A 243793-nucleotide genomic window follows, 5' to 3' on the forward strand; every position below is an offset into this window, starting at 1 on the left:
TATGTTTACCCAAGGCCAGCAGTAGGTGCCAGGAGGGCTGTGAGTCGATTTCCCTGGCTAACACAGCAGACGGCTGGCGGCAGCCCCACTGACCCCTGCATCCCAGGCTGGGAGCCAGCCCTGCGCACACCACACTTTCCCCTACAAAGACAGCCATTCTCACTGAGCTGTTTTCTTTCTGGGATGCTCTAGATGATGGTCTCAGTTCAGTTCAGTTCAGTTCAGTCGCTCAGTCGTGTCCGACTCTCCGCGACCCCATGAATCACAGCACGCCAGGCCTCCCTGTCCATCACCAACTCCCGGAGTTCACTCAAACTCATGTCCACAGAATCGGTGATGCCATCCAGCCATCTCATTCTCCGTCGTCCCCTTCTCCTCCCGCCCCCAACCTTTCCCAGCATCAGAGTCTTTTCCAGTGAGTCAACTCGTCTCATGAGGTGGCCAAAGTACTGGAGTTTCAGCTTTAGCATCAGTCCCTCCAATGAACATCCAGGATTGATCTCCTTTAGAATGGACTGGTTGGATCTCCTTGCAGTATAAGGGACTCTCAAGAGTCTTCTCCAACACCACAGTTCAAAAGCATCGATTCTTCGGCGATCAGCTTTCTTCACAGTCCAACTCTCACATCCATACATGACCACGGGAAAAACCATTGCCTTGACTAGACGGACCTTGGTCGGCAAAGTAATGTCTCTGCTTTTTAATATACTATCAAGGTTGGTCATAACTTTCCTTCCAAGGAGCAAGCGTCTTTTAATTTCATGGCTGCAATCAGCATCTGCAGTGATTTTGGAGCCCAAAAAAACAAAGTCTGACACTGTTTCCACTGTTTTTCCATCTATTTCCCATGAAGTGATGGGACCAGATGCCATGATCTTTGTTTTCTGAATGTTGAGCTTCAAGCCAACCTTTTCACTCTCCTCTTTCACTTTCATCAAGAGGCTTTTGAGTTCCTCTTCACTTTCTGCCATAAGGGTAGTGTCATCTGCATATCTGAGGTTATTGATATTTCTCCCAGCAATCTTGATTCCAGCTTGTGCTTCTTCCAGCCCAGCGTTCCTCATGATGTACTCTGCATATAAGTTAAATAAGCAAGGTGACAATATACAACCTTGACGTACACCTTTTCCTATTTGGAACCAGTCTGTTGTTCCATGACTGGTTCTAACTGTTGCTTCCTGACCTGCATACAGGTTTCTCAAGAGGCAGGTCAGGTGGTCTGGGATTCCCATCTCTTTCAGAATGTTCCACAGTTTATTGTGATCCACACAGTCAAAGGCTTTGGCATAGTCAATGAAGCATGGTCTAGCAAAAGCCAAAATGTGTTGGCGCAATGCACTTACAGGACAACTAGATAATGAAGGGAGGGAAGGAAAGTTTAAAGAGCTCTGAGGAAGGCCGCCTGTGTTCCATGCAGGGCATTGCATGCATTTCGCATACATTGTTTTGGTTAACCCTGTACATTCCAAAGACTTACATATTTTTACTCCATATTTACAGACAAGGAAATTAAATCACAGATTAATTCACTTGCGTGAGGTCACTCTGCTAGTTATGGTAGAACCAGAATTTAAACCAGATCCACCAAGCTCCCCAATGCATATTCTTTCTACTTCAGGAAGAAACATGAATTTTAGAACCCTTAGAGTCTTTTATGAAAGCCCAAACAAGTCATTTTGACCCAGCAATTCCTAGGCTTGTTCATCCTTTTCCCTCCCACTGTAACCAGGGTAACATATTTGCAAACATTGATCAAATGTATTTTAAATAGATTTCCATGTTTACTATAGTGGCGTAAGCTGCTTGCAGAACAACCTTCCCATTAACTACTATAAACTCTGGACAAAACATAAAAAATAACTCCTGAGGGTTTCAGAAAGTAAACAACAGCAAACAGGTTGTGGAGGGGATGGAATCTGAAATCTGGAGAAGTGAGAAGCATGGGAGTCAGTTACTTAGTTTTTGTTCAGTTGGTTCGGTTAATAAACTAGAACCCAAAGAAGAGGTCAGAGAGAAATGGTTGAGGTATGAGAAAATGTTAAACTCTGCTTACAACACGTTTTCTTGTAAGAACTCCCGTGGCTCCTCTCAACTTGTATATATCCTACTCCCTACTAGGAGACAGCGCTGTTTCTCTATTTTCCTCGTGGAGTGTTTTAGGCAACTTCTTAGACAGCCTTCAGTGATTCCTGCCTCCTGATACCCACCCCTTGTGTAATCTCCCACCTCCTTGAGTAGGGACTGGATTGGGTAACTCACTTCTAATGAACAGAATAGAGAGAAGTGACAGGATGTCACTTCCAAGATGAGGTTATAAAAGATCACAGCTTCTGTTTTGGCCCCTCTCTCTCTCATTCTGGGGGAAACAGACTACCACACTGTGAACAGCCCTGTGGAGCCTGTGGGCTATGAGACAGATGTCTCCAGCCAGTGGGAACCTGAGGCCTGCCAACAACCATGAGAGTAAGCTTGAAAACAAATCTTACCTTGAGGTGACTCCAGCCCTGGCTGGGATCTTGATTGTAGCCTTCTAAAGAGATGGTAAGTTTGAGGCACTCAACTAAGCCACACCAGCAGATTCCTAATCCACAGGAGCTGTGAGGTAACAAATGCTTGTTGTTTTAAGCTGCTGAATACAGGGGTCACTTGTTACCCAGCAGTGGATAACCAGTATACAGGTAAGAATAGATTTTAAAGGGGAAAGAAGGAATGGTGTGGAAGAGGAGTATAGGGCACAGGTGACTGGGACAATCTCCTGCCACTGCTACTTAGGCCCTGCAGACCCCTAGCTGACTGACTCACCTCATACACAGCTTTAGAAATCTATCAAATAAAGATTTAAAAGGCATCTGTATTAGTTCCCTGTGGCTGTTGTAACAAATTACCTCCAACATAGTAGCTTAAAACATAAATTCATCCTCTCACAGCTCTGGAGGTACAGAAGGTCAGGTCAAGGTGTCCGAAGGCTCATACTCCCTCTAAAGGTTCCAGGGGAGAGTCCATTCCTTGCTTCTTCCAGCTTCTGCAGGTTCCAGATGTCCTTGGCTGGGATTGCATCATTCCAGTCTCTGCCTGTCTTCATCTGGCTGTCTTCTTAACATACTCTGTGTGTCTCTTTAAGAACATTTGTTAATTTTAGGGCCCATCCAGATAATTCAGGATGACCTCATCTTGTGATCTTCACTTAATTACTTTTGCAAAGACTTTTTTTCTAAAAAAAAATAATTACACTCACAAATTTCAGGATGTGGGCATATCTTTTGAGGGGGTTACCATTCAACTCATTCTGGTATTAAATGTTATGTAGCGGTTTAGTGTATATATATGTTAGTTTTCTTTTTTATTTCATAAATATTATTTATAGCTGAGCCATATAGAGAGATTATAATTGCTTCGGGGTAGCTGAGGGTTGGACACGACTGAGCGACTTCACTTTCACTTTTCACTTTCCACTTTCACACATTGGAGAAGGAAATGGCAACCCACCCCAGTGTTCTTGCCTGGAGAATCCCAGGGACGGGGGAGCCTGGTGGGCTTCCGTCTGTGGGGTCACACAGAGTTGGACACGACTGAAGTGACTTAGCAGCAGCAGCAACCCATTCAGATTGGAGGAAAATGGAGGAAGGTAAAATTGAGAGTACTTGATGTGTTTGAACAGAAAAAAGATTTATATACTTCTAATTATACTGTCAATGTCACTGAATTATGTTATTTTTCACAAGTAATATTTTCCTATACATCTTATTCTCTATCTTCCTATTTTCACTTAACACTATGTTGCTCTGTTTTCATAATGTTCTCAGATACCTAGTTCATATTCCATAGTAAGCTCCCACATGTTTTACTTAATCAGTTTCCTAGTGATAGGCATCTGAGTTCTTAGCCTCCACCTGTCTGCTACCGCACACATACAGCAATGGACATCACTGTTCCTGTCCCCTTATGATACGAGTGTTTCTCTGGCCTATATTCCCAGGAGAGGTTTGGCTGAATGTTCAGTTTCTGTTCAGTACTGCCAGATTATAACTGTATTGGTTACATGCACAAGGATTCCTTTATTTTTTTTTAACCAAATTCTTGCCTATACTTGGAGTCATTCAGTTTTATAATATTTGCCATCCTGATGTCTGTAAAGTGTTATCTCACTATTGTTTTAGTCATGTTTCCTACAACAACTAGCAAGATTGAACACTATCAGTTTCTTACATTTTTCAATATCTATATCTTTACCCAGGACACACATAGCATACTCTCATCTCCCTGCCATATTGGTATTGCTCATTTATGTTCGAGATTATAATGGACATGCCTTTCTTCTGTCTTTGTTCCCCTTATTTAGACAAGAGTTAACTTCTCTAGTTTATTTACACACCCTGAGTTCCCAGGCTAGATATGTATCTTTGGCTCCTAGTCCCATGTGCATGCTTCTGTATTCTTCTCTGGAGGAAGAGCAAGCAAAAGGTTCTACATTTCCCAGACTACCTTGCTCACTGAATTCTAGCTGCTGCTGCTGCTGCTGCTAAGTCGCTTCAGTCGTGTCTGACTCTGTGCGACCCCATAGATGGAAGCCCACCAGGCTCCCCTGTCCCTGGGATTCTCCAGGCAAGAACACTGGAGTGGGTTGCCATTTCCTTCTCCAATGCATGAAAGTGAAAAGTGAAAGTGAAGTCGCTCAGTCCTGTCCAACTCTTAGTGACCCCATGGACTGCAGCCTATCAGGCTCCTCCGTCCATGGGATTTTCCAGGCAAGAGTACTGGAGTGGGGTGCCATTGCCTTCTCTGGAATTCTAGCTAGCTTCTCCCAATGGGAGGCACCTGCACCTGATCAGCAGGTAGAAAGATGACCAGAGGCATTCTATTTCTGACAGTACTTCAGCTGCAACAGTGGTGGCTCCAGCCCAGTGTCAGCCCCATACTTCCAGCAGCACTTGCAGGGCATCTCAAGCAGCAGCCAAATCAAGCGTGGGGTCAGAGGCTCCAACTCAGGTGTAATAGCAGCTCCTCGAGCTCTGAGTAAAACACCTTTTCCTTTGACTCTTTCAGCATCTTTATAATCAACTCCCTACATTAAATCAGCTTGAAACATCTAAAATGATTTGTTCCCTAGCTGACTGATACATATCCTATACTCTTAGCATCCTAGAATGATTTTTCATTTTCCAACAGCATGTTAAAGCATGTCTTTACGAGGCAAACATTTTTAGACTTTGTATAGCTAAGAACATCTTCATTTCACCCCTTGCAATTCAGTGATAATTTAACAAGGTATAAAACCCCAGAAACAACATACTTGCACTTTGAGAGTATTACTCTATTGTTGCCTTGCATCGAGTGTTGCTGTTGAGAGATGTGATGGCAGTTTATTCTTGTTCCTTTCAAGGTCACCTGTTCTTTCTTTCAAGAATCTTCTAGAATTTCTTGTTTTTTAAGTTCTTCAATGTCTTCATAATGTGGCTTGTGTTATTTTCCCTTATCTCTACTGTATCATTTTCTTTAGCTCTGAGAGCCCTTTCAATCTAAAGTCTTTTATCTGTATTTCTATATACAGAGCTCTTCCACTCCCTTCCGTCGCTCAGTCATGTCCGACTCTTTGCAACCCCGTGGATTGTAGCCTACCAGGCTTCTCCGTCCATGGGATTCTCCAGGCAAGAATACTGGAGTGGGTTACCGTTTCCTTCTCCAGGGGATCTTCCCGACCCAGGGATCGAACCCGGGTCTCCCGCATTGGAGGCAGACGCTTTAACCTCTGAGCCACCAGGGAAGCCCACAGAGCTCTTAGTTCTCAAAATAATTCTTCAGTACTGTCTCCTTTCTCATTCTAGGATCCCTATTATATTGGTCCTTATCTTTTTCTCTCAGTTTTTCTTTTAGTCAGTCTTTCTCCTTATTGTTGCTTTCTGATGCCTAAGGGCTTGGTCTTCCAGCTCACTAATTAGTTCACCTAAGACTTTCATTCTACTATTCTATCCCTCTGTTGAGTTCTTCATCTATTGTCTTCTTCTTACCCAGTATCTCTGGTAGGATCTTCTTTAGGACTGCTCATTTCTTTTTTTCTATTTCTGATATTTTTTCCTTTGAAGATATTTATTATGCATATTTTATATTCTTATGCTCTGATCTGTTAATTCGAACTTTCTTTGTTATAGGTTGCTCAGCTTGTCCTCGTAAAAGTCAGACTCCTCCAATCTCTCCTTATTTTTCCCCAGTGAATTCAGCGTATCAGCCTCTTGGCTAGCAAGTGGCATCAGATGGAGGGGCTAATCAAAGTCATCCAGACTGATAGTTTCCTGAGAATTTATAAAGGGGCAGAAAGGAATGAGACCACTTCTTCTTGACCATTTCAAACTCCACCACCACTACTACACACAACTACAGGCATCCTCAACCATGAGGTGCTCTACTCCAAGAACCTCCCTCTCCTTCCACCTGCGGTGCAATACTTGGAGAGCTGCATCCCTCACTGGAAATCGCCTAGCCCAGTTGGTAGAGGCAGTGGGAGGAAGGAAGAGAGAATTCTCAGGAGCCAGACTTTCCACCCCGGAGAAGGCAATGGCAAGCCACACCAGTACTATTGCCTAGAAAATCCCATGGATGGAGGAGCCTGGTAGGCTGCAGTCCGTGGGGTCGCTAAGGGTCGGACACGACTGAGCGACTTCACTTTCACTTTTCACTTTCACACATTGGAGAAGGAAATGGCAACCCACTCCAGTGTTCTTGCCTGGAGAATCCCAGGGACGGGAGAGCCTGGTGGGCTTCTGTCTATGGGGTCGCACAGAGTCGGACACGACTGAAGTGACTTAGCAGCAGCAGACTTTCCACCCACCATTGGCATTAGTAGTTGGGCTTTAGGTTTCCCATTGCCTCAAGCTAAGGAAAAGTGATTGTCAGTTTGTTCCTGCCCCTCACGGTGTATCCAGGGCAGGCAGTGACCAGCCTCTAATTTATTTACTTTTCAGTTTATCCCCAAATACCATTTTCATGATGTCATTTCCATGCTCAAATACCTTCAATGACTCTCCATTATCCATTGGATTTTTAAGTCCACATAAAAGCCTTCTCTAATCTGCCCTTTTTCCTCAGTACTTTCCCCTATTTGGCATCCTCTAGTTTACTTTGCTGTCCCATCTTTAATCCTAGATAGCCATCACAGCATAATTTCTTATTCATAGCAGAGGTATAAAAATATACCTCTTGATTGCACTAGCCCATAAGCTGCTGCTGCTGCTAAGTCGCTTCAGTCATGTCCGACTCTGTGCAACCCCATAGATGGCAGCCCACGAGGCTCTGCCATCCCTGGGATTCTCCAGGCAAGAACACTATGGCAGTAAAAAGTGGCAAAATTTCTGTTCTCACTGTCAAAAAAGAAAAAAGTCTCTTGTCATGTGCAAAGAGAGGACACAATCTACCATCACTAGGACATGTGTTAAGCATTTACATAATGTTGGGGAAAGGTTTGCAATAGAGTGAGCCAAACTCATTTATTTGATCTCTCTTCTGATCAAGGTTTCATGTTTTCAAGATGTCTTAGCAGTGTGCAGCTAGGAAACAGGCTTATGGAAATTGACCTCGTGATGTTGATCTCATTAGCAGTATTTTAACAAACAGGAGCTAACTTGTGAGAAAAGCAAAGGCACCAAAAGGTGATGTAACGTCTAAAGGCTCCCATCAAATAGCTTAACATTCGCCTTAGGACTGATGCAGCAGTTCACAATCATGATCCCCTATCCTCAGTCATAAAAATGTGTCCATTCAGTGAGAAGTAAAATGGGTCTTTAAAGAAAGACTGCAAGATAAACTTGTGTATCGCAAACAAAATACATGCCTGCTTCCAAAAGGAGAAATAATCAAAACCGTCCAGGCAGTTGGACTAGATTTCTTTTGATGTTTCTACCATTTGCCTTGGGAACCCAAGTCACTTCTATGTCAGCTTGCCCAAGTGGCTTGGAGAACATAAGAGTTGCCAACCAGGACTCTGACTTGTTAAAGGTCTGTTTGTTTCTGCAAAATGATGGCGCTTATGTGCACTTAGGAGGAAATACCAAGCTAACAAGGAAGACCACAAATCCACAAAATTTTAATTTCAACCCTTCGGAGAAGTTAACCTCCACACTCATGTTTTGGTATTATGATTTTCGTGACGACTTTAAAGCTTGCCATGGTATTTATGGTAATTTCATTACAAACCGCATCTTCATCTTTTCATTTCTTTCCTATTTATAATTGTACAACTGTAATTAAAAGGTATTACTACTACATGCTGTCCTAGCTAAAAGCTTGGCCTGCCAGACTGACGATATTTAAGACATTTCTCTGGCTTCATTTCTTTTCTCCATTTTGGAAGAAGGGTGGGGAGAGAAGGGAGGCAGTGGAGACTTTGGTCATTATAACCTCAAATCCTTTCATCAACTTCTCTTTGTTCCTTAAAAAAAAAAATTAAGATTTTTTCCGAACAGTCCCCCCACCAAATGAAATGTTTTGATGTAATAGTTTCCATTTCAGCTTCTCACCACATCTGAAGTGACACTCATTCAGACTCTCTAAGAGCATGCAAAGGACTTCAAGGATTGTTGAGACTTGGACTGAATTCTGTCTTCCAGTGGTTGTGCCAGCAGCCTCTTCCCCCATTGCTCAAGGGGTCCTGGAGGCTGAACGCCACAACTGAGGTCCCTTTTGTCTTTCCCATTCAGCATAGAGCAGGTACTTCTGTGTGAACACCTTTCCTTTTTTCCAACAAGGTGTCCCTCACAAGTCCAGGAAGATAATTTAGCGGCAAGGAAACTGAGCAGAAATCTAAGGCAAAGCCTCAACTGAAAAAGAAGTAGAACAAGCTGATAATTAACCGCATTCATAGTCTAAAAAAGATTGAAGCTGGAGAGCCAAGCAGAGTCTTTGCCCTCAAGGAGTTCACCAACTAGTTGGAAGAAGGATGCATATTTGTTGAGTTTTTGCTAGCTGACTACCCATCTTCCCACTAGAGAACCAACGCTCTCCCAGCCACGTTATCCTGATGGGACAATTGGTCACCGTAGGCTACCTACTTGCAGGCTAAACACACGCAACCAGGTCAACAATATCACTGACGGTATAACAGCTTCGGAGCAATCTGTCACCATTTTAATCATTAAAATGTGGCCTCACATTGGGCCCAGATTATCAGATGCCCCCTTCTCTCATGAAAGACTTTTCTTGGGGTCTTTTCCTGGTGATGGACCTTCCCTGGGACCATCTCAAGCCACTGGAAGGTTGAATCTCAAAAACACAGGGGTCAAAATCTTGATTGCTTCACTTCAGAAAGGATCCTGGGTTCCTCTCCATACTCATTCTCTTTGTCAAACCACAAGGAAAGGCCCCATCCCTGAAGCACTTTGCCTGGAGGAAGGGGTACAACCCACCTGAGATATAGAGTGAGTCTTCACAAAGGTAACAAAACCTGCTCCAAAAGGACTGACTGTCTGGTTCTCAACCAGTCCTTCACTATCCTGGCTCCATATTGACATCTCTTGAGTGATTCTTAGAAACTGCTGTTGCCCAGGCCACACCCACACCTATCTGGGGATGAGGCCCAGGCATGAGGGTTTGTTTAAGCTCCCAAATGATCCCAGTGTACAGCATGCACATAAGAGGCTCTTGGCAACTCCAAAGAGCTAAACTCTTTCTTTTTCTTTTATTTAACTGATGTTCCTTACTACATAATAAGAAAATTAGCATATTGTCATATTTACTACATGTATTTCTCAGTTTGCCATTTGTCTCCATGATTTTGTCAAATATACACACACATTCACACACACAGAGGTATGTATGTATATATAACATGCCCACACACATATATATGCACATATATGTACACATGTATATACATCACACATACATATGCAAATATGTATATATACATCTGTATATATGTATACATATGTGTATATGTGTGTGTATATATATCCCCAGTATACATATTTTTAATAGTGTCAGAGAGTGAGTAGAATTGCAAGGTGACAAAGCAAATAGCAGCAAGTGCATTATGACAGTGACACTAATGGCTCTTAAATAGAGTGCAAGTTCATTCACAGAAGTCCTGGTTCATTTAGTGTTGACTTTGTGCCGTATACTATACCAAGTGCTGAGATCGCGATAGTTACTAAAATCATACCAAATTCCTGCACCTGTGGATCTTAGAGAAGGACAGTAGATCATAATCAAACAAACACAGGGATAAATACTATGATATGTACACTCCAGGCCTGTGCTCTGGAGGAAAGGAACGTGGACTCAAAGAGGATGCAACAAGGCACTTAACAACTTGGTGGGGTGGGGGTGGGGGAAATGGGGAGTGGATCTCTCTGAGATTGTTCTAAGGTCATCCCTTACATGTTTTTTAAGAATGTTAGCTTCTCTACAGCAAAGCAACTAAGAGTCCATTATACGAAAAGAGGCTTTTTCCCCCTGAGAAACTCTAGGCTCCAAGATAGACTTCTGGAATACTATGTTTTGGAAACATCTCTTAACGCCATAAAGTATATTGGAACAGACCTAATCATGCAAGCTTAGATATGCATTCCATATCGGTCCCTAAGGAACTCATCTGTGGTTTGGTCAACCACAGAACCATCCATCCACTTTGTAAATTGTCTGCAGAGAGTCATGGAGCAGAATCTCCCAATCTAACAATCTTTTCTTTGTTCCCCAGAAGTCCAGGAATTCTAAGAATTCCAGGATTGGAAACAAACAAACCAGAACAAAAAACCTACATACCCTACAGAGAACTGGTGATGTTCAAGTAAGTTGTCAAACCAAGGTGCACCCTGAGAGTCAGCTCCTCATTCAATTTAACATTAATTTATCATCTACTGTGGAGTTTCTTTGATGGCTCAGAAGGTGAAGAATCTGCCTGCAATGTGGGAAACCTGGGTTCAATCCCTGGGCCAGAAAGATCCCCTGGAGAAGGGAATGGCTACTCACTCCAACATTTTTGCCTGGAGAATTCCAGGAGCCTGGCAGGTTACAGTCCATGGGGTTAAAAAGGTGATGGTTTAGTCACTAAGTTGTGCCAACTCTTGCGACCTCATGGACTGTAGCCTGCCAGAATTCTCTGTCCATGGAATTTCCCAGGCAAGCATACTGGAGTGGGTTGCCATTTCCTCCTCCAGAGGATCTTCCTGACCCCAGGATTGAACCTGGGTCTCCTTCAGTGTAGACTGATTCTTTAGAGTTGTACACAACTCAGCAACTAATGCTTTTCACTTTTTATCACCTACTGCAGACTGAGTCCTGCTCTGTGCTGAAAATATTTGTAGATATAAAACCTTTCAAGATTTATGCTGTTCCTTCCTACAAAAAGGCACATTTTTTACTTTTAATCCCTACCCCCACCCACTCCAGGAACCCCGCAGGGACGAGCATTCAGTTGAATGAATGAGAACCATTAGAATCTCTGGGTTCCTAGGGATCTAGGAAAACTGATGGAATTAGGGTCAGAATGAAGTTGTTTTAGGGATCAGGGCCTTGGGGTTCCTTGGTGGGGTGATATGTGTGGGTATCTACTCCTTTTCACTCCATAGGAATTTTTAAGTCCACAAGCCAACAAATTATTCCCCAGGGAACAAATACTGAACCCTCTTGGTGTAGTCATAGGGTGGAGCTTTGGAAAACATCAGAGATGGAACTCAGAGTTTCTAATTGTTCTCAGAAATTCAAAACAGTCTCTGTACCTTGCCCTCAAAGGGTTTCTTTGAGGGGTTATGATTTTATAATCTGATCACCAAAGGTTGTTATTGAGATTGTGTCATAGTGACCTATCACCCAGAAGTGACCCATAGTGACCTCATCACCCAGAAGTGATGAGACCAGGGCTCTTGAGAAATATGCATGAGAGTAACACCCAGATGATCACAGAGGAATCTTACAGAATTAGTATTCAATTGGGGCTTCCCAGGTAGTGCTACTGGTGAGAACATGCCTGCCAATGAAGATGACATAAGATGCGCAACTTCAATCCCTGGGTTGGGAACATCCACTAGAGGAGGACATGGGAACCCACTCCAGTATTCCTGCATGGAGAATCCCATGGACAGAGGAGCCTGGAGGGCTACAGTCTATAGGGTCACAAAAAATCAGACACAACTGAAGTGACTTAGCAGAGGTCTCAGAAAAGATAGGTTTTACACACATAAACACACGCACATATATACGCACACATTCTGTCTCTCATAAGACTAGTTGGTCTCTCAAATCTTATAGAGACAAGGAAACCAGGTGATACTTGAATGTTAGGGCCTAGGACCCTCATGCTGCCCCCGGGGGGCCAAGAGGCCAATGGGGACTTGGATGTAAAGCAACTATCAAGCTGAAAGGATGACTTCTATTGATTCAGTTCACTCCCAAATGACTCAGTGGCTTTTTGTTTGTTTAATAACTACAGTGCTGAATTGACACTGAAAAAAACAACTGTACCTACCATGTACTAATGGTCTCATCTTGGTAGTCACAGCCATCCTTCACCAAGTCAGGGGAACGCCTGGTTCCCCAACTGCTTATTGTTTATTATAGCTTGTACTTGTCGGTTAGGTATTGCACCCAAATTTATTTTGTCTCTCTCCTTTTTAAAGTCCTTTATTTTGTAGAACATGATAAATGTTGTTTTCTTCCCTTTTAAAGTTGCTTTGGGGTTCATTTAGTTGAGAACACTGACTCTCTGAGAACATCTGACCCGGTGACAATGAGGCTGAGTGGATTCCTGCTGGAGGGTGGGTTTTGAGTTGACACCAAGGTCAAGAAGAACCTGTGTTAGGCCAGAGGGAAGCACATTCTCCCAGGGAGACTCCTGTGTCCTGGAGCACTTGGGACGGGACCACACAAGAGTGGACTGGGTTAGGAAGTCTTTTGTGAGTTCCATTTATCCATGAAGAAAACCCCACTATTGTCACTCAGAAGGATTTTTCTTAACTTTTTTGAAATCAGAGAACTTCAGAGACTTGCCTGGTGGTCGTGGCTAAGACTCCACATGCACAGTGCAGGGAGCCTGGGTTCCGCCCCTGGTCAGGGAACTAGATCCCACATGTTGCAACTAAGAGTTTGTATGCCATAACTAAAGATCCCACATGCCCCAATGAAGATCAACGATCCCACGTGCTGCAAATAAGACCTGGAGCAGCCAAAGATGTAAATAAGTATTTTTCAAAATGGTTAAGAAATCAGATAATGTCAATGATATTTTCTTAAAAAAAGAAAAGGTTTCCTCTATCCCTATATCCATCCATATACGCAAATCTAAAGCAAGAATTAAGGTACACATATACCCCCAACATATACACACATATACTAATAAGACATCTTGGTAATGAAAGAGTTCTGATATGTGGTTTTTATCTTTATACCCCAGCAGCTAACATGATTCCAAGTATGGAATTGTAGCATGTATATTATCATAAGTGACCAGTCCAGGTTCGACGCATAAATTTTCCTCTGTTCAAAAAAAAAAAAATAAAATAAAATAAAATAAAATACTTTAGAAAAGAGAGGCCAGTTAAAAAAAATAGGTGTGAAATATTACTATCCAACAAAGTAGTATAAGTTTTAAGACTACATGTATTTCTTTATTGGAAAAAATAAGTGCAGCAAGTGTGGCCAAATATTGATGATAATTAATGATTTGGAGCAGTAGATGTAGAGACATTCATTTTATTATTTGACTTTTCTGTATATTTTCATAATAAAAATTTTTAAAAAAAAAAAGGAACAGTCCAATAAATGAATGTTGAAATAAACTGAAAAAAATTCCACCTGGATAAAATATCAAAAAAGAGAGCAAAGAGAACCTTAAGTCTATTTACTTCTCTTAATTAAAAAAAAAAATTGTGTTTGTTTCCAAATTTCTCTTAAGAATTGAAGCCATGGTGCAGTTTGACAAAATCTTCAAGTAAACAAATGAGTGACTACTGCCTTTTCCATGTAAGTCCAAAACAGGTATAAAATTATACATTCGTTAATGATATTTTCTTCTCTTGTGTTATAAAGGAAATAGACCGTGCTTTTGAGAAATGAATGTATTTACTTTTTACTCACGTGTCAGTGATTCCCACTTTTCAGTTCTAGTAAAAAGAGAACTGAAATTCGGCTTGCTCAAGTTGGTGTCAATCGCTTGTCCGATAAATCTGCTGTGACTGCTGTCAGGCTGGCAGAGGACACAGGACTTGAATGAGCTGTGTTGCTGTGGTCAATGAAAACAGCTTATGGAGATGAGCACCTAGTGCGTGGTGGGTTTGCACTGGACTCCTCTTCTTCCAGGTCTGCTCACCAGATACCGCGCCATACAATGTGCTCCTCGACGCCAGTCGGCTGCAATGAGTGTAATCTCGGGCTAAGGCTCTTTTGATTAATTTTCACATATTCTTGGTCTCTTCACAGGCAATGCAACTGATATAAGTTCAAGAATCACCTTTGCCAACTGATTTCTATAGACAATGATTTTTCTCTAAAATCTCCCATAAAATGCTGGCTGCCTGCCTTACGTGCTAACCAGGAAATGGACTCTGTCTCTAGTCTGAGTATTCTGGGTCTGCCTTCCTTGCTCCTCTGACTTGGACTGGGAAAGAAGAATCAGAGAAAAATGCAAGCAGAAGAGCTGCTTCCTGATCAGAGTCTGAGCTAAAACAATCTTTCATTTTGTACATCTCATGGCCTATGTCGCACTGTTAGACATTCTTCTGGGTCCAGGAGCTCAAGTATAGTCACCAACTTACTCATTCTTACCTGTCCATTATCAGACAAGTGATAGTGTTGATAATTTTAGGAAATCATGCCATGTCATCAGCCCCCCACTGATCTTGCAAAGTGTAGATATAAAATTGCTGTACTGGTTTCTATTACAGAAACCACAGGAGTGCTACCCAAACAATTTAACAACGGGCAACTTACAGGTACTAGCCATTCAGAACAGATACCTGCAGCAATTAACTGGTAGAGACTGTGTGTTGCTTATTGGAAATTGTTTTTTTTTTTTGGGGGGGACATTTTTTTTTTGCCAATACTTGTAGCACAATTAAAATTTGTCCTTGAAACACTTGTACTGACAAAATAGTAAGACTGCATCTGCTCCAAGGTAGGAAGCCGTGACCTACAGCGGATGTGACAAAATAGCATAAAGGCGGCCACCTTTTCAGAATGTGTAGCCCACTTGCCCCCACTACATCCCTGATTGCTATTTGCAGATGTTGCCAGGGGAAAGCCACCACTGCCCTCAGGAATGCCAAGTAGCAGGAGTGGGCTATTTGCCATGCATCTTTGGATGATTGACAATCCACAGCCCTGCCCGAAGCCTTCTGCTTGCAACTTTCCCACCAGGACAGGCCATTCCTATGGCCTTCCCTGCTCAGAGCAGTTTTCTGTTCTGATTTGCTAGAAGCTTTTATGAAGAAAGCAAAGGATCATGGAGTAAATGACTGATTTTTTTTTTTGAGAACTATCTCTCTATGCACCCAGGATTCAGTACAGAAAGATTCAAGGTTATCTTACACAGAGCAGAGGTGAAATTTTACCTGCAAGGATTAAAAAATGATCCTCTGGTGATAAGGCTCCCTGGTTTGCTTTACCAAATTGTTCCGGTAAATCAAACCATGAGTGCAAATTATACAGGCAAGGGAAGTAACTAACAACTGTGGATCATTTTCAGCAAAAGTTCTAAATCAACACTTAAGAGAATCTTCACTGGGACTTCCCTGGTGGTCCGGGGGCTAAGACTCCATTCTCCCAATGCAGAAGGCCCCAGTTTGACCCCTGGTCAGGGAACTAGAAGCCACATGCTGCAACTAAGAGCTCACATGCCACAACTAAAGATCCCACACGCTGTAACTACCACTGGGCACAGCCTAATCAGTTAATTAACTAACTTTAAAAAGGGAATCTTCATAACCATTCAGGAACCACAGTTAATTGGTACGTATGAATGATAATGAGGCAAGTCTCATCGGTCGTTTAAGGAGTTGTTGTTCAGTAGCTGAATCATGTCTGATTCTTTGCAATCCCATGGACTGTAGCATGCCAGGCTTCCCTGTCCTTTGCTATCTTCCACAGTCTGCTCAAATTCATGTCCATTGAGTTGGTGATGCTGTTTAGCCATCTCATCCTTTCCACCCTCTTCTGCTTTGGTCTTCAGTCTTTCCCAGCATTAGGGTCTTTTCCAATGAGTGAGCTCTTTGCATCAGGTGGCCACAGTATTGGAACTTCAGCATCATTTAAGGAGGGAACCCAGTAATTTTAAGGCAGATGAGGGTGTCAGTTGATCTGAAGCTTCACAGCCTTTGTTAATTCCACAAGTATTCACTGAGTTCCTCTGTGCACAAAGTAGCATGTGTGATGAATGCAACACAGTACCAGGTTTCAAGACACATAAGAAAACTAATCCCCTTTCACTTACATCCTCAGAACAATTGCTTAATTCTCTCAGATGTGTTCCCTGTGTAGATAGATACACTATGCTGTGCTGTGTTGCTCAGTCGTGTCTGACTCTTTGTGACCCCATGAACTGTAGCCCACCAGGCCCTTCTGTCCATGGGGATTCTCCAGGCAAGAATACTGGAGTGGGTTGCCATGCCTTCCTCCAGGGGATCTTCCCAACCCAGGGATTGAACCCACGTCTCCCGCATTGCAGGCCAATTCTTTACCATCTGAACCACCAGGGAAGCCCAAGAAATCTGGAGTTGATAGCCTATCCCTTCTCCAGGGGAACTTCCTGACCCAGGAATCACACCCAGGTCTCCTGCATTGCAGGAGGATTCTTTACCAGCTGAACTACCAGGGAAGCCCAGATATACCATGTGAGTAATTAGAGAAAAGGACCTAATAATCTTGGCCCACATGGAATCATGGGAAACATTATTACAAAGAAGCCAAGAGCCTTGTGGGGAGGAGGCCTTGGTATAAACACTTCAGCTCTGCCACTTACTAGCTGTGACTTTGTGTGCAAGTTATTTATCCTCATCTGTTAAATAGGAATAACATCCAGTGTTACACATAATGTAAAAAGACTCTCACACTGTGCCATTCACAAAGCAAATGTTCAGCAACAGTAAAACCCTCAGGATATGTAAACAAGCGATCAGTCAATTCAGCTGCTCAGTCGTGTCTGACTCTTTGTGACCCCATGGACTGCAGCACGCCAGGCTTCTCTGTCCATCACCAACTGCCAGAGCTTGCTCAAACTCATGTTCATCAAGTCAGTGATGCCACCCAACCATCTCATCCTCTGTCATCCCCTTCTCCTCCTGCCTTCAATCTTTCCCAGCATCGGGGTCTTTTCTAACAAGTCAGTTCTTTGCATTAGGTGACCAAAGTATTGGAGCTTCAGCTTCAGCATCTGTCCTTCCAATGAATATTCAGGACTGATTTTCTTTATGATTGACTGTTTTGATCTCCTTGCAGTCCAAGGGACTCAATATGAAACTAACAGAGCAGACGTCAGTTCACAGGGCATAAGCTCTCAAACAGGCTCTGTGTTGTCTGAGGAGCCCACAGGAGGAGTTAGGGAGAAAGGTCTCAGATTTTTGAAGCGAGTGAATACCAAGGACCAGCCGTCTTGGTCACTTTATTCCATTTCATCCTCACAACAGTCCTATGAGGTGGAAACTGCAACCATGTTACAAATGAGGAAACTAAGGTTACGCAAAGTTGACCTGACCAAGGTCACACAGCAAGACAGGAGTCCAGCTTTATCTGACTCCAATGTGAGTGCTTTTTCCTCTGAGCCCATTGGCTCTCAAAGTCCAGACTCAGAAGAGCAGTATCAGCACCAGTTGGGAACTTCTCAGACACACATATCCTCAGCGCCTCCCCAAACCCACTGAGTCAGAAAGTCGAGAAGTGGGACCTAGGCGTCTGTGTTTCAACGAGCCCTGCAGATGATTCTGATCCACACTCAGGTTTGGGAACCACTGCCCTATGCCGTGCATTCCCTCTTCAATGAGGATTCAACTCCTTATTTCTGTATTTAACAAAAAGCAGGGAAGAAAGTCCTTGGGTTCAGAACTCGAGCTTTCACTGACTTCTCAGCAATGATGAATCAAGCATCCTAAACAAGCCACCTCTTGCCCCACTTCAGCCCAAGATGCACATAGTGAGAAAAAGTAGAAATTAATGATGGGAACCGTTTTTCATATTTTTAAGTCCCTTGAGCATCCCTCTGTAGGGCTCAGTAAAGCTTTCCAGCTTACTGTTGTTACAATTGGTGGCATCACCCTCTACCATGCTACTTGATCTTGGGCAATGTGACACATTTAAGAAGCTCCTACTGGGTGCCAGACACTGAAAGAAGAGTGGGGAACAAAAGCAGCAAAGCCTCCCCTCAAGGAGCATACGATCTGATTCCTCCTGGCATTGGAGACCACTGACCTTTCCTAGAATCCCTGAACTCTCAAGGCAAGGACGAGTTAGGAATCCCCTCCTCTTCTATCTGCTCACCACCGCCCACCTATTTTTAGGATGGACATAGCTATAACTCCTAAACAAAGATGTTATCAGGGCAAACAAGACAATTTACTCAAAAGCTCCCTGGTCCATGCACAGCTTATCCACCCAAGTGGTGTCGCTGGCCAAACAAGCAGTGATCAGAGAGAAGCTAGTTTAGCTTGGAGGAGCAGTTTTCCAAGCAATTACTGACCAGGAGCCCAAGACTCTGAAATCGTTCTGGCCGTTCGGCTGTATACGTATGTACCATGACATGGGTCTGAAGAATCAAGCCAGGACCCATGGCTATCGGTACCTTGGTTTTCTGAATTCTATGGGAAATGGATGCCAGAGTCATTACAAACCATCAGCCATGCTGTCTAAAGGGCAAAACTCCTGAATATGCTCTTTATTGACTATATAAGAATCATATTGCTTCCCATGGAAAATAAATACTATTTGAACAATAAAAGAACCCCTAATGCATATTCCACCTGCTGCTAGCCAGGGCTTTGAAAGGCTTTACCTTCACTGAACGATTCCAGCTGGTATTCTCCTTTGTGTTGGCTTTTATGGGCTGTAAAGACAGATCCATAGGCGTAGATCAGTTTTTTTTAGAAAATGTAGAAATCTTGCCCTTTCAACTTGATACACGTTTCTCTTTTCTTCCCCCTTTCCTCCTGGAATTAATGAGGATCAAGGTCACTAAAGAATCAAATTAAAATCTTTTAGATAATTCTGGCCTGTACACTGACTGACTAGAAAACTGACTTCATCTGAAAGAGGGGAATCAATATATGGGGGAAGGAGGGGTGATGTGTTTATAATATTTTTGTTTTCCTGCCCTTTGTTTAACTCACAGGCAATTTCCAGAATAAAATTCTTACATGTTTTTTCCATCAAGTGGAGAACGTGAATCGATATTAATGGCAGGGTTTTTCCTTATTTAAATTTCCCTCCCATCTCACAATGTGTCTGCTACAAGTTTGTGTCATAAATCCCAGCATAAAATTCCCTGTTGCTTAACTTGCCCATAAATGTGGAGCATGTAGTCATGTTATATGATTCCTGACCTGAACATAAATTTCCTGTAGTCTAGGGGCACCTTAAGGAGGAGCTAATATGTTCACCTGCTTGTTTTCCAGGCAATAAACCCAGACAGGTGAAATGAGGAGGAAATTTAAATAAGATCAAAAGGTAGGTTCAAAAGAATAGACAGAGCCATCTGGAATGCCTCAGTGCTGCCAATCTCAAATACAAGACCCAGTGGAATTTTAAACAGAATTTCTAGTTTCCCCTTCTTTCCAGCTTCAACTTTTCTTTGGAGGAAGCTCATTGTCCAAGAGGTTGGGTCAGACACTGGCAAGAGGAAAAGGGTGAATTTCTTCTAAAGCCCATTGTTGACAACCTCTTTCTCCTCTTCATTCCCTTGGCCTCCACCCTTGTTACTTCAATATGTGTTTAGCTGTAGCTAGCATTTTATATTAGGAGAAGGCAATTGTACCCCACTCCAGTACTCTTGCCTGGAAAATCCCATGGATGGAGAAGCCTGGTGGGCTGCAGTTCATGGGGTCACTACAAGTTGGACATGACTGAGCGACTTCACTTTCACTTTTCACTTTCATGCATTGGAGAAGGAAATGGCAACCCACTCCAGTGCTCTTGCCTGGAGAATCCCAGGGATGAGGGAGCCTGGTGGGCTGCCATCTATGGGGTCGCACAGAGTCGGATACGACTGAAGAGACTTAGCAGCAGCAGCATTTTATGTTGCAGAATGAGCTTAGAGTTAGGAATTTATTTGCTGAGTTAATATAAGGGGACCGTTTTACTATGGATTTCAAATGATTCACAACATTCTATTGCTGAAAAGAATTTGCTTTTCAAATTTTCAAAAAGAATTTGAAAAGAAATAATTGCACAGGTAGGAGTATAAATTGGTACCACCTTCAATACAATTTGGTGATATGTATCAAAATCTTTAAAATTATGAACACTATTTTACCCAGTTTTCCCACTTCTATGAATTCATTCTAAAAAGATAATTGTACAAAGGCAAGAAGATATATGAACAAGGATGTTCACTGGAGTGTATGAAAAAGTTGGAAATAATCTAAATGCTCAATAATGAGATTAAGTAAATTCTCATGTATTGAAAATTAAGAATACTATATATAGTCATTAAAATGATGGAGAATGAAGATTTTGACAAGGAAGAACATCTACTTATAGTAAGTAAAAAAAAAAGCAAGTAACAAAACAATGTATATAGTTATTACCTCTCAAATATACACACATACATATATATATGCCTTCCGAAATGTCTCCTATGAAATTCATTTTAACAGACCACACATGATGAAGTTCAATAAATACACATCAAGCAATTGTCATGCAAAAACACCATTATGTTTTCTCTTCCAATTATAGTGAAGTAAAATCAACAAATATTTTTCATGAAGATTTAGGCCTTTAAAGCCTCTTCAATATTGGGCTCATTATCCTCATGCTATTTTGGTCAACATGACATACACCCTTCTTCCACTTTGAAATGTTTTTCATAGAAAAAACAGGTTTTATTTGTGGGAGTTGTTAGGAGCCCTGACATAAATAAAGACACACATCAAGGACAGCTATTTCCACATAGTGTCAAAAAATATTTCATTGTAGTGGCTTCTCTTGATTGAAGGCCAAAGCCTGAATTGGGATTGAGTAAAAAGAAAAAAAAAAAAGACTGACAAGTAATTTTCTCTAAAACAGATTTAGTATGCATGTCTATGAAAGAGCTTTACACACATTTCCATTCTAATTAAAAGCATAATTGGTAACATATGTCTTTATGCTAGGAATATTTTGGTAAAGGAAGTTCAAAGACTGGCAATTACATACATCTCTGAGAAGACTAATTATTCACTTTAAGGAGTAAAACAAAAATGTCTGAACAAGCAACAACAGAAGCAATTTTCGATATTCACTTTTGACATCTAATTCTCCAACCTAGGGGACTTACTGTAAAGGATGCCATCAGATGGAAATCAAAGACAAGACTCTTACTTTAGCCACTAGTGGAAACTTCAACCCAGCTGCCCCATAAAATCACCACCCTGCTGGTGACCCTGATTTAACGTGCCTGGTTGGGAACTGGACATCAGGGTTTCTCAAAAACTTCTTAAGGACTGTACTATGTAGCCATAATTTAGAAAGATCTGGATCTTGATCATTTATTTCCTCCATTAGCAATTATTCAGGAGACTGAAATAAATGAAGTGTTACAGTTTGAAAGGGCCTTAAAACATCATCTAATCCAACCTTTATTTTGGAGAGGGGGACACTGAGGCCTGGCAAATTCCTTGTAACAGCTTCTTGACTTTCTTATTTTGGTGACAAAGAGAGGCAGTGAGATCAGGAGATTTCCTTCCCCACCTGTTATGGGCACAATTCTCAACCATTTTCCCCCACAGGTGCAGAAAGTTCTACAGTCACCATCTCCCTGCTCAGCAAGTGGGATTTTATGTTCTTAGTGAGAATTGAGACAAAAGCTCTCAGTTGTTGAATGCTTCTGGTCCATGGGATGTTACCTCACACCACCACAACTCTATAGTGCAGAAATTATTTTATTCCCAGTTTATGGATAAGGAAACTGAGGCTCAAAGGGTTAAATGATTTGCCTGCCAGTAGGCAGGCAGAAATAGCAGAACTGGGACAGGAACCCATTTCTACTCAACTACAAGGTGCTCTACCCTGAGCAAATCCACAGTCCAGAATTCTGATTTTTATTTCTTTGGAGATGAGATCTCAGAAGAGCCTCTTCAAATATCTTCATTTCTTTAAGTGCTGCCAACATAGCAGGAAGGGGAAAAATAGTAATTCATTGGGGAAAAGGAGAAGAATCAAGCTCTTGATACCAAGGGTAAAGGCTTTGCTGAACAAACACCATAAGTAAACTACATGGGCCTTTACTTGTAGAACAAAAATACAGTTGGGGGCATTCAGCATGCATGGGAAGAGCCTTTGCTGTGATCACAAGCAAGCCACTTGAGCATGGCTAGGACTGATGTTCGCTGCCATGTGCTAGAGGTTCCATCTGTCCCTTTGCACAAGCTTCTCAACCTACTTGGAACTCCCTTCCCCTCCTCCTTTACTTGGCCAACTCTTTCTCATCTTTTAAGACTCAACCATCATTTGCTCGACCTGGGCCTCTCTGACCTCTGAAAGCCAGACTACATAGTCCTGCTCTGTGCACCCGTGACATCCAGTGACACTGCACCCAAAACACACAAGGTTGACTTGTCTGTCTGCTTCTCTACCTGTCACCAAAACACCAGTTCCTTGAAGTAAGGGCTGTGCAGACCAATGCTTAGCTCATTCCCCAGCACAGAGCTGGCACTTAATAAATGTGTGCGGAAGCAATACACAAATAAATGGTAAATGTGTACTCCATTCACATAAGTGAATGGCATAAACCATCCAAATGTATAGAACAGAAAAAATAAGTTGTAATTTTCACAGCTGGCATAGGAATCTTAGAAAGGGAAATAGTTTGATCTGAAAAATCATTTTAACAGAGACTGGATGCACAGTGAGACCTTCTCCTCTCTCCCCGTTTTACTCCTCTCCCCTGGTACAATGGACTGAATGTTTATATCCCCTCCCAAATTCATACGTTGCAATCTATTCCTTCAACACAATGGTTGTTGGAGGTGGTGCCTTTGGGAGATGACTAGGTCATGAGGGTGGTACTCTTGAATGGGAGGAGTGCCCTTATAAAAGAGACCCCAGAAAGATCCTTCCCCCTTCTACCATGCAATGTTACAGCAAAAAGATGGCTCTCGGTGAGGCAGGAATCAGGTTCTCACCACTGAGTCTGCCAACAGCTTAATCTTGGACTTGAGTTCAGTCACTCAGTTGTATCCGACTCTATGCGACCCCATGGACTGCGGCATGCCAGGTTTTCCTGTCCATCACCAACTCCCAGAGCTTGCTCAAACTCATTGAGTCAGTGATGGCATCCAACCATTTTGTCCTCTGTTGTCCCCTTCTCCTCCTGCCTTCAATCTTTCCCAGCATCAGGGTCTTTTCCAATGAGTCAGTTCTTTGCATCAGGTGGCCAAACTATTGGCACTTCAGCTTTAGCATCAGTCCTTCCAATGAACACCCAGGACTGCTCTCCTTTAGAATGGCCTGGTTGGATCTCCTTGCAGTCCAAGGGAGTCTTCTCCAACACCACAGTTCAAAAGCATCAATTCTTTAGCACTCAGTTTTCATTATGGTCCAAATCTCACATCCATACATGACTACCGGAAAAACCATAACTTTGACTATTCAGGCCTTTGTCGGCAAAGTAATGTCTCTGTTTTTAATACACTATCTAGGTTTGTCACAGCTTTTCTTCTAAGAAGCAAGTGTCTTTTAATTTCATGGCTGCAGTCACCATCTGCATTGACTTTGGAGCCCAAGAAAATAAAGTCTCTCACTATTTCCATTGTTTCCCCATCTTTTTGCCATGAAGTGATGGAACCAGATCTTCATTTTTTGAATGTTGAGTTTTAAGCCAACTTTTTCACTCTCCTCTTTCACTTTCATCAAGAAGCTTTTTAGTTCCTCATCACTTTGTGCCATAAGGGTGGTGTCATCTGCATATCTGAGGTTATTGATATTTTTCCCGCCAATGTTGATCCCAGCGTGTGCTTCTTCCAGCCCAGCATTTTTTGCATGATGTACTCTGCATATAAGTTAAATAAGCAGGGTGACAATATACAGCCTTGACACACTCCTTTCCCAATTTGGAACCAGTCCAGTGTTCCATGTCCAGTTTTAACCGTTGCTTCTTGACCTGAATCAAAGAAGATTGGAAGTTCCAATCTTTGGACTCGCCAGCCTCCAAAACTTTGAGAAATAGATATCTGTCATTTATAAGCCATCCAGTCTATGGCACTTTGTTCAGTTCAGTTCAGTTCAGTTCAGTCGCTCAGTCGTGTCCGACTCTCCGCGACCCCATGAATCACAGCACACCAGGCCTCCCTGTCCATCACCAACTCCCGGAGTTCACTCAAACTCATGTCCACAGAGTCGGTGATGCCATCCAGCCATCTCATTCTCCGTCGTCCCCTTCTCCTCCCGCCCCCAACCTTTCCCAGCATCAGAGTCTTTTCCAGTGAGTCAACTCATCCCATGAGGTGGCCAATGGCAGCCTAAACGGGTTAATACACCTTGTTGGGTCCTGTATGTTGGCTATAAGTAAAGTTAAAGAGAACTGGACTATTCTGTATAAAAGAGGGATGCATTTTTGAAGTTTCACAGGCAATCCAGGAGGAAGGAGTGAGGAGAAGATAAGAGAGAAATAACTGAGATGATGCAAGTCCATGCGTATGTGAGTCTATGCGTACTACATACAATGCAATGTGGTAATGCCTATGACACCCTGAAATTTAAAAAGAAAAAACAGTAAATTCATGAATTCTTAATGCAAGTGTTTTTGACATTTTATAGATTTAAAGTCTAGGCCAGAATGGATAAAGAAGATGTGGTACGTATATACAATGTAATACTACTTAACCATAAAAAGGAATGAAACTGGGTCATTCGTAGAGACGTGGATGGACCTAGAGACTATCATACAGAGTGAAGTTAGTCAGAAAGAGAAAAACAAATATCATATACTAAATGCACATACGTGGAATCTAGAAAAATGGTATAGATGATCTTTTTTGCAAAACAAATAGAGACACAGAAGTGGAGAACAAATGTATGGACACCAAGGGGATGGGGATGAGATACCCTGAGAGATTGAGATTGACATATATACATTATTGGTCTCCTGCATTGCAGGCAGATTCTCTGCCAACTGAGCTATCAGGGAAGCCCCATACACTATTGGTACTATGTACAAAATAGATAACTAATGAGAACCTACTGTGTAGTTCAGGGAACTCAGTGCTCTGTGGTGACCTAAATGGGAAGGAAACCCAAAAAAGAGGGGATAAAAGAGGGGATATATGTATACAGAGTTCACTTTGCTATAGAGTAAAAACTAACACAACATTGTAAAGCAACTTTACTCAGATAAAAATTAATTTAAAAAATAAATCAATATACAAATACAAAAATAAATTAAGTCTTAGGCCAAGTTTCACTTTGGAGTAGATGTGAAGTTAGATGGAGAAAGCCCATTAGGACAAAAGAGCCAAATAAAACAATTCATCAGCTTCCTACGCGTCCATGAAAGGTCTCATCTGAAAATCAGAGTACTGAATAAAACTGCTGACTTAAACACTGAAAACACCAACACTCAAAAGTAATAAGCAACAAAGCAGTTGCCCGAGTGAATCAACAAATGAGATGTGGCTGCAGTTAACTGCACCAGTACATATATTAGGTTTATAGCTTATGTTACAGGTCCAGGACAGTTCAATCTGGCCATTCAGATGCTCCAGTGTACTATAATGCCCATGGGACAGCCTAGCACTCGTAACCAGGTCTTCATTTCTTAGTTCACTGTGACATCAAGATGGCCTTGGTTGCCATACGGAACACAACAGTCCAAGTTCTTCTACACAGGTGACTACAAATGCCCACTGTTTCCTGGCGCCTCAGACAGTATAGAATCTGCCTGCAATCCAGGAGACCCGGGTTCAATCCCTGCGTCAGGAAGATCCCCTGGAGGAGAAACAGGCAACCCATTCCAGTATTTTTGCCTGAAGAATCCCCTGTATAGAGAAGACTGGCAGGCTACAGTCCATGGGTTCACAAAGAGTCGGACATGACTGAGCGACTGACAACATTTTCACTTTTTTCTTTCACTGGGCCTTAGGAGAGGAAAGATAGGGCAGCTCACTTACATCCTGCTATGCAGGATGGATTCAGAACTGGGGTCCCAGACATATAAAAATGACAGAGGCAAGGCTCACAAAGGTCACTGGGAGGATGAAGTGTGTCAGGAGTGGTTGAAGGAACTGAAAATGCTTGACTGAAGAAGACAAGATCTGACCGTGAGATGTATGTAGCGTGAGGAGAGAGACAGAAACTCTTTTTAAATTTTTTAAAACATTGTCCCATAAAGACAAAATTGAATGTGATCTGTGTGCATGAAAGGGCAGAGCTAAGTTAAGTCTAATGAGTTAGAAGGAGGACGCCGGCTCGGCGCAAACGACCACGCGCAGAAGCGTGGCCGAGAGGAGCTACCCCACGTCCAAGGGAAGGTACAGCGGCTGCGCTTTGCTGGAGCAGCTGTGAGGAGATATTCCATGACCAAGGTAAGAGAAACCCAAATAAGACGGTAGGTATTGCGAGGGGGCATTTGAGGGCAGACACACTGAAATCATAATCCCATAAAACTAGTTGATCTTATCATATGGACCACAGCCCTGTTTAACTCAATGAAACTAAGCCATGCCGTGTGGGGCCACCCAAGACGGATGGGTCATGGTGGAGAGGTCTGACAGAATGTGATCCACTGGAGAAGGAAATGGCAAACCACTTCAGTATACTTGCCTTGAGAACCCCATCAGTTCAGTTCAGTTCAGTTCAGTCGCTCAGTCGTGTCCGACTCTTAGCGACCTCATGAACCACAGCACACCAGGCCTACCTGTCCATCACCAACTCCCGGAGTTCACTCAAACTCATGTCCATCAAGTCGGTGATGACATCCAGCCATCTCATTCTCTGTCGTCCCCGTCTCCTCCTACCCCCAATCCCTCCCAGCATCAGAGTCTTTTCCAGTGAGTCAACTTGTCACATGAGGTGGCCAAAGTATTGGAGTTTCAGCTTTAGCATAAGTCCTTCCAATGAACACCCAGGATTGATCTCCTCCAGAATGGACTGGTTGGATCTCCTTGCAGTCCAAGGGACTCTCAAGAGTCTTCTCCAGCACCACAGTTCAAAAGCATCAATTTTTCGGCAATCAGCTTTCTTCACAGTCCAACTCTCACATCCATACATGACCACGGGAAAAACCATAGCCTTGACTAGACGGACCTTGGTGGCAAAGTAATGTCTCTGCTTTTTAATATGCTATCTAGGCTGGTCATAACTTTCCTTCCAAGGAGTAAGCGTCTTTTAATTTCATGGCTGCAATCAGCATCTGCAGTGATTTTGGAGCCCAAAAAAATAAAGTCTGACACAGTTCCCACTGTTTCCCCATCTATTTCCCATGAAGTGATGGGACCAGATGCCATAATCTTCGTTTTCTGAATGTTGAGCTTCAAGCCAAACTTTTCACTCTCCTCTTTCACTTTCATCAAGAGGCCTTTGAGTTCCTCTTCACTTTCTGCCATAAGGGTGGTGTCATCTGCATATCTGAGGTTATTGATATTTCTTCCGGCAATCTTGATTCCAGTTTGTGCTTCTTCCAGCCCAACGTTCCTCATGATGTACTCTGCATATAAGTTAAATAAGCAGGGTGACAATATACAACCTTGACGTACTCCTTTTCCTATTTGGAACCAGTCTGTTGTTCCATGTCCAGTTCTAACTGTTGCTTCCTGACCTGCATACAGGTTTCTCAAGAGGCAGGTCAGGTGGTCTGGGATTCCCATCTCTTTCGGAATTTTCCACAGTTTATTGTGATCCACACAGTCAAAGGCCTTGGCATAGTCAATGAAGCAGAAATAGATGTTTTTCTGGAACTCTCTTGCTTTCTCCATAATCCAGCGGATGTTGGCAAATTGATCTCTGGTGCCTCTGCCTTTTCTAAAACCTGCTTGAACATCTGGAAGTTCACGGTTCACGTATTGCTGAAGCCTGGCTTGGAGAATTTTGAGTATGACTTTACTAGCGTGTGAGATGAGTGCAATTGTGTGGTAGTTTGAGCATTCTTTGGCATTCCCTTTCTTTGGGATTGGAATGAAGACTGACATTTTCCAGTCCTGTGGCCACTGCTGAGTTTTCCAAATTTGCTGGCATATTGAGTGCAGCACTTTCACAGCATCATCTTTCAGGATTTGAAATAGCTCAACTGGAATTCCATCACCTCCACTAGCTTTGTTCGTAGTGATGCTCTCTAAGGCCCACTTGACTTCACATTCCAAGATGTCTGGTTCCAGGTGAGTGATCATGCCATCGTGATTATCTTCGTTGTGAAGATCTTTTTTGTACAGTTCTTCTGTGTATTCTTGCCACCTCTTCTTAATATCTTCTGTTTCTGTTAGGTCCATACCATTTCTGTCCTTTATCGAGCCCATCTTTCATGAAATGTTCCCTTGATATCTCTAATTTTCTTGAAAAGATCTCTTGTTTTTCCTATTCTGTTGTTTTCCTCTATTTCTTTGCATTGATTGCTGAGGAAGGCTTTCTTATCTCTCCTTGCTATTCTTTGGAACTCTGCATTCAGATGCTTATATCTTTCCTTTCCTCCTTTACTTTTCGCTTCTCTTCTGTTCACAGCTATTTGTAAGGCCTCCTCAGACAGCCATTTTGCTTTTTTGCATTTCTTTTCCATGGGGATGGTCTTGGTCCCTGTCTCCTGTACAATGTCACGAACCTCCGTCCAGAGTTCATCAGGCACTCTATCAGATTTAGACCCTTAAATCTATTTCTTACTTCTACTGTATAATCATAAGGGATTTGATTTAGGTCACATGTGAATGGTCTAGTGGTTTTCCCTACTTTCTTCAATTTCAGTCTGAATTTGGCAATAAGGAGTTCATGATCTGAGCCACAGTCAGCTCCTGGTCTTGTTTTTGCTAACTGTATAGAGCTTCTCCATCTTTGGCTGCAAAGAATATAATCAATCTGATTTTGGTATTGACCATCTGGTGATGTCCATGTGTAGAGTCTTCTCCTGTGTTGTTGGAAGAGGGTGTTTGCTATGACCAGTGCGTTCTCTTGGCGAAACTCTATTAGCTTTTGCCCTGCTTCATTCCGTGCTCCAAGGCCAAATTTGCCTGGTAGGTGCCCAGTATGCTACTGGAGATCAGTGGAGAAATAATTCCAGAAAGAATGAAGGGATGGAGACAAAGCGAAACAAATACATAGTTGTGATGTGACTGGTGATAGAAGCAAGGTCCGATGCTATAAAGAGCAATATTGCATAGGAACCTGGAATGTTAGGTCCATGAATCAAGGCAAATTGGAAGTGGTCAAACAGGAGATGGCAAGAGTGAACGTCAACATTCTAGGAATCAGTGAATTAAAATGGACTGGAATGGGTGAATTTAACTCAGATGACCATTATATCTACTACTATGGGCAGGAATCCCTTAGAAGAAATGGAGTAGCCATCATGGTCAACAAAAGAGTCCGAAATGCAGTACTTGGAAGCAAACTTAAAAACGACAGAATGATTTCTGTTCGTTTCCAAGGCAAACCACTCAATATTACAGTAATTCAAGTCTATGCCCCAACCAGTAATGCTGAAGAAGCCAAAGTTAAACGGTTCTATGAAGACCTACAAGACCTTTTAGAACTAACAGCCAAAAAAGATGTCCTTTTCATTATAGGGGACTGGAATGCAAAAGTAGGAAGTCAAGAAACACCTGGAGTAACAGGCAAATTTGGCCTTGGAGCACGGAATGAAGCAGGGCAAAGGCTAATAGAGTTTTGCCAAGAGAACGCACTGGTCATAGCAAACACCCTCTTCCAACAACAAAAGAGAAGACTCTACACATGGACATCACCAGATGGTCAACACAAAATCAGATTGATTATATTCTTTGCAGCCAAAGATGGAGAAGCTCTATACAGTTAGCAAAAACAAGACCAGGAGCTGACTGTGGCTCAGATTATGAACTCCTTATTGCCAAATTCAGACTGAAATTGAAGAAAGTAGGGAAAACCACTAGACCATTCACATGTGACCTAAATCAAATCCCTTATGATTATACAGTGGAAGTGAGAAATAGATTTAAGGGTCTAAATCTGATAGATAGAGTGCCTGATGAACTCTGGACGGAGGTTCATGACATTGTACAGGAGACAGGGACCAAGACCATCCCCATGGAAAAGAAATGCAAAAAAGCAAAATGGTTGTCTGAGGAGGCCTTACAAATAGCTGTGAACAGAAGAGAAGCGAAAAGTAAAGGAGGAAAGGAAAGATATAAGCATCTGAATGCAGAGTTCCAAAGAATAGCAAGGAGAGATAAGAAAGCCTTCCTCAGTGATCAATGCAAAGAAATAGAGGAAAACAACAGAATAGGAAAAACAAGAGATTTTTTCAAGAAAATTAGAGATATCATGGGAACACTTCATGCAAAGATGGGCTCGATAAAGGACAGAAATGGTATGGACCTAACAGAAGCAGAAGATATTAAGAAGAGGTGGCAAGAATACACAGAAGAACTGTACAAAAAAGATCTTCACGACCAAGATAATCACGATAGCGTGATCACTCACCTGGAGCCAGACATCTTGGAATGTGAAGTCAAATGGGCCTTAGAAAGCATCACTACTAACAAAGCTAGTGGAAGTGATGGAATTCCAATTGAGCTATTTCAAACCCTGAAAGATGATGCTGTGAAAGTGCTGCACTCAATATGCCAGCAAATTTGGAAAACTCAGTAGTGGCCACAGGACTGGAAAAGGTCAGTCTTCATTCCAATCCCAAAGAAAAGCAATGCCAAAGAATGCTCAAACGACCGCACAATTGCACTCATCTCACACGCTAGCAAAGTCATACTCAAAATTCTCCAAGCCAGGCTTCAGAAGTATGTGAACCGTGAACTTCCAGATGTTCAAGCAGGTTTTAGAAAAGGCAGAGGCACCAGAGATCAATTTGCCAACATCCGCTGGATTATGGAGAAAGCAAGAGAGTTCCAGAAAAACATCTATTTCTGCTTCATTGACTATGCCAAGGCCTTTGACTGTGTGGATCACAATAAACTGTGGAAAATTCCGAAAGAGATGGGAATCCCAGACCACCTGACCTGCCTCTTGAGAAACCTGTATGCAGGTCAGGAAGCAACAGTCAGAACTGGACATGGAACAACAGACTGGTTCCAAATAGGAAAAGGAGTACGTCAAGGTTGTATATTGTCACCCTGCTTATTTAACTTATATGCAGAGTACATCATGAGGAACGCTGGGCTGGAAGAAGCACAGGCTGGACTCAAGATTGCCGGAAGAAATATCAATAACCTCAGATATGCAGATGACACCACCCTTATGGCAGAAAGTGAAGAGGAACTCAAAGGCCTCTTGATGAAAGTGAAAGAGGAGAGTGAAAAGTTTGGCTTGAAGCTCAACATTCAGAAAACGAAGATCATGGCATCTGGTCCCATCACTTCATGGGAAATAGATGGGAAAACAGTGGGAACCGTGTCAGACTTTATTTTTTTGGGCTCCAAAATCACTGCAGATGCTGATTGCAGCCATGAAATTAAAAGACGCTTACTCCTTGGAAGGAAAGTTATGACCAGCCTAGATAGCATATTAAAAAGCAGAGACATTACTTTGCCAACAAAGGTCCGTCTAGTCAAGGCTATGGTTTTTCCCGTGGTCATGTATGGACGTGAGAGTTGGACTGTGAAGAAAGCTGATCACCAAAGAATTGATGCTTTTGAACTGTGGTGTTGGAGAAGACTCTTGAGAGTCCCTTGGACTGCAAGGAGATCCAACCAGTCCATTCTGGAGGAGATCAATCCTGGGTGTTCATTGGAAGGACTGATGCTAAAGCTGAAACTCCAATACTTTGGCCACCTCATGCGACGAGTTGACTCACTGGAAAAGACTCTGATGCTGGGAAGGATTGGGGGTGGGAGGAGACGGGGACGACAGAGAATGAGATGGCTGGATGGCATCACCGACTTGATGGACATGAGTTTGAGTGAACTCCGGGAGTTGGTGATGGACAGGGAGGCCTGGCGTGCTGTGATTCATGGGGTCGCAAAGAGTCAGACACGACTGAACAACTGAACTGAACTGAACGAAGATAGGGTTCCCATGGGTCAGAAGCTTCTAGCATTGTGATTTCCCATGGTGACAATCCTGGCTCCTAGCGAACATTTTGGGAATTTATAGGGGCTTTTCCTGGCAATGGCAAGCCACTCCAGTACTCTTGCCTAGAAAATCCCATGGATGGAGGAGCCTGGTAGGCTGCAGTCCGTGGGGTCGCTAAGGGTCGGACACGACTGAGCGACTTCACTTTCACTTTTCACTTTCACACATTGGAGAAGGAAATGGCAACCCACTCCAGTGTTCTTGCCTGGAGAATCCTAGGGAAGGGGGAGCCTGGTGGGCTTCCATCTATGGGGTCACACAGAGTCGGACACGACTGAAGTGACTTAGCAGTAGCAGCAGCAGCAATATTGTCATACCTGAGTGTTCACATGCTGATATCTACGCTATTGGGCTTCCCAGGAGGCTCAGTGGTAAAGAACCTGCTTACCCATGCAGGAGTCACAGGAAATGCATGTTCAACCCTGGGTCAGGGAAGATCCTCTAGAGTAGGAAATGGCAACCCACTCCAGTATTCTTGCCTGAAAAATTTCGTGGACAGAGGAGGCTGACAGACTGCAGTTCATGGGGTCACAAAGAGTCGGACAGGACAGCAAACACACATATACACTGTGATTGTAAGTTTCTTTCCTGTTACCTCTCCTATGTATTACAGTTAAGGTAACATGTTCTCTTCTTTTAAAATCATGCTTCTTAGTTGTATTATCTGTGAGTTTCACTTCAGAATAGAAAAGAAACTGATGCCAAATATATGTGAGGAAAACGGAGCATTGAGTTCACCCTCAGTGTAAACCACAACTCTGGCAGCAAGGTGACAAGCCAAAGGATGTGGCAAAAAAAATTTTTTTAAGATAGTATAGTCAAGATAGAAGACTTTATTGAGTAGTTAAAATGTCATTTTGAGACAGGAAAAAAAAAAACCCTAAACTGAAAGTCTTTCAGTGACTTACCCAAGCCTCCGAAGTGACATTTTTGGGTTTCTTCAAGACTCATCAAGATTTTGAATTAGTCACTGACATTTAAACATCAGGAGATCCGTAAACAACCTGTGGCACTGAGCTACATGGTTGCTTGACAAGAACTCACCATAAAAAGGGTCAAATGACCCCTTCCAAAAAGGCACGTACCTTCCTCGTCACCACCACCCTAGCCTGGGCCCTGCTTTACAGCCTTACACCACATGCCAGGGCCTATGGGGGTCTGAGTGTGACTCCGACTCTCCCATCCCAGCTCTCAGGGAATCGGCATGGGGCTCAACAGGAGCTGGCATTCCTCTCTAGCAGGGACACATGTGCGTGACGCCTGTCACTGACGTAGGGGCCAATCCAGGGCGGGGGAGGACTGAGTGAGCCATCTGCTTAGAAAAGATTTCTCCTCTTTTCAGGATTGTGGCTCTTTAGGGGACAGCATAAAAACTATTCGCTCCCTCCCCAGAAAAAATGGTGCTTATAATTTCAGTGGACATAGGACCCTTGTCTATGACCATTCAACTCCAAATTAAGATCTAACTCTTATCATGTTGAATCCAGCTGGCAAGTCAAAGCACACTTCCTACCCTAGTCCTAACTGGGCAACTTTTCCAGGAGTGCCCAGAGAATTTTCTGATGAAATCCCCATAAAAGAGAATGACAGTCAGTGTGTTACACCTGTGGACAGTCAGGCAGCAACTCAACTCTGGTTAAATATGGACAAGGAATCCTGCCATGCTGTAGTCCATGGGGTCACAGAGAGCGGGACACAACTGAGCAACTGAACTGAATTGAACCAATTCTTTGAACAGGCAACTAAGTAACATCTGAAATTTGCTATTTTTGGAAACTGCCTGCTTCCCAGAGGCCCCGAACCTGACCACAACCAGTAAATAAAATCAATCATCAGACCAGAGGCCCTCCCTCTCCCATGACTCCTAAGGCCTATAAATAAATAATGAGGACAGAGATATGAACTATGTTAGACAGCAGGCTTCAAGAAATGAAATGTGGCAGCATTTATTTTCTGGAGAACAAACGCCTTGAAGCTAGTGTCTGATTGTATTAATATTTCATTTTTATGCTTCTCTTGCAAATGATCTCCCAGCCTTTTCCTGCATCATAGCATTCTTTCAGCTTCAGAAGTCATACATCAAAAAATGTTTTCAAATATACATTCAAAAAAAACCCTATTTTCTCCTCAACAAGAGAAGAGGGTTAAAAATACCCAGCATCCAAAAAAAAAAAAATTACCAACAAGCCTTTAATTTGGCACATGTCCTTCCTGTGATTTGAAACTCATCAAACCACAGTCGTCTCTGGATAAATTTAGAATCAGACATAACAAAAACAAGATATATAGAAGACTACTGAGGACAATATTCAGAAATGATTTTAAAAATATGATAATAAATGTATATAGAAACTGTGCTTAAAAAACATGCAACTTTAGATTTACCTAGGGCAATCTATTAATGCAAATACTAGGAAGAGATATGGCATAAAAATTGAATAATGCTTTCTTAAAACAAGGCGTTATTTTCACAAAACATCTTTCATCAAGCAATCAGACAACTTCAGAAAGCACTGGCAAAAGAATGGGAAATACTCCCCAAATCCAATAAAACTCACGTGTAGCACTGAAAATCGCTGCCAAGAAATGGGACATTCGGGGACAAAATTTTGGATCAAACTACTATGTTATTATATCACTATTTAGAAATGGAAAAAGTTATGCCACTGAATGGCCTGCCTGTTTGTGAATTACGGTAAGGCTTTGAAAGAGTAGATGAAAGTTTCCTCTTGGATCCGCCTCACTAGTATCAGGGTCCTCTCTATACTTCGCACTCGGATACACATCCTTGAGATTCTTCAGACGCAAACTCTTCAGTCCAGAAATGCCTATGCAAATGCATTTTCTGGCTAGGCACAGGATTACAGTGTTTAAGCTTAGCACAATAGTGATTTTTGTACAGTGATAAGAATTCCCAGAAATGGGTCTCAGGGGAGACTTCGTGTTTTGGGTGGTTCTGACTTAAACTGCACTCTCTTCATGTTTTTCAAAAGCCAAACTCTCATTCACCTGTAAATACGCTAGAAGGTAGGGTGGCTATCAGTGAAATCGTGCCCCCAGCTTCCTGGCTGAACCTACCAGGTGTATACTCTAAAAGAGCACAGTAAAAAGAGACCCCCAGCTGTGAGGAAATTAAGTGGTAGGAGACATAGGGATGCACAAAAGGATCCAGACAACTATTTCTGAGACTTCCCTGGTGGCCCAGTGGTTAAGTCTCAGAACTTCCACTGCAGGAGGCACAGGTTCAATCCCTTGGGGAACTAAGACGCCACATGCTGCACAGTGTGGCCAAAAAAAATTCAGTCCTCTCCATCCTCCAATGAGGTTTTGAAAGGAGATGATAAAGATAACTTTTACTTCCCTTCTGGAATTAAGGAACTAAAAACTCCTCTGGACTTGCAGGTTTCTTTTGAATGGAGCTATGAATTACTGGCAAGCCACTCCAGTACTCTTGCCTAGAAAATCCCATGGACAGAGGAGCCTGGTGGGCTACAATCCATGGGGTCACTACTAGTCGGACACGACTGAGCGACTGCACTTTTCACTTTCACACATTGGAGAAGGAAATGGCAACCCACTCCAGTGTTCTTGCCTGGAGAATCCCAGGGATGGCGGAGCCTGGTGGACTGCCGTCTATGGGGTCGCACAGAGTCGGACACGACTGAAGTGACTTAGCAGCAGCAGCAGCAAGAATTAACCAAGATCCAGGTCCCATCTGAGGCTATACCTCCGGATCAAGTTCTTCTGTATAAGGAACACCACATAAATGTCTTCAGCACAACCTCCCAGGCAGGTGGAAATCAGAAGACACCCACCATCTGAATCCTACATCCTCTTGAGGATGCCTATCCCTGGGGTAGGACAGTCTGGGCAATAGCTCTGGACTCCGCATTTAAGGGGTAGATGGGCAGCAAACCTTACAGACTGCTCCATAGCCTCTTTCTGAATATCACTAACATCCATTTCAACTTTCTTGGTCCCAAGAGGGCTTTGAAAAATGGTGACTGAGTGGACTCCTTTCGGGTGAGATTATTCAGGGTGAACCCACACAGATTTTGTTACTCCAAGCCCAGAACCCTCCTCCAAGGTATGACACAGCTTTAGTCTACATTTCAGCCAGTGGTGGCCTTCTCCGGGGTCCTTGGAACCCAGAAGGAAGTTGTGGAAGGCCCTGCAGTACCAAGCGGGGACTCTTTCCACCTTCAGGAGTGGGTCTTATGGGTCCTCAAGAGGGAGGAATACTCCAGCAATAGGCAGGTTATAGGCAAATGTTTTGTCTTTCATGTGAAATAGTTTCAATATGTCCTCAGAGACTTTATCTCTGAACATATTTCTAAATCTGCATGCAGCTCAGTCACTCAGTTGTGTCCGACTCTTGCGACCCCATGGACTGTGGCCTGCCAGGCTCCTCTGTCCATGGAATTCTCCAGGAAGGTTACTGGAGTGGGTTGCCACTTCCTTCTCCAGGGGATCTTCCAGACCCAGGGACTGAACTCCTGCCTCCTGCACCTCTTGCATTGGCAGGCAGATTCTTTACCACCGAGTCACCTAGAAAGCCCATTTCTAAATCTAACATTAAACAAACTGATGCCTCAAGCCAACCTTCAGGTTGATTACTCCTTAGATTTCTTTTTCTCAAGGAAGTCACTCTTAAATTCACTGGTGCCAATAACCAGTGAGCAACTGGATATAAATCCAGGGATGAGAATTTTACAGAAAAATTCATTCTGTGCCCTCCATCTCCTCTCTCAGCTCTAGGCTCACTGAAGTTGTGTTTCTATAATGCAGGATGCTGCCTTTGATTTTTCTTTTGGAAACTGCAAATTAAAATTTTTGAGGACTAATGTAACTTCTTAGGAGGAACAAGAAAAAAAAGACTGAATCCCAGGGGTGCCAGAGAGCCTCGGGGGCACATAAACCTCCAGGTCAGTATTGCCCAGAAGCTAAAAGAAATCATAATAAGACTTAATCTCTTTTCATCTTCAAAGTACCTCATGAGCTCTAAACCATTCATCCTCACCACTACTGTCATCACATGACTTGGCAGATGAAATAGACCTTTCATCTCTAGATCTCAAAGCACTCTATAAATGCCAATTAATCCTCACAACTGGTCCACAAGGCAGTGTAATATCAGCTAACCTCCTCAGGACAGAGAGAAGTTAAGTCATTGGGTCCAACCCACACAGCACCCTGGCAGCAGAAGTAAGTTGAGAACCAGGTCTAGAGATTCTATTTCTGAGTTTGGACATCTGCAGCTGATAGTCAATCGGTATAAGGGGAGGAGGGAGGAGGGAGGGGGGTTCAGGAAGGGGAACTCATGTACACCTGGGGCGGATTCATGTCAATGTATGGCAAAACCAACCAATGTAATATTGTAACATAATTAGCCTCCAATAAAAAAAAAAGAAAAAAATCATCCACATGGTAGATGGTGCACAGTAGGTGCTTCAGTAATACAGTAAGTGCCCTATATATGAACAAGTTCCATTCTGAGAGTCTGTTGATGAGTCCAATTTGTTCATAAGTCCAACAAAGTTAGCCTAGGTACCCAACTGACACAATCAGCTATCTAGTACTGTACTGTAATAGGTTTCTAATACTTTTCACACAAATAATACATAAAAAAATAAAATAAAGGAAACATTTTTAATCTTACAATACAGTAGCCTGAAAAGTACAGAAGTACAATACAACAGCTGGCATAGAGAGGCACATTTGCATCTTTGAACATTTGCAACTTGAAGGTTTGTATGTATGGGACTTACTATAGTTTTTAAGCAAATGAACAAGTTAGATATCCCTATTTCCAATTGTCTTCCAAATGTGTCTGACTCCTGCTAACATCCCCAGCCCAGGTTCCAATTTTCTCTCCAAAGTGCCTTTGACTTTTGGGTTTCCATTCATTCCTTCTCCAACCAGAACATCCACTAGAGGAGAAAGCAAAATTCCTCTCTCAAGGAATTTGCATCCAGGGAAAATGAGGCCTGTAATCACCAAGAAGACAAACAATGTTAGCTAGTAAGTGGGGTGATACGACAGGAGAGAAAAACCAATCCCTGAATACCAAAGGCTCATCCAGTTCCACTATGGATAAGGCACTGAGAATTTTGCAATATTCTAGCAACTTAGAGAAAGAAATTCTCATTTGCTTCTATTCCCCTATAATCAAAATAAATAAATAAAGCTCAATCATTTGCCTTCAGGGTTGATGAGGAAGAGGCAAGTTTTGTGTTGAAGAGTCCAGGAATAGAGTGAGTGTCCCCTGAGGCAGGGGACAAGGATGGTCCTCAGAGGGAGGCTGCACCTGAGTGGTGCCCCAGAGCACCACTAAGACCCCTAAGTCCCAACACAGACTGATCACCTCACTTATTTCATTTATCTAATCATTCATTTTATTCTTATTGAGTGTCTATTATGGGTCATGTTCCAGGCTCACCTTTGCTCTCAGTGATCCCACCAGAAGTCAGGCCAGCAAATGACCCATCCCTCTATATTCTTTCTTAAAACATATTATGTTTTTATTATTATTATGAAATGATTTTTAGCTCAGTAACAATAAAAAGGGGAGCAAATACTGATAAATGGTTATTTTTCAAAGTGAACTACTCACCCCCAATTGTGGTTTTTTTCTTTCTCTTTAATAGATTTTTTTAGAGCAGTTTTAAGGTTACAGAACAATTGATCAGAAAGTACAAAGAGTTCCCACATACTGGCTCTTCTCCTTCTCTCTGTACCTTTGTTCACTCCTGAAAAATGTGCCTGCCTGTTTCCATAAAGGAGCTAACCACTAAGTGCTTTAACCTCAAGCTTTTTCCACTCATCCAACTGCACAAAAACACTTTAACAGATAAAAGAATTCAGGTTACAGAAAATCTAGCTCTTGCTTTCCTGCCTCAGACTTTAGAGCCAGTTGCACCCAAATAAATGTGCATTCATGCTTCCTGGACCTGCAGGTGGCATTACAATAGGGACACGCCTCAACAGCCTGCATGGGGCTCTGGATTTCATCGTAAACCACTTCTCCATCCTCAGTTTGACTTAGTGAGATTGAAGAAGAGAAGAGAAGGACTCGCCCTCAGAGTTGGCCCTCGTAGGACTTCCCTGGTGGTCCAGTGGTTAAGAATCTGCCTTCCAGTGCAGGGGATGGGTTCAGTCTCAGGTCCAGGAAGCTTCCATGTGCTGTGGAGCACCTAAGCCTACATGCTGCAACTACAAAACCCATGTGCTCTAGAGCTCCGGCTGTAAGGGAAGATCCTGCACACTGCATTGAAGACCCAATGCAGCCAAGAGTAAATCAGCTAATTAAAGGAGCTGGCCCTCCTGCCATAGTCTCAGCAACACCTAGAGGTTTGCAGCACTCAAAAGTGTCTTCACTTATCTCAAGGCATGTAAGATCACCCCAAAGCCTTTGGTTTGGGAGACAGCTCTCTAAAGAGGAATTCTTTTTATTTTTTTCAGAAATGTAATAATTTATTAGTTCGATAATACTTATTTTGTCAAATTGTCCCAAACATATCCGAATGATTAGTGAAAAATCAATTGTATAAAATATAATCCACCACAATATTGTAAAGTAATTAGCCTCCAATTAAAATAAATTAATTTATTTAAAATGAAGGAATTCTTTTTTTAATAATTTTATTTATTTTTTATTGCTGTTCTGGGTCTTTGTTGCTGCATGCAGGCTTTTTTCCAGTTGCAGCAAGCAGGGGCTACTCTCGAGTTGCCTAGTATAGGCTTCTCATTGTAGTGGCTTCTCTTGTTGCAAAGCATGGGCTCTAGGGCTCGTGGGCTTTAGTAGTTGAGGCACATAGGCTCTGTAGCTGGTGTTCTCAGGCACTAGAGCACAAGTTCAGTAGTTGTGGCACATGGGCTTAGTTGCTCCACGGCATGTGTGATCTTCCTGGACCAGGGATTGAACCCATGCCTCCTGCATTGGCAGACAGATTCTTTACCACTGAGCTACCAGGGAAGTCCAAGAGGAATTTAGTCCTGTGTTCTCTATTTTCTTATTGCTTCTAGAGGTCATTACAGTTTCTTCTCTGAACACACCCAAGTGGGTTTAAATTCCATCAAACTTATGTACTGTAATTAGCCAAAGGCAGCAAAGATTTTCCTCACTGATAAACATAGGGTGTTCACCTCTTTTTTTTCCACTGAATCAGGGAAATACCACCGAGAAGTAAGCCCATAAGTAGACAGTAGAAGGAAAAGGTGAATTTAAAGACTGAAGAGGGCAGAGTGGGATGAATTGGGAGATTGTGAAGTGAAAGTTGCTCAGTTGTGTCCAACTCTGCGACCCCATGGACTGTATAGTCCATGGAATTCTCCAGGCCAGAATACTGGAGTGGGTAGCCTTTCCCTTTTCCAGTGACCTTCCCAACCCAGGGACTGAACCAGGTCTCCCGCATTGTAGGCAGATTCTTTACCAGCTGAGCCACAAGGGAAGGCCATTAGGAGATTAGGGTTGACATATATACATTATTGATAGTATGTATAAAATAGGTAATTAATGACAACCTACTGTATAGCACAAGGAACCCCACTAAGTGCTCTGTGGTGACCTAAGTGGGAAAGAGATAAAAGAAAGAGAGGATATATGCATATGTATAACTGATGCACTTTGCTGTACAGCAGAAACTGACACAACATTGTAAAGCAACTATACTTCAATAAAAAATTTAAAATAAAATAAAAACTGAGAAGATCCTCAAATTAAATACTTTTCCCTATAAGGGATGGTTCATGGAAGAGATTTTCCTCAACCCACCTTTCTAAGAATACAGGGGTTGGCTCCAGGACTTTTAAGAAAATCAAAACCCACCAGGCATTCCAGTAACTCATTCACAGAGCAGCTGAAAACACTGAAGGGTCCTTCCTTAGATAACATTTAATCCAGTCTCCCGAGGAACTTGCAGATAAAGTGACTGAGGCCCCAAACAGTGAAAGGGCCAAGTCTGTGTCACATAGTTAGGATGAGCTAGAATCTGAATGTCCAGACTTTTACCAAGGTGATAAGCTACATTCATCAAGCACAGATACTGGTCCCTATACACATATTTACAATCTATCTAGAGTTTCCGTTCAGCTACAGAGAGAAAATGAAAAGGGACCCTTTGGTCAGTCAGATAAGTTCATATACAAAGACCAGAAACCAAGCCGGAGAGAAGATGGGTTGGGCAGGAAACTCAGTGTGGCCCTTTCTCGCAGACACTCTCATGCCCTCCAAGCAGAATTGTCAGTTGCACACATGTAGACAGTGAGACAATGATCTGTTTTCTAGAGATCCTCAGGGCAACCAGGTAAGGTAAAAAAAAAAATCTCAAAGGCTGAGCGACTGAAGTTTTCTTCTACTACGTTCTCTGGGCAGGAAGCCAGGCTTCCCCACCCTGTTCTATCTACTGTCAGATTTAAACAACCATGAGATAGCAATAATTTGTCGGGTACAAGGGCCTGGGCTAGGTGATTTTCCTACTACCTCAAAATTATCTCTATTTTTCTGATGAGAAAGCAGAGTCTCAGCGACATTGGTCCATTGGTCTCCCTCTTAAACCTGCCCCTGCCCTCCAGGTCATACGTTAGTTAACCTGGAGCGTGTGCTCTCCAAGTGGGGAGAAGGAGCTGTTTGGACCTGCAGGACAGCAGGTCCAGAAGCTGAGCCAAGTGCATCTGGGGGCTTTGCTGCCTCAAGGGGGCAAGCAGAGGTGCCTGAGCTCATGGAATCAAGACCCACATTATACAAGATCAGGATGGCCAGTCACAGCAGAAGCACGACAATTCCTGCTCGAGTTCTAAGTCCCAATATTAGATATTTTATACAATTGCCTTCACCCCTCTCTCTAACAGCCTCAGATGGGGCACTGTCAAATCTCCTCCCCTAAAAGTTTCTTCTGCCATTTCCATTCCCCGGTGAGGAACTGGCCTCTGTTGATTCTGTATTTGTTGTATAGAAGTTGTCCCTTCCACAGCACTTCCCTGGTGGTTCAGTGGTTAAGAATCCGCCTGCCAACACAGGGAACATGAGTTTGATCCCTGGTCCAGGAAGATCCCATGTGCCTCAGAGCAACTGAGTCCATGCACCACAGCTACTAAAGCCCACACGCTCTAGAGCTCATGCTCCTTAACAAGAGAAGCCCCTGCATCGAGAAGCCTGAGGACCACACTCGAGAAAGTCCACACACAGCAAGGAAGACCTAGCACGGCCAAAAAATAAATAAAGACAAGAAAAGAAGCTGTCCCCTTCACAGTCTCTGCTTCATGTGGCTGAGTGGGGTCTTGACGGCCATGGACAAGTAACCCAGGGATACTCCTGCTGCCTCAGTTACTGCCTGGACCAGAGTCTGCACAGGGGAGTGTAAATCCACTCCTTGAGCACATAGGCTGTGTGTTGTGATGTGGATGTGGGTGAAGAGATGTTGGTGCTTAAGATGAGTCCATGTCTCAAGGGATTTCACATAAATGTTTCTCTAATGCTCATACATCTGTGATGGCCTCTAGGTGCCACAGTTGCCCCCCAGGTGACTGAGCTGGCCTCTAAATCAAGTCAGCCTAGCTCACAGCTCATAATTAACCTCTACCAGATGCTGCCTCCTCTTTCTGGAATGTTCTTCTTTCAGGTTCTCCTGGGACTGTTCGACATGTGCCCTTCCATCTTCAACATCCTTACCTGCCTAAGTATAGCTTAGTATAGAATAGCTAAGCTTTTCTCAAACTTGGGAGACATAGAGAAAAAGTGATGGACTCATATCTCAGTTTAAGAGAAAGTTTAAAGCTGTCAATTTCTGTCATCACTAGTTATAAACCTGGAAGCAAATGTGGGGATAGAAATTAAATGGTGGTGGTTGGATATAAGGTGATCACAGATATGATCCAAAATTCCGTTTTTTAAAATATTGAAACATTAAATATACTTAATATTAAAGCATGGAACTAAGAAAAAATAAAAACTTGTAACTTCTCACTGCATCTCCTGGGAATCCATGGCTGCAGCTTCAGAAATACCTTCAGAGGTAAAGCTTACTTTCCCTTTCTCACAGGTGTGCCCAGAGAGGACCCTGCGGACTCTGAGATAGGCAATGCCATATGTCTGTGCATATCTGTGTGTGTGTGTAGGAAGAGGGCAGGGATGTTACAACTGACATTTATTGAATGCTTCCTTGTACAAGGCTGGTTAAGTACATTGCATGTTTTGTTTACTTAACCCTCCTCCCAAACCTTAAGAGCTGCTGCTGCTCTTATCTCTGCTTTTCCTGATGAAGCAATGGAGACTGAGCGAGGTTTAATCATCTGAGCTGGGTCACGTGGCTGGTAAGCAGAAAAGCCCTTGTCTATGGGCTTCCCTGGTGGCTCAGAGGTTAAAGCGTCTGCCTCCAATGCGGGAGACCCGGGTTCGATCCCTGGGTCGGGAAGATCCCCTGGAGAAGGAAATGGTACCCACTCCAGTATTCTTGCCTGAAGAATCCCATGGACGGAGAAGCCTGGTAGGCTACAGTTCACGGGGTCGCATAGAGTCGGACACGACTGAGCGACGGAACGGAACGGAACGGATGGCCAAAGTGGGAGCTCCTAACATGAACACCTCAGAGACGGCCTCTCTCTCTCTCTAATGAGAGGTGGCAGCACAGTATACCTCTGTCCTCGTGACTCTCCATTGCCACCTTGGGTTGCCCCAGCATTGATTCTATAAAAAGCAGCTTCAGCTTTACTCATGGAGCCACACCAGCTTCGAGCACATGACCTGCTTACTAAACACTTGGCTTGTCGTGGGGGGCAGAATGCTTTAAACAGTGGGTTATGAGTGTGAGTGTGAGTGTGTGTGTGTGTATGCTATTGTTTCAGTGATCCTTATTGTTCTGTTCCCCATTTTATGAATAATGAGTAATGGCTAGAGCAAACCCAAGCAAATTAATTTTCTATTATGGACAACAGAGCTGCTGCTGCTGCTGCTGCTGCTAAGTCGTGTCAGTCGTGTCCAGAGCAAGGAGCCCCAGGTCAGGACCCTATCCAATAAGCAGGTCCTCACACACTTTACCCACCTCCCCTGGGACTTGCTAGCTTGTGAGAATTTGGAAGGGATAGATAGATCCCCTACATTTCTATGTTGGGGGTTAGCTTGGGAACAACAAAATTGAGGCCTCACTGGTGAGAGACATCCTCTCCAGGTTTAGGGAGGGTGGGCTCCATGCCTGACGGCTGGGCTCTTCCCCTTGTCCTCCTTCAGGACTTCAGACAGGCAGGAAAGAACAGCGGGGCCACAGCCACTGTTGTCCTGAACAATAGCGTCAACTCCCCACCTCTGCCATTAAGGCTCCCTGTGGAGAGACTCAATGGAAGCAGCGTATGTTGAGACACGATTCGACTTGCTCACTTAGAGGCATTAAAGGCAGGAAATGAAAAAGAGATGAGACGTATTATTCTACCTTTGGGACCCCAGATAGTAGGTTTATACAGTCACCATGAGGTAACAACATGGAAGGGCTCCAAAGTTTGGCGTGATCTGACCTGCAAGTCAATTTTCCTGCTTTCCGGTCTAGAATCCCCTCCCTGGGGGAGCTGAGTGCTGTCTGGAGCTAAATGGCTCCAGTCAGGGAACTTCTAACCTCTCTGGAGACACCCCTGAGTAAACTAGTGAGTCTTCTCTTTCATTTCACCTCATTGCCATTGCTTACGCTTAGGGCACCAGGCTAAATAAGTCTTTGCTTTGGTGGGTTACACCTTTCAAGTTATTACATTCCCTGAAGGCCTTTCTGGGTCCCAGCTCTGTGTTTTTGGTGCCTTTAATCTCTCCTCATAAATCAGCCCCTGACCCCATTTGCTTCATCATTTTTTAAAATTTATTTTTAATTGAAAGATAATTGCTTTATAATACTGTGTTGGTTTCTGCCATACATCAACATGAATCAGTCATAGGCATACATATATCCCTTCCCTCTTGAACCTCCCTCCCATTTCCCACACCTCTAGGTTATGACAGAGCCCTGGTTTGAGTTCCCTGAGTCATACAGCAAATTCCCATTGGCTATCATTTTACTATGGTAGTGTCTATGTTTCCATGTTACTTTCTCCATTCACCCCACCCTCTCCTTTCTCTCCCCACCCCCCCGTCCATAAGTCTGTTCTCTATGTTTGTGTCAACACTGCTGCCCTGCAAACACCCGTTTACTTCACCATTTTTACCGATTTTCTCTGAACTCTCTCTAACCTGTCTATGTATTTCTTGTACTGGTTGTCTAAATCTAATTTGCTGGGGTAAAAGCCATATTTGGGAGGAACTCATCAATTAACCTCCTGTCCTGAATCCTTTCAAAGAGTCTTGTTTATAGTTCTAAATATCACTGACCTGATTAACCCATAAATGTATAATAAGTATCCCCTAGAACAACATGATAATGTTTGTCACAGGAGTGCATGTCACAAGACGTCCTTACAGGAGAGGCAATTTTCCTTCAGGGTCCTTTGGTTCACAACTAATAAGCTAATGTGGAGGGACCCATCTCAAGTCTTGGTACATTTTCTAAGGAATGGCATTAAGGAAAGATCCCAGGACATTTTCCCAGCAACCTCTCCCTTATGGAGGAAGGCTATTCCTAAGTTGGCCATTTAGGAAGTATACACTTTCCTTGGGAAATCGTGCTATTTGTGGCTAAGGCCTGACACCAGTCCACAAAACATAACTGATCAAGTTTTTACACTTCATAAAACCCCCAGTGTGGGCAAAAGAGAGGTGAAAGGGGACCCGTCACACACTGGCAATGTTTGTATGAACTGGCATGACCTTCAGTTCAGTTCAGTTCAGTTCAGTTCAGTCGCTCAGTCGTGTCCGACTCTTCGCGACCCCATGAATCACTGTAGGGTAATTTGGCAATTTGCATCCAAAATCTTTACAAAATACATGCTCTTTGACCAATGGGTAACCAATGAGGTTCCTTATAAATAAATTATCCTAAGAAAATAATTGAAAAGAGGATGAAGATGTGTGTACAGGATGTTTATCCAAGTATTATTTATAGTAGTAGGAAAATACTGGAAATAACCTAAATTCTTTTTAAAACAGTGATTAGGTAAATACAACTGAAAAAAGGGAGCCACATGTAAGGATATTTAACCCAGTATTATTTATAGTAGTGGGAAAAACTGGAAACAGCCTAAAATTCCAACGTATGATGATTTATTCAACAAGTGATGGTCCAACTCCCTATTTATTCACATAGAAAGATGCCTACACCACATTGAGCCAAAAGATTATCCTACAAAGACGGAGTCATACTGCGATCTCAATTTTATTTAGAAAATTTTCTACCTCTGTGTTCCTGTAAACACAGCAAAAGGTCTGGAGGAAAATATTTTAAAATCTTCATAGTGATTGTTTCTAAGTGGTGGGCTGAGGGTGTCTGATTCTAGCCCAGTGAGCCTAGATACTTGTAAAATGAGCGAAGACAGTAAAGCTTCTCTTCTACCTTTTAAAATTTGAATCATAACCTAATCAGGGGTTACTGAGCTTCTACTACATGCTAGGGCACAGAGATAAATGAGTTGGGGCTTCCTGCCTCAGGTAAATGTGCAGCTGCCATAAGAGTACGCAGAAGATCGGCCAAACAGAGGAAGGGATCAAATGGGGCCTGCAAGGATGGGAGAGGCTTTAGAGAGGAGATTTCCATCAGACCTTGAAGGGTGACAGACAAAGTAGGGAGGAGAACTCTGAGTCCAGGCAACAGAATGAGTCAGCCTCCACAAACACACAGAGGGTGGAAAAGGCTCTCGCTTGGCTGGAGTGGCCAGGACTGGAAAGAGGTCTGGAAAGAAAGAAAGATGGGGACTTACCTGGTGGTCCAGTGGTTAAAGAATCTGCCTTACAATGCAAGGGACTCAGGTTTGATCCCTGGTCAGGAAACCAGGATCCCACATGCTGCAGAGCAACTCAGCCCCTAGGAAACCAGGATTCTACACGCTGCAGAGCAACTCAGCCCCTAGGAAACCAGGATCCCACACGCTGCAGAGCAACTTAGCTCCTAGAAAACCAGGATCCCACACGCTGCAGAGCAACTCAGCCCCTAGGAAACCAGGATCCCACACGCTGCAGAGCAACTCAGCCTGAACACACAAACTACCAAAGCCTGTGTGCTCTGGCACATGCGCCATGACTAGAGAGTCCGTGCACTGCAAGGAAAGATCCTGAGTGCCACAACTACAGCCCAAGACAGCCAAATAAAAAATATATATTTCAAAAAGAAAGAAAATAAGAAAAGAATGTGGGCAGGGGCTTGAATGCCACACTCAGCATTATTCACTTTATCCTGTAAGCAGATAGAAGCCATTGATTTTTAAGTTGGGGTGAAATGTGGACAGATGTGTATTTTAGAAAGACCACTCTGGGGCAGCAAGGAGAATTGATGGGAGTAATAGAAAGGCTAGAAACAGGCCAGTCTGAAAGCTACAACAATAATCTAAGAGCATCAAAAGGAGAGGTATGGACAAAAACAAGACATTTTTTTCAGAAACAGAATTGAAAGAACTTGGTAGCTGAGCATAGGCTTTGAGGTCTGACTGTCCAAGGTTCAAGTCCTGGTTCTACCATTTACAGGCTGTGTGATCTTGGGCAAGTTACTTAACCTCTCTTTGCCTTACTTTCCTCATCTGCAAAAAATATACAGGTAATAACAGTATCCACCTTAAAAGACTGTTGTGAAAATTAAATTAGTAAATATATGTGACACGCATGTAGCACAGTGCCTAGAACCTAGGAGGAGCTCGTGCATAGCAGTTGTTAAGCTCTAGCCCTACTGAATAAGAACCGCTAACATGTATGGAGACCCTATTCCAGGCCTGCTACTGAGCTCCATGCTTTATATACATTCTCTCTACCCTCTATGGCAAGTGCTTTTAACCATGTTATCTATAACAGAGAAGGAAACAGACTCAGACATAAGTGATATGACCAAGATCATAGAGGTCTCCATGTTTGAGGGAAGGCCAGGTCTCTCCCAGCCCATCTGGGGTCTAAAACTGCTCCTTCCTCTCTACTTGCTTAGATTCCTGATAGGTGAGGGAAAAAAACAATTCAAAGAGGTCTCCACACTTTCTCCTTGGAAACTAGACAGGTGGTGACACCACTGGTCCAAACAAGACAAAGGAAAGGAGGCTTTCAAGAATCCTAGAGAGGGACTTCCCTGGTGGTCCAGTGGCTGAGACTTCACACTCCCAAAGCAGGGGACCCAGGTTCCATCATTAGTCAGGGAACTAGATCCTGCAGGCTGCAACTAAGACTCAGTGCAGCCAAATAAATAAATATAGATAAATATTTTGAAAAAGAATCCTAGAGAAAGAACACTTTCAAGTTATCTAGTTCAACCCACATTTATATTTCAAATTTTCCAAGTCTTGGGCTTTGATCCTCTCTTCACAACATGCCACCTCCAAGTGTCAAATCTTTTTAATTTAAAAACTACTTCCTATCATACACATTTTACTATATATAAAAGAGACGACCAACAAGGACCCTCAGTATAAGGAAACTATATTCAACATTTTGTAATAATCCTTAAAGGAAAAGAATCTGAAAAAGAATAGACATGTATAACTGAATCACTTTGCTGTACACCTGAAACTAACCCAATATTGTAAACCAACTATTGCAAGGAGATCCAACCAGTCCATTCTAAAGGAGATAAGTCCTGGGTGTTCATTGGAAGGACTGATGTTAAAGCTGAAACTCCAATACTTTGGCCACCTCATGCGAAGAGTTGACTCACTGGAAAAGACTCTGATGCTGGGAGGGATTGGGGGCAGGAGGAGAAGGGGACGACAGAGGATGAGATGACTGGATGGCATCACCGACTCGATGGACATGAGTTTGAGTGAACTCCGGGAGTTGGTGATGGACAGGGAGGCCTGGCGTGCTGTGATTCATGGGGTCGCAAAGAGTCGGACACGACTGAGCAACTGAACTGAACTGAACTGATGACTAGTGTTTGGACATGAGTTTGAATGAACTCCGGGAGTTGGTGATGGACATGGAGGCCTGGTGTGCCATGATTCATGGGGTCGCAAAGAGTCGGACACGGCTGAGCAACTGAACTGAACTGAACTGATGACTAGTGTTTGGTTGTTCTGCTAGCAATCTAGGGCTTCCCTGATGGCTCAGCTGGTAATGAACACACCTGCCCAATACAGGAGATTCAAGAGATGCAGGTTTGATCCCTAGGTTGGAAAGATGCCCTGGAGAAGGAAATGGTAACATACTCCAGTATTCTTGCCTGGAGAATCACAAGGACAGAGAAGTCTGGCAGGCTCTAGTCCATAGGATCGCAAAGAGTCAGATATGACTGAGCACACATTCATGGCATGGCTAGCAATCTATAAAAGTACACAAAGTCAGGGAACAAAGAAAACAGTTGCTTTAAAATCAGGTCCAATCAGACTCTCAGTAAGGAAACTCCCAGTTTAGAGTTGGCAAACGTGTGTCCAGCACTGAGCTAGACACCACCACCACCTCATAAAACGCCAGCCTCTTCCTTACCACACCCTCACATGTGTCCAGCTTTCATCATCATCTCATTAAGCTGTTAACCGAGTGTTGATAAGTTCTCTTTGGTGCCATTGTGAAAGACCAAATCACATCTGATGTTCCCACCCAGATTCCTGGCACTAGGAAAAGAGTCGATTAAATTCCAGATGCCAAAAGTCACGCATCATCAAACAGAAAGATGGTTCTCTGTTGAGGGACAATCTTTCTTTCCCTGCAGGTGACCTGGAAAAGCAAAGACATTCCTGGTGTGGGCACTGGCTCATACCATGCAGGGCTCTGGTTCTTTGCACAGGCCACCAAGATCCCTCTGCATCCTAAGTCTATGGTTTACCTGCAGAGCATTATGCTGACCTGCCTCCAAAATAAAGATCTTCACTCTCATCAGAGTAAATACCTAACTTCTGAAGCAGCTCAAGAGGGTAAAAATGAAGAACTCACTAGAACCCATGTTGTTTCACTCTCCTCCAAATGTAGATTCAAGGACGGTTAAACACACACACACATACTTATACATGCAATGTTTAGAACCAAAGAAATGATCCAGATATGCTAGAAGAGCTTTTCTTGAATTAAAGGAAGACCAATGTCTGCAGATAGAAAGAACTCAAGTGCCAGAAAAGGGCAATAATATTAATATTCTAAATGTCACAGAACTGTACACTGAAAAATAATTAAAATGCTAAATTTTATGGAATGTATGTCTCACCACAACAATGAAGAAAAAGGAAAAATATACATAAAGTTGGATCCTGGTTATATAGACTAGGTAGGTAACATACATAATTTGTCTGAATATACATAGAAATAAACTGGAAGATATCCCATAATACGAATAGTCTTATCACTAGATGTTGAAATTTCTGATAATTATTTTCCTTTTGTATAATTTCCTGTGTTTTCCAAATTTTATAATTTAATGAGCATGTATTTCTTCTACAATCAGAAGAAGGCAGTAAAAAATAATATAATATTCCTCAAATCTGTCCCTTCTTCACCATAACTTTTAGCAAGACACTGCCTGAAATCACGTTTCATGGGAACTATTTCCATAAACTCCCTCACTCGTGAATGAGACCCTCTCCACTTTCTCTTCTGCACCACCACCAGAGAAAGTTCTTCAGAAGCATAAGGCAGAGGAGACATGCCACACAATAGCATAATATCCACAGGAGTCATCCTCACCCTATTGCTGGTCCTTTCTCATCCCAAAGCCCCGTCCCTCCCCTAAGGCGTGCCTTGTCCTTCAACTCCACTCCTTCCTCTTCCTTCTCTTTGGATGAGCCTAAGGATAATGCTGATTTGTAGGCATCAGGGGTGGGGATGACTTTGAGTGGTGGGTTTGGGGAGGGATGAAGGGCAGTAATATCTCCAGAGGTCTCTATAGGAGGGCATTCAGGTAGAAATATACTTGAAATTGGGAACTTGTATTCTATAGTAATTTGGGATAACTTGGGGTAGGGTGATAGAGATTACGGGTGCTGTAATAAAATACTGTCTGCCACCAAGCACACTAGTTTTAATTTGATTGTATAATCCCTTGGGTTGTATGAATTAGAGTTGATGAACATTATAGGGTGTTCTAGTCCCATCAAGCCACCACCGGTTTACCTCCACATTAGCTCCCTGATAACTCATCAACACTCAGCTTAAACAGCACTTTCTCTGGAGATTAGTCTCTGACACCCTAGTCTTGATCACATGTCCCTCTCCTAGACTCTCATAACACTTTGAGTAAACCTTGATCCACACACTTAATACACTCTAGTCTACTCCTTCTCTTACCTACACTCACTAGACTATAGCTGTTTCTTTCAATCCGCATCCTGAGCACCAAGCACTGTGTCTGGCAAGTGACAAATGCTCAATATTTTTTAACAAATAATAATATGAATAAGCAGAGAAGAATTAAAGCTATACATAATTCATCTCAAGAGGTTACAGAGAGATAACTGATCTGCTATTCTATACCTCCACAACCCTGATGATTAAGCCAGAAGAAACAACCTTTCATATAGTAAGTTACAGTGAACTAGCCTGTGAATCAGTCATTGATGAATTACTGAACTAATGGATTCATCTAAAACAAGGCTCGGGACAAATCTTAAAGTGAAACAAAAATATATGACTATTTGATTCCCGTAGAGGTGAAGGCAGGTAACACATAGCAACAGTATCATAGACTCAGAATCAAAGAAAGATCAGGTGGGGATTTGCCAGTCCAGTTAGGTGATAGTTATTCCATGAACAAGTTATAGAAGCATTTTCTATCCCTCTCAATGGACCTCTAAAGAGCCTTGTCTTCCACATCTTCCCACTCCTGAGTGGTAGCCAAGTCACTCTTATTTTTAGTCACTTGCAACCAAACATAATTCTAATTAATTCATCTTCCTAAAGGAAATGAGTCTTGAACAATGAATAAAGGTTGGCCAAGTGCAGAAAAGCAGATAGGGTGTTTCAGAAAAATACACAGCATGAGCACAGTTATGGAAGTGTGAAACTTTATGGTTGTGTGTGTAGCAGCAGACAACAGGAACTCCACTACACACTACAAGGCAGAGAGAAGCAGGATATGAGGCTGGAAAACAGGTAGGTACTAAATTCAGGATAACACTGTATGCTGCACAAGGGAGTCTAAATTTTTATCTTGACTATGATGGGAAGCTATAGACAGTTTTTAGACAGAGGACTGATAGCTGGATTAGCATTTAGAAAGATGCTAATGGCAACAGAGAAAGGAACAAAGGAGAACAAACTGAAGGCAGAGAAAGGGCTACTGCAATAGTCCAAACATCCACTGCCCTGTAATTTACCTCCACATTCAAAGCAACACAAAGTAAGTCCACCCCAAGAAGTCAAAGATACAAGGGAATCTTGGGTGGAGTAACTGTGAAAAAATTTTATAGCTAACTCCAGTCCTTTACTTGAAAGGATACCTTTGCTTGAAAGGATACCTTTACAAGAACTGTCTAGTCCAGCTTGGCCCAAGCTAGTAGGCCTGCCTCTGATCCATAAAGACTCAAAATAATTAATTCCTAGATTTGCTTCATTCTTTTTAAAAAATATTTATTTATTTAGGTATTTACCTATTTGGCTGTGCTGGGTCTTAGTTGTAGCATGCAGAATCTTTGATCTTAGTTTTGGCATGCAGAATTTTTAGTTGCAGCATACAAACTCTTAGTTGAAAATATGGGATCTGTTTCCCTGAACAGGGATCGAACCTGGGCCCCCTGCATTGGGAGCATAGAGTCTTAGCTACTGGACCACTAGGGAAGTCCTTTGCCTCATTCTTGACGTGTTCTGAATTATTTCAACCAGGATCTGCCTTGGCCTTTGTTGTGGGACTCTTGCCTCATTTCCTGTGTATAGTCTTACAACCAGCCCTTAAAAGTCACACCTGATTCTCTGATGCTTCCTCTGGTTAGCCACTACCCCATTTCTTTGCTCCATTTGCAGCAAAACTCCCCAGAGCCTTCTCAGTACTGATTGTCTCTAACAACTTTCCTTCTATGCTATCGCAGATCTACCCATCATATACATTGAAATTACTTTTATCAAGATCACCAAAGATGTGCATGTGGCAAAACACAATGATTAATTCTTAGTTCTTGTCTTTGACCAATCAGAAGCATTTGATCTCCTCCTTCTTAATAAATCTTCTTCACTTTTAGTTCTGTCCTAATTGCCTGATTGTCCCTTCTCAACCTCCTGTGCTGTCCCTCTCTTCTGACCCACCTCTTTAATGCTGTGGGGTGTTCTGGAACTGGTCCTCAGTCTTCTCTTTGCCATCTACACAACACTTCCTCAACTCTGACACTACTGACCCTTGAAGCTGGATAACTCTTGTGGTAAGGGCTACCCTATGCACTGTAGGATATACACTAGATTCTGTTCACTAGATTCCAGTAGCAATCTCCCCTCCCCAGTTATGACAGTCAAAAATATTTCCAGACATTGCCAAATATCCCCTGGGTGGCATGGGGAATCGCCTCTGCTTGAGAACCACAGCTCTAAGTCTATAGGAAATCCTCCTTTAAATATTTTAAACTTCAATGATTTCTTCCAGTTTTTAGCCTTTAGATGCTATCTATGTGCTAATGATTCCAAAATTCATATATCCAGTCCAGACCTCCCTCCTGAACTGCAGATTATTCAATTTTGCTTTCAAATATTTCACTTCCATACCTAACGTATATCCCAAACTCAACACAGTCTTCCCATCTCAGTTGAAGGTAGCTCCATCCTTCTACTTGTTCAAACTATCTTGGATCCATCTTTGACTTCTCCCTTTCTCTTCCACACCCTACATCCTGCCAAGAAATCCTATTAAGTCTGCCTTTAAAATACATCCAGCAACTAACCACTTTTCATCATCTTCACTACTACCCCTGATTCAGGTCACCAGGATCTCATACCTGGGTAACTGGCTTCCTTGGTGGCTCAGATGGTAAAGATTCTGCCTGCAATACAGGAGACCTGGGTTCAATCCCTGGGTTGGAAAGATCCCTTGGAGAAGGGAACAGCTACATGGCTTACAAAGAGGTGGACGACTGAGTGCCTTTCACTTTTCTTACTTAACTGGTCTCCCTGGTTACAATGCTGGACTCCTACTGCCTGTTCTCAGCAAAGCAGCCAGACTGAGTCTTTTCAAATATTAAATATGATCATTTCATTCCTTGCCCCAAATGCTCCGTTGTCCTCTCATCTTACTCAGAAGAAGTTCTGACTCCTTACAAGTTCTTACGAGATCTGGCTGCTTGTTACCTCACTTGGCCTATAAACTGCTACTTTCAGTTATCCCCGTCTGAGATGAGAAAGTGGAGAGGAGTAAGCTGGGGAGGGATGAACAGGGATGTCTGGATGTTCTTAGACAAAGATGCCGTGTAGAAGTTGGATCTGTAAGTCTGGAATTCTGAGAGACTCTTGACTGGAGGTATAACTTTGGGAACTGTTGGCACACAGACGGTATTTAAAGACCTGAGCCTGGAGCAGGGCGCCAAGGTAGTAAATATAGAGAACCAAGGACTGAGCCCCAAGGCACCCTAATATAAAAAAGAGCGGAAGTAAAGAGAGGAACCACGAAGGGAGATGGATAGCAGCCATCAGTGATGCAGAAGGGAAACCAAGAGAGCGTCGTGTCCTGAGAGTCAAGTGAAAACAATCTATCAATGAACTAGAACCTGTGAGTAGAAAATTTCTTTCCAAACCTAGACTGACTATCTTAGGGCCTTCTCTAAGAAATTATAATCTACTTGCATAATAAATTCAGCAGGCAATGTAAATATTTCTTTCATCACTGTGCTTATCATTAATTTATCGTGCACAGTTCTGGTTCAGAGTCTTATCTAGATTTAATTTCCATCTGTTTTCCTATTTATGATAGTATCACAGTTTGATTAAATAAACTGAAAGCTTAGGTGTTACATGAATAGGAAATATTTATTTAGAAATACCAAATCAACACATATGAGTAACATCTTAAATGCAATAATTGCAACATTATCTAATCATTCATCTTGTCATTTACCAAAATGGGTCGCTCAAGACCAAAACTGGGAGAAAGATCTCTTCCTAACTCTACACTTCATTCTAAGAAAATCCTCTTAACACAAAATGACTGATGTTTAATAATCAACCAAGTAATTGTTCAGATAATATATTTCTCAGTTAATTTCAAGGGTGAAGCCCAACACTTAGTGAGAGTTGAAACCACTTTGACTTGGTTATTTCTTCCAGCGATAGAGACGAGGGCCAGTGTGGCACTAAACAGCTTACCAAAGCAAAGTACAAATGAACTCCGTTCGATGTCTGCAAGAAAAGAGACACCTTATGTATTTCTAGATGGCTTCTTGGAAACATTTACTCCCCTATAAAGTAGAGACTTACTGTTCTTAGCTTCCGATCATCCTTTTAAATTAGAAGCTCTTACAGTTATACTAAAAAGGGCCTTCAAGCTCTTATTTCCCCAAAACAATAATTGAGCCCCAGAAACTAAATATCAACAATGTTTCACCCGTGTAGGACAGTATAAGCTTCCATAGTGTCTATTTCTGATTTCTCTCATATAAGCTATTGTTCTAAGAACACAAACATAATTATGTATCTATATAAAACAAATTTTACTAAAAATGTGAAACTAAGTAAACTTGACATTTTTTGAAGCCCTATTTTTACAACACAATGATAAATAGAATCCCAAACCCAAGCAAGTTTTCATTCATATTCCTTGAGGAACCAGATTTCAAAAAATTAGTCAGATCCTTCTAAAGTTCCTGTAAAAGGAACAAGCACAAACAGTAACATTTTAGCAATTAGAATGAAGTCAGAGCAGATATACATTCCAAATCTGAGAATGGCATAACCCTGGGAGGGTCAGCTACACCAAAAGAAATAAAAGGTAGAATAAATTGTCGTATCTCTTAGCCAAATGACATACAGGACTGTGAGGTCCCCAATACTCATTAATTGAATCAATGAATAAAGACCTGGGTTTGTAGTGGAAATTTTTTGGGGAAAAGTCCAGGATGTAAAAAAAACTACCCTGACACAGATCCTAAGAAAAGAGCCCTGGGGGTTGAAATCCAACTCAAATTCAGAAGAATCAGAGTGGTTATAATATATAAAATGTTAATACAATCTTACTAGATGGAAGCTTCCAGACCAAGTGAAGTAATTATCCCTATATTTGGCGTGAATTAGACCTCACCTGGAAAGTTATGTTTCATTCCAGGAAAGACATAGTTGGAAAGACGTTTTCTGGTAGTTGTTTCGTCAATTAGCCATGTCCGACTCTTGGCAACCCCAAGGACTATAACCCACCAGGTTCCTCTGTCCCTGGGATTCTCCAAGCAAGAGTACTGGAGTGGGTTGCCATGCCCTCCTCCAGAGGATCTTCCCAACCCAGAGATCAAACGACATCAGCAACCCCAATATTCTCCAGAGGATGTTCCAGATGGCTTAGCACAGAGCCTTGGACCTAACGCTGCTCAACAAATAAGTTCCCTGAGTCTGGAAATCACATGAGAAATGATTAAGCTAAATTGAACACAGAATGTAGCGTCTAGCAGATCCATCCCACAGTGAAACAAGACACCCAACAAAGTATGACTCGGTATGGAGTGTATTGTAGCAGGTACTCCAGTTCATCTTTCAGCTCTGGGGTCCCTAGAACAGACATTAGGACCTACAGAAGGTGTGGCCATGGCTAGTCCTCCTCACCTCCCCACCGTGAGTTCCTTCTCTCCATCTTCTTCAAAGAGAGATGCTGTTGGGCTCCAGGCTCAACTTTTACCATTGCACAACATGTGGGGCATCTTTTTGAGACAGAGTCACCGGTACTGGACACTGCACTGGGCACTTATGCCTAAACCGGCCACAGCACTTGCTTTCCCTCAGCTAGCTTCACATTCTACTTGAAGCTGATTTTGAAATCAATCTTCAAGAAATAATGATCTTTGACTGGGAACTTTGTGTTTGAGTGCTCCTTACCCAACAGCCAATTCTACATACTTTTAAAAAATTTATAAGATGGGAGTATGGGGATAGGATGGGTGTGGGCATGCAGCAATGGGATTCTTCCAGGTCCCTCCCTCTCTCACTCTGGATCCTGGGCTCCAAAATCACTGCAGACAGTGACTGCAGCCATGAAATTAAAAGACGCTTGCTCCTTGGAAGAAAAGCTATGACAAATCTAGACAGTATATTAAAAAACAGAGACATTACTTTGCCCACAAAGGTTCATCTAGTCAAAGCTATGGTTTTTCCAGTAGTTATGTATGGATATAAGATTTGGACCATAAAGAAAGCTGAACACCAAAGAACAGAAGCTTTTGAACTGTGGTGTTGCAGAAGGCTTTTGAGAGTCCCTTGGACTGCAAGGAGGTCAAACAGTCATTGCTAAAGGAAATCAATTCTGAGTATTCATTAGAAGGATTGATGCTGAAGCTCCAATACTTTGGCCACCTGATGCAAAGAACTAACTCATTAGAAAAGACCCTGATCCTGGGAAAGATTGAAGGCAGGAGGAAAAGGGGACGTCAGAGGATGAGATGGTTGGATGGCATCACCGACTCGATGGACATGAGTTTGAGCAAACTCTGAGAGATAGTGAAGGACAGGATAGTGAAGCATGGAGTGCTGCAGTCCATGGAGTCGCAAAGACTTGGACACAACTGAGTGATTGAACAACAGCCCCCACTCAAACACCCTGAACACTTTAGAATAAAATTCCCAACATATGCTAAAACGCAGGGGTCTGGCGATATTGCATGAAGCAACAGTGGCACCTAGTGGTTACATAAGTTTGTCATACCCGTGCTCAGTTGACGTGAAAAAAAAAAACAATAAAAAGCCAATCTTTCTCCCCCTCCCTTTGTATCTCTTATGCAACCAGATGGATGGGAAGTTAGTTAGAAAATAGAAAGTCAGTAAAACAGAGAATCATTAAAATGTGCATAAAGAGCTTCATAAAGAAGAGAATGGCAAACTATTCCAGTATTCTTGCCTGGAAAATCCCATGGATGGAGGAGCCTGGTGGGCTACAGTCCACAGGGTTGCAAAGAGTCGGACATGACTGAGCGATTAACACACACACAAACTCTTAATATAGCTAATGACACTTTCATTTAGCCATAGATATATATCAACACACTGCAATAACTTTGCCTGGAAAATTCTATGGACAGAGCAGTACATAGAGTCGCAAAGAGTCGGACACAACTGAGTGACTAACATGCACACATGTATCCAAGGTTTCTTTACTGAATGTAGATTCACTAAATCATTGCTAGTCTATGTTGCATAAATCAAACAAAATACATCACCTAAAAATGTCCAGTTTTTATTTAAATAGTAGAGAATCTTAAGAGTCTTGTGAAATAAGATTCCCTCCACTGATTTTTGTGAGTTTTTTTTCCTCTCATAGTTGTCCCTCATTACCTTTTCTTTTTTTAACAATCATACTCTTTCAGGTTCAAAATTAACTTAAGAAGGAGAGATGAGTATGGGTTTGGGGAGCTGGTGCCCATGTGTCCATGTGGCATCCCCCTCATTATGGGTGCCAACAGCTGTTCCAGTCGACCCTGACTCAAGGGTAGGGAGACCTAGTCAGCAACACATATGATTCTCTGGTTGCCTCTTTCATCACATCCAATTTTTAGGGGGAGGGATGGGATGGGCTGCAGGAGGGAAAAGAGAAGGCACAGACTTCTAGAAGCACTGTCCCTAGGTGGTTTAGGGTGTGAGAACTAGAACCACACTCCCTGGGTTCAGTTCCACTCTCTGCCACTTTTGAACTCTCTGCCCTTGAGAACATTACTTAACCTCTCTAAGCCCAGGTTCTTCATATGTAATCTAAGAAGGGACCTTAGTACCCACTCTTAGGATGGTTATGAGAGTAAAATGAGGTAATCCATGTTAGGCCCTTAGCACAGAACCTGTCAAACAGGAAGTACTCATAAATAACTATTGTTATCTTTTTTTTTTTGTAATTAATTTATTTTTTATTGGAGGCAAATTATTTTACAATATTATATTGGTTGGTTTTGCCATACATTGACATGAATTCGCCCCGGGTTTACATAAGTTCCCCCTCCTGAACCCCCCTCCCACCTCCCTCCTCCCTTTATCCTCCCTCTGGGTCATCCCCGCATGCCAGCCCCGAGCATCCTATAACATGCATTGACCCTGAACTAGTGATTCATTTCACATATGACAACATACGTGTTTCAATGCCATTCTCCCAAATCATCCCACCCTCACCCTCTCCCACAGAGTCCCAAAGACTGTTCTACACATCTGTGTCTCTTTTGCTGTCTCGTATACAGGGTTATCATTTGCATCTTTCTAAATTCCATATATATACGTTAGTATGCTGTATTGGTGTTTTTCTTTCTGGCTTACTTCACTCTGTATAATAGGCTCCAGTTTCATCCACCTCATTAGAACTGATTCAAATGTATTCTTTTTAATGGCTGAATAATACTCCATTGTGTATATGTACCAAAGCTTTCTTATCCATTCGTCTGCAGATGGACATCTAGGTTGCTTCCATGTCCTGCCTGTTATAAACAGTGCTGCAATGAACATTGGAGTACATGTGTCTCTTTCAATTCTGGTTTCCTCGGTGTGTATGCCCAGGAGTGCGATCGCTGGATCATATGGCAGTTCTATTTCCAGTTTTTTGAGGAATCTCCACACTGTTCTCCATAGTGGCTGTACTAGTTTGCATTCCCACCAACAGTGTAAGAGGGTTCCTTCCTCTCCACATCCTCTCCAGCATTTATTGCATGTAGACTTTTGGATAGCAGCCATTCTGACAGGTATGAAATGGTATCTCATTGTGGTTTTGATTTGCATCTCTCTGATTATGAGGGATGTTAAGCATTTTTTCATGTGTTTGTTAGCCATCTGTATGTCTTCTTTGGAGAAATGTCTGTTTAGATCTTTGGCCCATTTTTTGATTGGGTCATTTACTTTTCTGGAATTGAGCTGCAGGAGCTGCTTGTATATTTTGGAGATTAATCCTTTATCAGTTGCTTCATTTGCTATTATTTTCTCCCATTCTGAAGGCTGTCTTTTCACCTTGCTTATAGTTTCCTTTGCTGTGCAGAAGCTTTTGATTTTAATTAGGTCCCATTTGTTTATTTTTGCTTTTATTTCCAATATTCTGGGAGGTGGGTCATGGAGGATCCTGCTGTGATTTATGTCGGAGAGTGTTTTGCCTACGTTCTCCTCTAGGAGTTTTATAGTTTCTGCTCTTACATTTAGCTCTCTAATCCATTTTGAGTTTATTTTGGTGTATGGTGTTAGGAAATGTTCTAGTTTCATTCTTTTACAAGTGGCTGACCAGTTTTCCCAGCACCACTTGTTAAAGAGACTGTCTTTTCTCCATTTTATATTCTTGCCTCCTTTGTCAAAGATGAGGTGTCCATAGGTGCGTGGATTTATCTCTGGGCTTTCTATTTTGTTCCATTGATCTATATTTCTGTATTTATGCCAGTACCATACTGTCTTGATGACTGTGGCTTTGTAGTAGAGCCTGAAGTCCGGCAGGTTAATTCCCCCAGTTCCATTTTTCTTCCTCAAGATTGCTTTGGCTATTCGAGGTTTTTTGTATTTCCATACAAATTGTGACATTATTTGTTCTAGTTCTGTGAAAAAGATCATTGGTAGCTTGATAGGGATTGCATTGAATGTATAAATTACTTTGGGTAGTATACTCATTTTTACAATATTTATTCTTCCAATCCATGAACATGGTATATTTCTCCATCTATTAGTGTCCTCTTTGATTGCTTTCAGTAGTGTTTTATAGTTTTCTATGTACAAGTCTTTTGTTTCCTTAGGTAGATATATTCCTAAGTATTTAATTCTTTTCGTTGCAACAGTGAATGGAATAGTTTCCTTAATTTCTCTATTTTCTCATTATTAGTGTATAGGAATGCAAGGGATTTCTGTGTGTTGATTTTATATCCTGCAACGTTACTGTAATCATTGATTAGCTCTAGTAGTTTTCTGGTAGAGTCTCTAGGGTTTTCTGTGTAGAGGATCATGTCATCAGCGAACAGTGAAAGTTTTACTTCTTCTTTTCCAATTTGTATTCCTTTTATGTCTTTTTCTGCTCTGATTGCTGTGGCCAAAACTTCCAGAACTATGTTGAATAGTAGTGGTGAGAGTGGGCACCCTTGTCTTGTTCCTGACTTTAGGGGAAATGCTTTCAGTTTTTCACCATTGAGGATAATGTTTGCTGTGGGTTTGTCATATATAGCTTTTATTATGTTGAGGTATGTCCCTTCTATTCCCACTTTCTGGAGAGTTTTTATCATAAATGGATGTTGAATTTTGTCAAAGGCTTTCTCTGCATCTATTGAGATAATCATATGATTTTTATTTTTCAGTTTGTTAATGTGGTGTATTACATTGATTGATCTGCGGATATTGAAGAATCCTTGCATTCCTGGTATAAAGCCCACTTGGTCGTGATGTATGATCTTCTTAATGTGTTGTTGGATTCTGATTGCTAGAATTTTGTTAAGGATTTTTGCATCTATGTTCATCAGTGATATTGGCCTGTAGTTTTCTTTTTTTGTGGGGTCTTTACCAGGTTTTGGGATTAGGATGATGGTGGCCTCATAGAATGAGTTTGGAAGTTTCCCTTCCTCAGCAATTTTCTGGAAGAGTTTGAGTAGAATAGGTGTTAGCTCTTCTCTAAATTTTTGGTAGAATTCGGCTGTGAAGCCGTCTGGACCTGGGCTTTTGTTTGCTGGAAGATTCCTGATTACAGTCTCTAGTTCCGTGCTTGTGATGGGTCTGTTCAGATTTTCTATTTCTTCCTGGTTCAGTTTTGGAAAGTTGTACTTTTCTAGGAATTTGTCCATTTCTTCCAGGTTATTCATTTTATTGCCATATAATTGCTGAGAGTATTCTCTAATAATCCTTTGTATTTCTGTGTTGTCAGTTGTGATCTCTCCATTTTCATTTCTAATTTTATTGATTTGGTTCTTCTCCCTTTGTTTCTTGATAAGTCTGGCTAGCGGTTTGTCAATTTTATTTACCTTCTCAAAGAACCAGCTTTTGGCTTTGTTGATTTTTGCTATGGTCTCTTTTGTTTCTTTTGCATTTATCTCTGCCCTAATTTTTACAATTTCTTTCCTTCTACTGACCCTGGGGTTCTTCATTTCTTCCTTTTCTAGTTGCTTTAGATGTAGAGTTAGGTTATTTAGTTGACTTTTTTCTTGTTTCTTGATGTGTGCCTGTATCGCTATGAACTTCCCCCTTAGCACTGCTTTTACAGTGTCCCAGAGGTTTTGGGTTGTTGTGTTTTCATTTTCATTCATTTCTATGCATATTTTGATTTCTCTTTTGATTTCTTCTATGATTTGTTCATTATTCAGCAGCGTGTTGTTCGGCCTCCATATGTTGGCATTTTTAATAGTTTTTCTCTTGTAATTGAGATTTAATCTTACTGCATTGTGGTCAGAAAAGATGCATGGAATGATTTCAACTTTTTTGAATTTTCCAAGGCTAGTTTTATGGCCCAGGATGTGATCTATCCTGGAAAAGGTTCCATGTGTGCTTGAAAAAAAGGTGAAATTCATTGTTTTGGGGTGAAATGTCCTGTAGATATCTATTAGGTCTCAGTTCAGTTCAGTTCAGTCGCTCAGTCGTGTCCGACTCTCCGTGACCCCATGAATCACAGCACGCCAGGCCTCCCTGTCCATCACCAACTCCCGGAGTTCACTCAAACTCATGTCCACAGAATCGGTGATGCCATCCAGCCATCTCATTCTCCGTCGTCCCCTTCTCCTCCTGCCCCCAACCTTTCCCAGCATCAGAGTCTTTTCCAGTGAGTCAACTCGTCGCATGAGGTGGCCAAAGTATTGCAGTTTCAGCTTTAGCATCAGTCCCTCCAATGAACATCCAGGATTGATCTCCTCTAGAATGGACTGGTTGGATCTCCTTGCAGTATAAGGGACTCTCAAGAGTCTTCTCCAACACCACAGTTCAAAAGCATCGATTCTTCGGCGGTCAGCCTTCTTCACAGTCCAACTCTCACATCCATACATGACCACGGGAAAAACCATTGCCTTGACTAGACGGACCTTGGTTGGCAAAGTAATGTCTCTGCTTTTTAATATACTATCAAGGTTGGTCATAACTTTCCTTCCAAGGAGCAAGCGTCTTTTAATTTCATGGCTGCAATCAGCATCTGCAGTGATTTTGGAGCCCAAAAAAACAAAGTCTGACACTGTTTCCACTGTTTTTCCATCTATTTCCCATGAAGTGATGGGACCAGATGCCATGATCTTTGTTTTCTGAATGTTGAGCTTCAAGCCAACCTTTTCACTCTCCTCTTTCACTTTCATCAAGAGGCTTTTGAGTTCCTCTTCACTTTCTGCCATAAGGGTAGTGTCATCTGCATATCTGAGGTTATTGATATTTCTCCCAGCAATCTTGATTCCAGCTTGTGCTTCTTCCAGCCCAGCGTTCCTCATGATGTACTCTGCATATAAGTTAAATAAGCAAGGTGACAATATACAACCTTGACGTACACCTTTTCCTATTTGGAACCAGTCTGTTGTTCCATGTCCAGTTCTAACAGTTGCTTCCTGACCTGCATACAGGTTTCTCAAGAGGCAGGTCAGGTGGTCTGGGATTCCCATCTCTTTCAGAATGTTCCACAGTTTATTGTGATCGACACAGTCAAAGGCTTTGGCATAGTCAATGAAGCAGAAATAGATGTTTTTCTGAAACTCTCTTGCTTTCTCCATGATCCAGTGGATGTTGGCAATTTGATCTCTGGTGCCTCTGCCTTTTCTAAAACCTGCTTGAACATCTGGGAGTTCACGGTTTATATACTGCTGAAGCCTGGCTTGGAGAATTTTGAGCATGACTTTACTAGCGTGTGAGATGAGTGCAATTGTGTGGTAGTTTGAGCATACTTTGGCATTGCCTTTCTTTGGGATTGGAATGAAGACTGACCTCTTCCAGTCCTGTGGCCACTGCTGAGTTTTCCAAATCTGCTGGCATATTGAGTGCAGCACTTTTACAGCATCATCTTTCAAGACTTGAAATAGCTCAACTGGAATTCCATCACCTCCACTAGCTTTGTTCGTAATGATGCTTTCTAAGGCCCACTTGACTTCACATTCCAAGATGTCTGGCTCTAGGTCAGTGATCACGTTATCGTGACTATCTTGGTCGTGAAGATCTTTTTTGTACAGTTCTTCTGTGTATTCCTGCTAACTGGTCTATTGTATCATTTAAAGTTTGTGTTTCCTTGTTAATTTTCTGTTTAGTTGATCTATCCATAGATGTAAGTGGGGTATTAAAATCTCCCACTATTATTGCATTATTGTTAATTTCCCCTTTCATACTTGTTAGTAATTGTCTTACATATTGCGGTGCTCCTATGTTGGGTGCATAAATATTTATAATTGTTATATCTTCATCTTGGATTGATCCTTTGATCATTATGTAGTTTCCTTCTTTGTCTCTTTTCACAGCCTTTGTTTTAAAGTCTATTTTATCTGATATGCGTATTGCTACTCCTGCTTTCTTTTGGTCTCTATTTGCATGGAATATCTTTTTCCAGCCCTTCACTTTCAGTCTGTGTGTGTCCCTCGTTTTGAGGTGGGTCTCTTGTAGACAACATATATGGGGGTCTTGTTTTTGTATCCATTCAGCCAGCCTTTGTCTTTTGGTTGGGGCATTCAACCCATTTACGTTTAAGGTAATTATTGATAAGTACAATCCCGTAGCCATTTTCTTTATTGCTTTGGGTTCAAGTTTATACACCCTTTCTGTGTTTCCTGTCTAGAAAAGATCCTTTAGCATTTGTTGGAGAGCTGGTTTGGTAATGCTGAATTCTCTCAGCTTTTGCTTGTCTGTAAAGCTTTTGATTTCTCCTTCATATTTGAATGAGATCCTTGCTGGGTACAGTATTCTGGGCTGTAGGTTATTTTCTTTCATCACTTTAAGTATGTCTTGCCATTCCCTCCTGGCCTGAAGAGTTTCTGTTGAAAGATCAGCTGTTATCCTTACGGGAATCCCCTTGTGTGTTATTTGCTGTTTTTCCCTTGCTGCTTTTAATATTTGTTCTTTGTGTTTGATCTTTGTTAATTTGATTAATATGTGTCTTGGAGTATTTCGCCTTGGGTTTATCCTGTTGGGGACTCTCTGGGTTTCTTGGACTTGGGTGATTATTTCTTTCCCTATTTTAGGGAAGTTTTCAACTATTATCTCCTCAAGTATTCTTTCATGGTCTTTCTTTTTGTCTTCTTCTTCTGGGATTCCTATGATTCAAATGTTGGAGCGTTTAACATTGTCCCAGAGGTCTCTAATATTGTTCTCATTTCTTTTAATTTGTTTTTCTTTTTTCCTCTCTGTTTCATTTATTTCTACAATTCTATCTTCTAACTCGCTTATCCTGTCTTCTGCCTCTGTTATTCTACTGTTTGTTCCTTCCAGAGTGTTTCTGATCTCATCTATTGCATTATTCATTGTATACTGACTCTTTTTTATTTCCTCTAAGTCCTTATTAAACCTTTCTTCCATCTTCTCAATCTTTTTCTCCAGGTTATTTATCTGTAACTCCATTTTGCTTTCAAGATTTTGAATCATTTTCACCATCAAAATTCGAAATTCTTTATCAGGTAGATTCCCTATATCTTCCTCTTTTGTTTGTGTTGATGGGCATTTATCTTGTTCCTTTACTTGCTGGGTATTTCTCTGCCTCTTCATCTTGCTTATAATGCTTTGCTTGGGGTGGCCTTTCCCTCTTCTGGCCGTTTGTGGAGTTCTCTTTATTATGTAGTTTCCTCGTTGTGTGTGGGGTTGGACAGGTGACTTGTCAAGGTTCCCTGGTTACGGAAGCTTGTGTCGGTGTTCTGGTGGGTGGAGCTGGATTTGTTCTCTCTGGAGTGCAATGAAGTGTCCAGTAATGAGTTTTGAGATGTCAGTGGGTTTGGAGTGACTTTGGGCAGCCTGTATATTGAAGCTCAGGGCTAGTTTCCTGTGTTACTGGAGAATTTGCGTGGTATGTCTTGCTCTGGAACTTGTTGACCCTTGGGTGGTGCTTGGTTTTAGTGTAGGTATGGAGACGTATGATGAGCTCCTATCGATTAATATTCCCTGGAGTCAGGAGTTCTCTGGTGTTCTCAGGATTTGGGCTTAAGCCTCTTGCCTCTGGTTTTTGGTCTTATTCTTGGAGTAGCCTCTAGACGTCTCTATCTGTCATTTCCAAGGTGGTTCCCTCTGTTTTAGCTTCTGTTTGCTGGTCTCTTCAGTGTCTAATTTCCTCCCTGATACTAGGGCGTGGGTGGACACTTTTTAAGGCTCAGTTGTTTAGTCCTGTTCTGGGAAGGGAGGAACGCTGCAGATGAATATCTCTGGCGTCTGTGGGGAGTGCTCGCAGTGTCTCAGCCACACTGGGTTTGCCCCTGCTCACAGCACATATGCTGTCCCAGTCTACACTGCACAGGCTCTATGTTGCTCTGCCGGGAACTGTCCGAGGCCGGCGCCGGGTTGTATGCACTTCCCAGGTCTGAGCGGCTCAAGTTCAGGTTCTCAGGTACTCCACAAAGGCGCAGACTTGGTTGGGCCTGCGTTTTGTGCCTTCCCTGGTCCGAGCAGTTCAGGGGACCAGGTGTTTGGCGAGCGCTGTCTCTGCTACTTATCGCCTCCCCAGTCCCCGCCACTCAGTTTTCTGGGTGTACAACCGGCGCACCTTCTCAGGGGGATATCGACCGGCCCGAGCCCAAGAAGTCCTGATTAGCAACAAGCCTGTCTGCAGTTTGTATCAGATGCCTTTCTGGGGCCGCGGTTGCCCGCTCCGGCTCTGGCTGCGCTCCCTGCCTGTCTCGGCGGGGGATGGGGGATGGGCCGACCACAGCCGGCTCGCTCTGCTCAGTCCTTTATTCTGTGAGCGGGGCTGGCCGAGTCTTAGGTTAGAACTTTCTGCCTTTTTGTGGGGAAGCTATCCCACAGTCTGCTTTGCTCTCCCCAGTTCTCTCAAATTGTTCTCGTGGCATTCAAACCCAGTCCTCTCTCTAAGCAGTTCAGCCGGCTCCTCCCTGCCCAGCCCCCGCTTGCTAATGGCGTATGCATGCATCTGCGCTTCTTTTCCACTGGGAGTTACCGTTTGGCGGGTAGTCTGTGGGTTTTAAAAAAATCTTAAAAAAAAAAGAGGGTTATGTGGCCCTCTGATCTTCCAAGGCTCGCCACAGATTCGCCAGTGAGAGTGTTTCCTGGTGTTTAGAAACTTCTCTCTTTTTAAAGTCTCCCTTCCCGGGACGGAGCGCCGTCCTTACTTCTTTTGTCTCGCTTTTTATCTTTTATGTTTTTTCCTACCTCCTTTCGAAGACAATGGGCTGCTTTTCTGGGTGCCTGACGTCCTCTGCCAGCATTCAGTAGTTGTTTTGTGGACTTTACTCCGCGTTCAAATGTTCTTTTGATGAATTTGTGGGGGAGAGAGTGGTCTCGCCGTCCTATTCCTCCGCCATCTTGTTCTCCTCTCCTACTGTTATCTTGCATTTATTTTCTTTCACTACCCCATAGACCGGCAGTTCTCAAACTTTTTGTTATCAGGATCCTCCTAAATTCTTAAACATTTTCTTAAAAATTATAAGGACCATACAGAGCTTAGTTTATGTAATTTTTTTTTTTTTTTGCTGTGAAAATTATTATTATTTTTTTTTTTTGAACAGAGGAAAATTTATGCGTCGAACATGGACAGGTCACTTATGATAATATACATGCTACAATTCCATTCTCCCCAATCATTCCACCTTCACCCTCTCCCACAGAGTCCCAAAGACTGTTCTAAATGCCTATGTCTCTTTTGCAGTCTCTTATACAGGGTTCAGGTTACCATTTTTCTAAATTCCATATATATGCGTTAATATACGGTATTGATGTTCTTCTTTCTGTAATTTTATATTTACATTTTTTATATTTACATTTTTTATAAGTCAATTCTTTTTAAAATGACAATTAATCCTTTAACATAAACAACATTTTACAAAAAATAGCTTCACTTTCCAAAACAATAATATCTGATAAGAAAGTAGCATTGCTTTACACTTTTGCAGATTTCTTTCATGACTGGTTATCAACACAGCTGGCTTTTGGATTCAGTCTGTTCTAATATCTCACATTAGGTAGCCTCTGAAAAACTCCGTGTACACTCATGAGAAAACGAGAGTGAAAAAGACAAACAATATCTTAGTGTTGTTATTAATATAAACATAGTTTTGATCTCAGGAACCTCAAGAAAGGACCTCAGCAACTCACAGGGTCCCCAGACCACAGTTTGAGGTTTGTGGCTGTAGCCCATAGCATCAGTCCAGATTTTTCACTGTCAAGATCAGTATGGTACAGTCATGGGTCTCATGGGCCTGGATATGAAAACACAATTGCTGGTGCAACCATGGCCTTGCTCTGCTGAAAGGTGGCAGCAAGCCCTTCCATCCAAAGCCTACCTTACTATCTGGTTCAGAAACTCAGACCCGGTCCTGCAGAAGTCCAGATCCCCACTTCTCTACTGCACAGACAAAGCTTGGTTCTGACTAATAATACTTTTACAGGATCCCAACCACTTCTCTGGGTTAAGGTATGCAACTGATTCTATTATTGTTTTTCTTGTTTGTTTTAGTTTCTGTTTTTGTTTTTTTTTTTTGGAAGAGAATCAGTTCAAGGAAAATAAGATATTCATTTGGCATAATTTCTTTTTTAGAAAATATCTTTTTTTTAATCTGGAAACCCAATGGTTGGGTGTGACTTGATTATTAATTTGTTATTTTTATATCATCACAGGTTGAATTGTTGTTTGTGGCAAGCCTTTATGCAAATCTTGATGCTGGGTGAGACCCTTTAAAAGTGTTTTACTTATTCTTTCCTTTCTTGACTTTTCAAGCTATGTCAGTGTAACTACACTGTGCCATCATATTTACTGTGTCCCTCTGTGATACTCCAAATCCCATATGAGGCCAACTCAAGCAATGGAAGTGCTTTCTTCCAGAGTTTATCTCTAAGAGAATTTTCAAAAGGAAGGCAGAACCAGACTCTCTGAGACTGACTGCTTTGGGTGCAGAGCCTCTGTTTTACCCTCCACAGGTTCTACAGCACCGCTTATCTCTCCCACCCTACCACCACTAATTGTAGAAATTTAAAACATTACTTTATCCATCATCATCTTGAGCTGCTGGCACCAAAATCCATATCAAAGCAGCTAAAGTGAAGAGGGATTTCTGGAGGAGATGTTCATTTACTGGAAACACTTTGCAATGATTCCACTCAGTTCAGGAGCACTATGAAAATCAAAAACAGTATGATGTGTCAACGGTTGGCTGTGAACTTTCTTTTTAAATTTATTATTTTTAATTGGAGGATGATTGCTTTACAATGTTGTGTTGGTTTCTGCCGTATATCAACATGAATCAGCCATAGGTATACATGTGTCCCCTCCCTCCTGAACCTCCCTCCCACCTCCCACCCCATCCCACCCCTCTAGTCACAGAGCACTGGATTTGAACTCCCTGCATCATACAGCAAATTCCCGCTGGCTGTCTATTTTATATATGGTAATGTATACGTTTCAATGCTACTCTCGCAATTTGTCCCACCCTCTCCTTCCCCCTACTGTGTGTCCAAGTCTGTACTCTGCGTCTCATTGCTGCCCTGCAAATAGCTTCATCAGTACCATCCTTCTAGATTCCATACACATATGTTAACATACGATATTTTTCTTTCTCTTTATGACTTAATTCACTCTGTATAATAGGCTCTAGGTTCATCCACCTTATTAGAACTGAGTCAAATTCATTCCTTTTTAAATCTGAGTAAAATTCCATTGTGTATATGTACTGCAACTTCTTTATCCACTCATCTGTTGATGGACATCTAGGTTGCTTCTAGATGTAGGATATATATGCAATAGAATACTACTCAGCCGTAAAAAATGAAATAATGCCATTTTCAGCAACATGGATGGACCTAGAAATTTTCATACTAACTGAAGTAAGTCAGCGAGAGAAAGACAAATATCATATAATATCACGTATATGTGGAATCTGAAAATACAACACAAATGAACTTATATCCAAAACAGAAATAGACTCAGACATAGAAAACAAACTTTTGGTTACCAGAAGGGAAAGTGGTGAGGTAGGGATAAATTAGGATCTTTGAATTAGCACATACAAGCTACTATATATATATATATATATACATATATAAAGATAAACAAGGTCCGGTATAGCTTTGTTATTATACAAGGAACCATATTAGATATCCTGTAATAAACCATAATAGAAAATACTTGAAAAAGTATATGTGTAACTGAATCACTTTGCTGTACACCAGAAACTAAGATAACATTGTAAATCAGCTATACTTCAATTTAAAGATTTAATTATGAAAATGAAGCCCATAAAAGTAGTAGAAGAAAAAAGAGAGACTTTTCAAATAATCACAAGATGTGGAGAAGGCCCTTCTAAATATCACACAAAATCCAGGTGAATTTGAAAAAAAAAAGTTTCTAAATATATGTCAAAAAATTAATATAAACAAATTTAAAGATAATCAGCAAAATAAGAAAAATATCACAACTCATATAACAGACAAGGACATTCTTCTTATATAAAGAACTGATATCCTGCTATATTTGGGCTTCCCAGGTGGCACAGTAGTAAAGAATCCTCCTGCCAATGCAGAAGATGCTAGAGACATGGGTTCAATCCCTGAGTCAGGAAGATCCCTTGGAGGGGGAAATGGCAACCCACTCCAGTATTCTTGTCTGGGAAATCCCACGGACAGAGGAGCCTGGCAGGCTCCACGGGGTCACAAAGAGTCAGATAGGGTCGATGTGTCCATGGGGTCACAAAGAGTCAGACACGACAGCACATACACACATCCTGCTATATTTAAAATGAATAACCATCAACTAACTATTGTATATCAATAGTATCAGTAGTATATCAATAGTTATATCAACTAACTATCAACTAACCATACAACTAACTGTTATATAGCACAGGGAACTCTGTCCGTTATGTTGCAACCTGGATGGAAGGGAATTTGGACGAGAATGAATACATGTTTATGTATGGCTGAGTCACTCTGCTGTGCACCTGTAACTATCACAATGTTGTTAATTGGCTATACCCCAATATAAGTAGCTTTTTAAAATACAATTAAAACATATGCAAATTGTCCACATTTAGAATAAAATTATATTTTATTTTTTTAAAAAAAGAACTGGTATCAATATGGAAAAAAAGACCAAAATTGAGCAAATGCTATGAACAAACAACATATAAAGAACTTTTAAATGAATGTTAACTTCATGCATGTTTTTAAATGCACATTAAATACCTGATAAAAAGATTTGATAAGATAGTGAGTAATATGAGGGTAGGAGAAATTGGGCATTTTCACACATCTCCAGTGGAAGTCAAAATTTATATACAGAACAATTATAAAGAGTAATTTGCAACTTTATCAGAACCTAAAATGCACACAGTTACCAGATAATTCCATATCTAGGAACTTACCCTATAGCTAAACTTGCTTGCTTGTAATATAACAACACATGTACAAGGATATGTATACTCATAGGTAAGGAACTAAGTGCTAATTTGCTTCAGTCGTGTCCTACTCTTTGTGACACCATGCCTGGACTGCAGCCAGCCAGGCTCCTCTGTCCATGGGATTTCCTAGGCAAGAATAATGGAGTGAGTTGCCATTTCCCCCTCCAAGGGATCTTCCTGACCTAGGGATCAAACCTGCATCTCTATGTCTTCTGCATTGGCAGGCAGGTTCTTTACCACTCACACCACCTGCTTAGTACAGGTATGGAACTGTAAGCAATCAAATTATCTAACAAAGGCCAAAAGGGTAAATTCACTGTGTGCATTAAGTTGAAAGCAGCAATAAAAAGAAAAAAAAAAGGCTGAGGTTGCTACCTGCACTCTTATGGAAACACTTCTGTGATACATTAAGTGAAAAAGAAGGGTTCAGAAGGTTATGCCACTACCTATGCAAATGTGTGTATGAAAGTACTTGAATATGCATAAAATCTCTCTGGAAGGAGATGCAACAAAGCAGTAGCAGTGGTTTCCAGTAAATAGGGAAACTGCTGGCTAAGAGACAGGGTATGAAGGGAGACTTAGTTTTTACCATATGCTTTTTGTACATTTTGAATTTTCAACATGTGCAAATATTACTTATTTAAAATGAAAGTTTACGTGGAGAGAGTATTTACATATATACATTGTGTAAAATATATACCATGTGTAAGATAGCTAGCTAGTGAGAAGATGCTGTTTAGCATGGGGAGCTTAACTCTGCGCTCTGAGATGACCTAGATGGGTGGGATGGGGTGGGGGGAGGTCGAGAGGGAGGGGATATATGTATACATAGAGCTGACTCATTGTTGCACAGCAGAAGCTAACACAACGTTGTAAAGCAAATATACACCACTTTAAATAAATAAGGAAGTAAAAATTTAAAACTGAGCTCTATTTTCTCTGGGGCTGACATTTAGTGATTTCATTATTCTGATGCAAACATTTTTGTTAAATAACTCCATGACTCTGTGATTTGTTTCCCACTTGAAAAATGCACTAGAAACTCCAGTCCCTAGCTCCATGTGCAAAAAAAGAAACAAAAAACACTTTAAAGCTTTTCACCATCGGCTAGGTTCTGTTGCAGAGAGGGCAATGGCAACCCACTCCAGTACTCTTGCCTGGAGAATCCCATGGATGGAAGAGCCTGGTAGGCTGCGGTCCATGGGGTCGCAAAGGGTTGGACACGACTGAGTGACTTCACTTTCACGCATTGGCAAAGGAAATGGCAACCCACTCCAGTGTTCTTGTCTGGAGAATCCCAGGGATGGTGGAGCCTGGTGGGCTGCTGTCTATGGGGCCGCACAGAGTTGGACTCGACTGAAGCGACTTAGCAGCAGCAGCAGCAGGTTCTGTTGCATATACATTTGTGGAATTTAGCACATATGTGTGATACAGGTTATATGTAACCTGACTTTTCACAGACTCAGCAAATTTTTGGTCCACATGGGGTCCCTGTAACAATGACTCAAACCACTGTTCTGTAAATGTGTGGATACCAAGAGGGAAAGGGGTCAGGTGGAAGGAACTAGGAGATTGGAATTAATACGTATACACTATTGATACTATGCAAAAGTAGACAACTGTTGGGAATCTACTGTATAGCACAGGGAACTCTACGTAATGCTCTGTGGTCACTTAAATGGGAGGGAACTCCAAAAAGGAGGGGATATACCTATATGTACAGCTGATTCATTTTGTCATGCAGTAGAAGCCAACACAACAAATATACTGCAATAAAAATTAATTTAAATTTTTAAAGAACCATTGTTCTCACATATTTTGAGGCAGTGGCTATAAGATCTTTCCATCCGCTTAACACCAGGCAATGTTTTCTTGAAATCCACACAAGGTGCTCTTTTTTTCCCAGAAGGTGTGCTCCTAGTGGGTGCTCCCAGCGGATGCTGCAGGTCTCTAAGAGGCCCACCCACCCCCATCCAGCCCTGCTACTGCCCAACAGATGCCATCAGAGCTGCTCCAGAGCCTTCTCTGCGAGACAGCTGAACAGGCTCCTGAGGGAGCAGGGGGAGATGCCCTTGGTTTCCATCACACCCGGGGAAGGTAGTTCCACACACAGGCTGCCTGGACTCCCAGCTTTTATGGAATTACGTTAAAACAACCCTTTTGTGACTTGCTCACAGTTATTTTGCTCTCCACAGGACTCAGCTGTGAACAACGATGGGGCTGGAATGAGAGGTGAAATTGGTGGAAAACTGTTTCATACTCAGGATCACCTCTCCTTGCGCTACAAGGAGATACAAGCCCAAAGAAGATTCAAAGGTTGGAGGAAAGAACCCCATTCATAAAACAAGAGCCACACTTCCTGTCACCAACTTACACTATCTATTATTAGGATGGGGAGGACAGAGCCAGAAATAATAGAGAGAGCTCAGGAGATGTCTGAGTCACTGTCAACTAAAACTATTAGCTTCTTGTTAGTCATGGTACCTACTATTTTGCCTTTTAACTTGTTATCCTCATAAAATGTCTACTCCAATTAACAGGGTTTTAATATGAATGATAAAAAAACCTGACCAAACATGTTAAAACCAAAAACTGGAAGGTTGGCTGATGTAATAAATGGTGTAGTGAGATTAATTTTGCTTCAGGTATAGTCTGATCCAGGGGTCTCTGATATGAAAAGGGCCAGATTTCTGTTTCTCAGCTCTGCTTGCTCAGTCTCGATTCACTCCTCCAAGAATTTCTCCCTGGATGGGGAGATGTTACGAGATGGTTGCTAGCAGCAACTCCTTGGCTTTTTCCTTCCAGGTTCAAATCCACTTCAGTTCAGTTCAGTCGCTCAGTCGTGTCTGACTCTCCGCGACCCCATGAATCACAGCACGCCAGGCCTCCCTGTCCATCACCAACTCCAGGAGTTCACTCAAACCCATGTCTCAAACCACTTCAGTATACTTGCCTTGAGAACCCCATGAACAAAATCAAAGGGCAAAATGATAGGATACTGAATGAGGAATTCCCCAGGTCGGTAGGGGCCCAGTATGCTACTGGAGCTCAGTGGAGAAATAACTCTAGAAGGAATAAAGGGATGGAGCAAAAGGAAAACCAATACCCAGTTGTGGATGTGACTGGTGATAGAAGCAAGGTCCGGTGCTGTAAAGAGCAATATTGCATAGGAACCTGGAATGTTAGGTCCATGAATCAAAGCAAATTGGAAGTGGTCAAACAGGAGATGGCAAGAGTGAACGTCGACATTCTAGGAATCAGTGAATTAAAATGGACTGGAATGGATGAATTTAACTCGGATGACCATTATATCTACTACTGTGGGCAGGAATCCCTTAGAAGAAATGGAGTAGCCATCATGGTCAACAAAAGAGTCCGAAATGCAGTACTTGGATGCAATCTTAAAAACGACAGAATGATTTCTGTTCGTTTCCAAGGCAAACCATTCAATATTACAGTAATCCAAGCCTATGCCCCAACCAGTAATGCTGAAGAAGCCGAAGTTAATCGGTTCTATGAAGACCTACAAGACCTTTTAGACCTAACACCCAAAAAAGATGTCCTTTTCATTATAGGGGACTGGAATGCAAAAGTAGGAAGTCAAGAAACACCTGGAGTAACAGGCAAATTTGGCCTTGGAGCATGGAATGAAGCAGGGCAAAGGCTAATAGAGTTTTGTCAAGAGAATGCACTGGTCATAGCAAACACCCTCTTCCAACAACACAAGAGAAGACTCTACACATGGACATCACCAGATGGTCAACACCGAAATCAGATTGATTATATTCTTTGCAACCAAAGATGGAGAAGCTGTATACAGTTAGCAAAAACAAGACCAGGAGCTGACTGTGGCTCAGATCAAATCCACTAAAAATGAGCAAATCAGCTTTCCCCACAAGTTCAAAACAAGAGCCCAGGAATTGAGATTCTTTGTCTGTGTGCTTGACCATGGGTCAGACACCGTGGCTGGGAAGAGGGAGAATGCTGAATGGCTTAGCTTGGACTGTGTGCTCCAGGGCATCAGCCTCACAGAGATGTATGTGGTAAGAGGAGAACAAAGCTCTCCAGGACATTACTGCCAAAGGAAGAATGTTACTTCTAGGTCAGCAGTAATCACAGAAGTCCACAGCAAACCTTGTGAGATTGAAATTATTATCCTCATTGTGCAGATGTGGAAAGAGAAGGTTAAGAAACACACACAAAATCATACTATTGGAAAGCGGCAAGGGTTGGAGCTGATGCTATTAATGTGTGTGATAAGACTAAAAGGGTGGGTGGGTGTTTTCCAAGCAGGCTGGAGCAAGGAGGGAGCTCAGGGAAGAGGTTAATAAATACACAATTACAAGGGTGTTGGGAGAGTAAGAAGCTTTCAGGGCATTTCAAGTTGCTGTATGGAAAGGTCTCAGATGGTGCAGACAGTGCAAAACAGAGAGCTTGGGCTCTGGTGTCAGAAGGATTAGGACTCTGCCAGTTACCATGAGGTGACTGTGGTCAAGAATACAACCACTCACACCACTTTTATCATCGCTAACACAGGAATAATATGTTTGTGGGGTTCTTAGGAGGAATATGCCAGCAAGATTACATAGATAAAGGAGCTAGTACAGTGCCTAGCAGATAAGATCTCAAAAAAGGGTTGACGTTATTGTGCTGTTGATGACAGACTGCAGACGGCAATGAATGGGAAAATGGGAAAACAAGCTGAAAAAATGACCATGGGCTAGATCAAGCTAAGATAAGGGTTTCAACACATATCCTTCAGAAGATGGGAACCAGCTGAAGGATTTTGACCAGAGGAATTATCTGATCAGTTTTTCATTTTAGAAGAATTACTCTGGCAGCAATATGTAGTCACACCAACAAAGAGAGTTGGGGTGGGCTGGGAGACTATTTGAAAGACCATTAAAATAGGTTGACCGGTGGTTGCCAAATATAGTCCAGTATCAAATTTCCTAGGAGAGGTTTTTTGTTCTGTGGCTGCTTTGCTTTGTTTCAACCCAGATTTATAGACTCTCCAGGGATTGGGAGACACCTGGGTTTGAAGGATCAGCTTATTTCCACCCAGAGAGCTAGTGGCCCCACAGGGCAATTGATCCACCTCCTTCTCAAGGATCAGCACTTCCTAAAGAAAAACTAGAAGGGTTATGGGAGTATATAGAAAGAAAGAAAGTATTAAGAAACAGTCAACTTCCTAGTTTTTTAATCTTAAGAAGACGACTCTTGAGGCCCCTGGGATGCAGGGTGAAGCAGTCAGACAAGGCTTGCCCATGCTGGAAGGAAGGGAGAGAATGGGATGGAGAGTGACTTTGCAAAAAGGTCAATGGGTTTGATCAGAGCTGCACACCAGGAAAGAAGTAGACTCAGCTTCAGGAGATGGCCAGCAGGGAACCTCATGGGAGCTGAACCAACCCCAACTGTCTATGTATCTCCATTTAGTCCCCGTTTAACTGAGCCCAGACTGCCTCTGTGGAAGAGCCACATTGCACGGTTCTGGTTTCAGCCATCATCCAGTAAGGGCCTCCCATTCATAGCTGTATCCCGTGATTCTACGATTACAGATTTCGCTGAAATTTTCACCTGAACTGCCTCATGAAGATAAGAGAACCACCACGTCAATGGTCCAAACACTCATGGGCCCTTTCACTTCCATTTTGTAAATGAACCATAATTCATGCAACTGTTATCCATGTTCTTAGATGTTTACATTATTTCCAAATTTCCTCTAGTAAATTTAATATTGCAATGAAAATTTGCACATAGGACTTTCATCACTATCACTTCCAACTCTAAAATACCTTAATATGCTATGATGAAACTTGGTAATAACTATTTTCTCAAGTTCAAGATACAAAGTCTTAAGCATCACTTCCTTTTCAAAGGATGCAATTTAGGGATCATTTGATAAAGTTAAATATGTGTTGATTTTTAAAACACTCTTAGTGAGCAAAGAATAAAAGGTACTTCCCTTAACCTGTTAAAAGATACCTACCAAGAACCTCAGGAAACATCCTACTTAATGGTTTTCTTAAAAGTCAGGGATGAGACATGAATGCCCATTATCACTGTTTCTATCAATTCTGGAGGTCCTAGGGGCAAAAAAAAATAAAGGGCATTTTCGTTGAGTACTTCTATCGTTACTTCAATCTTCAAGTATAGCAATTTGGAGGTAGAGATAAATATATATATATTTATATATATCTTAGAAATTCACATATTTTCTGACCTTGCAACTCCATTTGAATGAACATACCCTAAGCAAATTCTTAGGTCTGTGCACAAAGATATAAGTGTTAGGGTAGTATCTTCCCAGTACTATCTATAACCAAAAAATACCAGTTCGAGATACACCCTACCATATATAAAACAGATAAACAATGATTTACTGTATAGCACAGGGAATTATATTCACTATCTCATGTTAAACTATAATGGAAAAGAATCTAAAGAAACAATATACAGATATATGTACAACCAAATTAATTATTATATACCTGAAGCTAACATAATATTGTAAATCAACTACACTTCAATAAGGAAAAAAAAAAAAAGACATCTCTTTTACAATAAAATGCTGTTGTGTGAATTCTGGCATGAACACATGATGAAATACTGGTCAATGAAATGATGCTGTAGAAGAGCACTTGCTAAAAACAAAGCTTCAACTAGTGTTCTCAATACACCTTTCAGTAGGCAGTGGTGTGTGTATACATGCAAACATAAAAACAGCGGAGAGATCCATTCCAGGACACCGAGGGTCCCTTGTGCTCTGTTTTCCAAATTTTCTTAACACACGTGTCATTTTTCTACTAAGGAAACACAGTATATTTAAAATGCTGCCTCAGATGATGGCTGTATGTAGCAAAAAAAAAAAAAAACAAGTAGCTCAGAAAGAGTAAAGGGAGATTGTATGCGGGGAGATGGCAGCAGCTGTACACTTGACCACAGTTCTCTATTCATCTAGATTCCATAAGACCAGGAAGATGAACTGCATTCTTACTGCTCTATTTTATTAAAACGAAGAAAAATGACAGATCTACAGATTCATTTTATACACATACATTCACACACACGTACGCACATTCTTGAGCAAACTCTCTTACTCATGTTCAGGAACCCACCATTCTGCCAAGCTCCTGGCAGATCATACGCCACCTGGCAACCTATCAATTAAACTGGGGTCACTGGAGTTTATTGGGCCGCTCCCTTGGTTCACAGGGGAGAGGCTGGGGGGAAGCTGACAGGAAAAGAGAAGAGGGTGGGGAGAGTCACACAGCGTTCTAGGCAGGCGCTCAGATAAACAACGCCACAACAGCTGCAACAATGAGAAGCTTTATGCGTATATTTTTGTGATCAGTACAGTTCTTCAGAACAAGAGAGACAAAAAGAGGGAATACAATATTCCAAACAGTTACAGCCCCATTGTTGACATCACAAACTAGGTTTAGATTAGCTGGAGGCTTTTGTAAGAGGACTGAGGTGCAGAGACATGAATCGACTCCCAGAATAGTGCTGACAGGGTACAGACATATCTACAAATAAAGAAACCGCTACTTGGTAAGTACTTCTGGTGCTGGCATAGTGTCCAATACAAAGGAAGAAAAAAGTCCACACTGGTCTTCGTACATGCCATGTGCTACAGGCTACTGCAGATTCTTTATTTTCTAAAGTAGGCAAAGCTCACAAATTGACCAATTCACATGGTGATTACATGGTACAATGCATGCACTTTAACAGGACAGAGTGCTTGAACAGGAATTTGTCGGGTTTTGAAATCCTGATGTGGTCATTCTTACCTCAGAAGACTATTATCCTCATCATCAACAAATACTTATCCCCAACTGCATGCCATCACATCCACCCTTTCCTCAGGAAGACCAGCTGCAGGAAACTGGTACAATATGTGCTACAAACCCTAACATAGGTAGCAGACAGCGATGGCACAAGCCTAAAAACTGCAGTAAGTACTCTCTACCTCATTACCCACCTCCCCAATCTCAGACCCCTCGGGGAGCTGGAAACTGACTCAAGAGAGGAAAAACAATTCTCTGTTCAAATCAGACATCCCTCCAGAGGAACAGGACTATTCTGACTCACTCGGGATGGGGGAGGAGAAAAGAATACAAGGTGGAATCATTCTTATCTGAAAGTCTGAGCAGATGGAAGAAAATCGTGTCACTGGCTTAACTTTGGAAAACATGGTCTCTTATGCAAAGTAATCCCGACTCTCCACCTACACTCTTCCCAAGACACAGGCTGTGGGTGTGGCTGCTTTTTAAGAAGCTGCATGCTAACTTTGGAGAGCACCAAATTCAAGACCCAAACTGCAATAACTTATTACTCAGATTTTCCATCTTCAATTCTTTAAGGGGTAAAAATACCACAAAAAGGATAACTCTTCTCATTGTATATATCATTCTCATGTTTTCTGTTCAAAAAAAGCCCACACATTCACATTCTCTATTTTATTCTAAATATTAGTGCCTCTCCATAGGAAAAAATTCCTTTCTTAAACTATAGTTTTGGTTTCAGAATTAGCAATCCTCCAATGAGGTCAAATGAATACTGTATGCATCATCAAAATGCCTGCCATCCTGGTCGAGGTCTTTCAGGGATGAGGATAAAAATGCTGAGTCTGTCTCTAAAGATGGTGGGAAAAGGGGGTTGTGCAGTGAGCCTTCTGTCCAGCCAAAATGACAGCTACATGAAATGTTGTTGTTTTTTTTTTTAAATAAACTACCTTTTCAGATAAGCAGGTCAGAGCTGGTTTTACAAAATGCCATGACAGTACTCTGTACCATCTGGTGAAAGGTTCTTTGAGTCAGGAGAGAATGCAGTGAATGGCTTCCAAGTCTTGGTTTCTAGAACATAGGTAGCCAACGCATCTGTGTACAAAGAGCATGAAAACCGCCTATTGCACTGGAGGAAACGTGGCTGAGACACACTGAGTACCGAGAGTATTTACCTGGAGTATCTGAAGGGTTATTCACCTCTGGGTGGCTCAGGGTTCCCATCTGCATAGTGGAGATAACAGGTGCTGTCTCTGAGGAGGAAGGGGTGAGAGAGAGCTAGAAAGTACTGGGGCCTTCTCCAGGAAAAGGCAGTGTTCAAGTAACAAAGAACTCCAACCTCCCCAAAAAAGCACAAAATTCAAGTAACAGAGTTGCAGGTACTATGTTCTGGCTTTTGAGCAGAGGCTTCCTGCGTCTGTAGTGGAGAGCTGGTCAGTAAATGAGCTGCATGGTGGAGGGTGCTGGACAAGCTCTGTGTAGAGCCCATCAGAGATCCCGCCACTGAGGACCTACACTCTCCTTAGGAGCTCGGGGGAAAGTTAGTGGAATCAGCAAGCTGTTCTGGGCAATTGCTTAATGCATATCCCCTTTGGGACCCCTGCATAAGATCTTCAAGTCGGTGATGAACCTACATTTCAACAGATGAGGGTTTTCATTTTGCAGGTAGAAACAGAAAGTGAAGGAAAGGCTGTCTAGATTTTTCTCCTGAACTTCAGCACAAGAATAAAAACCAGTTTTGAGACTGGCCGAAACTACTGAAGGAAAACTCACACATACAAACATTTCCCCGCTGCCCTAAATAGGGCATGAAGAGGGAAATTGGGAAGTTTTTTATTTGCAACTAAGAAACTAACTTTCTTTTTGCAGATTCTGTTCTAGCCAGCTAGTGTGTGCATGCTTGAGTATTAATAACACCCAGAGAACTGGAAGTTTCGGGGGTTGTCACTGGGACCCTGAAGGCCCTCAGAACAGGAGGGAAGGAAGAAGAGTTAACAGTCTAGATACAAAGTCTTTTCTGAACAGCTCACCAGGGAAAGTTGGGCAAACACTTTAAAACCACAATATTTATTTTGCCACAAGAACCCACTGTATCAGTAATCAGAAGACATCCCGATTCTAGCGCCAATTATACAATTTCCAATTCCCATTTTTTAATGACCACTGCTCATCTCTGAACCTATGGATTCACTCTCAGTGGACAATGGGAGCTCATCTGGAGCCATCCAGCAAGCTGGAACCCTCCTGCCACCGTGAAGAGGTGAATGTGGATAGTTTCCGAGAGAAGGTCACCGTTTCTTGGTGCTGCTGTTGCCACTGCTGGACTTGCTAAAGCTCCTGCTCATGTGAGGAAAGTGCACGGTTGGGGTTCTTTCTGTTGGACCATATAATCCCAAATTCCTGGCAGCGGTGGACTTCCGCAGTGGCTTGACGCTGGGAAAGGGGCTAAAGATGGGTGTCTTCAGGTGGCTACCACCTTGGGGAGCCTTGGTGGGGATCTTGTTTCCTCCCGGGGCACTGGGTGGCTCCGGGAAGTGCCGCTGGCTGGGCGGAGGCACCCTGGGCTCAGGTTCAGCAGCAGCATCCCTTGGGGTCAGTTCCAAGGCTTCTATCTTCACCTGGACCTCAGACACATCGGCATCTGCATCCCCAAACACCGGCTCCGGAGACCGCCCTTCGATGGTCCTGCCTGTGCTGCCGTCGGAGCAGCCGCTTTCGCCTGGAGCTGTCCCAGCACAATCGGAGGGAGATGCCTTGGCTGCCCCCAGGGTGTGAGCCTTGGAGCCCTCACTCTGCTCTTCTATCAGCCCGACCATGTCCCCGCAGCCCAGCTGGCTCTTCGTCCTGGCCATGTTCTTTTTGTGGACACGGATGTGGGTTCGCCATGGAGAATTGAGCTTGGTCCTAAGGTCTTCATAGGGGACGGGTGATATTTTGCCTCCTGTGTGACCAGGGATGTGGATGACAGCATTCTTGGCGGCTCTGTTGGACATTTTCATCTTCTTGCCTAAAAGAAGGTGGTTTATAACTGGAGAGCTGTTTACCTGAGACGGGAGAATGCTGGTCACCGGCCCTTTGTCTGAAAGAAAGGTTGAAAGGTCATGTGAAAGGTACCACAGAGAAAAACATCCCTCTTGGAAGAGGAGTCAACACAGGCTGTCCCCACCCCTGCCCACATATTTCCCAGGTAAGGGCAGAGTCATGTAACTAAAGGCAGCAGAAACTGAATTCAGTCCTTGAGCCTGGGGTACATATTCCCTCCCTTCGTACAGAGGAGACAAGGGGCTGAGGACACAAAGGGAACAGGCTCTGACCCCTTATTACCAGTTAGATAGAGTCCAGGCTCTCTGATGTTTTCTACAGAGAGCTTTGTTTCTGAGAAGCAACCTCCCAGGTTATATGTCTAGGAAATCTTTGGGAAAAAAAATTTTTTTTTGTTTAAATAATAAGTCAAACACTATGACCATATGGATTACCAGCTGTCAGCATCTGAGAGGTGGGAAAACCACACACTGCATGTTATTAAGTGAGAGACAGCAGAATGAGCGAAGTGATAAGGAGGTGGTAAAAACGCAGTGACATCACAGGCATCAAGTACCTGGTCCCAGGTCCACTCCTGTGTCCTTAACAGACTCTGAGAGCAAACTGAAAACAGGAAAGCGCCCAAAATTGGGTTCTCCTGGAAGACACTATTAACAGTATACTGTCTCCCTCCTGTGGCTATGACCAAGCACCTGTTTTCAATGAAGTCTGCACACTCATAGCCCCAGGGACCCAGGGACAGAGCAGCAGGCAGAAGTAGCAGAAAAAGACCCTGCCAGCTTTGTGTGAGCAGCCTTCCTTCTGACATCACCCAGGTCGTGTGGCTGTGCTCGTCCTCCCTTCTGTGCTCTATCTACCTCTGGTCACAGTCCAGTCTTCAGTGAAACTCTGGCACCTGTTTCCCCTTCACCCTATGTCCTCTTACCTCCCTGAGATACCTCATGGCTTCTGCGACTGACCCATCCTCAACCTGTCCAGCTCCTTCCTAAACATCACCTGGATCTGCCTCACATGAAAAAATACTGGACTCTCCTATTCTTCTCTTGACTCTTCTAGCTCTCAGACCTTGGATGTAACTATTCTTGGTAATGAACCATAGAGACTTCGATTCCTTGATCCCCCAGTCTTCTCATAATCTCTCACTGTCTCTTCGGCTCCCTTAAACCACCACCACCCTGCTAGGCGCAAGGCTGATCCCTTGGACCACACCTCATCAATAACCACGTTTCAACATCCCTGTGGCTGTACTGCACATGTCTGACAAAACTCCACTCTAGAGCCACAATTCACATTCTCTTTTCCAAAATGGGAGCTAAAAGCTGCTAGGGGTAGGGGGTGGGGGAGTCACACAGTTATGTGGATTGATATTCCTTAAATTCATAACTTCCTATTTTTTTAGGTCCTCAATTGCACTGAACAAACTTTCTTTCCCTCTCTCATTGCTTTCAGTGTTCAATCTAAATCTTCATTCCTTTCTTTAAGCTCCTACACAACCTTCAACTTACTCCCAAGCAAACAACTTTTTCTCCAATTTCTTCATAAAAACAGAATCTATTAGGACTAAAATGCTTAACTTCCTGTCCTCCCTAACCTAGAAAGCTGGTACCTCAGTCACCATCCTCACCACCTTTCTTTAAATCTCAGAAGCTGAGGATTTTTGTTTGTTTTGATCACGCCACGCAGCATGTGGGATCTTAGTTCCCTGACCAGGGATCAAACCTGTGCCCCCTGCATTGGCAGTGTAAAACACTGGACCACCAGGGACATCCCAGAAGCTGGGAACTTCTGCCTCTAGCTGAATTTCACTCTCTCCACCTGTACTGCTAATCCTAACCTATACCATCTCCAAAACCTTTCTACTCAACGTGCAATCCTCACCCAGCAGCAGTGGCATCACCTAAAGGTTTATTGGATATGCATAATCTTAGCCCTACCCCACAGCTACAGGAAGCACATTCTTCATTTTAACATATCCCCAAGCAATGCATATTCACACTAAAGTCTGAGAAGCAATGTTCTTGAACTTTGCCCTTGAGCAGCAATATTTCTCAAAAATAACCACAGAAACCATGATCTAGAGTAGGGGTCAGCAAACTTTTCCTATAAAGGACCAGGCTATAAATATTTTTGCTACTGAAGTGTGAAAGCCATCACAGACAATATGCAGACAAATGGGCATGCCTGTGTTCCAATAAAACTGTATTTATAAAAACAGGCATTGAGCAGAATTTGACCTACAGACCATAGTTCTGTATGTCTGTACATAGAGCACAGACTAGAGTACAAACAGTGGGCTGATGTAGTACCCAAAAGCAACTGTTCAACATCCCATCCAAAGCTTTTGCAAGTGGTTCAAACAGAACTACATAAAGAATCAAAACATGGGGGTTACAGCCCTGGCCTGACCACTCAATATAGCTATATAATCCTAGACAATTGCTAAGCCTTCCTGAATTACCATTTCCTTATTTGTCACAAGGATATGAAAACATCTGTTCTTGCTTTCCTTGTAGATCTAAGGACAAATAAGGACATGTATGTGCCAATGCTCTGAAAATTAAAGTGTTATTGTTTTTAGTTTCTTTTGTGATAGATTTTTATAATGATTCAGGAAGTTGCCTACTTCTTCCCAACAAGTAAAAGGTAAATTCAGTTTTTGTGCAAGACAGTCACAAGCTCACCAGTCTCTTAAAAACATGTCAAATTTATACCGTGGTTAACTCTGGACTGGCATCATTTTCATTAGGATTTCACTTAGAATAAGACAAACCAATTCCCAAATCAGCATATATTAAACAATAAAATAGATAGTTCATTGAGATTAGAGGAATTTAAAGGAAAAAAAAGAAGCTTAACAATCCTTGGAAAAGAGCAATTCCAACTACAGTACAATTGTGTTATTCTCAGCAGACTCCCAAGACACTGCTAACCCATCAGCCAGGCACAGAAATGGCTTTTTCCTTTTCCTCTGATCATAACATCTGCTATATTACTATCTAAATGACTGAAGAATAGCTTAATTTACTAGTACACAGATGACTAAATTCCACTTCCAAATGCCTGGAGCTTAAGAAGCAAGAGCTCCAAAATGTCTCAGATCCAAGGACTACATGGCTTTGCAACATTCTCATCATTTGTAAACCCTTCTCCAAAAGCAAAGAGAGCAAAGAGGTGTTCAATACCATCAGCTGTCTGGTCCTTGGGACCTTTTTCTTCTTTAGAGCCTGATAAGATAAAATAAAAAGTGAAAGGGTAAAGATGCTATTGTCTCCTTCCAGCTGTGTTGATGGGTATTGAGTCAGAGTAAGCAGTAATTCCCAGTCCATCCTAGAAATACTGAAATTAACTCAAAGAAGTACATTACCTGCCCTGATATACACCTGATGAACCTGCTGCTGCTGCTTCTTTTTAATCCGAGAATATTGCCGCTTCAGTGCATTGATATCTGTGGTCATGCGTTCCATCATCATACTGTTAAAAGCTGCATGGTATTCACTTCGGCAGGAATTGATCGCTCCTGGACTCAGCTCTGCAATGTTATTGGATCTCAGACTCTGGTCCCCATGTGATTCTGTATTCCAGGGAAGAGAGCCAAGGAGATGGTGTCACTGGAGGAGAACAGAACTAAGTAGGAATTGATGACACTATATAACCCAGGGTAGTATCTTAACCTCCAGGAAATTCTGAACCACAGAAAAAATCCAGGTACACTAGAATGTGTCTAGTACTTGTTTTTATTTGGTCCTGAAAATACTTTCTCATTTTCTTATTAGCCTGACTGTAATCTGAAATGAGCTGTGTGGATTCACTGTTTGATTTTATTACCACTTTGATCATTATATGGACATAAGGTCAGCTGTTTCCAGATAAAAATCACTGCCATTTTCTAAACTTCCCTTAGAAAAATAAACTCTAGCTGTCTAAAGTCAACGTAGAGATTTCCATATAACTGCATGAGAATTTCAAGGAATCAACCGTTTGCAGGGTTTAGTCAGGCATTAAAAGTGAGTTTTTTCCTTAGTTAAAAATAGCAAGACAAGATTATCAAGACTTCAGATCACAGTATCACTAGAAATTAATATTTTTATTAATAAGTATTTCCTGACTCTTTGTTATGTTTGTTATATCTGGTGTGGTTTCTGCTCCTGTGACACCAACTAGATTTATCCCTTTAATTTGAGACTACATCCAAGTATGAAAATGAAAAGTGTTAGTCACTCAGTCGTATCTGAGTCTTTGCATTGCCCGCCAGGCTTCTCTGTCCATGGGATTTCCCAGGCAAGAATACTGGAGTGGGTTGCCATTTCCTTCTCCAGCGAATCTTCCTGACCCAGGGATCGAACCTGGGTCTCCCACATTGCAGGCAGATTCTTTACCATCTGAGCCACCAAGGAAGCCAAGAAACAGAAATAAGTTCTGTGTGAAAATACACTCCCATGTCACATAGGCAAAAGGAGATAAATTGAGATTTTTCTAACACAGTATGTAAAACCAGCCTGGGGACAAGCTTTAAAAACAAAGATTATTAGGGAATTTTAAGTATCCTAACATCTGCTGAAAGTGTAATTCAGATAAAGACTGAATATCTGATATTTTTATTGAAAATACTTCTCTAAGGAGAAGAAAATTAAAAGGAGATCTGCTAATCTAAACTAAAGTAAAACCAACAACAAAGACTAATGATGAAATTTAGGAGAAAGTTATCATGTCAAACCAGAGTACACAGTTGCACAGAAAAAATAACAGGGTAGAAAAATGGAACATAGACCCACACTATAAAAATGTTAGAGTTACTAATACATTATAATGTTAGATTCAAAACGTTAGAGTTATAATATATATTGATCCCATGGCTAGAAACCAAAAGCTAAAATTCAGGCAACAAAAGAGAAGGAAGAAGACATTACAAAATCAATAGAACCCTGGTTGAGTTCAGATTTTTTTTTTAAGTCATTTCAAAAGATGACAAGGAAGTGCATACCAAGGACGCACACACAAAATGACATGAACTGAACATTAAGCAGGTTAAAATACAAAACATGCTGAGGGTTAAAGCTACCATGACCAAAACACCAACAACAAAATGAACAAACAAAGCACGAAGAACAAAAAATGAGAAAATAGCTCATGACTTTGAAAAGGCATGTAAAGCTAGCAGATGGCAGAGACAATGCAGAGGTGCCTAACATCTTTTGTTTCTGTACTCTTCCAGCAAGGAGAATGGTCTTCAAAATAGAATAGGCAGAATTAAATGTCCTAAGGAAGAACTGCCACCCAAGATAGGAAAGATCATAGTGGGAGAACAACAAACTGCTTCAAAAGAGTTCATTGCATGGATAATGTCCAGACTTGTGGAAGTCTGTTCTCTGCAAAGAAAAAATAAACATAGCATTCAATTTAGAGTACCATTTTTAAGAGGAATACTACCAAACTGCAGGACATTTAGAGGTGAATTTATAGAATGTTAAAGTTCTGGAAGACATATCTTTAAGAAATTCTGAACTTGGAACATGGAGAAAGCTCTAGGGGATATGGTCTCAAGATCCAAGAGACATCCAGCAGAAGAGGGAGCAGACTTGTTCTGTTTTGCTCTGAACAGAAGAACTATTGATAACCAGAACTGGTAAGTGGAAGTTATCTTTTCAAATCTAGAAACCTTGGGCTAAGCAGAGGTATTTGGCAGAATGTCCTATGAGATAATACATTTCTGGTCACTGAAATTCAAATAGAGGCTACCATAATGTTTTGGCTTTAGAGAATATTTCTATAGTAAAAAAGAAGTCAGTCTATAATGAATCAAATTAAACTCAAACAGAATATAGTAAGTATCTATTATATGTCTGGCTCTGTGCTAAGGAACTGAGCACACAAAGTTGAATCAGATGAGTGGAAAGCAAAACTAATCATAAAGAAAAAGAAATATGTATGATGTATGTGACACATAACAGAGAGATCCACTTAAATGATAAAGTAACAGAGAAGATACTTCTAGTAAAGATCTTTAACAGTGGTAATCATTTCAGGAAACAATAGGCCACAATATATTATTTATCATAGGCCACAATAATAATACCCTGCCTATACTGAACCAACACGCTGTGATTATCTAACAGAGGCCACCTCTTTACCTTTAACTTGCTTCTGGTACTTCTGCAGTTCAGGTGCCAGGAGTCCACTGAAAGGTCCGAGACAACCCACTGCATTAGCAATAACATCTTCATCATCTGGGTCATTCTCTTCATCGCTGTCTCTGACCTTACCAAGTCGTCTTGGAAAACAAAAGAAAAAGGAATATTCAAAAAAATAGCAGTATTACTTTTAAGTAACATACCCACATGATTTAAATGACATACATATATGTTATAATTTATATTACACATTTATATAATTATATTTATAATACACATTTTAATATATAGCTATTTATTTATAAATATATATATATATATATTAGGTTAGCCAAAAAGTTCATTTGGTTTTTCTGCAAGATGTTACAGGAAAACCCAAACAAACCTTTTGGCCAACCCAATATAAAGTCCATCTCTCATCCCTGTCCAACTTCTGCCTGGTTCTTGCCTCACCTAATCCCCATAGGTGATCACTGTTACTCATTTCTGATGTATTCCTCAGCTTTGTTATCAGTTAAATAAGCAAATATGACTAGTCTTATTTTTCTCCTCTTTTTCATAAGTATCAGCAAACTACATATGAGTGTACTCTTCTGCACCCTGCTTTTATTCAACTGAAAAAAAGAGTCTCTGTATTCACACACAGAGCTTCTTCCTCATCTTTCTAACGGCTGCACTATACTGCATGTATACATAATCATATGTATGCATGTACTGTACTGTATCTATATAGCCCATGTTATGGACTAGGCTATTAATGATGCACAGTTGAGTGGCTTCCAATATTATACTATTACAAACATCACTGCAGTTACTAACCTTATACACACTATGTTTTGCATGTATACAAATATATTTGTGGGATAAATCAGAAAGGTAGAACTGCTGGGTCAAAGGATATGTGCATTAATAATTTGGGGAAATACTGTCTAATTGCCTGCCCCAAATCCTATGGTAATTAACCTCTCATCAGCAAAGTGTAAGCGCGTCTGTTTCCCTATAGCATTATCGACAGATAGCACATCGACCTTTTAAATTTTTGTCAATCTGATGGGTGAAAAAACAGAATCTCAATCTCACTTTAATCTCACAATCTCACTTTGCGTTTCCCTGAGTCTAAGTGATGCTGCCTTTTATGTAAACTGCCTATTCCCCTCTTTTCATCATTTTTCAGGTGGGTGGTCATTTTCTTACAGACTTCTAAGAACTCTATACACTACAGAAATCAGTTAGAAATATTTTTCCACAAATATTTTTGTCTACTTATGGAGGCTTTTTTATTTTTTGCTCTGTTTTTGTTTTAGTCAAGCAGAAAATTATTTTTAAAGTGCTTAATTTTTTCCTTTATTTTTTAAATTTTGAGTCAGTTATTAAGACCTTCCCGATTGCAAAGAAGTAAAGACATCCTTCCATATTTTCTGCTGCTTATTTTATTATTTCATTTTTTTCCACTTAACTCTCTCACCTATATAGAATTTATCCTGATATGTGGTATAAAGTATGACTTCTATTTTATTTCTTTTCAGATAGAGTCTCATTGGTCCAGCACCACTTACTAAATAGTGTATCTTTTCACTGTAATGTACATTTTCATATATTAAATTCCTATGTACATATATTTGTCAATTTCTGGTCACCACAGTATTTTAAATTAGCTCATCTGTCTCTTCAGGCACCAATGCTACACTTTTTAAATTACTGAGATTTTTAATATTTGATATTTTTAAATAAGTTGTAGGATTGCTAAATGCCCTTTCAGTTTATGTCCCAACCTTCTTTGAAAAGTAACACTTTCAAAAATCTTACTCCTGAATTTAAATCAAAGCCTTTGGGAAAGAGATATTCAGATTTTAAGCACCAAGCTATTTTGAATGTATTTATGAGGTTTAATAAATATAAATAACAAAATATTAAGTCTTTCATCATGAAAATAACAAGAAAAAAAAAAGACCTTACCCAGAAACTGAGGTGGGCTTAACTGTGGCAGGGAATGGTGTTATGTTGTAAGTGTATTTTTCCCTCAACTCTGCCAATTGTGGAAAAGGGAATGGAGCCATAGAATAAACAGTCTGGAAAACAAGAACAAAAACACCACATCTGAAATTGTGATCTTAAACAACTTTATCAATCCTGCGAAGACATGAAAGTTCTATGATTTGGGTCTGAAGAGGTAGAGACTGCTCCTTACACAGCTGATGGAAAGAGTCCACTTCAATATTGTCTTAGAGAAAGACAATAGAATAAAAAAAATTAAAAAATAAAACAATAGTGAGTCCTCAAATCAATCCAGCTGCGACTGGGCACTCCAACTGGTGAACACAGGGTGGGAGTGGAGCAGGGGAAATGGAGACAGTCTGACATCCCCCTGTTCCTTTGATAGATGGATTAATTCAGAAATTCATAGCTCCCTATTACTTCTTTCCCAGAGAACCCATCAATCTTCTTTATATGTACTGCTCATTTTTCAAAGCTTTCCTTGATGATTTTTATAGACATTAAATGTCAGCCTTCCAGATAAAAGTAAATCTGGGGGACGATCTCATGATCACCTGCAAGCTTCCTCCAAAAATACCACCTTTTTAAATGTCTGTGAATGAGCTATAGGCGAAAATTGTTCACTGTTATTTTTAAAGAAAAAAAAAAGAAGGAAGTGACAGGGTGTAAAGCATAGGCTGTTAAAAAATCTATAAATAAAAATGGGAAAAGCACCTGTGCTTCCTCCAGAATTTTAAGATGATCTATCATTCTACCAATGAGAAGAAAATCATCTTGTTTGTTCTCTTAATTTGATAAAAATTTAATTGCTCCAAACATATTTCTTCAATCTTTTGGGCTCTTATTCATCAGAAGATGCATATTAGTCACATGTACTTTCATTCCTTCCAGGAAGCCATTCAATGTCCTGATGACACTTTTCGAGGAAAATATTTTAAAGTTGTATTTTTCAGTTCAGAAGGTTTAGGAAATGCCTCATCTCTGCACAGGTAGAAAAAGGAGGGCTCTAAAAGGGGCTTCCTAGCGCTGCAGTCTCACCCCACAGCTCAGAGCCACCATTGGAACAGTCCACTGAAATCTCGGTTCTAAACAGCCTGCACATCTGACTGTTTCCAAACTTCGTGGTATCCACTTATACCTTAGTGTAACATCCCAAGACTCCAAACACAGAAGTGCTGGCTACAATTCCTTTGATTTTCCATTGCTTACTGTGCAAAGTTACAAAGTGTATAAAGACCACAAAAGTCCTCTCTAAATCACCTTCTCACAGACAGTCCCTGACTCACAACAGTTCAACTTAAATGATTTTTCCTCTTTATGGTGGTGCAAAAGTGATATGCATTCCGTAGAAACCCTTCTTTGAATTCTGAATTTCGATCTTTTCCTGGGCTTACAATGTGCCATAGATCCTCTCTCATGATACTAGGCAATCAAGCTCCCCATCCGCCAAGTGATCACACGGGGAAACAAACATTCACAACCATTCTGGACCCAGACAACTGTTCTGTTTTTCACTTGCAGTTCACCATTCAATACATTATATGGGTTATTCAACTTTCCATTATAAAATAGGCTTCATGTCAGATGATGTTGCCCAAGTATAGATTAACATAAGTGTCCTGCGCATGTTTAAGGCAGGCTAGGATGAACTGTTATGTTTGGCAGGTTGCTACTGCTGCTGCTAAGTCACTTCAGTCGTGTCCGACTCTGTGCGACCCCATAGACTGTAGCCCACCAGGCTCCGCCGTCTCTGGGATTCTCCAGGCAAGAACACTGGAGTGGGCTGGTTAGGTGTATTAAATACATTTTCAGCGTATGATGCGTTTATCTGCATGTAACCCCGCCCTAAGTCCAGGAAGATCCGTGTACCAAAATGGCTGAGAAGCAGCACAAATGTACTGACAGTGAACTGTTTCCCCCTGGAAAGAAGCAGAAGGCACCCTGTGACTCCCATTCATCCAGAATGTGAGATTATGCTGGTTCCCACCCTCTCTGGGCCTCCTTTTCTTCATCTGAAAAGTGAAGGCATGAAACTCATTATGAAAAAGTGCAGGATGGTGGTTACCTCTGAGAGGAGCAGGATCAGAGAGGAGTACATGAGGGTGTTCACCTCTGTTGTTAATGTTTTATTTCTTAAACTGTGTCATGGGTAAGTTTTGTCATGTTATTTTAATACATTCTGTAAGGCTGAAATACTTCATATAATTTCATTAATAACATGGTCAGAATACACTCTCTTTGATGCCACAAAGGCTGCCAGCAGTTCACTGCCCAAAAAGCTGCTTTACTGACAGTACAGAATGCCAGTAGAGGTTTGATCCATGGTCAGGGAACTAGACACCACATGCTGCAACTAAAATCTGGTGCAGCAAAATAAATAAATATTTTTTTTAAGTCTTAATTATGCAGGGTGATGGATGTTGACTGGACTTTTGTGATCATTTCACAATATATACAAATACCGAATCATTATGTTGTACACCTGAAACGAATATATGTCAATCATATCTCAATAAACAAACCCATATCACTGGGACTCAAGTTTAAAAGATGGAATTACTGGGAGGGAAGTTCAAGAGAGAGGGATACAGGTATACCTATGGCTGATTCATGCTGATGTTTGGCAGAAACCAATACAATACTGTAGAGCAAATATCCTTCAATTAAAAATAAATTTCACTATTAAAAAAGATGAAATTAATAATATTAGGAATTTTGAGTTTGAGTGAACTCCGGGAGTTGGTGATGGACAGGGAGGCCTGGCGTGCTGTGATTCATGGGGTCGCAGAGAGTCGGACACGACTGAGCGACTGAACTGAACTACAAATGAAGGAAGATGTCTCATTGGAGACAATCAGTGAGATGTCTAGCTGAAGAGTCACCTTTTATTTCTGCTAATTTTATTAAAAGTTATCAGAAAACTCCTTGGCCCAGCCTCATGAAGCAAGTGTGTAAGAAAAGAAAGAGGAGTACATTTTGGCCCTACTCTGTCCCATCCTGACCCAGAGTAAATGGTCTGGGGTCTTACCAAGCTCCTTCAAGGGCCACTCAGCTAAAGACATTGGACCAAAAAGAACACTGGCTCCACTGGGATTCATGCTCTTTTCCTGCTCTTCCTCTCTCTATAATTTACTTTTAGTTAGCCCTTTAAAGTATAAATCAGTGTTTCGGAAATAAGTGAGCTTATAGTATTTCACATGTATTCACTCACTTACTTAAAGGTCTCTCTTGTCAGCAGACATATTTATCCCATGAAGGTACATGACATACTACCACAGTCCTCAGGGTACCTGAGAAGCTCTAGGTACCCAACTGTGTAAATCAGAGATTTACAACCAATTTCAAGAAAGGAATTTTACTAATTATCTTAGAGTCAAGTATAGTAAACAAATAGTATCTTAAGGTTAAAAAGGAATTTAAACATAATTTAGTTCAACCTCCCTCCCACGCAAGATTGCCCTCTAGAGCATCTCCAACATTTGATCATAAGGGTGCTGCTTGAACACTTCTAGTTACGGGCCCACACAATTTTGCAAGGCAGACAGTTTCATTTTTGACAGCACTAATTAATCAAATGGTATCCTTCTATTGGACAAGCATTCACATCCATGTGATTTCCATTTCATCACTGATAGAAAAAGGGAAGTCTCATGGCACATGAAAGCTCCCCTCAAGTAACCGTAAATTATTGACAACTGCTTTTGGTGAGGTTTTCCCAAACTCGTCTAGTAATTGCATGTAACTAACTTTTCTATATATAATGCTGCTGCTGCTTAGTCGCTTCAGTCACATTTGACTCTGTGCGACACTATGAACTACAGCCTGCCAGACTCCTCTGTCCATGGGATTCTCTAGCCAACAGTACTAGAGTGGGTTGCCACGCCCTCTTCCAGGGAATCTTTCCAACCCAGGAATCAAACCTGGGTCTCCTGCATTGCAGTCAGATTCTTTACTGCTGAGCCACCAGGGAAGCCCTCTATATATAATAACTATATATAAAACTATAGAGAGAGATTTTCTTGGTGATCTAGTTCCTAAGACTCTGTGCTCCCAATGCAGGGGGCCTCAGTTCGATCCCTGGTCAGAGAATGAAATTCCACATGCTGCAACTAAGAGTTCACATGTCACAGCTAAAAAAAAAAAGAAAAAAATCTTGCATGCCACAACTAAGTCATGGAGCAGTAAAAAAAAAAAAAAAAAAAAACCAACTATAACTTTTCTCTCAAAGAATCCATGAGAGACTTTGTCAAAAGGAGTAGCAAAATCCATATAAACTATTTCATCAGTATTCTCCCAATCTCTTTTTATAACATTATCTCTTATTTAAATGGCCATTGCTAATAATATAAAAGAGTGATGAGATTTGTGGCTAAAAAAAAAACAAAAACACAGTAGATAAATTTGGCACATGGCACCTAGAACTGAAAGAAATAGGGAAAACCAAACAGGGAGAATCTTTGCATCTCTTCAGGTCAAAAATAAAGATCTTGTATGCGGTCCACATTTTTCATCTGGAGTCATTTCAAGTTTGCTGACAGACTTAAGGTCTACCGTAATTAGATCATAGCCACTGAATTAATTTTCTTAAGGAGGAAATACAGAAAAGAGAGAGCTTGAAATGACATTCAGCATTTCTTTCCTTAATACTCGATGATGTCAGGGAAAACCAACAAGTCTATTTACTGCCCAAACTACCAACATGCATTTAAATAGACATTTATATTTAGGTACTACTGAAAAAGAATAGTATTTCTCTTTTTCATCTCTGACATGTTTTACAGAAAATATGAAAACATAAGTTGTACAAAATTAGAATCAGTTCATCTTCACCAGATGTTTTCCTCAGCAGGAGAAATGCTGCTAAAATGAAATCTAATCAATCAAGCCACAGTCTACATTTTTCCTTCTAGGATTCTCTTAAAGCAAAGTAAAGAGGGGGTTCTCTTTTCCTATGGTATCTAAGACAGGAAATTCCCAGAAGACAAAGTGTAATGTATCTGTCATTTACAATGTTTAAACTTTCAGTTCAGTTCAGTCGCTCAGTCATGTCCGACTCTCCGCAACCCCATGAATCACAGCACGCCAGGCCTCCCTGTCCATCACCAACTCCCGGAGTTCACTCAAACTCATGTCCATCGAGTCAGTGATGCCATCCAGCCATCTCACTCTCTGTCGTCCCCTTCTCCTCCCGCCCCCAATCCCTCCCAGCATCAGAGTCTTTTCCAGTGAGTCAACTCTTCACATGAGGTGGCCAAAGTATTGGAGTTTCAGCTTTAGCATCAGTCCTTCCAATGCATGCTGCTCATTTTTCTAAAGGGGATTTCAGATTTTAGAAAGACATATTTTGAATAAGGTGGAAGCCCTGTGTTGGGTGATGAGGAGCAGCAACAGACCACGCATTGAGCTTGGATCCCACCAGTTCTGGGCCTGCCACTAGACAACCCAAGAATACGGTGAGATGCTCACTCTCCATGTCTTAGTTTCTCCTCTGTTAAGTGACAGAATTAGGTTAGTGGACCTTTAAGTGTCTTTCAAACCAGTGTTTCTATAAGTGTTAGTTCAAACCACTTGCATAACAACCACCCATGGGCCAAATATCTGCCTTTTAATGCACTCCTGACATGCTGCTTATACACAGTCAAGCTGGAAAACCACTGCCTCAAATTCTACTGTTTTACAGTTCTGTGTATCCACGGAGCAGCCAGGGGGACTCTTAGCACTACATTAGGCATTATGGGGATACACAGTAATATGAGGCCCTTGTCATTAAGCAAACTGCTACTTCGTTGGGGAGAGAACACAAGTATATTTGAAAAAATACCAAACCATATAAAATAATTTGTAATGAGCACTAAGTCAGTAGTGACAATTGCTGACAATCTTAAGTGCTGAAGGAGTAGGGAGGAGCTATTAGTATCATTAACAAGGGCTTAGGTAACAGCCTGGTGGGAGGAGCTGGGGGAGACTGAGTAGGATCTGGTGGACAGAAAGGATTTTCACAGAGGGGAGCTGGAGGGAACCCCAAGCCTTGTCATGGGGATGAACACGGCCCACAGAGGACAGGGTGAGGACAGAGCTATGGCCAGTGCAATAGGTCCTGGCTGTGAAGTGGTGGGGAACACCTCTGGACAGCTGAGGAATGGGGCAACCACGGAATACCTCCAATGCAGCCAGTGTGAGAACAAACCCACCTTTCTCCCCCCATGAACATTCCCTCTTCTTCCTAAGCCAGAAGGCATTGGCAGTGGAAAATATTATGGAAACCTGAGGGCTGTCCTTGTCTCCCCCTTCGTTTCTCCCTCACCCCATATCCCTTTTCCATGGCCAAGTCCTGTCAACTTCGCCCCTAAGTATTGCTTCTGCTCCATTCTTGCTTCTTCACTTCCCGACCTCCTGACAGAGACCCCTTCAAGTCCGCCCTTCACGGAGTTGCCCCTGGAGTCGACATAAGACACAACTGAGACTGTTTCCTCCTCTCCCTGAAATCTCTCTGAACCACAGCTCTTCTCCCCTTTCCAAAAGTTCAACAGGAGACCAAGAACTCCAGCAAGTGCAACCTCACAACCAGTGACCTGAAGGATCAAGTCCACACTCCTTACTCCCTACATTTGTTCAGTGCTCCATCATGTCCGACTCTGCAACCCCAAGGACTGCAGCATGTCAGCCTTCCCTGTCCATCACTATCTCCTCCGGAGTTTGCTCAGACTCATGTCTACTGAGTCAATGATGCCATCCAACCATCTCATCCTCTGTCGCCCCCTTCGCCTCCTGCCCTCAATCTTTCCCAGCATCAGGGGCTTTTCCAATGAGTCAGCTCTTCACATCAGGTGGCCAAAGTATTGGAGCTTCAGCTTCAGCATCAGTCTTCCAGTCAGTAAACCAAACTCCTATAGCTTCCTTCCCACACCATAATATTTTCCACTGCCAATGCCTTGACTCCTGCTGCTCTGTCGACCATGAATTGCCTCTCTGATCTGCCCCACTGTCTCCAACACATACGCACCCCTGCATACACACACACTCACATACACACACAGAGTATGACCTACTCCTGTTCATCTTTAGAGGAAAACCAGACATTAATTTCCACTACGAGGTCTTCTGACAGAGAGAGGCGTTCAATTAATATTTGGAGAAGTTAATACAGGGCTTAGAAAACTAGGCTGAAGCATTTTATTTGTTAATAACAAGGAAGCACAGGAAGGTTTTATGAAGAACAATAAAATGACCAAAGCAGCAAGTGCTGACGATTCTTCTGAAAGCAAAGTACAGACTGTATTAGAGGGACTGTGGAAGGAGGGCCATCATCTGATGTGGTTTAATTCAGCAAACACTTGAGAAAGAGAAGGCAGAGAGACTTCCCTGGTGGTCCAGTGGCTAAGACTCCATGCTCCCAATGCAAGAGGCCTGGGTTCGATTCCTGCTCAGGGAGCTAGATCCCGCATGCTGCAACTAAGCGTTCACATGCTGCAACTAAAGATCCTGCACGCCACAACTAAAATACTCCACACACCACAAGGAAGATGGAAGATCCTGCATGCTGCAACTAAGACCTGGCACAGCCAAATACACAAATAAATACTTTTCAAAAACAGAGAGAAGGCAGCAAACTAGTTGCAGACTCTCAATGGCTATTTGCTTAATGAACTAATACATTTATTGTGCAGCACTAGGAGAAGGTAGTATCTCCCTGGTGGCTCAGATGGTAAAAAGTCTGCCTGCAGTGCGAAAGACCTGGGTTCGATCCCTGGGTCAGGAAGATCCCCTGGAGAAGGAAATGACAACCCACTCCAGTATTCTCGCCTGGAAAATTCTGTCGATGAAGGACCCTGGCAGGCTACAATCCGTGGGGTTGCAAAGTGTCAGACACAACTGAGCGACTTCACTTTCTTTCCTGTTTCTTTCTAGGAGAAGGTAAAGCACTACATATTATGAGAAAACAGTCCCCGTCCTCCAGGAATTCATAATATCGCTGAGGAAATAAAATCCAGCCTCAAATCAAGGTAGAATGTGATGAAGGCTCACAAGAGTGTTACAAGGAAAACGTGGTGAGTCAAAGAAGGAGATGCTTTTAGTTGAGTCTATCAGAGACTGGACTGATGATGAAGTTGAAACTCTAATACTTTGACCACCTGATGCGAAGAACTGACTCATCTGAAAAGACCCTGATGCTGGGGAAGATTGCTGGCAGGAGGAGAAGGGGATGACCAAGGATGAGATGGTGGGATGACAGAGGATGAGATGGTTGGATGGCATCACCGACTCAATGGACATAAGTTTGAGTAAACTCCAGGAGTCAGTGATGGGCAGGGAGGCCTGGTGTGCTGCAGTCCATGGGGTCACAAAGAGTTGGACACAACTGAACGACTCAACTGAACTGACAGACGAAAGACTGTTTCATGAAGGAGATGGCATATGAACTGGCCCTTTCCCAGGGAGGCAGGCCTGAAACATGTGAAGAGACTGAACAGGGAAACATGTGAAGGGACTGAGGGAGACTGAACAGAGGGAGCAAAGGGGTGGAGCAGGCATATCCCCCAGTACCTCCAGAACACGGAAGACAGTGTGGCTTGCCTAGACTTGGGTCAGGGGTACAAAAGGGAACAATAGGAACTATGGCTGAAAAGAGAGGTAAATGCCAGACAGTCAGGAGCGCTGGATGATGAGCTGAGAAGTCCACGCTCTGTGTTGTAGGTAATAAGTAGTCATTGAAGTTTCATGAGTGAGGAAGAAGCAATGAGATCTCAGAGTCCTGCCTGGGGCATGTGAATCAGGCAGTTCTTTAGGATGTCAAGTGCGGGCCCCCAACACCCAGGCCACAGAGAGTACCTCCCGTCAGATCACTGGCAGCATTAGATCAGAAATAGAGTGCATAATAAATAACATGCTTGAATCTTGAATCATCCTGAAACCACTCCCCTGACCCTGGTCTGTGGAAAACTTGTCTTCTACAAAATCTGTCCCTGGTGCCAAAAAAGATTGGGGACCTCTGAAAAAGACTTCATATGTGGAATATGAGAATCATGTTTAATAAAAGACACTTCCCTCTACAAGAAAGAAGAAGCAAGGAAGCAATGGCTCGGGAGGTGTGACAGGAGCTGGAATCGGAGCACAGAGGTCAGGTGCAGAGAGCGCACTTCCTGCTCTAAGTCAGACAGGGAGGAAGAAAGAAGAGATGAGAATGCAAAGAAAAGGTGAAATGAAAATAGAAATGCTCAGGGAGAGTCTACCGGGTGGTCAGTATTCTCAACAACTTGGGCAGCTTTCTGCGAAAAGTGAGGGGTTCCGAGAAGCAGGTGGAGGTGCCAGGAGATGAGGAGAGAAATAAAAGCTCTTCTCAAGTCCTAAATGAGGGCCTGAGTCTTTGTTTTCTAAAACATTGACTGGGCCGCAGCCACCAAAATGACCTCAGGCATGGAACCTAACATTAAAGTTGAAACCAAGGAAAGGGAGAGAGAGGCACCACAGAGAAAGAAGGAACCAAGGCCCAGCAACAACTTTGGACAAGAACCACTCTTGGTTAGTTTGCAGGAGGAAAGAAGAACCTGGAAGAGAAACAGGCATCAGAAGCCCAGGAGAAGACTGAGAAAAAATCACGCTGTAGAGCCTAATGGAAGACACAGTGTTAACAAATCTGCTATCTCTTCTACACTCACTGCCATTTTTAATGACTCGCCCAGTATGATGCTGAGATACAGCAACATGCCAGAAAGCAACAAAACCATTCAAGTCGGCGATTTTGAAATTTATGATTCCTGTGTAAAAACATAAGTTGCAAATGTGGACAAAACAAATAAACCAAAATGAGAAGCAGAATAACCTCCTTTTGATCCTCAACAATTCCTTCCCAGAAATAATTATTTCTCCCCACCAGTCTCCCTTTAAGGCTAAGAATCAGATCCAGAATAAGTGCCTGGGGGATTTGTTGGTGAGGGGGGAGGTGCTCTGATGCGGTTTTCTGTTTGTTTGTTTTTGTATTGCATTTTCTGTTTTTTTAAAAAAATTTCCAGCTTTATTTGAGCCATAGTTGACATATAACATTGTTTAATGAAAGTCATAATAAATATCCATTATTCGTTTCTTCCTTCCTCTGCTTTCCTCAAGGTATTGGGGTCCCCTGAGCCAAGGGGGGGCAGGCATTGCCCACTCACCTGCATGAGTTCATGGCTTTCCAGAAGATCATTCTCTAGCATCTCCTGGGTAAGACGCCCCATGGTGCTATAGAATTCATCTGCTGTCTCACAGCATTCTATCTGCCTAGATAAAGAAAGGACAGAAAAAGGAATTGTTTAGGAGACCCCTGCTATCAGGTACATGCTGCAGGCACAACAAGATGTGTTTTCCCTTGCCATCAAATCAACCAAGTTAGCAGTCAACGGAAGTCAAAATCCTCTGATTACACTCACAGGACAGCCTGTGATAGGCAGAGAAAAGATTTTAAAACTTGGAAGGTCAACATAGTGGTACTTATTCAAGGGTGAGTTCCTGTCTTTGCTACACTGCTCTCCTGACTCACAGCTCCACCTGTGGCATCTTTACTGCTTCCACGTGACACCTTCTACACATCTGAACACCCATCACTGACCAGAAATAATAACTAAGAAATTGGGTACCCAAGAACAATTATCTCCTGGAGGGAATCTGTTGCTCTCAATTTGCAAACAGCAATGCCATTGACAGACTGAAACCAAACCACAGTAGAAATGAAAGATGAAACACACAAGAACTTTATCTGCACGTTTCATCAGTCCTCAGGGTATTTTCACAGTCTTTCCAGCCCTTCTCAGGACACTGCTGCTAGCTGGAGATTACACCCTGTTATATTTTTTAACTTCTTATTTTGTATTAGGGTATAGCTGGTTAACAATATTGTGATAGTTGCAGGTGAACACTGAAGGGACCCAGACATATGTGAATGGATGTATGTATCCATTCTCCTTCAAACTCTCCTCCCATCCAGGCTGCCACATAACACTGAGCAGAGTTCCATGTGCTATATAGTGTGTCCTCGCTGGTTATCCATTTTAAACATAGCAGCTACACCTTGTTTCTTGCATTTGGTTCAACAGGTAAATAAAGACTGTCACCGGCCATCCCGTGAGACAGGTGAAACTTTAATTCTTCCTCTAGAGAGGGAAGAAAAAGGAATTACCCAAAGCAGAGACCTCGGTATTTATCTATTACGTCATTCTTTGCATAGCAGAAAAACTATTTGCCTTACCAAGCATAAGACATACTCTTTGACATATGCTAAGGTTGGGGGATCTCCATAGAGCCAGTCAAAAAAATATATGATCCTGGGAAAACTGCAGGCTCTAGAGTTCTGTTCAAATCACATTGCCACCATCATGTAAGTAAATAAATGAAGTAAACTGTTGAAGTGCTGATGCAAAAATTTAGAGCAGCATGTGGGCATAAGTTGAAAAGTGGTTAAGTTTATCCTTGGGGCCAGGTGGAGAGTGAGGAAGAGAAGTAATGTTTAAGGTGAATTTTGATAAATATTCTACAGATTGACAAGGAGGAAAAAGCACCCCAAACACGTGGATACAGGAGACAGAAGGCCCTACCTGGGGAAATGGATGTAGGTCCACAGATCACAGTGGGGGTGGCTGTATGGCCAGGGTTAGCCAGAGAGAGCTGAGGGCGGTGGTGGTATTGTTTAGTCGCTTAGTCATGTCCAACTCTTTTGTGACCCCATGGACTGCAGTACGCCAGCTTCCTCAGTCCATGGGATTTCCCAGGCAAGAATACTGGAGTGGGTTGCCATTTCTTCCTTCAGGGGATCTTCTCGACCCAGGGATCGAACCCTTGTCTCCTGTTCGTTACCACTGAGCCACTAGGGAAGCTGAAGGTAGAATGGTGCAGAGAGCAAATCGCAAAGGCCTCATCTGCCTGCTGAGCCCTCTCAGGACAAGAGTCCCTGAAAGGCCTTTAACAGAGAGTGTGGGAACAGACATGCCACTGGCAAGGTTGCCCCAGAGGCGGCACAGCAAGTGTAGAGTATGATGGGAGGCCATGGAGGACAGTGCCAGGCATGAGGCAATGAGGGAGGGAGCCAAGGCAGTCAGGGCAGAGAAGAAAGGACACGGGAAGAGACGCCACTGAGACTGTGCTGATGGTCGGTCGACAGCTTACGTTCCACAAGTGCCCTTGAATGAGCAAAGGAGGAAACTTCATGTTGCAGAATCAAGGTGAATCATGGGAAGGGCCCCTGGATACGCACACATGAGGCCCTGAAGTTACTCAGGTACACATGACCCAGAGATCATCTGCATGATGTTCAGGACTTTTCCGATGGACGGTTTGTGGGGAAGATGACAGGCCCAGGAGTCAGAAAGATCCAGGGCTAAATCCCAGCTCGACTCACTAGCTGTGGGACCTTGAACTAATTCGTCAGCCTTCCTGGGGCAATTTTCTCACCTGAAAAGACAGGGAGAATAATCCTACCTACTTCACAGGGTTGTGGGGAGAAGTGAATAAGATAATGAGTTTAATCTTCTTAACATAATGACTGCACTGCAGGCCCTTGATGTTGTGTGTTGGTTGCCTTTCCTTTCACTTAATGAGCTGCACGCTCAAAACATGTGAAATTATAATGAGCAAAAACTCGGAAACATTTGAAATTCTACCAGTCTAACTCACAGATTCCTGAACTTCATAAACAGGAGCCATTTATAATCAGAGATTCACATTATTAGAAGCACAGATAATAGAGCCAAGGTACCCACATTCAAAATCAGGTCTTTCCACTTAAAAACTGGGTGATGTGGGGCAATTTCCTTAAGTTCTTTGTGCCGCAGTGACGACATCTGTAAAATGGGGATGATAATAGAACCTACCTCCTAGGATGACAGTGAGATTAAATGAGTTAAACTTTTACATCTATAGTGCTTAGAATCATGCCTGTCCATTGCAAGCATTCTGTGAATTTTGGATATTAAGTGTAGCTATTATTATTTCAATAATGTGACACCCCTGGGATGACCATAATAATAAATTCTGATAGATAATGGGTAGATTAGATAGGAATAAAATAAGAACCACCTCTTTTCCTCCTGCCCCATAATTAAGAACTAACAAAAAGGGGACTAGAATCAACCCAGCATACAGTAAAGTACTGTAGTATTTTAATCCTATAAGCTAATTACTCAGCAACTATCACGATGGCTAGAGTGTGCCGACTCTGTGCAACCCCATAGATGGCAGCCACCAGGCTCTGCCGTCCCTGAGATTCTCCAGGCAAGAACACTGGAGTGGGCTGCCATTTTCTTCTCCAAATAGAGAAATTACCAACGCTCAAACCGTTTACAAGGTAGTAGGCTGGAGATACATGACTGCAGAAAAAGGCTGCTGTCGGAAGAAAGTAAACTGGTATGTAAATATCCCAACAAATCCCCCACAGGTGAATTTATTTGCCTCACTGAAAAGCTATCCACAGCAAAACAAAGGCAGAGGAGATTGCTATGTGATATTTAAAAACACTTCCACACAACAATGATTTTATTTTAATCCCTGAATTGTTAGCTGGTGGATTTTTCTTACAAAATTAAAAAAATGCTGCAAGTCCCTCAGGAAACAACCTCCCATCAATAAAAAGGCTACTTAAGAGGCTTCTGAAACAAAACACTGGAAGTGATTTATAAGTTCTCTGACATGTTGCCTATGGGTACCCACTCAAGTCATTTAAAAATAGCTCTAGGAAAGAAATATTAAAAACTTTTCTGCATCTTCAGTTAACTGTAACAGTTTCATCCTGATGTCTCTCCCATTACCCAAAAGACAGATATTTAATGTAACAGACATAATGCATTAGAGATGGGTGAAAATACCCTAGTGTTTTCAGCCCTGATACTAGACAAGAATGTAAGTGAAATCTACTTGGTGGTAATAGATTTCAAATGGAATTGACTCTTGATGAAAGGAAAGAAGTTCCATGTGTTCTACTATTGACTAGGTACCAGGCACCATGCTAGATACCTTTATACATATTAGCTCATTTAATTTTATCACATTCCACAAAATACCAACCCTGAATATTTACTGGAAGGACTAATGCTGAAGTTGAAGCTCCAATACTTTTGGATGCGAAGGGCCAACACATTGGAAAAGACCCTGATGCTGGGAAAAATTGAGGGCAGGAGAAGCAGTGGGCAGCAGAGGATGAGATGGTTGGACAGCATCACTGACTCAATGCACATGAGTTTGAGCAAACTCCAGGAGATAGTGAAGGACAGGGAAGCCTGGCGTGCTGCAGTCCATGGGGTCACAAAGAGTCAGACACAACTGAGTGACTGAACAACAACAAAATAATTATAAAGACTAAAACGTAAGCCAAATTGCAGTCTTAACCAACAAACCCACACAGTTGTCTCCAGATCTTTCAGTTCCTCTTCCACCTAAGCCCCTCTTCCTCTCCCCAACCAGGGTTAGGAAAGATGCCAACAGCGTGGGCCTGCCAGGAAGCCAGCACTGAGGAGAACTCCAGGCCTGAAACAGCCTGCCCTCTTCTCTAAAACAGTTTCCACTTGCCCCCAGCATTCACTGATGGGCCAACAGTTCAGAAGGCAAAAGCAACTGCACAGCATTCACAACTGTCTCTTTTCCTCATATTTAAATATTGATGGCTTTACACATTGGAGAACAAAAGTGCTGTAAGGTTCTTACACCACAGTACAGAACAGGAAGGGGAAATTACTTACTCTCCCAACTTTGCCCAGATAGCCAGCGACACCCGTAGGATGATTTCCGAACCTTCAAAGAAAACTGAATCCCAAATCTTTAAAACTGTATGATTAGGGAGACACGTAGCGAAGAGAGTCAGAAACCACTGCATCGTGAAGACATTTGTCAGTGGGGGCTCATATCCACCTGAAATAAAACAAACACTCTACATTTCTGCAGAATTGATGGTGTGCAAGATATGAAAATACCCTCTTTCAATCTCTCACATCCTGCATGAGAGTGAAAAGTGAAAGTGAAGTCGCTCAGTCGTGTCCGACTCTCAGTGACTCCATGGACTGCAGCCTACCAGGCTCCTCCGTCCATGGGGATTTTCCAGGCAAGAGTACTGGAGTGGGTTGCCACTTCCTTCTCCAACTCAAATATTAGCTTGGCCAAAAAGTTCATTTCGGTTTTCCCATAACATCTTACAGGAAAAATGAAAAGAACTTTTTTGCCAACCCGATATGTTATGGTATATTTCCTGGCTGATTTTTTTTTCTTGTTCTTTCCTTATTTGGGTGGGGGTAGGGGGAGAACATAGGTGTGTTTAATAAAAATTGCAATACTATGAACTTCATAAATTCTTTGTGACATTTCCGAAATCTTAACCTAAAATTTAATTTGAGTGTACCTACTGTGGGCACTGAAAATCAAGGAGGATGCTCTCCTTATCAAAAACAGGATAAAAACAAAGGATTTTAACCTCTCAAAAGTAAAAGCTGATTTCCAAAACCTCCTAAAGCCTACTTTTATTCAAATACTGCTGATAAAAAAAAATTGCTCATAAACAATTACTTGTTTACTTGTTAATATATCCATAGTCCTCAGACCACAATGGAATTAAACCAGAAATCAATAACAGCAATAAAGCTGGAAAATCCCCAAATACTTGGAGATTAAGCAAAGTGACATTTTAAAATATTTTTAAGTAAACTACATTCAGTTTTAAAGATCTGGGATCCAGCTCACGTTGAAGTTTCTGAAATCGCTAAAACAATAGTCCTCTCCCACTCCCCATTATGATTGTATAACATATAAAAATTTAGATACTAGACTAATCCTTTCTCCAAATTACAGTCAAAAGGTACATTTACCCAAGTACAAGCAAAACAAGATCTGTCCTCCTATATCCATTTTCTTCCTTCTTACCTACAAACAAAGGAGTATCTTTGTTCACAGGCTAGAATCTAAGGTCACCAAGGCATTCGGGCAAATGTGGAGCCCAGTGAAGTGTGTCTGACTCTGGAACAGGCCAAACTGGTCTTGCTGGAAGCTTTATGAAATCCTCACTGGTGCACAAGTATACTGCACAGTCAAATTAAATAAGATTACTCCAACTACTTGGAAGAAAATGCTTAGAGACACCTGGATGTCACTATAACTTCCAGTGTATTTTAATCATAGATGAGGTCCTCAAAACCCTTTCAGATTTTCCCAGATTTAAATTCATGGGTCAGGAACTGACAATCATTTAAAGAAAACATAGCAAACATAGTATTTTTGGTATCTGGAGAAGTGCAAGCAGTGAGTATGATGACAGCTATGAGCTTGGGTACTTGGAAAGCTGGTGATGCCAACTAGATGGCAGAGACTCAGCTACTTGCAGAGCCATCTCCATTGCCACCTTAATCAACCCAGTCCCTTCCTTCAGGGCTCAGACTCTACCTGGAGGCCAAAAGAGCCCTTCTCCAGTAAGAACTGGTCCATTCATCTCAAGTAAGTCTAAATATCCTTCACATGAATGAATAAAAGGAGCATTAAACATCTCAGCCCAAAGGACTGCTTTTATATCCTACAACTTTATGAAAATATATATTCTACTCTCCATAACCTCAATGGTTGAAGCAAAACCACAGGCTTGGCCAAGCTGTACCTGCAGTTCAATTTTAAAGAACTCATAGTTTTGATGCCAACTTAGAGCAGTTTAACTGATAGCAAGGCACAGATACCATTCTTTACCTAGACTACAATATATAGTTGGTGAGCTGGTACTGGTAAGGTATTGGGTTCCTGACTGACTTCTTAACCATAACCAGTAAGAGATTCAACATCTGGCCCACTGTTTGGGTTTTGTTTTTAGTTCTGTTTTTGTTCTCTAGAAATCTATTTCACTGCAGCAAGCTCCTACCAAGTGAAATATCTGAAAACATGTTTCACCATTCAAGGTTTAGGCTCATAAGTACAGTGGTATCAGAAAAGTAAACTATTTTCAAAGGTAAAATAGCATCGAATCATCACTACCTCCACTCTCCTTGTTTGCAGTTTTCTGAAGAGTATCCAGGTGTTGAGATAATGCAGGGAGATTCAGTCTCAAGAGGTCTCGGAAGACGGCCATATCCACGGACAGTGCCCGGAGATTGTTGACAAAATAGCTTTCGGGAAGTACCTTGTCAATAAGGTAAATCATAATCTGAAGAAAAAAAGATATAGAATAAGATTGCTTCTCAAAAACTGCTTGCTATACCAACACGTCCTACATAGAACATATTCAAATTGGCAAAAGACAGTTAGCCAAAGCACACTGTTCTTTACACGTGTCAGCACCAAATATTCTGGATTTTCAAGGCTCCTCTCCACTTCAAGGTAAGGAACAGGTGGCATAATTGTCTAAGTCAGGGGTCCCCAACCCCAGGGCCATGGACTGGAGCACCAGTCCTTGGCCAGTTAGGAATCTGGCCACACACAAGGTGAGCAGTGGGAGAGCAAGTGAAGCTTCATCTGCCGTGCCCCATTGTTCATGTTATGGCCTGAACCATCTCCTCTGCCCAAGCCCCATCCATGGAAAAACTGTCTTTCATGAAACCAGTCCCCGCTGCCAAAAAGGCTAGGTACCACTGGTTTAACTCACTCTGATCTCAAATCTGCTGCTGTCTAAAATTTTTAGCTGGGCCAGTAGACCTGAGTTCATCCTGGAAGTAGCTGTGATGATATAACCCTCAGGCTCCCTGTGACAAGCCATGGAGCTCAAGCTTTCTCAGCATCCAGCAGAAATCTCAAGGTCAGCTCCTTGATGTCAGCTCCTTAATCTGAAAACTCACAGCTGGCCCATCATGGAACATCCCGACTGCAGTCGATCGCAAGATTCACTGACCATCAACCTGAGGTATTTGAACAACCGATGTCAGCTTTTTGTCCACTTCCTCTCCTGGGACAATGCAACAAATGGTACATTTTTGTTTTGAGCATATGGTGCTTTTAAAATCAGATGAGATTGCCTCATATTCTTCAAATCACTGTTTTCATCCTAACTTTTCTATTCATGGTATCTTTTCTAAGATGTCAAGAACCACTGGAAAGACCCAGAAAAATACACCTGAGTTCTATATGTCAATCTCTGGTCCTTTCCCTGTCAGCTTGAAAGCTCTGTTTATGCCCTCCTCCCTAGAACACCTACACATTTCCCAGAACACAGGAAAAAGCAAAATTAAGAATAAAATCATAGCTGGCCCTATACAGTGGTGGAGAAGTAGCTGTCTCATATTTTTTCACAAAATATTATTTTAAAAAAATTATCTCCCAGATCTGCCAAGGGCCCATTTTCCCCTCATCCTTGACTTGTAGCTTCTACTTTCAGGGTCATAGTTTTGACTAAGTCAACAAGGGTGGGAATATCCTCTCAAAAAGGCCTCCCTGAAGCCTATATTACAGGAGTGACCCAGTCTAGGGAGCCACTTTAGCTTTCTTACACAGAGACAGAATTTACCAGGTAAACGTATCATCACCCTAGAAATAAGAGTGTAGCAATAAAAGCAATATATTCAGCTTGTGTGGAGGTAGGAAGTCCTTGAGGAGCCAGGCCAGTTGAGGGGGAGGACAGATTTTTAGCAGAGCAGAGGGCTGTCAGGGACCTCACACTCTACAGGTAAGGAGAAGAAGAACTGATGGGATCACAAAAACAAAATTTAAAGGTAACAGTCTATTATTGCACCTTTCATCTAGAGTAAGTTACATAGTACCAAGAAAGATTTTTATGAATTATATAAATGAATTTATAAGTTTTATGAAAAGATTACAATCCCTCAAAATTATATGAAAACAAGAAAAAAAAATTCCAATTATCACAGTAATTCTCCTGACCCAATGAAATTCTCTGTCCGAAGGCATCTCAAAGTCTAACATAAGACATAAGAGCCAGTTATGTTGCTCCACCTACTCTTATATTTCAAAGAACAAACACTAGATTTAAAAAAATAGGATAAATAATGGCAGTGGAACAAAGATAGTCTTGTCAACAAATGGTGCTGGAACAACCCTACACTCTCCACAAAATGTAACTCAAAAGGGATCACGGACCTAAGTGTAAAACACAATACTATAAAACTCATAGGAGATAAATATAGCCTAGATGACCTTGGATATGGGAATGACTTTTTATATAAAATACCAAAGGCACAATCCATGAAAGAAATACTTGGTAGGCTAGACTTTATTAAAATTTAAAACTTCCGTGAAAGACACTGTCAAGAAGATTAGAAGACAAGCCACAGGCCGGGAGGAAATACTTGAAAAGACACATCTGACAAAGGAGTGTCACCCAGAATATACAAAGAACTCTTAAAACTCAACAATTATAAGAAAACAAGCAACCCAATTAAAAAATGGACCAAAGACCTTGACAGGTACCTTACCAAAGGAGGTGTGCAGATGGCAAACAAGCTATGGAAAGATGCTTCATATCACAGTCATCAGAGAAATTCAAATTAAAACAATGAGATACCACTCTACACTTATAGGCCAAAATCTGGAATGCTGCCAGCACCGAATGCTGGCAAGGATATGGAACAACAAGAACTCTAGATTTGCTGGTAGGAATGCAGACTGGTAAAGTCACTTTGTAAGACAGCTTAACAGTTTTTTATAAAATTAAGCACGCTCTTATCATACAATCCAGTAATTGGACTCCTTGGTATTTAGCAAAAGGAGATAAAAACTTATATCCACATAGAAACCTGCATGCATATTTTTATAGCAGCTTTATTCATAATTACCAAAACTTGTAAGCAACCAAGAAGTCCTCCAGTAGGTCCAGAAAATGGAATATTATTCATCACTAAAAAGAATTAAGTGTGCGTGTGTGCTCCATTGCTCAGTCATGTCCAACTCTTTGCAAGCCCATGGACTGGGAGCCCGCCAGGCTCCTCTGTCCATGGGATTTTCCAGGCAAGAATACTGGGGTGGGGGGTAGCCATTTCCTACCCCAGTGGATCTTCCTGACCCAGGGATGCAACCAGCGTCTCTTATGTCTCCTGCATTGGCAGGGGGTATATGGAAAATCTCTGTTTCCTCCTCTCAATTTTTATTTCAATCTGAAACTGCTCCTTAAAATGAAGTATTAAAAAAATAACAGGGAAGCTTCAAATTTTTAACAAATAGTTAAATATTTTCAACTATTTTCAAAACTCTGTTTTTTACTATTTTAAAAACCTAAGTTATTAAGAAAAAACAATAAATGCAAAAAAGCAGGGGAAATGGTTTACCTACTCTGATAAACCATTTATTTCCCTATTAACAAAAACTGACAGAGGCCAAAATAGCCCCTGGAAAAACACTGACATCCAATATTTCCCTTAGCGTAGGAACTGTTTTCAGGAACCCAACTTTCCTCTGCATATTAAATGTCTAACCACAAGATTCCCAAAAGATGATGATGTCATTTCATTCCACAGAGTTCATTTTCTTAGAGGCAGAAATATAAATATTCAGTTCCTCAGCTTTGTCTAATTCATCCTTTTATGTGAATTTTTAGTTTCTCAAGCATTACTGAGATTCATGATTTGATTGGCATGTACGTCCTGTATCCCAAACCTCTCCACCCCACTCTCTAACCTGAACTGTTCACTTCAGCTTTTCAACTAAACAGTTCTCATTCCATAGTCGTGCAAATTACACCTGGGGAAAAAACTGAGTAAAGCATACAGAATGAGTAAACAAAATTGCTTTTAATAAAAAATGTCTAAACTCATGTATTTGATTTGTCACTGCCTCCCCTCTTCCACCCCTAACTATGTGATACACAAATAGCTTCAAAGTTGCTTCCTTAAATACATGAATGGAAAATTTGAGAGGATGAATACAGATTGAGATCATGTCAGGATGGATTTATAATTAATTCCATCACAATGTGTGTAAAACCAGGAGGAAAATGTGTTCATTTTTCCATGAGACATTAAGTGAGTGACTGAGACTAAGGTCAGTCAGTCAGTCAGTCAGTTCAGTTGCTCAGTCGTGTCCGACTCTCCGCGACCCCATGAATCACAGCACGCCAGGCCTCCCTGTCCATCACCAACTCCCGAGTTCACTCAAATTCATGTCCACAGAGTCGGTGATGCTTTCCAGCCATCTCATTCTCCGTCGTCCCCTTCTCCTCCCGCCCCCAACCTTTCCCAGCATCAGAGTCTTTTCCAGTGAGTCAACTCGTCGCATGAGGTGGCCAAAGTATTGCAGTTTCAGCTTTAGCATCAGTCCCTCCAATGAACATCCAGGATTGATCTCCTTTAGAATGGACTGGTTGGATCTCCTTGCAGTATAAGGGACTCTCAAGAGTCTTCTCCAACACCACAGTTCAAAAGCATCGATTCTTCGGCGATCAGCCTTCTTCACAGTCCAACTCTCACATCCATACATGACCATGGGAAAAACCACTGCCTTGACTAGACGGACCTTGGTTGGCAAAGTAATGTCTCTGCTTTTTAATATACTATCAAGGTTGGTCATAACTTTCCTTCCAAGGAGCAAGCGTCTTTTAATTTCATGGCTGCAATCAGCATCTGCAGTGATTTTGGAGACTAAGGTACATTCCATAATTAAACAGAATTGGGAGGAGTGGGACCTGGAATACAAAGACTAAGTATTTATCCCACCCATCACACAACACTGCAATCGACAACAGTTTCAGGGTTCAAATACGAATTAGCAACCCTATATTACCCCAAGCAAAAAAGGCAGTGGCCATCCTCGACACCTGAAATCCTTCATTTCTCATAAAGACTTTTTGTGGTGACTGAGTCATATTCAGACCTACAAGTTTAACTTACTAGCGTCCCATCTCAAAATGTTTCCAGAATTTTTTTTTTTTTTTTACTAAAAAAAGGCCCTAGACATCAAAGATTAAAAGACATATCATTCACTTTCATAACCTTTCTCCACACAAGCACCTTTCAGCAGACATTCACTTACAGCCTATTTCCTTCATACCTCACCCCAGATACGAAAGCAACCTGTTAAGAAGATCCAACCAGGGACTTCCCTGGTTGTCCAGTGGTTAAGACTTCACCTTCCAAAGAAGAGGTGCAGGTTCAATACCTAGTTGGGGAGCTAAGATCCCATATGCCTTGGGGCCAAAAACAGACAAACATAAAATAGAAGCAATACTGTAACAAATTCAATAAAAACTTTAAAAATGGTCAACATCAAAAAAAAAGAACTAACCAGAATTAAGTATAACAAATAAGGCAATTTAGAGCACGACCCCCCAGAATCTATACCTGCTGGTAGTCACACTCTTGTATAAGCCCTTCTCCTTAAATAGGAGCTGGACCTAGTGACTGACTTCTAATAAATAAAACATGGCAGAAGTTTCTGTGTGACACAGGGAGCTCAACCTGGTGCTCTGTGACCACCTAGAGGGGTGGGGTGGGGTGGGAGGTGGGAAGGAGGTGCAAGATGAAGGGGACATGTGTATGCTTATGCTGATTCATGTATGGCAGAAACCAACACAACATTGTAAAGCAATTATTCTCCAATTAAGAATAAATTTTAAAAAAATAAAGCATGGCAAAAATGATGGAATGTCACTTCTAATACTAGGCTGCAGATCTGTAACATAGTCTCCTCTGACTTGCTCATTCTCTTTTACTCTCTTGCTCGCTCTAAGGAATGCCAGCCACCATATTGCACAACGGAAAGGCCCACAGAGCAAAGAATAATATCCAGCAAAAAACTGAGGCCCTCAGTCCAACCATCTGTGGGGAATGAAATCTTACCAAGGATCACATGAATGAACTTGGAAGCCAGTGCTCTTCCCACTCAACTGAGCCTTCGGATGAGACTAAAGCCCTAGCTGAGAGTTTGAATGCCATGATAATGTGACCCTGAGCCAGCTAAGTTGTGCCCAGATTTCTGACTCAAAGAAATCTCATACACATTTGCTGTTTGAAGCAGCTGATTTGCTATGCAGCACTGGGTAATCAATATATGTAGTACTGAACTTGGTTTAAAAATATGATGTCTCAGGGATTTCTCTGGTGGTCCAGTGTAAGACTCCAAGCTCCCAACACAGGGAACATGGATTCAATACCTGGTTGGGGAAGTAAGATCCCACATGCACAGCAGAGAGAGAGAGAAAGAAAGATCTGTTCCCCCACCCTCATCCTCAAAAAGCCATATATATATATATATATATGTCCTACAGATGGATATGGCAACCCACTCCAGTATTCTTGCCTGGAGAATCCCGTGGACAGAGGGGCCTGGTGGGCTACGTCTATGGGGTTGCAGAGAGTCGAACACGACTAAGCAACTAACACACACATATGTATGTCCTTATATGTCTCATAAGGGAGCTAGAGTCGGACACGACTGACCGACGGAACAGAATGGAAGGGAGCTAGAAACAATCATTCTCCTCACATTTGGCAGCTAGAGAAATTTGTCCTGCGACCAGGCTTTAACCTGGGGAAGTCATGGATAATTAGAAAGATACAGTAAACACTTTGGAAGGAGCTGGGGCATCAGGGAAGAGAAATCACAGTTGCAGTAACTCACTCTCTGAAGAATTTCAGTTCCCTTCTTCAGAGTCTGATACTCACTTTCAGAGCATCGCCTTCGTTGCCTTCCACCACTTCCAGAATCAGTGCAGCCAGGATGTTAAAGCCTTGGCAATACCCGACATTCTTGTTCCATCGGGCATAAGCCAGAAGGACGCGCTTCAACACGACCCTGTCCTGCTCAGCCTCCTGGCCACAGTACGAACTGCAGCCTGTGCGGTGAAGATCCTAAAACAAGAGGGGAAACAATACTTTTTAAAATAACTCCTTATGCTCTCTCTAAAAGAAAAAAAACTATTCGTTTTTTCTTTGTCTCAGCATTAAGTCAGATTATCAAAATGGATTTTAGTTTAAAATATATAAGCAACTTATATACATAGACTAAAGCTTGTATCTTTTAGTTTTCTAAAATGCTGAGGCATTTTCAAGGGGAATTTCAGTCAGGCAAATTTTCTACCAAAAGTATTTCCAGAGTTAACACAAAAAGGCCCTCAGAATTAACAAATATAACATTAGGCTTTCAAATAAATTGACAGTTTATTTTAATGATACATCTCAAATAAAACAAGTCATTTCAACACATGTATGATAGACGCTAACATTATTTCTACCAAAAAAAAAAAAAAAGATACAGGTATGTATATAAATATTTAGCTATCAAAACTCCAAATAGTATTCAGGAGCAAAATGCAACCAGTACCAAAAAGACACAGAAAAATCATTCTGTCCAAGTTGTTTTATAAATATGTATAAAAGGACAGAAACATCTGCTGTGCTTTAATATATAATGAAGACAATACCTATAATTATCAAGCAGAGACTATGATTTTTCAGGACTTATTCATTTTAGTGACATATTCATTTCAACAAGAAAAAAAGATTCTCTTAACATGATTCTTATAAAACATGCATTGCCTTAACTCACGACTTAAATAGAAAGAAAGTATTTCAAATATGGAATACTTCATCTGTAGGTTACACATACTGAAATTCCAAACAAACAGCTCAAATGTGCATAATACAGATGCTTTTCAAACATATTACAGTACAAAATTTCTTTTTTTTGAAACTTGTCTGAAACACACCAAGTAAGATGAAAATATAGCTCTTTTTAGTTAGTACTTGCTCCTGAAAAAAAAATTTTCAAATCTGCCAAAGCATTAGCTAACTTCTGGTGACCAAACTTTACATGAAACAACTTTCATTTTAAAACATCAGCTTGGCATCATACGTAATGTACTCATATAAAATAAAAAGCATGCCCTAGAGGCTTATGTAAGAGAAGAAAAATGGGATTAAATCAAATCAGCATCCTTGGCTTTTGATGCCAGGCTCTAATCAACTGTAATAATCCAGGTAGGTGAACCTCGGCTGCCTCCACAGCTGGCCTGAACATTCAACCATCTGGTGTAAAGTAAACCCATCAGTCAATTTAACTATCTTCATAAAATGACAGTTAAGAACTTATCAAAATCCTAATAACTGCCCAATTATTCTAATAGGAAATAGGCTTAACTAAATTTCTCAGTGACTTTGATGTAAAAATCCAGTTAAAAGCACTGACCCATGCTAAACAAAAAAGGAACTTCAATTTCCTATCATGCAGGCAAAATAAGTTGAATATGAATGGAAACATTTTCCTCTTACTAGCAACATGCAGATGTACAAACACAAGGCATCAACAAATTCCCCATTTTAAAAAGTTGCTAACTAATGAAATTAGGAAGCAGGAAATACACAGACATTCAAACCATAAGGCTTGATCCTCTGTCCAGGACGCATCTGGTTCTTAGAAATCTTCCAAGTTAAGACAATAAACCAAACTCAGAGGTATTACCTTAACTATCTGAATTCCCATCGAGTCGTCATCAGGATTACTCCTCTCATTGAAAGTGAAACGCATGGTTTTGTCCCAGTCAATGGCTATACTGTGCAAATAATGATCTGCCAAGGTCAACCAAACCTAAAATAGTAATGAAGAATGCTAAAGTAAAATACATAATTTCATCTTTCTTCAGTAGGCAATACTGATTGCATCCAGCAAGAAAATGAAAACTGTTACTAGAAGAGATATAGCCTACATGTAGAAAACTAAGAACCTCATTGAAAAGTCTGCTGTACTAAATTGTACCAATTAGGGACTTTTATTTATTCTTTCAATATGAGTTCCTACTACATACCAAGTAACAATCCAGCCATTAAGGATATTGTTAAGAAAATAAAAACATATCAAATTTTATTTCAGTTCAGTAGAATAGCTAGATTATCTTTGCTGTTGTTGTGTAGTTTCTCAGTAACGCTTGACTCTTTTGAAACCCCTTAATCTGTAGCCCGCAAGCCTCCTCTGTCTATAGGATTTTCCAGGCAAGATTACTGTAGTGGGTTCAGTTCAGTTCAGTCATTCAGTCTTGTCCAACTCTTTGCGATCCCATGGACTGCAGCACGCCAGGCCTCCCTGTCCAGCACCAACTCCTGGAGTTCACTCAAACTCATGTCCATTGATCTGTGATGCCATCCAACCATCTCATCCTCTGTCGTCCCCTTCTCCTCCTGCCTTCAATCTTTCCCAGCATCAGGGTCTTTTCCAATGAGTCAGTTCTTCACATCAGGTGACCAAAGTATTGGAGCTTTAGCATCAGTCCTTCCAAGGAATATTCAGGAATGATTTCCTTTAGAATGGAATGACTGGATCCCCTTGCAGTCTAAGAGACTCTCGAGAATCTGCTCCGAAAGCATTAATTCTTCGGCGATCAGCTTTCTTTATAGCCCAACTCTCATATCCATACATGACTACTGGAAAAACCATAGCTTTGACTAGACAGACCTTTGAGGGCAAAGTAATGTCTCTGCTTTTTAATATGCTGTCTAGGTTGGTCATAGCTTTTCTTCCAAGGAGTAAGCGTCTTTTAATCCATGGCTGCAGTCACCATCTGCACTGATTTTGGAGCCCCAAAAAACAAAGTCTGTCACTGTTCCCACTGCTTACCCATCTATTTGCCATGAAGTGATGGAACCAGATGCCATGATCTTAGTTTTCTGAATGTTGAGTTTTAAGCCAACTTTTTCACTTTCCTCTTTCACTTTCATCAAGAGGCTCTTTAGTTCTTCTTTGCTTTCTGCCATAAGGGTGGTGTCATCTGCATATCTGAGGTGACTGATATTTCTCCCAGCAATCCAGTCAGTCCATTATCCTGATTCCAGCTTGTGCTTCTTCCAGCCCAGCGTTTCTCATGATGTACTCTGCATATAAGTTAAATAAGCAGGGTGACAATATACAACCTTGATGTACCCCTTTCCCCATTGGAACCAGTCTGTTCCATGTCCAGTTTGAACTGTTGCTTCCTGACCTGCTTTCAGATTTCTCAAAAGGCAGGTCAGATGGTCTGGTATTCCCATCTCTTTCAGAATTTTCCATAGTTTGTTGTGATCCACACAGTCAAAGGCTTTGGCATAGTCAATAAAGCAAAAGTAGATATTTTTCCGGAATTCTCTTGCTTTTTCAGTGATCCAATGGATGTTGGCAATTTGATCTCTTGTTCCTCTGTCTTTTCTAAAACCAGCTTGAATATCTGGAAGTTCACAGTTCACGTACTATTGAAGCCTGGATTGGAGAATTTTGAGCATTACTTTACTAGCATGTGAGATAAGAGCAGTTGTGCCACAGTTTGAGCATTCTTTGGCATTCCCTTTCTTTGGGATTGGAGTGAAAACTGACCTTTTCCAGTCCTGTGGCCACTGCTGAGTTTTCCACATTTGCTGGCATATTGAGTGCAGCACTTTCACAGAATCATCTTTTAGGATTTGAAATAGCTTAACTGGAATTCCATCACCTCCACTAGCTTTGTTCTTAGTGATGCTTCCTAAGGCCCACTTGACTTCATATTCCAGGATGTCTGGCTCTAGGTGAGTGATCATACCATCGTGATTATCTGGGCCATGAAGATCTTTTTTGTACAGTTCTTCTGTGTATTCTTGCCACCTCTTCTTAATATCGTCTGCTTCTGTTAGATCCATACCATTTCTGTCCTTTATTGTGCCCATCTTTGCATGAAATGTTCCCTTGGTATCTCTAATTTTCTTAAAGAGATCTTTAGTCTTTCCCATTCTATTGATTATTGGAGTGGGTTCAGTTCAGTTCAGTTCAGTCGCTCAGTCGTGTCCGACTCTCCGCGACCCCATGAATCACAGCACGCCAGGCCTCCCTGTCCATCACCAACTCCCGGAGTACACTCAAACTCATGTCCACAGAGTCGGTGATGCCATCCAGCCATCTCATTCTCCGTCGTCCCCTTCTCCTCCCGCCCCCAACCTTTCCCAGCATCAGAGTCTTTTCCAGTGAGTCAACTCGTCGCATGAGGTGGCCAAAGTATTGCAGTTTCAGCTTTAGCATCAGTCCCTCCAATGAACATCCAGGATTGATCTCCTTTAGAATGGACTGGTTGGATCTCCTTGCAGTATAAGGGACTCTCAAGAGTCTTCTCCAACACCACAGTTCAAAAGCGTCGATTCTTCGGCGATCAGCCTTCTTCACAGTCCAACTCTCACATCCATACATGACCACGGGAAAAACCATTGCCTTGACTAGACAGACCTTGGTTGGCAAAGTAATGTCTCTGCTTTTTAATATACTATCAAGGTTGGTCATAACTTTCCTTCCAAGGAGCAAGCGTCTTTTAATTTCATGGCTGCAATCAGCATCTGCAGTGATTTTGGAGCCCAAAAAAACAAAGTCTGACACTGTTTCCACTGTTTTTCCATCTATCTCCCATGAAGTGATGGGACCAGATGCCATGATCTTTGTTTTCTGAATGTTGAGCTTCAAACCAACCTTTTCACTCTCCTCTTTCACTTTCATCAAGAGGCTTTTGAGTTCCTCTTCACTTTCTGCCATAAGGGTAGTGTCATCTGCATATCTGAGGTTATTGATATTTCTCCCAGCAATCTTGATTCCAGCTTGTGCTTCTTCCAGCCCAGCGTTCCTCATGATGTACTCTGCATATAAGTTAAATAAGCAAGGTGACAATATACAACCTTGACGTACACCTTTTCCTATTTGGAACCAGTCTGTTGTTCCATGTCCGGTTCTAACTGTTGCTTCCTGACCTGCATACAGGTTTCTCAAGAGGCAGGTCAGGTGGTCTGGGATTCCCATCTCTTTCAGAATGTTCCACAGTTTATTGTGATCGACACAGTCAAAGGCTTTGGCATAGTCAATGAAGCAGAAATAGATGTTTTTCTGAAACTCTCTTGCTTTCTCCATGATCCAGCGGATGTTGGCAATTTGATCTCTGGTGCCTCTGCCTTTTCTAAAACCTGCTTGAACATCTGGGAGTTCACGGTTTACATATTGCTGAAGCCTGGCTTGGAGAATTTTGAGCATGACTTTGCTAGCGTGTGAGATGAGGGCAATTGTCCGGTAGTTTGAGCATTCTTTGGCATTGCCTTTCTTTGGGATTGGAATGAAGACTGACCTCTTCCAGTCCTGTGGCCACTGCTGAGTTTTCCAAATCTGCTGGCATATTGAGTGCAGCACTTTCACAGCATCATCTTTCAAGACTTGTAATAGCTCAACTGGAATTCCATCACCTCCACTAGCTTTGTTCGTAGTGATGCTTTCTAAGGCCCACTTGACTTCACATTCCAAGATGTCTGGCTCTAGGTCAGTGATCACGTTATCGTGACTATCTTGGTCGGGAAGATCTTTTTTGTACAGTTCTTCTGTGTATTCTTGCCACCTCTTCTTAATATCTTCTGCTTCTGTTAGGTCCATACCATTTCTGTCCTTTATCGAGCCCATCTTTGCATGAAATGTTATTCCCTATTCCAAAGCATCTTATAAGCTTATTATACTGGGCTCCGGATTACTCTCTATGTTGGGCAAGAGCTCCCTGGCCATCCATGGAGAGAGAGGGGAATGGAGTGTGTTTTTGTTTGTGTGTGTGTGTGTGTGTGTGTGCGCACTCAGTCATGTCTGACTCCTTGCAGCTCCATGGAGAATGGGCCTGTTTTCACCTCTGCATTTCAACCATCCCTCTCTAACATACACAAGAAAACTGATAGATGGGTTCCCATAAAGAATAATTCTTTCTAAAGAAATTACTGGATACCTTTACTCCTTTCATTACCTTATCCTGAAAAGTTGCTTCATAACGCCATTTTTCATGTGCATTTTGGAGAACCCTCAATGTTCAGATTCTAAAAGTATTAATATTAGCTTATAATACGAACAAGCTTATTTACAAAACAGGTTCACAGACTTTGAAAACAAACTTATGGTTACCAAGGGGGAAATGTGAGGGATTAACATATACACACCACTGTATATAAAATAGATAATCAACAGGGACCTACTGTACAGCACAGGGAACTCTACTCAATATTCTGTGGTGACCTATATGGAAGGAGAATCTGAAATGGAACGGATATATGTGTATGTACAACTGAATCACTTTGCTGTACACATGAAGCTAATAACTTAAAAAGATTAAGTTTTAAAAAAGAAATGGGAATTGTGGTTGCCGAGTTGGGGAGGGGTGAGGATGGATAAGAAGTTTGGGATTAGCAGATGCAAACTATTATACGTAGAACGGATAAACAGCAAGGTCCTACTATGCAGCACAGGGAACCATACTCATTATTCTAGACAAGGGCAACTCAATATTCCCTGATAAACCATAGTGGAAAAGAATACGAAAAGAAATATATAACTGAATCACTCTGCTGTACAGCGGAAATTAATACAACATTGTAAATCAACTATACTTCAATAAAAATTTTTTAAAAGGGGGAGAAACTAGGTTTACAAATAAATAGCTGACATTTTGACTATCAACAGGTCAGCAACTATCAACAGTCCAATTTTGACTTTTGAACATAACTTAGCAGGACTAACACTGATTAATATCTCTAGCCAGACCTCTCTCCTAAGCATCACAATCATATGTGCAAATATACACTTGATATCTTCAATTTAGATATCTAACAGGCAACATAACCTTAACATATCCAAAACCAATCATCTAACCAACCGTCACCCCCAACTATATAGATACACACACACACACACATGCTTGTCCCCTCTGGGAAAATAGTAACTCTACCCTTTCAGAAGCTCAAGTCAATCCTGAAATTTTTGATGACATTGCTCTTACACTTTATATTCAATCTAATAGGAATTCAAGTCAACTCAGCCTTCAAAATATATCTAGAATTTTATCCCTTCTCTCCATCTCCACTACCAAAACCTGATCTAACTCTTGCCTGAATTATTGCAAGTTTCCTACTGCTCTCTCTCTGCTGTTGCCCTTGTCCCTCACATTCTCAAGTTAGCAGTCAGAATGGTCCATTTAAAATATGTCATACCATGTTATTCCCCTTCTCAAAACTTTCCAGTGCTTCTCATCTCACACTGGGCAAAAGTCCTCCTATGTCCTACAAGATCTGCCATTCCCCTAAGGTCATCACGTTACCTCTATTACCCTCCCCCCACTGCTTTCCCTGGCCTCTTAACTTCTGCTTGGATACTCCTGAGATGCTCCCATCTGAGGGTGTTTTCTGTTTGGAGTACTCTTCCACCAGATAGCTATGTGGCCACTGCTCACTTCTTTAAGGGCCCTATTCAAATTACCTTGTCATTTAAAATGCTACCTCCTTATCTCCATTCCCCTACACTCTCCTTACTTCTTTCTTTGCTTTATTTTTACGTATGGCACTTAGCATCATCTGAAATACTTTATATTATATTCATAATAAACTCTGCAAGGATAAAAATTTTGGTCTGTTGGGGTTTTTTCCCACTGCTGTATCCCTAGCACCTACAGAAAGTACCTGACACAGAATAATCAATAAATACATATTGAATTAATGAATAATGAAGAGGGACAGATTTCAAATAACTAAATCTAGAATATTCTTTTTGACATCCCAGACACTTTAAAGAGAGACAGAGTGATGGTCCTTTTGCATTTGAGCCATACAAATCCTCCTCACCTTTCTCCTCCATTCCTTTGGTATTCCTGTTGATAGTCTAGCAACTGCCTTTAGAGCATCGTACCACTAGAAATAAAGAAGAAACACTGTCAAAGTGATAATATTGACCTGGTTAAGCACTTTTCAACCTTTTTTCCATCTTGACATTTGTAGAATATGATAATATTTATACAGAACACTGGGGTAAACATTCCGAGCTTCCTTCAGCCAGGGATGTCTGGTCTAAGGGCCATGACTGCCCCAACTCCTCCACTTAGGCCCCCTTAACACACCTGTTATCCACTTGCAACACATGCACACAAGGGTTGGGATGCTCTGGTTGAGAAATCAAGACATCTGTTATAGATTCACAATAATAGCAGGTGGTTTTCAAACTTTTTTACCCACACTTGAACCATTAAAAGAAAGTACAAAAATTTTCACTGCAAGTATAAATCCAGGCCACTTATAGCTTCACAAGTTATTTTATCCACAATTTTAAAAACTGACTCATCTTATGCATATCCAAGCACATGCTATTCTTCCCACTTTGAGAATATATCCCAGTGTACCTTATAGTTACTCCCAAATAAAGGTATTTTTGAAACTAAAAATAAAATTACCTGCTGAAAACCATTTTGACCTAAAGATGGCTCAAGAGTGAACTTCAACTTTGTGTCAACTCCTAAAATAAAAAGACATAAATAACAGTTATCTTCAGCAGCAGCAGCAGGAAGACAATACATTATATCAAAAATAAAAGTAAAAATTAACCTTATACTACTGGGTCATCATAAAATTTTTAAAACACTTATTTTTTACTAGATTACAATCTTGTTAATTGTCAATTTTGTTAAAAGAAAAAGAATATTAATTATTAAAATAGAAAAACATCCTATGGTAATAGAATGAAACGTATCCATAAAATGGTGGTTCCACAGCTGTCTGGTGCTGTACAAAAACAAAAAGTGACACATGGGCTTGCAGTCATACAGACTTCCATTCAACTTTGGTTCCCACAGTCAAACAAATTATTTAACCTGAGTTTCAATTCTCCATCCTTAAAATGAGGACAAAGCCTATCTCTGTTAGTTGTTGCAATGATTAACTGTAAATCACTTAGTACAGTATAATTAATATTTATGAAACATGGGAAGAGAATTCTTTACTTACAGAATTTATTTTTTAGGACAGCTGCATTGGCTAATTCTGTTAAGGAAAATTCAGTGAAATATCAAAAGGTATTACAAAATAATGTCATTGCCTTCCCACTTGTGGAATAATCCACGTTTTAAAATTCTGTCATGATAGACTTATTCATTAAAGACATGTTTGTGTATTTAGATTACAAGCTAAGAATATAACTGAACCCCAATTCCAAGTTATCTACAACCTTAGATAAACTTCTTTGACTCAAATCTCAAATCTACAGAATAGAAGCAAATAAAGAGGAAAATGTATAAAGACTATATGCTATATTCATATTTGACTTTTTTATTATTGAGATGAAATTACATGACAATTTTTATTCCCACTTAAATTATATCAAAAACAATGTAACCAAATCTGAAAATGCTATGTATTCTTTTTTTATAATTTCAAAATGACATTTTAAGCCCAGTTTAAACTTAATAATTCAAGGACCAAGATACACCAAAAATTATCAACAGCATTGTTTTACAATTTACAATTGTCACTTATGATGACATTTTTGCTTCTAAGATGTTGAACGGCAGATTAAGCATACTGAAACCTCTCCACAACTTCCACTGCTTAGGGAACAATCTTTCTTTAGAATCTGGTATGTAGATAGGAACATACTTTAAAATTTGTAAAATTATAATGATAAAGTAGACATGTCGTTTTAAAAGCATATACAGAGTCAAGAAGCTGAAAAGAGATGTGTCTGATTTACCCAAGCCCATGACAGTATGAAGATGCCCTTCTTGGAGTCCTAGAAGAGTACTACATATACAAGTGTGTGGCCCTAGATTTCTAAAGTCAAGCTTTATAATCAGTGCCCTGATAACTCTTTTCAGAGCTTCCCAGCCAAAAGCATACACTGTCTAGATAGATAAGATTTTCTTCCTTGAAGGTATATTATGTATCTTGATGGATTCTCATTACTCTGAGATGATTTAAATAAAGTCTTGCCTCAGTGTGCAATGGTACAACGGGGGATAAGAGTGCATCCAGCTGGAGCCATGATTTTAAGACAAGATAAAACCTCTTGGTGAGGTTGCTGTCCAGATGCAGGGTGCTGAACGGAAGCGCGTTTAGTAATGACGTTTGCTTTATAACATAACAAAGACCAGGAAAATCGGTCCCATGCTCTTATCTCAACCGATCTAAAATCTTTGGATTCCCCGCATGTACGACCAAATATGCTCCCTTGACTTTATCAGAAGTACCTGCTGGGCATCATGCCAAACGCCTTGCTGAGCTGACACCCGGCTGGGGTTAGTCAAAACCATAACTATTTTCTCATGATCAAAAATGAGTCACAGGATGTCACTGGAATTGATCATTCGCCGCCTGCATGCAAAAGCTGAAATCAGGTCATTTCTACCTCTTTTCTTCTAGTGAATAGGGAATGGGAGAAGATTTGTGTTTCATCTGGTAATCACTGGATATTCCGGATTCAGGAACACAAAACACTTTTCACGTGGGAAGGAGTTTTTTTGTTTTGTTTTTTAAGGCTAAAGAAAGACTGAATAACTACTACAGTCTCTGCAACTGGACACTTCCTTGGGGAGAAAAACAAAGAAACCACGAGGTTCGGAAAGGCGTTCCACCCTTGGGGGCTCAGTGCCTTGATTCTCTCTGCAGCTGACAGCAGGTCCCCAAAGGCGCAGGGAGACGGAGTGGAGGGAGGAGGGGGTTCAGGGGAGGACAAACCCACCTGGAAGCCAGCTGGTGCCACCCTGGGGACAAGTGGGCGCTAAGCACGGGTCCAGGCACAGCCGGCTCCCTCTGCGGCCACTCCTAACCACGAAGCCTTCTGCCCAGGGGCCTGAGCACGCCAGGGCTGGGCTCATAAAACCCCCGGGGAGGATTGCCGGGTGATGGAGCAGGCGCGGAGTTATGCAGCCTGGAGATGCAGGGATGTGTAAACACTGGCTGACAGCAGAATGGGCCTAGCCTAACACAGGCAGCTCACTCGGTCTTTACCTACAGAAAGGATCTCTACTTTTCAGTATTTCCTGCCTGCTCTCCACCCGGAGGCTCCTGGTGATTTGATCCTGGCACTCACGAAGCAGGGACGCTCAAGAAAATGCACCCGATTTTTTTCCCTTCGCGGTCACTACCTTTCCCTCCGACCCCAAGTATCAAACCTGTGCCTTTCTCCGCCTCCCACACCTCCTTTAAGGTGTGGCTTCTTGTGAGTCCGAAGCACAATTGGTTGCGCGGCCTCTGACAGCCCAGGCAGCCGCCAGCACCTCACCGAGCGCACCAACAGCCAGCAGCTCCGGGCACAAGCCAGGGCTGGACCACTCACAGGCCGCAGGGTGGGGGCGCGCGGGCAGCCGGCGGGAGCAGCCTCCTCCGCGCCTAGGGAGGCCGCTGACCCGGCCAGGCCTGGGTCCTCGCTTTTCCCTCCCAGGCTGGCCCCGCCTGCGCCCAGCCGCGGCACCTAGCACCCGCCACCGGCGGGTGCTCCCGGGCCTAGCGGAGTCCCAGCTAAGGCAGAGGCACCAGCGCCCGGGGGAGCCACGCTACTCTTCAGAGCTCCCCTCTGCCTCCCCGGCTTCTCACCCGGCTCCAAGGTGCAGAGCAGCCGGGGCGCGGTCCGTGAAATGCAGCTGCGCTTCTTGAGCACATTGCTCAGGATGGTGCCCACGCCGCCACCGCCGCCGCCGCCGCCACCACTCTGCCGCTTCAGGCATCTCCCTCCACGTCTCAGGGAGCCGGTCAGCTTGTCCTGCCGCATCCAAGAACGCCCCGAGATCCCGCGCTCCGCCTGGGCTCCTGCCGCTCCACTGGCGTAGCGGCTTGGCGCGCGCGGGGGGCTTGGTGAGATCGCTTAGTCCAGGGTCCCTGGGAAGCAGCGAGAATGCGCGGGGATCGAGGGACCCGCGTAGCACCGTGGGAGCCGCCGAGAGTGGGGCAGCAGGCAGGCATCTGCAGTGCGGAGGCAGCCGGGCTGAGGCTTGGAGAGGGCTTGGGGCGGGGAGGAGGGCGGGAGCGACCGAGTGCGGGGAGACGGAGGCGGCGCTCCCGCCCCCAATCCCGGCATCACCGTGCGCAGGCGGGGCAGCCTTAGCTCCCCGACGCCTGCAGGCTCCCGGCACCCGTGGGGGAGCCGCGGAGCACCTCCAGCCCGGGCGCGGGCGGATGAGCTACGGCGAGACCAGGAGCAGTGACAGAAATCTCCGTGCTTCTCCCGAGCAAATCTCAGGCGCAGAACACCAGCGAGCAGCTGGTGGATGGTGGAGCACCAGCTTCATCCCAAATTGTGTTAAACTCTTTCCTGGCATCTTAGAGGGGCATGGGAAGCACGTTAAAAGTATTATTATCATTATTAGTAGTAGTATATATTAATATTATTAATATATATGTTGTATGTTAATTACATATTCGTTAAATATATAATATTATTATAGTAATGGCTGTTTCTTTTGGAAGTGTGGAATTAAAAATAAAACTGTTCCACTTAAAAGCAGGGTTTTTTAAAGTGGCTCCTCCATCTCTCCAGCCAGAGACTTCAGTAATCAGAACTGCTAGCGATAATTGCTGCTGTTTTTAAGTCATTCATAAACTAGGGCATTCCGACTTTCTCCAGTGGATATTAATCATAAAGGTGAACGAGTCATAAGAAAGGAAAGGATGTGGCGGGAAATACGAAGACATTTGTCTATATATATTTAGAAAAGGCACAACAGATGGATTAATAAAAACTAAATAGTATTTGTATGGAAGAGAATAATGTAGAAGAGAGAGGGATAGAAAACAGATTTCTCTGGATGTACCTGATGTAGTTGGGACTTTGGAATAACAATATTATTAATGGTTATTAATAGTATTATTATTAATTCACTATAGTAATATTAATAAATCAAACAAAAAGAAAACTCTAAAATTTACAAATGAATAGAAACACATGAACCTCACTCAATATCTTTTTGATGGCAGAAGAACACAGAAAAAAATAAGTTGCTTTAGAGTATAGTATTATGCTTGTAGAATGGTGATATACCTTTTAAGAACAAATAGAACTACAAAGAAATCTTAAATGTCATTCTGTAGCATTAGTTATTAAAAATATTGGTGTTTAATTCTTATGTACACTATAGAATAACCTAAATAATGTCAAAAGGAACCAAGGTGTTTTCAATGTAACAAAAAATAAAAGTGTGCAATCAAAGAAATTAAGTTTTTAAATCCTGCAACAGTATATCTTAAATGGAAATAATGTATGAATTCATCTTTTTTCTTTTCAAAAATACATATAAAGCCACTGAATAGGTTTAGAACTAAGAGCCACCCAGTATCACTGAATAACCCTAGCACCCAGAATTTGGTCTCTAAAACTCATTCCCCACTAAAAGGAATCAGGGTTCCTTTAGAAACATCTTGATGAACTCTGGAAGAAAGAAGGTGCTTCAAGACTAACTGAGTCATGTCAAAAAGACATGCAAGCCACACAAACAGGATACTATTGGTCTATTTGGAACATTTTGAGTATCAAAAACAATGGTTGGTAATGGACAGATGAATGGATAAAAAAAGATGTGGTATATATACACTACTCAGCCATAAGAAAGAATGAGATAACATTCTTTTACAGAAACATAGATGGACCTAGATATCATCATACTAAGTGAAGTAAGTCAGAAGTGAAGTGAAGTAAGTTGCTCAGTTGTGTCTGACTCTTTGCAACCCCATGGACTATACAGTCCATGGAATTCTCTAGGCCAGAATACTGGAGGGGGTAGCCTTTCCCTTCTCCAGGGGAGCTTACCAACCCAGGGATCAAACCCAGGTCTCTCGCATTGCAGGCAGATTCTTTACCAGCTGAGCCACAGGGGAAGTAAGTCAGAAAAAGACAAATACCATATGATATCACTAATACGAGGGATCCAAAACATGACACAAATGAACTTATTTACAAAACAGAAACGGACTCACAGATATAGAAAACAAACTTAACAGTTTCCAAAAGAGAAAGGGGGTGGAAGAGGCATAAATTGGGAGCTTAGGATTAGCAAATACAAACCACTGTATATAAAAGAGATAAACAACAAGGTACATCTGTATAGCACAGGGAACGATATTCTATATTCTATAATAAACCATAATGGAAAACCATATGAAAAGTATATATATATATATGTATGTATGTATAAGTGAATTACTTTGCTGTACACCAGAAACTAGCACAACATTGTAAATCAACTATGCATGCTCAGTCCCTCAGTCGTGTCTGACTCTTTGCAACCGCATGGACTGTGGCCCGCCAGGCTCCTCTGTCCATGGGATTCTCCAGGCAAGCATACTGGAGTGGGTTGCCATTTCCTTCTCCAGAGGATCTTCCGAACCCAGGGACTGAACCTGTGCCTCCTGCACTGCAGCCAAATTCTTTACCACTGAGCCACCAGGGACGCCCATCTGATGTTTGACGTTAGCCAGTTTTTTAGAGGGAAACACAAACCCCTGGGTGAAGATGGTATTGAACACCCATAGTTAAAGGAAGAAAACTGGAAGGAGAAGGAAAATCCAGCTGGGAAGTGGACACATGGTCTGGTTTTCCAGAAGTCTCATCTGCTCAAACCACAGAGGGTTTATGTTCTCTTTTAACACAAAAGGCTACTCATGCTCAGGTTTTAGCACTGGACCAGCAGGAAAGACAGCCTCACCAGCCAAGAGGAGGAGAAATGGACGCTGCTCTACAACACTGCCTCCAGGCTAGAGAGGAGGACAGCTACGCCTGGCTGACATACACCACTCAGATCATCCCACACCCTTTGGCTCAGACTCCACGTTCACCAAGCAAACTTTTGATTGCATTTGGCTTCATGGAGAAACTTTGCCACCGAGGAGAGAACACACTGACCAGTTAACAGCAGTCAATACCCCCGAGTTCACTCAACTCTCAGTGAATTGAAGAAATCATATCTCTAGGCTGCCGAAGCTCGAGAATAGACTTCATACTGCCAGCTCACCCAGATATGTCATGGCTGACAAAAAGGTTTGCCTCTGAAATTCTTCAGTTACAGCATTTCTCTTACTGTTAGTGACAGGGGCTTGTTTACCTTCAAGATCAAAATCTTATTGCACTTAGATTTATTACAAAGAAAAACTGACTCTAAAAAAAATTCTTGAAAATTTCTCAGTCTAAACTACATAGAAGTTGACACAGACACACAAAAAGTGTAAGAGTTTCTACTATTAAAGCAATACATAATGAAGGAATTAAATAATATTATTTTGTTTACATGGGAGAGGAAAGCCAAGACTGCCAACTTTTGTAGCAAACAGATAATTAAGCACTAAAATACAATGCTCTAAAAACAGTCACGGCACAAGCCTAGCATTATATTTATTGTATGACTCATAGTTTCTTATTCGTGTCTGGAATATTGTTTTCCAAAAGCAAAAGATAAAGATGTCATCTGAAATCAACTCATAGAGGAAACAATGCCAGCATGAACTCAGCTGGAGGATCTTAGCTGGTGAGATTTCCACCCAAAGCCAACTTACCATCACTCTTCACTAATTGAGAGATTTTTCCTAATCAAATAATATCTGTGAATTCACGTTTGGGCAAATCAGCCTTTGGCATAGTCCAGAGCAGTTATGATTTAAGCTGAATTTAGGAAAACCAAAAACTTCACATTGGATGAGAATCTGTTACTGGCTTGCCAAAGAAAATGAGTGCTTGAGGAAATACTCTGAACGTCTCAGAGTCCAATTCCCATAGTATATCCCCAGAGATGCAAGCTCCAGGCCAAAACAAGAAGGTAGGGATCATTCAGCTAGTTGTGCATCTCCAGGCCTACATGCTGGCAGTGAAGTTTTCTTGAGAGCAGATGACTCCTTTAATGGAGAAAGGAGACAAGTTAGCAGGAAAAGAAAGTACAACATTTTAAAGAAATAAAAGCCAATTCCCTGGGGCTTCCAGAAGGGAATCAGGTCCGGGGTTTCTGTGATTTCCTAATCTGCTATTTTTAACAGGTAAATCTTAAAAGAAAAAGGGCCAGTGTGTTTATCTTTGGGGACTAAACAGAGCAAGTAGTGACAATTACCAAGAGAAAAAGCTCTGAAAACCTGAAGCAAAGAGAGAGAAAGCAAAGGGAGTTGACCCACTCTGGGGAAGTGGCTTGAATTCATCCTCCTGGCTTCATTTCTCTCTGGCAGCTGTGCTCAAGATCACAAGTGTTTGAAAGTCAGAAGAGATGTACCAGACATCAGGCCCAGCGCTGTCCTTCATCAGGCAGGAGATAGTATGTCTTCTGTTGTTGTTGTTTAGTTGCTAAGTTGTGTCTGACCCTTTTGTGACCCCATGGACTGTAGCCCGCCAGGCATCTCTGTCTATGAGATTTCCTAGGTAAGAATCCTGGAGTGGGTTGCCATATTCTTCTCCAGAGGATCTTCCTGACCCAGGGACCCAACCCGCGTCTCCTGTGTTGCAGGCAGATTCTTTATCTCTGAGCCACCTGGGAAGTCTGGTATGTCTTTGCATTTGTGCTAATGATATGGGTGGTGGTCTAGTGGCACGGGCTTACCAGGTGGCACAGTGGTGAAGAATCCACCTACCCATGCAGGAGACGCAGGTTCGATTCCTAGGTCGGGAAGATCCCCAGGAGTAGGAAATGGCAACCCCTTCCAGTATTTTTACCTGGGAAATCCCGTGGACAGAGGAGCCTGGCGGGCTACAGTTCATGGGGTCGCAAAGAGTCGGACACGACTGAGCGCGCGCGCGCGCACACACACACACACACACAGATGGCATAAAGTCTCCTCTCTCTGCTCTACACACACACACACGTCTCCTCTCTCTGCTCTACACACACACACACACACGTCTCCTCTCTCTGCTCTACACACACACACACACGTCTCCTCTCTCTGCTCTACACACACACACACACACACACACTGGTGGCATAAAGTCTCCTCTCTCTGCTCTACACACACACACACACACAGAGGTGGCATAAAGTCTCCTCTCTCTGCTCTACACACACACACACACACACACACACTGGTGGCATAAAGTCTCCTCTCTCTGCTCTACACACACACACACACAGACACACAGACACACACACACTGGTGGCATAAAGTCTCCTCTCTCTGCTCTACACACACACACACACACACACACACACACACACACACACACACACACACTGGTGGCATAAAGTCTCCTCTCTCTGCTCTCCCCACAATTTCTGCAGGTCCGTGAGCAACTCCTAAATAGGAACAGTCATGTCTCCTACAGGGACAATGAACTGTGACCAGTCCCCTAAGTTCTCTCCTCAGACCCACCTAAAAGTAGGGCCTTAATAAACAGTTCCTTCAACTCATTACCCAGGAAGAAGCCCACACAACTATGAGCTCATAGAGACATTGTCATAGCCATTTTCCCTCATGAGAGAGAAAGAGAGGAAAGGAAGAACCTTACAATTACCTGACACATCACATGATATACTGGGCCATTTTGTTTTCTTTTTGAATGGTTTCTCTTAGTCATGAAACCTATGTCTCTACTTAAATACAGGCATCCTCGAAGACAATTAGGTGTAGCTTTTCTATTTTGTTTATCTCAGAGATAGAATTCTGTTGCACATGGAACAGAGAAGCTTTGAAATTTCAACACCAAATCACACTCAGCACCCTTTTCTACGTCCCAATGGTCGCTGCTTATGCTTTCTCAGAATCATGCTTTTAATCAGATATTTTCAAAAACGAAACCACACCAAACATTTCCCCCAAGCATGCTCGAATATCTTGGATGAAGTATTTTAGGATAACCAGTTTTATTTACAAACAAGAAAGTTTCAAATTCAAAACTTATCTAATACAAAAATTTAATTCCTAGCTGGAGTGAAGCCCTATTTCAGAGTACCATCCTGGAAATACATGTAAAACCCTGCAGCCAGGTCCACATAACTTCAGATGCACAGCTAACCCAAGATTTTGTATCTTCTAGAAAGTAGTTTCTTGCTTCAAAAGAATGGAAATTGAGGGACTTCCTCGGTGGTCCAGTGGTTGGGAGTCCACCTGCCAAGGCAGGGAACACAGGTTCGATCCCTGGTCCAGGAGGATCCTGAATGTCGTGGAGTGGCTGGGCCTGTGGTCCACAAGTACTGAGTCCATGTGCTGCAGGCACTGAAACCCACGTGCCTAGAGTCCCTGCTCCACAACAAGAGAGGCCACTGCAATGGGAAGCCCATGCACTGCAACAGAGAGTAGCCCCCCCACCACACCTAGAGAAAGCCCAAGCACAGCAGTGAAGATCTAGTGCAGCCAAAAATAAACAATTTTAAAAAATAATAATAACTGAAATCGATCCAACACCAGTTAAGGAAGGTTTACGTTGACCACATAAGACATCTTTCTGTTATTCGTTCATTCATTACTGAAAAGTTACTCAATTGCTGTGGGAAAGGCATTTTGTGCTATGGCCTCTAGGAAATAAAAGTTTGAATTCAGTATGTTCTCTACCTTCAAGAAGCTTAAATTTACTGAGGGACAGACAAAGCAGGCAGTAACAAGACAGTGTGAAGGGTTCATTTCAAATACTTTGCGAAAAAAATATACTGCTATGATTTTTGTCGAAGTGGGTTCTGCCTATGTTTTCCCCTAGGAGTTTGATGGTATTCAGTCTTACATTTCGGAGAAGGCAGTGGCAAGCCACTCCAGTACTCTTGCCTAGAAAATCCCATGGATGGAGGAGCCTGGTAGGCTGCAGTCCGTGGGGTCGTTAAGGGTCGGACACGACTGAGCGACTTCACTTTCACTTTTCACTTTCACACATTGGAGAAGGAAATGGCAACCCACTCCAGTGTTCTTGCCTGGAGAATCCCAGGGACGGGGGAGCCTGGTGGGCTTCCGTCTATGGGGTCACACAGAGTCGGACACGACTGAAGTGACTTAGCAGCAGCAGCAGTCTTACATTTAGGTCTTCGATCCATTTTATTTTTGTATACGATGTTAGACAATGTATATGATGTTCTAATTTCATTTTTTTACATGCCCAGTTTTCCGAGCACCATACTGTATTGGTTGCTCTAGCTTTATAGTATAGCGCAAAGTCAAGGGAGCATGATTATAGCAAATATAATAAATATAGGTGGAATATAACCTTTAAAAATTGTGAACCACTATATTGTACATCCGTAACATATAATATTATACATCTCCTATAATTCAATTAAAAATAAATTAATTACTATGCAAGTACTTGGAGGGATACCATTATCTCTACTCCTCCTAAGTATCAGACATTCCAGTATTTTCCCAGAGGTTCATTTTATTGAACCATTAAATTTCACCTGAAAACAAAGCTCATCTTTGCTCTTCTCATAATTGTGATATTCAGCCTTTTATTTGCACATCAAGAGTAGAACTCAGACCAATCACTTTAGAAGATGAAATCGTGGTTCAACCTGGTCACAACTGAACTACTCAGTTAAGATTTCCCAACCTTTAAACCAAACTATTCTGAGATTCTTTTTGATCCAGTTGAGGGACATGAAAGGAGAGGTTTCCCATACCTATTGATGTGTATTAGTTTGACTTAGAATTTTATTTTCCTAGAGAGAAAAAAAGGAAATAATATGCTTTAAAAACAACATGCTTAACTCTGATGGTAATGCTATAGAGGTATCACAAAGAGGAGAGCGAGCTGAATTAATATGAATGTTGACTTAGCTGGCCTGGGAAACTTAGACTTCCAAGCTGGATTCATTCAGAAAAGAATATACAAAACATGTGAACTGATGAGGAAACCCGGGAAAGCTGTACCTGGTAAGGCTTCCAGGAGGCAACATGGTGTGTCAGAAAGGTCCTAAGGGAGGGGATATATATATATCTATGGCTGGCTCATGTTGATGTTTGGCAGAAACCAGAGTACATCATGAGGAACGCTGGGCTGGAAGAAGCACAGGCTGGAATCAAGATTGCCGGGAGAAATATCAATAACCTCAGATATGCAGATGACACCAACCTTATGGCAGAAAGTGAAGAGGAACTCAAAAGCCTCTTGATGAAAGTGAAAGAGGAGAGTGAAAAGGTTGGCTTGAAGCTCAACATTCAGAAAACAAAGATCATGGCCCCTGGTCCCATCACTTCATGGGAAACAGATGGGAAAACAGTGGAAGCAGTGTCAGACTTTATTTTATTGGGCTCCAAAATCACTGCGGATGGTGACTGCAGCCATGAAATTAAAAGATGCTTACTCCTTGGAAGGAAAGTTATAACCAACCTAGACAGTATATTAAAAAGCAGAGACATTACTTTGCCAGCCAAGGTCCGTCTAGTCAAGGCTATGGTTTTTCCAGTGGTCATGTATGGATGTGAGAGTTGGACTGTGAAGAAAGCTGAGTGCCGAAGAATTGATGCTTTTGAACTGTGGTGCTGGAGAAGACTCTTGAGAGTCCCTTGGACTGCAAGGAGATCCAACCAGTCCATTCTAAAGGAGATCAATCCTGGGTGTTCATTGGAAGGACTGATGCTAAAGCTGAAACTGCAATACTTTGGCCACCTCATGCAACGAGTTGACTCACTGGAAAAGACTCTGATGTTGGGAGGGATTGGAGGCAGAAGGAGAAGGGGATGACGGAGAATGAGAAGGCTGGATGGCATGACCAACTCGATAGACATGAGTTTGAGTGAACTCTGGGAGATGGTGATGGACAGGGAGGCCTGGCGTGCTGTGATTCATGGGTTCGCAAAAAGTCGGACACGACTGAGCAACTGAACTGAACTGAACTGAACACAATTCTGTAAAGCAATTATCCTTCAATTAAAAATAAATAAATTTAATAAAAGATAAAAAGGAAGATCCTGATGATGCAGGAGAGAGACCAAGATTAGAATGCCAATGCCCATACTTACTAGCTCTATGTCCTTGGGCAAGTAACTTAATTTCTGGGTTTCAGTTTCTCCTCTTTGGAATTAATGATACTTACTCGCGTAACTGTGAGAATGGGGTCGCATAATTAAAGTCAAGACTCTAACACTGTAGTGATGCAAAGCAATCACTCAATACCTTTGCACTAGGGTGTCCTCCTCAGTGTTTGTTGCTGCTGCTGCTGCTAAGTCGCTTCAGTCATGTCCAACTCTGTGCGACCCCATAGACGGCAGCCCACCAGGCTACCCCGTCCCTGGTATTCTCCAGGCAAGAACACTGGAGTGGGTTGCCATTTCCTTCTCCAATGCGTGAAAGTGAAAAGTGAAAGTGAAGTCGCTCAGTCGTGTCCGACTCTTCATGACCCCATGGACTGCAGCCTACCAGGTTCCTCTGTCCATGGGATTTTCCAGGCAAGTTGACAACTATACAAAATAAAGGTTAAATAAAATAGCCCTCCTCACAGTCTACCCAGAAGTCTGTGCAACAGGCCCAGGACCTCAACTACAGGGAAAGTCTGGCTGGCTAGAACACCCCCTTGAGATCCTCACCAGATGCTCCCCTTTAGCATTCCTACCCTCATACCCTCACTTGGGGGAGGTATATTGACTATATATTCATGTTCACTTCAAAGTGCAAAATCAGAACCGCTAAATGGGGTTACTTTATTTTCCTGGGCTCCAAAATCACTGCAGATGCTGATTGCAGCCATGAAATTAAAAGACGCTTACTCCTTGGAAGGAAAGTTATGACCAACCTAGATAGCATACTAAGCTGGCATGCGGGGATGACCCAGAGGGAGGATAAAGGGAGGAGGGAGGTGGGAGGGGGGTTCAGGAGGGGGAACTTATGTAAACCCAGGGTGAATTCATGTCAATGTATGGCAAAACCAACCAATATAATGTTGTAAAATAATTTGCCTCCAATAAAAAATAAATTACCAAAAATAAAAAAATAAAAACTCTAAAATAAAAATAAAAAAATAAAAAGCAGAGACATTACTTTGCCAACAAAGGTCCATCTAGTCAAGGCCTTGGTTTTTCCAGTGGTCATGTATGGATGTGAGAGTTGGACTTTGAAGAAAGCTGATTGCTGAAGAATTGATGCTTTTGAACTGTGGTGTTGGAGAAGACTCTTGAGAGTCCCTTGGACTGCAAGGAGACCCAACCAGTCCATCCTAAAAGAGATCAGTCCTGGGTGTTCATTGGAAGGACTGATGCTGAAGCTGAAACTCTAATACTTTGGCCACCTCATGCAAAGAGTTGACTCATTGGAAAAGACTCTGATGCTGGGAGGGATTGGGGGCAGGAGGAGAAGGGGACGACAGAGGATGAGATGGCTGGATGGCATCACCAACTCAATGGACATGAGTTTGAGTGAACTCCGGGAGTTGGTGATGGACAGGAAGGCCTGGCGTGCTGCGATTCATGGGGTTGCAAAGAGTCCGTCACGACTGAGCGACTGAACTGACTGAACTAACTGAAATGGGGTTACAGAGAGGCACACATCACAATATGAGAACACTGTGTAGTAAATCGTATCCTCAGGAGATCACACATGCCCTTTCTTTGGGGTTCCCAAGCAAAGACTGCAAGCCCAACAGTCAAGAGTGCTGTGAAAGGACACTTAAAATGAGATGAGGTTCAACTATTATCATCAGTAAGACAGCTTCCAACACTATGATTCTCTGAGACCCACTGAATGGATACTCAGAGTCTACTACTTTCTAAGAATTCCTCCATCCAATATAAATACTGACCAACTATAATGCTTAGAGAATAAAGCTTGGATTATTATAGTTTCAGGTAAACTGACATTTAAGCAAAAAAGAGGCTTAATGAGGCTTCAATCCTCATTTAAGGATATTTTTTAAATGTATTATTATATTTTCTTGACTTAAAAACAGGAGCCTGAACAAACTGAATTTTTATGTATTTACGAAAAATCTTACATTGTCTTTATATTTTTATTCTCGTTGTCTGACAGTCCAGGACAGGTATTAGAAAGGAACTGAAAATCACATGAGGAACTACATTAAAAGGAAAACACATGTCCCCTGAATTATACGGGTGACAGAGACTTCGGGTTAAGAGGAATTTTATTGTATGTCAGTCAATACAGGCCTCAGCATTTTAAAGGGCCGCAAGTCTGGTGCCTGACACTCACTTTTATCTTTACCTCCACAGACACAGGAATTCACCAGTGTACTCTTAAAAATAGTCATCGATGTGTTCTACTTTTGCAGGTCAATGTAAAGTTTTGGTAACAGAGAAAAACTCCTAAGGAAGGAGACGCTTTTACTAAATATACTTCCCAAGTGCTCTTCTCTTCTAGAAGCAATACAGGTGTGGCCTAGTATACTCATGTACTTAATATAGCAGCACTGGCACCTTTAATTACCACTGTCATTCGTCCCAGCTCGCCACAGAGTGTCACATGGCGGTACATCACTCTGGCCTAAGGCCAGCATCAATCAGATACACCAGCTCCAAAGGAAGGAATAGATTATGTCTAAATAAAGTCACCTCTGGCTTCTCTAAACTTTAAACCTTCCTAATGCTTGGAAATAAGTACCACAGTTTATTTTAGGAAAAGTAGAAAATAATTTTCTACAACGAGCCCTAAAACTCAGTAAATTTTTTAAATTCCATCTATGACACAAGGGAACATTTCATGCAAAGATGGGCTCAATAAAGGATAGAAATGGTAGGGACCTAACAGAAGCAGAAGAAATTAAGAAGATGTGGCAAGAATACATTGAAGAACTGTACAAAAAAGATCTTCACGACCAAGATAATCACGATGGTGTGATCACTCACCTAGAGTCAGACATCCTGGAATGTGAAGTCAAGTGGGCCTTAGAAAGCATCACTACGAACAAAGCTAGTGGAGGTGATGGAATTCCAGTTGAGCTATTTCAAATCCTGAAAGATGATGCTGTGAAAGTGCTGCACTCAATATGCCAGCAAATTTGGAAAAAGCAGTGGCCACAGGACTGAAAAAGGTCAGTTTTCATTCCAATCCCAAAGAAAGGTAATGACAAAGAATGCTCAAACTACCGCACAACTGCACTCATCTCAACGCTAGTAAAGCAATGCTCAAAATTCTCCAAGCCAGTCTTCAGCAATATGTGAACCGTGAAATTCCAGATGTTCAAGCTGGTTTTAGAAAAGGCAGAGGAACCAGAGATCAAATTGCCAACATCTGCTGGATCATGGAGAAAGCAAGAGAGTTGCAGAAAAACATCTATTTCTGCTTTATTGACTATGCTAAAGCCTTTGACTGTGTGGATCACAATAAACTGTGGAAAATTCTGAAAGGCTGCATATTGTCACCCTGCTTATTTAACTTATATGGAGAGTACATCATGAGAAATGCTGGGCTGGAAGAAGCACAAGCTGGAATCAAGATTGCCAGGAGAAATATCAATAACCTCAGATATGCAGATGACACCACCCTTATGGCAGAAAGTGAAGAGGAACTCAAAAGCCTCTTGATGAAAGTGAAACAGGAGAGTGAAAAAGTTGGCTTAAAGCTCAACATTCAGAAAACTAAGATCATGGCATCTGGTCCCATCACTTCATGGGAAATAGATGGGAAAACAGTGGAAGCAGTGTCAGACTTTATTTTTTTGGGCTCCAAAATCACTGCAGATGGTGACTGCAGCCATGAAATTAAAAGATGCTTACTCCTTGGAAGGAAAGTTATGACCAACCTAGACAATATATTAAAAAGCAGAGACATTACTTTGCCAACAAAGGTCCATCTAGTCAAGGCTATGGTTTTTCCAGTGGTCATGTATAGATGTGAGAGTTGGACTGTGAAGAAAGCTGAGCACCGAAGAATTGATGCTTTTGAACTGTGGTGTTGGAGAAGACTCTTGAGAGTCCCTTGGACTGCAAGGAGTTCCAATCAGTCCATCCTAAAAGAGATCAGTCCTGGGTATTCATTGGAAGGACTGATGCTGAAGCTGAAACTCCAATACTTCGGCCACCTCATGTGAAGAGTTGACTCATTGGAAAAGACTCTGATGCTGGGAGGGATTGGGGGCAGGAGGAGAAGGGGACAACAGAGGATGAGATGGCTGGATGGCATCACTGAATCGATGGACATGAGTTTGGGTAAGCTCCGGGAGTTGGTGATGGACAGGGAGGCCTGGCGTGCTGCAATTCATGGGGTTGTCACTCAGTTGTGTCTGACTCTTTGAGACCCCATGGACTGTGGCCCGCCAGGCTCCTCTGTCCATGGAATTCTCCAGGCAAGAATACTGGAATGGGTAGCTATTCCCTTCTTCAGGGGATCTTCCCGACCCAGGGATCAAACCCAGGTCTTCTGCATTACAGGAGAATTTTTTACTGTCTGAGCCACCAGGTATGAGTAGAGCACGTTTGTGATATTTGAGTATCACATATATTTTGGAAACTTGTCAGGGAGACTAAGAATAGTGATTATGGATTTTTTTGGATACATGGCATAAATGTCAGTCAAAATAACTGTTCATAAACATGTCTACTTATTTCTCTTGTAGTTGAATAAAAAGTCTGCAACCCCTGCTTTTTTTTCTTTTTTTTAAGGAGTGGGAATGTCTGGCTCTCATCTTGACATGAGTTTATGGTGTTGTTTATTGTTCGTGTTCTTGTACTGAGTGTCAGGTGTGTATGAGCCCCATACTGCCTGCAGGCAGGGGAGGGGAGAGATCCAACAGTGAAGAAGTCTTAGTCCCTGTGCTCAATGCAATTTATGATCTACTGAGAAGCCTGTAAATAATTCAAGGGCGTGGATGAATCAGGTGTGGGGGTGGGAGAAGTATGGCGTCTGAAATATAGGCAGTTGCCACTTAAAAATGTTCAGTCAGCAGGATCCCAAACTGATATTCTTTGTGTCATTCAGTTCAATTCAGTCGCTCAGTCATGTCCGACTCTTTGCACTTTCACTTTCATCAGGTAACACACTCCTAAATTCTAGCTATAATGGCAGTCCTCTGTCCATGGGATTCTCCAGGCAAGAATACTGGAGTGGGTTGCCATGCCCTCTTCCAAGGGATCTTCCCATCCCAGGGATCAAACCAAGGTCTCCACATTGCAGGCGGATTCTTTACCACCTGAGCTACCAGGGAACCTCCAGGATAGTATAGTAGCTAAAAATCAGACTCTAGAACCAGCTATCTGGATTGAAACCTGGCTCCCACATTCAGTAACTACATAAACTCAGGTAGGTTAATTATCTCAATCTCCTCATCCATAAAATGGGAAACAATGTATTTCAAAACAGTTATTCTATGGATCAAATAATACAAGGAAAGCACTTATGGTACTGTCTGGCTCAGAGTAAGTTCTTTATAAATGACTTATTGTTATCATTAGTACACAGTATTAAAGGCACTTAGAATTTTTTTAAGGAAAGACATCTTGGAAGTTTTTACATCAACATTGTTGTAGATTACAAATGATGCCACCTGGTTACTTGAGTGTCTTTGCTCTTTAATTATGTTACCTTGCATTTGGGCCTAGAGATTTTATTGCAAAACCAGTCTAAGTTAAAGTGAAAGTCACTCAGTTGTGTCCGACTCTTTGCGACCCCATGGACTATACAGTCCATGGAATTCTCCAGGCCAGAATACTGGAGGGGGTAGCCTTTCCCTTCTCCAGGGGATCTTCCCAACTCAGGAATCGAACCCAGGTCTCCTGCATTGCAGACAGATTCTTGACCAGCTGAGCCACAAGGGAAGCCCCAAAACCAGTCTAGGAAGCCCATATAAACGAACATTCATTTAAATTGACAAACTGTTTGGATTTCTCATCATTTTAATTTTTTCAACATGTTATTTGGAAAGAATTCACTTCAGTGCAAACAAGCTAATCCTTCTCTGCTCTTCATAAATTAATAAAGCCCTAGTATTAATTACCCAACAGCCTCTTGCTTTGCAAGATCACTACAAGGAAGAAACCAATCTTCCTCAGCAGAGTTTAAGTAATCAATTTTCATCTCAATCTTTCTATTCCTGCAATATCACAGCTTTTAAAATAATGCATGCAGTTCTCTAAAATTTGGTTCAATCATTTTGTTTTAAAGGGTTTCCCAAATGTAATCCATCATTTACCAGCAAGTCCTGGCCTTTCAATGTATTTTGATTATTTCCAATATACGTTGTTTGGTACATTCTATCCATTCTCACATGTATCGATATCAATTCCTCGAGTTGGGGGCTGCAAATACACCCTAGAAGGGAAAAGAGTTTGTGAAAAAAAAATCATTTTTAGAAGGTTGTCAGTTTTCGAGGACTAAAGTTTCTAATGGAGATGCACAAAGAGAGAAGTAAGGATGGGAGGAGAAAAATAAATAACAACTACCATATACCAGGTGTCTGCTATGGCTCAGGCACTGGGCTAAGTGCTTTAGTTCTCTTATCTCCTTTTAACCCAGCAAGGTAAGCATTATTCCCCAAGAAGTGGGGAGTAAAGGGAGAGTGTACACATACATTATCAGGGCAATATTTTTTTTACTAAGCATGAGGGGGAAATGAATAAAAGAAAATAGATTCAACTATAAATAGTTAATTCTGAGTGGTAGGAAAATAGGAATTTATTGTATTTTCCCTTGTACTTTTTAAATCTTTTTATTCCTAAAGGAAGAAAGGAAAAAAGAAGGAACAAATGAAGAGGTTAAATAAGTTTCCCAAGGTCATATGACTAATAAGTGGTGGAGCTGGGATTTGTACCCCGTCTACCTCCCTGAAAAGCTACACCAAGCCAATAAAATATACCCAGATAGTTCTGATCTAAGCAGGACCAAAAACACTCTGGAAGTTTTGAAAGGAGACTTGTTCACAGCCTCATTTATGTTACCAAGTGAATGAAACATCCACCATTTCCTTAAACTCCCACATATTATTTACCTACCAAAACAAACAAGGTACTGGTAGAGATAACAGAGAAACAGCATCAACCGGGCCCACCTAGCACCGCCAATTAAATAAAAAGATTCCATGATGCCAGAGAAAATGGGTGAAGCTCTTAGGCAAGGATTACTGAAGACCAGCTGTTTCCTCTAAGAGCCCATGGCGAAATGGGGCTTGGTGGAAACCTCACAAGACAATCATTTCTGCATCAACCACCCTATAACTCATCCAGGAAAAATCTGGGCCCCCTTGAAGATCCCCCAAGAGACTGCAGATATGATTTGTCTCTGAAAATAATTTGTTAAATGTGAAACAGGAAACAAGCTCAAGAGCTGAGAAAGCAACAAACCAAAGATCCTCTCCATAGAGAGAAAACATTAGATGATGAGGAGTTTGGGTATAATTGTTCTTGAATAATCGCTGTGCCATTGTTGTGTTCCCTCTTGTGTAGGGACCAGCTGTCACAATCACTGCGTCCCAGAGTTAGGGTAACATTTGAGATGATTCAAACTAAATTGCCCAGACTTTTAAAAATGTGTTTGAAAACTCTTGCACAATATCACACACAGCAGAAAAAGCTCATTAACCACTTGCTGATGTTGAGGCTTTGATGTAGTGACTCAACGCTTCAGATGCCTCCTTGTATGTCCAGCACTTGTATTACAAAATTTGGTGTACAACCGGTCAGAATGGCTGTCATCAAAAAGAACACAAAGAACAAATGCTGGCGAAGATGTGGAGAAAAGGGAACCCTCGTACACTGTTGGTGGAAATGTAAATTGGTGCAGCCACTATGGAGGATTCGTATGAACCAGCAACTTCTGGGAATATATCTGAAGAAAAACAAAAAACACTAATTCAAAAAGATACATGCACCCCGATGGAAGCAACCTAAGTGTACATCAACAGATGAATGGGTAAAAAGGATGTGTGCATGTGTGTGCGCGCACACACACACACACACACACAATGGAATGATACTTGGCCATTAAGAAAGAATGTAATAATGTCATTTGGAGCAACATGCATGAACCTAGAGGGCACTGTGCCCTGTGAAATACTGTGTGATATCACTTAGAGTTAGTTAGTATTAGTCACTCAGTCATGTCAGACTCTTTGCAACCCCATGGACTATATAGCCCGCCAGGCTCCTCTGTTCATGGAATTCTCCTGGCAAGAATACTGGAGTGGGTTGTCATTCCCTTCTCCCAGGGATCTCCCCAGTCCAGGGATCAAAGCCTGGTCTCCAGCATTGCAGACGGATTTTTTTCCCATCTCAGCCACCAGGGAAACCCATCACTTATATGTGGAACTTAAAAAAACACAATGAACTAGTGAATAAAATAAAAAGGAAGCAGGGTCATAAATACAAAGAACAAACCAGTGGTTACCACTGGGAAGGGGGCAGGGCAATATAAAAGGGGAGAGGAAAAAAGAAAAGAGGGTTATTATGAGATTATATGAAATCACGTGTGTGAACATTTTAAAAACTGTACCATAGAATTTAAAGAATCTTTCATTCAATAAAAAAGTTTTAAAAATCAAAAAAAAATGTACTGTATGACTTGATTCAAAACAAACTTTAGCCAAACAGAATGTTTAGAATGCCTCCAGCATCCCACCTGACCTCATTCTAGATGAGCTGGGAAGGGTACGGAGAAGGGTAGCAGAGGCAGCAAAGTTAACTACAGCTGACTCTCCTGTGAGGGAAAATTTAAGCAAGCCCAGTGATGCGGGTTTACGGTCTAACTCCTGATCCTCTGGCTTGCTGACAGCAAGGGCAGCTGAACCCTAAAATAGATTGTGCTTCTGCTGTCACTTTAGTCCTGTGGGACCCTTTGCAACCCAGATGGACTATAGCCCACCAGGCCCCCCTGTCCATGGGATTCTCCAAGTCACAAATACTGGAGTGGGTCACCATTCCCTTCTCCAGGGGATCTTCCCAACCCAGGGATCAAACCTGAATCTCCTACATCTCCTGCTTACCACTAGCACCACATGGGAAGCCTAAAATAGATTATTGTGAAAGTGTTAGTTGCTCAGTTGTATCCAGATTCTGCTCAACCCCATGGACTATATCCCGTCAGGTTTCTCTGTCCATGGGATTCTCCAGGCAAGAATATGGGAGTAGGTTGTATTTCCTTCTCCAGTGAATCTTCCAGACCCTGGGATCAAACCTGAGTCTCCTGCATTGCAGGCACATTCTTTACCATCTGAGCCACCACATTACTAGAGCCTAAAGGAAAAGACTGTCAGGGAGAAATTCCCAGAGGAAAATGGCCCAAGAACATTTAAGAGCAAGGATGTCCAAGATTCAGTTCACCAGTCAACCACCTCGTATCCTTCCACACTGCAGCTTTCCTCCATGTCATCCTAAAACCTTCAGTCAAGGACATTACTCACAGCCAACCTCCCGCCAGCGGTACTTCAGGCTTAGAGTGAAGAGAAAAAGACGGTGCTACAGGGACAGACAGCACGTGACCTTGGAGAAGCAGGATGATACCAGGCAGAAAAGATATGAAACAAACTCCTCTCCCACCAGATTCCCTAACAAGGGCTGTTGGGAGTGGGGGCTGTATTTTGCAATAGGTCATCTCTAGCTCAGGGGATCACTTTCGATTTCTCCAAGGCCTTGCAATTGTGGGAGATGGGGGAGAGGAAGCAGTAGGTGTCCAGGGGAAGGAAGGGGGTGCTTCACGCTGAACAGGGCATAGGAAGGCTGCTGCCAGTGGAGCCTCCTTTCTCCCATGGGAATAGCTGGCAAAGCAGAAGAGAAAATGCTGGTGGGGAGGACAGAACAGATGAGGGAAGGGAAAACATTCTGTCAAAAGATCCCAAACTCCAAGAGGTAGAGAAACAGGTCTTCTACAACTGGGCCTGCAGCATGACTGATCTGAACAAACAGACAAGAGGGTGAGCGTGAATCACATATGCAGAGGGAAACCACAGAAGCAATTCGATGGTTTCATTTGCATACAGTGACAATATTACCTCCTCCCTTCCAATTTGGACACCTTTTATTTCTTCTTGTCTGACTGCTGTGCCTAGGACTCCCAATACTATGGTGAAGAGAAGTGATGAGCATCCTTGTCTTGTACCAGATTTTAGTGGGAAGGCTTTCAGCTTTTCACCCTTGAGTATCACACTGGCTGTGGGTTTGTCATAACAGAAGCAGTTCTAAGTGAGGAAAACAAGTTACAAGACCTAAACTGGGGAGACTGAAATAGGGCAGAATAGCAGATGGATGGAGAAAAATGATGCAGGACGGAGGCAGGAAGAATTCAGAGTATGAAAGCTGTGCGTACGTGGTGCTATGTGAACAACACAAGGACAGGCTTGTCATGCTTAAAAAGTCAGAGCTGCCCCATGTTCATGTCAGCCTTATTCACAATAGCCAAGGGGTAGAAGCAATCCAAGTGTCGATCGATGAATGAACAAACAAATGTGGTACCTACACACAGTGGAATATTACTCAGCCTTAACAATGAAGGCAATTCTGACACGCTGCTACTACATGGATGAACCTTGAGGACATTCTGCTAAATGAAATAAGCCCATCGTAAAAGGACCCATCCTCAATGGAGGTTACCAGGGACTGAGGAGAGGACTAGGGAGTTTTGCTTCCTGGGTGCAGAGCTTCAGTTCTGCAAGATGAAGAGTTCTGGAGACGGATGGTGGTGACGGCTGCACAACGATGGCTCTATGGAATACTAATGAACTACATACTTAAAAAGGTAAAGTTTAGGGACTTCCCTGGTGGCTCAGTGGTAACGAATCCACCTGCCAATGCAGGAAACATGGATTCAATCCCTGGCCTGGGAAGATCCCACATGCCACAGTGCAACTAAGCCAGTGGGACACAACTACTGAGCCTGAGCTCCAGAGCCAGGGAGCCACAACCACCGAAGCCCTGGAGCACGTGCTCTGCTGTAGAAGCCGCCGCAATGAGAAGCCTGTGCACTGCAGCTGGAGAGTTGCTCCTGCTTGCCACAACTAGAGAAAAGCCTGCACAGCAACAAAGACCCAGCACAGTGAAAAATAAATAAACAAAATTATTTTTAAAAAGATGGCACAGTTTAGGTTATACTTTACCACAGTTTAAAAAAATGAGAGATACCCTTTAAAAAAAAAAAAGCCAGAGAGTTGCAGATTAGCAATTGATGATGGACATTTTTTAATATGTCTCTCTTACACTGTGTTATTTTTTCAGCAAAGGTTTTTGAGCAACTACCCCAGGCAAGCAGAGTACTAGACACTGGGAACGTCAAATAAGTAAGGCACAGTCCAGTGGGAGATACAGACCAGGGAACAGAGCATGACAACTCCATGTGGCCAGGACGAGCCTGAACAGAGAAGCACCGAATTCAGACTCTGTGGTCAAAGGTTTTTTCCAGAAGACATGATGCCTCAGCTGGATTCTAAAAGTAGAAGTTACCATAGAGTGGTAATGGAGAGGAGAGTACCAAAGTGAATAGCACGTGGCAAGAGCATGTGGTGAATTTTTACAATCAGCTGTAATTCATCCTGCCTGGAGCACAGAGCGGAAAAGAACAATTTGAAGAGAGGTTGGAGCATCAAACAGCAACCAGACGTCAACAATGAAAATGATCTTTCTGGGTGGTGACAACCCAGTTAGAAAAGTATGTGTTAGCTTCTGACACATGATTGATTTTGTGGGAAGAATGCCATTAATGGCATATAAGGACAAGCACAGAATAGCTGAGAGGCAAGCATCAACTATCCATGTGGCCATAAGATCTCTGAGGGGGAGTGATAAAATATGCATAACATAAAATTTACCCTCTTAACCATTTTCCATGTACAATTCAATAGTGTTAAGTACATTGCACTGTCGTGCAACCCACCTCCAGAACTCTTCACCTTTCCAAACTGAAACTCTCCCCATCCCCCTCCCCCCAGCCCCTAGTGACAACCATCCTACTTAATGTCTCTGTGAATTTCATGATTCTAGATGCCTCACATAAGTGGCACCTATTTGTCTTTTTGTGGCTATTATTTCACTTAGCATAATGTCCTCAAGGTTCAGCCATGTTTTAGCATATGTGAGACTTGTTTTCCTTTAAAATGGTAAATAAGATTCCACCATATATATACATATCAGAGGAGGGCATGGCAACCCACTCCAGTAACCTTGCCTGGAGAATCCCCATGGACAGAGGAACCTGGTGGGCTACAGTCCATGGGGACACAAAGAGTCGGATATGACTGAGCGACTAAGTGCACATATATACATATCACATTTCATTTATCCGTTCACCCGTCGATGGACACTTGGGTCACTTCCACATCTTGTGGAATATTTTCACATGCTGTGAAAACATTCTGTGAAAACATACTGTGAAAAATGTTGCCATAAACATGGCTGTACAGATATCTTTTCTAGACCCTGCTTTCAGTTCTTTGGGGTATACAGTTGACTCTTGAACAACATGGGTTTGAAGTGTGCTTGTCCATTTATATACAGATTTTTTACACCATCTGCAGCTGGTTGACTCCATAGATATGCACTGTAGATACAGAGAGACTCAAGCATCCAAAGATTTTGGAACTGACCCTGTAGACACCGAGGGGCAACTGTATACCCAGAATTGTGGGATCATATGGTAATTCTATTTTTAATTTTGGGGGGAACTGTCATACCATTTTTCATACCAGCAGTACCATTTTACTTTCCCTCCAAAAGGGTTTCTGTTTTTCACACATTCTCACCAACAATCGTCTGTTTTCTTTTTTTAATAGAAGCCTTCCTAATAGATGTGAGGTAGCTGCAACCATCTTATTAGCCCTTTTCAGTCTCCGACTTCCTCACCTGTAAAATAAGCATGCTGGACTAGCTGGTCCCCAAGGATCTCAAATTTCATTATTCTATAAATTGAGAGGAGCACTGGATTGATTAACAGGGAAATCTCAGTCAGGTCATTTACTCATTTCTGAGACTCCCATTCCCTAACTATAGTTACAGCACTGATACCTATTCTGGATATAGTTTCACGTAAAACACAGACTGAAACTCAAGTGCAAGGAGTATTAACTTAATGGGAAAGTTTAAGAAAGTATGATCCCAGCCATCCATGGAGAGGACATTGATACCACTGGGTGCTGAAGGTGACTGGTCCACACAGGTGGCGTGAATCTCACAAACCACTGGCCTTCCCAGGTGCCTGTGTGTGTGCTATTGCTTCTGACTCTTTGTTATCATGTCTGACTCTTTGCAACCCTGTGGACTATATAGCACACTAGGGCTTGCCAGGTAGCACTAGCGGTAAAGAACCCACCTGCCACTGCGGGAGACAGAAGAGTCGTGGGCTTGATCCCTGGGTCAAGAAGATGCCTTGGTATAGGAAATGGGCAACCAGCTCCAGTGTTCTTGCCTGGGAAATCCCACGGACAGAGAAGCCTGGCAAGCTATAGTCCATGAGGTCACAAAGAATGGGCCATGACTGAGCACAGCATGACAATGACAATAATGGAGACACCTTCCACTCACTGTTCACCTTTCATGCAAATAAAGGGATAAACATTGCAACTAAATTTTTTAATGGTCAGGGTGGGAAATTTGTTGTTTTTCTGACGTGGGGTGAATTGTTTCTGCTTGCAAATACAAAGGATAAAATTTTGAAAGAGAACATGTTGTTTTCCTCAATGAGACACCATGAAGAAGAGTCACCAGTAAGTCCCCTAGAAGAATACTGTTTCTTCAAATAGATGGACAAAGGCAAGCGGGATGATGTGCAGAAAAACCAACAGCATCAGACACAGAATCCAGGACTCCTGAACTCGCAGCCCAATACTATTTGCCAACTTAGAACCTGCTCTACAAAGGAGAAATATTATCACATCTTTCCAAGAATAACAACAACAAATCTATTAATATGGATGTGGCTCTCAATGCAGGAATCAAACTTGAAAAGCTTCCTTGATGACCTATTAAGAATCATCACCTAACACCTGAGAACCACACCTTCTCACATTACATGAGTAGAGAGTTGAATCCCTAATACCTCTTATGGGTCATTCTGGGAGAAATAGGGCAGAATAAGTTCAGAGAGGGCCACCAACGTGGGCTAAAAGAATCTGCCCCCAGAAAGAATCAAGATGTATGGAGAAAACACGGAAACGACTTCGTCCCCTTTCCACTGGTTTTGAATTATATTACATAACTGATGCCAGAAACTGTGATCTGACAAAGTCAGAAAACTGCTGAATGTGAGGTGGCAGACCCAGTCAGGAAGAAGAGTGCAGGTCCCGGGTCAGGGAAAGGAGCAGGCCTGCCCTCTGCTGTCAACCCTGGGTAGTGTCAGTAAGGTGAGAGGCCATCTCCACCTGGAGCTGCAAGAACTAGATACACAAAAAACCAAGGAGCCCAGCTATGGAACTTTCATACAGCACAGAAAGTTTATGGGAGAGATCGCAGGCCAAAGTGAAAATTTTGATGTTGCTTTAGTGACCACATCCTAGAACACTTCTTTCTGCAAATGGTGTTGAGAAGACAATACTGGATGAGACCAAAAAAGAGCTTTAAAAGACCAGGCATGGGCCAACGATGTGCATTCATTACAGACAATTCTCTTCCAACATAACATATTAAAATATGTTTTAATAACAGAGTCCGTTGCAAACACTGACTTGTTCATGCCTTCCCCAGAAAAAAAATGCTAGACTACTGGTCAATGACATCAAAAGTAAAATCCTGACAAAAATTCCAAGAAGTAGGTAGGAAAATAAAGGTCCTGCAGTTTGGGGAGGGAGTCAGATCAGATCCATATTTAGAATTGAGAGTAGAGAGGTCAAATTTTACAATGCTGTGAGATACTCCATAAAGACAACATAGCTGAATAATCTGTCTTGGCTATTCTCCTGTTGCTTTTTTGTTGTTTAATCACTAAGTTGTAGCCCGCAAGGTTCCTCTGTTCATGGGATTTCCCAGGCAGGAATGCTGGAGTGGGTTGCTATTTCTTTCTCCAGGGGATCATCCAGACCCAGAGACTGAACCCCGGTCTACTGCATTACAGGCAGACTCTTTACCACTTGAGATATTTAAACTTATAAATATATAAATTTATAAATAGTATAAATTCTTAACCTATTTTTCAGACTTTCTAACTAGAATGACATCATCTAATTTTCTCCATTCACTTCACCCTCACATAGATAATACTGCATTATCATTATCGGTACTGTACACTAACAAAATAAATGTTTACTTATCCAGTAGCTATTGTCAAATAGCCATGCCCTCAAACAGCTTTCAATCCAGCTGAGAAGGCAGTTCATGGACATTAGTGTTCTATGTTCAACAGGCAGTTACACTAGCCCAATTTTATACCCAGAAATACTAGGATTACCAGAAGTATCCTAAGTACCTGATGTCCTCACAGCCTCTACAATTATCTCTGCCTGGGATATTTCCCCAGCCCACCCACCCCTAGCCACGTAGCACATTCCTATCATTTCTAATCCTAGGTCTTCTTTGCAAGGCTTCAAGGGGGACTTAGGTGATTCTTACCTTGTACCCTATTGATCTTGTACACACAGGCAGTTGCCTACTTTCAGATATAATGCATATCCCCAAAACATGTTTAACCATCAGCTTTTCAACTGAAACACATAAAAGAGAAGCAATCTCCTTCCATGCTATTAGACAAGAGTAAATCATCCTTTCCCAATGAGCTGAAAAGTCTAAAATCCCAAATTATGATAACCTAGTATCTCCTCCTCAAACAATCCCATCCTATCAAATTTTTGAAATGCAAAGAATCCCAACAGCCTTCACAGTTGCCTTCAAAAAGCAAGTACCCAAATGTTGATGGAAAAGGCAGCCCCTAAATCTCCTCCCAGCAGGAATAATGGCATTAATAGAAAACAGTATGTCCAGACCCTGTTCAATAAGCATTTTGTATAATTTAGCTCACTTAATTCTCATAACCATCCTATGAAGTAGGTATGTATTATCATCATGACCTGCCCCCATTTTTTTTTCCCAACTGATGAGAAAAATGAAGCACAGGGATGTCAAAGGACTTATATGAAACTGCACCTCATGTAATTACGCGGCTGAACCAGGATTCAAGTAATGACCGACCATACAGAGAACATAAATTTAACACGGTTCTTAGGAAAACTAAAAAGAGAAAGAGAACTCCCTCTGTTGATGTATGTACAGTGTTCTTTTGTCATAACTGATCACCAGGACACCACCAAGCAGGGGAGCCTTGACTGAGTTACCGATCAACACAGTTTCCATAATGTTTTGCTTTTTTTTTTTGCTTTTTTTTTTTTTTGCTTTTTTTTTAATTGAAGTATAATCAATTTACAATATTGGGTTAGATTTAGGTGTACAGCATAGTGATTCAGTTTTTGTGTTGTTGTTCTGTTCTTTGTTTTTCAGATTATATTCAGTAACACTTTTAACTCTTCCACACCTCGCTTTGCTCAGCCCTAAGGTTGGGAGTAAACAGAGATCATGTTTAAGTTCTCTTCTAGCTCTAAATTATTATGAATTTGAGACTCAGGTTTTTTCCCTCTAAAAACCAGTTCTCTTTGTGATGAGGTCACAAGAAACAGCTACTGTTTTTTCTTTCAAAGCCACAAGAATCTCCCCAGAAGTGAGAGATTCCAAAGCTATACAGTACTTTCAAACATTTTACAAATTTCCAATAAGGATAAGTAAATTAAGACAAAATGAAAAAATAATTCAGCAGCAAGACACTAAGAGCTTAAAGAATATGAGAGGAAACTGTTGTTAAAATATATTGTAAGCAATGAAGCTACTTTCTTTATTCTAGTCATAGTCTTACTAAGTAACTTTAGGGCAGACCAAGCTGTTAATCATATATCAAGACATTACCTAAATCTGTTATCAGATTTATGCCAAAATTCACAATTCTGCAACCATGTTCCAAAGTTAAGGCACATCTACCTTAATCTACATACTAAGTCAGTTAAATCTCAATAAAGTTGAAAAAATGCTCATTTCTTTCCACCTAGCAAAACAAACGAGCTTATGAAAAAGGAGCACACACATCTGGATTAAGGAAGATTCAAAAAATACTCCAATTAATTTTCAGTTCAGTCACTCAGTCATGTTCAACTCGTTGCAACCCCATAGACTGCAGCACGTCAGGCTTCCCTGTCCATCATCAACTTCCGGAGTTTGCTCAAACTCATGTCCATTGAGTCAGTGATGCCATCCAACCATCGTATCCTCTGTCGTCCTCTTATGCTTCTGCCTTCAATCTTTCCCAGCATCAGAGTCTTTTCCAATGAGTCAGTTCTTCGCATCAGGTGGCTAAAGTATTGGAGTTTCAGCATCAGTCCTTCCAATGAATTTTGGTCCCAACTAATTTTGGTCCCCATCAAAATCACACTAAAAATACATTTAAGAGATCTTTGTTTATCATAACCAACAAGGATCAAGAAGTAAAACAAACAAACAAACAAAAAAAGCAGCATAGACAATAGCAATAGAGTTTTGAAGCGGAAAAAACATACAGACAAGTAGAAATGGACTTAGCAGATCCTAGAAAGCCAGATCCCAAAATGACATGGGAAAGCTGAAATCCAAACTCTATTACACCACATACTCCATGAAAGAGGCAGCCAGGCTTAATAAGGAGAATTGGGAGAAAACTGTTGAAAAACATTTGACTCCCTAGCTTCTCTCCTCTACTTCATGAGGCTGGTCAATTACCCCTCTGTGTGGTAAGTAACTTCAGTCACGGTCAACTCTTTGCAGCCCCCATGGACTATAGCCCGCCAGGTTCCTCTGTCCACGGTATTCTCCAGGCAAGAATACTGGAGTGGGTTACCACGCTCTCCTCCAGAGGATCTTCCCAACCCAGGGCTCAAACCCATGTCTCTTAGGTCTCCTGCATTGGTAGGCAGGTTCTTTACCACTAGCACTACCTGGAAAGCCCAACTTACTTCTCTACCATCCCTACAAAAAAGACTGAAGTTTTTGTCCCTGAAAAGGGTTAAAACACCGTTGCTGGACAACCAGCTAAGAGTGAGAAATCAACCTAAAACAGAGGGATTCTTTGACCATATGCACCCTGAGTGCTGAAGGCAGAGACCCAGCTCTTATCCCCACAAAATTTCCACCCAGGCAAGAAGTTAGGAGACTCTTCCCTGAGGCCTCTCACCAGCTCCACAAGAAAAACCTAAAGACACTGACTTGGGCTAGGGGATAAGAAAGGGCCCATCCAGATAACCCTTCATAAAGCTCCAAGCCCATAAGCCCTAGTGGTGAGCTCAGACAGAGTTCAAGTCATTCTTTTATATCCTCACATTTAAGAGCAGACAGCCAAGGACTACCAAGTATTCAGGGAACTCGAACAGCAGTTTTGAAAATTTTTTTCCTCCCTGTACAGCCTATTTTCTCCAAATGGCTGTTTTCTGTTTGTCTGTTTTAGTTGCCATCATTAATATCCCTGGAGCAATAAGAAAATATATTGCATCTATGAGATAAGTACAGAATACTGGATATAGACATGAAACATTCAAATAACAATGCCCCAAAGAGGTCTCCATAACAGAACTGGGAAATAAAGTTGAGATCACCTCTGGGAAAGGAAAGCAAAATAACAGATACAGGAAACAAAATGAGAATGACAGCGCACCCACTCCAGGACGCGGGGGCGCCTCCTCATGGCGGCCGCGCCTCCATGGCGGCCGCAGGCCTGTGTGGTGTCCGACGGGAACGCCAGAGGAACGGCGCGCCAAGCGGCCAGCGGGGAGACGGGGCGGCCGCTGTGGGGCGCACTCTCCGGCGACCCGGAGCGTCCCGACAGCGCCGGCCTGAGGAAGAGGCGGCGGCGGCGGTTGGCGGCGTCTGAGCCAGGACCGGGCCGAGGCGCCCTCTCCGCCCACAGAAATGAGCCGCCAGGCCGCCACAGCGTTACCCGCTGGAAGCTCCCAGGGCGTGCCTGCCCCGACCGGCACAGCTTCGGGCAACAGTGACTGGGCGAGCCTCTTTAAGTGTCCGATCTGCTTTGACTATGTGTTGCCACCCATTCTTCAGTGCCAGAGCGGCCATCTTGTCTGTAGCAACTGCCGCCCGAAGATCTCCTGCTGTCCAACTTGCCGCGACCCGCTGGGATCCATTCGCAACTTGGCTATGGAGAAAGTGGCCAGTTCAGTCCTCTTCCCCTGCAAATATGCCTCTTCTGGATGTGAAGTAACTCTGCCACACACAGAAAAAGCAGACCACGAAGAGCTCTGTGAGTTTAGGCCTTACTCCTGTCCGTGCCCCGGTGCTTCCTGCAAATGGCAAGGCTCTCTGGATGCTGTAATACCGCATCTGATGCATCAGCATGAATCCATCACAACCCTGCAGGGAGAGGACATAGTTTTCCTCGCCACAGACATTCATCTTCCCGGTGCTGTCGACTGGGTGATGATGCAGTCCTGTTTTGGTTTCCACTTCATATTAGTCTTGGAGAAACAGGAAAAATACGTTGGTCACCAGCAATTCTTTGCGATTGTCCAGCTGATAGGAACACGCAAGCAAGCCGAAAACTTCGCTTATCGACTTGAGCTAAATGGTCCGAGGCGGCGACTGACTTGGGAAGCCACGCCTCGCTCTATTCACGAGGGAATTGCAACAGCCATTATGAACAGCGACTGCCTAGTCTTGGACACCAGAGTTGCACAGCTTTTTGCAGAAAATGGCAATTTAGGCATCAATGTAACTATTTCCATGTGTTGAAATGGCAATCAAACATTTTCTGGCCAGTGTTTAAAACCATTGCATTCAATTTCAGAGAATAAGGCACCTGTCTGCCTACCAATCAGAAATTTTTGGTAGGTGGAAGCTAGAAACATGATGGTAAATAAAAGGAAAGGCCATTAAATACATGTAATAACATGCGATATATTTAATGTAATAACACTAATATATTTAAAAATAAGTCAACAGCAAGCCTCTGAAATATATATATATATCCCCAAGATGGGTATCTTTTGTATTAAGAAAGGAAGCACTGTAAAATAATTCTGAATTTGTGTTTGTTTTACATTGAGTATATTGTTGAAAAATACTGGGTTCTTGTTTTTTGTGTGCCTGTGTGTGTGTGTGTGTACATGTTTGGATTTTTTTCCCCTTTAACTGAAAAGCCATGTTGAGTGGTCTTGGACCACTGCTTTTCCCCTATGTGAGTCAATACATAGTGCTGCTCCTATGTGTATATTTTTGTGTGTGTGTATTTGCTAATTTTTATTAATTCTAGTTTTTCATTAAATAAATTTGACTTTCTTTTCTGTAATTCAGGGTTTTCCTCACTTTTTTTGTACCTTTTACAGTTAGTGTCTTATTGATATGCATAGTTGTTGATGGTAAAATTTATACATGTGTTTGATACATATTTTCTTTTCCCCCATCAATCAGTTTATTAGAAATATTTTAAATTCAACTATTTTGTGAAGCTATGGGTTTCAGAAAGGAAACATCGGAAGACGCATCAGGAGCTATTTAAAGCAGCTACAGAATGGCCTCCCTCTCTTCTCCAGTTCAGTCATACCTTCAAACTTATTCTTTGTCAAGCTAGAGAGTACTGATTGATTTTTTTTTTAATACTGGGGGAAAAAATTCAGGCTCCCCCTCCCCCCACACATCTTGGACAAATTACATATGTTTAAATTTTGTTCTTGTATTCATTGGTTTTGCAAAAGAAGGCATCATCTCACACAGTATGTGTAATTAAAAGCAAATCATTTGTTTAAAAAAAAAGCAGTTTGCAAAAAAAATGTTTTTGGTCTTTTATAATTCTCATTAAAAGAATATCTGGCCAATTAAAAAAAAAATTACAGAAATGGTTCAGATCCTCTAACAGCCAAACAATGGAATTCCAGAAAGAGGAAAAAGGAAGAAAAATAAAAATATAGAAGATGTTGTACAGTAGAAACTAACACAACACTGTAAAGCAACTATATTTCAGTAAAACTTGGTTTTAAAAAAAGCAGAGAGGAAAGGCAAAGAATTAATTCACATAAATTTTCCAGAACTGGAAGACATGTTGCCTGATTGAAAAAGCCTGTCTAGACCCAGCACAATGGATGAAAATAGACCCACACCAAGCAAACTGACCATGAATTTCAGAAGGCCAAGAACAAAGAGTTCACAAGCTTTCAACGAGGAGAAATAAACAGTCCAGTACAAAGGATGACAGATCAGAAGGCTTCAGACTTCTCCAGACCAACAATGAAAACAAGGAGGCAACAGAGCAGATATAGAAGTGTCAATCGAAGCAAGGATACAATAAAGACATTTCCATCCCTGCACAGTTTCCGGAAATTGACCTCATAGGCATCCTTTCTCAAGGGGACATGGGCGATGATATAAAAAATGAGGAGAAAACACGGGACACAAGAAGAAAGAGATCCAACACAGCAAAGACAACCTCCAGGATAAGAGTGAAGAGAGATCTCAAGATGACAGGTGTACTTCAGACACGGCACGGCCAGTGCGTAGTGGAGCAGCAGCTCAAGTCACAGGGATGTGGACTGCAGTCAACACAAGATGCTTCCTGCTACTGGATCCTCTTTCTAACTCAAGGAAAGAATTCCCAGGTGAGCTGGCCCAGATTCTCACCTGGGCTTATCTCAGTGCGCTGATGAAGTGCCTATTCTCCACTCCCCTCCATACCCACAAAAGTATTCTGCTTGGACCTACTTCTAAGAGCAGGAGCAAAGCCATGGTGGGCTTCAAATCAAAAATAAGCAGCAGTCACAGAGTAATTAAGCCTGGGCCGCAACTACTGAGCCCATGCACCTAGAGTCCATGCCCCACAACAAGAGAAGTCACCACGATGAGAAGCCTGTGCTCTGCAACTAGAGAGTAGTGCCCGCTCGCCGCAACAAGAAAGCCTGCACACAGCAGCAAACACCCAGCACAGCCAAAAATTAATAGAGAACAGACTTGTGGACACAGTAGGGGAATAAGAGGGTGGGACAAATGGGCACAGTATCATGGGAACATATACGTTACTGTGTAAAATAGATAGCCAATGGGGATTTTGCTGTATGACTGGGAGCTCAGACAGGTGCTCTGTGACAACCTAGACACGCAGGACAGGGTGGGAGGTAGGAGGGAGGTTTAAGAGGGAGAGGATACATGTATACCTGTGGCTGATTCATGTTGATATATAGCAGAAACCAACACAATACTGTAAAGTAATTATCCTTAGATAAAAAAAGTAAATTAAAAAAAAAAGTAGTAGTCTACTCCCCTAACTTAGCTGATCATTCAGCAACTAGTCCAAACTACAGTCCTGGCAAATGCTACAGGACCCGCTTACAAGCTTGCCCTCTGACACCCCCAGAAGGGGCTCCAGTGAATTCATCAGACTGTGACCCAGAAACTGGTTAGCTTTTCAGAGCTTTTCCAGAGGTAAAATTATCCTTTCCCTTCACAAGTAGGGGTGGGCTTGCTACTCAGCTCTTTAAAACTATATGTTATTTATGAATATGTACAGGAGGTGGGAAAAACTATAAAGAGAAGCAAGGGAATAATTAACACAAATGCAGGAGAGAAAGCCGATTTCAACCAGGGAGGAACACACAGAGACTTCTAATGTGTCAGTAATATTTGTTACTCAATCTGGATAGGTAGATATCCACATACATCATCTTTTATTTTTTTAATATACATATATGTTTTAGAATATTCTTCTCTATGGTGATACATTCTATAATATTTTAAGTGGTAAGTGAATTCTATTTAAATCAGTGATATTGTTCTAGTATATTAAAACACTAAAAAGACCCAAAATTTTTCTTAAAATTTCTATGCTTGTAAATGTGAAATGTTATATGAAAGGGGCAAATTCTATGTCACTCACCCAAGTTGATAGAATAAGAATTAGAGAGCACAAATAATCCTATAATTTTTAAAGTTGAATCCATAATTTAAAACATTTCTACAAAGGAAACTTAGGGCCTAAATATTTTACCAGTGAATTCCACCAAACATTTATGAAAGGAATAATTCCAGTCTTACACAATCTCTTCTAAAGAATGGAAAAAGAGGCACTCTGAAGGAGTAATATCGTATGACATCCCTTATTTGTGGAATCTAAAAAAGGATACAAAAATTTCCATCCATTATCACTGCTTCTATTTAAGATTAAACGAGTTCCTAACCAATACACAAGAGAAAAAAGGATGGTAAAGAAATCCATAAAACTAAGTATTCACAGGTGATAAAGATTTTGCACTTAGAAAAAAACAGAAGCTTTTACAGATAAATTATTAAAAATAACAAAAGAAAAAGTAATATTACTAGATATAAGGTTCATGTGCAGAAGAGGACTAGAAACAATTTCTTAAAAGATACCAATTCTAAACAGCATCAAGAAAATTCAATTTCCTAAGAATAAATATAGTAAAAATTCATAGAAAACTGTAAAATATCAAATAAGTTGGAATAATAATAAATAATAATTTAAAATGCCATCTTTATAGACCAGAAAACTCACCATTGTAAAGATGTCAATTCTCCCCAAAAAGCCAATAATAAAACAATCTTAAAGAAGAACAAGATGTAAGAACCAACTATCAGATAGCAAGAGTTACTATAAAATACAATAATTAAGACAGTGTTGCATTAGCTCAGGAATAGACAAAACAGAATAAAAGTTTCAAAATAGACCACACATAGAAATTTTTACAAAAATGGCACCACAGAGCAGTGGGAAAAGGATGGTCTCTGATAAACTAGGATAAGTAATTAGATGCCCATATGGACAAATGGCAAGCCACTCCAGTACTCTTGCCTAGAAAATCCCATGGATGGAGGAGCCTGGTAGGCTGCAGTCTGTGGGGTCGCTAAGGGTCAGACACGACTGAGCGACTTCACTTTCATTTTTCACTTGCACACATTGGAGAAGGAAATGGCAACCCACTCCAGTGTTCTTGCCTGGAGAATCCCAGCGACGGGGGACCCTGGTGGGCTTGTCTATGGAGTCACACAGAGTCGGACACGACTGAAGTGACACAGCAGCAGCAGCAGCATGGACAAATGAAATTTGACTCCTATGTCATACCACAAACAAAAAGAATCAATTCTAGGTGACTCAAGATCTGAAAACAAAATACTAAAACTTTCTGAAAATAAAATGGGAGAATAAAAAAGCACCAGCTATAAATGCAGGACTGGTTTTGTAATCTATGGGACCCCTGAAAATCATAAACAGCAACAACAGAGCATTAAATCAAGTGTGGGGCTCTAATGAGCACGGGCCCCATGTGTCGGCACAAATCATATCCCATTGAAGCTGGCCCTCCAAGAAGCTAGTAAATTGGACTACATAAAAACTAGGGACTCTTGTTCATTGAATGACACTCTTATTTTTCAACTGCTCCATCTCCTTTTATTACAATCCTCTCCCCATGTTCCAGAATGAATAGCTATTTAATATACACACCACTGAATATTCATTGGAAGGCTTGATGCTGAAGCTGAAGCCACCAGATGCAAAGAGCCAATTCATTGGAAAAGACCCTGATGCTGGGAAAGACTGAAGGCAGGAGAAGAAGTGGATGACAGAAGATGAGATGGTTGGATGGCATCACCGACTCAAAGAACATGAGTTTGAGCAAACACCGGAAGATGGTGAAGGTCAGGGAAGCCTGGCATGCTGTGGTCCATGGGGTCTCAAAGAGTCAGACGCAACTGAACAATAACAACAATAACACACACCACTCCTAAAATTGATCTTAACATTCCCATTTCTTTCTCAGTATATTAAAACAAAAGGGAAAAAAAAAGCTTTCAAAAAAATCACTAGGTTTAGTACACCCCAGGAAGAGCAACTTTACTAAACAAAACATGTCAGAAATCTGACCAAATACACAAAGCAGCAGGTGAGATTCCAGAGAGGAAAGAATGACTCCCAGGAGAACATACATAGATTCCTTCTAAACAACACTCTTGAGAGTGAAAATGCAAACCAGAAGAGTGGGAGAAGGTATTTCCATCACATATATCTGACAAAGACTCATATTCAGAATACAAAAAGAAGTCCTACAAATCTATAAGAAAAAGGAGACAATCTTTTACTTAGAGACAAATAGTAAGAAGAAAAGGTGCTAAACCACATTTCAGTTCAGTTCAGTCGCTCAGTCGTGTCCAACTCTTCGCGACCCCATGAACCACAGCACGCCAGGCCTCCCTGTCCATCACCAACTCCCAGAGTTCACTCAAACTCATGTCCATCGAGTCAGTGATGCCATCCATCCATCTCATTCTCTGTCGTCCCCTTCTCCTCCCGCCCCCAACCTTTCCCAGCATCAGAGTCTTTTACAGTGAGTCAACTCGTCGCATGAGGTGGCCAAAGTATTGCAGCTTCAGCTTTAGCATCAGTCCCTCCAATGAATATCCAGGACTGATCTCCCTTAGAATGGACTGGTTGGATCTCCTTGCAGTATAAGGGACTCTCAAGAGTCTTCTCCAACACCACAGTTCAAAAGCATCGATTCTTTGGCGATCAGTCTTCTTCACAGTCCAACTCTCACATCCATACATGACCACGAACACCTTCTTACATATGTATAAAAAAGGATTGATTGATTCTCAGTAAGCCTGTGACCCAACTAGGTCAAGGAAAGTGAACTATGGGACTTTCTAGAATTGTGGAAAAAGATCTGTTCTTTTGATAAGTTTGCTGAGTTGGAGCTGCTGTTGGTCATTTGGGTGTTATCTAATACAGAGGAAAGCACAGCTAAGAGATGAAGGCGTAGCACATTCCTGGACTTTTAATTAGGTAAGTCCATCAATTTCCTTTATTGCTTAAATAATGAGTTTCTGTACCCACAACTGAAAGGAGATTCATCACTGCTACAAGATGGTAACAAAAAAAAAAAAAATGGTAGACTGAAAAATAGAGTATTAATCATTCAAAATTATGTTTATGAATAATTTATGACAATGGCACCAGTTTATGGTATGTCACATGAAAAAGGCGGGATACAGAAATATTATATAATACACTGACTTTGGAAAAACTTCATACTAAAAAATTTCATATCTTTATTCAAGTAGAATAAAAATTCAAAAAATTCAAAAATTTAAGAGACCATCTTTAGAAAATCATTTTTTCCTATTTTTTTCACACTTCTGTATTTTCCAAAGTTCCTTTAACATATTTTAACACTTTTTATTGAGATATCATTGACATACCATAAAATAGTCACCCTTTTCAACTGCTCAGTTTAATGATTTTTAGTATATTCACAAAATTGTGTACTATCTAACAGCACAACATTTTCATCACTCCAACAAAAAAGCCTTGCCATCAGCACTCACTTCCTGTTCTCCCGAACTGCCAGCCTTCAGTTCAGTTCAGTTCAGTCACTCAGTCCTGTCTGAGCAACGACTATTTTCTATTTCTATGGATTTGTCTATTCTGAACATTTCAAATGGAATCATAAAGTATGTGGATTTTGAGTCTGCTTCTTTCACTGAGCATGTTTTCAAGGGTCATCCATGTTGTAACATGAATTAGTAACTTCATTCCTGTTTATGGCTGAATAATATTCCAACATATGGGTTTATCACATTTGGTTATCCATTCATCCACTAACTGACATTTGAGTTGTTTCCACTTTGGGGCTGTGATAAAAAGAAAAAGTTGCTATGAACATTCACGTACTAATTTTCATGGGGATATACATCTCCAGTTATGTTGGGGAAAAACCTCCAGTTCTGTTGGGGAAATGGTTGAGTGCATTACTTTTATAATTTTTTAAAAAGCAAAGGGAATTGCTTCTTAATGGAAAATGCTGAATGTCAGTGACACCAAGCTTCCGTTCCGTTCCATCGCTCAGTCGTGTCCGACTCTTTGCGACCCCGTGGACAGTAGCCTACCAGGCTTCTCAGTTCATGGGATTCTCCAGGCAAGAATACCGGAGTGGGTTACCGTTTCCTTCTCCAGGGGATCTTCCCAATCCAGGGATCGAACCCGGGTCTCCCGCATTGGAGGCAGACGCTTTAACCTCTGAGCCACCAGGGAAGCCCCAAGCTTAGGGTCACACAAATTCCTTCTCTTGCCAGAGACGACAAGGTACTACTGCAGAGAAGATAGCCACAGACAGAGGAGAACAATGACCACTCCGATCTGACAAAGTCTCTACCAGGCATTTATGATAGCAAGATTTAATTACAATAATCATAATAGTCAAGATGCCAGGGCTGACGCATTAATAAAATGAGTCTATAAGCTGCCTAAAATTCCTGTACTTACTGACCAGGCTAAAAATAAAGACAATATTTCCAAGACTCTCCCGGTGGTCCAACAGTTAGGGATCCACTTGGCAATGCAGGGGACATGGGTTCAATGCCTATTCAGGGAATGAAGAGCCCACATGCCACAGCAACTAACTGAACCGGCTACAACTACTGAGACGGCCGCAGGGGCTGAACCCAAGCGCCACAACTAGAGAGCCCGTGTGCCGCAACTGCTGAGGTCCACACGCCACAGCCAGAGGACCCGCACCCTGCAATGAAAGATCTGCACGACGCAGCAAAGATCCCGCTGCCACACCTAAGACCCAGTGCAGCCAAGCAAGTGAATAAACAGAGTGATTCTTTAAAGACAGAAAACGGCATTTTCAGATATATGCTTTTCAGTTTTCCAGTTATCACAAGATTTTAATCACTAGAGTGATAGCACCTTTCACAAACTCAACCAGCATAACTTAAACATTTAACGCACCAATGCAAAAAACTGTAGAACTAGGTGAGGCCAATCACTAAGATGGCCTCCCTTCTGCTTTCAGCAAAAATAGTCAAACCATGGGATCCGCAAAGTGCTTAAAAATCTTAACATCAGAGTCAAACTCCTGGCCAAATAGTCATCTTATTCTTCCCATCATCTGAATGTCTTTGGGTGGATTTTCCTGCACGCCACATGCATTTGTTCCATAATCCATCTGGCCAAGAAAAGATAAAGTATTTTATATCACATGCAAACAATGCTAAAGCAGTATATTCTAATAAACCTGAAACTCTATATAACGTGCTTTGCATGTTACAAATTTCTTATTGCTCCAACAGTAATCCAGTATTATAGAAGTATCAACCTAGTAGCTAAGAAAAAAAGAACACTCTTATGTCACAATTTATGGTACAAAGAGTGAATTTTTAGGATATCTATCTTCAAATTCCATCTCAGCCACTAGACAAATTACTTAAACTTTCTGAATCTCAATTTCCCAGTAAAATGTGACTAAAAACAATCAAATGTGCCTAAATGGGCTTTCCAGGTGGTTCAGTGGTAAAGAATCTGCCTGCCAAGACACAGGAGATACAGATTTGATACCTGGGTGAGGAAGATCCCCTGGAGGAAGAAATGGCAACCCACTCCAATATTCTTGCCTGGAGAACCCCCTGGACAGAGAAGCCTTGGTGGGCTACAGTCCATGGGGTCACAAAGAATCAGACATGACTAAGCACACATGCAAAAACAATATACTTTCAGAATTGCTCTCAGAGATAAAAACAACAGTTTGGCATAAAACACATACTTATGAATAATAACTGCTGCTACTGTTCCTATTATTAATTCTATCATTAATATTAAAGTGGTTATACTGTGGTTACCTTTAGATGACTGGTAAAATATAAGGGAAAAATCTGCTGTTCTGGAAGGCAAATATTGATCCTGCTCTTATTCTCACCCCAATGTGAAAATAAAGGGATGTTACCATAAGACTTGGTGTAGAAAATCAAAAAGTCTAAGTGCTTGCTTCACATGTGTTAGAAATAAAAATGGTCTAGTCATTTTGGTTCATCATCCACACCTATGATTATTTCAAAATTAATATATCCCCTTTCATGTATCAACAGGAAAAACCCATTTTAATAAAAGATTTAAGCTGTTTTATTCTATGGCATGTTATGAAAGGGAGAAAACACTTATGGAAAGAATCATAAGCACCGGACCTATATGGAGAGAAAAATAGGGATTATCTGGACTCCTGCACATTAAATACAAACAATTCAACATGTTGCTGTATTTGAATGAATCACTGACAGTCACTGCTAAAATGAAAGTTCAGTGACTAATTATATACATCTATTTATCTGTTGTTAGCTAACTTTGAGGAAAGAGGACAAATGTATAACTACTGAACTGAGGCATTCAATCACTAAACACCAAATCTCTGGAGTTCTCTAAATAACCACTCAGTCAAATTTCTAACAATGTCTACATCATAATGCTGTATCATATGATGAGAATAATTCTGAGACATTGTTATTTCTTAATTTAACAAAAACACTCTATTCAGTTCAGTTCAGTCGCTCAGTCGTGTCCGACTCTTAGCGACCCCATGAACCACAACACGAAAGGCCTCCCTGTCCATCACCACTCCCGGAGTTCACTCAAACTCATGTCCATCGAGTCGGTGATGCCATCCAGCCACCTCATTCTCCGTCGTCCCCGTCTCCTCCTACCCCCAATCGCTCCCAGCATCAGAGTCTTATTAGCTAGGTGAGAATTGAAATCCCAGGAAAGGAGCCATTATGCCCCATATTCTCTGAAATGTAAAACCCTAGATTTAAAGAGACAGAAATCTAAAATACATAGGAATGGTGCATCCACAAGTTCACAAGCTGAATCACTGGCTTGTGGACATATTTTTCTTAAAAGACATAAAAGCTAGTCCTTTCATCAGTCAAGCAAAGTCAAATTCTAAATGATGATCAGTTCAGTTCAGTCGCTCAGTCGTGTCCGACTCTTTGCGACCCCATGAAGCACAGCACGCCAGGCCTCCCTGTCCATCACCAATTCCCGGAGTTCACTCAAACTCATGCCCATTGAGTCAGTGATGCCATCCAGCCATCTCATTCTCTGTCGTCCCCTTCTCCTCCCGCCCCCAATCCTTCCCAGCATCAGAGCCTTTTCCAGTGAGTCAACTCATCACGTGAGGTGGCCAAAGTATTGGAGTTTCAGCTTCAGCATCAGTCCTTCCAATGAACACCCAGGACTGATCGCTTTTAGGATGGACTGGTTGGATCTCCTTGCAGTCCAAGGGACTCTCAAGAGTCTTCTCCAGCACCACAGTTCAAAAGCATTAATTCTTCGGTGCTCAGCTTTCTTCACAGTCCAACTCTCACATCATGACCACAGGAAAAACCATAGCCTTGACTAGATGGACCTTTGTTGGCAAAGTAATGTCTCTGCTTTTTAATATACTATCTAGGTTGGTCATAACTTTCCTTCCAAGGAGTAAGCGTCTTTTAATTTCATGGCTGCAATCAGCATCTGCAGTGATTTTGGAGTCCCAAAAAATAAAGTCTGACACTGTTTCCCCAACTATTTCCCATGAAATGATGGGATCAGATGCCATGATCTTTGTTTTCTGAATGTTGAGCTTCATGATCAGTCCCTGGTAATTACCAACCCGTGATACTGTGCTGACCTGACCTTCCTTTCTCTCCTAACACTGGCTCCATCGCCCACTTACACTTTCCCACACATCCAAATCCATGCATTTACCACTCTGGGTTTTTAACTTCTGGAACAAACAATACTAATGGGAAGATGAAAACAATAGTTGAAAAGAGAAAAATCAAGATCAAAACATTTCACCATTAAAAGGGAAAATAATACTATTTTTACTGAATACCAGTGACTCAACCAGAATCCATGGAAAAATATCAAATACTTACAAACACATGACAACTTCTTGTATATACACATGTATATACAGATAGATACGTACTATACAGTATACGTCTATGTATGTACATGTATATTTCTGTATCTCTACCCTCCTTCTCCAACGATTTCAGACAAGTACCTAGCTCTGGAGAAAACCCTCTATGGAATTACATTTTTGCTTCTTGTACGGAGTATTACATCATTATAATAATAAAGCAGTATTCTGTTTAATTAGGCCAAAACCTTCTTCAGTAAACACCATGAATAATAATTTTGGGATAACAGTGATACAATAAGAAGAGAGGAAGCAAACAGTATTTTTTTTAAATAATAGACATAAGAATGTAATTTAAGCCATTATATTATCTGAAGCTAATCAAGCCCTGAAACTTGTGTTACACAAATAGACACATCTTAATTTAGAATTAAAAAAAAAAAACTAGGAAGTGTCACTTTACACACAAAATGTGAGAAGGTAAAGGAACAAAAACGGCAACTTTCACATGCACCTGAAAAGCTGCATTCCATTAAAACACATCACTGCGCCTACAGTTACCATACCTGAACATACTGTTCTGCCGTGCTGCATGTTAATAAAAAATACAAAACAAAAATGGGGAAATATTAGCAGAATAAAACACAAAACTCTTGCTTGGAGAATTTAAAAAATCGATTCATAAGCTTTTATATCTAGTATCTAACATGGATTAGTAATTAAACACTTTGTTTTTAACAAACCATGTATTCTTGGTTTTGAAGGGAGTAACCCCCTGAGACAATTTAATTTTTAAAATATTTTATCCTTTTCAGATTTCAGAGTAAGTTATAAGATCCTGGAGACAAGAGTCTCCTTCTTTTAAGTCAACTGCTTAATTCACTTATTAGAACAACGCTCAGCATAAGGACGGAGAAGGCAATGGCAAGCCACTCCAGTACTCTTGCCTGAAAAATCCCATGGATGGAGGAGCCTGGTAGGCTGCAGTCCATGGGGTCGCTAAGAGTCGGACACGACTGAGTGACTTCACTTTCATTTTTCACTTTCACACATTGGAGAAGGAAATGGCAACCCACTCCAGTGTTCTTGCCTCGAGAATTCCAGGGACCGGGAGCCTGATGGGCTTCCGTCTATGGGGTCACACAGAGTCGGACACGACTGAAGTGACTTAGCAGCAGCAGCAGCATAAGGAAGCAGAGACATGACTTCTAGGTTGTGTCTCTTTGCTGCTGTTTTAAAAATAAAGATTTCAGACATTATTTAGCATTAGGCAAAAATAACCATTTTCAAAGTGGACTACTACTTCAAATTTGGAATAATAAAACTAAGTCTGTAACATCAGATATGTATTGGATTGGCCCAAAAGTTCATTCAGGTTTTCCCATTCTATCTTATGGAAAACCCAAGCGAACTTTTGGGTCAAACCAATAATACACACTTTAACTGAAAAATATAGGAAACTGTCTGAGTTGTTCATTGTTCTTGAAGGGATAGGCTTCCGTTTGAAATTTCTCAATATAAATATTCAAAAATATCATGACTACTGATGTAGCTTCACTAACACTCCAGTCTCACATGGTAAAAGGGCTAACCCCACTCCACACTTACTTCTCTTCTGAGACACAGCCTGCAGGCACGCGGTCACAATGTCACAGTTTCTCTGTACTTTGTGCACAAGCCTATCTTTCTGCTTCAGCTGCCGAAGTAACTTTGCTGACTGAATGCCAATCCTGTACTTTAGTTCTTGAAGGATCGTCTCCAGTTCATTCGTGTCTATCAGCAAAAAGGAAAATAGAACAATAAATACTCTGACAGGAATACAAATTCCAATATGATACTGATCATCAGATAAATTTCTGGAACATCCTTTAAGCCAAGTAATCCTGAATTTTCACCCAGGATTACATACACTTACTCAGCTCAGAGATTCTGATGAAATAAGTCACTCATATATTTCCTGCCCTGTCCATGCAAATACTGTAAAATAAATTTTATTCTTGAGGCTACCTGTAACATGTAAGCAAAGAATCTTAAGATATCCAGCTCTGAGTGCAAATTTATGTTTCATTGACTCAAAACTGTATCATTAAAGTGCTCAGACAGTAAATTTGCAAGAAAAGATAATTTTTTAATCTGTTAAATCAATGATAAACCTAACAGCTAATAACTTTTTAAAGTACTCAGTTTTGTAAATGATCAGTTAAAAGTAGGTAATACTACATTTTCTAATGTAGATACATGCAGTGACGACCATTTTGTTTCAAATACTGTCTTCCAATAGCTTGACTATTGGGACAATACTTCACCTCCAAATACGGTAGAAAATATATTTCCTTCAATCAGATAAATAAAAGATAGTTCACATCCATAAAACTAATACTCTCAACATCAGTTTTTCTATGAAAGAAAAAAGACTTGAGAATCAGAAACAATCACAACATTTACGTGAGTAATCATTACAATTTGGGAGTTTTGTTAATCATACTTAATGTTATCATTAGTCACCATACTGTGACCTGCCAGGCAAGCAAAGCCTTCTACTTGGCGTGGCATTGGCGAGGCCCTCATTAGAGGTCCTGTGTGCGGTTTGGACCCACTCATTCTGAAAGAGATTTAGAGAAACTGGAGAGGATCAGAGAGAACAAAAGAAATGTTCAAAAGTAAGGAAAATATTCCAGAGATCAAAGGAAGTGAACTTTGGGGGTCTGAGTAACAGAGGGGGGTATTTGCTTTAACAGCTGTCATACTCAGCTGACCTCATTATGAAAAATGCATTTGACCCTGAGTTAAAAAGAACTGCCTTTGAATTAATCAACTATTTGCCTGATCTTAGACAAGGCAGTGCTCCAGGTCTCAAATTATACAAGATTATTCTGGGAAACAAACGTGAATAGCGTTTATAAACATTAATATAAAGAGCAATAAAGTAAGAATAAGGAACTGCTATGAAGAAGAGAACAAAAGCTCATTACTTCTCTCACCTTGAGTTCAAATGTGAGATATAATGAGAAGTAAGAACACATTTAGGTTAATTGAAAATATTTGGGTTCTGAGGACAATTAAATATGGAAGCAAGCAACAGGAAAACACCAGAGACTCTTTAAATCTATATTCCTTCAAATAGAGCAAATTTGAATGTTTAAAGTAGCTCCTTCTAGAAACAAAAGAGGTAGGAATATCACCATCTTGCATTTAAATTACACTTTCCTTCCACAAGAGTCATTTTTAGTAACTCTTAAGGTACCTACAGCTCTATGATATTTTTTTAATAATATGCACGGTCCACTAAAGGAAAAATCGTCATAATTGAATTTGAAAATGTCTTTTACAGCAACGGCTGCTGGTATATAAATATCCGGAAGATAGAAATACGGTCTCCTTTATATGTCCCACAGCATCAGTCATAGCTCCTAACACAGTGTTAAATAAATGAGGAAAACTGAAGAGATCATCAACTGATCATCATCAGTGAGCATCATCAATGATCATCATCTCCTCTTTAAGGAACTCCAGTGTATATAATAATAAATAAAGCATCATCAACTTGATGGACATGAGTTTGTGCAAGCTCCAGGAGTTGGTAATAGACAGGGAAGCCTGGCGTGCTGCCGTTCATGGGGTCACAAAGAGTCAGACACAACTAAGCGACTGCTGAACTGAACATTTATTGAGCACTTCATACACATTAACTTACATAAGTCTCACTTCCACGCTATAAAGCAGCAGTATTTTCTTTTGTTGACATCTAGTTGTTTTACAATATTTGTATTAGATTAAGATATACAGCAAAGTGATCCATTTTTTTTTAGATTCTTTTCCACTATAAGTTATTATAAGGTATAGTTCCCTGTGCTATATAGTAAATCTTTGTTGCTTATCTATTTTATATATAGAAGTGTGCATCTGTTAATCCCATACTGCTAATTTATCCATTCCCCCTGGCTTTCCCTTTTGATAATCATAAATTTATTTTCTATGTCTGTGAGCCTGTTGCTATTTTGTAAATAAATTCATTTGTATTATTTGTTAGATTCCACATGTAAGTGATACTATATATTTGTCTTTCTCTGACTGACTTATGTAGCAGTAGCATTATTATCCCTATTTGTAGGTAAGGAAAATGAGACTCAGAGAGGCTAAAGAGCTTGCTAGTAAGGAACAGCGAGCGGCAGGATGTTAACTCAAGCCGACTCCAAAGTTCACGCCCTTAATGAAAACACTGAGAAGAGCACCTGGATTTCCGGAGAAACCATTATGGTGCCTCACATAAATAAATGACCCACACATGCTAAATATCTAAATAGGTGCTACAGCAAAATCCCTAACAGGGGGAAATGAGAATTAACACACAGGGTATCTACTTTATAAGACAGTCTTCACTGTTTTATGTCAGGAAGGATATTTTTTGATCCTGAAAAAAATCAAATAACCTAATAAAATGTAAAATTATTTTAGCAGACAGCAGTTTCCATCACTTGATTCTTCATTCTTAGTATGCTGATGATGATTATTGATAAAAGGTGTCTATCTGTGTGTGTGTGTAGGACTGTCATAATATGGCATCATGCTCTTCCTCATAGCTGCTGCTACTGCTGCTAAGTCGCTTCAGTCATGTCCGACTCTGTGCGACCCACAGACGGCAGCCCACCAGGCTCCTTTGTCCCTGGGATTCTCCAGGCAAGAATACTGGAGTGGGTTGCCACTTCCTCATAGAGTCGACTACAAAAAAAGAAGAGATTAGCAGGCAGCTTAAGACTGAGACTTGGGCAAAACTGGTTCTTATAGGTCTTAGGAATGATTAGGAGAGTGGTCACCCATTGTGATCTGTATTTCCAAAGCTGTGACCTCTTCCTTAAACTTTAGCTTGCCAAATTTCCTCTTTCAAAAGGAAATTACTAATCCACAAAATTCTCTCAGTAATGAAAAGTGAATAACCTTGTGAAAAAAACGAAAAGCCAAATCATAATTCTTCAAAACTGATTCTGCTGGATTCTGAAAGAACTATTGCCCTGCGGAACTTCTTGGCATAAACAGACACTCTGAGAACAGCCAAATAATTGTATAAAATTAAATGGCATGACTCCAGCTATAGTCTCAGGCAGGGGGAGGAAGGTGGAAGCCATTTATAACAATCAGCTGGGGGAAAAAAAATCTTCAGGGGAAGCCAAAAGAGGAAGCTGAAAGCTGTTTACACAGATTTCAGAAAGCAGACAGATTTACTCCATTTCTAGTTTCTTTTCCCGTCTGGTACCAGTTAGACTGACCTTACAAACAGGAGACAAGAGACCACTCCATAGTATTCTTGTTCCTCCCTTTCCTGGTAATTTAGCACAAGGACATTAATTCAAGAAATGTTATGATAGCTTAGCATTTGTTTTCCACACCTCACTTCATTTTGTAAACTGAGGACTGTATATACAAAAAGATAATTTTAAGTAAGTGTAAGTGCCTGAAAGGCAAGTTGAGGGGGGAAAAATATCTCAATTAGGCCAGGACAGCAGCATCAAAGTCTGATAACAAAAGAAACACCAAATTAACCTCTGCCCCCAAAAGTCAAGGCAATTTCCTGATCGACCTCTTCAACTGAAGGTTCCAGCAGTTAAATGTTATGATAACTACAACGCTCTAGGGCCCTCCACTAACCCGCCACCCAAGGGGGAAAAAAAATCCATCTAGTGAGCTTCTTGAAATCAGGCGTTCTAAGAAATGGATTTCACACGTTCTGCTTAGAAATTGCATTATTGAATTATTCTGCCTCACTAAATACTATCCAAGGATGTAGCCAAAGAAGGCGGATTTAAAAAAAAAAAGTGATTGCTTTTTTTTTTCTTCTTAAACCAGCCCCGAGAGTCGCCTCTATTCCGCCTGGGGCCCCTCTAGATAATTTCAGATGGATAAATCAGAAACTCCAAACCCATCTTAACAGCTGTTCTGGTGAAATTAGAACCTGGACTGCCTCTCGCCTCCGGCCTCTGCAAACACAAGGAGCATAGGGAAGGGGTCGGGGAGTGGGGGAGACCCGTGGCTACCATTCCAACAAGTGGAGCTTCACTCGCCAACTCGAGGGGGAATTGGGGGGACGTAAGAACTAAGACTAGTTATGAATCCCTGCCACTGTGGACAGCCGCGACAGATCAAAGGAGACGCCCTAAACATAGTACCTCCGGGCGCTCTGCCCATCAGCACAGGTGCGCGCCGGCAGCGCTGGAGGGGGCTCTCACCGGGACGCTCCCCGGACACCCCACCCGCCCCGGCCCTCACCTTTCCGCCGCAGGTACTGCATCTGGTGCCGCGGGCTCGGCCGCTCCTGCAGCTCCTGCAGCACGCGGGAGTCGCCGGCGCCGCCGCGGCCGCCCAGGAACACGTCGGAGCCGGAGGCCTCGGTGGAGCTGTCGAGGCTGTCTCGGCGCCGCTGGCGGCCCCGGGGCGCCCGGGCCCCGCCGACCGTCTCCTCCTCCTCCGTGCAGCTGTACAGCTCGGTGAGCAGCCCGCTCACCAGGGACGCCGTGCGGCTGCCCCGTGGCTCGCCGGACTCCGGGTCCTCCTCGCCCTCCCGGGAGCCCCGGGAGCTCCGCGCCCGCTCCGACGGGGAAGCTCCGCGCCCCGAGTCCTCCGGCCTCGCCCCGGGCTGCGGGAGCCCCGTCCGGCCCCCGCCGGCGGGCAGGACCTCCATGGCCCCGGCCCCGCTCCCGCCGCTCCTCCCGCGTGCCGAGCCGGCCAGTTCCGGGAGGAGGCGCGGCCTCGGCCCCGCAGCCGGTGTCCTGGGCCGGGCGCGGCGCCAGCGGGCTCCGGATCCCCCGGTGCCCGACCTCCCAGGGGCCGGAACCCGCGCCGCAGCTCCTAGGCCCCGGGCGGGGAGGAGGGGGCGGCGGCCCTGCCTGGGTTCACCTGCCGCAGGTGAGGCCCGCCTGAGCCCGGGAGCACAGTCTTAAGAGAGCCAAGGAGCAGGATGTGGCCAGAACGTATCAGGATGAAGCCCTTCGCCAGGAGGGGGAAGGGCGCCCTGGCTGCTGCCGCCTTCACTTGCGTGTAAGTGATTAACTCAAAAAGAGGGCAACTCTTGCATCCTATTCAGCCACCAGTAGGAAAAGGTGCCTGGGAGGGTTCCAAACACCCAACAATAGGCCGAGGCTGAGAGCTCCCTCCTTCACATACTGCATCTCAAAGCCAGCCCTTCTCACCTTCCCACCTGAGTCGGACACAACTGAGCGTCTAAGCACTGCACAAAGGCGTTTCTTCGTTTAGATTCTGACACTAACCTTTCCGAAGATTTGGCATGTACTTGAGCCGAAGAATTGATGCTTTTGAACTGTGGTGTTGGAGAAGACTCTTGAGAGTCCCTTGGACTGCAAGGAGATCCAACCAGTCCATTCTAAAGGAGATCAATCCTGGGTATTCATTGGAAGGACTGATGCTAAAGCTGAAACTGCAATACTTTGGCCACCTCATGCGACGAGTTGACTCACTGGAAAAGTCTCTGATGCTGGGAAGGGTTGGGGGCGGGAGGAGAAGGGGACGACGGAGAATGAGATGGCTGGATGGCATCACCGACTCTGTGGACATCAGTTTGAATGAACTCCGGAAGTTGGTGATGGACAGGGAGGCCTGGCGTGCTGTGATTCATGGGGTCGCGGAGAGTCGGACACGACTGAGCGACTGAACTGAACTGAGATTTAATAACGCAGTAAACTTTTTTCCTTCGGTGAAAGAATTAAGATTAAAAAAGATTCTTTCACCTAGATTAAGATCAACTAAATCTCTGGCACAGGACCTAACAGAATGGGGATTTAATAAATGTTATCAGAAGACAAAACTAATACATTGACACAGCTGATTCTATCAGTAAAATAAAAAGTTTACATGATACCCTAGACCTCAATGGAAGAATTGGATGCCCCTCCACTGTAGATATTTTTGTGAATTATTAATGATTGTCAATGTTTTCCTATGCCAGGGACTGTTCTGCATTCTTTGCATGAATCATCCCATTTAATTCTCACTTTAACCCAATTAAGAAGTAAGCACATTTTGGGGGATGGGGAGCCCGCACAGGGCAGCATGCGGGATCTTAGTTCCCTGAACAGAGATCAAACCCTCACTGCCTGCTTTGGAAGCCCAGAATCTTCACTATTGGACCACCAGCTTGACATATAACATTATGCTAGTTTCAGGGATACAAAATAATGATTTGACATATGTACATGTTGCAAAATGATCACCACAGTAAGACTAGTTCATATATGTTACCATATAGTTATAAGGGTAAGAACTATTTGTTTTTCCCCTCACTTTTCAGATGAGAGAGCTGAAGCACAGAGATGCTGAATAACTGGCCATTCACAGAGTCGAGTTAATTTTCCTTAAAACTTAAAGTGTCTGGCTTTCATTATGGATGAATACATATTTCATTATGGATATGTATTTTTTGTCTATCTCCTAATGCTGCTATATTACCTCAGATATGCGGAGAAGGCAATGGCAAGCCACTCCAGTACTATTGCCTAGAAAATCCCATGGATGGAGGAGCCTGGTAGGCTGCAGTCCGTGGGGTCGCTAAGGGTCGGACACGACTGAGCGATTTCACTTTCACTTTTCACTTTCGCACATTGGAGAAGGAAATGGCAACCCACTCCAGTGTTCTTGCCTGGAGAATCCCAGGGACGGGGGAGCCTGGTGGGCTTCCATCTATGGGGTCACACAGAGTCGGACACGACTGAAGTGACTTAGCAGCAGCAGCAGCAGCATGCAGATGACACCACCCTTATGGCAGAAAGCAAAGAACTAAAGTGCCTCTTGATGAAAGTCAAAGCGGAGAGTGAAAAAGTTGACTTAAAACTCAACATTCAGAAAACTAAGATCATGGTATCCAGTTCCCTCACTTCATGGCAAATAGATGGGGAAACAATGGAAACAGTGGCAGACTTTATTGTCTTGGGCTCACTGAAGATGGTGACTGCAGCCATGAAATTAAAAGACGCTTACTCCTTAGAAGAAAAACTATGGCCAAACTAGACGGCATATTAAAAAGCAGACATTACTTTGCCCTCAAAGTTTCATCTAGTCAAAGCTATGGTTTTTCCAGTAGTCATGTATGGATGTGAGAATTGGACTATAAAGAAAGCTGAGAGACGAAGAATTGATGCTTTTGAACTGTGGTGTTGGAGAAGACTCTTGAGAGTCCCTTGGACTGCAGAGAGATCCAACCAGTCCATCCTAAAGAAAATCAGTCCTGAATATTCATTGGAAGAACTGATGCTGAAGCTGAAACTCCAACACTTTGGCCACCTGATGTGAAGAACCAACTCATTGGAAAAGACCCTGATGCTGGGAAAGATTGAAGGAGGGAGAAGCGGATGACAGAGGATGAGATGGTTGGATGGCATCACTGACTTAATGGACAGGGGTGTGAGCAAGCTCCAGGAGTTGGTGATGGACAGTGAGGCCTGGAATGCTGCAGTCCATGGGGTCGCAAAGAGTTGGACACAACTGAGCAACTGAACTGAACTAATGCTGTTAAATACTTGCATATTTTTTAAAGGAACAACAACGTACCTGGTAAACAGTGGTTGTGTTTCATGTTTGTTCAGTACACTTTTTACAAGGCACTTGCATAATAGAGCCTGTAGAAACCCAATGTTCTTTGGCACTGCCACCAAAATATATGTAAAGAGTGAGAGCAATAATACTCTTTTAGAAACTGGAGTTAATTATAAGGAAAGCAGAAGTTTTATAACTTTAATGTATCTAGAATTTAAAATTACACTAGAAATAGTATTTTTTGGTTTTGTAACTGTATTAACTACTACTATATCCATTTAACTTTAAATGTAGGCAATAGAAGGAATGGAATTATTTGTTATTTTGTTGTTGTTTTTGTTTTTTGAGGGTTTTTTTTTTCCTGTTGTCTCCAGCATGGCATTTGAGTCCTAAAATTGTTCCTTCAGGTGTCGAACATTGCAACAAGCAAGACTTAAGCAAAGAGAAACACTGAAATTGAATTTCTTTTCTTAACTGATTTGCCAGCCCTTTCTCTTTATCTCCACCTAGTAAGAGAAGTGATAACTACTAGTCTTCAGCACAATGCACATCCGGGGTATCACTATCAGGACTTATAAAGAAACTCAAAGTGGGCTGAAGGGGGTGGTGAAAGAGGCCAGGAACACAGTATGTCATTGACAGTCAACATTTCTAAATTAATCAGAACTTCAAAATCATCTCCTGTTCCTGAGGAGAGAAAACTGGCAAAATAAAAACTAACAAGGAAAGTAGATTCAAGCTCATTGCTCTTGTTGGAATGATCTTGGCCCAGATATCCACATGACTCTTCTCTCACCAGGTCAGGTCTGTTTAAATACTGTCTTCTCCGTGAATCCTTCCTAACTGCCCCATTTAAAATTTCAGCTCTCTACCCCTCAGTATTCCCTTCTTCTCCCTCTTTGTTCTCTTTTTTCCATAGCACTCACCACCTTCCAACATATTAGAACATCAATGGATTTATTTTATTCTCTGTCTTCTGGTAGTAAATTATAAGCTCTTGAAAGCAGACAGTTTTGTCTCCTCTGTTCAGAGGTATGGCCACCACTTGGAACAGATGCCAGTGTACTGTATGTACTCAATAAATAGGTGTTGAATTAATTAACCAAATGTATAACATGAAAAAACTAGAGAAAAGATCAACCAATTACCTGCTTTCCTAAAAAAAGTGAATTCCATTAAACAGAATCCTAGAAGAGGTGTTGATGAAAGCAGGCCATTTTTGTACCCCGCCTTTCTGCTTTCCAAGTGATAGAAAGGCCCACAATGAGTTCCCTAAAGGTCTGAAGTCAACTAATTGGATATGAGAGAGAACCACTGGCTAGACAGAATAGGATTTCAAACTGATCATGACTAATTAATAGCTTAAATTAAATTTACTATGGTTGACTATGCTACTAATAATAATCAGCATTTTAATTTGTTTGGAACTTTAGTCTTAATATTTAAATAATTATATTAATTATTTTTACCAGATATAAAGTCTAATATTGCATTATATTTACAAGAAGCTAAGAAGCATCTATCTCAAAGTTGAGTGTAATTTACTATAATCTATAGAATGTAATTTATATAAATCTGGGTATAAGATACAGACTATGAACATTTAAATTATTTCCAAACCTATATCACAGTGTTGCCAATAACCTTCTGTTCACCTGTCATTAAAACTACCTTAACAAGACTCTCAACATTTTTGATAACTTGATAATTTTTTTCAGCATGTGCAAACACATAAAGACTAAATTGCTATGATGAAAATTATGATGATTCTTGGAACGGCTGATTTGTAGAATCTAGCAGTTAACCTTTTACTCTAATCCTTCAGGGATTACTCATTTTTGAGTCACAAGGGAAATGTACAGGGTCATTGCCAGGTTTCAGCTTCTCCTCATGGAAGTTCACTCTTGCTCAAAATTAATTGCTGATTACAATTTATTTATATCCTTGGAGTGCAATACAATCTCTGTTTTCAATTTAATAACTATACATGAAGAGTCATATTTTTCAACCAAAAAGCTGGGATAAGAGGTAAAAAGAGGATTTCATACTTTAAAAAGCCACCAAGCCTTAGACAGACACCTTGGGAAATACGTAGTAATCATAGTAGACAGTAGAAAGACATTTAAGTCATAAAATTTGAGTGCTTAGAGGAACTTTGGAGATCTCATTTGACTACTGCTTAAAAATTATTATATTTCAAAGTGACATACTATAACCTCCCCTCTGCAATAGTTAAAAAAAAAATGTGACTGCTCAGTGTATATCAGCTGGGAACTGAATCTCTCATCTCTCACCCATATTCAAGGGACATTCCTTGAAAATGAGATGTTTGTTATGCCGGCACTTAGGTAGTCACTGACAAAGGCCGACTAACATCATTTGCCTAAACTGCTTTGTCTAAATCCTTGCTTAGTGCCTCACATGAATGCTTTCTGATGGATGTAAACACATCATACAAAGATCTTCACACTTTGAGCCTGCTCCTACACGTCTGTCCCTTTGCCTCCACCCCAGACCTCCCCTTCTCCAATCTCCCATGTTCCTTCCAGGGTGATGAACAGCCTGTAGAGGCAATTCATCATTGCCATTGAGTCTGTATATTCTAACCTTAGATCACTTTCTACATAAACTGGGTGGTCAGGTGCACCACCCAAAGCTCTGCCCATTAAAAGGTTTTCTCTCACCACTGTCATTCAAGGCCAAGCCAAAGTGAGGCTGTAACGCAACCACCACCCACCCATATACCAAGCTGTTTTTTCCTTAATTAAGTTCAGGCTTTCTCGTCCTCTTTCAGCTGGTCTTTAGCCCCACAGGTGTGGGCCGAGACAGGCGTACAGGGTAACCAGAATGAGTGATACGGAAGTCTGCACTCTCTTCATGCACTCGTTTGTGCCCTTGTTCATGCTTAGTTCGAGATGTACCATTTCACCTTATGTAGAACTACTGCTGAGGCTTCCCTGGTGACTCGGGACAGAATCCACCTGCAATGTGGGAGACCTGGGTTCAATCCCTGATTTGGGAAGAGCCGCTGGAGGACAGCATGGCAACCCACTCCAGTATTCTTGCCTAGAGAACCTCATGGATAGAGGAGCCTGGCGGGCTACAGTCCTTGGGCTTGCAAAGAGCTGGACATGACTGAGAAACTAAGCACAGCACAGCAGCAGAACTACAGCTGATGCTGACCAACTCTATGACTTGAGGATCCTAGAGAACCCAACTGGTGATGGATAGCTCAGGGAGCATCATCATTTAGTGCCTCATGGTCCAGAGTCCCATTTCAGTACATTAGGAGCTGTTTTTCAAAAGATGTGTAATTCCTTCTATAGGTAGCATAACTTTGCTCCAAAGTCCCAGGATTCTGCATTGTGATCTTCCTATCGGAGTGTGCTTCACATTGCATCTTTTCTCATCACTGATACCTGGAGTACCATAGCGTCTGCCAGAATGTATGCCCAAGCAGAAGGGCTATGTGCACCATGAGTTGGAATTGCCACCAGGAAAGACTGTAGGATATGACCTCTGCAGTTGTACAGATCCGCATTATCAGCAAGTCCCCAGGCTTGGTTTAACATTTTGTTGTCATCAACTTGAAATTACTAAAAATATTTTCTTTGAACTTGTGTTTTGTAAGTGAAGTCCCATGGGACAATGGAAGGTGTGCATGAACAGTGGAGATAAACCAGGATTGGGGGTAAAGCGGGCAGTAGCCAAGCACCAAGAAATTGTCATACCCCGTCTCCAGGCAGGCCAGAGAGCCTCAGGGCCCCCAGGTGAGCCCAGGCTGGTGGCAGCAACCGTGGAGAGAGCAGTGGAAAAGCAGCAGCCAGCCGCAGGAGGAAAGGAAGATTTTCTACTTAAAACTGATACTGAGACCTACTGTAAGGGTAGAGCTTGCTCATCTGTTCCCCAACGATGTTTGCATAGATCTCTGAGATCCAGGACAGGAACTGCCAGCTTTCAGGCAATACACTTTGTCAGTAAATCACTACAAAATAAAAGCACACATGTGGATATTGAAATAAAGCATATCAGAAAATTATTAGAATTCTTCAAAGAGTTTAGAGTCTCTGGTTTTGAAAACTTCTACAATGTGGCAAATCAAATATCCGCGAGCTTAGATAGAAATTAAATTTTAAAGATCATTGCATGGAGACTTCCCTGGTGGTGCAGTGGATAAGAATCTGCTTGCCAATGCAGGAGACACAGGTCCCCGGCAATCCTTGGTCAGGGAAGATTCCACATGTCATTGAGCAACTAAGCCACAACTACTGAAGTTCATGTGCCTAGAGCCCGTGTTCCACAAGAGAGGCCACTGCAATGAGAAAACAGCATACCATAAATAGAAGCCCACTCACCACAACTAGAGTAGCCCCTGCTTGCTGTGACTAGGGAAAGCCCACATGCAGCAGCAAAGACCCACAGCAGCCAAAAATAGTTAATTAATTTTTTAAAAAGATCATTGCCCTGGATGGAAAAGAACACTATTTTCATAGGTAGCTCTGGATAAATGAGTTATTAATGATGAAAATAACTTAAAATTTTAATTTTTTCTTATAATTTAAGGTACAGTGGTAAAATGCATATACAGGCACTTACATAAAAACTTGAAGCCACCTGAGGTTTCTTGTATACCCTTCACAAGTCATAGGAAATGTCAGAGGAAATATTACAATGTAACTATTACACCAGTTAGAACTTTACAATTGCAAAATTATAAAAATGTATGATTTACATTTAAAATTAAATTTATATCTAAATAAAACTGATCTTTAGAAATAATTAAATGTTTTTATAAAAATTATTCCAGAGTCATTAGCTCTACCTGTGCTAAAATTTGTATTTTGAAATAATGTCAAAAATTTCTCCCACTGTTATACACTCTATAGAGTACCCTTAAAAACTCCAGTATTGGTTATATTAGCAGAAATATCCTCCTTAAAATTAAAAATTATCAAAAATTATTTGCAATTCAGGTATTTGCTCAGAGCCACTGAGATTGCTTTTAGTTATATCAATTGAAAAATGACATTGTTAAAAATACACATTTTGAAGGCCCATGAAATGAATTTGTAGGGAAGCAAGTCAGAAAAATTACATCATCAATCAAGATATCACATTAATAAAGTATTATTATTTATTGTATTATATAAATTATACCACCAAAACAAATTTTGCAGTTTGTAAGATTAGTGTTATTTATTCATCTATCACTATAACCCCTATTGTATTTTGTAAGCGATTCAATATTTCTTAATGAAAATCTTTGTATCTTATCATCTTCAGTGTCACTTTTTTCCTGTTACTTTAACAAAGGGCCCCACAGATTGTGTTACCAGCCTTGTCTGCTACAGAGTGCTTTTCTGCTCCAGCGTGTGTGCTCCAGCCTCTCAGTCATGTACAACTCTTTATGACCCCATGAATGGAAGACTGCCAGGCTCCGCTGTCCATGGGATTTTCCAGGCAAGAATACTGGACTGGGTTGCCATTTCCTACTCCAGGGGATCTTCCTGACCAGGGATTGAATCCACGTCTCTTGCATCTCCTGCATCCGTAGGTGGATTCTTTACCACTGTGCCACCTGGGAAGCCCTATCTGCTCCAGCCTCTACCCAAATCTGGTATCGTTTCCTGTCACCCTGCATACGGGCTAGAGCAATACTCCTAAATAGAATGGGTTGTGTTTGAATACCAAAAGGCCTACCAAGCAATGTGCCTCCCCGCCACACTTTTTTTTTTCAGCAAGAAGTGGAAAAAGCAGTGATTTGTTTTTACTTTGGAGGCAACGTCCTGACGCAACCCTAGACCCTTAAGATCCTTTACTGAGTGCCAAGTCCCTATATTCATAGGGTCTCTCTCCAATCCTCAGGAGCTGTGTCACATGAAAGATTCCAGCCTGTTATTTGCCTCTTGTTCATCTTACCTGATCAGCATGATATCATCAATGTAATGGATGGATAGATGTTCTGCAGGCTGCCCAGATCTGTTTAAACTCTATTATGACATATGGTTAGAAGGCAATGGCAAGCCACTCCAGTACTCTTGCCTAGAAAATCGCATGGACAGAGGAGCCTGGTGGGCTGCAGTCCATGGGGTCGCTACTAGTCGGACACGACTGAGCAACTTCACTTTCATTTTTCACTTTCACACATTGGAGAAGGAAATGGCAACCCACTCCAGTGTTCTTGCCTGGAGAATCCCAGGGACGGCGGAGCCTGGACAGCTGCCGTCTATGGGGTCGCACAGAGTTGGACACAACTGAAGCGACTTAGCAGCAGCAGCAGCAGCAGCATGACATATGGTTATAATAGGTGTTTTAACACACTGATCGGCTAATTTATACATCTTGTCATTTATTATCTCTTTTTACTAACTGATTTTTCTTTTGGTTATGGGTCACATTCTCCTTTTGAGGGGGCCTGTGTAGTAGTTATTTTTTATTGGATCTAGGCCATTGTAAATTGTATATTGTGTGTCTAGATTTTGTAGCCTTCCCTTAAAGACTATAGGGCCTTGTGATGGCAGGCAAGTTGTTTCTTGCAGATCAGGTTGGTATTTTGAGACTAGTATTCTAACTTCCTTATTGGAGGCATACAGTACTTTTTCATTCATGATAGTTTAGCTCTGTTACAAAAGTATAACCTTTCTGTGTTCTCCACTGAATGCTCCTTGTGATCAAGAAAGACTTTCCCTTCTGGATGGTTGGATCGCAAACATTTCCAACTCCTCTCAGAATTATTACATCTCCCTGGTCATTCATTACCTTAGGTTGTACTGCCTTCACCCAAGGCATGCGCATCTTAGTGTTCAACAAAGTCTCACAAGGATATCTTTGCAGATTTATATATCTTTGCACCTACATAGCTTCCTCCTCTTTAGAACGTTGCCCTAAGTTCTAGTTATTTCAGCCCCCCTCAACTGAACCTTTCTCTTTTCAATTCAACTTTTTTCTACATGTTATCCTTTTCCTGACTCCCTGGTTCAGAATGTGCCTCCCTGTTGAAAATTGGGGCAATTGTTTATTTTCCTTCAAACATAGATTACAATTTTGCACTGACTCTTGACCATTGTGTGAAAATATACATCTTGTCCTGTTTTCTACTTGTTCAGAGTAGGAGGGTTAATCTGGCTCTGTTTCTCTTTCATGGCCAGAGGCTGGATTATTAAAAGTGAAACAGGTTGATAAAAGATGGTGCTGTACCTAAAAAATGTCACAGAAATTTTTCAGTAGCTGGATTTTATACATTTTGATTTAAACTCTTGGGGAAAATGAAAAAATGAATAAGTATGACTTATTTTATCAAAATAATTTATGAAAAATTAATTGAAGTGATGGGAAAATGCTTTCTTAAAATTGGTAAGTCATGGGACTTCCTAGTGGTCCAGTGGTTAAGAATCTGCCTTCCAGGGCTTCCCTGGTGGCTCAGAGGTAAAGAATCTACCTGCTAATGCAGAAGACATGGGTTCTATTCCTGGTTCGGGAAGATCCCACATGCCACCGTGCAACTAAGCCCACGTGCCACAGCTATTAAGCCTGTGCTCTAGAGCCTGGGAATCACAACTACTGAGCCATTGGGCTGCAGCTACTGAAGCCCACACGCCCTAAAGCCTGTGCTCAGCAAAAAGAGAAGTCACTACAATGAAAAGCCACCACACAGCAACTAGAAAGTAGCCCCCCACTCACCACAACTAGAGGAAAGCCCATGTGGCAACGAAGACCCAGCACAAGAAAATTCTACCTTCCAGTGCAGGGGACAAGGGCTGAATACCTGTTGAGGGAACTAGGAACCCACATGCTGCGGGGCAATGAAGCCTATGTGCCACAACTAAGAGCTAACAGCAAAAATAAATAATTTTGTTTTTTAAAGTGGTAAGTCAAATTCATAACCGGACACCAAATAATAACATTACATATTCTGTTCAGGATGTGACAAATACTGATCAGCTGTCAATTATTGTGCACTACTCTTCTCATAGGAAACCCTGTTAATAATTTTTAATTTTTTTCGCCAACTGAAAACATTTATGAAACTTTAAAGTGAGACAAGATTTGCGCTATTTTAACATGCAGTTGAGCCACATTTACAATCAGTCATATGTCAGCACAGCTGTTACTACGATTAAGCCAAAAGGCTGCAGGCTCTTTAAAAACAACTTTACAGAACAAGAGCCATGCAAAACTCATTAGCTTATTTTTGTGAGGGGAAAGGCTGCCTTCAAAGTACTTGACACTGTTAACTACTTCAATAATGTGAAACAGCTGTGTATTTTATTTTCAGGTTCAACTACTATATGGAATATATTAAACACATATACCATTGGGAATTTTTCTTTGTAGAGTTTAAGTACAGTAAAAGGTCTGCACTTTACAAGGGTGTTCAACCCTTACAACATAAGGCTCAACGAAAATGGACTTTAAAGTGTATTTGCAATGACAGAAGACAAACCAGAATACCCAGGAGATGGAATAACATTATTCAACCCACTGGTAAAACTCAAATGTAACATTTTAAGTGCAATTTTAGAAAGATATTTTGGAATGCTTTGATGAAACAACTGATAAATTATAGACTCCTGATGTGGATATATATAATAGTAGGTACCTTCTTTCATCATCCTTAGATTTATTGATTTAAAGTACTGAGATAAAATTGAGATTAAAAATTAATGAATATGAAATCAAAGTGATAAAGATGAGTGAGAAAATCAAGCGAAATTATTTTGACACTGAGAAGTCAGTAGTGATCATTTTTTTTTTCAGATCATAACAAAGACAGTAACTCATTAAGAGGAAGAGACAAATTGCAAATAAAAGTAATAAATACGCTCTTGAATTATTTGATAATCAATTGGTAAGGAGAAGTGAGTCTCATATAAATTCATTTTAAAATATTTACATTTTTTTCTGATTTGACCTCAAACTAACATCAATAAAGATGATCTAAACTCAAAATATGTGATTACAATGAGTGCACTGATCATTAAATTAGTGCTGTCAATTCAAAGAATATCAGATTAGCAACTGTGCAGGAAAATTTGAAATGCTCATTAAAATATTTAAAAGAGCTTCTGAAATTTCACACACACATACACATGCACACACACTGAACTACGAAGATGAAAATATTTTTTCTGAGGTAGTAATGAAAAACAAATACTGATCAACCATGCTAGAGAAAAAATAAATTATCTTTGTATTATTTCTATAGAAAATATTACAAATCATTGTCATATGAAGAGTCAATTAAAGACCCCATAAAAATTGGGGGGAAAGTTTGGAGAGAAATGTCTGATAGTTAACTAATAAAATATTTCATAATTTTAAATTTTGCATTATTCATAATATTTTTCAAGTTTTAGTAATTTATAATACTACGATTTCTTTTCTCAGTCTGGTTTTAGTTGCTCAGTTGTGTTTGACTCTTTGTGACCCCACGAACTGTAGACCACCAGCCTCTGTCCATGGGATTCTCCAGGCAAGAATACTTAAGTGGATTGCCATTCCCTTCTCCAAAGGATCTTCCCAACCCAGGGGTCCTATATTGCAGGCAGATTCTTTACCATCTGAGCTACAGGGAAGTCCCTTTATTTATTTTCTCAGTCTAAATACTAACTTTTGTGTTTATAATTGCTATTCTTTTGCTTAAGGAGCCCCCCAAATTGTATATAAGCTTCAGATCATATAAAATCTGTTTTTGCCTCTATCATCATCATCTTCTCCATCTAACTGATCTACCTTTATGCATTCTTGTCCTCTTCTAGTCTGCACACCATGCCACAGCCAAAAGGATCTTCTAAAAATTTATGTATGACTATTTTTCTCCTCTACTCTTCCAGTGATTTCTCATTAGCCTTAGGCTAAAGATCAAAATCTTCAACATAGGGTCTGGACCCTGCCTACCTCTCCCTCTCCGCCTCAGCTGCAACCATGCTGGCTTCTATACGTTATTTGAATGCACATCCTTAGACCCTTTGCATATGCTGAAGTCCATGTCTAGGAGACTTTCTGTGTGTGTGTGTATGTGTGCACACGCGCACACGCACACACGCCCATGCTCATTCAAATCCGACTCTTTGCAACACCATGGACTGTAGCCCACAAGGCTCCTCTGTCCATGGAATTTTTCAGGCAAGAATAGTGGACCAGGTTGCCATTTCCTCCTCCAGGGGATCTTCCCAATCCAGGGATCAAACCGACATTTCTTGTGCCTCCTGCGTTAGCATACAGATTCTTTACCACTAACACCACTACCTGGGAAGCCTAGGAGGCATTCTACCACCAACTGTTCTATCAACAAATTACCTTCTTTAAGCTTCAGACTGTCATTCAAAGTTATTTCCTCAGGGTGTCTTCGATAGATCAGTAAAATTCAAACATTTAAAAAACTAAGATCATGGCATCCATTCCCATCATTTCATGTTAAATAGATGGGGAAACAATGGACACACTGACAGACATTATTTTGTTGGGCTCCAAAATCACTGCAGATGGTGACTGCAGCCATGAAATTAAAAGATGCTTGCTCCTTGGAAGAAAAGCTATGACCAATCCAGACAGCATATTAAAAAGCAGAGATATTACTTTGCCAACAAAGCTCCGTCTAGTCAAAGCTATGGTTTTTCCAGTAGTCATGTATGGATGTGAGAGTTGGACTATAAAGAAAGCTGAGTGCCAAAGAATTGATGCTTTTGAACTGTGGTGTTGCAGAAGACTCTTGAAAGTCTCTTGGACTGGAAGGAGATCAAACCAGTCAATCCTAAAGGAAATCAGTCCTGAATATTCATTGGAAGGACTAATGATGAAGCTGAAACTCCAATACTTTGGCCACCTGATGCGGAGAACTGACTCATTTGAAAAGACCCTGATGCTGGAAAGGACTGAAGGTGGCAGGTGAAGGGAACGATAGAGGATGAGATGGTTGGATGGCATTACCAATTCAATGGACATGAGTGTGAGCAAGCTCCTGGAGTTGGTGATGGACAGGGAGGCCTGGCGTGCTGCAGTTCATGGGGTTGCAAAGAGTCAGACAGGACTGAGTGACAACTGAACTTCCCGCTTAAATGCTCATAACATTCTACTTTTTCTTCATAGCATGTTTCCCTATTTGCAATTATATAGTTTTATGATTGTTATACTGTGTGTTTCTCTCCTGTGCGTGCATGCTCAGTCATATCCAACTCGTTGTGACCCTATGGACTATAGCCCTCCAGACTCCTCTGTCTGTGGGATTTTCCTAGCAAGAATACTGGAGTGGATTGCCATTTCCTTCTCCAGGGGATCGTCCTGGCCTAGGGATCAAATCCGAGTCTCTTGGGTCTCCTGCCTTAGCCAGCTGGATTCTTTACCACTGAGCCACCTGGCAAGCCCCAAATTTCTCTGACACTAGATTGCAAATTCCAAGAAAGAGGGACAGTGTGTCCTCAGCATGAGCCTAACATTTGGAATAAAGCTGGTATCTAATTACACAATCTCTGGCCTCAAATAATTTACAATCTAGTTTCGAAACAAAAAATGATAAAATTTTACAATTTGGAACATCAGTACAGATAGATTATTTTTATTTGCGCAGAAAGTCTTACTGGAAGCCTTGAAATCTGAATACATAGGAGTTAGTTTTTCCATCAGGGTGCAAAATTAGCCAAGCTTGAGGCTGTAACACACTACACTGGCCATCTGGGGAGTACTCTAACCAGATTCCCAACACAATTCTCTTTTGCAGTGTAAACCTACTGCATTCTCTTTTTTCACAGCACTTTTAAAAAACTTTTTTGGAGTATCAGTTCAGTTCAGTCACTCAGTATAGCTGATTTTAAAATGTTGTGTTAGTTTCTGCTATACAGCAAAGTGAATCAGTTTTGCATATGTTAAATCCACTCTTTTTTAGATTATTTTCCCATATAGGTCATTACAGAGTATTGAGTAAGAGTTTCCTGTACTATATGGTAGGTCCTTCCTAGTTATCTGTTTTATATATTCTACTTCATTTTTAAAAGATTCTCTTGTCTTCTGTACTTACTTTTAAAAAATAGTAATAAAACAAAGGACATTACCTTTTGCATAAGCCTGATAGTTGCATGTATGACATTCCTAAGCACTTCCATTATTATTTTTACCTTATACTACTACAGAGCTTCCACAAGTTTGAAGACTTCCAGTCAGGGGGCTCAGCTTAGAGAAGATACACTTCATCTGTTAGGAAAACAGAAGGTACAGCCTGCTGTTCTCAGTTGATAATAAGCTTGTTCACCTTGCCAGGGATATTTCTTTTGCTATTGCTATAGTCACTAGTTTGTTTTCTTTTTTAGATTCCACATATAAGTGATACCACACAGTATCTGTCTTTCTCAGTATGACTTATCTCAGGAAACATACACCCTCCAAGGCCAGAAATGGTTCTGTTTCCTAGACTTGGGCAGTGTAACAGCTGTTCTAGAGCTATCACAAAAATATCTGGAGTCCTAGGTTCATGGAATTTCCTTCCAAAGTTTATTTAATATTTGATTGGGTAACCATAAAGCAGTGTATTGATTTTTGCTTAATTGCATAGCTTCCAACATCATCTAAGAGGTCTTTCAAAAACTCACCAATTGAATGTTAGGGTAAATATTCCAAAATCCATCAAGGGATATTTAGGCTGCCAAAATATCCTGAAACTGTTGGTCTGAAACCATGTATCTGCTGAGAAATAGTATAAACATGTTTACAGTTAAAATGAGTTGCAGGAAATATTAAAAGCAATTTTATATAGAAGGGCTTTCAATAAGCGTTTGTTGACTCAGATATTAAATACAGTAAGACCCAGACTTTGCCCACCAGCTTCCACCACCTGGAAGGCATATTCCTCCTTTTTCTTAGTTCAGAGGCTGAGTCGTGTCCGACTCTTTGCGACCTCATGGACTGCAGCACACCAGGCTTCCCTGTCCATCACCAACTCTGGAAGCTTGCTCAAACTCATCCAGTGATGCCATCCAACCATCTCACCCTTTGTCCTCCCCTTCTCCTTTCTTTCCCAACATCAGGGTCTTTTCAAATCAGTCAGCTCTTCGCATCAGATGGCCAAAGTATTGGAGTTTCAGCTTCAACATCAGTCCTTCCAGTGACTATCCTGGACTGATTTCCTTTTGGGTGGATTGGTTGGATCTTGCAGTTCAAGGGACTCTCAAAAGTCTTCTCCAACACCACAGTTCAAAAGCATCAATTCTTCGGCTCTCAGCTTTCTTTTTAGTCCAACTCGCACATCCATTCATGACTACTGGAAAAACCATACCTTTGACTAGATGGATCTTTGTTGGCAAAGTAATATCTCTGCTTTTTAATACAATGTCTAGATTGGTCATAGCTTTTCTTCCAAGGAGCAATCATCTTTTAATTTCATGGCTGCAGTCACCGTCTGCAGTGATTTTGGAGCCCCCCCCAAAATAAAGTTTCTCACTTTTTCATTGTTTCCCCATCTATTTGCCATGAAGTGATTGGATGCCGTAATTGCTTCCTATTGGATGCATTTTATCCGATCCTTTTATCCGATCTTCCCTCCATTTTCATCCCTGCGCAAAGCACTCCGAAACAGGTCCTACCAGAACCCAACCTCTGCCCGAGTTGGGAGCTAGGGAGGGTCCGCCAGCCGGCAGCACTCACGCCCCTTCCCGGCCACTTCCCGCTCTCCCTACCGGCTGCTCCGACCCAGCGCCCCTTCCGCCCGAAGCCCCGCCCCGTCGCCCGTCACGTGACCGCACGGCGTACTCCGCCTCCTGCCCCCGATTCACGTGATCGCGCCCGGGAGAAAACGCCTGACCTGAGCCCCTGCCCTTGTACTGTACAGCCTTTTCTTCCAGTTGCTCGTGGGCTTCTCGCTCTCCAGTCATCCGCACGTCTCTCCACTCCGCCCGGGGTCCCCCCGGAGCCCTGTCCGCCATGCGGCTCCTGTCTCTGGCTCCAGATAGGCCCCGGCGAGGCGGCCCCCGCCACCTGCCCTCGGGCAGCCCAGCGCCACCGCCGCCGCTGCTGCTGCTGCTGCTGCTAAGTGGTTGCCTGGGGGTTTCCGGGGCGGCGAAGGGCTATCGGAGGCCCAATGTGGTGCTGCTTCTTGCTGATGACCAGGACGAAGTGCTCGGCGGCATGGTAACTCTTCTTTTTGTTTCTGCCCCGCCCCTCCATCTCCCGGGCTGACTCCTGGGTTTCTGGCCCTTTTTCCCCACCCGGACTCCCTCACCTAGACCTCTACCCCGAGCTGATTTGCTTTCGCCGCGCCAGGCCCAGACGCAGGCTTATAGAAGTGAAGGACTCTATTTCTCTCGTGTCGGTTCTGGGTCCACACACAGAGCTTCTAGTCTGGACCTTACTGCTGAGGAGTTTGCTTCATGTCTCGAGACAAACATGTGGACGTCGGTTAGGGATGGGGTGAACCAATAAGTTCCTCTTCACTTTCTGCCATAAGGGTAGTGTCATCTGCATATCTGAGGTTATTGATATTTCTCCCGGCAATCTTGATTCCAGCTTGTGCTTCTTCCAGCCCAGCGTTCCTCATGATGTATTCTGCATATAAGTTAAATAAGCAAGGTGACAATATTGTGGACATGAGTATGAGTGAACTCCGGGAGTTGGTGATGGACAGGGAGGCCTGGCGTGCTGTGATTCATGGGGTCGCGGAGAGTCGGACACGACTGAGCGACTGACCTGAACTGAACCAATAAGTAGCAGGTGATGGCTGAGAGTACGCAAGCCTTGATTGTCGTTTGGGCCAGAGGACAAATCCAGCCCCTCTGTGAGGGACCTAGGCCACTTATGCATTTGACCCTGTGTACAATGTCTGTGCCTAATATTTATAAAAGAAGTGCTGACATGAACTGTTCTGGTAGGCAGGTTGTCGAAAATGCATTGCCTTACAAGAATCAGGAAGATTCAATTAATCTAATTGAACACCTGGCTGATGCATTAAATACTGTCAGCACTTGGTTTTATATCAGATGGATGTTTTTCCGAGACTTCATTCTTTGCCAGGGTGAATTTTACGTCTGTATCTTTGCGTTCTCAAATTTGTGACCTTCAAGAACATCTACTCAACCAACCCGCTACCTCCGGGAGGCCCAGAAAGTGACTTGCCTCAGGCACATGAGTGGTTGTGGCAGTACAGACAAAATCCTGACTAGTGTTCTGATCCTGGGTATGGCATTCCTCTTAATCTTTTTAAAAACAAGTTCTTTATTGCTTTCTTCCTTTCAGTTCTCTTTTTGTTTTGAAACACTTCAGGCACCAGGTTCCTAAGTTTTACTGTGTGGGAACACTCTAGCTCAGTGTCCTTCAGGCTGCTGATTTCAACCTGTGAGTTATGAAATCAGTTCAGTGAGTAGCCACCAGCATTTTTACTTTCCTGTGTAACAGAGTAGAAAATGTGTGATACATGACAGTCAAGGTAAGCATATCCATATGTAGATATGTTTTAGCTGTATTCAAGAGTATGAGTCTTTTCTAAATGATGTTTAAGATGCTTGCATTTTAACTCCATACTTGTACCTGCCACGTGTACCTCATTGCCTTTTAGTTTCTACCCAGTCCCACTGACATTGAAGAATCTTGACTTAATGGCCCTCCTGGATTTTACTTGTTTTTTCCCACCATTCCAGCTGCCACACTTACCCTCCTAACGAAACTTTTTTTTTTTTTTGACTGAACCCACGCCCCCTGCATTTGGAGCACAGAGTCTAAGCCACTGGACCACCAAGGAAGTCCCACGAAACTCCTTTTTAAACACATTTTTGTATGTATTTTTGAAGTGTTTTGTCCAGAAAAATCAAGCCATCTCTATCAAAAATTAATAATGGTTTGGTGACTTAATTAAAAGGCCAAGTCTCCATAGCTCAGTTGAAAACAAAATTCATCACTTGACTGGGAGGTATTCAAGATTCAGTTTCTTCAGCTCTCATAGACAACCAGTGTGGTTTGTGTGTATCTGAGGTTTCTTCCCCTTAGTGTGTTAGTCAGGGTTACTCCTTTAATCCAGTAGCAGATTCTTTCTATAGATGTTTGTGCTGGAGAGAAGAGCCAAAATTAAGTGGAGGAAAAGTCAAATTTAATACTCTCAATTTTCTGGAGAATTCTGACTTCTGTTATCTTTTACAGAATTTTCTACCACTAATTGTCAAACAAGACTTGAAGGGGAAGAGCAAAGAAATAACGGCATTTGAGAACCTACTTGGAGTAGTTGGATTTCCCTGGTGGCTCAGACAGTAAAGAATCCTCTTGCGATGCAGGTGACCTGGGTTAGATACTTGGGTTGGGAAGATCTCCTGGGGAAGGGAAAGGCTACCCACTCCAGTATTCCGGCCTGGAGAATTCCGTGGACCACATAGTTCATGGGGCTGCAAGGAGTTGAACTCGACTGAGTGACTTTAACTTTTGGAACTAGTCAGAATGTGAAGTGTTTTATCCTGTGCTTCAGTCATCACAGGAATCCTCTGCTGTAGGTATTATATTTACCTTAAAAAATGAGAAACTTAAATTTATAAGGGGCTAAGTAACTTGGCCAAACTTCATTTAGCAATGTGGTTGGTGCTTTTAGTCACTCAGTTGTGTCTGACTCTTTGTGACCCTCTGGACTGTAGCCTACCAGACTCCTCTGTCCCTGGGATTTCCCAGAAAAGAAGACTGGAGTGGATTGCCATTCTCTTCTCCAGGAGATCTCCCCAACCCATGGATCGGACACAGGTCACCTGCCTTGTACGCAGATTCTTCACCACTGAGCCACCAGGGAAGCCTCACATAGCTATAATTAGGGGCAAATCCTGGCATCTTGTAATCTCAGAACCCTGAGATTAAATGCTTTTTCTCTTTTTCTAAAATACTGTGGTAATACTGATTTACCAGATATTATTCAGCATACCCATATCAGCATAGTCACTTATACCATACATAGATCAGAGATTCTTTTTGGTGACCTTCAGGAACACAAGTGGGGTCATGCAACTCCTTAATTTACATGCAATACTTCGTGTGTATTATTTTCATTTTTGTGGAGAAAGGGAAGTCTCTAACCCCCACCCCACCCCCAGAGAAGATCATGAATTGCCGCCATAGTTGGCAAATAAACAGGTGTCAATCCCCCAGACTAACTCAAGTCAAAGGATTATAACACTTGTATGGATTGTGGTTGGATGTGGAATCTTGCAATCATCTACTAAAAAAGTAGTAGTTTTTTATGTGGTAGCATCATCTTTAACAGTTCATCTTTTTGTAGGTTTCATCTGTGGAACTCCATTTTTAGTTTTTGCCCAGGGAATTGTTCATCCATTTCTTGGTTTTATTTGTTAACAATTGGTTTTGTTGTTGCAGTGTGATGGACATATTGTTCTTAAGGGAAGCACAGGTTGCTCTTTTTAAAGTCATTCTCTCTAGAAAAAGTGATGGTTAAAATCTCAAGGAAGTGAGGAAAGGAGAGATAGGGGAAAATGAATACATCATGTCTTTGCTTAAGGCAAAGTGATCTTTCATTTTTAAAAGTTAACCATAGAACTCTCAGAATGGTCTAAATGTTGTTTCAGAGCAGCTGTGTTTGGGGCCCAAGAAAGTAAATGACTCCTTTAGCTTTTTTTTTTTTTTTTTGCTTCAGACGAGTAAAGCAGCACATCAGTCACGTGCAAGTGTAAGATTGGTTGTTTCTTAAAGAATGTAGTTTGTCCTTAACCTGCCATTTAGATCTTAAGGACTGACTTTATCATTCAGGTTAGCATGGGTTCACATATAAACTTTTGGTACAAACAAGTTCCTGTTTGGGACTTGTTTGATTAAGCACAGAGCATGGTTATCCCTTGTATTACTGTTAGCAGTATAAAGGTTATGGTTATTAATACACCTTTCCTACTTAAACCAAAGGGCTTCTCTGATAGCCAGTTGGTAAAGAATCCGCCTGCAATGGAGGAGACCTCGGTTTGATTGCTGGCTCGGGAAGATCTGCTGAAGAAGGGATAGGCTACCCACTCCAGTATTCGTAGGCTTCCCTTATGCCCTAGCTGGTAAAGAATCCGCCTGCAGTGAAGGAGACCTGGGTTCGAGCCCTGGTTTAGGAAGATCCCTTGAAGAAGGGAAAGGCTAGCCACTCCAGCATTCTGGCCTGGAAAATTCCATGGACTGTATAGTCCATGGGTTCTCAAAGAGTTGGACATGACTGAGTGACTTTCACTTAAACTAAAATCTGCATAACTATACAGCCCTGCATCGACGTCTGGCTCCTCCTCTCTTCCTTGTCTTTTTATAGAATTCTTCCCTTTACCTACTTCACTACTTCTAGCACACTGGCCTTTGTTCCACCCTCATGGGTGTTGCGCTCCTTCTCTGGCAGCATTTTACTTGTTGTCCACTCACCCTGAAAGTATCTTCTGCTCTGCATGACTGACTCGCCATGTGACTGTCAGTACTGAAGTTACATCTGAAAGAGGCCTCTCCGGACCACCTATCTACAGTAGTTTCCCCCTTTCCTCTCATCAACCTCAAGTACGATGTCCAGGTTTATAGTGCTCTTCACTGCCTGAAATAGTTGTCTGTTTCCCTGTTGTTTAAGTGCAAGGATCATGAGGGCAGGGACCATCTATCTGTTGTCCACCACTGCCTAGATCAGTACCTGGCACACTTTGTTTAGTAAATGTGTTATAATCACACAATTTAGTCTTACTGTAAAATCACTCTCCAATAGCTTTGTATGAATACCAATTTGACTATTAAGTTCCCTGTAATCAGCTCACACAGTCCTTTTCCCATTTACACTTTACATTCCTATTTCCCCTCCCTATGTATTCACTGCAGATGGCATACTTTCATTCTTTTTTTTATGGTTGAGTATTATTCCATTGTATGTATGTACAGTATCCTGTATACCCATTCATCTGTCAATGGACATTGAGGTTGTTTCCGTGTCTTGGCTATTGTAAGTAATGCTGCAGTGAACATGGGGGTACATCTTTTCAAGTTAGCATTTTCATTTTCTTCAGATACTCAGAAGTGGAACTGCTGGATCATATGGTTAGTTCTATTGTTAATTTTTTGAGGAACCTCCATATGATTTTTCATACTGGCTGAACCAGTTTATATTTCCATCAACAATTGTATAAGAAAGAAAGAAAGTGAACTTGTTCAGTCATGTCCAACTCTTTGGGACCCCATGGACTGTAGCCTGCCAGGCTTCTTCGTCCATGGAATTTTGCAGGCAAGGATGCTGGAGTGGGTTGCCATGTCCTTCTCCAGGGGATCTTCCCAACCCAGGGATCGAACCCGGGTCTCCCGCACCTCAGGCAGACTCTTTACCATCTAAGCCATCAGGGAAGCCTGGTAAGGGTTCCCTATTTTCTATATTACCAACACATTTTTTTAAGTTGTGCATATATTTATTTTATTAAAAAAAACTTTTGTATTGGGGTATAGCTGATTAACAGTCTTGTTATAGTTTCAGGTGAACAGAGAAGGAACTCAGCCATGCATACACATGTATCCGTTCTCCCTCAGACTCACCTCGCATCCAGACTGCCACATAACATTTTATCTCTTGTCTTTATAATAATAGCCATTCTAATAGATGTGAGGTACTATCTCATTGTGTTTTTAATTTCTTGTCTTTTTGAGTGTAGCCATTTTAACAGGTGGGAGGTTCTATCTCATTGTGGTTTTCATTTGCGTTTCCCTGACAATAAATAGCTGTGAAGAGAAGAGAAAAGCAAAGGAGAAAAGGAAAGATATAAGCATCTGAATGCAGAGTTCCAAAGAATAGCAAGGAGGGATAAGAAAGCCTTCCTCAGCTATCAATGCAAAGAAATAGAGGAAAACAACAGAATAGGAAAAACAAGAGATCTCTTCAAGAAAATTAGAGATTCCAAGGGAACAGTTCATGCAAAGATGGGCTCGATAAAGGACAGAAATGGTATGGACCTAACAGAAGCAGAAGATATTAAGAAGAGGTGGCAAGAATACACAGAAGAACTGTACAAAAAAGATCTTCACGACCAAGATAGTCACGATAATGTGATCACTGACCTAGAGCCAGACATCTTGGAATGTGAAGTCAAGTGGGCCTTAGAAAGCATCACTACGAACAAAGCTAGTGGAGGTGATGGAATTCCAGTTGAGCTATTTCAAACCTTGAAAGATGATGCTGTGAAAGTGCTGCACTCAATATGCCAGCAAATTTGGAAAACTCAGCAGTGGCCACAGGACTGGAAGAGGTCAGTCTTCATTCCAATCCCAAAGAAAGGCAATGCCAAAGAATGCTCAAACTCTACCGCACAATTGCACTCATCTCACACGCTAGTAAAGTCATGCTCAAAATTCTCCAAGCCAGGCTTCAGCAATATGTGAACCGTGAACTCCCAGATGTTCAAGCAGGTTTTAGAAAAGGCAGAGGCACCAGAGATCAAATTGCCAACATCCGCTGGATCATGGAGAAAGCAAGAGAGTTTCAGAAAAACATCTATTTCTGCTTCATTGACTATGCCAAAGCCTTTGACTGTGTGGATCACAATAAACACAATTCCACAGAATTTTGTGGAAAATTCTGAAAGAGATGGGAATCCCAGACCACCTGACCTGCCTCTTGAGAAACCTGTATGCAGGTCAGGAAGCAACAGTCAGAACTGTACATGGAACAACAGACTGGTTCCAAATAGGAAAAGGAGTACGTCAAGGCTGTATATTGTCACCTTGCTTATTTAACTTATATGCAGAGTACATCATGAGGAACGCTGGGCTGGAAGAAGCACAAGCTGGAATCAAGATTGCCAGGAGAAATATCAATAACCTCAGATATGCAGATGACACCACCCTTATGGCAGAAAGTGAAGAGGAACTCAAAAGCCTCTTGAGGAAAGTGAAAGAGGAGAGTGAAAATGTTGGCTTGAAGCTCAACATTCAGAAAACTAAGATCATGGCATCTGGTCCCATCACTTCATGGGAAATAGATGGAAAAACAGTGTCAGACTTTATTTTGGGGGGCTCCAAAATCACTGCAGGTGCTGACTGAAGCCATGAAATTAAAAGACGCTTACTCCTTGGAAGGAAAGTTATGACCAACCTAGATAGCATATTAAAAAGCAGAGACATTACTTTTCCAACAAAGGTCCGTCTAGTCAAGGCTATGGTTTTTCCCGTGGTCATGTATGGATGTGAGAGTTGGACTGTGAAGAAAGCTGATCACCGAAGAATTGATGCTTTTGAACTGTGGTGCTGGAGAAGACTCTTGAGAGTCCCTTGTACTGCAAGGAGATCAATCCTGGGTGTTCATTGGAAGGACTGATGCTAAAGCTGAAACTGCAATACTTTGGCCACCTCATGCGACGAGTTGACTCACTGGAAAAGAGTCTGATGCTGGGAAAGGTTGGGGGCGGGAGGAGAAGGGGACGACAGAGAATGAGATGGCTGGATGGCATCACCGACTCTGTGGACATGAGTTTGAGTGAACTCTGGGAGTTGGTGATGGACAGGGAGGCCTGGCGTGCTGTGATTCATGGGGTCGCGGAGAGTCGGACAGGACTGAGCGACTGAACTGAACTAACTGACAATTAGAAACATTGAATATTTTTTTGTGTATCTTATGGCCATTCATATGTCTTTTCTGGAAAAACATCTGTTCAGATCCTTTGCCCATTTTTTAGTTGGCTATTGTTTTTGCTATTGAATTGTATGAGTTCTTTATATATTTTGCATATTAATCCTTTATCAAATATTTTCTCCCATTCAGTAAGTTTCCTTTGCTCTGTAGATTTTTTTTTTCCTTTAATTGAGCTGTAGTTGATTTACAATATTGTGTTTCAGGTGTACAGCAAAGTGATTTAGTTGTGTATATACATATACCTTTTCAGATTCCTTTCCATTATAGTTTATAGTAAGATAGTGAATATAGTTAGTTCCTTATTGTTGTTTAGTCTTAAGTCATGTCTGACTATTTTGCAACTACATGAACTGTATTCTGCCAAGCTTTTCTGTCCATGGAGTTTACTGGCAGGAATACGGGAGTGGACTGCCATTTCCTCCTCCAGGAGATCCTCCCAACCCAGGGATTGAACCCACATCTCTGGCATCTCCTTGGCAGGCAGATTCTTTACCAACAGTGCTACTTGGGAAGCCCATAGTTCCCCGTAGTACATAGTAAGTCTTTGGTTTTTTAATCTGTTTAATCTGTTTTATATAGTCATGTGTATCTGTTAATCCCATATTCCTAATTTATCTCTTCATCCCCCACCTTTGGTAACCATAAGTTTGTTTTCTATGTGTGTGAGTCTGTTTTTGTAAATATGTTCATTTGTATTATTTTTTTAGATTCCACATACAAGTGTATCATATAATATTTCTATGTCCTTACTTATTATGATAATCTCTGGGTCCATCCATGTTGCTGCAAATTTTAAAAATTTCGTCCTTTTTATTACAGAGTAATATTCCACTGTGTGTATATGTGTGCGTGATGCACAGACACCCACACACTCCACATCTTATTTCATCTATTGATGGACATTTAGGTTGCTTCCACATCTTGGATGTCGTAAATAGTGCTGCTGTGAACACTGGGGTGCATGTATCTTTGCAAATTTTAGACTGTCTTTTCCAGGTACATGCTGAGGAGTGAGACTGCTGGATCATATTGTAATTATACTTTTAGTTTTTTAAGGAGCCTTCATACTGTTCTCCATAGTGCCTGCACATTCATACCAGCATTGTTAGAGAGTTCTCTTTTCTCCTCACCCTCTCTAGCATTATTTGTAGACTTCTTGATGATGGCCATTTTCACAGGTGTGAGGTAATACCTCATTGTAGTTTTAATTTACATTTCTCTAATAATTAAACAATGTTGAGCATTTTTTCCTGTGCCTGTTGGCCATCTGTGTGTCTTCTTTGGAGAAACATCTTCTTAGGTCTTCTGCCCACTTTTTGATTGAGTTTTGTTTTTTTGATACTGATATATTTGTATATTTTGGAAATTAACCCCTTGTGGGTTCCATTGTTTGCAGCTATTTTCTCTCAGTCCATAGGTTGTCTTCTTGTTTATGATCTCTTTTGCTGTGCAAAAGCTTGTAAGTTTGACTCGGTCCCATTTGTTTATTTTTGCTTTTATTTCTTTTGTCTTGAGAGATTGATATAATAAAATACTGCTACAGTTTATGTCAGAGTGCTTTGCCTCCTCCTTCTAGGAATTTTATGGTGTCATATTTAAGTCTTTAAGCCATTTTGGGTTTGTTTTTGTGTATGGTGTGAGGGAGTGTTCTGGCTTTATTGATTTTCATGAGGCTGTCCAGCTTTCCCAGCAACATTTATTGTATATTCCTTTCCCAGTGTATATTTTTGGCTCCTTTGTCATAAATGAATTGACCATAAGTGTGTGGATTTATTCCTAGGATCTCTATTCTGTTCTATTCATCTATGTCTCTTTTTATACCATTTCTGTTCTGACTACTATAGTATTGTTGTTTTTATTCAGATATGTTGGTTCACAGTATGTTTCAGGTGTGCAACATAATGATTAAAGATTTTTATAGCTTATACTCAATTTATAGTTATACCTTATTGGCTGCATTCCATGTGCTGTGCAATGTTTCAGTGTACCTTATTTTATACATTTTATTCATACTAGTTTGGACCTCTTAATCCTTTACTCCTGTCTTGGCCCTCCCGCCTCCACCTCCCTACTGGTAAACCACTAGTTTGTTCTCTGTATCTGTTAATCCCTTTCTTTTTTGTTATATTCATTAGTTTGTTTTATTTTTTAGCTTCTGCATATGTGATAACATACAGTGTTTGTCTTATTTATTTCACTAACCATAATACCCTCCAAGTTGTCACAGAAGGGAAAATACCATTCTTTTTTATGGCTAAGTAATATCTCATGGTAGATATATATCACATCTTCTTTATCCATTCATCTGCTGATGGGAGACTTAGGTTGCTTCCCTGTCTTGGCTATTGTAAATAATACTGCCATGAACATTAGGGTGCCTGTATCTTTTCAAATTAATGTTTTTGTTTTCTGCAGGTATATATCCAGGAGTAGAATTGCTGGATCATATGGTAGTTCTATTTTTAGTTTTTGGGGGACCCTCCATACTATTTCCACAGCGACTGTGCCAATTTATATTTCCACCAACAATGTACAAGGGTTCCCTTTTCTCCACATCCTTGTTAGCATTTGTTATTTGTGGTCTTTTTTAATGATGGCTATTCCGACAGGTGTTAGGTAGTATCTCATTGTGATTTTGATTTGCTTTTGTCTGGTTAATGATGTTGAGCATCTTTGTTATGTGTCTGGCCATCTGTATGTCTTTGGAGAAATGTCTGTTTAGGTCATCTTTCTTTTTTAAAATAAGTTGGTTTTTTTTGCTGCACTGGGTCTTCATTGCTGCACAGGCTTTTCTGTAGTTGTGACTTGCGGGGACTACTCTCTAGTTGCAGTGTGTGGGCGTCTCTTGTTGTGGAGCATGGTCTCTAGGGCACACAGGCTTCTGTAGTTGCAGCCTGTGGGCTCAGTAGTTGTGGGTCCTAGGCTGTAGAACACAGGCTCAGTAGTTGTACACAGGCTTAGTTGCTCTGGGGCATGTGGGATCGCTGGATCAGGGATCAAACCCATGTCTCCTGCATTGGCAAGTGGATTCTTTACCACTGAGCCACCAGGGAAGCCCTGGTCTTTTGTTTCTTAATCAGGGTTTGTATTTTTATACTGGGTTATATGAGCTGTTTATATATTTAATATTAATCTCTTATCAGTCATATCATTTGCCCCTATTTTCTTCCATTCAGTAGGTTGTTTTTTGTTGTTATTGTTCAGTCAATAGTTTGTTGGGCATAGGCTTTTAAATTTCATTAGATACCATGTGTTTTTTATTTTGTTTCTTGCCTTAGGAGGCAGATCCAAAATTATATTACTACTATTTATGTCAGCATTTTGCCTCTTTTCCTTAATGATTTTTATGGTTTCCAGTCTTACATCTAGGTCTTTAGTCCATTTTGAGTTTATTTTTGCATACGGTGGGAGAAAATGTTCTAATTTCATTCTCTTGCTTGAAGCCATCCTGTTTTGGCAGCACCCCTTATTGAAGAGATTGTCTTTTCTCCTTTGTGTATTCTTGCTTCCTTTGTCATATATGAATAGGTCACAAGTTCATGGGTTTATTTCTGTCTCTCTGTTCTGTTCCTTTGATCTACATGTCTGTTTTTGTGCCAGTACCATATTATTTTGATTACTGTAACTTTGTAGTATAGGCTGAATCAAAAGAGCATGATACCTCCGGCTCCAGTCTCTTTACTCAAGGTTATTTTGGCTATACAGGGTTTTCTGTGTTTCCATATAAATTGAAAAATTGTTTGTTCTAGTACTGTGAAAAATGGCATTGGTATTTTGATAGAAATTGCATTGAGTCTGTAGATTGCCTTGGGCAGTTTGATCATTTTAACAATATTAATTTTTCTGATCCATCAGTCAGGTGTATCTTTCCATCCGTTTGTGTGTTCTTCAGTTTCTTTCATCACTGTCTTACAGTTTTGTGAGTGCAGGTCTTTGACTTCCTTAGGTAGGTTTATTCCTAGGTATTTTGTTCTTTTTGATGTGAATATAAATGAGATTGTTTCCTTAATTTCTCTTTTTGATAATTCATTGTTAGTGTATAGAAATGCAACACCATATTTATTTTATTAACTGAATGTTAATGTTGTGTCCTGCAACTTTACCAGATGCATTGAGCTCTAGTAGTTTTTTGGTGATGTCTTTGAATTTTCTATGCATAATACCATGTCATCTTCAGACAGTGACAGTTCTACTACTTCCTTTGCAATTGGGATTTCTTTTCTTTTTCTTCTCTGATTGCAGTGGTTAGGACTTCTGAAACTATGTTGAATAAAATTGGTGAGAGTGGGTATCCTTGTCTTGTTCCTGATCCTAGAAGAAAAACTCATTTTTTTCACTGCTGAGTAGGATGTTAGCTATGAACTTGTTATATATGACCTTTATTATGTTGAGGCACATTCCTTGTCTATCTGCTTTGAGTATTTTTATCATAAATGGATGTTGAGTTTTGTCAAATGCTTTTTCAGAGTTCTTGAATAAATTAAAATTCGCACGCTAATGGATTCTTTAGGTTTTCTAACATCTCTATAAAACAATGGTGGTAACTTTTACACAGTGAGAATGACCCTCTTATTAATATAGTTGTGTATTTGGGTTATTAGTCTGTAAGGAATTTTTACACAACAAAATATACTTAGAACTGTGTTCAGTATGGTCTCAGCTTTCAAAGGCACTTCAGAATCATCATGAACCGACTCTCATAATACAGCTAAAATGAGCTTCTTTCAGATTGTCCTTTCTTGCTGTCTGGAATCTGAATAAAGATTTTTAGTATTTATTACTATTATTTGTATCTAAATGACCAACATCTGCTTTCTGTTCTCATCATAGGATTTGAAACTAGTTGTTTTCTTTACTTGTCAGGATCTTAAATTTTGAGCAAAAGATAAAAAGTAAGGATATAAACAAAGTAATTTCTGACTAGTCTTTTGCTTGATGAGGTTCTGTGTAGATCTGTTTGCCCTTTGGCTCAAGTTTTACCTGAGGTGGTGGTTGGTCTAGTGCAGAGGGCCATGAGCTTATAGTCAGAAAGTGCATCTGGGCTGTTTGAGTTTTGAGTCAGTTTGGGGGCCTTGTCTGACTTTTAGAACCTAAGTGTTGTTTTATTTCTGTTGTAAGGGGTGAAAGGCTCCTTTCATATCATTTTCCACATTCTGCTTCTAAAGATGAATTAATGGAGGTAGATATGCCCCATCTTTTTGTAAGGGGGCTGCTGACAAATGAGAGAAGGACATCAAGATCTCATTACATTGAAATCAGCATTGCTAGAATAAAGCCATCAGCTGTGAACTTTCCCTTCCTGCAAGCATTCTAACCACCTGAACTTTTGCACAGGACATAACTGACTGTAACCAAACTTGTTGGGTTCATCTCCTGAATCACACGGGACTCTCAGCTGTTTCTTAGTGTCAGATGGAGCTAATCATTTGGGAATAAAAGGTTGAGAGTAATCAAAAAACACAAATATTGTCCTGTGTGTTTTAGTTTATTGGAAGACACTGTCTGACAGATATTTATTAATTTTACAGACACCACTGAAGAAAACCAAGGCTCTCATTGGAGAAATGGGAATGACTTTCTCCAGTGCTGTAAGTTTTGAAGCTGATTTAATTTTGTTAAAACTGTGTATATATTCTAAGAAGAAACACTCTTTTGAGTAGTCTACTGTAATTTTTATGGTTTTTCTTCTAGTTAAATGCCTGATCTGAAGGAAGGATTCTATTTAATATGATGTAAGTTCTTTTAATTGAAATATTACTACTTAACTATTGAAGATTTTTGGCAGGTATCTTGTAAGCCATTCTTATCTGCAGCTCAGAACTAGAGAAGTTTATTCAAACCTTCATCATTGGAGTTTTGATAAGGGATTGTAAGAATTGGGTGTCGTTTGTAAAGTGTTCCATGGTAAAAGCTTGCAGGCTACTTTACAAAGCCCAGTTAACCCTTATAGTCAACCTAGCAAAGATAATACCAACAGAACAGAACAAACCTAACAACTATGCGTATGTGTGTGCATACATATACGTGTATATTAATACATGTGTATATGTTCATATCGGAGAAGGCAATGGCAAGCCACTCCAGTACTATTGCCTAGAAAATCCCATGGATGGAGGAGCCTGGTAGGCTGCAGTCCGTGGGGTCACTAAGGGTCGGACACAACTGAGCGACTTCACTTTCACTTTCACACATTGGAGAATGAAATGGCAACCCACTCCAGTGTTCTTGCCTGGAGAATCCCAGGGACGGGGGAGCCTGGTAGGCTTCCGTCTGTGGGGTTGCACAGAGTCAGACACGACTGAAGTGACTTAGCAGCAGCAGCATATGTTCATATATAAACATAAATGCAAAGATTCAGAATACTAACAAATCAAATTCAGGAACCGTGCTCATAACCAAGTCAGTGGTAGCATAGCTGAGTGTCAGGAAATCCTTTGCAGAGCAGCACAGTGTTGTGGTGAAGAGCACAGACTCTGGAACCAGACCACCGTGTTTTGAATGTTCTCGCTGTCTCTTTTCTAGCTGTGCTTCCTTGAGCAAGTTATTAAGCTTTTTTGCCTTTGGTGTCCCCATTTGTAAATAGGTATACTAAAACCTGTCTCAGAGGTTAAATGGATTGTTACAGGTAAAGCAAACACTTATATTAATGCCTGACTTGTAGTAAGTACCACTGCATAATGATAGTTATTTTATCATCCACCAACAGTGATTAAAAGAAGGAAAATTAGATGGTTGTCTCAGTAGATGTTTAAAAGTCCTCTGAGGGACTTCCCTGGTGGTCCATGGTTGGGACTTTGCCTTTCAGCATTGAGGGGGTGAGAGTTTGATTCCTGGTTGGGGAGTAGGATCCCACATGCTTACAGCCAAAAAACATGAAAGCAGTATTTTAACAAATTCAAGAAAGACCATTAAAAATGGTCTGCATCCAAGAAAAAAAAAGTCCTCTGAAATGTTGGCACCCTTTTTCTTGTAATTTGTTAAACCATTAGAAGAATAAACTATGATGACTATTTCAAATAAATAGCACAACTTATAGTTAAGATTAAAGTCTCAGGGTACTGTTCTTAGGGAAGACAACAGGGCCCAGTATCTCTCACTTAACCATCTACTGAACTGTCTAGTCATTGGCATTAAGTCTTGTGAAGACCAAAATTGTTATTTCCACTTGTCTGAAGTTTCTACTTAAAAATCATAAGAGAGTTGTTGGAAAGCTTTTAAATTAATAGAATTTGGTAAATTAGAAATGAAAAGCTGTAAATAACTTTCTTCCATGTAACTAGTTAGAGAAACATGAGGTGGGGGGAGATGTGATCCCACTGATATAAAGGCAGGAAAATATAGGCTCTAGGAATAGCTAGTGGTGTCCAGTAATGGTTAAGAACTATAAATGCAGTTAGAATATTTGGTGAGTGGTAAAGTACTTCATGCATAGTTATACACATCATTTTCTGTGGGGAGACACGTTATAAAATGCTTATTCTAGTCAGAATCCCAGTGGGATTCTTTTTAGGCTGAATTTAGTGATTCCAAAGTTATCTAGACTAATAAGTAGGTTAGAATAATCAAGGTAAAATTTTTAAAGAGATGTCTCTACCAGACCCTGAAATGTAATATGAAGATCCAGTGAACAGCATAGCATTGGCAAAAAATAGGTCAGGAAATAAAAAAGAAGAATTAAAAGAGTTGCCAGTGTGAAAATTACAAAAGTCAAACATCCAACCAAATTAAAAAGCAAAAGTAAAAACTGGGAAGTATTTGTAGCATAATTGAATCCTTCCTTAAAGCTTACGTAGCGAGTGAGTGAAGTCGCTCAGTCGTGTCTGACTCTTTGCGACCCCATGGATTGTAGCCTACCAGGCTCTTCCATCCATGGGATTTTCCAGGCAAGAATACTGGAGTGGGTTGCCATTTCCTTCTGCAGGAGATCTTCCCAACCCAGGGATTGAACCCAGGTCTCCCGCATTGTAGGCAGACACTTTACTGTCTGAGCCACCAGGGAAGTCTAAAAAAAAACTTCTATAACAGGAGGGGAAAATGTGCAAAGCACGTGAACGGACCATTCACATGAACACAATTGATCAGTATGTATGTGGAGAATGTTCGGCCTCACCAGTATTTAAGAACGCCAGTTCTAATTTGAAAGGCCAAAGAAATGTGAATTATTTCAAAGGGATAATACATAATTCTGGCAAGGGTCTGCTCAAATGAGCAAAATGAGCATTCCTGCCCTGCTGGTGTGAGTATAAGCTACTATTACCCTTCTGTCAAGTGGATAGGTAATGAGTGTTAGGACCTAGACTAATATTACTAGGTCAAATAGGGTAATTCTGTTGATGATAGGAGCTAGTGGATACATAATTAGAGTAGAAAAAAAAAATCTGTGTCCAGTGTATAAAGTGATGCAGGTAATCTACAGAACTCCAGATCAGCCTGAAAATGACTGCCTACTTCTCAGCTGCCCTAGATTCGAGGAGTATTCTTCATGTTTGTTCAGGACCTCGCTCCCAGCATGCCGTGTGTTCCTTGTATGTAACATTTCCTTGGCCGATGAGATTAGAACAACTTCAGGTTATGCTGTAAAAAGAAACTAGCGGAAAAAGAGGTGTGTTGTCTTGGTGGTTCTGTTTGCTGTCTCCACTAGAGAACTTAAAGCAGCTCTGAAGTGTGTCATATATAAAGTAAGTCCCTATTCCATGGGAAACTAGAGATGTGAAGTTAGGGGAATTGAGCAGCTTTCTTTATTCTGATTAGAAATGATGAGAAATCCGTCTGTCTTGTGTAACTCTCTCTTTTGCTTCTCTTCGCTTTGTAGTATGTGCCAAGTGCTCTCTGCTGCCCAAGCCGAGCCAGCATCTTGACAGGGAAGTACCCACACAACCATCACGTGGTTAACAACACTCTGGAGGGAAACTGCAGTAGTAAGTCTTGGCAGAAGATCCAAGAACCGAATACTTTCCCAGCAATTCTCAGATCAGTGTGTGGTTATCAGACCTTTTTTGCAGGGAAATACTTAAATGAGGTACGTTGAATGGTCTAATTATTCCCTTTTGTTTTTTAATAACAGCTCCTAAAATGCGAATTTATATAATTCATGTTAATTGTTTTTTAATTAGTATCCATTCAAGTCATGTTAAAGGGTTTTCGGGTATCTGACATTTCTCTTAATCTACCTGTTAAACAGGAACTTATTTACATGAACATAATTTATAGGATTTGGACATAGTGGTTATTCTTTCTTCAAGCAGTCTCTGGAGCATTTATTTTAAAATTGTCTTCAGACCACTGTGCTCTGAGACATCTTCCCTTGTTTCCTCAAGAATTCTGCTTGTCACATGGCTGTCGTGGTATCTTTGTTTCCAGTTCTCCTTTATCAGGACCAGAGTGAAGAATTTTTTCCTTTGAGCTTCTTTCCTGAATAATAACAACTTAACCCGTTTTTTGAAAACAGATCATGGGGAGATAAGTGATGAAGGAAGAGCACCCAAGCCTGAGACACTCAGGCCATTGAAGTATGTGCCTGAGTGGTTAGCGTGCTGGCCTTGAAGGCCCAGGATAAAGGGAGGCCTCATTGTGACCTTCCCAGGCTAGACTTCAGGGCCTTGCGTCCACCACACTGGCCTTAGCATTTAGTCAGAGTTCAGGCTTAATGGAATTAATATGTTTGAGAGTGTTTGGGATTATCTTTTAAAGTAAAAGTAGGATTCAGGACAAAGAGAACATGTATGTTTTCTTATGTACTTTATCCATGGTTGCTGGAGATCTTAATATCTGATCTGAATTTTGGTAATTCTCTCCCTCCCTGTAATAATTGGGAGAATTTGCAGCTTTGTGGGTTTGATGAAAAATTAGTCAGTTTGAAAAGAATCGTGAGCAATAAATGTGGATTATGGCTACAGGTAATAAAGAGAACATACACTGCTTTTCATATTGAAGATCTTCTAACATACACAAAATTAGAAATTCTTCAAAATACAAAAATTAGTTCTTAGAGGTACTGCGTTAAATGGGCAGTATTAAGCCTTGTCAAGATAAAATGGGATAACTCTGTGGTCTCTTCACTTAATTCATCTCATCAGATAAATTGAGTCCAAATGTCTTCAGGGAATTCCCTGGTGGCCCAGTGGTTAAGACTCCGAGCTTCCAATTCAGGGGGTCCAGGTTCAATCCCTGGTCGAGGAACTGAGATCCCACATGCTATGTGGCATGGTCAAAAAATAAGCATAAATAAAATAGCAAAAATGGACTTCATCAGCAAGAGAGATGAAGTGATAGACTGAGAGCTTATAGCCTGATTTGGGCTGTTAGCCACAGGGCTGGCTAGACCGTTCAGTCTATGCGATCAGTAGCTCAGCGGATGAGCCCTATGGCTTTAGCTATATTGCCTTTTCCTGTAAAGCACCAGGCGTAAATATTTTAGGCTTTTGCAGGCTATATGTCTGTGTAGTGACTATTCAGTTGTGTCATTGTCGCTAGAAAGCAGCACAGACCTGCGGAAACCCGTGAATGTGGCTGTGTTTCAGTAATGCTTCACCATCACTGAAGTTTAAATTTCAGTCAAATTGTCGCAAAAATAATCCTCTTTTGATTTTTTTTAAATTCAAGTATATTTAATTTTGTTTGGTGGTTTTTTGGGGGTTTTTATTTTAGTGTTTATATTTTTTAATGTTTGGAAGAAAATTCTTAGCTTGCCAGCCATACAGAACAGTTGGCAGGCTAGATTTGGCCCACCAGCCATAGTTTGCCAACCGACGCTTCAGAAATTCTTAGATCTGTAGTGTACTTGCCTTTTCAATTGATTTTTGTACTTGTGGAAGTTGAGCACTTAACTGTGTTTCAGGCACTGATGCAAAAAGATTCTGACAGTTTCGTGTTTCTTTCTGGTCTGGTCACATCCCATGAACTTCTAATGCATTGCTTGTCTTGCTTTCCAGTATGGAGCCCCAGATGCAGGTGGACTCGGACACGTTCCTCTGGGCTGGAGTTACTGGTATGCATTGGTGAGTGAACAGTGAAGTCAGCGACAACACACAACCCTATAGATGCTTGTTTACTTTCTACTGTAGCTCTGGTATTGACATTACTCGGTTTGCTTTTATGGTTGGCCATTTCATCTCCTTGAAAGTCTGTTGATTTGTGAGTCACCCTGTTGTGAGATATTTTTCTTGCATTCCACAAGGTTTAGCAACATATTTTGCTGTTCTACCGGATGTGTTTCTGTTTTTTTTAACTAAGCATATTATTGAAATTCTGCTCATAGTTAACAAAGCCGTAGTCAAGAAGTCTAACTCAGTATTAACTTGAGACCTTTTGTGTCTTACCACTGTTTAAGCATAGTACAGTTTAGCCCAGTATGGTTTCCAACTTTCATTTTGTATGCTGGCCTCATTTAAAAAAAAAACTCACTTTCCTCTCTTTAATAGGAAAAGAATTCTAAATATTATAATTACACCCTCTCTATCAATGGGAAGGCACGGAAGCATGGTGAAAACTACAGTGTGGACTACCTGACAGATGTCTTGGTGAGTTACTGAAGCTCTGTCCTTGCAATTTAGCTCTTGTTTAACTGAAGATTCTGCCTCAGAAACCTTTGGTTATATTTGTTCACTTTGAGTGTAATGAATAATAACTTGATCTAACTGCTGAAGAATATTTTCAGCTGGTTAAAGCTTCCTGAGAGTGTTTTTCTTTGTAATTAAGCCAGGCTCAGATCTAGTGTTTTTGAAATTCCAACAGCAAATCCCTGTTCCAAAGGCTAATCTCTAATACTGTGGAGATTACTTTGAAGAGGTTTTACACTGTAAGGGTTCCTACTCTTGACCCCAGTTATACTCACAGGCTGCAGGATGACAGCTTCATCATGAGGGTAAGGGGATAGAGGCAGGGAAGTTCTTCAGGCATTGAGTATTATATATTAAAAAAAATACTGAGACAGGAACACGAATTTGGGACTCTCCTGTCTAAGATGGTTCTAATGACAACCCCCCATAGGGCATTCACCAAGTACTTCGAGCTGGTACTAAGCAATAAATAAAGCAAAATCCCCGATTCTATGGGAGGTCACCTTTTAGGGGTAGATTTATTTACACATATGTGTGTTGTCTTGTTAGATGGTGATGAGTTAGAGCAATAAGGCAGAGGATGGAAGATACTTAGTATTTAAGCAAAATCCTAAAGGAGATGAGAATGAGCTATACAGATGAGCGGAGAGTGCCACAGGCAAAGGAAGCAAAAAGTGTGAAGGTGTTGAGGCAGGGGTGTGCCTGGCGTGTTGGAGAAACCACAGAGTTTCTGACGGGGCTGAAGTAAAGTTAGATGGGTGGGATGATGATAGGAAATTGACAGTGTCTTTCGAGTTTCATGTTGGGAATAAATGAAGATGTAAATCGACTAGAACAATTAAATACATAGCATGTATGTATGTGGGAAGCTTTGATTTTCATAAACTGTCTCCAGAGAAGCAAATGAAAAATTTAAGTCCAGATAAATTAAAACCCTGGTGTGGCATATTTGGACTTAGTATTATTCACTTAGCTTAACTTCAGCTGGCATAACTTAGGATATCCTATCTACTCTCTTGACCCCAGCATTTTTGTAAGATTATTGTAACTTAATTCACTTTTCCCACTATTGTGAATTAGGTTGACTCTTTTTTATATTCATTAAAGCATCAAATGTATATGCTCTGAGCTGCATTAATATAAATTAATACTAAAATGGCCGAATTATCCTTTTTTTCTTCATGGGAGGCATAACAACTTTTAGGTCATGTAAAATCATCAGAGTCCTAATTGCTTTCTTAAGGAAAGCGTTAGTTGCTCAGTTGTGTTTGACTCTTGGAGACCCCAGGGACTGTGGCCTGCCAGGTTCCCCTGTCCATGGGGATTCTCCAGGCAAGAACAGTGGCCTGGGTTGCCATTTCCTTCTCCAGCTTTCTTAAGAACGGGTGTGCTTTTCAGTATTTTCATGCGTTTGCCTGAAAGCTAGATGATTTGTTCCAGCAACACGCTTGCAAGTGACTGTGACATAGATTGCGTGCCACAACTGGGAGAAAGCTCATAGGACCCTGCACCCCTTTCACCAGAGAACAGATACTTATCTAGGCCTCAGCTGTTGGGTAGGGTGAGAGGTGACCAATCTTTCTATGCGTCAGGCCAATGTCTCCTTGGACTTCCTGGACTACAAGTCCAACTCCGAGCCATTCTTCATGATGATCTCCACCCCAGCGCCTCATTCACCATGGACGGCTGCACCTCAATACCAAAATGCCTTCCAGAACATCTTTGCACCAAGAAACAAGAACTTCAACATCCATGGAACGGTAACTTCCCCTCAGCCGTGCATCAAGCCAGGCTCGATGTGATTAAGTGTATAATACACTGGTCAGGAAGCCTTTGAGTCGTGTAGTTGGCCTTCCTTCCCAATCTTTCCGAGGTAATTGTGCCTGTCTCTAGTACACTAGGTAGTAAACACGTGCTTCAGAAGTCCAGGTAAGTTTCCTGCCACGCACCCAGTGAGCAACTCGAGAGTCCACGGGGAGTGGCAGAGAAATGCTGGCTTTCCTGCCTACAGTCCCTGCTGGTAACCTCCATGCTGGCTCTCCTGCCCGGCAGTGGCCGAGACGTGTCCCTTGGGACTGACTGGGGCCTGCAGCAGTCTCCGCTGGGTGGAGGCATAGGAAAAAGAGTGGTGACGCAGTATAGTGTGATTGGAAAGGGAAGTTGGATAGAGAAATGAACCAGCGCAAGGAGTGTAATAAAGGGCTGTGACCTAAATGCTGTTTGCCTCCAGTGCCACTCACCCTTCCCTCAGTCCAGGAGATAGGCACTTCACTGGTTTGAAGACTGAAGTCTGCTACCACCTCATGCTTGTTTCCCTGAAGTCTTAGGTACTCGTGAGGTGGTAGAAAGAATGAGTCTTGGAGTTAGATTCAGTACTACCGCTTTCTAACTGAGTGACCTGACGGTTAGTAAGATGCTTAACTTCCACTTTTCCCTCTGAAGTTGGGGATCCTGACCTCTCATGCAACTCTTGAATGGATTAAAGTTGTTGTTGTCGTTCAGTTGCTCAGTCATGTCTGACTCTTTGCGACCCCATGGACTGCAGCATGCCAGGCTTCCCTGTCCTTCACCGTCTCCCGGAGCTTGCTCAAACTCAAGTCCATTGAGTTGGTGATGCCATCCAACCATCTCATCCTCCTGTCATTCCCTTCTCCTCCTGCCTTCAATCTTTCCCAGGATTGGGGTCTTTTCAAATGAGTTGGCTCTTCACATCAGGTGGCTAAAATATTGGAGCTTCAGCATCAGTCCTTCCAATGAATGTTTACAGTTAATTTCCTTTAGGGTTGACAGGTTTGATCTCCTTGCTGTCCAGGGGACTCTCAAGAGTCTGTATATAGAAACATTTAGCACGTTGCCTGGCACATGGTAGGCTGTGCCTGCTGTGTATGATGTTAAAACTGAGTGAACTGAGTTTTAAACCAAAGGGCTGGTCTCTCTCTGTTCCAAAAGAAGTTCATACAAGCTCCCATGGCTAAATAAGGTTAGCAACATAAGGTTAAATAAGTCACTGTGCTACAGAATTTCTCAGTTATTCATGTTCTAACATGAATTTGCAATATGAGAACATGCTGTATAGCATTTTTCAAGCATATTAACTAAAGAAGACTGAGGATCACAGTTTGCATGGTGGCAGCCTAGGGTTGTATGAATAGGGAGGAGAAAATCAAAAGTATTTGGTAATTTTTTTAAAAAACTTCTTTATTTAAATGAGAAGAAGCCTCTAGATATGGATTTGAAGTTTTAGAAAAGTGCTATGATAACGTTTTTTTCCCAAGGTCTGAGTATGATCTATCTATACCTTAGGTAGGAAGATAGAGGGGAATGGAATGATGACTTATTAGGCAAAACTTAGAGGAGGATAAAGTTAGTATTTAACCTTTTGTAGTTTGAGTAGTAGACTCAAGCACAGATTCCAAGTTACAAATGTAATCTAGTCAGTTTCCAGTATCTTTCTGCTTGGAAGGATCCCAGGCCTTCTGCTGTTAGGGAGGGGTTGGGAAGAAGCTAAAAAATGAGTGATAATTTGCAGAATTTTTTTTTCTTCTTACAAACACAGAGAAGGGAGGTGGGAGAGGGCGGCGGAGGGAAAATCTGAAGTTGCTCAAACAGGCTCCAGTTAGTTCCTTTTTGCTCAAGTATCAAGTGATCCTTTTATCTACTCCAGTACTTTGACTCTGGTGACTTGGGCGCTAACTTTTTTTTTTTTCTTTTAAATTTTAGAACAAGCACTGGTTAATTCGGCAAGCCAAGACCCCAATGACTAATTCTTCAATACAGTTTTTAGATAATGCATTTAGGAAAAGGTAAGAACTGATCCTTCCTCAGTCTGGGTGGTCTTTGAGGACCCTCAGAAGCAACCCGTGAATAGGGGACTGCACCATGTGGTTATCTGTGAGAAAAAAATCAGAGCTTAGCAAGTTGGTGGGAGAGACTCTGATAGGAGGTCTCTGCATTTAGCAGTAAGGTAGCCTTTGGCCCTCAGGACTGATTAAACAGTCCATTTTTCTGACTTGTTAAAATGTTGCAAATTGGAGCCATTTGGTTGAAATTTTTCTTTTCACTACCTCTAAAGAAAATTGCTGGAGAAGGAAATGGCAACCCACTCCAGTGTTCTTGCCTGGAGAATCCCAGGGACGGGGGAGCCTGGTGGGCTTCTGTCTGTGGGGTCACACAGAGTCGGACACGACTGAAGTGACTTAGCAACAACAACAGCAAAGAAAATTACATAAGACTCAAAGGCTTAGACTAGAGCAAAATATCTGCCTTTGCTGTTTTGCGTTTTCGAGAAAATTTTTTTAAGTCAGGTTTCGAAAAGTGCGTTACTTTCTCTTGAGGTGTATTTAGTTTTAGACGAGGAATTGGCGGACTTCTTCTGTGAAGAGGCAGACAGTAAATATTCCAGGCTTGTAGGCCATCTCGTGTCTGTTGCTGATGCTCACCTCTGCTGTCGGAGTGCAAAGCAGCCCTGGACAATACGAGAATGAATGAACACATGACTGTGTTCCAATAAAACTTCATATAAAAGCAGCCAACAAGTTGTCGTTTCGGGGGTGTAGAGTTTCAGATTCGCAAGGTGAAAACGTTCTGGAGATTGGTTTCACTCTGTGAATAGACTGAACCCTGCTGACCTATCCACAGATTGTTAAGACTAATATTTTATGTCTTGTACCACAGTTGAAAACAGGAAGAAAGTGGTCAAGCTTTGACCCATGACTATAGTTTGCTGACCTCTTTTAGTCCATTAAACTGTTGCAGCACAGGTCTAGCTGAATTCATCTCTGTCAATCAGTGCTGATTTGACAAATTTGCCTTCTGGTAGTGGGTTTGTTTTTTTTTTTTTTTTTAACTTGAAGGATAATTGCTTTACAATATTGTGTTGGTGTCCGCCATACATCAACACCAATAGTCTTTCATTCTCGTCCAGTCTTGATAAATAATAAAGCTGTTTTTTAAAAAGCCTAATTTATTTCTGTGGAATCAGTTAAATTTGGAGTGTTCTAGAATTTTCTAATCTATGTTTTGCAATGAAAGGAAAGGAAATGTGGGATGGGAGCTTTCGGGGAGGAGTGGCTTTGAGGGCTTTCTTTGGGAGGGGGTTTGGGGGCTTGTTGGGACTTGGCTTTTGCTGTTTGGACAAGATGGCAGTACCTCAGCCCTTTGTCTCTGAGGTGCTGTTGCTGCCCTCTGTTCACATTCAGGTGGCAGACTCTGCTCTCAGTGGATGACCTCGTGGAGAAGCTGGTCAAGCGATTGGAGTTCAATGGGGAACTCAACAACACCTACATCTTTTATACCTCAGACAACGGCTATCACACAGGTAAGGGGCAGACCATGACCTTGGTGAAGTGCCTTTCCGTTCTCACCCAATCAGTAGCGCTGGCTGGGAGCTTCTGTCCTTTTGCAGTGGTGAACAGGCCAGAGGGAGGGTCTTGCCCTCAGGGCTCCTCTGGTTAGAAGGCCAGCTCATTCCCGTGGGGAGAGACCCAGTTTCATTACTTGCTATTTCACAGGCTAAATTACGTGGTGTCCTAAGGAGTCTAAGCAGAGATTAAGCTTGATGGGTTGGAGGCAGGCTTTATGAAAGAGGTGAGAAATTGAACTTGATTTAAAGGATAAGCAGATCTTAGAGAATAGGGGTATGACATTTTACACAGGAAGACCAAGAGAGGGTTGCCTTGGGGAAAAACTTCCTTGTGAAATTAGGTTTTTGGTGTGTGTGGTTCTTCTTTTGTGGCTTTTGTCTTTTCACAACTGCAGGATGAGTCAGTCCTGTGTCCTTGACTTTCATCCTTTCTACTTGGACCTTCTCTAACTAAAAATCAGTGTTTTCTTCTTTCTCCCCTCTTAAATTTCCTAAACTTGAAGGTAATTAATTAATCTGATATTTGCACAGGAGCAGATTGATTAGCCTTTTCATGTGTTACTGTGAATATTTTTAAACAGTCAAAGTAAAGACTAGTGAATTAACTTTCGTTGTCTAGCTTTAATTTTCAGTGACACGGGGCCAGTCTTTTGAATTCCTCATTCCTTCCGCATGTTTCTTTTTTAGCTGGAAGTTTCTGAAGGCACTCCAGACATTGTGATTCCATACGTCAACACTTGGTTGTGCATCTGATTAGTTGATTACGTATCAGAACCTACATAAAATCCACACGCTACCTTTACTTTTTATGTGTCGTAAGGCTGTCTTTTGCCCCTGATTTATTGGACAAACTGGTTTTTTGTCCTTTAGACTATCACATTCTAGATGTGGCTGATTGCATATGTGATAACTTGTTTATCTATACTCAGCATTTTCTATAGATTGATAGTTAGATCTAGAGTCTTAATAGAAATGCATGTTTTTCAACAAGAATGCTCTTATTGATGCTGCTGTGTACTTCTTAGTGCTTCACATCATGAAGCCCAGGTGTCTGGTTGCCTCACTTTAGAGATGCTGTTTCTGTGAATCTGAGCTCCTCCTATGAACCTCTTGTGGCTGGAACTTCCATTGATGATTGTGCTTAAATCGGTTCCCTCAGAAACTGCAAAATTTGACTTCGTAACTCTGTCCTTCCTTTTGAATTTACTAGCTGGAATTCCTCAGGAAGTTTTGTTCCTTTATTTAACAGCTTTTAGACTAACTTCATTCAGTTTGTGATCAGGTGGAATGTCATATATAAATAATGTATATTTGTGCTTCAATACTTTCTAGTCATTCCTTTTGTTGTATTTGCCTATTTAAGGCCAGGGAGTTCCTCTGGACATTTATTTAAAGAAGATGAGCTCATTGTTTCCTGCCTTGTAGTAATTAGAGACCCTGGGGGATTTAAGCTCTTCTGTAAGACACCATAATTAGTAAAACAAGGCTATTTTTGATTTTTACTGTTGATTGAATGAATGGATGCATGAGAGACATTTCTATCTTGGTTCCATCTTTACCCTATGCATTTTTTTTTTCCAGGACAGTTTTCTTTGCCAATAGACAAAAGACAGCTGTATGAGTTTGATATCAAAGTTCCACTTTTGGTTCGAGGGCCTGGGATCAAACCAAATCAGACAAGCAAGGTAGGTTTCTGATACGGTGATGCTGTGTACAGGCAGTATTTGCCTGAGAAAAGAAAGCTTTTCCTCCCTAGAGGAGACCTGTTCTGTTTCTCTTCCTTTGAGGATAAAGGCTGATTGGCTTAAGATTTTACAAGTGTATTTATAAGCTTTGCAAACGGTGATTCTTATTTCTTTTTTTTTTAATTGAAGTATACTTGATATACAATATTCTGTAAGTTCAGGGGTACAGTACAGTGATTCACAGTTTTTAAAGGCCAAGGCCCATTGAGTTATCTGTAAATATTGGCTGTATGTCTTGCATTGTACAGTATATCCTGTGTTGTACCGTATATCCGTGTAGCTTATTTCACACCTAATACTTCATACCTTTTAATCTTCCATTCCTGCATTTCTCCTCCCCTTCGGTAACCACTAGTTTGTTCTCTGTGTCTGTATCTGTTCTCCATATCCATGTTTTGTTTTATTTGGTAGTTTGTTGTATTTGCTAGATTTCACAAATAAGTGATATCTTACAGTATTTGTCTTTCACTGTCTGACATATAATAACAGTAAACTGCTGGCCACCCACTCTTCGCTGTATTTTCCCCTTATATATGTATCACATCAGCGTGAATAGCTTTCACTTACCTCTTTACGTGTTGACTGCACTTCCCCAGGGTGCTCATTAAAACTACCTCCTGAAAGTGAAAGGCTCAACATGTAGAAAGTTTTGGATTGAATCACTTGGACTGGACTAGAAAGCCTGTCTCTGCTTTTTTTTTTCTCCCTCAAATTCACAATGAGTCTTGAGAGGCAGCCCAGACTGGAGCCCACAGCCCTGTAGAGCAAGGCTCCTCAGGCTTTGTTGTGTGTGTGGATCCCCTGGGGGCCTTGTTGACATGCAGATTCTGATTCTGCATTCCAGCCTGCTCCCAGGTATTCCCGGCTGATGTCCACCTGGTCTGAGCTCCCTCTGTATATAAGGCTACAGAAAGCCTGTCTTATGAGACTTTAGTCCCTCTCTGTGGGACTCTTCCTTACTAATGCCTTTCTGCTTTACTGATTCTCTTTCCTAAAACTGTCATAAAGGATCACATTCTTCTTTTGTTACCATTTCCATCTGGTTTCATACTTGGTTTTAATACTGAGGCAGATGATGGGCACCTTGATCCAAACTCTTTGGTCTAACCTTGAGAGAGAAGAATTGATAGGCTGTACCAGTTACGTATACCGTCTTCCTGGATAGCACAGTTTCAGTCCCAGCTCTGTGAGACAGACAAAAGAAAACAAGAAAATGGATCATTTAAGCTAAAATTGGAAGATAGGCCAGCATTTCTAGGTATTCTGGGTACTTGAATTTAATTTGAGGGTTTAATGCTTACTTTGTTTAAATGTCTGCCATTTACTTGTTTCCTCTCACAATGCTCTTGATTGGAATTCTGTTAAAATTCTCTCAGAAACTTAAAGTGACCTTCATAACTGCCTTCTGAATTTTCTTTTTCTCTCAAGACCCACATTTCTAAAGCCAGTCACTTTCCACTACAAATCCATTATCCTCTAAACGGACATCTCCTTTCAAGAGAGGTGGGCAAGTTTGGAAGACCATTCAACCATAAAAGCTTCTTCTGGGTGTTGGGAGTGTATTGAGGAGGCACATCTGTAGCCATGTGTGTGTCCCAGGAAGAGGGCTATTGGGACTATGTCTGTGCAAGGAGGGACCTGATGAGCACAGATGTCAGCCAGCTGCCCAGAAAACAGACTGTTCCTTTTTTCTTCAAGTTGACAGTGGCACTGAATGTTAAAATCAGAAACTTCACCTTCTGTAAGTCATTTAAGTGAAACTGGGTCCTGGGAAGCCATTTCAATAATAATAACCTTTATTGAATACTTAGGATGGAACAGGTGCTGTTCCAAGTGTTACTACCTGTATCAACTCACTTAACCTTCACAGCCTTTTGAGATATGAATACAGTTATCCCCATTTTATAGACGAGGAAACTGAGGTTCAGTGATTTGCCCAAGATGGTGTAGCTAAAGAATAGCAGAGCCCTGCATTTGAACTCTGGCAGTCTGGCTGATGTACACTTAACCAGAATTCATACACTCAACCATGACTACAGTTCAGACAGGTATCTTCCTGTGCCAGCACACTACACGAGGAGCCTGGGAGTCACAGCAGGAGCTGTCATTGGAAGATTAATTCTTAACTCCCTGGGTCAAGGGGGAGCTAGATGCTTGAGCTACATTCATCAGCGAAAGCCTCTGAGGCATTTAGGCAAAGACTCAGGTATTGGAAGGCTTCAGTCATGCAGAGATCTGTGGGAGGGCGTCCTCAGCAGCAGGACAGTGCATGTGAAGGCAGAGAGGAGAATGAGCTCAGCTGGTTCAAGGGCAGAAGGTGGCAGTTGTGCTGAACCCCTTTCACTTCCTACCCAGACCAGACGTCTCTCTCACCCCTTACCTTTGCACAGCTGGCCGCTTCTGCCTGCATGCCCACCTCATGCCCCTTTCACCTGGCTAAGTTAATGTCCTCCGGGGCTTTGGTTTAGGGCTCTTCTCTGGGACATCAAGGTAGATACCTGCCCCACAGAGAGTGGGTGCCTTTCCCAGGTTCCCAGCTGGCCTCACACTTAACACACCTGACTGAGTTTGTCTTTTTGACTCCAGGAGTCCCTACTTGAGAGGTATTATCCAAACTTAGACTACCCAGCCCTTAGTGGGAGTTTGGGATTAGCAGATGTAAGCAATTGCTTATGCAGTGAATAAACAAGGACCCACTGTATAGCACAGGGGCCTCTCCTCAATGTTCTGTAATAACCTAAATGGGAAAAGAATTTGAAAAAGAATAGATACATGTATTTATATAACTGAATCACTTTGCTGTACACCTGAAACTAACACAGCATTGTTAACTATACTCCAATATAAAACAAACAATTTTAAAAAGGTCCTATTATGTAGTCTAGGGAACTACATTCAATATCCTATGATATACCATAATGGAAAAGAATATTTTTTTAACAATGTATCTCTGTATGTGCATAACTGAATCACCTTACTGTACATCAGAAATTAATATACTAAGTCAGCTGTACTTCAATGAAAAAAAGAATACCTAGCTCTTAACGTACAATGGTGGACATCCAAGTTGTGTGAATGGATATTACCAAGGTTACACAGTAAGTGACAGAACCAAGTCTGAAAGTTAACTGTTTTCAAAAATCCATGGGTTTGGTGGTCCGGTGGTTGGTACTTGGTGCTTTCACTGTCAAGGACCTGGGTTCCATCCCAGGTCAGGGCAGTAAGATCCCACAAGCCATGCAGTACAGCCAACAAAAGAAAATCACCATGGTTTATGACATTCTGTGCTGAGGTTGTGGTGTGAGAAGTATGAAATAGCCAACTCCCGTCTAACACAGTGTGTCCGCGATGGTGATTCATCCTGTGCTGGCAGCGCAGTTGTCTCAGTGCAGGTTCTGTGTGAGGGTCACAGGCTGGTGAGTTGGGCATAATGAGCTGAGCTGGCAACAGCCTGGTGGCCAGAACAGGGCACATTTGAGCAGTGGATTTCTCTTTGTGTTGGCTGGTGAGGAGAGCAGGGGCAGGTGGTATGGGCGGATGCCAAGCACTGGCTGTTGCGGTCTTCTCCTCTGGCTAGACATTAACCTAGCTTCAGATTTGGTGGTGGAAGTTCTTCAAAAGGGCTTTAAGAAAGGAACATGTTGGTAGGAAGATGGAAATGACAGCATGATTCAGGGGAAATGGAGCTGAACAGGGAGTCAGGAGAACCACTTACTGGCTTTAAGACTTTGGTTAGACAGCCTTGGATGCCCATGTGAAATTGGAAAGATGCGAAGTGTGAATTCTCTAGTGTCACTAGGTCTCATCCCAGCTTACTCCTTGTTAGGGAAGTGGGGGATGAGGGGCAAATGAGGGGAAGCAGCCCAAGATGTGTCAAGTTCTCTGCTTTCAGTGCTACTCACGCCATGGATTTGGGGTGTTTCCAGTCTTCTTTTGAAAGCCTTATATGAACTCTTAAAAACATCAGGGCTTAAATGTCTGTTCAGAGTCCTTCTGGGAGCCCTTATTCTTTTAGGTAGTTCTGCAGCACTGACCTTCTAGACCTAAAAAACAAGTAGGTTCAAGACATGATATCCCTCGATCTCATGCCTCAGTTTTTTCGGGCCTTTTATTTGATCAAAATGTCTATATACTTAAATTCTAGGACTATTCCCAAATAAATTGTGAGGCTGTGATTTACGGACTGATTTACTTGGTCTTGTCAGAACCTTTTCTGTTCCAGTGCATAAATGAATCTTTAGGTTTAAAAGCAGTACCATTTTAGGAACTTTAAATGCTAATGTTTCTAGACATCCTTATGGTGATGGGCTCACAGTATCCATTGTAATTCTTGGCTGTATAAAAACCAGAGGTAGGTATAATTCTCTCAAATTCTTCAGTTACACTTGGTATCTGCTAGAAGTCTCCCATCTCCTAACATTGTATGCTAATTTTGAGACTCTACTTCTTAGTCAAATAAAACCCAGTAGTCAAAACTCCATCATTTTTAGGGAAGATGTGATTACGTAGACACTTGGAAAGAAAGCGTCCTGGGGATGGTGTTCATGGTACTTGCGCTGAATCTTAGCGACTTGGTTTGTTCTGGATCTTGCAGACCTTATCCCCCACCCCCATCTCCCCGTATTCCCCCCGCACCACACACACAGCAGACTGCCACTAGAGGGCATTCCCACCCCTAGCTGATGTCTGGAGAGGCTGTTTTTGCTGAGCCAGGCAAGTCACTGTTTTATGTGTCTGTCCATTTTATTATTTGGGGGCCTTGGACATGTTAATAATACCTGTGGGACTGGCTTCATTCATGTTCTGGACATCATTGAACATATGTCAGTCACATTTTGAAGTCTTGCTGCAGTTATCTGATTCTGGACGTGGTATCTCTGCTCGTCTGTCTTTTCGTGCCATGGTCTCTTTCATATTCAGACTCACTCTTGTTGACTGTCTCCTAAGCTGCTCGATCTTCCTGGGGGACTTGAAACCAGGAAAGATATCTCCCAACACCAGGGCTTGTGTAATCCCCAGAGACGTAGTTTTTGTGTTTTTTATCCTCACTAACATATGGATTGCTTTTCCTGAGTTGCCTGCTACTGAAGGGTAATTTCCAACAGCTGCAGAGTTACACTAATTGATTCAGAGCCAGGATATGTATATTACTCTGCCCTCCAGGAGCCATCACTCCTTCTCCAGGAGCCAGCAAACCTGGCTGCTACTCAGAAGATGTCTTCTTGCCTTTTGTGTCTGTACTTTTGGTGTTGTTTTTAAATTAAAAGTAGCAGAATTAGTTGGGGTTTTTTTTTAATCCCCTTTTGGCTTCTCCTGAGATGACTTTTCTCTAAAGTTTTCTTGACTGGTATTTATTTCTGGTAAATGACAGCTTTTCCAGTGACAGGCTGCTAACTGTGTTTCAGTTACTTCTCTTTGGTTTCCTCATCTGTGAAATGGGGGAAATACTGCTTCGTGCATGCTCAGTCCCTAAGTCGTGTCTGATTCTTTGCGACCCCATGGACTGTAACCCACCAGGCTCCTCTGTCCATGGGATTTACCAGATAAGAATACTGGAGTGGGATGCCATTTCCTTCTGCAGGGGATCTTCCCCACCCAAGGGTTGAACCTGCATCTCCTGTATTGGCAGGTGGGTTCTTTACTGCCAAGCCACCAGGGAAGCTCCTAGAATCGTGGCGAGGCTTAAATGAGGATATGCATTAGGAACTGGCCCAGGGTAGGTACTTGGTGAACATTAGTTCCTTTCATTTCCCTGGATTTTCTGATCACTCCAAGGCTTTTTCTAGCCTGTGACCATGTGACTTCTAGACCTATGCCCTCTGCTACAAAAGTTCATGTTATTGTTGAGCCAGAACATATATGGGATAGTCAAGACTGAGATGCAGAATACCAGATTTCAAATAATTGGTTTAACATTTTTTATAAAGTAAAATTTCATCATTTTTTATTGCTTGTACGTTAAATAGTAATATTTAAACACTTGCAGTAAATTTTACCTCTTTTTTTTTCTACTTTAGTGTGATCATTGAAAGTGAGAGTGTTAGTTGCTCAATCATGTCCAGCTCTATGCGATCCCATGAATTGTACCCCATCAGGCTCCTCTGTCCATGGTATTTCCCAGACAAGAATACTGGAGTGGGTAGCCATTTCCTTCTCCAGGGGATCTTCCCAACCCAGGGATAGAACCTGGGTCTCTGCATCGCAGGCAAATTCTTTACCGTCTGAGCCACTAGGGTGGTCACTAGACAATTTTAAGTTACATATATGACTCCTGTTCTGTCCCCTATTGGACTGTGCGGGTTTAGACCTGGTAGAGATATTGTGTACAGAAGGAAAATTGTCCAGTAAATCAAGGAAATATGCCAAGGAATAAATGCTACACAGTGTCTTTAATTTCTAAGACTTTTTTTTTTTAGCATCCAAGTTTTGTGCTCATTAAGGAAACTTACTGATGCATTGTTGAGATAAATTTTCTGCACTCTCCAAAGCCTATTGCAAATATTTTTCGCCATGTTGTCACTTTGAAAAACTATTTAAAAGGCGGATACCCTAATGGGTGACAAGCATTCAACCTCTGAGCCTTTCAAAAATGTCAGGGGTCAATTTGAAGTCAAGTAGTGAACTAGTGAGAATAATCAAGTTGGAAAACACTTGTATAAAGTAGCCTGACATATTTCTCGTCATTCATAACAGACTCAAGGCAATCCTAAAGGAATCTTAAAAAATGTTTTGGTCAATAACAGTGTGTGTAAAATAAACATAACTTCCCAGGGGCCTGTTTTATAAACTTTATAAGGCTTTATGTTTTATATCTTAAATTGTCATACTTATATTTGAATATATGCAATAGGAAGTATGGGTTGTACAAAAGATAATAGTGCTGCTTGTTTCATGGATGGGTTTGGGGAAAGAACTCTAGATAGAAAAGGAAAATGAGACCTGCTGTGTTTCGAGTCAATTTATTGTTTCTATCTCTTTCTCATAGATGCTCGTTGCCAACATTGACTTGGGCCCTACTATTTTGGACATTGCGGGCTATAGCCTGAATAAGACCCAAATGGATGGGATGTCTTTTTTGCCCATTTTGGTGAGTATAAAGCCCTCAATCAGCCCTGAGCCAAGACTCTGAAGTAAATTCCAGGTTGTATAAGTAGAGTTAGAGTTTAAATCTTCAGGGAAGACCCTTTAAATCTTAAAACTATTAAATTTTGGAAGCAGAGAATACGGTTTTTCTCATATCTGTAGTGGGAAGGAGCTTTCTTTAAAAAAGACTAGACACATATAAAGAGTTCTGTAGCCTTCCGTTTCTCCCTTCTTCCCCCAAAGCCCCATCATACACAGAGACAGGTAACAAATTGAGAAAATATTTGCAACATATATGAAAAAGGGTAACTAACCCTAATAGATGAGTTCTTAAAAGCGAAAATTAATATCCCAGTATAAAAATGGGCAAAAGAAGTAACTAATCAATTCTCAGAATTAAAAATGACCAGAGTCAGTGCAAAAAGATTGCTTCAATGCTGATCAAAGAAAGGCTTAACTGAAGGAGACCCCTGTTGCCTGTAGAACTGGCAAAGACAAGAAAGATTAATACCCAGTAATTATAGAAGTCGAAAAAAATGAAAGCTACTCAGACTCTGTTCATTGAAGTGTAATCAGTATAAGCTATCAGTAGGCTAATTTAATAAGACCCGTCACTTCAGAATACACACATCAAGCAGATCCATCTGGGAATTTACTCTTACGAGAACAAAATTCGTTCAAGAATTATTTGAGTACCTACTGTGTCTAGCACTGCACAGTGCTAACTATAAAGAACTATATGTAATATTCACCTGGAACCATCACAACATTGTTAATCAGCTATACCCCAATACAAATAAAAAGTTTAACCCCTACATACAGTGTTAATAGAAGAAAATTAAAACCCTGAATATACAGTAGGGAATTGGTCACATTGTGGCAAAACTAAACAAGACTATTAAAGCAACACTAAATTATGTGCTTAAGTATTCATTGACTTAGAAAGATGTCCACCACATACTGCAGGGAGAAAAGGAGGTTTCAAACAGCATCTCTTTTTCATTAAAAATGTATATGAATATGTTTAGGCATAGAGAAGTTTGATGGATCAGTTCTCTATATTATAGGTAACTCTTACTGATTTGTATGAATCTGTCACAATTATTAGGTGATGTGTGACTCATCCAAGAGAATACATGTCACTCACGTAAGTTATAAAACACAAGAAATACCCATGAACCCATCATCCCATTTAAGAACTGAAATACTCCTCATACTGATGGGTCTTCCTATGCACTCCTCCCCATCCCACCCCTTACCTGCCCTTACCAGTTGGCACTTTTCTGAATTTTATGGTTGTTACTCTCTGGCTTTTATTTTTTTAGTAGTTATCATGTACGTAGCCATAAACAACATACCTGTCTTGGGGGAGAAATACCTATCTTGTTTTGCACTCTAAAGATGACATTCTACTAGTTGTAATCAAGACTTTTTCTTCAATTCAGCATTGTTTGCAAATTTATCCATATTGTTCACTGATACCTAATATTCCATCATAAGAAGGAATGCTTCACCACTTATAATTAATGTACATTTGTGGTATTCTAGTTTTGCTTTAGACGCAGTGCTGCCATGGCTTTCTCATATGTTTCCCAGTGAGCATGTGTATACTCAGGGTCACCAAGGTCACGGGAACCTCACATCTTCATTCCTACAAACATCGCCAAGTTATTGTCCAGAGTCATCATCAGTTTATATTCCACCAGTAATGTGTGAGAATTCCCTTTGCTCTATATGAAACTATGAGACTACTTCATTTTTTGCCTATCTAGGGGGTGAAAAACAACAAAATTATATTTGGTTCTACTGTGCATTTCTTTATTAATGAGATGAATCACTTTTTCCACAGCTTAATTCACTTACTATGCAGTTCACCAGTTTATTTATTTAACCTTTTTTTTTTAATTGGAGGCTAATTATTTTACAATATTATATTGGTTGGTTTTACCATACATTGACATGAATCCACCCCGGGTGTACATGAGTTCCCCTTCCTGAACCTCCCTCCCACTTCCCTCCTCCCTTTATCCTCCCTCTGGGTCATCCCCGCACACCAGCCCCGAGCATCCTGTAACATGCATTGACCCTGAACTGGCGATTCGTTTCACATATGACAACATACATGTTTCAATGCCATTCTCCCAAATCATCCCACCCTCACCCTCTCCCACAGAGTCCCAAAGACTGTTCTATACATCTGTGTCTCTTTTACTGTCTTGTATACAGGATTATCATTTGCATCTTTCTAAATTCCATATATATGCGTTAGTATACTGTATTGGTGTTTTTCTTTCTGGCTTACTTCACTCTGTATAATAGGCTCCAGTTTCATCCACCTCATTAGAACTGATTCAAATGCATTCTTTTTAATGGCTGAGTAATACTCGATTGTGTATATGTACCAAAGCTTTCTTATCCATTCGTCTGCAGATGGACATTAGGTTGCTTCCATGTCCTGCCTATTATAAACAGTGCTGCAATGAACACTGGAGTACATGTGTCTCTTTCAGTTCTGGTTTCCTCAGCGTGTATGCCCAGGAGTGCGATTGCTGGATCATATGGCAGTTCTATTTCCAGTTTTTTGAGCAATCTCCACACTGTTCTCCATAGTGGCTGTACTAGTTTGCATTCCCACCAACAGTGTAAGAGGGTTCCCTTTTCTCCACACCCTCTCCAGCATTTATTGCATGTAGACTTTTGGATAGCAGCCATTCTGACTGGTGTGAAATGGTATCTCATTGTGGTTTTGATTTGCTTTTCTCTGATTATGAGGGATGTTGAGCATTTTTTCATGTGTTTGTTAGCCATCTTTATGTCTTCTTTGGAGAAATGTCTGTTTAGTTCTTTGGCCCATTTTTTGATTGGGTCGTTTATTTTTCTGGAATTGAGCTGCAGGAGCTGCTTGTATATTTTGGAGATTAATCCTTTATCCGTTGCTTCATTTGCTATTATTTTCTCCCATTCTGAAGGCTGTCTTTTCACCTTGCTTATAGTTTCCTTTGCTGTGCAGAAGCTTTTGATTTTAATTAGGTCCCATTTGTTTATTTTTGCTTTTATTTCCAATATTCTGGGAGGTGGGTCTTGGAGGATCCTGCTGTGATTTATGTCAGAGAGTGTATTGCCTACATTCTCCTCCAGGAGTTTTATAGAATATGGTCTTAAATTTAGCTCTCTAATCCATTTTGAGTTTATTTTTGTGTATGGTGTTAGGAAGTGTTCTAGTTTCATTCTTTTACAAGTGGCTGACCAGTTTTCCCAGCACCACTTGTTAAAGAGACTGTCTTTTCTCCATTTTATATTCTTGCCTCCTTTGTCAAAGATAAGGTGTCCATAGGTGCGTGGATCTATCTCTGGGTTTTCTATTTTGTTCCATTGATCTATATTTCTGTCTTTATGCCGGTACCATACTGTCTTGATATCTGTGGCTTTGTAGTAGAACCTGAAGTCTGGCAGGTTAATTCCCCCAGTTCCATTCTTCCTCAAGATTGCTTTGGCTATTCGAGGTTTTTTGTATTTCCATACAAATTGTGAGATTATTTGCTCTAGTTCTGTGAAAAATATCGTTGGTAGCTTGATAGGGATTGCATTGAATGTATAAATTACTTTGGGTAGTATACTCATTTTTACAATATTTATTCTTCCAATCCACGAACACGGTATATTTCTCCATCTATGAGTGTCCTCTTTGATTACTTTCACTAGTGTTTTATAGTTTTCTATGTACAAGTCTTTTGTTTCCTTAGGTAGATATATTCCTAAGTATTTAATTCTTTTCGTTGCAACAGTGAATGGAATAGTTTCCTTAATTTCTCTTATTTTCTCATTATTAATGTATAGGAATGCAAGGGATTTCTGTGTGTTGATTTTATATCCTGCAACTTTACTGTAATCATTGATTAGCTCTAGTAGTTTTCTGGTAGAGTCTTTAGGGTTTTCTGTGTAGAGGATCATGTCATCAGCGAACAGTGACAGTTTTACTTCTTCTTTTCCAATTTGTATTCCTTTTGTCTTTTTCTGCTCTGATTGCTGTAGACAAAACTTCCAGAACTATGTTGAATAGTAGTGGTGAGAGTGGGCACCCTTGTCTTGTTCCTGACTTTAGGGGAAATGCTTTCAGTTTTTCACTGTTGAGGATAATGTTTGCTGTGGGTTTGTCATATACAGCTTTTATTATGTTGAGGTATGTCCCTTCTATTCCCACTTTCTGGAGGGTTTTTATCATAAATGGATGTTGAATTTTGTCGAAGGCTTTCTCTGCATCTATTGAGATAATCATATGATTTTTATTTTTCAGTTTGTTATGTGGTGTATTACGTTGATTGATTTGCGGATATGGAAGAATCCTTGCATTCCTGGGGTAAAGCCCACTTGGTCACGATGTATGATCTTCTTAATGTGTTGTTCGATTCTGATTGCTAGAATTTTGTTCAGGATTTTTGCATCTATGTTCATCAGTGATATTGGCCTGTAGTTTTCTTTTTTTGTGGGATCTTTACCAGGGTTTGGGATTAGGGTGATGGTGGCCTCATAGAGTGAGTTTGGAAGTTTCCCTTCCTCAGCAATTTTCTGGAAGAGTTTGAGTAGAATAGGTGTTAGCTCTTCTCTAAATTTTTGGTAGAATTCAGCTGTGAAGCCGTCTGGACCTGGGCTTTTGTTTGCTGGAAGATTTCTGATTACAGCCTCTAGTTCCGTGCTTGTGATGGGTCTGTTCAGATTTTCTATTTCTTCCTGGTTCAGTTTTGGAAAGTTGTACTTTTCTAGGAATTTGTCCATTTCTTCCAGGTTATTCATTTTATTGCCATATAATTGCTGATAGTATTCTCTAATAATCTTTTCTATTTCTGTGTTGTCGGTTGTGATCTCTCCATTTTCATTTCTAATTTTATTGATTTGGTTCTTCTCCCTTTGTTTCTTGATGAGTCTGGCTAGTGGTCTGTCAATTTTATTTACCTTCTCAAAGAACCAGCTTTTGGCTCTGTTGATTTTTGCTATGGTCTCTTTTGTTTCTTTTGCATTTATCTCTGCCCTAATTTTTACGATTTCTTTCCTTCTACTGACCCTGGGGTTCTTCATTTCTTCCTTTTCTAGTTGCTTTAGATGTAGAGTTAGGTTATTTAGTTGACTTTTTTCTTGTTTCTTGAGGTGTGCCTGTATTGCTATGAACTTCCCCCTTAGCACTGCTTTTACAGTGTCCCAGAGGTTTTCGGTTGTTGTGTTTTCATTTTCATTCATTTCTATGCATATTTTGATTTCTCTTTTGATTTCTTCTATGATTGGTTCATTATTCAGCAGCGTGTTGTTCAGCCTCCATATGTTGGCATTCTTAATAGTTTTTCTCCTGTAATTGAGATCTAATCTTACTGCATTGTGGTCAGAAAAGATGCTTGGGATGATTTCAATTTTTTGAATTTACCAAGGCTAGATTTATGGCCCAGGATGTGATCTATCCTTGAAAAGGTTCCATGTGCGCTTGAGAAAAAGGTGAAATTCATTGTTTTGGGGTGAAATGTCCTATAGATATCTATTAGGTCTAACTGGTCTATTGTATGATTTAAAGTTTGTGTTTCCTTGTTAATTTTCTGGTCAGTTGATCTATCCATAGATGTAAGTTGGGTATTAAAATCTCCCACTATTATTGCATTGTTGTTAATTTCCCCTTTCATACTTGTTAGTAATTGTCTTACATATTGCGGTGCTGCTATGTTGGGTGCATAAATATTTATAATTGTTATATCTTCTTCTTGGATTGATCCTTTGATCATTGTGTAGTTTCCTTCTTTGTCTCTCTTCACAGCCTTTGTTTTAAAATCTATTTTATCTGATATGAGTATTGCTACTCCTGCTTTCCTTTGGTCTCTGTTTGCATGGACTATCTTTTTCCAGCCCTTCACTTTCAGTCTGTATGTGTCCCTCGTTTTGAGGTGGGTCTCTTGTAGACAACATATATAGGGGTCTTGTTTTTGTATCCATTCAGCCAGCCTTTGTCTTTTGGTTGGGGCATTCAACCCATTTACATTTAAGGTAATTATTGATAAGTATGATCCCGTTGCCATTTTCTTTATTGCTTTGGGTTTGAATTTATACACCCTTTCTGTGTTTCCTGTCTGGAGAAGATCCTTTAGCATTTGTTGAAGAGCTGGTTTGGTGATGCTGAATTCTCTCAGCTTTTGCTTGTCTGTAAAGCTTTTGATTTCTCCTTCATATTTGAATATCCTTGCTGGGTACAGTAATCTGGGCTGTAGGTTATTTTCTTTCATCACTTTAAGTATGTCTTGCCATTCCCTCCTGGCCTGAAGAGTTTCTGTTGAAAGATCAGCTGTTATTCTTATGGGAATCCCCTTGTGTGTTGTTTGCTGCTTTTCCCTTGCTGCTTTTAATATTTGTTCTTTGTGTTTGATCTTTGTTAATTTGATTAATATGTGTCTTGGAGTATTTCGCCTTGGGTTTATCCTGTTGGGGACTCTCTGGGTTTCTTGGACTTGGGTGATTATTTCTTTCCCCATTTTAGGGAAGTTTTCAACTATTATCTCCTCAAGTATTCTCTCATGGTCTTTCTTTTTGTCTTCTTCTTCTGGGACTCCTATGATTCGAATGTCAGAGCGTTTAACATTGTCCCAGAGGTCTCTAATATTGTCCTCATTTCTTTTAATTCGTTTTTCTTTTTTCCTGTTTCATTTATTTCTGCAGTTCAATCTTCTAGCTCGCTTATCCTGTCTTCTGCCTCTGTTATTCTACTGTTTGTTCCCTCCAGAGTGTTTCTGATCTCATCTATTGCATTATTCATTGTATATTGACTCTTTTTTATTTCCTCTAAGTCCTTATTAAACCTTTCTTCCATCTTCTCAATCCTTTTCTCCAGGTTATTTATCTGTAACTCCATTTTGCTTTCAAGATTTTGAATCATTTTCACCATCAAAATTCGAAATTCTTTATCAGGTAGATTCCCTATATCTTCCTCTTTTGTTTGTGTTGGTGGGCATTTATCTTGTTCCTTTACTTACTGGGTATTTCTCTGCCTCTTCATCTTGCTTATATTGCTTTGCTTGGGGTGGCCTCTCCCTCTTCTGGCAGTTTGTGGAGTTCTCTTTATTATGTAGTTTCCTCGCTGTGTGTGGGGTTGGATTGGTGACTTGTCAAGGTTCCCTGGTTAGGGAAGCTTGTGTCGATGTTCTGGTGGGTGGAGCTGGATTTCTTCTCTTTGGAGTGCAATGAAGTGTCCAATAATGAGTTTTGAGATGTCAGTGGATTTCGAGTGACTTTGGGCAGCCTGTATATTGAAGCTCAGGGATATTTTCCTGTGTTGCTGGAGAATTTGAGTGGTATGTCTTGCTCTGGAACTTGTTGACCCTTGGGTGGTGCTTGGTTTTAGTGTAGGTTTGGAGGCGTTTGATGAGCTCCTATCGATTAATGTTCCCTGGAGTCAGGAGTTCTCTGGTGTTCTTAGGATTCGGGCTTAAGCCTCTTGCCTCTGGTTTTTTGTCTTTTTCTTGGAGTAGTCTCTAGACTTCTCTATCCATCATTTCCAAGGTGGTTCCCTCTGTTTTAGCTTCTGTTTGCTGGTCTCTTCAGTGTCTAATTTCCGCCCTGACACTAAGGTGTGGGTGGACACTTTTTAAGGCTCAGTTGTTCAGTCCTGTTCTGGGAAGGGAGGAACGCTGCAGTCGAATATCTCTGGCGTCTGTGGGGAGTGCTTGCAGTGTCTCGGCCACACTGGGTTTGCCCCCACTCACAGTGCGTGTGTTGTCCCAGTCTACACTGCACAGGCTCTAGGTTGCTCTGCCGGGAACTGTCCCAGGCCGGCGCTGGGTTGTATGCACTTCCCAGGTCTGAGTGGCTCAAGTTCAGGTTCTGGGGTATTCCACAAAGGCGCAGACTTGGTTGGGTCTGCGTTTTGTGCCTTCCCCGGTCTGAGCAGCTCAGGTGACCAGGTGTTTGGCGAGCGCGGTCGCTGCGACTTATCGCCTCCCCAGTCCCTGCCACTCGGTTTTCTAGGTGTACAACCGACACACCTTCTCAGGCGGATATCAACTGGCCATAGCCCAAGAAGTCTTGATTAGCAACAAGCCTGCCTGCAGTTTGTATTGATGCCTTTCTGGGCCTGCGGTTGCCCCCTCCAGCTCTGGCTGCCCTCCCTGCCTGTCTCGGCATGGGATGGGGGATGGGCCGACTGCAGCCTGCTCGCTCTGTTCAGTCCTTTGTTCTGTGAGCGGGGCTGGCGGGGTCTTAGGTTAGAGCTTTCCACCTTTTCGTGGGGAAGCTATCCCAGTCTGCTTTGCTATCCCCAGTTCTCTCAGATTGTTGTCGCAGCATTCAAGCCCAGTCCTCTCTCTAAGCAGTTCAGCCGGCTCCTCCCTGCCCAGCCCCCGCTTGCTAATGGCGGATGCAGGCGATGCGCTGCTTCTCCGCTGGGAGTTACAGTTTGGCGGGTAATCTGTGGGTTTTAATTCTTTCTTTTTCCTCCTGGTTATGTGGCCCTCTGAGGTTCGAAAGCTCGCCACAGATTCGCCAGAGAGAGTGTTTCCTGGTGTTTGGAAACTTCTCTATTTTTAAAGCCTCCCTTCTCGGGACAGAGCTCTGTCCTTACTTCTTTTGTCTCTCTTTTTATCTTTTATGTTTTTTTCTACCTCCTTTCGAAGACAATGGGCTGCTTTTCTGGGTGCCTGATGTCCTCTGCCAGCATTCAGAAGTTGTTTTGTGGACTTTACTCCATGTTCAAATGTTCTTTTGATGAATTTGTCGGGGAGAGAGTGGTCTCGCTGTCCTATTCCTCCACCGTCTTGTTCTGGTCTCCAGTTCACCAGTTTAAAGTTGACAGTTCACTAGGTTTTGAAATAGAGTTCTACAACTGCAGTATAATCTAACTTTACAACATTTTCATCACCCCCAAAAAGAAACCCCTAGATACACTAGCAGTCACTCCAGGCTCCCTCTCTCAGCACCAGACGGGCACTACTTTCTGTCACTATAGATTTGTCTGCTGTGGACATTTTCTGTAAATAGAATCATACAGTATGTGCTCTCTTGTGATTGGCTGAAAGCACTGAGCCTGTCTTCAAGGATCATCCCCATTGTGACATGCGTTACTACTTCATTCCTTCTTATTACTAAACAGTAGTATTCCATGTATTTATGCAGCCATCCGTTGATAGACATCTGCATTGTTTCCCCTGTTTGGCTCTATGAGTAACACTGCTGTGAACATTTGTATATAGGTTTTTGGGTGAGCTAATGTTTTCCATTCTCTTGAGTGTATCCTTAGTAGAACTGCTAGGTCGCGTGGTGATTTTTCTGTTTAACCTTTTGAGGACCTGCCAGACTGTTTCTAAAGTGAGGCACTGTTCTGTATCTCCCCACCAGCAGTGTGAAAGGATTCAGCTTCTCTACATCCTTGCCGGCAGTTGCTGTTATCTTTTTACTGTGTCTTCCTGGGTATGAGAGGGTCTCACTGTGGTTCCGATTTGCATTTTCCTAATGACTAATCGTGTTGATTTGTTGTCACGTGTCAGACATATCCAGTCATGTGTGTGTTGGACATTTGTGTATTGTCTTTGGAGAAATGTCTGTTCAGACCCTTTGCTTGTCTTTTCAGTTGGATGTTTGATCAGTGAATCATCTTTCACGTAGGTCTTTTGTGTTTCTTCCCTTGTGAAATGCCTCTTTTTGGTCATGACATTCCCCGTTTGTGCCTGTCTTTTCCCTGCATTAAGATATGACAGTGTAGGAGCTGAGTGTGTAAAGCACCTCACTTTATGAGATGATTTAGTGTCCTTTGTGTCTTGTTTATAAAAATACCTTTGAACCTTGAGGTCAGAAAATAGTTCTCCCAGATTTTCTTCTGAAAGTTCTGTAGTTCTGACCTTTGAGTCCTTGATGTATCTGGAATTGGTTTTCTTACATGGTAGGAGTCAGGAATTCAGTTTCATTTCTTTTTCTATAAATACTCAATTGTCTTTTCTGTTCCACAGATCTGTCTGTCCGTCACCCAATGTGTTATAAAGCTGTGTAATTAAACCTTGTGTGGGTACACTTCTCTCTTAGGGTTCTCTTAAGGGTTGTTCTTAGGGGTATCTTAAAAGACAGTTATCTTTCTTCCATCTTCCAAGTAAACTTTATAAAAACAGCTTTTCAGATTGCTTAAAAAATCATTTTGGGCTTCGGCTGGAATTGCAATAAATCTGTAGATCACATAGAGGGAAATTTTTATCTCTTCACTTTTCCTAGACAAATCTTACATTGTTTACCTTATTTTAGTTAGAAAAAAAAAAACTTCACTATAGGGCTAAAATCACTATGCTATGTATAGTTAACTTCTCTGCAGTTTTGAAAATGCCACCCGGGACCTGGCTATCTTCCTTGTTCTTTTGTTTTGAAGTTTAGTCCTGTAGAAACCTCTGGTGTATTAGGACTATCGTACCTCTCGCTCTGCCTTCATGCGGTAGCTACTAGCCGCATGTGACTGTTTAACTAGAATAAAGTGAGAAATTCAGTTCCTCGGTGGCAGTAGCCATATATCAATTGCTTCAAACACCTTGTATCAGGCAACAGAGAACATTTCAGTCAGCAAGTTCTGCTGGACTGGGCTGGAGAACTGGTTCTGGAGACCAGGGGTGGCAAACCCCTGTGGGCCAGGTCGAGCCCACCCTGGGGTTTGTAAATGAAACTGTATCAGGACACGGCTGTGCTCATCCATGTAGTCCATGTGTGTGTTGCTCGGCCTACTTTCCTGCTGCAATAGCAGAATTGAGTAGTGGAAATGGACTGTGTAGCCACAGACTCTAAATACCATCTAGCCTTTGAAAGAAAACATTGAATGACCCCTTCATTGGTTTCAAGCTTGGTGGCACATTCATATCTCCTGGGAAAGAAAAATACTAACTCCTGGGTCCCAGCCCCAGCAAGCCTGATTAATTGGAGATGTGACGTGGTCCCACAGTGGTTTTAATATGCAGCCGAGTTGGAGACCTCTGCTCTCAGCTTCCAGGTACTCTTCTCCTCCCTGCATAATTAATTAAGTGTGGGATTTTGAGATCCACTCAAGTCTGACGGAGAAGGCAATGGCAACCCATTCCAGTACTCTTGCCTGGAAAATCCCATGGGCGGAAGAGCCTGGTAGGCTGCAGTGCATGGGGTTGCAAAGAGTCAGACACAACTGAGCTACTTCACTTTCACTTTTAATTTTCATACATTGGAGAAGGAAATGGTAACCCACTCCAGTGTTCTTGCCTGGAGAATCCCAGGGACGGGGGAGCCTGGTGGGCTGCTGTCTATGGGGTCACACAGAGTCGGACATGACTGAAGCGACTTAGCAGCAGCAGCAAGTCTTGACAGATAAGCTCTTCCCCTGACCCCCAGCTTCCATGGCTCAGGATTGGCAGAATGGGTTCTTACAGGGGAGTTGGTGACTGCTGAAGTCTCCTGTAGCTTAGGATTTCTGTGACCTTCATCTGCATGGAATGGTGCGGGTTTCATTGTAGAACAGTGAACTGAGGACATCAGTTCCTCTCTGACTCTCCTTTCCAGGCAGCTGTGACCCCCTACAGCCTTGAGCAGACCACACACTCCCCCCTGCTGTGGTCACCAGGCTAGATCGGTCCACTCGAGTCCTTGGGGTAGTGGTTCTCACACTAGCACCCGTCGGTAGTGCCTGAGGGGCTGATTCAAGTGCAGACCGCTCCCCGCCCCCACTGGGAATAAAGAATTTGAGTTCGTAACCAGTTCCAGCTGCTGGGGGCACATTTTGAGCACCATTCTTGGAGGAGTGCTTCTCGAATTTTACTGTACTAATGAGTCAGCCGAGGATCTTATTAAAAATGCAGACAGGCTCTTTAAGACCAAAGTAGGGCCTGAGATGGTGCATTTCTAAGCAGCCCCCAGGTGCTGCTGATAGACCACAAACCCGACTTTGATTACTATGACTATAGACCATTTTAAGAGCTCCGTCCCCACCCACACACCTGTACACACACAAACACACACACACACCCCTTGGCAGTTACAGTGCCAGGTCCTAACCACTGATCACCTAGGAATCCCCTTAGGAGCCCCTTCTAGCCTGGCCTAGGTCAGATTCTGCTGCTGGGCTGATTTTTCTAAAGCACAGCCTTGACTGTGTCACTTCCTTGTTCAAACCCCCAGAGCCTCTTGTCACCTGCCATTCTGTGTACTACAAGTGGGCAGCCTGCTGTCAGGACTTTTTTCTGTTCGGTACCAGCCTGCCTGTCCACCGGCCTTGGCACTGCTTCCGTGTCTGAAAGGGGTATCAGGAACCATATACCAGGTGTCCTGCTTCCATCCTGGCCTTACGTTGTCCTTTTGACCCCAAACTCCCTCTCCCTTTCACCATTTGTGTGCCTGTCTTAAACGTTATTTCAAATGCTGCTGCTCTTTTCCTTCTGCTCCACTGATGTGCAGCAAAAATTAAATGAGTTTATATATGTATGGTATCTTTATTCTGACCATCAAGAAGTACTTTAGCCCTGTTACAGTCCTTAGCCCACCAGCCATGTTTAATTTCTCGGCATGAGCTTAGAAGAATTCTTAGGGTTTATAGATAGCATTGTTTACTCTGATCTGAACTTTTAGCACCTTGCCATATGACTTTGATTCTTGCTTCATGACTTCATTGGTTTCCATTCCTGACCTGCTTCACATAAGTAGTCTTGAGAAATAACTATGCTTAAAGCATTTGACATCACTTGTGAGAATCCTAGGGGCTTCCCAGGTGGCTCAGTGGTAAAGAATCCACCTGCCAATGCAAGGAGACACAGGAGACATGGGTTCAGTCTCTGGGTTGGGAAGATTCCCTGGAGGAGGAAATTGCAGCTCACTCCAGTATTCTTGCCTGGAGAATTCCATGGACAGAGGAGCCTGGTGGGCTATAGCCCATGGGGTCACAAAGAGTCAGACGTGATTGAGCAAGAGAGCATGTGAGGACTCTATAAGTGGACATGATACTCGGTAGCCTCCAAATGCCTCCATTTTGGTCATTCCCTTCAGTTCCTGAACAGTGAGTTCATTTGGCTCCCAGGACCCCTTGAGTGGTAGAATGAATAACACTGTGACGTTATCCTACTCTGCTGCTAAGTCACTGCAGTCGTGTCCGACTCTGTGTGACCCCATAGGCGGCAGCCCACCAGGCTCCCCCGTCCCTGGGATTCTCCAGGCAAGAGCACTGGAGTGGGTTGCCATTTATGCCTCACCAAAACCACTTTTGCTCTTCTTTCTAGAAAGGGGCCCGTAATCTGACTTGGCGCTCAGACGTCCTGGTGGAATATCAGGGAGAAGGCCGCAACGTCACCGACCCCACGTGTCCTTCGCTGAGTCCTGGAGTGTCTGTGAGTGTGGCCCAAGTTGTCTTAGACGCCTTCTCACGGATGGCACAGCCGGCACGGGTTTAGACTCAGTTAATCTGAGTCCTCTTGTCACTTTGTCACTTGACTCTGGGAGGTTAGGAGATAAAGGTAAAAGTAACCCTGAAAATGATTATCTGCCAACCTACCATCAAAATGGGCACTTCAAATTCTTCCAGTTTTTATAATAAGTTCACATATCTGCCCTCCTTCTTACTTTATCAGGACCCCTTCTTTCTACCCATCCCAACTGTGGTACCACTTTTCATTAGGGATGTGTTCAGTGGCATCCAACAGAGAGACAAGGTGTCCACCTAAAACCGGGCCAGCATGAGCATCTTGATTTGGTGGCAGCCAGACTGGTCATGGAGGGGACTTGAGCAACATCAGCCACTCTTTAGAGAATGGGTAATAGAGTCAACTCCAAATGGAAGCCTGACACTGACATGTTAAAATATAGTAAAAACCCAACCAGAAGATGGTATGGAAGACTTGGTAGAATCAAAGTCAAGTCCTATTTGGTGATAAGAGTGCTCGTAAACAACTTACTGCAAATGATTCCACAAAGCTCATTTCAGACTTGCTCCAAGCCTTGAGGATGAAGGTACCTAAAAAAACCTGCAGAGTGATTCACCTGCGTATTGATTTCTTCTCCTTACCAACCTGTATGTTTACAGGTGCTCATTAGAACTCATTCCTATCAGGAGATTAACAGGCAGGGATGGCAGCAGCCTACACACACAGCAGCCACACCTCGTGTTCCTTAATCAAGTCAGCCCTTAGTAGGAGCTGAGCCTCACATCTGTTTTCAATTTACCTCTCTGTGGCAAGTTTCCGCATTTCTGTCCAGTTGTATGTCTGGCTCGAGCCAACCTGGCTGCCGCTGTATGCAAGTAGCATTTGTCACCATTGAAGGTGCTCTTCAGCTTTTTTAATGTCCCTACAGCAATGTTTCCCTGACTGTGTGTGTGAAGATGCATATAACAACACCTATGCCTGTGTGAGGACCATGTCAGAACTCTGGAACTTACAGTATTGCGAGTTTGATGACCAGGAGGTAAGAGGGCCCGCTGCCCCTCCACCCCTTTGCCAGGACTTTGTTAGCTGGACTTGGCAGAAGAGAAATTCCAGGAATGTTCCTTGGGGAAATCGGGTTTATTTTTTCACTGAGGTGTAGTTGTAGCAGCAGCAGCAGCATAGTAGCTTTACAATATTGTGTTAGTTTCTGCTATTCCATGAAGTGCATCAGCTGTGTGTGTATACATATATCACCTTCCTCTTGAACCTCCCTCCCCTTCTCTCTTCCCACCCCTCTGGGCCATCACAGAGCACCAGGGCTGAGCTCTTTGTGCTATACAGCAGCTTCCCGCTAGCTACCTATTTATACATGGTAGTATACGTCAGTCAGTCACAATCTCCCAATTCTTATCCAATTCACACTTATGTTTCCGTTATCACACTAATACATACACTTGGAATACACACAGTTCACTCTTTCAGAATGCTACATGCCTGGTCTGTTTGCTCCCCTGATAGTTTGGGGTGAGGGTAAGAACTTCTATGGAGATGAAAGGAATCGGGGACCTTTCTTAGAAAGCTTCCTGGTCACCAGCTGGCTCAGACCCTCCTGTTCCTAGCACAGCACAGTCTAGTGCTGCTCACATGAATCAGCAGGTTAAAGGCAGCATCCTTGGAGGAAGGTGGCTTTTAGCCAGCCCGGATCCATGTGGATTATCTGGAGGATCACACGCATTCCCATCCCTTGTTTCTTACTGTTGATCAGCGAGTGCACACCTACCCCATCTGGCAGCCTACATTTTGCCATATGGAGCCGACACTCATCATGTTTGTCAGAAATTGACTTGCTCACTATTTATTTGTAGGTCATAAGCACTTCAGAGAACAAGCAAGAGAGCTTTCCTCAAACTCAGTTCCTTCTACTTTATAAGTGGTAGTGTGAGGGCAGCTATTTGAAGCCTTTATAAGCAAAATTTATCTATATCTTCTTAGCCTATCACTTAACTCCAGTTTGGAGAACAAAGTACTGATGGAGGGGAGAATAGTGTTATTAGATGTCTCTTATTTTAGAAATAATGTATCTTTCCTTAAGTGGTGTTAAATATATCTAAAATTGCTTTTTAAAACTTAACATTTTTATAAGATGTGTTCCTTTCATATCTGTTCTCATTTAAATCTTCACAACTGTAAGGCAAGATAAACTTCAGTATCAACCCTCACTCAGTAACCTTATTAGTTAGTCTAGTTTCTGAGCCCTTGCCATTTGACAGTCCTGCCTTCTGTTCTCTGCTTTAATTATAGAAGGTAGACTCTTCCCTCCTGACTTTCCCTGAAGGCACAGGGCTGCTGGTGGCCCGTTTCCAGCACGTGGGCCATAGACTCAGAGTAATTCAACCCCCAGAACAGATGGTCCACTGTCTGCTCCGTACCCCAGGGCTCTTTGAGGATCTTGAGACCGGATGCTATTCTCCTGGGCCTTGGTTTTTAATCCACCTCCTCTCTTCCCATTTAGAAATAACTCACATGAGGAGTATTTCTTTTGATGTAATAACCCTTGCTCTTCTCTTTCCTCCATCTTTTCATTTTCTGTAGGTGTTTGTAGAAGTCTATAACCTGACTGCAGACCCACACCAAATCAATAACATTGCTAAAAGCATAGACCCAGAGCTTCTGGGAAAGATGAACTATCGGCTGATGATGTTACAATCCTGTTCTGGACCAACCTGCCGCACTCCAGGGGTCTTTGACCCAGGGTAAGTTTCCCATCGTCCTCAATGACTTTGCCCAGTTGTCTTCAGCAGTCCTGCCGTTCGTGGAGGCAGAGGGAGCCCAGTGGGTCCTTCCTGCTCTGAGCTGAGCTGTTTCTCACTGTTCTGCTTTATACGGGGAGTACTGGGTCTTACTGCAGCAGCAGTTGTGCTGAGGAAATGAGCTGCTTGAAACTCTTGCTCTCCACAGGCAGTGGGTGCGCTAGCTGGAGGCACAGCCCTGCTCCCCACCACACAGGGCTCTTGCTCCCCTTCCTGCCTCTGGTTCTTGTCATGTTACCACTTGATTGCTCTGGTGACACCTGGGGCTGCTTTAGTGTAAGCTGACCAAGGGCTACCCTGGTCCCTAGTGCTTCTCAGAGCTTTGCCTTCCTTTCATTTCTCAGACTCCCCAGTTACAGAAACTTGAATACTTGCCAGTAAATTTAATATATTAAATACACAAAATGAAAGGATGAACTCTCAGATGTCAAAATAAACAAGCCCACTACAATATATGAAGGTCGGAAAGACATTTAACTCACCTACTAAGTTACTTCTGTTCTTCCTACTCTCAGGCCTCTTAAATAGTAACTTTGTACCAGTAACATGGTTCACAACACCCTATGCATTTGAGCTGCATGTGGCAAGGCACCTGTCATTTTTGGCTTGATTATAAAATTAAAAATCAAACTCTCTTTGGGAAAGAATTATTTCAGTTCGTATACTCTGATTATAGGAAAGAGGAAAGAATGATATCCTAGGCTGATGAAAATTAGTAACTTAATTATTTAGCTACCTAACATGTGAAGTGATATCTTCAATCCAAGTTAGTAAGGAATGTATGTGACTAAAGAAATGGGATTGTAGACTGTTTGTTAAAGAAACGTAACACTTTTGCTTTCAACTGTATGTAGAGCCAGAGACATGGATGCCAGTAAACTAAAACTAGGTAATGGGAATTCCCTGGCTGTCCAGTGGTTAGGACTCCACAGTTTCACTGCTGAGGGTGTGGCTTCGATCCCTGGTCAGGGAACTAAGATCTTTCTTTGTCTTATATAAGAGTCCTTATTTTTAAAGTCAGTTTTGTCTTATATGAGTATTGCTACTTCAGCTTTCCTTTGATTTCCACTTGCATGGAATACTTTTTTCAGCCCCTCACTTTCAGTCTGTATGTGTTACTAGACGTAGTGTCTAGTGACTAGACATGAAGTGGCTTCATGAAATGGCTTCACTAGACATGAAGTGGCTCTCTTGTAGTCAGCATCTATACAGGTCTTGTTTTTGTATTTCTTTAGGTTGGAGCATTTAATCCATTTATGTTTAAGCTGATTACTGATACATACATATGTTCTGCCATTTTGGGATTTGGTCTTGTAGGTCTTTTTTTTTTTCCTTTCCTTTTTTCTCTCCTCTTATGATTTGATGACTAACTTAAAAGCTTTAGATTTCACCATCAGATCCGAATGAGAGCCTTTCTGAGTATTCTTCGTTTTAGGTTCTCCTTTTTCATCACTTTTAATGTATCATGCCACTCCCTCCTGGGCTGCAGTGTTTCTGCTGAGAAATCAACAGACAACCTTATGAGGGATTCTGTTGTATGTTATGTGTTGTTTTTCCCTTTTTTTAATATTTTCTCTTTAATTTTTGCCAATTTGATTAATGTGTGTCTCAGTGTTCTTCCCTAAGTTTATCCTGCCTGGGACTCTGTGTTTCCTGGACTTGAGTGACTGTTTCCCATATGAGGGAATTTTTCAGCTATTATCTTTCCAGATTATCTTTCTCAGGCCCTTTCTCTTGCCTCCTTCTGGGACCCCTATAATGTTGGTGCATTTAATGTTGTCCCAGAGGTCTCTTAGACTGTCCTCATTTCTTTTTATTCTTTTTTCTTTTCCAAGGCAGTGATTTCCATCATTCTGTCTTCCAGCTCACTTAACCATTCGTCAGCCTCATTTATTCTGTCACCGATTTCTTCTAGTGTATTTTTCATTTCAGGTTTTGTATTGTTCATCTGTTTATTTCTTCCTCAGATAGTCTATTTATTAAGCACTTCTTGTATCTGTATCTCTATTCTTTTTCCAAGATATTGGATAATCTTTACTATTATTACTCTGAATCTGGTTTTTAGTAGATTGCCTGTCTCTATTTCAGTCAGTTGTTCTGGGATTCTATCAAGTTCCCTTGTATAAAGACACATTCCTCTGCTGTTGCCTCTGGTCTAAAGTTGCAGTTTCTGTTCCACAGGCTGCAGGATTGTGGTTCCTCTTGCTTCTGCTATCTGCCCCTTGGTGAATAAGACCAATCTAAGAGGCTTTTGCAGGCTTCCTAGAGGGTGAGAAGACTGGTTTGGGCCCATTGGTGTGGAGTTGGGCCCACTGTCCAACTCCAGCAGATCTTGTCCCTCTGGGCAGGGCCATGTCATGGGTTGTGTTTAGCAAGGTGCTGTGGGCTCAGGATGACATTAGGTAGCCTGTCTGCTGATGGGAGGGGTTGTATTCCCACCCTCTTGGTTGTTTGGCTTGAGGCATCCCAGCCCTGGAGCCTGTAGGCTGTTGGGTGAGGCCAGGTCTTGTAGAAGGTAGCCTCCAGGAGGGCTCATGTCAATTAGTACTGCTCAGAACTGCCGCCACCAGTGTCACTGGCAACACACTGAGCCACAGGAGACCCTCCAGTACCAGCAGGTAGGTCTGGCTCAGACTTTATGAAAACTGCTTTTCCAGTGGGTCCTGGTGCACACTGTCTGCACCCTCCAAGAGTGGAGTTTCTCTTTCCTCCCCCAGCCTAAACTCACTGGCCTTCAAAGCCAAATGCTTTGGGAGCTCCTCCTCCCAATGCCAGACTACCAGGCTGGGGAGCCTGATGTGCTCATAATTTCACTCTGGTGGGAGAACCTCTGTGATAAAATATTTTACCAGTTTGTGGGTCACCCACCCATGGATGTGGGGTTTGATTTTAGCACAGTTGCACCCCTCCTGCTGTCTTGTTGTGGCTTTTTTCTTTTGAACTTTTTGTATTGGGGTATAGCTAATTAACAATGTTGTGATAGTTTCAGGTGAACAGCAGAGGGACTTAGCCATACATAATGTGTATTCTTTCTCAAACCCCCTCCAATCCACACTGCCTTGTGGTGGCTGCTTCTTTGTCTCTGGATGTAGGATATCTTTTTGGTAAGTTTGGGGAGGGGGGTGTTGCCAATGGCTGTTTAGCAGTTAGTATTGATTTTGGCGTCTTCATGAGAAGATATAAGTTCATATCCTTCTACTCAGCCATCTTGTCTCCATCCTCATAACATCTGTTGATCTTGGACATATCTTGCTTGAACAAGCTTCAGCTTGATTGTATGAGAGGCTTGTCTTGGGCGTTCACAAGATGAGTAGATCTCCACTATCCACACCTGCCTGGCAGAATCATACAGAGGCTTTAATGGGGTTCAGCCACTTACAAAATCCAGTTGGTCTCAACACCACCTTACTCTCTCATGCCTTCTTCCATGACATTGCTTTGTTTTTAACCATTACTGAGTGTCTTGTTTACATTCTGGAGGGTTAGGGCTAAGATGCTGGCTTTGCTGATGTTGGCTTAAGCTATTTAAGGTCCACGTGGCTTTTAAATTCCTTTGTTATTTAGTTGCTAAGTCGTGTCCAACTCTTCTGTGACCCCATGGACTACAGGCTACCAGGCTGCTCTGTCCATGGGATTTCGCAGGCAAGAAGCCTGAAGTGGGTTGCCATTTCCTTCTCCAGGACATTTTCCTGACCCAGGGATCAAATCCACGTCTTCTGCATCATCAGGCAGAATTGATTTTATGTGCTAGATACTTCCCATGAATTGCCTTCCTATTTTATTGGTGGCCAGAGATGTCAGCAACTTACCTATGTTCATAATAAGCCAGACTCAAGCTCCTGTCTGAAGTGCATACCTTACCTCTTACTCACCACCATCTGTGTGTCAAACGTAAAAGAAGACAGGGCTTTGAAAATGCTGCAGGGGCTTTCGGCAAGGGCTACACTCTTGCACCAGCCTGCTTTATAGGGATCCCTCCCTCCCCCAAAAAGCTTTAACCTTTGCAGATTTGCCTTGCTTCTGTTTTTCTTTTCTCTACTTTTACTATATTATTTTGTGCTCGCTGACTTATGAAGGAATTGCTCTTAATTCCTAAGTACTCCTGCTTTGTACTAGACTTTCCCACCAGATCCTCTTCTGGTGATTTGGTTGCTCCTTTTGTATCCTTTCCTGCCAGTCTTTCCAGTTAATATTCAGAATGAAGTACTCAGTGGCTCACAACAGTTCACACCACATTGTTTTTTGCTGTTTCTGTCCTCAGGTATAGGTTTGACCCTCGTCTCATGTTCAGCAATCATGGCAGCGTCAGGACACGAAGATTTTCAAAGCACCTTCTGTAGCACCTGTGCAGTTGGATCTCTGCTCACCTCTTTCTGATGAAGTGATTGGAGTACGTGTCTGTAGCTAGTCTTCAAGACCACACCTGGAAGGGTTTCTGGACTGGCTTTAAGTCCTGTTTGAAAAAGCAACCCAATCAGCTGACTTCCTTGTGCAACCCAATCAGCTGACTTCCTTGTGCAATGTGTTAAACTGTGAACTCTGCCTGTGTGTCAGGAGTGGCTGTCCCTGGTCCCTTTATTTAGCTGATGACAATACTCCTGAGATCTTTGTTCTCACCAAACCCTTTTTGTCCTGGGGCCACAGTTTTTAATTAGTCCCCATGTGATCTGGACTTATAAATCCATTCAGATAAATGGCACTGCTTTGCCAGGGGTGGGAAATG

General features: G+C 41.7%; 3 protein-coding genes across 8 annotated transcripts; 2 read left to right on the forward strand and 1 right to left on the reverse strand.

Moving 5' to 3' along the window:
- Window positions 1-78874: 78874 nt before the first annotated feature.
- On the reverse strand, window positions 78875-172986 carry TBC1D30 (TBC1 domain family member 30). Of its 6 annotated transcripts, XM_088837056.1 has the most exons (14): window positions 172290-172986; window positions 167637-167801; window positions 123000-123061; window positions 122398-122463; window positions 116246-116371; window positions 114451-114636; window positions 107885-108053; window positions 105622-105790; window positions 101074-101179; window positions 90884-90996; window positions 88928-89067; window positions 86164-86370; window positions 85982-86023; window positions 78875-82836 (listed from the first exon to the last, which is right to left on the reverse strand). In XM_088837056.1, exons 1-14 carry the CDS (start codon window positions 172699-172701, stop codon window positions 82046-82048), a joined length of 2754 nt encoding a protein of 917 aa, XP_088693182.1. In that variant the 5' UTR covers window positions 172702-172986; the 3' UTR covers window positions 78875-82045. The 6 variants fall into 6 exon arrangements, with proteins under 6 accessions (XP_088693182.1, XP_088693183.1, XP_088693184.1 ...); XM_088837057.1 differs by lacking the exon at window positions 85982-86023 and having other exon boundaries at window positions 78875-82764; XM_088837058.1 differs by lacking the exons at window positions 167637-167801; window positions 172290-172986 and adding an exon at window positions 126133-126851.
- Window positions 154246-155079, forward strand: LOC129536227 (E3 ubiquitin-protein ligase SIAH1-like). Its single transcript, XM_055395010.2, has one exon. The coding sequence runs from the start codon at window positions 154246-154248 to the stop codon at window positions 155077-155079; it is 834 nt and encodes a 277-aa protein (XP_055250985.1).
- A 16327-nt stretch (window positions 172987-189313) lies between the features above and the next one.
- Window positions 189314-243559, forward strand: GNS (glucosamine (N-acetyl)-6-sulfatase). Its single transcript, XM_055394605.2, has 14 exons — window positions 189314-189680; window positions 202674-202733; window positions 205958-206164; window positions 208077-208142; window positions 208566-208664; window positions 210296-210463; window positions 212424-212506; window positions 213902-214020; window positions 215647-215750; window positions 222796-222897; window positions 236120-236227; window positions 237189-237299; window positions 238853-239013; window positions 243332-243559. Exons 1-14 carry the CDS (start codon window positions 189474-189476, stop codon window positions 243408-243410), a joined length of 1674 nt encoding a protein of 557 aa, XP_055250580.1. The 5' UTR covers window positions 189314-189473; the 3' UTR covers window positions 243411-243559.
- The last annotated feature ends 234 nt before the right edge of the window (window positions 243560-243793 follow it).

Source organism: Moschus berezovskii, chromosome 6, assembly GCF_049115385.1.
Source record: "Moschus berezovskii isolate FMDL1 chromosome 6, NW_MosBer_1.0, whole genome shotgun sequence".
Lineage (NCBI taxonomy): Eukaryota > Metazoa > Chordata > Mammalia > Artiodactyla > Moschidae > Moschus > Moschus berezovskii.

Bases quoted from the DNA above. Each gene is read 5' to 3' on its own strand.
- TBC1D30 (XM_088837056.1), bottom strand. From the start codon at position 172,701: ATGGAGGTCCTGCCCGCCGGCGGGGGCCGGACGGGGCTCCCGCAGCCC. The intron at 101,180-105,621 runs GTAAGTAATTTC...TTCTTTATCTAG, and splicing joins ATCTGGGCAAAGTTGGGAGA to GCAGATAGAATGCTGTGAGA. The intron at 86,024-86,163 runs GTAATGTACTTC...TTATCTTATCAG, and splicing joins TCAGGTGTATATCAGGGCAG to GCTCTAAAGAAGAAAAAGGT.
- GNS (XM_055394605.2), top strand. From the start codon at position 189,474: ATGCGGCTCCTGTCTCTGGCTCCAGATAGGCCCCGGCGAGGCGGCCCC. The intron at 215,751-222,795 runs GTAGGTTTCTGA...TCTTTCTCATAG, and splicing joins AACCAAATCAGACAAGCAAG to ATGCTCGTTGCCAACATTGA. The intron at 237,300-238,852 runs GTAAGAGGGCCC...CATTTTCTGTAG, and splicing joins GCGAGTTTGATGACCAGGAG to GTGTTTGTAGAAGTCTATAA.
- LOC129536227 (XM_055395010.2), top strand. From the start codon at position 154,246: ATGAGCCGCCAGGCCGCCACAGCGTTACCCGCTGGAAGCTCCCAGGGC.